General features: G+C 54.8%; 13 protein-coding genes and 1 long non-coding RNA gene across 48 annotated transcripts; 8 read left to right on the forward strand and 6 right to left on the reverse strand.

Moving 5' to 3' along the window:
- The first annotated feature begins 14964 nt into the window (after positions 1 to 14964).
- On the forward strand, positions 14965 to 18350 carry CHKB (choline kinase beta). Of its 2 annotated transcripts, none has more exons than XR_004286523.1 (11): positions 14965 to 15392; positions 15605 to 15713; positions 15972 to 16085; positions 16228 to 16361; positions 16656 to 16751; positions 16927 to 16985; positions 17066 to 17147; positions 17275 to 17383; positions 17554 to 17629; positions 17856 to 17937; positions 18089 to 18124. XR_004286523.1 is itself a non-coding variant. In XM_032345745.1 (11 exons), the coding sequence occupies exons 1-11, from the start codon at positions 15169 to 15171 to the stop codon at positions 18158 to 18160; spliced, it is 1185 nt and encodes a 394-aa protein (XP_032201636.1). In that variant the 5' UTR covers positions 14971 to 15168; the 3' UTR covers positions 18161 to 18350. The 2 variants fall into 2 exon arrangements, 1 of the variants encoding a protein (XP_032201636.1); XM_032345745.1 differs by having other exon boundaries at positions 14971 to 15392; positions 17526 to 17629; positions 18089 to 18350.
- Positions 18351 to 18445: 95 nt separating this feature from the next.
- CPT1B (carnitine palmitoyltransferase 1B) lies at positions 18446 to 27238 on the forward strand. Its single transcript, XM_032345744.1, has 19 exons — positions 18446 to 18981; positions 19469 to 19628; positions 20020 to 20159; positions 20457 to 20634; positions 20856 to 20957; positions 21143 to 21280; positions 21378 to 21455; positions 22244 to 22351; positions 22426 to 22510; positions 23061 to 23256; positions 23579 to 23764; positions 23860 to 23965; positions 24047 to 24163; positions 24502 to 24666; positions 24744 to 24878; positions 24959 to 25111; positions 25670 to 25783; positions 26200 to 26292; positions 26433 to 27238. The coding sequence occupies exons 2-19, from the start codon at positions 19488 to 19490 to the stop codon at positions 26514 to 26516; spliced, it is 2319 nt and encodes a 772-aa protein (XP_032201635.1). The 5' UTR covers positions 18446 to 18981; positions 19469 to 19487; the 3' UTR covers positions 26517 to 27238.
- Positions 27239 to 29792: 2554 nt separating this feature from the next.
- On the forward strand, positions 29793 to 58021 carry SYCE3 (synaptonemal complex central element protein 3). The gene is made up of 3 exons (XM_032345761.1): positions 29793 to 30288; positions 40118 to 40226; positions 57723 to 58021. The coding sequence occupies exons 2-3, from the start codon at positions 40118 to 40120 to the stop codon at positions 57878 to 57880; spliced, it is 267 nt and encodes an 88-aa protein (XP_032201652.1). The 5' UTR covers positions 29793 to 30288; the 3' UTR covers positions 57881 to 58021.
- A 230-nt stretch (positions 58022 to 58251) lies between these two features.
- Positions 58252 to 63250, reverse strand: KLHDC7B (kelch domain containing 7B). Its single transcript, XM_032345632.1, has one exon. The coding sequence runs from the start codon at positions 63138 to 63140 to the stop codon at positions 59250 to 59252; it is 3891 nt and encodes a 1296-aa protein (XP_032201523.1). The 5' UTR covers positions 63141 to 63250; the 3' UTR covers positions 58252 to 59249.
- A 9484-nt stretch (positions 63251 to 72734) lies between these two features.
- Positions 72735 to 75139, forward strand: ODF3B (outer dense fiber of sperm tails 3B). 7 transcript variants are annotated; one of them, XM_032345755.1, is made up of 7 exons: positions 72739 to 72888; positions 73234 to 73380; positions 73556 to 73759; positions 74028 to 74132; positions 74281 to 74402; positions 74539 to 74679; positions 74801 to 74933. In XM_032345755.1, exons 1-7 carry the CDS (start codon positions 72807 to 72809, stop codon positions 74879 to 74881), a joined length of 882 nt encoding a protein of 293 aa, XP_032201646.1. In that variant the 5' UTR covers positions 72739 to 72806; the 3' UTR covers positions 74882 to 74933. The 7 variants fall into 7 exon arrangements, with proteins under 7 accessions (XP_032201644.1, XP_032201647.1, XP_032201646.1 ...); XM_032345753.1 differs by having other exon boundaries at positions 72735 to 72888; positions 74539 to 74933; XM_032345756.1 differs by lacking the exon at positions 74539 to 74679 and having other exon boundaries at positions 72736 to 72888.
- A 224-nt stretch (positions 75140 to 75363) lies between these two features.
- Positions 75364 to 77226, forward strand: TYMP (thymidine phosphorylase). 3 transcript variants are annotated; one of them, XM_032345759.1, is made up of 3 exons: positions 75364 to 75583; positions 76240 to 76337; positions 76969 to 77226. In XM_032345759.1, the coding sequence occupies exons 1-3, from the start codon at positions 75376 to 75378 to the stop codon at positions 77008 to 77010; spliced, it is 348 nt and encodes a 115-aa protein (XP_032201650.1). In that variant the 5' UTR covers positions 75364 to 75375; the 3' UTR covers positions 77011 to 77226. The 3 variants fall into 3 exon arrangements, with proteins under 3 accessions (XP_032201650.1, XP_032201649.1, XP_032201651.1); XM_032345758.1 differs by having other exon boundaries at positions 76240 to 77226; XM_032345760.1 differs by lacking the exons at positions 76240 to 76337; positions 76969 to 77226 and adding an exon at positions 75832 to 75915.
- A 1427-nt stretch (positions 77227 to 78653) lies between these two features.
- On the forward strand, positions 78654 to 80525 carry LOC116592575 (protein SCO2 homolog, mitochondrial). Its single transcript, XM_032345757.1, has 2 exons — positions 78654 to 79003; positions 79684 to 80525. The coding sequence occupies exon 2, from the start codon at positions 79697 to 79699 to the stop codon at positions 80495 to 80497; it is 801 nt and encodes a 266-aa protein (XP_032201648.1). The 5' UTR covers positions 78654 to 79003; positions 79684 to 79696; the 3' UTR covers positions 80498 to 80525.
- Positions 80526 to 80653: 128 nt separating this feature from the next.
- On the reverse strand, positions 80654 to 93576 carry NCAPH2 (non-SMC condensin II complex subunit H2). Of its 5 annotated transcripts, none has more exons than XM_032345748.1 (20): positions 93332 to 93574; positions 88254 to 88355; positions 85618 to 85673; positions 85424 to 85508; positions 85278 to 85346; positions 85071 to 85150; positions 84846 to 84979; positions 84499 to 84579; positions 83880 to 84010; positions 82926 to 82988; positions 82573 to 82639; positions 82276 to 82383; positions 82123 to 82176; positions 81895 to 81965; positions 81725 to 81815; positions 81564 to 81635; positions 81414 to 81469; positions 81233 to 81334; positions 81024 to 81140; positions 80654 to 80925 (listed from the first exon to the last, which is right to left on the reverse strand). In XM_032345748.1, the coding sequence occupies exons 1-20, from the start codon at positions 93437 to 93439 to the stop codon at positions 80785 to 80787; spliced, it is 1788 nt and encodes a 595-aa protein (XP_032201639.1). In that variant the 5' UTR covers positions 93440 to 93574; the 3' UTR covers positions 80654 to 80784. The 5 variants fall into 5 exon arrangements, 4 of the variants coding, with proteins under 4 accessions (XP_032201639.1, XP_032201637.1, XP_032201638.1 ...); XM_032345746.1 differs by having other exon boundaries at positions 80991 to 81140; positions 93332 to 93573; XM_032345747.1 differs by having other exon boundaries at positions 80991 to 81140; positions 81564 to 81632; positions 93332 to 93572.
- LOC116592578 lies at positions 86208 to 88247 on the reverse strand. The gene is made up of 2 exons (XR_004286527.1): positions 87037 to 88247; positions 86208 to 86887 (listed from the first exon to the last, which is right to left on the reverse strand). It is a non-coding gene; the product is annotated as an uncharacterized LOC116592578 (long non-coding RNA).
- Positions 93577 to 93714: 138 nt separating the features above from the next.
- LMF2 (lipase maturation factor 2) lies at positions 93715 to 98235 on the forward strand. 2 transcript variants are annotated; one of them, XM_032345763.1, is made up of 14 exons: positions 93715 to 93846; positions 94332 to 94585; positions 94735 to 94763; positions 94900 to 95117; positions 95194 to 95372; positions 95747 to 95888; positions 96027 to 96161; positions 96234 to 96339; positions 96412 to 96508; positions 96577 to 96759; positions 96837 to 97005; positions 97138 to 97249; positions 97322 to 97418; positions 97502 to 98235. In XM_032345763.1, the coding sequence occupies exons 1-14, from the start codon at positions 93753 to 93755 to the stop codon at positions 97805 to 97807; spliced, it is 2121 nt and encodes a 706-aa protein (XP_032201654.1). In that variant the 5' UTR covers positions 93715 to 93752; the 3' UTR covers positions 97808 to 98235. The 2 variants fall into 2 exon arrangements, with proteins under 2 accessions (XP_032201654.1, XP_032201653.1); XM_032345762.1 differs by having other exon boundaries at positions 96027 to 96339.
- A 13443-nt stretch (positions 98236 to 111678) lies between these two features.
- MIOX (myo-inositol oxygenase) lies at positions 111679 to 114403 on the reverse strand. 6 transcript variants are annotated; one of them, XM_032345766.1, is made up of 11 exons: positions 114358 to 114403; positions 114100 to 114166; positions 113528 to 113608; positions 113212 to 113292; positions 112929 to 113091; positions 112725 to 112792; positions 112509 to 112618; positions 112368 to 112435; positions 112221 to 112270; positions 111997 to 112109; positions 111679 to 111901 (listed from the first exon to the last, which is right to left on the reverse strand). In XM_032345766.1, exons 2-11 carry the CDS (start codon positions 114112 to 114114, stop codon positions 111793 to 111795), a joined length of 858 nt encoding a protein of 285 aa, XP_032201657.1. In that variant the 5' UTR covers positions 114115 to 114166; positions 114358 to 114403; the 3' UTR covers positions 111679 to 111792. The 6 variants fall into 6 exon arrangements, with proteins under 6 accessions (XP_032201657.1, XP_032201659.1, XP_032201655.1 ...); XM_032345768.1 differs by having other exon boundaries at positions 112509 to 112540; positions 113528 to 113611; XM_032345764.1 differs by having other exon boundaries at positions 113528 to 113611; positions 114358 to 114376.
- Positions 114404 to 117757: 3354 nt separating this feature from the next.
- ADM2 (adrenomedullin 2) lies at positions 117758 to 119321 on the reverse strand. The gene is made up of 3 exons (XM_032345770.1): positions 119123 to 119321; positions 118875 to 118995; positions 117758 to 118163 (listed from the first exon to the last, which is right to left on the reverse strand). Exons 2-3 carry the CDS (start codon positions 118982 to 118984, stop codon positions 117845 to 117847), a joined length of 429 nt encoding a protein of 142 aa, XP_032201661.1. The 5' UTR covers positions 118985 to 118995; positions 119123 to 119321; the 3' UTR covers positions 117758 to 117844.
- Positions 119322 to 123531: 4210 nt separating this feature from the next.
- Positions 123532 to 150084, forward strand: SBF1 (SET binding factor 1). 2 transcript variants are annotated; one of them, XM_032345779.1, is made up of 41 exons: positions 123532 to 123747; positions 130013 to 130098; positions 130535 to 130672; positions 130895 to 131053; positions 131139 to 131249; positions 131861 to 131966; positions 132093 to 132225; positions 132303 to 132411; positions 132502 to 132615; positions 132726 to 132803; positions 133187 to 133300; positions 133380 to 133508; positions 133592 to 133690; positions 133809 to 134013; positions 134092 to 134204; positions 134952 to 135101; positions 135323 to 135391; positions 135488 to 135646; positions 135726 to 135991; positions 136071 to 136243; positions 136325 to 136398; positions 136479 to 136674; positions 136877 to 137004; positions 137490 to 137668; positions 137775 to 137911; positions 138003 to 138210; positions 138307 to 138503; positions 138589 to 138726; positions 141799 to 141876; positions 142194 to 142375; positions 142453 to 142632; positions 142940 to 143041; positions 143122 to 143307; positions 143375 to 143501; positions 143587 to 143717; positions 143788 to 144018; positions 148226 to 148333; positions 148432 to 148643; positions 149229 to 149316; positions 149408 to 149539; positions 149625 to 150084. In XM_032345779.1, the coding sequence occupies exons 1-41, from the start codon at positions 123693 to 123695 to the stop codon at positions 149721 to 149723; spliced, it is 5679 nt and encodes a 1892-aa protein (XP_032201670.1). In that variant the 5' UTR covers positions 123532 to 123692; the 3' UTR covers positions 149724 to 150084. The 2 variants fall into 2 exon arrangements, with proteins under 2 accessions (XP_032201670.1, XP_032201671.1); XM_032345780.1 differs by lacking the exon at positions 141799 to 141876.
- Positions 150085 to 151169: 1085 nt separating this feature from the next.
- On the reverse strand, positions 151170 to 235219 carry PPP6R2 (protein phosphatase 6 regulatory subunit 2). Of its 15 annotated transcripts, none has more exons than XM_032345788.1 (25): positions 234984 to 235219; positions 208845 to 208971; positions 201838 to 201916; positions 187259 to 187501; positions 179778 to 179964; positions 171136 to 171273; positions 169816 to 169881; positions 167768 to 167880; positions 167270 to 167383; positions 165867 to 165993; positions 164731 to 164883; positions 160492 to 160695; positions 159239 to 159303; positions 158729 to 158844; positions 157161 to 157246; positions 156766 to 156846; positions 156298 to 156395; positions 155764 to 155821; positions 155493 to 155617; positions 155202 to 155365; positions 154676 to 154841; positions 154502 to 154590; positions 153908 to 154067; positions 152078 to 152314; positions 151170 to 151995 (listed from the first exon to the last, which is right to left on the reverse strand). In XM_032345788.1, exons 4-25 carry the CDS (start codon positions 187483 to 187485, stop codon positions 151944 to 151946), a joined length of 2826 nt encoding a protein of 941 aa, XP_032201679.1. In that variant the 5' UTR covers positions 187486 to 187501; positions 201838 to 201916; positions 208845 to 208971; positions 234984 to 235219; the 3' UTR covers positions 151170 to 151943. The 15 variants fall into 15 exon arrangements, 13 of the variants coding, with proteins under 13 accessions (XP_032201679.1, XP_032201680.1, XP_032201678.1 ...); XM_032345789.1 differs by lacking the exon at positions 201838 to 201916 and adding an exon at positions 221587 to 221804; XM_032345787.1 differs by lacking the exon at positions 201838 to 201916.
- Positions 235220 to 236672: the final 1453 nt, after the last annotated feature.

Raw genomic sequence — 236672 nt, forward strand, 5'->3', positions numbered from 1 at the left:
GTACTGAACTTTCAGGGCACAGTACAGACTACGCAGGCTGGACAGAGGTACTGATGGGCATTGGGTGATAACCCTGAGGCTATGTTCAATCAATTGGAAAAACTGTTTCTTGAGCACCAACTATGTGATTGGCACTGTTCAGGAGACTGACATATTCTGACTTTCTGACTTGAAATGGAGCTGCGTGGGGAGAGCGATGGTTGAAATCCAGCTGGAGGAGTTAGATTAGATCAGGGTCAGCAGGCACTGAGGTGGGAGAGGGCAGATCAGTGTTGTGAGTACAGTTGATAAAGTCGGGTTGGAAGGGCAGATTAGGGGGGCATTGTGGAGAAGATTTGGGTAAAGAAGGAGGCTGGATTTTCAACAAGAGTGCAATGAAACTATCCTTAAACTACCCCCCGATGGAAATTATGTGCCCTGAAATTTCCTACTTCTGTGGAAAATTATATCTGTGCGAAAGATGAAGCACTTGATTAATGCCTGGAAACCACAAGGCAGAAGGAGCTCATGCATGTTGGGAAGGACAACATCATTCTTTTCTTTGAGATAGAAGGGCTATAGCCAAGGTCAGATTGTGCCCTATTTTGTGCCCTAACCACAGTTTACATTTGTCTCAATTATGGTATTTTTCTAAGAATGGTACTTAATAGTTTATGTTATCCTCGCTAATGAATGAGAGCTGCAAGACAGCAGATACACTATCTTAACTCTCTTTGTACCTCCAAGCCAGTTGGATCCTAGAACACAGCAGGTGCCCAGCAAATATGTGAATGAAGAAACAAATGAATGAGAGGACTTAAGGACTTTACCAGGTCTGGAGCATTAAATCCTTGTCATGCTGTCTTTTCAGTTTTAGGAGCACTAAGAACAGTCCCCATTTCTGAGTGTCAGGGACTCTGGACATACTAAAAACTCCCTGACGCCCCCCATACTAAAAACTCCCCCCACAAAAATCCAGATCACTCTCTAGAATTCACAAAGAGTTTCTACCCCCACTTCCCAGATTTCCTTTCAATCCTGTCTTGTCGTCACACTGGCTAACTTGGACATCCACATATGACCCATCCAACACCCTGGTAAGTTAATTCCTTGACTTCTGACCAGCCAACAGTCTTTGACTGTTTCAATTCTAGTGACCTCTCCCACAAAAAGTGTCAGGATTTACCTCTGCCTGGAATTGCACCAACTTTGAATGAAGCCTTATATTTCTAAATCCCCCCTCAAGTTATCATTCCCACAATCCTCTTCAAGACTCTTCCCTTCTTTTCCTCCCACTTACCAGATGATTTGCCTCCAGATTCCAGGAGTATAAATGTCATGAGGTCAGGGTTTCCATGCCCAGTTTTACCTCTGAAGTCTTCTGTCTGTCCCCAGAATACAAATGGAAGGTCATAAGCCTTAGGGTCTGAGAGATTGTGGTACCAATCTTTATCTTGTGATCAATTTTCTGAACACAGGCAATTTACTCAATCCTATGGACCCCAGTTTCTTCAACTGTACACTGATGCTATGAGGATCACATGAGATAATGCATGTAAAGCTCCAGGCATGAGCTTTAGCTCCTCATCATGGTCATTCAATGTTCCTCCTCCCCATGCTCCTCGCACTAGGACCCATTTGCTCCCAAGCTCTCAGGACTCTGCTCTTCTCAACTCAGGGATACATTGATGAAAAGGCACAATCTGTGGAAGGGGTTTATGATCCTTACATGTCCCACATTTCATCAAATTTACATGTGTTACCTCACGTGATTCTCATAGCATATTTGTATGGATGAAAGATCCCCAGGGACCTGACCAACCCTTCCTTGAAGCTCTCCCCTCCCTCAGCTTGTGGACCCTTTGCACTGTTATTGGTTTTCCTCTTGACTTCCTCATCACCTATTGTCACTGTCCTTCCAGACTTCTTTTCCTTCCCTTAAACAACTCCAGCACTTTAATAATTTGGTTTTCTCTAAAGTCCACTAATGGCATGGGCAGCTAGTACAAAACACAGAACTGACTGGACTTATATGGGAAAACTGAAATAGCAACAGAGCTTCCGTTTCAGCAATCCCAGTCACAGATCAATTCTAAACAGTCAGAGGACATTTTCTGACAATCTTCTCATATATCAGAATATAAGTAAATGCGGGGTGTTGGGGGAGCTCAGTCAGTTGAACATCTGAGTCTTGGTTTCAGCTCAGGTCATGGACCTCAGGGTTATGGAACTGGAGCCCCATGTCGGGCTCCATGCTCAGCACAGAGTCTGCTTGAGTTCTTCTCTCTCTCTCTCCCTCTGCCTCTCACTCATGTGTGCGTGCTCTCTCTCTCAAATAAATAAATAAATCTTTTTTTAAAAAAGAAAGTAAATAAATAAATATATACTAATCTTTTATTCTATTCAGCATAGAAGTCACACAAAACAGTAAAATGCCAGTGGCTAAAACTATATATAATGATGATGAAAAGCTTAAAAGCCATACTTACTAGGAATGGTGTCATAACCGATAACTTCACCACCTCCTCAATTTTGATTTTAAGCATCCAGTTCTCCAACACCACCTCCTGTTTTTCTTGCTTTATTACTGTGTCACCATGACACCCACAATTCTTTGACCTAATAGGAAACCTGTTCCAACTACTTTTGCTATGTAGAAGATTACCACAAAGTTTATTGGATTAAGACAATCATTTTACTCTGCTTACAGTTTCCTGATCATAAATTTTGGATTTGAAAGTCATTGACTGGGGCTTCTTGCATGGTGTGGTTACAGTCAGAAATCGGCTAGCCTGGATGTTCAAGAGGGCTCACTCACAAAGCCGGCAGCAGATGGTGACTGTTGACGGAGAGCTCAGCTAGAGCTGTCAACCAGCATCTACACATGGTAGTCTCAGGGTGCTGGGACTTGTTACAAGATGGCTGGCTTCCTCCAGAGTGAGCATCCTAGGAGGGCCAGGCAGAAACTGCATGGCTTTTCTGATATAGCTTTGAAAGTCATATGGCATCAATTTTGCTATACCTACTGATCAAAGCAGTCCCAAGCCTAAGTAGATCAGCTACTTGTACTTGAACCTTTGTCCCACCACTATTTTTAAAAGAATCTGAACTCGGGCACCCTCCTACTTATGACACCCCTGTTAAACTTAACAAAGCCTGAAGTGAATTGCTGTTTCTACCCTCTTCCTGAACAATATAAAGAACCTGGAACACTCTAATTGGATTAAGTCCTGTCCCAATTTAAATTCTATTATGCATTTTAATTTTCCTTTTAAGGACACATAAGGCATTGCTAATTTTTTGCTTTAAACACTGTTTACTTAGATTCATCCAAATGTTAACCTCTTCCTATGTCTTCATTCTTCCTATGTCAGACCTTCCTGTCATACCACTTTGCTTTTGTCTGAAATACATTCTTTTTTAATGTTAAAGGGAGTTCTTTATTTTTTTAATTTATTTTCTTTTTTGGAGGGAGAGCAAGCACAAGCAGGGATAGTAGCAGGGAGAGGGAGAAGTTGGCTCCCTGCTGAGCAAGGAGACAGATGTGGGACTTGATCCAGGGACCCTGGATCCATGACCTGAGCTGAAGGCAGCCACTTAACATCCTGAACCCCCCCACCCCCGCCGGTGGCCCTGAAGTATATACTTTAGCATTTTCTTTTTGAGAGCTCTAGGAGATAAACTCTCTATATGTCTAAGAATGTCTTTATTTTGCCCAACTCCTGAAAGATATTTTTACTGGATATAGAATTCTAGGTCAGATAATTAGTTGCCGTCATCAACACAAAGGTGTCACTCTTCTGTCTTCCCTGAATCGCCTTGTTGCCATGAGAAGTCACCTTCAGTCTGCCATTCCCTTGAAAGTCATTTATCTTTATTCTCCAGCTGCATTTAGGACTCTTTCCTTTGTCTTTGGTCTTCTGAAGTTTCAATACAGTGTATCTAGGATTATGGGTTTTTCTTTTTCTTTTCTTTTCTGCCTGAGGTTTACTGAGTTACTCAACTGTGCAGATTTCTCTGTATTGTTTCATCAGTTTGGAGATTTCACAGCCAGTATCCCCTGGAACACTGCCTCCCCTGCCCCTCTCTTCTCCCTCTGGGACGCCACTCGGACCCTCTGGACCTCCTCGTTTCAGCCTCCATAGCTCTTAGCATCTTTTTCACGCTACCATCTCTACATCTTTCCAGGCAATATTCAGGATAGTTTATTCACACTTTACTTCATAAATTCTCTCTTCAGCTGCTTATTATCTGCTGCTAAAGCTGAGAACAGAGTTTTAAATTTAGTTGAAATTAAAATTCAAGTGACACTCAATTAAATTAAAACTTTCATTTTAGAACTTCCGTCTGGAGCTTCTTTCCAAAATGTTTGATTATTCTTCATAGTTTCTACACATATTTTCAACCTTGCCTTTTATTACTTAAATTATATTGAACATAAGCCTTTTATAATGCATTTGATAATTCTATTACCTGAAATGTCCTGTCTATGACTACTGTTGGTTTGTTTCGTGATTCCTCATTATCTTGCTGCTTAATTCTTGCGTTTTGTTTTTTCTTTACCTTAGAATGCTCATTAGCTCTGGGATTGTATTTATGGGAAACTCTGTGGTGTAGGAAAAAGGTAGGTATCAGAGACAATTTGTGTTTGCTTCTACCAGGCTCCTATGAGAAATACCAAGACCATTCTACATTCAGTGTCCCACTGAAGGTTTCTTGGACCACCCTGACCATATGAATTGGAATTACCAACTTATATGAGGCCAGCTTCTTATTCTAAATTTTCAGCCTCTGTCTCTCTATCTCTATCTCTGACTCTCTTTCTCTCTCTCTCTCTCTCTCTCACACACACACACACACACACACACACACACACACACTCCATTTTGTCCCAAATTTAAAACAACTTTCTTTGCAGTCCCCAAAGGACAGAGTATATCTTTCATTCACGCTTATAATTTAACTCTTTGAAGTACAAGCTTTGTAGAGGATTGGTTTCTTATTAAATTCTCCTCCTTGAGCAGGCTCTTTGACTTGTCTCTATCTTCTACATCTCAAAGGGTACATATTTGTTTCCTAGGGCTACCATTAAAAAGTACCACAAAATTAGTGCCTTCTCTCACATTTCTGAAGGCTAAAAGCCCCAAATTAACATGTTAGCAGGACCAGGCTCTCTCCAAAGGCTCTAGGAGAAGACTCCCCCTTGCCTCTTACTAGCTTCTGGTGGTTGCCTCCTCCTTGGTTCATAGATGCATCACTCCAATCTCTGCTTATATGGTCACATGATCTTCTCCCCTAGGTTTTGGTGTCTTATTTCCCTCTTATTATTATAAAGGTACCAGTCATCAAATTAGGACCCAGTCTAATCCAGTGTGGTTTTATCCTAACTGGTTTTACCTGCGAAGACCCTATTTCTAAATAAGTTAACTTTTTTTTAAAGGTAGGCTACATGCCCAACATAGGGCTTGAACTCACAACCCCAAGATCAAGAGATGCATGCTCGGGTGCCTGGGTGGCTCAGTGGGCTGAAGCCTCTGCCTTCGGTTCAGGTCATGGTCCCAGGGTCCTGGGATCGAGCCCTGCATCAGGCTGTCTTCTCAGCAGGGAGCCTGCTTCCTCCTCTCTCTCTGCCTGCCTCTCTGCCTGCTTGTGATCTCTCTGTCTGTGTCAAATAAATAAATAAAATCTTAAAAAAAAAAAAAAGTTACATGCTCTGTGGACTGAGCCAGCCAGATGCCCCAATAAGGTCACATGCTGAGGTTCTGGGTGGATATGAATTAGGGAGAGGGGAGATGCTATTTAACTATTTATTTACAGCATAGGCTATAAACCCCAAATTCGAGTTCTGTCAGTTGACCAAATCCCTCTGATCAAAAACACAGTGCTTCCCTTATCCCTCTGACCTCCTCTTTTACCTAGTCCCTTATTTTCTTCATAGATTATCAATGATTTTAGAAAACACGTTTTAAGAAAATAGTTTGTCCAGGGATGCCTGGGTGGCTAGTGGGTTAAGCATCTGCCTTCAGCTCAGGTCATGGTCCCAGGGTCCTTGAGCCGGCTTCTTCCTCTTGCTTTCTCTCAACTCTCTTTTTCTCTCTCTGACAAATAAATAAAATCTTTAAAAAAAAAAGTTTGTCCTACATTTTTTTTTAATCGAAGTATCATTGACGCACACCGTGTTATGTTAGTTCCGGGTGTGCAACACAGGGATCCGACGAGTCTGTATGTGATGCCCATCACAAGTGTGGCTGCCGCCTGTCACCGTACAACACGATGGCAGCACCACCGACTGTACTCCCTGTGCGGTACCTCTCATCCCTGTGACTCACTTGTCCCACGACTGAAGGCTTCTCCCTCTTCTCCTCACTCGTGCTGCCCCTCCCCCTCCCCCGCCCCTCTGGCAACCCTCAGATTGTTCTGTGTATTTGTCATCTGTATTTGCCTTTTGTTTTGTTTTCAGATTCCACATGTCAGTGAAATCATATGGTATTTGTCTTTCTCTGACTTATTGCACTTAGCATAACACCCTCTAGGTCCATCCATGTTGTCTCAAATGGCAAGATCTCATTCTTTTTTATGGCTGAATCATAGTCCATTTTATATACATTTTATACATACAGTTTCTTCTTTATCTCTTCATCTGTCAATGGACCTTAGGTTGCTTCCATGTCTCAGCTATTCTAAAAGATATCCTTTTGAATTAGTGTTTTTGTTTCCTTTGGGTAAATACCCAGTAATAGAATTACTGAATCATATGATATTTCTATTTTCAATTTTTTGAGGAAACTCCATCCTGTTTTCACGGTGGCTGTACCATTTTACATTCTCACCAACACCACCTGAGGATTCCTTTTTCTCCACATCCTTGCCAACACTTTTTAATTCTTGGTTTACACTTGATTTTAAAACCCTTTCATCAGGAAATTCGCTTAGGAATCTAGTTTGCCATATTACATCTCCATTTATCTTATGAAACCCTCCAACATGTAAGACTAGCTCAAGAAAATTCATGAATTGTGTGTCTATTTCACTTATAAGCATATATACAAAAGACTCAATAAAATACTAGATAATGAAATTCAACAGTTTATATTTGTAAATGCATTCTTTTTTTTTAAAGATTTTATTTATTTATTTGACAGAGAGAGATCACAGTAGACAGAGAGGCAGGCAGAGAGAGAGGGGGAAGCAGGCTCCCTGCTGAGCAGAGAGCCCGATGCGGGGTCCGATCCCCGGACCCCAAGATCATGACCTAAGCCAAAGGCAGAGCCACCCAGGCGCCCCATTCATGATTTTTAAAATGGCTTCCAGCCATTACTGGAATAACAGCTAATGGACTTGCGTTCCTTCCAAAGGGAGTGGGGAGGAAACCCAAGAAAACTGAACAAAATACAAAATATAGGAAGCAACTATTTTCTTATTTTTTTAATAGTTGGCCAATTTACTTAGGGAGCAACTATTTTCAAACATTGGACAAAGGACAGCACAGGACTGTGGTCCCTAAAATAAAGGAAATCAATGACATAAAGTCTACAGTTTCCCTGGTTTTCCATACACAGGAAATTCTTGACTGCAGCGAAGAGGACCCAATCAAAATGTGACAGTCCTGATGAGCTTAGAAGACAGAGTCAGGGTTTGGAGAGCCAAGGCATTGAGAATTTTCAGATGGGGGGGCAGTACTAGAAAGAAAAGATCTACTCAGAGTTCCAGAAATCTACAGTAGGGTCTCCCAAGTTATTCTACACAAGCAGTCTGCAAGCAGTGCCCTCTGCATATGTGAACATGAAGCTTAACAAAGAACATCCCAGAGGACAGAGCCAGGGACTGTCAGAACAAGGAAATTCCTTTTCTTCCCAGGTAAGGGTCTTCATTACTCAAGCTTAAAGGGTCTGGGATTTACCTTGGACCATAGGCTGCTACGTGTTTCCCATGTTGCCATTTATAAGTAGAGGTTTTGTTTTGTTTTGTTTTGTTTTGTTTTGAAAGATTATATTTATTTATTTATTTGTCAGAGAAAGAGAGAAGGCACAAGAAGGCAGAGTGGCAGTCAGAGGCAGAGAGAAAAACAGGCTCCCTTATGAGAAAGGAGCCCGATGTGGGACTCAATCCCAGGACCCTGGGATCATGACCTGAGCTGAAGGCAGTAGCTTAACCAACTGAGCCACCCAGGCTTCCCTGTAAGTAGAGGTTTTATTGTTTTATCCTAGTCTTACCCTCTCATTGTGTTTTTGGGACACGTAAAACATTTTTCAGTTTATAAATCACTGAATTTATAAACTGTCGTACATTGATTGTGTTGGGAGGACAAATAACATATTTCATTTTTATTTTTTCATATCATTTCTTTTTTATTATTTATTTATTTGACAGACAGAGATCACAAGTAGGCAGAGAGGCAGGCAGAGAGTGAGGGGGGAGCAGGCTTCCCTGCTGAGCAGAGAGCCCGATGTGGGACTTGATCCCAGGACCCTGGGATCATGACCTGAGCCGAAGGCAGAGGCTTAACCACTGAGCCACCCAGGCGCCCCATATCATTTCATTTTTAAATCAAGGGACCACAAGAATCTACATCAGACCTTTTGAAACAAACTACACGTAACTCAGAGAACCTAAACTGTGAGCTGAACTCTGCAGCTGGCTGGAAGTCTCACAGAGGCTCTCCCTTCGGGGTCCAGCGTGTTTGTTCCCGACACAGCAGAGTGCAGAGATAGGTGAACAGCCATGAGAGTGGACTACAGCAGAAACGGCCACTGTCCTCCAGTATCCGCTCTCCCGGTCCTCTGTGACTGTAGAATCCCTGACTTTTAGTCAGACGTTTAGCCCTCCAACATCCTACGGTTTCCGGGCTTCCTTGCTGCTAGGGGCCTGTGGCAGCTTCCAGGTATTTCCCTGAAGAGACTTTTGGCCTGAGGCATCTGTGCCCATCCTTATCCCCGCCGGCCAAAAACTAGAAGCACTTGTTGGAGCAGCCACCTTGGATCATGAAAGAAGCTTGGGAACGGAGGCCATAAAGGCAGAATAAGATAAAAGAAACTTGGATCCTTACAGGGTCATGGAAAAGAGCCACCATTCAAGCCCAGGGCTGGCTACCTCTACGCCTTTGCATGAGATAAATGAAATTATCTTTTGTAAACTGCGCAAAACTGTCCAAGTCCTGTAACTGTAATTCCAGGGACCCCACTTAGTGTATTGTATGTGTTCAACCACATACGGCCGCACTAGAATTTCCCTGTTATTCTGGGTCTTTGTGATTCAGGGCCAAATAGTATCCTAATTGCTACAGAGCATAAGTTGGAATAACCAGTTTGGGGAGAAGTTTAGCAATACTTCGTAAAACTGACATATGCATATCCTATCATCCCTACAATATACTATTATAGTGGTTCTCAAAACATGTTCCCTGGACTCTGGAGTCTCTGAAGGTCAGCAAGGTCAGATTTATTTGTGTGACACTGAAACATGACTTGCCTTTCCACTGTGTTGACGTCTGCATTTCTGGTGTAACAGCGATGGCTAGGTAGCACACTCTAGGCAGTCTTACCAAACTGTAACAGTACTCAGCAAACTCTTCACTGCCACGTGCAGGGAGGTTGAGGGGAGGAAAAAGCAGTGTCACTTAAGAATTTCATTGCTTGGGGACACCTGGGTGGCTCAGTGGGTTAAAGCCTCTGCCTTGCTTGGGGACACCTGGGTGGCTCAGTGGGTTAAAGCCTCTGCCTTTGGCTCAGGTCATGGAGGTCTCCTCCGCTCTTTGCTTCCTCCGCTCTCTGCCTGCTTCTCTGCCGACTTGGGATCTCTGTCAAATAAATAAAATCTTTAAAAAAAAAAAAAAAAGAATTTCATTGCTTGGGCGCCTGAGTGGCTCAGCGGGTTAAGCCTCTGCCTTCGGATCGGGCTCTCTGCTCAGCAGGGAGCCTGCTTCCTCCTCTCTCTCTCTGCCTACCTCTCTGCCTGCTTGTGACCTCTCTCTCTGTCAAATAAATAAATAAATCTTTTAAAAAAAAGAAGAGTTTCATTGATTGAGCAATAAAAGAACTATTTGTTGTATTGTCTTGACACTTAACAGCTCCTAATATTCAGGGTCACAGCATGAAGGACACGGCTGAAGTACAACAGGGCCATCCGAGCTACTTACACAACCATTCATCTGGGCAGCTGCACTTGCCACTTTTTCATGAAACACTTTTTTTACTTAAAAGAAAACTGACAAACTATGTTTATTCTGACTTGCATATCCTTGAGACACTTTCTTGAAAATGAATAAAGTCAACATGTGACTTCAAAAAAAAAGAGCGATAGTATTTGCTGTCAATGATAAAATTTGAGCTTTTAAGCAAAACCTACAATTTTTGAAAACTTGTGTCTACCACCATGAGCTTAAAGCTTCCTGATGCTTAAGTATTTTTGATATTATATAACAAAATGTGTCAAAATTTGGAAGATTTACTTAACTCAGTAAATTTTCAAATGAAAATTTGAAATCATTTTTCAAATGACCAATGAAGGCATGATGTTTCAAAATTATACATAAGTAAAAGATCAATTCAGCGTGAACATACCGTAATACTTCTTCTAGTACGCAGACAAAGAAATGAAATCACGTCCAAAGGAGAAAAATTCGGCAAGGGCTCAACTTTCCAGCGGCAGCGCCCAGGACTGGGGCACCATGGAGGGAGGAGCCGGAAGCTCGAGGGAAAGAACCTGCCGAGTCTGGACTTCCCTTGTCCTCTGCTGGCATTTCACGGGCTACCCACCCTTTCATTCCTTGGGGATTCCAAGCCCTCGGTTGCCTTGCCCTTGACAAGCCGAGGCTGATGAACATGGCTTCCCACTGTTATCACGTGGCATGGAAGTGACCAGACCGGCCCAGGTAAACCCTCGCAAACTCACCACAAAATCATCAAACTCTGGAGGGCCCCTGAGAAGCAGCAAGCCTGAATCTCCTCACGGTCGTCCTCAACTGTCCCCTCCTGCTGTCTGCCGGTTCCCAGCACGAGGACTCAGTGACCTAATGGCACTTTCAGACTGTGTCCCATCATGGAAGCGTGCCCTTCCTGGGAACCAGGGGCCAGATCCAGCAGAGTTTAATGTTACAGAGCAGAATGTGCAAATCCTAGGGGTGGGTCGCTGAGAGTAATGGTGAGAGATATCCCAAGCCCTGGGTTCTTAGGGCGCTGTTGTTCCTGGAGCCACATACTGTATCTACTGGGGCACAGCACAATATACTGAGCTTTCACTTGGTGTTTATAGCCCAACTCCTCAGGCTACTGTCCCATAGCTGGGACATTTGCTAAGTCTCTAAGAGGTCACTCCATCTTTGTATTAGATGGGCTGCTTATGGATAATTCAGGATATTAGAGAAACAGTGGCTTCCATGGCAATTCATACATTGTGCATTGTGAGTTCCTTGATCCAAAGCAATGTCATACATGATACCATGTTGGTAAATCAGGGTTCTCTAAGGCTCTGGATAGTGATATTACTCTGATGCGTGGTGCATATGTGGATCTGAGAAAGCAAACCCGTATCCAGAGCAGGTGTCGATTCCAGTAAGGGTGAATCGATGCCCTCTCCCGGGTGGAAAGGATCTGCCGGAACTGACTTGTCACTGAGTCATCTAGGGATGGAGCCATATCAGACCTCAGCACTGATCTTGGCTCTAAGAGGTCAGAAATTCAGCCACAGTAACAATTAGACAAGTTTGATGAGAGAGAGCCCGTGCTAGTGGACATAACCAGCACTTCTGCCACCATGGCAATTCCCTTCATGGGCCTGCCTGACGAGCACAAGGGTAGCCAAGGACAGAAGCTGGCTGACATCTGGCCATCCACTTTGCCATTCAGTGACCCCTCTGCGGTGGGTATTGACATGAGGCACAAAGATGCACACGTTTGTGAGGTCTTCTACAGGCTCGTCTTCTTTTTCAGACTGCCCTGTCTCCAGTATTCCCTCCTAGCTCTTTCCAGGTCCTGGGCCAGCCCCAAGACATCTGTCACCACACAGAAATTCATGTGCACTCTTTCCCTAGACTGTTACTCTGTCCACTCCACTCTCTCCCTGCAAAGTGGAAACCCAAGGGTACTGCTCAGAGCTCTGCCCTCTGGAGGGTTTCCCCTCATTACTTTCCTTTAGAAGCACCCTGAGCAGGACTGTAGTTCAGCAGTGAACCATTTTAAGCTCACGGCAACACATCAAGTCGACCTACCTGTGAACCAGATCTGAATTTTTCTTCCTGTCTCCTGAGAGAGGGGCATCAGTGGAACAAGGGAGGAGACATGAGGGCCACAGCCACCTCTTCCTGTAAATGGCAGGAAGCTTGCACCCAATTCTTCTTCACTGTGCAGCGGGTTCCTACTGAGCCTGCTTATCCTACTGACGTCACGGGTCCGTCAGCATTGAGCTCGGGACAGGCCAATGTGGTTATGTGGTGGTGTGGTGCCCCACAAGCAGGCACTAAGCCTCTACCTGGATCCAGCACTGTGCCAGAAGCCACATGGTTTTGCTTCAAAACCCACAGAGTGTGCACTGCAAAACCACGGAAGCATGTCGAAGGTGTCCTATAGAATCCCTACTTACCACAAATAAGTCCAACCTTACCCCTCATTCTGCCGAGTGGCACGGGAACCCATCCTCCAATCTGGGTCTACAGAGGCCTCCTTTCTTCTGGGCTCCACTCAAAACTGGCGGTCTCCCAAGTCATTCAACAAATGGGCCAGAACAGTGTTCCCAAGGATGCGGACTACAACATCCAGAGGTGCATCAAGGGTTATGCCTCCCTTCTTCGTGATCCAGACGCAAGATGCAACAACTTACCATCATCTTGGAAACAATGCCCTGTCTTGCCCTACAGCACACTCGGAGAACTTCACTGATGACAGGCTCCACGACTACAGAGGGTCTCTCTCCCATCCTCAGATCTGCACTGTCTCATCAACACAGAGCCCTTGTCACTTCCTTTTTCACCACGTCCAATCAGCATGATGTTATCAGTGTTACGTGAAAGTCTGGGGTAGATTAAATTGAGGAAGAGAGCAGGAAAGTTAAAACCATCTCCCTTGAAGGGAGATAATATGTTTGGCTGTTCTTCCCATAAAATGTGAACTGTTGGGGTGCCTGGGTGGCTCAGTCAGTTAAGCGTCTGCCTTCTGCTCAGGTCATGATCCGTATGTCCTGCAATCAAGTCCCACATTGGGCTCCTTGCTTGGTGGGAAGCCTGCTTCCCCTCTCCCTCTGTCTGTCACTCTGGTACTTATGACCTATCTCTCTCTGTCAAATAAAGAAAATCTCAAAAAAAAAAAATTTTTTTTTTTTTTAATGTGAACTGCTTTTGGAAATTTACTCTCTGCCACTGGAAGTTGAAAACAATGTTCCCAAATCACTAACTGTGTTATCTGGTGCCAGAGGCGCAATGATAGGTTCCAGCAAAAACAGCTCAACTGACACACTACTGTGATTGGGGATACCACTTGGCTACATTGGTGGTGGTTCACCACCCTTTACTAAGCCCATCTGGATTCTGCAGGAGCCATTCAGGCGAACTGAAGATGCCACGGGGAGCAGCACCTGTCTTTGAGAGCAACGCACTCTCTGCAGTCCGGTCGGACTGCACCGTTGCTTCTGACTTACTCCCCTTGCTGGGAGGGAGAGGGGGTTTTCAGGGGTTCCCACTGTGCTCTTTCTGCCACGAGTCTTATTCCACAGATCGGGGGTCAGGATCTGCTCACTGCTAGGTACCATCATCCCAAGTATGCCCTGGGACCAAAAACAGAACCACAGGACTTGGGCCAGGACCCCATTTATCAGCTGGCTCGCAGACCCTCCGCTCACCAGGGCTCCTGATGTTTCGGGTGCGTCGGCACAAGTATCTCAGGTCCTGTTTCCGAAAGCCTGAGAGGTCTGCATCGTCCCTCCGCCAAAGTCAATTACCCGTTAAGCAGCTCTAGGTCCCTCGGGGGAAGGCCTGGAGGACCCTTGAAGGGCCGAGCCTCCCTTTCAAACCGTGGGCTCCGGGGCTCAGAACAGGCTCAGATTTTAAGAGTGAGGGATGGCGCCTTCCCACTGCAGCGACTGGCTTGTGCCTTCTGACCGCAGACTCTTCCCTTCTTCCCGCTTGTTCGCATCAAACCCCACCCCAGTCCGCTGCCCCGCGATCTCAGCCCACGATCGCCGCGGGGCAACCAGCAGGGCCACAGCTCCCTGCGGCTCCAGCCTCCCGGGCGGCCCCTCCGGCCTCCAGCGGAAGCAGAAACGCGGGCGTGCGCCGCGGCTGGGGCTCCGTCGGCCGGGGGTGGGTCTGATGGGCGCCGAGGAGGCGTCCCCAGCCCCGCGCGTCTGCTCCAAGCCGAGCCTTCTCCTGGGTTTCGCCGCCGGGCTAGATCCGGGGGCACGAGGGCGCGGAGCCGCCAGCCGCGAGCAGGGCGCGAGGGCTTCCTCCCCGAACGAGGGCGCCTCGGCGGGGACTACGGCGTCCCCCAACTGTCCCCCGGGTCCCACGTCCCCCTCACTCCTCAGCAAACGTGTACGGGGCGCCTGCGCCGCGCCCCGCAGTCTCCGCTCCCGGGCGGCGAGTCGCACAGCGCCGCCTCCTCCGGGGGGACCCCCGCGCTCCGCGGCTCTCTCCGCGCCCGACCGCCCCCGGGACTGGGCGGGGCTTGCGCGCGCCTGTCCAGCGAGGGGCCGCCGCCTGCGCTGCGCCGTGCGCTCCCCGAGCCCCGCGACGGCCCTTCGGCCCTCCCTGGCACCCGCCCGACGACACCCGCCCTCGAGCACCCCGGCTCGCGGACTGCGCGCGGGCTCACCACCCCGTCCACGTGACCGGCCCTCGAGACACGCCCTAGGGCCGTGCGCCCCACCCCGCTCTCGACGCTTCTGGTTGGCCCCCGTGGGCCCCTCCCAGCTGCCCGTCTTCGGAGCGGCCCCGCCCAGAGAGACACCTCATTGGTGTTCGCTCGGAGTAGGGGCGGGCACGGCGGAGACGCGCGGAACTTGGCCTTCGGAAAGGGCACCCGACCGCGATGACGGAGAGAGGCGAGCGGCGCCGCAAAAGGCCGAAAAGAGCCGGAGAGACCCGAGTATGACGAGAGCAGGGCTGGCTGGCCGGAAGCAGACCCGAGCGCAGCCGGAAGGAGCCGAGTTCGCCCGAAGGGGCCTGAGCGCGGCTGGACGTTGGGGCTTCGCCCAGCCGGCGCCATGGCTGCCGAGGGGACAGCTGTGGCCGGAGGCGGGGCTGTTGGCGACCGGCTGGCCAAGGACAGCTTGCCGCAGTCTCAGTGCCCGGACGCGGCCCCGAACCGGCGGCGCGGCTCGTCGCTGTCGCGTGACGCCGAGCGCCGAGCCTACCAGTGCTGCCGGGAGTACTTGGGCGGGGCCTGGCGCCGAGTGCGGCCCGAGGAGCTGAGGGTTGACCCTGTGAGGTGGGAGGTCAGGGGTCAGCTCTCCGGAGCCAGCGCCGGGGTCAGGGGTCGAGCTCGGCCCCGGGAACCCCGCGTTGCTGCGGCTCGGGCGCGCGCGGGGCGGGGGGCGCGCGCGGGGCGGGGGGCGGGGCGGGGGGCGGCCCGCCCCGGGACGGACGCGGGGGCAGGTGCCGCCGGCCGCGGGCTGAGCGCACGCCGCTGTGGGTCCGCAGCGGAGGCCTCAGTAACCTGCTCTTCCGCTGCTCGCTGCCGGACCAGCTGCCCAGCGTGGGCAGGGAGCCCCGGGAGGTGCTGCTGCGGCTGTACGGGGCCATCCTGCAGGTGAGCACGGAGCGAGGGCCGCCGTGGCGCCGGCTTCGGGGCCTGCCCTCCCGCCTGGCGGGTGGCCGTCGCCCCGTCGCGCCGCCAGGGGCGCGGAGGCCCCGGGGCTCAGGAGCTTGTCGGCTCCGCGGGAGCCTGGCGCGGGCGTCTCCAGGCGGTGGAGCAGGCGGGGCGGTGCTGGGAGGTCAGAGCAGACGCTGCTGGGTTGGCCTCCGGCCCCGCGTGACTCTGCCCCCGTGGCTGTCCATCTTCCTGCAGGGCGTGGACTCCTTGGTCCTCGAAAGTGTGATGTTCGCCATCCTCGCAGAGCGGTCGCTCGGGCCGCAGCTCTACGGAGTCTTCCCAGAGGGCCGGCTGGAACAGTACATCCCAGTAGGAGCCCAGCCCGGCCCGGCCCTGACCTCCCCGAGGCACCTCCTGCCCCCAGACCCTGACATCCCCCCCACCTCCGTTCCCCACCCCTTCCCCCTCCTGCCCCAGCCCCCTCACCACCCTGATAGGTTCCTGGGTGCAGAGCCGGCCACTGAAAACCTGTGAGCTCCGAGAGCCAGTGCTGTCAGCAGAAATCGCCACGAAGATGGCCCGGTTCCATGGCATGGAGATGCCGTTCACTAAGGAGCCCCACTGGCTGTTTGGGACCATGGAACGGTGAGTCCGGAGCCGCCTCAGGGCCCTTGCACACCTCTTCTGAGCCCCGATCCTGCCCGATGCTACCCTGGGCTGCAGCTGTCTGTGTCCGTGACTGTCCCGCTGAGTGGATCAGGTGTCACAGTGTCTAGCATGGGACTCTGACACAGAACAGGCGTCCGAGTAAGGCAGACAAGTCTGTGCGAACAGTGTTCCAGAGAAGCCCTCCAGTGATAGGAAAACGGGTAGGACAGCCCGGTCTGGGGAAATAGGAAGGGGTAACAGAGGGAGCATGTCTTCTTCTTCGGACTTCAGGTACCTCAAGCAGATCCAGGACCTGCCCCCGACTGGCCTCCCGCAGATGAACCTGCTGGAGACATACAGCCTGAAGGATGAGATGGGCAGCCTCAGGTGAGGGACGGCAGAGTAGGAGAGCAGCACAGCACAGCACAGGAACCAGTGCTAGGCACCGACTGGGGAACCTCCCCAGTGTTTACTGAGGGCGGGCTCAGGGCCTGGCCCACGGGGTGACTGATCCTCCTCTGGTCACTCCTGCTCAGGACCCATGCCCCCTGTTCTCCTACAGGAAATTGCTAGACTCCACCCCATCACCCGTGGTTTTCTGCCACAATGATGTCCAGGAAGGTAGGAGAGAGCACCGGCATCCTCTAAGGTGAGGGGCCAGAGGGCCCTGGAGTCACTGGAACTCCACCCCGTTTTCCCAGGGAACATCTTGTTGCTCTCAGAGCCAGGAACCACTGACAGACTCATGCTGGTCGACTTTGAGTACAGCAGTTACAACTACAGGTGAGGGTTAGAGGATGGCCTCCGTGGGTCTGCTCCCACAACAGCCTGGAAAGCAGACTAGGCCTTCCTCTCTGCATCCCAGCTGCCCAGGGTATTTGGGGACTGAGTGTCCACCTTCTTCCCCCAGGGGCTTTGACATTGGGAACCATTTTTGTGAGTGGGTTTATGATTACACTCACGAGGAGTGGCCTTTCTACAAAGCGCAGCCTGCAGACTACCCCACCCGGGGGCAGCAGGTATGTGGACCGGAGGCTGGGGAGCGGGACCTGGCCTGTGAGGGAGGAGGAAGGTGAGGTCTGGAAAGAATGGTGGGGAAGGGTGTTCCCTGGGAAATGTTCCGCAGTCTCCCCATGGTCTGACTCTGTCTGTCAACCTCAGCTCCATTTTATTCGCCATTACCTGGCAGAGGTCAAGAAAGGTGAGACCATCTCCCAAGAGGACCAGAGGAAACTGGAAGAAGACTTGCTGGTAGAGGCTAATCGGTGAGGAGAGACGGGGCAGCGCGGAGTGCAAGGGAAGAGGGGCCGAGGAGGAGGCTGGCAGGCCGGCTCTGGGACTGCCGGTGGGGGCAGAGCGGAAGAGTCAGGACAGTGTTGGCGTTAAGGCCGTAGGGGAGAAGTTTGAGCTTTGGGGCTTGACCAGCCTGAGGGACGAGATGCAGGTGATGCCAAGTGTGCTCGGCACCCCTGTTTGTCCTGCCCTCCTTAGATACGCTTTGGCGTCCCATTTCTTCTGGGGCCTCTGGTCTATCCTCCAGGCATCTATGTCCACCATAGAATTCGGTTACTTGGTAAGTGACCCAGATGGCTGAGTTAGGTGGGAGGTGGGGGAACAACAGGGGCCTCATGTTCCCCAGGAAATCTGTGGGCAGACTTGGAGGGGGGAGGCAGGTGCTAGTCTCAAGCCTTCTCACAGGTCTTCTGGGGGGTTTCCTTCCCTAGGAGTATGCCCAGTCTCGCTTCCAGTTCTACTTCCAGCAGAAAGGACAGCTGAGCGGCTTGCCCTCATCCTGACTCTCCAGCCCCCAACTCCGATTGCTCCGGGAGCCTCCAGGGCAGGACCTTGGAGGGAGGCTCTGGGGACTGGGCTGAGCCTGGAGCGAGCCTGGGCCTGAGGATGGCCCGCCTGTCTCCACAGCAGGCAGATGGTGGGAGAGAGCCCCTGGCTGTGTACCTTGAGACAATAAACAAGCTTCTTTCTTCACACCCGGTCCTAGCCCTGCTGCAGAAAGTACCAGCAGGGAGTGCCACACACTCACAGGCGTGATGGCTGCTGTGAGCCTTGTTTTCTCTGGGAAGGGGGGCTCTCGGGTGCTCTGGGCTGGAGAGGCGTTAAGGGTCCACTGTGCCAGCTGGAGCCCCCTGCCCTCCCCCTCCCGGCCCCAGCTTAGAAGTGACACACACTAGAACGATTTGGGTGGCGGGCTAGGAGGTAATGCGGGTACAAAGAGGGCACTGGGCTGGGGCTGCCCAACCCTGAGCACTGGAGATCAGGGGACGGGCAGCGCAGCTGACACTCGGATGACCTTTTCCCTACATTCAGCTATTTTTAGCTCCAATGCTGCCATCCTCACGTGAGACCCTTTGGGCCCCCCCAGGTTCCCAGACCTCTGAGCAATCTCAGCTTGCAGAAAGCCGGCCCGCCCCCACTCCGGATTCCCACCACAGAGAGGAGGGGACTCTGGTTGCCGCCCCACATCTGTTTTCTCAACCCAAATTTGGGAGTGGGTGTCAGGTTCCCGGTGAGGGCGGGGCAGGGATGGCCAGGCCTGAAGGACATGGGGACACGGGCCAGAGCGACTGGCCCCACACGCGGACAGGAGCGAACCCAAGCTGTGAGTGGAGTGGGGGGCAACACGGGGCCGCCCGTGGGGCTCAGAAGCCTAGACCAGAGCAGGGGGCGCGGATGGCGCGGGGTCTCTTGCAGTTGGGTTGTCTGCCTCGCCCCAGATCGACTCTGCTTTCAGGGGCGCGTCTCGCCCCAACCGGAGGCAGCCCTTCACTGTCCTCGGGGCTTCTGAAGATTCCTGGCTCGGCCCTCTTCCCGACCGCTGCCCCACCGTGGCGGACGGAGCACGCCCGGAACGCGGGCGCGAGGGTTCCGCGGCCGTTGGTCGCGCTACGGAGCCGCGGCCGGGGCCGAAGCCGGGGCCGGGGCCGGGGCCGAAGCGGGCGGCGGGCCTGGGGCGGCCGCTGCTGTATAGCGGCCGGGGGCGGGGGCGGGGACGCGGCGGGGGCTCGGGGGCCCTCGAGGCAGAGGGCGGCTGGGGGCGGGGCCAGCCGAAGTCCGCCCGCGCACCCTCCTGCCCTGCCCCCTCCCAGGTGAAGGCCAACCTCCGGGATGGCGGAAGCGCACCAGGCCGTGGCCTTCCAGTTCACTGTGACCCCAGATGGGGTCGACTTCCGGCTCAGTCGGGAGGCCCTAAAACACATCTACCTGTCCGGGATCAACTCCTGGAAGAAACGCCTGATTCGCATCAAGGTGGGCGCGGGTGGTTCTGGCTTCTTCCTCCCGGCAGCTGCAGGATGGAGATCCCCCGAAGGCAGAGGCCAGGTGTCAGCCGCTGCCCCATTGTCAAGACCTTCCACCCCCACCTTGGCTTGCAGTTTGGCTGGGTGGCAGGCTGTAGCAGTGCAGAAACCAGAGGGGGGCTCAAGGTGTGGAGGGGAGATGGGCGTGCAAGGAGTAGCAGAGGGCCCCAGTGAGTGAGTGAGCGCGGCAGGCACGGGGGTGCGGAGGAGGGGAAGACCAGACACGAAGGAGGGATGAGCACAGCGGGTGAGGGAGGGAGGCGGCCTCCCGGGCAAAGACCAGGGCCTCTCAGGGGCCCACCGTCATTTCTGCCGTAAGTGTGCCTGTTTCTGCCCCACAGAATGGCATCCTTAGGGGTGTGTACCCTGGCAGCCCCACCAGCTGGCTGGTTGTTGTCATGGCAACAGTGGGTTCTTCCTACTGCAAGGTGGACATCTCCAGGGGGCTGGTCTGCTATATCCAGAGGTGCCTCCCTGAGGGGTAAGAAGAAGGGTGACAAGAGAGGGCTGGGCAGCCTCCCAAGGCCAGGGTTCTTGAGCTGGGCACATTCAGGATACCAGCCACTGGAAGTCCTAGGGGCAGCCCTCCCTGGGGGCCACCATTATCTGAGTCCAACATTTTGGAAGTTGGTACTGGAATGCATTCAGACAGGAGTGTGCCGGAGAATGGTCATCCATGCCTTCTCCAAGCTGGTTCACAACCATCAAAACTGAAGTCAGAATTTTCCTAAGGCTGACCTCAAGTGGATTCCCTGCAGCCCTATCCCTTCTCTGACAGATGTGGCCCCTACCAGACCCCACAGACCCGGGCACTTCTCAGCATGGTCGTCTTCTCCACGGGCGTCTGGATGACGGGCATCTTCTTCTTCCGCCAAACCCTGAAACTGCTTCTTTCTTACCATGGCTGGATGTTCGAGATGCATGGCCAGACCAGCCACTTCACCAAAGTCTGGGCTGTGAGCAGAAGCCAGTGGATGGGTTCAGGCAACTGGTTGGAGACTCTAGGGGCCTCATTTGGGGTTCTAAGCTGGAGGGAAGAGGCAGGCAGGGCACTGGTGCCTGGTGCATAGGTTTGTCCTGGTTCTGAGGGTCGGGGCCAGCTCCTCTAGGGTTTCTGATTGGTTTCCTTTACTTCCCCTGGTTTTCACCAGAAACATTCTCTGCTCCGTATGCCCAGATCTGTGTCCGTCTTCTGTCCAGCCGGCGGCCCATGCTCTACAGCTTCCAGACATCCCTGCCCAAGCTTCCCGTGCCCAGCGTGCCGGCCACAATTCAGCGGGTAAGGGTCTGAATCAAACATCCCCGTTGGGCAGGCTAGGCTGGACTCAGAGGACTTCACCAAACTAAGGGACTGTCCCTTGCAAAGAGCGAGGTTGAGAGAAATGGGGCTGGGTTGGCAGAGAGTCAGGACAGAAGCAGTCATTGCCGTTTGGCCCCCACGCTGACAATGACTTGGCTGGACAGTACCTGGAATCTGTGCGGCCCTTGTTGGATGATGCGGAATACTACCGAATGGAGACGCTGGCCAAGGACTTTCAGGAGAAGACTGCCCCCAGGCTGCAGAAGTACCTGGTCCTCAAGTCATGGTGGGCAACTAACTATGTGAGTCCCCTCCTTGGCTTATCCTCACCCCCCTTGTGTCAGGGGCATCTGTCCCCTGCCCTCTGCCCCAGCACTAACTCTTCCTTTCCTCCTGCAGGTGAGTGACTGGTGGGAAGAGTACGTGTACCTGAGGAGCAGGGCGCCCCTGGTGGTGAACAGCAACTACTACGTCATGGTGCGGGTGGGCCTGGGGGCAGGGAAGATGGGGGAGATCCGGAATAGTCCGGAAGCAGTTTCAGGGCAGCAAGGGTCCTGAGGATCTGGGGAGTCCAATAGATCCACAGCCTGAACTATCCCTGTCAGAGTCCCTCAGGCTCACTGCCCTCACCAGCCCAGGCTCTCTCCCTTCCTGCCTTGGTTTTCCCACCGGCCTCCCAGCCACAGGTTCCCAGCTGTCCTGACACCATCACTGGGAACTTCCTGCGTTGCGCCTTCCTGTTATGTTACTGTGTGGATCCCGAGCTGCCTCTCTTAGAGCTCACGAGGTCACGATCTTCCCCTGACACACATGACCAGCCCTTCTGCTCCCAGCACAGGCCTCAGCACAGCCACCGGTCTGCACAGCGGGCCCTTCCTCTCCCACTGCCCAAAACACATTCCAAGTCACGCGCCTGCACAGAGCTGTCGTCCCAACCACTTAGTACAGCTTGCCTGTAACAGAGGTTTTAAACTGTTTTTCAGTGGTAGAAACTCTGTGCTCAATGCAAAATAAACAAAACACGACCAAAGAAAATAGGCTAGGAGAAAGCAGCTCCAAAGATTCAAGCTGGGCAGACAGATGGCGTGACCAGCTATGCATCTCACCTCTGGCAGTGCACCCTGACCACGTGTGCAGGACGGACCGGGGAAAGGGATCAGGACCCCTCAGGTCCCTAGGCAGGGAGACCCAGGTGACACCAGGACGGAGAGGTGCTGCTGTGCATCTCTGTCACACCCCGTGCGGGCTCTGCTCTCTCTCTGCAGGACTTCGTGTTCATCCAGAATACAAACATACAGGCAGCCCGCCTGGGAAACATCGTCCATGCTATGATCCTGTATCGCCGTAAACTGGACCGGGAAGAAATCAAGCCTGTGAGTTGTGTGGGGTTGAGGGCACAGCAGGGAGAGGAGGCCTGAGTCTGAGCCGTGCCGGGCCTTCCTCCCAGGTGATGGCGCAGGGCATTGTACCCATGTGCTCCTCCCAGATGGAGAGGATGTTCAACACTACTCGGATCCCGGGCAAGGAGTCAGGTACTGGCCACCGCCAGGGGCCCGAGGTGGGGCTGTCGGGACCGAGGCCCCTCCCTCCCAGGTCTGCGCCTCACGTGGCTGACCCTTCTATCTGTGCGCCCGTCACCAAGCGTCCCGGGCATTTCAAGGTCACGGAACTGGAAAAAATACTTAATTTGTGACCAGCAGGGCCCAGAACAGAGCCCCTGCTCCCCAGGACCTTCCAGGGCAGGGGTAGGTGGTCTGAAGAAGGGGTCGCGGGAGGAGCGGAGCTTCCCAGGAGCCCTTCACAGCCAGTGGAGTAGGAGAGGCTGCTTGCCGAGGGCCTGCTTCCTGACACGGGGACAGTGTGTGTGCTTCCCGGAGCGTCGGCTTCCTCTTCTGTGAAGTGCTTTATGGGACTGTTGGCATTAAGCAAGAGAGATGGGAACGCCCAGCACAGGGCCTGGCTTGGTGCCAGCACTTCCACTGCTGGGAAAGGAAAGCCCAGACGGAGGCCTGCGGGGGGCCTGGGGGGCAGTGGGAGCCGGGAGGTGTGCCCTGCCTCAGCCTTCCTGCCGCTCTGTCCCAGACCTGCTGCAGCACCTCTCGGACAGCAGGCACGTGGCTGTCTACCACAAGGGCCGCTTCTTCAAGGTGTGGCTCTACGAGGGCTCCCAGCTGCTCAAGCCTTGCGACCTAGAGATGCAGTTCCAGAGGATCCTGGACGACCCCTCCCCACCTCAGCCTGGGGAGGAAAAGCTGGCAGCCCTCACTGCAGGGGGAAGGTACCAGAGCCCCATGAGAAGAGGAGCTCGTTCCTGCATGCCACCCTGGAACTTGGGGCCACGAGCATGACTGAGGGAGGCACGTGCTGGCAGGGTGCCCTCTGCCCAAGCCAGGCCCCTCTGTAGTGAGGAGGATGGTGGGCACGGCAGACGGCGCACCTAGCCACATGCGACTGGGCGGGGGCTGGGTGGGAGTGTGTGGAGGACAGGGACATCTGCCAGGACAGCCTGGGAGCCCCAGTCCTGGGCCCTGCCGCGTCCTGAGAGGTGTCCTTCGCCGCCGCCCAGTGACCCCACACTCACCCTGCCCTTGTGCCCCCAGAGCGGAGTGGGCACAGGCACGCCAGGCCTTCTTCAGCTCTGGCAAGAACAAGGCCGCTCTGGATGCTATCGAGCGTGCTGCTTTCTTCGTGGCCCTGGACGAGGAGTCTCCCCACTATGACCCCGAAGATGAGGCCAGCCTCAGCCTCTACGGCAAGGCCCTGCTACACGGCAACTGCTACAACAGGTGTGGCACCCCAGCCCCGCAGAAGGCCCCTGCTCCTTCCCCCTGTCTTGGCGCTGCCCCCCACCGCCCCGCATCTCCGGCCTCCTTTCCTGCAGGTGGTTTGACAAGTCTTTCACTATCATCGCCTTCAAGAACGGCCAGCTGGGCCTCAACACGGAACACGCGTGGGCAGACGCACCTATCATAGGGCACCTCTGGGAGGTAATGGGCCCTCAGAGGGGTCCTGCAGGGCAGGCTGGGTGCGGGGTGTGAGGGTGGCTTCTCAGCCTGATCTCCCTGCAGTTTGTCCTGGGCACTGACACCTTCCACCTGGGCTACACAGAGACCGGGCACTGCCTGGGCAAGCCGAACCCCATGCTTATGGCTCCCCAGCGGCTGCAGTGGGACATTCCTGAGCAGGTGTGCAGGCCAAGAGGGGACAGGGAGGGGCATGTGAGAGTGGCAAGTACCTGGGACGCTCTCAGGGGCATGGGGCGGGAGCTTCTCAGAGTCCAGACTGGCCACGCAGAGAACAGCGATCCTGGGACCATCAGTTCGTGAAAGACGTGAGGCGTGAGACTCGTCCACGGAGCACCCGTTTGTGCCTCCCTCTTCCCACAAAGCCCAGCGTGGCCTCTGGGGATGGAGGCCCCTCAGGTTGCCCTCTGTGTCTGAAGATGTTGAAGGCTCACTGAAACCTGCCCAGCCTCGCTGCTTGGCGAGCTCTGCCCGCAGCTGACCCTTCCGTATCTTGGCAGTGCCGGGCCATCATCGAGAGCTCCTACCAGGTGGCCAAGGCACTGGCAGACGACGTGGAGCTGTACTGCTTCCAGTTCCTGCCGTTTGGCAAAGGCCTCATCAAGAAGTGTCGAACCAGCCCGGACGCCTTTGTGCAGATTGCCCTGCAGCTGGCCCACTTCCGGGTAGGAGCCCCGCCGGCTGCTAAGGGGCAGGGTGGCACCAGCCTCACCTGCCAGATTCACGCCTCTGTGCTCCTCAGGACAGGGGCAAGTTCTGCTTGACCTATGAAGCCTCCATGACCAGGATGTTCCGGGAGGGACGGACCGAGACCGTGCGTTCCTGTACCAGCGAGTCCACGGCCTTTGTTCAGGCCATGGTGGAGGGGTCCCACATGGTGAGCCCCCCCAAACCCTCCATCTCCTGCCCACCTTGAGGGGCAGGGCTACTCTTCATTGTTCCGCTTCTGCTCCCCAGAAAGCAGACCTCCAAGATCTCTTCCGGAAGGCTTCAAAGAAACACCAGAACATGTACCGCCTGGCCATGACAGGGTGTGGGATAGACAGGCACCTCTTCTGCCTTTACCTGGTCTCCAAGTACCTGGGGGTCAGCTCCCCTTTCCTGGCTGAGGTCAGCATTGTTGAAGGGTGTGTCCCCTCTCCCCATGGCCTCTCCTGCGGGGGCACGGCCTATCCTCTACCCAGATCCCCAGAAATTTCCCTTGAGGGCTGGAGCCAGCTTTCCTGCTCCACACCCCTTCCAGGCCTGTGGTCCTATTTCTCAGTAGGTGGTTCTCATGAGGGTGGACATACAACTATGGTGGCGCTCAGGTGGTGACAGCACTTTGGGAAAAGCAAAGAGGCTGCAGGATGAGGCTGGGCAGAGGGAGCCTCCAGGGCCCAGACACTGCGGCAGGGGCATGGGTGGACAAAGAGCAGCAGCAGGAGGGGAGGGAGCAGAGCTGAGGGAGGGACAGGCCAGTAGGAGAGGAGGCCATGGGGACAGTTAGGTCACATGGGCCTCAAGGGTTTTATGCAAATGCTGTCATGGTGAGAACAGACAGGGAGGGAGTGGGAGGGGGGACCTGTAGAGGCAGACGGTGCTCAGGCATCACCGGTCAGCAGGTTGAGTGCTGAGTGCGTGGCATTTCACGCATGGTGCCTCACTGCTGTGATCTCCCTGGTACAGGTGCTCTCAGAACCCTGGCGCCTCTCCACCAGCCAGACTGCTCAATTCCAGATCCGTATGTTTGACCCGAACAAGTACCCCAAACACCTGGGTGCCGGTGGTGGCTTTGGCCCTGTAAGTGCCCTTGAAAGGAGGTCGATGAGCAGGACTGGGCCCCAGGGGTCTCAGTGGAGAGAGTACGGCGCCCTGAAGTCAGACCAGGGGCAGGAGCATAGCCCTGGGCTTGCCCTGCGTAGAAAGAGAATGGGTAGCTATCGACCCCGGAACTGAAGACACTCCCAGGAGAGAGGCAGTGAGCTTGAACCTCCTGAGAGAAACACAATATCCTGGACCCTGGTAGTGTCTGGACCTGCAGTAGGCAGAGCTCCTCGGTTTTCACACTGTTGCCCGGAAATGTTCCTGACCTCAGGGGAAATGCAGCATGTGGGGTGGGGCCCCTTCCTGGGCATCTTGTGGGGACAGCAAGCATGACATCAGCTTTCGGATCTGCAAGGTTTGGTTTACTACTTTACTCCTCGTGCTGCTCTCAGGTGGCAGATGATGGCTATGGGGTTTCCTACATGATTGCGGGCGAGAACACCATCTTCTTCCACGTCTCCAGCAAGTTCTCAAGCTCAGAGACAGTGAGTCTCTCCCGCTCCTGCTCAGTCCTGAGGAGGGCTACCACCTGGGGCCCTTTCTGGCTGGGGAAGAGTCCTTGGTTGTGGGGACAGAGGGACAGGGCCTCACCTGAAGGGTTGGTCTGAGCTCTTGGCTCCCACAGAATGCCCAGCGCTTTGGGAACCACATCCGCCAAGCTCTGCTGGACATCGCTGATCTTTTCCAAGTTCGCAAGGCTGACAGCTGAGGGCTGGAGAAATGCAGCTGCCCTTTCATCCCTACACTGTGGAAGAAGGGGCCTGTGGTCGGCTCGCAGGCCTAAGGGGTGGCCACGCACAGGTGTCCAGCGTCCAAGGACAGCTCTGGCAGCAGGCACTCCCAAAACAGACGCTGCTCCCTGAGGGCCCAGGTGGTAGAAGTGGGGTTGGAGCAGGGAGGGAATTTTGACTTTTTTTTTCTTGCTAGACGCTAATAAAGATAAGCCTCTGTAATTCTCTCTTAGCTCTTAGGTACCTTTGTTTTATTTGGGGACTAGGAGGCCCTCCCCTGCCTAAGCTCAGACCAGAGAGGTAGCAGGGGGAGGAGATGGGGCTGGGAGACTGAGAGGCTTGTGACCTACTTTGCAATGCATGTTTCTCCCGAGGTCACCACCGTCCACACCCACTTGGACTAAACTCTTGTTTCACAACCTTCACCTGTTCCCTGGGGCCACTTCTGTTTGTCTGCCAGAGAGAGGGGCCCAGCTGCCAGTTCCCAGCTGCCATGAACGGTCATGCCCTCTGCACACCTCTGGGCTGGGGCACAGCCCTGTGGAGGCCCATGGCCGCCTCCTGGCCATAGGGAAGGGCTAGAATCCCAGGCCTGCAGTCCACACACCAAGTGGTCGTGTCTGTGAGAGGGCACACAGTATAATCTGGAGCAACACATGCTCCTTCCCTCAGGTTGACTTTTTACATTAAAATAACATTAAAAGTAAACATAAATTTTCTCCTGGAAAGTATAAGAAGGCACTTAATTCCTACTCCTGCATGTGAGAGGGAATCCGGGTCTCAGCACTCTGCTTGTTGCCAAGACCCCGGGAATGAATTCATACAGTTCCGGGCCTTCTCTTCTGAACTACCATTGATTGCGCACCCACCCCCTACTCGGCGCTGTGCTGGGGATTCGGTGCTGAGCAAGGCACCTGCCGTGTGGAGTTCACTATTAGGTCAAACAGGCATGGATTAGGGGATGGAGAGGCTGGCATGGGAACCAGCAGCCTTTTGGAATAATTCACTTAGTACTTATTTAGTGCTATGATCGGCTAGGCACTGGCATACAGCAGTGAATAAAACTGGCCAACACAGTCCCTCCCCCTGGGGCGTAGAGTCTAGTGGGAAGACAGGCATTAAGCAAGAAGAATGAGTAAATTATATGGTAAGGCAGATGGTAATAAGTGCTAAGGAGAAAAGTAATGGGCGGGAGCAATGGAGGGGTGGGTGGCAGTCTCAGACGGGGTTGGGAAGGCAGACTTCCTGAGCGGGGCTATCTGACTGACCGGGAGGGAGGGAGAGAGGGCTCAGAGTGGACAGCCAGGGCCAGAGCTTCCAGGGGGCAGCTGCCGGCTGCAGGAACAGAACCAGAGGGGCTGGGCCTGGTGTGGAGGGAGTGCAGGGAGCAGGAGGGGACAGGTGGATCGGGGCCTCAAGCGCCTCAGACGCCGGGCTCTGGCCTATATGAATGACGGGAGAAGCCACTGAGGTGAACAGAGGGTGATCTAGTCTGCCCTAAATCTTCATGGGATCATTCTGGCCAACCAGAATGACATTAGAACAACGTAGGGGGCGGTGAGGACAGAAGCAAGGAGACCTGTCTGTACCTCTCGGCAGGGTGGCCGGGGGGCGGTTGGGATAAATGACGGGACTTACACTCCCGAAAGGAGACCCAGGACACAGAAGGTCAGTGTAGGTCCGGAAACCTGACAGGCATGGAAGAGAATTCCCATTTTCTACTTTGGGTGCTTGAGTGATTAGATGAGATTTTTACATGTCGAGCTTGATGTGCCTGTAGGAGGTATTCCTGAAACGGGCTCAAAGTCCTCCAAACAGAAGTTGAAAACTAAGACGATGTAGGCTCCGAGAGCAGCTCGGAAGAGAGCCCAAGGGGGGACTCCCAGGGCAGAGGCTCCAGATCGCCTCTCAGTCTCGGCCCCCAGAGTGTTCCGTTCCGCACCAGAACTTTCTTGGAATCCCAAGAATCTCTTCGCAGCCAGGCCACCGAGGGTACACCTGGGTCACCTACCCTGGGGGGCTGCGTGGGTTTGGTAGGCTTCTGGGCACACCAGCCCCCCAGCCTTGGAGAGCGGTGAGCAGCGCCTTCCAAAAAGCTGGCTTTCCATTAATGCTGAAATTCAAGGTTTTCTTTCTTTTTTTAATCGGATTTTTTCTTGGTTAAAAAAGGTAAGAAGGGAACCCCTAATGCTGACCCAAGGCGAAAACCTGAGCGACAGCCCACTGAGCCGTAAGCTACTTGCAGCCCCGGGGTCGGCGGGTCGGCGGGTCGGCGCTCGGCCGGGTCGAGGCTGGCGCGGGAGGGGAGGGAGGAACAGGCGCGTCGCGACCCCCTCGCGACGCCCTCGCGGCTTAGCGCGGCAGAAGGGGGCCGCGGCACCCGGCTGAGAGGAAGGCTCTGCCCCGCACCAGACTCAGGCGCTGACCAAAGGCCCGCCTCGGGCTGGTCCCAGGTGGCCCCGCAGGTTCACGGGGAAGAGGGCAAGGGGTCGGGCCTGGCGGCGACACGGAGCGCCCGCACCACCCCCGCCGGCCAGGGCCCCCAGCGCGGGGAGGACACAGTCCGGCCGGGCGACGCCGGGGAGTAGCGGCTCACGGGAAGGCCGGGCCGAGCCCCCGCGCGTCCGGAGCCCGTCCTTCCCGGCCTGGGCTCTGCGGGCGCGTCGCACGGCCGGCTCACCCGCGAGGCCGAACCGCCGTCCGAAGAGTCCAGCCGGAAGGAAGCTTTGCCAGGCGCCGGCCGTCGGCGTCACGGAACCTGCTCGTCCCCGCGCGCGTCTGTCCCGACGCCGCCGGCGTCGCCCGCGAGAGCGCCTCCCCGGGCGCGGCAGGAAGCGGCTCCCGGCCGCCCACGCCGACGGACGCGCCCGCACGCTCGGGCTCAACCGTGTCCGCTGCGCTGCGAGCGGGCGGCGACGGCGCGGACCCCGGACAGGAAGCCGGAGCGCTCCTCCCGAACCCGCTTCGCCCCGCGGCCCGGCCCGGCTTCGCCCTCGGGCCCAACCCCGCCCCTTCCGCCCTCCCCTCCCCCAGACCAAGCCCAAGTCCACCTTCCGGACGGCTCTGAGCTGGGGGACGTCCCTGCCCCGCGACCCCCGCACCGCGGCCGTCATTCGCCCGAGCGGCCCGCGCCCTCTCGCTCCCGCAGCGGCAGCCCGGCAGAACCCTAACCCGGGGACCGCCGGGGCGCTCTCCTCGCGGCCGCGGGTCCCTGGGGGCGCACAGCTGCCACGACGTCCGCAGGCGCGGTCGTCGTCAAGACGGAGAGCGTCCGGGCCTGACGAACGCTTCCTGGCACCTGCTGGGCCTAGTGCTGTCCCGGACACTGGGGACGCGGTGGTCAGGAGGCCCGGGCCCCGCGGGCAACGCCTTGCGCCGGCGAACCGCGGAGAAGAGCACAACCAGCAGGTCCACGAGAGGACCCTCCCTTCAGTTCCGCTCTCCCTCCGCCTCAGCCACCCCTAGTTCGGGCAAGAGCCCCCGCGGCGACCCCGCCCCTTCCGCTCTGGAGACCAGCCAATGAGACCTCGAGGCCGAGACTCGGGACCAGCCAGAGGGCGGCACACTCACGTGTTTGCGGCCCAGCCCCTTCCGCCTCGGGACACTGGCCAATGAGGGCGAGAAATCATCTCCAGGGGGCGGGTCTGCTAACGGAAAGGGGCGGGGTTCCGTGGCCAGCTCGGGCCGCGTGCTCCCCACCACACAAGTGGGTCGCGGACCACCACGCGAGGAGCGCAGGCGGTGCTTGAGGTGAGCGAGGCCCGCCCAGCCACGGGTCCCTGGCCCTCCCTGCGCCTCCTGCCTCCCCGGGGCCACGACGTCCCCGAGCTGTGCCCGCCGCCTCACCCGGTATCCCGCTCTCGCCCGTCCCCTCGCCACGGGCCGCTCGCCGCCCCCCACACCCCTGTCACCCCAGCCCTGCCCCCCACACCCCGTTCTTACCCCAGTCTCCTCGCGCCCCCAAACTCCTCAGCCCAGTCTCCTCCTCCTCTACCCGTCACCCCAGTCTCTTCGCCCCCCCACATCCCCTCACCCATCTCTCTCCCCTCACACCCCTCCTCACCCCGGGCCCCAGCCACAACACCCCACCCTCACCCACCACACCCGACCCTTGCCCCAGTCTCTACACCCCTCCCCCAGCCCCTCCCCCACCCCCTCACCCCTGTCTCCTCGCCTCCCCCACCCCTCCTCACTCTAGTCTCCTTGCCCCCCGTACCCACCCCAACACACCCTCCCCCCCCAGGCCTCCTCAGCCCATCTCCTCACCTCCCAAACCCGCTTTCACCCCCGTTCCCTCACCCCACATCTCCAGACCTCTTACTCTGCAAGCTCCAGGCTGCACTCTCCCCTACGACCTGGCCCTCTCAGCTGTTGCCCCCACACCTGGAACACGGGCACCCCACACACCACACCCTGCTCCTCCTCCGACTCCAGGACTCCCGCCACCCATGCGCATGCCCTTCCTGTGCTGCTCGCGCGCATGGGCCCCTCACAAAGAACCTCTGACCCCAGAGCCCCACTTGTCCTTTCCCAGTTCTCATTTCCAGGGGGTCCCAGCCTCTGCCAAACGCTTCAGACCAGGTAAGACCCTGAGACGACAACCAGGCCTCCAGGCCCGTGAGCGCTGCACACCTCTGGAGTCTCCACTCCCCAGGAGCCCTGTGACCTACCTGCAGCCCTTCACACCCAAGGGGCTTCTTCAGCCTGTCCTCCCCTGCTCTCCTAACCCCGTTAGTCTGCTGTTGCTCTCATTCCCCTGGGCTTTGGCACTGGACTCACCCTCCTTCCCGTCCTGGTCTTGCTCCCCTGCGGCAACCTTATCAGGAAGGAAAGCCATGGACTCCTAGCCCGTGGTCTTCCTCCACCCCAGCTCGTCCCCTCTCCCTGGGTCTGCTCATCCCACCTCGGAAACCCAGCGTCACCCTGGTCGCAACCTCCATCCCCAGTCCACCTGCCCCCCAACTACATGGCCTCCGTGCTCCTGCTTTGTCCCCACCCATCATCTTCACGCCTCTTAATCCACTCTCTTCCCTGTGCCCTCACTTTGCCCATCCACCACACTCATTTCAAAATCCCAAGCCAGCTACACGCCATCCCTTTTCTCTGTGCTACCCTGGAGTCCTGAGGGTCCTGTGCAGCCATGTGTCCCCAGCCACACCCACTGCTTCTCTGCTGCATATCCAAGTGCCTCTAGTGAGGTGCTCAGCTTTGCCAAACCCGTCTCATTGTCCTGAAACCAAGAATGTCTGGTAGGAGAAGAACCTTTTCATTGCCATTTGTGGGTGAGCTAGAGACCTCGGGTCTGAACCTGGACCACCCGGACCCTTACCTACCCTTTCTAGGGTAAAGTGACCTTCCTGTCTGAACCCAGCCCATGCACCATCACCATGCACCCTTTCTTCTGTTTTCAGCCTTCTCTGTTCGACTAAGTTCTTTCACATAAACCTGAAGTCAGGCCAGTCTCTGCCTTTGTAGCTTAAAAAAGAGAAATCCTTCCCTCTATCATCCGCTCATTTTTCTCCCGTTTCTCCTACCTGTCTCAACTGAATCTGCATGCCCTATCTGTTTTGCCTAATGCTCTGTTAATTCTTTATTCTTGGAATTCTTGTTATCATTGTTACTGTTACTCAGTTACTCACTGAGTCCTGACACCCAAATAAAAGGTCTTAACTTAAATGCACTGGGCCTCTTGTAACTTCTCCCAACTTAAAAACAAAAGATACCTGTAACTCCACATTACATTCCAGCTGCTGGCTGGCCCTTTCTTTGCTTCTCTTTGAACCAGAACACACAAGTTTTACTTAACTTCTCTTCCCTTCTCTGTAAACATATTGCAATCAGGCTTTTGTCCCTGCTGCCCCATGAATACAGCTTCTGTCAAGTTTGCCAGTGACCTTCAGATTGTCGAATCCACGGTCACTTTTTTCCTTATGCTACTTTATGTGAGACACAATTGATCACTCTTTGTTTACTTTCTTCACTTGACTTCCAAGACCTGCTGCTGCTTTTTAGTCTCCTTTGCTGGTTCCTCTTCTTCCCAGATTCCCAATCTGGAGAGCTCCAGTCTCCTTTCCATCCACCCTCACTGCCCAGAAGACCTCAGCTAGTCCCATGGCCTTAAGTGTCATCTGTACCCCAGTGACTCAATACAGATATTCAGCCAGGCTTTTCACAACACTACAGATACATATTTCTACTTGGATGTCAGCACATACTACTGGCTCCATGTTTCCAGCATCTTCAGAATCCGGTCACTTCCCACTACTGCCACTTCTAACACTCTAGTCCAAGCCCTGTCATCCCTTACCTGGAGTTCTGCCACAGCCTCCTCTCTGCCTCACTGTCCCCGTCCCAATCTGCTCTCAGCATTGCAGCCAGAGTGATCGTTTGACATATTTGTTTGTTTTAGAGAGAGACGGTGAGCACTTGTGTGTAAGCGGGGCTGGTGGGCACAGGAAGAGAGAATCATAAGCAGGCCCACACCCAGCGTGGACCCAGGGCTTGACCCCACACACGACCCGGAGATCATGACCTGAGCTGAAACCAAGAGTCAGACGCTCCCAGAGAAATCCTTTTAAATCATAATTCAAATCGTGTCACTCCCTCCAGTTCCTCTAATATCTCCTCCGCTCACTCAGAATTAAAGTCAAAGTCTTGTAGAAACTGCAGGATCCTCCCCAGCTCCTCATCCTCCTCTCCTAACATCCTGCTCTCCTTCGCTCCTCTCCAGCACTTCTAGCCTTCTTGTCCTTCTCAAGCACAGTTAGCCTGAAGGCTTTTTCATCCCTGCTTCCTCGGCATAGAATTCTTCCCTGAGATACCCGCAGGGCTCACATGCTCACTTTCTTGAGTCTATTTGAAGACTCACTTTCTCAAAGGGGATTTCCATAGTTCACCATAGATGGAGTAGTTCTTGACACTCCATTATTTTGTAAACTACCTTGTTTTTTTTTCTATCACCAACTCAAATTTTCTATATTTATATATTTATATAAATTTATATATTTATATATAATATATATAAATAATATTATATATTATATATAAATATATATAATATATTTATTTATATATTTATGTATATTTCTATATTTTCTATATTTATATATTTATGTGTTTATTGCTTATCTCCCTTGACTAGAATGTAAACTCTACAAGGGCAAATATTATCTTTTGTTCGCTAGTATACTCCTAGCACCCAAAACAGTGCCTGATGTTCAATAAATATTTGTTGACTAAATGAATTAACTGGCCCCTCCCTCCTCTTTTCTGTTGGTCTCAACTACATACTCCCCAATTCTCTACTTTCTTTTTATCAGTGTCTTTTATGGGCTCATTTTCTTCTGCTTTTAATGGCTGATATTTAAGAGCTCCTTCCAAGTCCATTTTCTCTTCTTTTACACAATCACTGTGAATGATTTCATCTTTTCCCATAATTTAAACACCGTCAAGTCTCTATTTTCAGTTTACCCTCTCTCTAGGGCTCTAACCCTGTATTTCAGCTGTTGGATAGCTTTGCCTGGACGGGCACCACATTCTCAAGCTGCCCCAAGCTGAGCTCTCTGTTAGTTTACCCTCTCTCTAGGGCTCTAACCCTGTATTTCAGCTGTTGGATAGCTTTGCCTGGACGGGCACCACATACTCAAGCTGCCCCAAGCTGAGCTCTCTGTTAGCCTCTTCGCTCCACTCCTCCAGCCCCATTCTCTGTCCTTTGTTCCATCCCTCCCGACAGTCAGGCTCAAAGCCGACCAGTACTGTCTGAGGCAGCCGTGAGAAAATGGCGTGCTAACGAGCTCTGCCTCTAGAATCGGGACTGTGCTCCAGCCTGGCTCTGCGGCTGCTTGGCTGTGTGACTTCGCTTAGATCCTTCCACAATCCTCAGTTTCCCTATCTGCACAACAGGGAGAGTAATAGCACTTACTTTGTTCCATGGTTGTGAAATCAGCCAGTGCTCATTGAGAATTTACACGGTTCCTGACACATACTAAGCATGAAATACATGTTAGCTTTTATATTATTCACTTCACATGTCTTTCTCACCTCCTTAACATAAAATATTTTCTGAGCAACTACTCTGTCTGTACCTGGTGTTACACATGGAGTCCTGCCAACTATTTCGTTTGGTGAATGTGGGTGTCTGCTATCCCCACAGCTGTGTGTGTCTTCACAATCACCTGCAAAGGAGCTATTATTTCCATTTTACAGAAGAGGAAGCTGAGACTTAAGGAGATAGGGGACCTTGCCAGCCTTTCACAGCAGATACATGGCAGAGCCTGCCTTCTATCCTGGAATTTCAGGGTACACACAAGTTGTTCTTTAGTTGCTTACTACACCTTGTTAGTTCCGTTCACTCACATGTTTATCAAGAATTTATTGCATACCAGGAGTGTAATGTGTGAGCGCACAGACTGGAGCCAGATTCTCAGGGCCCAGTTCTTAGATCTGTGTCTTTGCTGTCTGACCTGGGGCAACTTTGGTCATTTCTCTGAGCCCTGTTTTCCTCATCTGTAAATTAGAACAATAATAGTACTTACTTTTTAGGGTTCCTCTAAAGGTGTAAATGCTTAGAACAGTGTCTGGCTGGAAGAGGTGCGGAAGCTGTTGAAATGTAAAAGAGGTACCACCTTCAGAGCTGGCAATGGGAAATGTGAGGAAAGCCTTCTAGACGTGACGCTTGAGCTGAGTCTTTAAAAACAAGAGAGCGTGAGGGAAGGGTATTTCAGACAGAATAATATGTATACACACATGGAGGTTAAGAGAGAACCTGTTTGCAGAGTTCTCAATGACTTGGCTAGAGGGGCCATTTTATATTTGAAGGCTTTGATTTGAAACCGAGCAAGGACATCTGGTTGAATGGCTATTGCTCTTCAAAGAACGCTGCTTTACAACAGGTTTCTTTTTGCCAGACTTATTTCTTTGTTTACAGCACTGAGTACCTGTTTATTTTTTAATCCCTTTTTTCTGTAGGCCTTAGTTGGCATATGGTAGATACCCCAATTTTCCAAATATTGGATATGACTGAAGCTTAGAGTAAATGTGAGGACATGGCTAGATATTGATAAATATGAGCTCCGGTAACCTTAAAGGCATTATTTAGACAGAGGAAAGAGCATTTGATTGTTTACTTTGGTTTTAAAAAGTAATGTTATTTTATTAACATAAGTAATATTAAAAATCCAGTTTTTCTTGAGCATTTAAGTTTATGCTCTAAATCACTAGATTTAGATTATTAGATTATTTTTAGTTTATTAGATTATTGGATTATTTATTCTAAATAATTATCTCATTCTAAACTCTTTTTTTTTTTTCAAGGTTTTTTTGATTTATTTGACAGGGAGATCACAAGTAGGCAGAGAGGGAGACAGAGAGAGTGGGGGAAGCAGGCTCCCCACCGAGCAGAGAGCCTGATGCAGGGCTCAATCCCAGGACCCTGAGATCATGACCTGAGCTGAAGGCAGAGGCTTAACCCACTGAGCCACCCAGGTGCCACAGAAATTCTTTTTTATGCTCTTCAACATGTCTTATCTTAATTCCTTACCTTCTCAGCATTATAAGCTATTCACCCACTAAGGAAACACCTATTTTATCCCATACAGTTTTGGGGGTTTCTTTCTTTTATACTCTCTAGAGTTGTCTTCTCAGCTTGTTGAGATGTTATGTCATCAGAGGACATTAGCTGGGGTCCAGTGACTCTCTGAGAGTCTGGACTTGACTTAGGAGTCCAGACTTGCTTCCCTTCTACCTCTCTGGCCCCTCTTCCTCAGTCTCCTTGGCTGGTTCCTTCACATCTCCCCAAACTTGATGGACCCCTTCTCCGTTTGTATTATCTCCCTTGATCTCACCCAGCCTCATGTCAGATACCATCTGTATGCTGATGACTCCTAAATTTCTGTCTTTAGCCTACTCTGTCCTGAATTCATTTATCCAGTTGCCTGCTCAGCATCCCCACTTGGATGCCTCATAGATATCTTTTTCTTTTTGTTATATTCGGTTAGCCACTGTATAATGCTTAACTAGTTTTTGATATAGTGTTCAGTATTCATTCATTAAGTATAACACCCAGTGCTCATCACAGCACATGCCCTCCTCAGTACCCATCACCCATCTTAGCATGTTCAAAACTGAGTTCTTTCTTTCCCGCACAACCCAGCGTCTTCTTGTTTTCCCTCATCTCAGTTAATGGTGTCTCCATTTCTGGTTGTCAGCCAAAAATCTTCGTGTCGTCTCTAACTCCACACTGACTAAGCAAATCTTCTTGGCCCTGCCCTCAAAACGTACCCTGAGTTATCCTCTTCATGTTACTTACATCATTTCTGTGCTAATCCAAGCTGTTATTATCTCTCACCTGCATTATTCTAGTGGGCTTCTAGTCTCCCTGCTTCCACCTGGGTCCAGAGAAGCTACTCTCAACCTAGTGATTTATTAAAATGTAAATCAGATTATCCCCCCCCCCCAGACTCCCATCTCACCCAAAGAAAAAGAGTCTCTTTGGTGGCCTCAGGGTCCACCATACTTCTACTCCCCCACATTTTTACTTCATTTTCTGCTACTCTCCCCTTCCCTCTCTCTGAACCAACTATAGCCTTCGTTGCTCTTCCTCCAGCTCACCCAGCTAACTCCAAGCTCGGGGGCTCTGTTCTTACTCTTTCCTCTGCCTGGGATACACTTTTCCCAGGTATCTGTATGGCCCCTTCTCTCACTTCCTGCAAGTCTCTGGTCAAAATCACTTCAGTGCACACTTACTTATTTATTTCTAAGTTTTTCTTTAAATTCCATTTAGTTAACGTACAGTATAATGTTAGTTTCAGATGTGCAATATAGTGATTCAACACTTTCAATCAAGACTCAGCGCTCATGACAAGTGCGCTCCTTGATATCACATGTTCAGCCGGTCCCCTCACCCACCTCCCGCTGGCAACTGTCAGTTTGTTCTCTAAGAGTCTGTTTCTTGGTTTGCCTCTCTCTCTCTTTTTTCTCCAACTCTTTGCTCCTTTCTTTTTTTTTTATAAGTTTTTATTTAAATTCTAGTAGTTGACATATAGCATAATGTTAGTTTCAGGTGTATAATATAGTGATTCAACACTTCCATTCGACACCCTGTGCTCATCGTAACAAGGCCGTACACTTATTGAAATTACAGCCCCCCCTCACACACACCGTTCCCCCCTCCATCTCTGGTTGACTTTTTTCCTTGGTACCTGTCCCCTCCGTATATTTATTTCACTTCTTAATCTTGTTCGTATTTTTCTCTCACCACTAGAATATAAATTCCATGAAATCAGGAATTTTAACCTGTTTTGTTCACCGCTGTATTCTCAGAGTCTAAAATAGTGCTCAATAAATACGTGTTGAATGTGTGGGTAAAAGAATATAACAGGTAGCATATAAATTAATAAATTGAGCAAGTGGCCACACAACTTAGATATGAAGTGTGTCATTATCTACTTTGCTTTTGCACAGATTTTGTAACCATCTACATGATAGAATGATTTTAATCCATTTTGAATTTCTTTAGCTCTTTTATAAGAAAACTGTAAATTTTTTTAACTTTACAGAGTTTTATGTTTTTTCATGGATCTTTTCTAATCATGTCTCATGGAAATACACAACTCTTACAGATTTTAATTTGAGATCTCTTAAGGCTTTCTTCAGTTACTTGGTCACAACCCAGAACTGGATGAGAATGGGAAGAGTCAGGAGCTAGGTTATTAAGGATCTTACATATGTAGTAAGAGATTATGTTTTATCCTGAAAGAAAATGCGAGCTATTGAAGGGTTGTTAACAGAGTGACATGGTTGGATTTGCATGTTATGTAAGGTCATTCAGGAGGTGAACTGGAAAACGGATTTGACAAGATGAAGCCAGAAGCAGGAAGTTAGGAGTTTATGAAAATTGTCCAAGTGAAAGGTGAAGAGAGTGTGCACCATTAGTTCCAAACTTTGTATTTTTAGCTCCAACCTTTCTCCTGAATTCCAGACCTATATATTCATCTGGCTATTTGAATCTCTACTCACAGGTCTAAAAGGCATCTCTCATTAACATACTCAAAATAGAGAATTTTGGGGGGCACCTGGCTGGCTCAGTCGGTGGAGCTTGTGACTCTTACTCTCAGGGTTGTGAGTTCAAGCCCCATGTTGTGTGGAGACTACTTATATAAATAAAACTTAAAAAAATAGAGCATTTCGTTTCCCTTCTAATCTGTTCTCTTAGTCTTCCCCACTTCAGCTAATAACACCACCATGTATTAAGTTGTTCTCATCAAAATTAGGAGTCATTTTGATTTTTCTCTTCCCACCACTTACCCTTGCAAACATAGACATATCAGATCCCTTTCCAAATTCTTTTGGCTCATCTTCTAAAATACAGCCTGAACCCTTCCACTTTTCACCATTGATATCATTACTTACCCCTAAACCAAAGCTACTTCCACCTCTAGACCATTCTAGTGCTCTCTTAACTATCTGGTTCTCCCACTCTTACCTCCTCTCAGCCTTCTATAGCACTCCATCTTCCAAATGGCAGCTGAAGTCATTCTCTTAAAGCATGATCTCCTGCTCTCAATTTCCAATAGCTTTTCCTCATACTCAAAACCAAAATTCTTGCCTACTGAACTGATCTCACCTTATACCACTTTGCTCCTGAACTCCATGCTGTACTTTCTTTCCATGCTTTGAAACACATGAAGACCACTCCCAGCTGTTCTCGACCCATTCTTTCTGTCTTCCCTTAGCTCTTTTATGATTCAAGTGTCAGGGGCACCTGCGTGGCTCAGTTAGTTGAGCATCTGCCTTGAGTTCAAATGATGATCTCAGGGTCCTGAATTGAGCCCCACATTAAGCCCCCTGCTCAGTGGGGAGTCTGCTTGTCCCTCTGCCTCTGCCCCTTTCTCTGCTCATGCTCTCTCTCAAATAAGTAAAATGAAATAAAATCCAAAATGCTTACCACTGAAGTGTCAGTTCAAATACTGCTTCATTAGAAAGGACTCGGCTGACTTGACAAGCTAAAGCACCCCTCCCCGTGAAAGGTCCTCTTTATTAAACCATGCTGTTTTGTTTTCTTTGTGCAGTGACCACAAACTGAAGGTATCTTTACCATTCTGTTGTTTATTATTTGTGTCTCCCCCTGGAATGGAAGTTCAGTGAGAGCATGGGTTTTATCTGTCTGGACCCACAAATATACCACAGTATCTACACAGCCGTAGTAGATGTCTGGCACATAGTAGATGCTCAGTCAATCTATTCAATGGTGGATAAAAGAATGGACCTCAAGTAAAGTTGCAGCCTTGGATAGAGGGAGGATAAAGTCTTTAAAGAGCTGGGCAAGACTACGAGTTCCACAAAGGTAGCGTTCACTGACTACTCCCAAGCACTGGGCCTTCTTGACCCACAGATGAGTAAATATTCCATGAACAAATAAAATGGGTGAGTTTCAGTGACCCCTTATGTCAGGATAGTAAGACAAGGAGAAATTAAAGATGACCTCAGATTTCTGGTTTGGCCTTTCCAGGCGTGAGAAATAGAGCTGGAATCGAAACCCTGATATCTCTCTCACTGCATCTTCTTTCTGTGCACCGCCTAGATGGCTGATTCTGACCCTGGAGAAAGAAACTATGACAACATGCTGAAAATGCTGTCAGACCTGAATAAAGACTTGGAAAAGCTACTGGAAGAGATGGAGAAAATCTCAGGTAGGTTGTTTCCCCCCTTATTTCCAGTAGGTCAAATTCTTCCTACACTTCTGAGCTCAAATCAGCTTCCTTAACAAGGTCTTCCCTGACCACCGCTCAGCTTCTACGCCATGTAACTACTCTACCACGGAGTTTGGACCCTACCACCAAAAGATCGCCTCGCAGTGTTTTCTGATTACTTTATGTGTGTCTGTATCCTATCTCTGCGACTGGACTCTTCTGAGGGCAGAAATGGTGATTTCTTTTTTGTAACTGGGCACAGTACCAGACCCAAGCTCAAATACTTAGCAAATGACAAACAATATAACACCTGTGAACAGAATTAGAACTTACTTTCTATGAGTTGTTTAAACACAGAACTCAGAGTAATAGTGCTAAGACAGATGAGGTGCTGAAATGGGAGGTTCACTTAGTTCCGTGGAATAAAGCAGCAGTGGAGTTGAACAAATTTCTCCGTTTTGGGAAAAGAATGTTAGTCTGTTATTCAACATGTTTCCCTTAAGTGATAAACAGCCATGGTAGTGATACCATTATAATTACTTTTTCAAAGATTTTATTTTTAAGTAATCTTACAACCAATGTGAGGCTTCAACTCGTAACCCCAAGATCAAGTCATATGTTCCACAAACTGATCCGGCCACCCCCCATTATAATCTCTTTATTTCGTTCTAATCCAGAATATGTATAATTCTCTAATTTGTAAGCCTAAGTTATATTAAAGAAAATACTAATATAAAACAAATTTTAGAAAGTATGCATACTCTACTCAAATGAGAAACAACCTGTTTTTAAGGACGTTATTAGTTTGCAAATAATCTCCATTTGTTACAATGGGCTTTAGAAAGTTCCTACTTAAAAATGTTTGCATTTTTTGGTCTATGTACTTGAAAGCTTTTTATATTTTTAAAACACCTTTTTAGAAAGTTCTATAATCCAGAGCACCTGGGGGGCTCGGTTGGTTAAGTGGCTGCCTTTGGTTTGGGTCGTGATCCGGGGGTCCTGGGATCAAGCCCTGCATCAGACTCTCTGCGATGGGGAGTCTGCTTCTCCGGCTTCCTCTGCCCCTGCCCTGTTTATGCTCTCTCTCTCAAATAAATAAATAAAATCATAAATAAATAAGTAAATAAAGTTGAATAGAGATGCCAAATAGAGATGCTCCTTCATTAGAATAAGTAGGTAGGGGGCTGGAAACAGACATCAAGATGGTTAATTATAATTTAAATATGTAAATTAAAACACATTTCAATTTTTTTTTTAAAGATTTTATTTATTTATTTATTTGACAGAGAGAGATCACAAGCAGGCAGAAGCAGGCAGAGAGAGAAGGAAGCAGGCTCCCTGTTGAGCAGAGAGCCCGATGCGGGACTCGATCCCAGGACCCTGAGATCATGACCTGAGCCGAAGGCAGCGGCTTAACCCACTGAGCCACCCAGGCGCCCAAAACACATTTCAATTTTATATTAAAACTATAATCTGGAGCATGCTGATAATGGTATATACCAAGCGCTACAGAGGGAACAAAAAAAGAGGCTGACTGGGGAGGCAAGTGAGGCTTTGAACAGAGCATTCGGGAAGGAATTGAGATTGGACAGATGAGCCAGGGGTGTTGGAGGCAGACAGGAGAAGGAAGCCTATAGACGAGAGAGCCTAGGCTGGGTGCCAGTGAAGGAAAGCCAGGTGTAGTCAAGGAATGAGATTAGCGCATGGGACTCACAAGATCACAGACCAAAGAAAGAAGAGGCTGTAAAGGTAAGAAGGGTCTCCGTGCCAAGCTAAAGAGTTTGACCTTTCTTATTTAGGTAATAGGAAGCCATTTGGGATCTCAAGGAAGAAACTTTGTTTTGGAAAGACATCCCTGGGGGTGCCTGGGTGGTGCAGCTAAAGCTTCTGCCTCTCGGTGTCAGCTCGGGTCTGATCTCGGAGTTGTGAGACGGAGCCCCGTGTTGGTGTCCTCGCTCCGTGAGGAGTCTGCTTGGGTTTCTCGCTCTCCTTCTGCCCCTCCCTTGCTCACTCTCTCTCTCCTCTCTCTCAGATAAATAAATAAATCTTAAAAAAAAAAAAGAAAAGAAAAGAAAGATACCTCTGGTAACTGAAGAAGAATGGTTTGGAGAAGGAAGACTAGAGGAAAGATCATTCAGGAAGTTTGCAAAACTAAAAGCTAAAATGGGGGCCACCTGGGTGGTTCAGTCAGTCAAGCAACCGACTCTTGATTTTGGCTCAGGTCATGATCCCAGGGTCATGTGAGATAAATCCCCACATCACATGGAACCTGCTTGAGATTCTCTCTCTCTCTCAAAAATAAATAAAAGCTGAAACAATAGAAAAAATAAAATCAACAAAACTCAGTCACCCAGAATTAACTATTAATGTTGGTGAACCTTATGGCAAGTCTCTGTCTGTGCAAAAATAGAATGATGGATCAATGGATTGATGCATGGAGGAATCTTTTTTTTTTAAAGATATGCTTTCATTAAAATAGAGTCATACTATATAAGCTACTTTTAAAATAGGGAATTCACCTTAATTTTACTTAAGAATTTAAACTGAAGTGAAACTGAAGAAATTCTTCACTTTTTTTAAAAGTATTTATTTATTGGAGAGAGAGTACAGGCAGGTAGGAGGGGCAGAGGGAGCAGCAGGGACCCCTGCACGGGGCTCGATCTCAGGACCCTGGGACTGTGACCTGAGCCGAAGGCCGAGGGGCTTTAACCCACTGAGCCATCCAGGCGCCCCGAAATTCTTCATTCTAAAGAAATAATTTTTTTTCAATGTAAGCAAATATCTTTATGTCAGAGAAAGATTTCTTAAAAAGTACACAAAACACACTAATAATATAAGGAAAAGATTAGTAACTTAATGACATTAAAAATAAGAACTTTTGGGGTGCCCGGGTGGCTCAGAGGGTTGAGCCTCTGCCTTCAGCTCAGGTCATGGTCCCAGGGTGCTGGGATCAAGCCCCGCATCGGGCTCTCTGCTCTGTAGGGAGCCTGTTTCTCCTTCTCTCTGCCTGCTACTCTGCCTATTTGTGATGTTTCTCTCTGTCAAATAAATAAATAAATAATCTTAAAAAAAAAAAAAAAAAAGAACTTTTAAAAACATGTCCCAATGTGTAAGTACATCAAGTCATCACATTGAACACCTTAAATATATACATTTTTTTTAGCTTTTTAGTATTTTTATTTTCTTTTTTAATTAACATATAATGTACTATTTGCCCCAGGGGTACAGGCCTGTGAATCATCAGGCTTATACATTTCACAGCGCTCACCATAGCCCACACCCTCCCCAATGACCACACCCCCACCACCCTCTCCACACACTCCCTCCCCCCAGCAACCCCAGTTTGTTTCTCTTAGGCTTTGTCACCCTCCTGATCCCATCTTTAAACACCATAAAAAATACATTCGCTTCTGTAAGATTGTTCCAAAATTAAGAAGGTTTGTGGGAAAACATTAAGGAAACTCAGGTTATTTCTTCAGGTATTTCATTTATCCTTGTTCAGGATCTAATAATACTAATAAGCAACATTTATTCAGTATTTATTAAATGCTAGATGCTGTTCTAAGCACTTTATGTGAAATAGTTCATTTAATCTTCACAACAGTTTTATGAGCTATAGGTACTCTTACTATCCCTATTTTATGGATGAAGAAACTAAGGCAAAACTGTCATTCATTATACTGTATTTGTTCATTATCAACTACAAATAACATATTAGTAATGATATTTACAACATTTACATTCTGTTCACATAAATCCTACAGTTGTTGAGATTTACACATCCCGTATTCCATAGTTCACATATTTAACCTAGAAACTATAGCTATGGATATGTTCCTTGAATTTATAAAGGTGGGGGCACCTGACTGACTCAGTTGATAGAGTATGTGATTCTTGATCTTGGGGTTGTAGGTTCAAGCCCCATGTTGGGTGTGGGATTACTTAAAAATAAAATTCAAGGGGAACCTGGGTAGCTCAAATGGTTGGGCATCTGCTGTTGGCTCAGGTCATGATTTACAGGTCCTAGGATTGAGCCCCATGTCGGGCTCCCAGCTCACCGGGGAGTCTGCTTCTCCCTCTCCCTCTGCCTCTCCCCCTTCATGTGCCCTCTCTGTTTCTCTCTCTCTCTCTCCCTCTCTCTCTCAAATGAATGAATAAAATCTTTTAAAAAATTAAAAAATATGTCTACATTTATAACTGGATGGTAATTTGGCTAGGTGATTATTTTCTTTACAACTTAAAAGATGTTTTCAGCATTTAGTGGCTCTGTGTGAGCCCTGCCCATGTGTCTCCTCTTGAAAGTGACTTACTTTTTCTGCCTCTAAGATTCTTTATTCTGGAAGTTCTATACTTCACTAACATGAGATTGGTGTTAATATTCTCTAACACTTTTTGTGGGATACATTAGACCTCTAGAGCAGTAGACTTCTGCTATTATTTTTTTTAAGAGAGAGAGAGAACATGCACACACAAGTGGGGATAGGGGGCAGAGGGAGAGGGAGAGAGAGAATCATAAGCTTGCTCCATGCCCAGTGCAGAGCCGGATGCCGGGCTAGATTTCACCACCCTGAGAACATGACCTGAGCTGAAATCAAGAGTTGGACACTTAACTGACTGAGCCACCCAGGTGCCCCTTTAGTATTTTTTTTAAAGAAACATGACAAAGTATACTTTGTATACTATTTCTTTGGTTTACTTCTTCAGAAATTCCAATTATCCATTGTACATCTCGTTTTGTGTTAATCTTCGTTATCATCTCTATAATCTCTCGTATTACTTTGTTATTTTCCATTTTGTTTTCTCTTGGTTCCTTGAGACTGTTCCTCTAGTCCCTGATTGTGCTGTTGTAGAAAAAATTGTTCATTTTCAATCTCAGATGTAGAAAATCAATTTTATCATACCCTCAGTTCATGATACGTTGTGATAATTGGCCCATGAAGGACCCCTCTAGTTTATTTTTCTTGCCTTATTCCCATAGCCATTCTCTTTCCTCTCTCCCACAGACATATATTTTGTGTGTGTGTGTTCTTATGAAATATATGTTGCTATTTTATAAATTTATTTTAAATTTCTGTAAATAGTATTGTGTTATATGTCTCGTGCTATTTGTTTTGTTTTTTTTTTTCATTCAGAACTATGTATGTCAGCTCTTTCCAAGATGCTATGTATACATCCAATCTATCGCTATTAAATGCTGCAAAGTTTGCATATGCAGTAGTGTACATCGTTCATAGCCAGGCCTGCCTAAGCCACATGGGTGGATAGCATGGAAGGTAAAGCTCACCCCTGTGGATGAAGACAAATTCTCAGAGAAGGGCATTCGGGCCAGGAAAGCATCTCAATATGTATTTATTTCTCCATATGTGAGCCTAATAGGGTTTCTGGGCTCTTTCCTTCTGTCTTCCCTAATATTCTTATTATTGTTTTATTAAACCTTTACATGGAATGCTTTGTCCATTCACTTTTATTCCTTTTTAAGTCATGAAAACATTTGGGGCTGTGGATTTATCTTTAGATATTTTTATACAACCCATAAGGATTGATAAATTGTGTTCTTGTTATTTTTAAGTCACCTTTATTTAGGTATAACTTACAAACAATAAAATAAGCATATTTTAAGTCTGCAGTTTGCTGAGTTTTGCCAAATGTATACACCAGTGTAACCAACACAACTATCAAAATACAAAATATTTCTATCACTCTAGAAGTTTTTCTTCTGCCCTTCCCCAGTCAATTCCCACTCCTCCTTCCCCAGCACCAGGCAATCACTGATATAATTGCCTAGAGTTTCATATAAATGGACTCACGCAGTATGTATTCTTGTGTTAGGCCTCTTTTGCTCAGTGGGTCGAGTCAGCTTAATAGCATCAGTGTAATGGACCAGCCTGATGTCCTGGGGAAAGAACAGCATTGAAAGTCCCTGCCCACTCCACTATGGCATCAAGCTGGAGAGTTGGTACACCTGAGTTAGGGTAGTGAAGATGTGTTGTTGACCTTGTCCGCAGAAAACAAACTGCTTCTGGCGGTCTTTACTGATAAGTACAGAGAAGAAGCATTCATGAGATCAAGAGCTGTGTATCAGATATCAGGGGATGCATTAGTTTGCTCAGGCAACAAAACCTCATCTAGAAAGCAGCTGAAGTAGACCCACCATCTGACTGAGTGTACAGTAATCCACTGTTGTTCTCTAAGGTTTGTCTTCTATACAGGCCAAATCAGCAAATCGAATGGGAATGTGGAGAGATTGACCCCCTGCGATTTTCAAATCTTTACTGGTGACACCAATCTGTACCATCCGGCCAGGAATGCAGTGTTGTTTTTGCTTTCCGGCTTTCATAGGTAGAGGCAGTTCTAGTGGTTTCCACTTGGTCTTCCTACCATAATAGCCCTCACTCCATGGATCAGGGAATAAATGTAGGGATTCTCCCAGCTGCCGAGTGATCTGTTTCCATTAGGCATATTGGAAATGGGAAAATTTTCACAAAGTGTGTTCAGAGACCCATTGAGCCCACTGTAAGACAGACCCAAGCTAGAACTCCGTTGACAACATGACCTCCTTAAGCCCCTATTCTGAGTGGTAGATCACTGTACTGACTGGTAGTGAGATATTCTGGGTCTCCGGGAATTAGTATCAATTCAGAGCCAGCATCTAGTAATCCCCAAAAGGTCTGATTATTTCCCTTTTCCCAGTGTACAGCCCTGCAGCAGTATTGTTATGAGGTCCCTATTCCTAAAGTTGATGGTCATGGAAGGAAGAAAAATAACTAAAAAGTAATTACTTTGGAGGCACCTGGGTGGCTCAGTGGGTTAAGCCTCTGCCTTCGGCTCAGGTCATGATCTCAGAGTCCTGGGATGGAGCCCTGCGTCGGGCTCTCTGCTCAGCAGGGAGCCCACTTTCCCCCTCTCTCTGCCTGCCTCTCTGCCTGCTTGTGATCTCTGTCTGTCAAATAAATAAATAAAATCTTTAAAAAAAAAAAAAGAACAGACCGATTGAAAAAACAAATGGAGCCTCTCAAAAGGAAAAGTAAAATTGTAAGATAAAAAAGAAATCAGGGCGCCTGGGTGGCTCAGTGGGTTAAGCCGCTGCCTTCGGCTCGGGTCATGATCTCAGGGTCCTGGGATCGAGCCCCGCATCGGGCTCTCTGCTCGGCAGGGAGCCTGCTTCCTCCTCTCTCTGCCTGCTTCTCTGCCTGCTTGTCATCTCTCTCTGTCAAATAAATAAATTAAAAAATTTAAAAAAAAAAAAAAGAAAAAAGAAATCAACAAGAGTTGAAGAGAAAATCAATTGGAGACTAATGCATCAAAAAGGGATAAAGAAAGTAAAAGTATGAAGAGATGAAGACACTTATGATATAGCTGAAGAAGGTCTAATACATATCTACTTGAAATCTTGGGGAAAAAAGACATTAGAGACAATGGAACAATAACAATAGTTAATAATATAAGGTCTTTGAATTTTCCAGAAAGGATGAATAATGAAATCACAGATCCAAAAAAACAAAACACATCAGAAACAAAATAAATGACATCTATATCTAGACATGTAATTGCAAAACTTCAAAACACCAAAAACAAAGAGAAAAACTACAAGAAAGCAGAGAGAAAGAAAACGAAAAGGAATGACAACTGGAGTGGAATTTTCATCAATAATTATGAAAACTACAAGTTAGTGGAATAATATCTAAATGTCATAAAAACACTATTGACCCAGAATTATGCATCTAGCAATATTATCTTTCAATAATGAGGGGGAAATAGGGCTACTACTGTAGTCAAGTTGGAGGCTGACAACCACATTTACGGAGAGCATCTAAAGCATACATTATTGGAAATAATAAAGCTTAGCAAGGTAGCTGCAGATAAATCAGTATACAAAAGTTAATTGCATTTTCACATACCAAAAACAAAGAGTTAGAGCACATTTTTTAAAAAGATTTTATTTATTTATTTGACAGAGAGAGAGATCACAAGTAGGCAGAGAGAGAGGGGGAAGAAGGCTCCCCCTGAGCAGGGAGCCCAACTTGGAGCTCAATCCCAGGACCCTGAGATCATGACCGGAGCCAAAGGCAGATGCTCAACCCACTGAGCCATCCAGGCGCCCCACATTTTTTTAAAGGAATTTATAACAGTAACACACACACACACACAGGCATGTGCACACACACATCTATGAATTCCCCTGGAAAAAATTTAAGAAGGAATGTACAAGGCCTTTATGCAGAAAATGATCAAACTTGACTAACAGATACCAAAGATCAAATAAATGGAGCTTTAGCAACATTTGTGAGCAGAAAGATTTAAAGCAATCAATGTGACTGTTCTCCCCAGATTTCATCCTAGACTTTAAAGTAGTTTTAGTGAAAATCCTTCTAGGGTTTTTCATGGAACTTGACAAGTTTATTCTAAAACATTTATGAGAGACTTACAAGCCAAAAATAGCTAAGATATTTCTGAGGAAGAGAAGGATGGAGTTTATCCTACCATTAGCAAGATTTATTATAAAAGTATATAGTTAAGGGACCCCTGGGCGGCTCAGTCGGTTAGCCATCTGCCTTTGGCTCAGATCATCATGATCTCAGAGTCATGGGATCAAACCCCGAGTGGGCTCCCCATCAGCAGGAAGTCTGCTTCTTCCTCTCCCCTTCTTTGTGGTCGCTCTCTCTCTCTGTCAGTCTCAAATAAAAAAATAAAATCTTTAAAAATTTATATTATATTATATCATATATATTTTATACACACACACACACACACACGTATGTATTAAAACTGTATAGTTAAGACAGTGTCATTTTGACTTAGGAATAGACAAGTTGAGTAACAGAATACAACAGAGAGCCCAGAAACAGACACACACACACACACAGTCACACATACACAGACGTACACACACATAACACACATACATACACAAATTCACACACACACAAGAATTTTATTTATTTTATTTTATTTATTTGACAGAGTGCAAGCAGCAGAGGGAGAGGGAGAAGCAGACTCCCTGCTGAGCAAAGAGCCCGATGCCGGACTCGATCTCATGACCTGAGCCGAAGGCAGATGCTTAACCAACTGAGCCACCCAGGTGCCCAAGAATTTTTATATATAACAGAGGTGAAATGGCAGATCAGTGGAGGAAAAGAAGGAACTATTTAATAATTAAGCTGGGGAAATTGGTTATCCATAAAGAATAAAAATTTTAAAAGGATCCCTACCCACATATACACATAATAGCTTCAGCATGATGAGAACTTAAGTGTCAAAAATAAGTATAAAACTTGGGAAGAAAATAGGGGAGAGTATCTTGTGACTTGGGAGTGGGGTAGGATTTCCTAAACAAGAGGCAAAATGCTAAACACAGAATAAAAGATTGATAAATTGAGCTATATTAACATCAAGAACTTCATCCAAAGGTAATTTAAATGTCGCTTTCTCAATGAAGTGTTTCCTAGGTGCCTTTCTTGACATCACAAATCATTTTTTCCACTCTCAACCTCCTTCACTGATTCATGATTCTTCTTAGTATTTATTTCCTTTTAACATACTCTATAAGTTTACTTAGTGTTGTTTATTAGGTAATGATCATGAGGACAAGACCTTTGACAGGTCTTCTCATTGGTCTGTCCCCAAAAGTTAAACAGGTGCTGACCCATGCCAGGGGCTTAATAGATATTTTTCTAAATGAATGAATTTTTCTTAGCTCCTTAACTTTTTAATGCATTTTTTAAAAGATTTTATTTATTTATTTCTCAGAGAGGGAGCCAGAGCACAGGCAGGTAACGACAGGCAGAGGGAAAAGCAGGCTCCCCATTGAGCAAGGAGCCCAGTGGGGACTCAGTCCCAGGATCCTGGGATCATGACCTGAGCCAAAAGCAGATGCTTAACTGACTAAGCCACCCAGGCACCCCGACTTTTTATGCATTTTAAGAAACCTTGTGTCTTAAGCTTCTTGACATCTTCCTTGCTAACAGTGAAGTAGGTATTGGAATGTGATTGCTTCCCTTGGTACCTCCTTGCATGGCACAGGGAGGAAAAAAATGTTTTCAGTTCGTGATTGATAGTCATCCCCTCTCTGTCATAGTGGGTCCTTCATTTGCTGTTTCTAATGATTCTGGCTTTGTTGATTTGTTTTTCTTAATGGTTCTCTGGCAGGGAGTTTAGCTCACTTCGAAGTTCACAATATGTCATCATCACTGGTCCATACAACAATCTTCACTTATTTCTTTTTACATTCTTTTATTTCCATTTCTTTTTTTTTTTTTTTTGCTTATTCCCTTTCTGTGTATTTTTGTAAATTTTGTAATTTTGTTTTTATGCATGTATTTTAAGTTGTGTAAACTATATTGCCTTATATTTCCAACCTGTACCTTCTTTTTTAAACTCAACTGTATTATGAAGATCTATTTGAGTAGAGTTCCAGACTTTCTTCATATGGTCGTTAGTCTTTTGGATTTCTTCTTATGGACCATAAGAAGCAGTATACTGTAGGTAGTTAAACATATGGACACTGGAGGGGTGCCTGGCTGGCTCAGTTAGTAGAGCAAATGACTCTTGATTGGAGGGTCATGAGTTCAAGCCCTATATTGTGCATAGAGCTTACTTAAAAATAAGGGCTTACTTAAAAATCGGGGGCGGCTGAGGGGCTCAGTCAGTTAAGCATCTGCCTTCAACTCAGGTCATGATCTCAGGGTCCTGGGATTAAGCCCCAAGTCGGGCTCTCTGCTCAGCGGGGAGCCTGCTTCCCCCTCTCTCTCTGCCTGCCTCTCTGCCTACTTGTGATCTCTATCTGTCAAATAAATAAATAAAATGTTTAAATAAGTAAATAAATAAATAACCAACTAGGGCTCCCAGGTCAGTTAAGTGTCCAACTCTTGGCTCAGGTCATGGTCTCACAGTCATGGGACTGAGCCCCACGCCGCACTCAGCAGGGAGTCTGCTCCAAATTCTTTCTCCCTCTTCCTCCCACTCTCTCTCTCAAATAAATAAATAACCAAAGAACTAACTAACCTGAATGTGAAGGGCAGAACTATAACGTTATTGGAATAAAATGTAAAAGAATAATTTTAAAAAAAGAAAAATCACGGACACTGGCGCTTGGTTACTTGGGTAAAATCCTGCCTGTGCCACTTTTTATCTGTGTGACTTTAACAGCTACTTAACCTCTCTGCCTCTCTGTTTCTACTTCTGAAAAATAAAGATAATCACAGTACCTACATCTTAAATTTAAAAATTTAGGTGAAATTCATACACCATGTAATTTACCATTTTTAAGTATATATTTAGGAGCATTTAACACATTCACAATGTCCCATAGCCACCAACTCTTATCTAGTTCCAAATATGTGCATCATTCCAAAAAGACACTTTGTACCCCTAGGCAGTCATCCCCGTGGTCTCTATCCCCAACCCCTTGCAACCAGCAATCTGTTTCCGGTCCCTCTGGATTTATCCATTCTGGATATTTTATATAAATAAATCATATAATATGTAAATACAGTTTGTTTCTGGCTTCTTTAACTTAGCATAATATTTTCAAGGTTCATCCATACTATAGAATATATTAGTATTTTATTCCTTCCTATGGCTGAATAATAATCTCACTGTACAGATATATCATATTTTATCTATTCATTCATCATTTGATTGATATTTGTTGTGTCCACCTTTTAGCTCTTGTGAATAGTGCTACTATTAACATGTGTACAAGTTATTTGTTTGAGAACCTGCTCTCCATTGTTTGGAATATTACCTAGAAGTGGAATTGCTAGGTCATATGGTAATTCTTTGCCTGGCTTCCTAAGGGGGATGTCAGACTGTTTTACACATGACGCACCACCTTACATCCCCACCAGCAGCTCACAAGGGCTCCAATTTCTCCACATCCTCACCAACACTTGTGGTTTTCCAGAGTTTTTTTTTTTTTTAGTATTGGATTTTCTGTCTTATTAATTAGAAATGTTTCTTATGTATTATAGATATTAACCCATTATCATCCTTAAGGATTATAAATTTCTTCTATCATTTTTTGAAAACTTTTCCATGTTGTCCTTAGTTGAAAAAAATTCTTGACAGAAAGACTCACCAATATTTTGCCTTATGGTTTGGAGGTTTTTTTTTTTTTTTAAAGATTTTATTTATTTATTTGAGAGAGAGGAGGTGAGAGAGAGCATGAGCGAGGAGAAGGTCAGAGGGAGAAGCAGACTCCCCGTGAAGCTGGGAGCCCGATGCGGGACTCGATCCCGGGACTCCAGGATCATGACCTGAGCTGAAAGCAGTCGTCCAACCAACTGAGCCACCCAGGCATCCCTGGTTTGGAGGTTTTAAGAAGTCCCAAGATCACAGATGTTCTGCTAAATTTTGATTCACGGATGTTATTTTAATTTTTATATTTATATCTTTTTTTAAAGATTTTATTTACTCATTCGACAGAGAGAGAGATCACAAGTAGGCAGAGAGGCAGGCAGAGAGCAGGCTCCCTGCTGAATAGAGAGCCCGATGTGGGGCTCGATTTCAGGACCCTGAGATCACGACCTGAGCCGAAGGCAGAGGCTTAATCCACTGAGCCACCCAGGTGCCCCTGTATGTGTATCTTTAATTCACCTGTAGTAACTGTCTTTTTTTCATTGATTTTGGTTTTACTTTTATCATTCTACTAAATTTGCGTATATACTTAGATCTATCTCTGAACTTACTATTTTTCTTCCTTTGGTCTCTTTTCTTCCTTTGGTCTCTTTGCACTATTTTTTTTTAAAGATTTTATTTATTCTTTTGACAGAGAGCACAAACAGGCAGTGGGCAGCAGGCAGTGGGAGAGGGAGAAGCAGGCCCCCCACTGAGCAGAAAGCCTGATGTGAGCCTCAATCCCAGGATCATGACCTGAGCCAAAGGTAGATACTTAATGATGAGCTACTCAGGCGCCCCTATACCCCACTATTTTTAAAATGACCTTAAAGTCACGGGTGGCTCTTGGGTGGCTCAGTGAGTTAAGCATCTGCCTTCAGCTCAGGCCACGATCTCAGGGTCCTGGGATCGAGTTCTGCTTTGGGAATCCCTGCTCAGTGGGGAGTCTGCTTCTCCCTCTCTCTCTGCCCCCTCCCTGCTTGTGTAGGCTCTTTCTCTCTCAAATAAATAAATAAAATTGTGTGTGTGATACACACACACACACACACACACATATGACTTTATAGGATATCTTGATATCTGATAAGGCATTGACTTAGCTATTGGATCTTTATTTGCTCACATACATTTTTATAATTCACAAATACTGATAGTTTGGTTTTTGTTTGTTTTGAGAGTGCACAAGTGGGGGGCAGAGGGAGAGAGAATCTCAAACTGACTCCCCACTGAGAGTTGATCCCTTTGTCTTCATCATGGGGCCCCATCTCAGAACCCTGAGATCATGAGCTGAAATCAAGAGTCAGTTGCTTAACTGACTAAGCCTCCCAGGCGCCCCCAGATACTGATACTTTTATCTCTTACCATCCAATCCTTACACCTCTTGATTCTCTCCGCATTCTTTATTCCATTTGCCAGCATCTCCTATACCAGTAACATTGTCAGAAGTATCCTTGTTTGATCCCAGTTTTAAAGGGAGTATATACAGAGTTTCTGCATTAAGTATATCGTTCATTGTAGGTTTGGGTATATCACTTTTAGTAAATTAAGGGTATCTCATTCTATTTCCAATTTGTTAGGATTTGGGGTATTTTTAAATCATAAATAGGTATTAAACTTTATTAGCTGCTTTTTTTGGCTTTAATTGAGATATTCCCTTGATTCCCCCTTTTTATTAAAGTGCTTAATTACACTGATGGGTTTTCTGATACTCAGTCATCCTTGAATTTCTTTTACAAACTCTACTTGATCATAAATACTATTTTAACTCACTGTTAGATTTGATTAGCCTATATCATATTTAGAGTTTTATATCTATATTGATGTGAAATAGACCTATAATTTTTTCATATGATCTTTGATTTTAGAACAAACCACCTGAGGGAAAATCGTGTTTTTATTTTTGCTGATCTCTTCTCAAATTTCCTATAAGTAGGAAGCTTCTATACCCATACAACGAGATTATCAGTCTTCTTTTCCTAATTTCTGGACTCACTTGTATTATTAACTCTTCTGGGATTCCTGGGTGGCTCAGTCAGTTAAGCCTCTGCCAAGGTCCGGGATTGAGTCCCGCATTGGGCTCCCTGCTCAGTGGGGAGCCTGCTTCCTCCTCTGCCTGTTGCTTGTGCACACTTTCTCATACACAAGTAAATAAATACAATCTTTTTTTTTTTTAAAGATTTTATTTATTTATTTGACAGAGAACACAAGTAGGCAGAGAGGCAGGCAGAGAGAGAGGAGGAAGCAGGCTCCCTGCTGAGCAGAGAGCCCGATGCGGGACTCGATCCCAGGACCCTGAGATCATGACCTGAGCCGAAGGCAGCGGCTTAACCCACTGAGCCACCCAGGCGCCCAATAAATACAATCTTAAAAAAAAAAAAAAAAGAATTAACTCTTCTTTCAAAGTTTGGTAGAATTCATCCGTAAGACCATCTGGGGCCTGAGACTGGGAAGCAGAATGTCACCATTTACATTTTAAAATGTTGATTGGTCTGTTTTGCCGAAGGTGGGAATTTGTGTGTGGCTGTAAAATCCAGGCCCATCTCCGTCCCGTCATCACAGGGCTTAGCTGGCCCTCTTGTCGTCATTCCTTTACTCCCTGTCCTCCATTTCTACCTTCCAGGCCCACACAGCAGATTCACCTCCGAGAGCCCTAAGTGATGTCCGCCCCTCCCCTACAGCAGGTGTTTGGAGCGCTCTGTCTACATCCTTTACTGAACCCTGCATCTACGTGTACATCTTCACCATTTCTCCTTAATATCCATGCGAGGGCTTTAGCCCTACCCAGAGGGTTATCAGTGTTTGGGGTGAGCCCCATTTGGCTTCTTAGAGTACCTGCTGTTCAGGCTTTGCCAGAGATGATGACCTTAGTTTTACTGCTGCGCAGACCTTACCAAAATCTCAGAGAGAGCTCCTGCCCTTATCACCTGCTTTAAAGTCAGATTCCTCCTGCCCCGTTTCTCTGCCACAACACATGCAGCTTGCTGCCTTCACAGCCTGTAGTTTGTCTTGTGTGTTTCCTCGGTCCCTCCCACAGCGGCTGGGGTAGACACTTAATGACGGCAGGTGTGTCTGCCTTGTTCGCCGCTATATCGCGGGGCTGCCGGAGCAAAACGCCCACACAGAAGTGCTCAGTAAATACGGAATGAATTAAAAACTCAGGAAACACATATTTCTGCAGGATTTTCTTACAATCATGGGTCCTTCCTATTCTCTGCATTCTGAATTTTCTTCCCTGGATCAAATCAAACAGGGTTTCGCTCTCTATGCGGTGTTTTGGTGTCTCACCGACTTGCCTTCTCTGAACTGTGCTTTGGCACTGTGCCAACAGCTCTCTTTGGCCAGTGATTACCTACAACTGTAGCCACAGACGAAACTTGTTGTATTTAAAGTAGGGATGCCATCAGGGCGCCTGGATGACTCAGGCGGTCAGGCAGCCGAGTCTTGATTTTGGATCTCAGGGTCCTGGGAGCCTGAGCCCCCAAATCGGGCTCTGAACTCAGTATAGAGTCTGCTTGAGATTCTCTCTCTCTCTCTTCCTCTGCCCCTCCCACCCCTTCTCTCTCTAAAAATAAATAATCTTTTTTTTTTTAAAGATTTTATTTATTTATTTGACAGAGAGAAATCACAAGTAGACGGAGAGGCAGGCACAGAGAGAGAGAGGGAAGCAGGCTCCCTGCTGAGCAGAGAGCCCGATGCGGGGCTCGATCCCAGGACCCTGAGATCATGACCTGAGCCGAAGGCAGCGGCCTAACCCACTGAGCCACCCAGGTGCCCTAAAAATAAATAATCTTTTAAAAAATAAAATATATTACAATAAAATAAATAAAATCTTTTAAAAAATAAAATATATTACATACTTCTCAAAAAATATACCTATCAGAAAATTTTTCATAGGATAAAAGTGTCTTAATGGGTTTGCTTTTATTTTTGGCCAGAGTCTTAAACCTGAATATGTTTCCTCTACTTTGGCCTTAGGACACTGAGAGCTACAATTCCAGCTGCCATGTGGACTACATGAGACTCGCTTCTGCAAGCTCTTTTTTTCTCCTGAATTTTTATTTCTTACCAATTATTTATTTTATAGTAAGAGTTTCTCCTGTCTTGAACACCCTAATATGTTCTAGACAAATTGCCTATGTCATCCATTTAATCTTCGTAGCAAGCAGCAAGATTAGGACATCATCTGTCCTTTACAGATGAGGTTCGTACATTTAAGTCACTTGTTCCTGGTCACACAGGTAGCAAGAGGCGAGCCCAGAAGCCGATGGCTCTGATGCCCAGGAACATGCTCCACCTGCTACTCAGGTGGTCTGCAAGGGTGGTCCGCTTATTAAGATACAGGTTCTGGGCACCATTCCCAACCTGCTAAATAAGAACCTCTTTGAGGGGCGCCTGGGTGACTCAGTGGTTAGGTGTCTGCCTTCCACTCAGGTCATGATCTCGGCATCCTGGGATCGAGCTCCGAATCAGGCTCCTTGCTCTGTGGGGAGTCTGTTTCTCCCTCTCCCTCTGCCCCTGCTTGTGTTCCTTCTCTGTCTCAGTCTCTCTCACAGTCAAATAAATAAAATCTTAAAAAAAGAAAAAAAAAGAGCCTTTGAGTTATGGGAGGGGCCAGTGACCTACATTTCAACAGGTGTCCCAAGTGACTCTCATGTACCCAAAAGTTCAAGAATTCCTGAGCGAACTGTATAGCTATATCCCCTCTATCTGTTGAGAAACTGAACATAGCTTTTCTGACAGTTTTTCCCTAACCAAACAGATATTACTTTCTGTAAAACATCAAGCCTGTTGTGTTGCTGACCTTGGTCACGTGTAGATACTCAAGCGCGATTATTATTATTCATTCTGCCTGTCTCTTCTGTGGACTGGCCCTAACGAAAGCACAGAGGTACCGAGGTAGAGGTGGGCCAGCATCCCAGGCCACTATACATAAGGTAACATGAGGCTCAGGACCTTGCTGGAGGGAGTGCTGTCTCCCCTCCTGAGCTTCGATAGGCCTGCAGACTCCTCAGGGCTCACCCTGCAACCATGAGTTATGAGCCACAGATGGGGAAGGACTTCTGTTTGCTCTAATTTTTCCTAATATTTTACATCAGACTGGCCTCTAGCCTTAATGCCATGGGCTGGTGCATCCAGAAGTTAAGACCCGTGTGAGGTCAGGGAGGTTGTAGCACTGTCCTGTGTAGGGAGAAGTTGTAATAGGGGTTTTTATGAACCCTATAACACATAGCCTACCGGTTTCCTCTCCTTCAAGACATTGGGGAACAGCAGGATCTAGGCCCCGGGATGCGTAGAGCGGTCGGAGGCACAGGGCCCTCCCCGGGGCCCTCCAGAGCCCAGCCCCACTCTGTGGCCTGATCAGGGCCCGTCTCGTTGTTGCAGTGCAAGCCACATGGATGGCCTACGACATGGTGGTGATGCGCACCAACCCCTCGCTGGCAGAGTCCATGCGCCGGCTGGAGGATGCCTTCCTCAACTGCAAGGAGGAGATGGAGAAGAACTGGCAGGAGCTGCTCACGGAGACCAAGCATAAACAGTAGGCCCCTCGCCCGCCGCAGCCCCATGCTGCCCCCGCCGCGGAGAAGCCCCTGAGGCGCCGAGCCTTCTCTGCTGGCAGAGGAACAGCGACCAGAATAGACAGCTGTGTGAACCGTACTTGTTTCTCAATAAACTTATTTTTAAGAACACCCTGAGGACCCCTTTCTGTCCTACCCAGCAGCATATCAAACCTTGTGAACAAAAAATGAGAATTCTGAGATGCAGATGCTTTCAATGAATTAAACATACTTAGTGCCAGAAGCACCAAGCATAGAATAAAAAGCCAAAATGGGGCCAGACAGGGACAAACCAGGTCAGAGGCTGGGACAGGCAGCAGTATTCAGGCAGATTTATTTACCTTCCTCTGGTGGATTCCAAAATAGGCAAAGGGACACATAATAATATGTTCATTATCCCTATTTCATACATGAGAAGAATGAAGTTAGATGTCTCTTCGAAGTCCATGCTAACAAGAGAAGGAGCTCAGGGGAAACTTGGGTCTCACGCAAGAATGGGGGTTGGTGGGAAGCGAGGCTGACTTCTGGTGGGGCAGAGCATGTGGGAAAGGCCCCACAGAGGGGCACGAGCCCAAGTGGTCCTGGCCAGGCCTGGGCTAGGCTTCCAGGAGGGGGCTGCAGTCAGCAGGACCATTTCCTAGACAAGGGTTCTAGGCCTCTGCGGACCAGTCAGACGAAGGAAGGCTATAGAGCTGTTCCCAGGAAGAGCCAAGCCAGGCTCCCAGGGCTTGGCGCAAGGACATTTTCCTGAGGACTTTTCTGTTTCTTGTTTCCCCTTCCCACTCCCTTATAGACTCCTTGTCCAGCTTGGGGCCCTAGGGACAAAATACAGGAAGTGTGACTGCGCTTCTAGCCACCTCCTTGCTCTGCTCAGTGGTCGCTCAGCTCCTCCACAAGCCACATCTTGGTCCTTAAGTACGACGCCTCATCAGTCCCTGACTCTCAGAGTCCCAGGAGACCCACAGATGCTTTTCCAGACAGTGCAGCGCTGCAAGAGGGAGCCTGGTGCCGGAGCCCAGAGGAGGAGAACCGTCCTGGAGGAGGGGCCGTGTGAGCCCACTGAGCTGTGAGGGCAAGAGCCGAGCCATAAAGGCAGGAGACAACATGCTGTGGGGGGAGGTGGGAAAAGGCTTGGGACGGCCCCAACGAGCTCAGGGGTACAAGGAGCCTCAGCTCCCAGGGTGAGAAATCTCTTTTATGGGGTGAGGGATATGGAAGGGGGAAATCATGAGTCTTATAATAGAAAAGGAAAGTCCCGGAAACAATGGCAGAAAGTTCTGGATCCCAGCTGTGCAGTCTATGCCCCAGGTGCTGGTGGACTCCCAGTCCCAGGGTCTCCGTGGAGAGCAGCAGCTCAGAGGGCAGTCTGCAGTGGGTCCGTGGCAGGCAGAGTCAGGATGAATGGACAGAGCACCCCCTTACTCCCCAGAGGAAAGGGCTGCAGCTCTCTGGCCTGGAACTGGGCAGTCCCCTCAGAGACCGTAAAGGTGGCCGTGACCTGGTGGTTGAGGCAGTAAATGGTGTTGCCCAGCGTGGTGCAGTGGAGTGGGGCGGGGTCGGGCAGCGGCAAGGAGGCCGCCCGGCTCCAGGAGCCCGTCACGGTGTTGTAGCGCATCACGGCCGCGCCCACGCCGCGCAGCAGGTCGAAGCGGTAGAGGAAGCCTCCCAGCGCCACCATGTCGCTGGAGCGCCGGTGGCTGGCACTGTAGGGGCACTCATCCCACGCGTCCCTCCCAGGGCTGTACCTCAGCAAGCGGTAGAAGAGGTGGCCCCCGGTGACGTAGATGTCCCCACGACAGGCCACAGCCTCATGGGCCACAGGGAAGGTGCCTGCGGGCAGGGGCGCCCGCAGGGTCCAGGTGTCCGTGCGCGGGTCATAGCGCTCCATGCTGTACAAGCACTCGCCACCGATGGCGTAAAGCAGCCCGTCCAGGGCCACCAGCTTGAGCTGGGCGCGGGCCTGCTGCATGGGCCGCACCTGGCTCCAGATGTTGGTCAGAGGGTTGTAGCAGAAGACCTCGTTGGAGCAGACGGCCTTGGCGCCGGAGCCGCGAATGCCGCCCGCCAGGAACAGGTAGTTGTGCATGGTGCAGAGGCCGCAGCCCCGCAGCGGGGCCTCCTCCGGCACCTGAGTCAGGGGCCGCCAGGTGTTTTCTCGAGCGTCGAACACGTGCAGGTGCGGGCGGGGAGGCGGGGCCGCGGACTCCGCAGCGGGAGCCTCCTCGCCGCAAGGGCCCCTGGCGAGCCCCGAGCGGCTCACCTGGTACAGGCTGGGCAGCACGAGGACCCCCAGCACCGCCCGGCCCCGGCCGGTCCGGAGGCTCAGGATGCGCTCGCGGTCCGCCCCGCTCAGCTGCCGGTAGAGGCTCGGGTCCCCCAGCACGCGCAGCAGGTTGTCGCTCATCAGCTCGTAGGTCTCGCGCGCCAGGCCGGGCTCCCCGTGCTGCTGGGCGAAGGCCAGGACGTCCAGGCAGTTGCCCAGGTCCAGCCGCGGTGGCCGAGCGGCCGCCGGAGCCGGCTCCCGGGCCAGGCCCCGGCTCCCCGGCCTCTGCAGCAGCCCCGGGAGCTTCCCGGCTTCTTCCCGCGCCTCCGGGAACGGCCCCCCGCTGCCCGCCGCGCGGGGCTGCTCCCCGCGAGCCTCTCCGGGGCGTCTCCGCGGCGCGGCCGGGCCGACCCCGCGCTCGGCGCTCTCGGCTCTTCCGCACGCGCTGCGCCGCCGCGGCTGCGGGACCGGCTGCCAGGCGCCCCTCCCAGGGGCGGAGGGCTCGGGGCCAGGCTGCTCGGGCTCGGGGCGCGGGGCGGCGGCCGGGGGCCTGGCAGCGCCGGGCGGCACAGGGTCTTCTCGCTTCTCCTCGACGGCATCGCCTCTCCGACCTGAGGGAGGGTCTGGAGCGGGAGCCTCCTCGGTCTCCACGCGGCTCTGCGGCTGCTCACGTCCCGCCTCAGCCAGGCCCCCCGCGTCTGCCCCTGTGGCCGGTCCGTCTGAGGAGCCTTCCCTGAGCTCCAGGCTGGGGGCGGCCCCTTCAGGCGGGGAACCAGACTGTCTGTTCTCAGAGGGCGCACCAGTGCTGGGATCTCTAGGGCGCTCGAGAGCTGCCTTTGGGGCTCTCCCCTGGGGTCTGTCTTGCCTGGGGAAAGGGTGACTCCTAAGAACCATGGAAATAAGGTTTTCCCAGCTGGTTGGGATTTGTCCCTCCTGCTTGTCCTTGAGGGCCACGCTGTGCTCCTGTGTCATAAGCCTTGACCCACTACTGGGGGCTGGGGCTGGGGCTGGGGCTGGGGTGGGGGCGGGGGCTGGGGCGGGGGCTGGGCCTGGGGCTGGGGCTGGGGCTGGGGCTGGGGCGGGGGCTGGGCCTGGGGTGGGGGCGGGGGCTGGGGCTCGCACTGCACTGAGAGCTTCATCCTCTGCAGGACAATGGCTAACTCTGAGGGACAAAGAGTCTGAAGGAGAGGAGGTCAGAAGAGTAGGGCCTACAGGTAAGAGACCTCCGTGCTGACGGGCTGTCAGAGGGGAAGCCAAGGGTGGAAGGGGCTTAGGGATGTGTGGGGAGGGCGTGGCTGAGGGACTCAGGGAGGGGGCGCCTCCAGTGGCCTTGGTGGAGGACTTTCCTCTGTCCCCACCGCCTCCTCTCTGCTCACTGCTCTGCTCCCCCTGGCCTCGCTGGGATTCTCCCCCTTCTCTGACATGGTGGCCTGCTTGCTCCAGTGTCCCACCCAGTCCCGAGCTGAAGAAAGAGCCATCTCCAGAGCCATTAGCCCCCGCCTTTACCGCGTCATTGGGGTCTGTGGCCCCCTGCCCTTGAGACAAGAGTGAGTGTCCACACGGAGACCCCTCTGGCCATGGGCCCGTGGAGCCTGGGGCCTGGCTGGTGCTCCTGGTGACAAGAACACCCTTCCTCTCCCAGGGCCAGCCTTCCACGGGGGCTGGGGGTCCCCGAGCCTCCCTGCTCTCCAGAGCCAGGACAGGAGCTGCTTGGAGGATGCTCTCCCTGTAGCCCTTCTCTATGCCCTCAGCCCGGGGCCCAGGCTGTGTGGGGTGTGATGGAGGCAGCTCCCGGGGAGCAGAGGGCTTCTGAGAGCCTGTGGCGAGGCTGCTGGCAGCATCCACAGCGTCCCACACACTCACCACAGCGCCCAGGCGCAGGGAGGCCAGCTGTGGGACGCGGCGGTTCCTATCTCCTGAGCTGGGGTCCACCTGCCACCGCCGGCAGCCGGGGCCTCTCTCTAGTGAGCCAGGTCGCCCTGCACCTTGTTGCCAGGGACTGGTGTCCTGTTCTGTGATGGGGAGCAGGCTCTGGTGAGTTGGCACCTTGACTTGGACGCCTCCTGCCTTCACTCGTCCTGCCAGCTCTCTGCCAGGACTCCGAGGGGTGAAGCGTATCAGGATGGGGCCAGGTACCCCCCCTACTTTGCTCTGACCCAGGGGGGCAGTACCTGGCCTGAGAGGCTCCCTTCCTTGACTTTGGGGGGCTCCTGCACTGGCATGACCTTGCTGCTGCCTCAAGGTCCCTCCAAGGGTCACCTCGCCAGGTGTCTTGAGTGGAGGTAGAGCTGTGGCAGCCAAACCTCCAGCTACCCGGAGCTTCTGATCCTGGGTCCCTGGTGCAGCCATACTCCTCTGGCCACGTCCCGGAGGGTCTAACTTCCCCTGCCCTGAGCTGTGTCCCTCGACACCACCACTGACCTTGGACTTCAGGGGCAGGGCTGGCCTGGCTCCTCCCGCCTGAGAAGGCTGGGCCCCGGGGGTTGTGGGTGCGGGTCCTGCTGCCTCCTGGTCCTGCCCAGAGCCAAACCAGTGCAAGGCCAGTGCTGTGGCGCCCACCACAGCCAGCGCCAGCAGGGTCAGGACAGCGCCGTCCCGGTCATCCTCCCCGTCCCAGCCCCAGCCGAGGCCATCGGGCTCCAGGGTGCCCTGGACCATGGTGCTGGGCGGCAGACTCAGCCTGGGAGCCAGGTCAGCAAGCTGGAGGCCGTGTGTGCTGCCTGCAGGGCGGTCTGCTGTCCGGCCTGGGCTGCTGTCTGCACAGATGGCATCAGCGACGCGCTCCGCCCACAGAGCTGCCCAGTTAAGGTAGACCTGGGCTGGGGGACTAGTCACTCCGCCTGGCCTAGGAGGGGGTGGGTCTCTGTGCCTGCCCCTGGATCGGGGTTTGTCGGTGGAGCTATCAGGAGACAGCATCATATCCAAGAGCTCCAGGAGCTCGGGGACCTTTCCAGGCCCACCTGGCCCCTTCTCCTTTCCCATGGGGTCCAGTGGCAAATGGCATTGTTCCTTAACACTGTTCCGGATCCCAGCCAACCTGCTTCTGCCTACAGACCCTCCAACCCCCCGGACTTCCAGCTCCGACCCTGGGTCTAGCCTCAGGGGCTCTGGCAGGGAAAAGTTACCCCCGGGGAGATGTTATCTGTAGCTTGAGCAACATGATGCAGCCCTGATGAAATTACCAGAAACCCAAGAAGTCGGCTCCACTGTGGGCCAGCGGAGGAGGGGTGCAGAGGCATACAGCCCGTGGTGCCAACCCTGCAGGAGGGTCTCAGACTGGGGAACACCATGGAGGGCATTCGTCCTGACACTAAGCACTGTCTTAGAAAGTGCAACCTCCTGTCACCTCGACCATGAACTGGAGACTCACATTCTTCTCACCCCGGACGCGGAAGGGCGCTTGACAGGGGCCCCCACCTCCCCTCTCCCAGCGTCCGCTGGACTTCCCTTACCCTGAGCCCAGCAGAGATGGGCTAGAGTTTGCTAAAGGAATTTGCTAGGCTGTCAAGAGGGGAAAAAATGAACAAAATAAGGAAAATCCAGAAGTTGTATTTCTCTCTTTATTGGCCTGGCTTATCACAACACCTGCCCTTTCTAGAGCCTCCTGGGCCTTCCCTGCACCCTACGGACCATCTTGACTACTCAAGTGCCTCTCATGGTGCCCCCAGGAAGCCCTGACCCCAGCCTGCTCTCACCCCTGTTACCTCATCAGCCAGCCCCAGGATCCCTCAGGGAGGCTCCTCTGACCCCAGCTTATCTATCAGCCTGACTTCAGGGTATCCCATCGCATTCCTTGGCCTTCCCTCATCTTAGCCAAATCAGGCCCAGCGTCCTCGCTGGAACTCAGGCCCTTGCAGGTCAGCACTGCTGCTGGGTGTGCATCTGGCCTCCCTCAGCGTGGCTTCTCGGGGGAGGAGCTACGGCTCTTCCATCTGGTTCTCTCTTAACCTGATCTCAGGAATAAGTCTTGGGACAAGTGGGGCCCAGATATGAAAAGGAGCCAGGAGTCTCTGGGACAAAGGCAGACCCCCCACAACATGTATTCATTACTTTTTCTAGGACACAGGGCCTCTCCCTGACTCGGGCAGTGAAGAGATGGCCAAGGAGCATCCCTGGCACCCAGCCTGGGCTCTGCTGGACCTCAGGTTCCTCACCCATCTGGTGGCCTCGCAGCTCCCCTGAGCATATTAGATGACAGTAGGAGGCAGAAGGCGGGCCCGTCCCTTAAGGTGGATCTCAAGTTGGTGGCAGGCTTTATGGACCTTGCACTTAGTCCTGTCCCAGTCCCAGGGCCTGCCTCTTGGTTATTTGGGGTCCAAAGACCTTGAAAAGTTGGAGATGACCTGTATCCCCTCATAGGCCACACGCTAGCAGGCATTTCTACCCAGCTTCTTCAAACACCTGTTGTTAGCAGAGCCCCGGGCTGCTGTCAGAGAACGGGAGAAGTGTCCAGCAAGTGATACCTTAGGGTGCCATGGTGGGGAAGAACCAAGCACAGGAGATCACCCCAAACAATTTCACAAGGGGTCAAGGACTGTGATGGGTCTTGGTGGCACAGGAAGGGTCTAGACCCATCCTCTATGGAAAGAAGACATCTCCCTCTGTCAAAATCCAGGGGAGGGCAAAACTCTGCCACATGGAAAAACCCCCTATTGGGAAGGTGACTGGGGACATGCTACCTCCCTAAATTGTGGGAGATTTGCCCTCCTAACTTTCCAGAGGAAGTAAAAATGTAGTTCTGCTGGAAAGGTGACAGAACATGACATCATCTAGACAAACTGTGAAACAGAAATTGTTCCAGTTGTGCCAAGAGACAGTGTAAATATCCAAGTTCCCATCAAGGTGAGAAACAAACCACCCAGAAAGTAGATGTGACCACGCATGGCACCCTGCCCCCGCTGAGGCAGGCATGGAGAGGGACTCCTGCCTAGCACCTGAGGCTTCTGTTTCCTCAGACAGCCCAGAACAGGAATGGGCGCGTCTCCTGCCTATCGGCAGCCCGTCGTCCACACACCCTGGGCGCCTGGGTCGAGAAGACACGTCCGCACATGAGCCGGTCCCCTGCAGCCACTCACAGAAGACCCCAGGCGCTGCCTGGTCGCGGAGCCTGAACAAAGCTGGACGGTGCCCTTGCCACCGCTGTGCTCTCTCCGAAACACTCAGTGGAAGGGAAGCACAGCGGTGTAAGGACATAATTCCCAGTGGAGAGCTGCAAACCCCACCGAAGGCAGGGCTTTCTCTGTGACTGTCATTTGTAAAATCAGGAAATATTATATAATCAGAAATGATTAAAAAATATATTTTAAAAGAATTAATAAATATATATACATATATTTGATATTAATAATATATAAAAATATAATTTAAAAGAATATAATAAATAATCCTCTACTGAAAAGTATACATGTATTTTTATTTTTTATTTTATTTTTTTTTTTTAAAGATTTTATTTATTTATTTGACAGAGAGAGATCACAAGTAGGCAGAGAGGCAGGCAGGCAGAGAGAGAGGAGGAAGCAGGCTCCCCGCCGAGCAGAGAGCCCGACGTGGGACTCGATCCCAGGACCCTGAGATCATGACCTGAGCCGAAGGCAGCGGCTTAACCCACTGAGCCACCCAGGCGCCCACATGTATTTTTATATATGTATAAATAAATAAATAGAATAATGTTTAAGGCTTAGAAAATATAAATCCCAGATTTAATAATCACACCCCACAGGAACGACCTCTTAAGGAATTCATCTGACATGGGAAAAACTCATGCAAAAAAGGAAAATGTTATTTAAAAAAAAACAAACAATACAATATGATTTAAAATGGAAAAAGCTAAAATGTAAGCATTCAACAATATGGGAAGGATGAAAACATGCACATGACTTTAAGATGTGGCATTGGAGGGGCACCTGGGTGGCTCAGTGGGTTGAAGCCTCTGCCTTCGGCTCAGGTCGTGATCTCAGGGGATCGAGTCCCGCATCGGGCTCTCTGCTCGGCGGGGAGCCTGCTTCCCCCTCTCTCTCTGCCTGCCTCTGCCTGCTTCTGATCTCTGTCTGTCAAATAAATAAATAAAAATCTTTTTAAAAAAATGTCTTTGGAAACTTCCTTTATCTCTAAGCCCCAAGATAGGTGTTTGCAATCATCTCCCAAGCATATGACCCACCGATAGACAGATGAAGGGTCTCATGACTCAGGTTTTACCAGAGGGTAATAAATGACCTTTTCCCAACACCAGCTAGCCCCCTCAAGAGCCCAGAAACTTTGATTCCAAAATTCCTTAGAGACTTAGGCTTTCCCTCCCTACTTGAAAGCATATAATGGGCCACAAGTCATGACCCCATTCCCCTGGCCTCGGGTCCTGTCCCCAGGCTTTAAGAAAACCACCTTCTTGCGCCAAAGATGTTTCAAGAATTCTTTCTTGGTCATTGGCTTTGAACCCTAACGTCTTTCCTACATCCAGTAGAGTCGCTGAAACCTCCCCACAGGTGGTCTGTGGGAGCCACAGACAGGGCTGCCAAAATGGGGCATCAGGGGGCGGGAGGGGGCGAAAATCGAGGTCGCAGGTTCCTGGTCCCTCAGACTCAAGGGGCCACCTCGCAGTTCCTACACCACCAGCCCGCCTGATGGCCTTGCAATGCTCCCTGTACTAAATCCACATCTGCCTTCAATGCTTCACAATGGCTTCTGTTTTCCGTACTGAACCCTGACGGGGACGTCACCCTGCCCTGCTCACCGCCGCCTTCAGCTCAGTAGACGACAGCTGCATGCACACCTGTGAATCCGGGTCCCGTCACACCAGAAATGTGAACCTGGAACACACACACACACGGATATTTACGGATTGTCGGGACAACTGGGGGCTCAGTCATTAAGCATCTGCCTTCGGCTCCGGTCATGATTCCAGGGTCCTGGGATCAAGTCCCGAATGGGCCTTCCTGCTCAGCGGGGAGCCTGCTTCTCCCTCTGCCTCTGCCCCTCCCCCTACTTGTGTTCCTTCTCTCTCTCTCTGATAAATAAATATTTTTAAAAATTTTTTTAATTTAAAAAATTTTTTTAAAAACTGTTAACTAGGACAAGGAGGCAGAAGAGCGCTCCAGGGGCCGTGAGGGGAGCGAGCGTGGGGGCACTGCCACGGCCGACCCCTGAGCACGGAGGGCTTGGGGAGCCGGGCCCTCCTCACGCCGTCAAAAACCCACACGTAACTGTTGACTCCCCCACACTTAACTAGTAATAGCCTCCTGCTGACCAGGAGGGAGGCTTACTGACGACACAGGCAGGTGATGACACGTATCTTGTGTGTCACCTGTGTTAGGTACCGTGTTCGCACAAGCCAGCTAGAGACGTCATGAAGAAAATCGTAAGGGCGGCACCTGGGCGGCTCAGTCCGCTGAGTGTCTGCCCCGGGGCCCGGGATGGAGCCCCACTTTCAGCTCTGCACTCAGTGGGAAGTCTGCTTCTCTCCCTCTCCCTCTGCCTCTCTCTCTCTATATATAAAATGAATAAATATTTTTTAAAAAGAAAATACATTTACAACACTGAGCTGTATTTATCAAGAAAAAACATCAGCGTGCAAGTGGACAAACACCCGAGCTGTTCCAGGCTCCGCGCCGCATCTGCGGGGCTGAAGGACGGAAGAGCCTGGCGCCCGGCCACCGGCGTGTGCTCCCACAAGTGGCCAGGCCTGAGGCGAGTCTGAACTGGGGCACAGAGCAGCAGCTGCCTGGGAGGGCCGCTCAGGGGACAGCCCTCACCTCCTGCCCTCGGAGCCCGGCCACTGCACCGACCCGCCGCACCCCAGCACGAGGAATGAAGGCCCTTCTCTGGGCCAGTCCTGGTTGTGTCCGTCCAGCACCCTCTATGGACAAAACCCAGCACCACACCTGCTAGCCAAAGGGAGGCCATGCGTGGGGCCCCTCCAGGGTCAGGGTAGAGCAGACCAGTGGAGTTCAGGGCGGGAAGGAGACAGAGTGACGGCTGGCACGTGGCTCCGTCCATCGAGCCAAAAAGCAACGCGCAACCCTCACTTTCCCTTCATCTCTTACTTACGACCAGCAAATTCCCGGTACGGGTCAGCTTCACCTCCACCCACCCTCTCTCCCTCCTCCGCAACAGACCCAACCTGGACCTACAGAAATATAACCTGTTCCTAAACTGGAAGCTCAAAACCATAGCCCAGCCGAAAGTTCATGATCAATGCAATTCCCATCAATTTCAACGGATTGAGAAATTCACCCAAAAAAAAAAAAAGTGCCTAAAATTATCCATGTAACTTTGGAAAGGCAGCTAAAGGGAAGGGACTTGCCCTGTCAGAAATCAAAAGGCGCCAGAAAGCCGTAAGAAAACATGACAGCATTGGTGCGGGGCTTGGCAAGAAGACAGAGCCCAGAAACAATCTGCGAATTGTTTTTCTTTTCGTTTTTGTTTTTTTGATAAATGGTACTGGAGGAGGGGAGAATCAGGCATATTCCTCCTTCATTCTACACACAGAATAAATTCCGAATGATAAATTTAAAACCATAGGGCTGTGCGTGTGTGTGTGAGTGTGCACACTCAAGGTTAACACGACGACAGTGCTCTCTTTGTGCCATAAAGCTAGAAGCCTGGAGAGAAACGTCTGACATATGGAACTGCAGAAATACGTCATTCTCCTGTGCAACAAAAATTACCAACAACAGGGGCGCGCCTGGGTGGCTCAGCTCAGGTGGTATCTCAGGGTCCTGGGATCGAGCCCTGCATCGGGCTCTCTGCTCAGCAGGGAGCCTGCTTCCTCCTCTCTCTCTGCCTGCCTCTCTGCCTACTTGTGGTCTCTGTCAAATAAAGAAATAAAATCTTTAAAAAAAAATTTTTTTTAATTACCAACAAAAACCTGAAAGAAAAATAACAAATCTGGAAAACATATGGCCCCCCCAAAACTTAACCTATGTAACAAAGTCATCCTGGACACCTGGCTGGCTCAGTCAGTAGAACATGTGACTCTTGCTCTCAGGACCACGAGTTTGAGCCCCACCCTAGGTGTACAGATTACTTAAATTTTTTTTAATGATTTATTTATTTTAGAGGCGGGAGGAGGAGGGGATCTCCAGCAGACTCCCTTCTGACCACAGAGCCCCACGCAGGGCTCCGTCTCATGAGCCTGAGATATGAACTCAGATAAAATCGGAAGTTGGACGTTTAACTGAGCCCCGCCCCCATGTGCCCCCCCAAATAAAATCTTTTTTTTTAAACTGTCTTACAAGTCAATAAGAAATATATGAAGACACAAACAGGAAAATTGACAAAAACACATTAACAGGCAGTTTGCCAATAAATATATGAATTATGTTCATTCTTCCTAAGAACCAATGTAATGCAAATCTCAACAAAATAAGGCCTTATTTTCATGTGCGACTGGCCAAGATTTAGAGGCACTGTGATTCATGAAGGGTCTAGAGTGAGAGCCAGATCGTCTGGATTTGAATCTCCCCTTCTACGCATGTAGCCCTCAGGTCTGTTTCCTTATGCGTGAACCTGGAATAAATAATAATCCAAGCTTCACAGTGAGGATTAAATGAATACCAGCAAACTCGTTTTCAGAATAGTGCCTGACGTATAACACACGCTCGATAAACATATTTGGATATTATCTCTTAAAAGTCTGTTCTTAGCGTTCACTGGTTAGGGTATACAGAAATAGGAACACTCATGATACACTGAAGAAAGTGTAAACTCATTTATTTATTCACCAAATATTTATGACCCACTAGGGACAAAACAGTGACCAAAAGAGACTCAGGCTCTCTCCTCACTGACCAGCATCCTCGGCGTCTGAACCTGAGGAAGGCAATGAGGCAACACAGACTGAATCACAATCGTCTACCCCTTGACCCTGCAATTCCACACAGGAAGTTCACCCTAAAGCAGCATTTGGGGAAATGTGGGAAGATTGATTTAGTGGCGTTCACAGTCCCTGGTCACAGTAGGTCTGAAAGCTGCAGGACCGGCCCAAGTGCGAGTGAGCACCGCGTGACTTCACGCGGTCCGTGTACAGGCAGCCCTGTCCCCGCTGGCCTGGCAGGCACGGTACCGTGAACCAAAGACGAGTCCATTCTGGAACAGGACGAGCACCAGGGGCGTCTGTCTGCTCCTGGTCGTGTGCCTTTCTGCATAGGCTGGCTTTTTCCTCAGGGCAGGACGCACCGTGCTTGTATCTTGGGTAGAAATCAAGCTACTTCCATGGGAGGAGTGAAATAAAACATTCACCGGCTGGAAAACCGTGTCCTCTCACGGCCCGCTCGCCCTAGCACGCAGTCGGGCCCGCAGTCCTGCCTTCCTGCCCACGTTCGTCCGTCTCTGGCAGAGCCTCTGCTCCACCTGGCGACTGAGTCCGGGCAGAGTCCTGGGGCACAGGGGCGGGCACTGGCTCTGGGACCGCCCACCCAGGGGCCAACTCCCATGAAAATGCCGACCCTCGACGGCCAAGCTGCCAGGAGCCCCTAGGAGCCCACAGCACGGCGCACCCCATGGACCCCCCATCCAGGCGGACAGACCCCGTGCGTCTGCTCCCAGCGTGGGGCTTTGCTCAACACCCCTGCGACTCTGCAACATGCTTTTCAGTAAGGGTCCCCTAACAATCAGCAATAATTACTGACTCGTTCTCTACTTTGATAAGCAATTAAGATTAGCAATCTCTAGTAAGATATTTTACATATGAAATAAAGTTCGCAGCAACCAAAATTATTACAGCTTTTAAATCTTAAACACAAATAAACACTCCAGAATTACGGAAGTGGGAAACCTGGAGCTGTCACCCCCCTTGTCACAGTCACGGCGCCGCTGTTCGTCTCACGCCTAAGGCTTCAAGAGAGCGAGGCCTTACCCCTGGGAGAGGAGACGCTAATCCCCTCAAGCTCTAAAAACCATTCGCAATGCCCAACCATGAGGCACTTAGGCTCCTAAGAAAACCTTACAGTGAGTCTGAATTAATATCCACAGAGAATACAATGCTTCCTGAAGGGTGGTAATAAAAAATGCTAATTTGAAACATAAACCCTGCTAAAACTCAACACTAACCACAGTGTTACTTAAAATTGGACAAACTAAAGATTTGTGGAGGAGTGTTTTCTCTCTGACCCTTTAGAACTGCTGGTCTCCCCGGGATGACAGAAAGCTGACCAACCTTGCCTCACTGTATTATTTTTAAATTCTCTACACACGATGCGCCCTCTACCGCCCTCAGGTCCCCTTGGAGGGCCCGGACGTGTGCTCCCAGCAATGCCCGTTCTCGGTTCTCATTCCCTGCTGCACTGGACTCAGAGCTCCCTTGGCCAAGACCAGAATTTCCACAAACCCCTGGGCACTCCGCATCCATTCCCCTTCGAGGAGCAGGCTGGCGAGCGGCACAACTGGAGAGGATGCACGTTCTTTTTTACTCGATTGTTCTTTTTCCTGTTTCTAAGATAAATAGTAAGTTTCTTTATACTTAAAATTTTTCATCAATAATGTATTAGAGGGTATGTCTTCTTCTGAACACGGCTTTAGCTGTGTCCTGTAGAGGTGGATAGGAGGGCTCTGTCCTTGAGAGTTTGACATATAATGTGCAACTTCACAGTTGAGTTTCTCTTTGACCCAGTTTTTCCTTTTCTTTTTTTAAAGATTTTATTTATTTATTTGACAGAGACCACAAGGAGGCAGAGAGGCAGAGAGAGAGTGAAGCAGGCTCCCCGCTGAGCAGAGAGCCCGATGCGGGGCTCTATCCCTGGAACCCGAGATCATGACCGGAGCTGAAGGCAGAGAGGCTTAACCTACTGAGCCACCCAGGCGCCCCGATCCAGTTGTTTTTTAAGAAAACTTGTTAATATCTTGGTATTTATGTTTTTATCTTTTTAAAAATTTTTTTTACTGTTTCTTAGATTTATTTTGGACTTTAAGGGCACCTGGGAGGCTCAGTGGTTCAGCATGGGACTCTTGGTTTGGATCAGGCCATGATCCTGGGGTTAGGGTTGGGGGGGGATGGAGCCCCACCTCAGCCCCAGGCTCAGGGCAAAGCCCGCCTAAGATTCTGTCCCTCCCTCTCCCTCTGCCCCTCCCCCTGCCCATAGATCTGCGAGCTCGCAAGTCCCCCCACCTCAAATAAATAAACATATAAATAAAATCTTTTTTTAAAAGAATTACTTTGGAGTTTGATCAAATATGTGTCCTACGTCTCTTTATACAATTTGTATGTTTATCTTCAGTTTTGTTTTATGGCCCAGATTATTTTTGCAAATATTCCGTGGGCTTAAATGCAAAGTTCTCTCTCTACACGGAACAGTTCACTTGAACTTGCTGTTTGTACTACTTTTTTTCTTAATTCTCATATATATTTTTTTCTCACATATATGAAAAATATTCATTCATTTCATTTCACAATTCATATACATGAAAAAAATATATGCGTATACACACATTTTCCCCTTACAGATCCGTCCGTTTCTGGAATGGGTGTACTGAAGCCTGGGGAAGGGTGGCACCAGCACTCCGGTCCAAGGCCCCGCCTGCAGGGCTCCAGGGAGTGCGAAGGACTCTGAGCAGCCCGGTCCACAGCGGGTACGGTTGGGGGGGGGGGGCGGGGGGGCGGAGCCAGGTTGGGGTGAGGGCAAGACAGTCCCCGTTGCCAGGAGGCGAGATCTGGACACAATGGGGTCTGGCAGTCGGGCTGGGCAGGGGCGGGAATCCAGGCACCCCACCTTGCCTTCCCGGCCGGGAGCCACAAAAACAGGTTAGTGCATCAACTTTGGGGCCCCCTCCGGGCACCGGGGCTCCGACCCCACCCCTCACCTTGGTGTCCTCGACCCCATGTCCTTAAAACATCCCGGCGCCCCAAAACCCCAGGGAATTCCTTTCCCACAGGATTGAGACCAAACTTTGCGCGTTCACACACCCCTACTGGACTCGTTCTGGGGGCCGGGGCGAGAGCTAGGCCTCCCCCGCCCGCCCCCAGCAGGGCCGGGAAAGCTCGGGTGTGTTTCCCCGGCTCCTGGGATACAGGATGGGCCCCGCCCCCGGATCGCGAGAAGCGGCAGCGGTGGGTGGAGGGGCCGGGGCCGCCACCTTCTGTCCACAGGTACCGCAGGCCCTGAGCGCACCCCACCCCCGCGCGCTATGGGCTCGGACGTCTGGGTCGGCCCTTGGCGGCCCCACCGGCCCCGCGGCCCCATCGCAGCGCTCTACAGAGGCCCGGGGCCCAAATACATGCTGCCACCGAACACGGGTACCGGCGTCGGGCGGGTGTAGACAGACGGGGCCAGCGAGGTCTGTGCCGGGAGGCGGGCGCCGTGCCTGGGCTGCAGGGCGGCGAGGAGCGGGGTGTGTTCTCGGGGGACGGCGGGCTGTGCCCGGGCGGGGAGCGGCGGGGGACCCACAGTGATGCTGGGTCGCTCCCGCAGGCTACGTCCTGCACGACCCGTCGCGGCCCCGCGCCCCGGCCTTCTCCTTCGGCGCGCGCCTGCCCACGCAGCAGACTTCCTGCGGCCCGGGGCCCGGCCACCTGGTTCCTGCACACATAACCGTGCGCGGCCGCGACGGCACCCCCGCCTACTCCATCTACGGCCGCCCCCGCCACGCAGCGCCGCTCCTCACTCCCGGACCGGGTCAGGACCCCTGGGACCCCGGTCTCCCCAACGCCGCGCCGCCTCCAGAAAGGCCCGCCCGGGAATCCCCCGCCTGAGCCCCGAGCCGCCCTCGCGTACCCTACTACTCCAAACTCGCTACCCCCGTACCCGCATCTCGGAAGAACTCCAAGCCCCACCAGGCTTTGACAAATCGTGGCTCGGAGTCACCCTAACCTCAGGCCCCCAACCCGGGACCCCACCACGCCCCCAACCCGGTTCCGGCCCACACCCCCGGTCCGCCCCGCAGGCAGGTACTTCCCCGAGCGAGCCGGGAACGCGACGTACCCCAGTGCGCCTCGGCACACCATCGCTCCCCGAAACTGGGGCGCCCACGCGAAGCAGCAGACACCAGGTGAGACGAAAGGCCCATCCCAGCCCCGCGGACCTTCCCATCCCCGACCGGCAACCGCTCTGCCGGCTGCGGGGGCGAGGGGGGCAGAGAGCCCGGCCTGTCCGCGAAGACTGACCCCTAGACCCACGCCTCGCTGGCTCCTCCCCAGGCCCTGCGACCTACACTGTGCCCTCGCTCTTGGGTCCGCGCGTCATCGGTAAAGTCTCGGCCCCAACTTACTCCCTCTACGGCCGCAGCGCAGTGGGCAGTTTCTTCGAGGACCTCAGCAAGGTGGGGCGGGGCTGCCAGGCGGGCTTGTAGCGAGGGGTCGGCGGGGCAGGCCACAGGGGGCACGAAGCAGGAGGTGAGGGCCAGTGGCCAGCGGGGAGTGGAGGCCGGACCCAGCGCCCCTGCCGCCCTCCCACAGACCCCGGGCCCCTGCGCCTACCACGCGGTGAACACTGGGATCTACAAGTCTCGGGCCCCCCAGTTCTCCATGCTGGCGCGGACTTCGCTCCCCCAAGATAACACCCTGAATCCCGGGCCCGCAGCCTACAACGTGGACCAGGTGGCCTGGAAGCCCGGGCCCAGGGTCAGAGGCGGGGGAGGAGGGTCCGGGTCCTGGGGGCCCCCGCGCGGCGGCCGGACGGCTGGCCCCCGCGGGGTCACCCTGAATCCTGGTCCCGCAGCCCCGGAAACCCCGCGGCTGGAGCTTCGGGATCCGGCACTCGGACTACGTGGCTCGGGTCCCGACCAAGGCGGACGACTGACCGGCCGGGAGGGCGCGGCCCGACGGACGTTTGCTTAAAGCTTCCCGAACCAGCAGCGTGTCCGCCCCTCTGTGTTCGCGGCGGGCGCGCGGGGCGGGGAGCGTGCGCGCCGGGACGCTCGTGCCCACGGGCCCCCAGACCCTCGCGCGCCCACGGGTCCCCAGACGCTCGCGCCCGCAGGCCTGGGAAGTCCCGGAAGTCTCGCGGCCGCGGGCCTTCGTGATTGGCCGGGGCAGACGACAGCCATTGGCCCAGAGTCCCGCCTGTCTAGGCGGCACCGCCCACCCGCCGTCTTCCTGAGGCCCCGGGCGGGGCGGGGCGAATCGAAAGCAGGGCGGGCGACGGCCACTGTCCGGGACAGGTCCAGGCCGGGGTCAAGTTGGGAGGCCGAGAAGCGGGAGCCAGACACGGAGACAGGCACTTGGGCAACACAGACACGGGACAGGGAGAAACCGGATCCCGTCGGGAAAAGTGCACCTGCCGCAGAGACACGGATGCAGGACGGTGGCACGTGCCGGCTGTCTCGCACCCCGCAGGCCGGGAGCGATGGGGCCACAGGGAGTCGGGGCCCTCCAGGCCCCCCGCCAGACCCCGGGCAACTCCCGGAGCTGCTCCGCCTGAACGAGACAGGCCGCCTCAACCAGGGGGCCATCTGCGGCTTGGTGCGCGCTGTGGACTGGAGCACGAAGGGCGCGCAAATTGGTGCGTGGGAAATTCTGGACGCCTCTGACCCCAAGATCAGCCCCAGAGACCGCCTGCCCCTGGGGCCCCACCACTGTCAGTGACCCCAGGATAACCCACCGCTTTGGGTTGATTACACCACAGTATCCTATGCCTCGGGGCGATGCTAATGGCGGTGCCACTGCAAGGCATGGGTCTGGAGAAGACAGTGGCACTGACCCAGGCCCTGGCCAGATCTGGGCAGCAGCTCACATAGAACTATTCCACAGGGCGAGTGGGCGACAAGGTCGGCCCGGTCTTCTTACCCGCCCTAGCAGCCTGTGGACTGCAAGGTTAGAAGATGCCTCCTCTCCAGATCAGAACGTCTGACCTCAAAGAGGTCAGCAACCCACAGGCAGTTTCTAACTTCAAGCCTGGCCTAGACAGAGTCCCCAAAGGCAGACCCACCCCACCCCCAGGCTTCTCAACCCCAGAACAGAACTTAGGTTCCCCCTTCCCATCAGCCCCCATAACAGGACCAAGTTATCCAGCTCCTTGGGTACCCCAGTTAGGATTCCCAAGGCAAGAGCTGGGTACTCCTCTACCTTGGTTCCCCAGACTTGAGCCCTCGGGATTGTCCTCCTCATCACTCCCCACACCAAATCAGGACAATTTCTTTTCCATTCCCTCTCCACCAGCTGCACATCCACCACAGCTGCTAACTCCAGCTGAAGTCCTAACCAGGGAAAGTAAGGGGAGTAGCTGTGCAGGTGTCTTCAACACCCCTACCCAGCAGGTACCAATGACCAACAGATGTGGTCTGGAGTTAAGAGGGGGGCACAACCTGGATAAACTGGAGTCATTTCTGGATTCACTGCCCTGCAGAGCACAGAGCAGGCACAGATAGGCTGACTGCTCACTGATCTAGGTTATTGATAGTAATACGGGCCAAAACTCTGAAGGATCACTGATAGGTCTTTCATCAGCGTTGGATATTGATCAAAGTTATTTATGGGTCATTGATGGTCACTGAACTTTGGTTTTCAGAGAAACTCCAATTGGAGTCATTAATAGGGACTTCATCAAAATCACTGTTGGGTCTCTGATCAATCATTAATGGGCCATAGGATATGGGTCAATATCCCTGAAGGGTCAAACCAGTCATTAATGAGGACTTATCAGAGTTGTTCATAAGTCTCTGGTCATGGTCTTGGACACTTTTCATGGTTGCTGATGACAGCATCAGTACAGAGATCACTGAAGGTCACTGGGATTTTTGATGCAGGGGAATTTGGCCCGATATAAGGGCTACTGGAGGGAGTGGGCTGCTGTCCTGTGGGTCCCAACAGGAGGCTGGTTCCTGTGGATGGACTCCTGTATGAAGCCAGCGGTGTCAGCCACCGTTAACAGGCCGCTATTCATTACAGGTAGCCTGTCCCCAGGCTCTGGGTCTACCTCCTGTGTATTAAAGACGCCTGACCTCTGACCACACAAAGTCCAGATCCCCAACAGGGGACCATGGGACCTCCCCCGAAACAGGTGATTTGCACCAACCCCAGGGTCAGTGTCCGGTCATCACAAGAAGCTGGACCACCGGGGCCCCTGGCTGGTTCAGCTGACAGAGTATGCAACTCTTGCTATCCGGGTGGTGATTTCAAGCCCCACATTGAGTGTAGAGATTATTTTAAAAAACAAAACAAGATGCCTGACCACCAAATCAAGAAAGTGACCTGACTGATGCTCCCCCTCCATAGGGAACTTGGTCCTCAATGTTTAGGGTCCTTAACCCTTCATAACTGACCCAAGTCAGCATTCCCCACATCTCCCAGGAAGCTCCAGGCTCCCTCTGCCTTCCCCGACGGCCTACATCCTCCCATCAGAAGGTGGAGAAGGGAGACTGGGTGGCTCAGGTCACTGGGTCCTGAGATCAAGCCCCAAGTCCAGCTGGCTCCCTGCTGGGGGGTGGGGACGCGCCTGCATCTCCCTCTCCCACTCGCCCTGCTTCTCTTTCCTCTCTCTCTCCCTGTCAAATGGAGACAACTTAAAAAAATAAAAACAAAAATGGTGGAGACCCCATCCGCTCTGGTGGTGGACCTGAAGTTTGGAGAGGCAAGTATTCCCTAGCCACGCCCAAGAGCGGGCGAGAGCACTGGTGAGCATCTGCGCCTCCTGGACACTGTGCGGCCTGTCCGGGTGGGCGTCCCGATGCGAGCTCAAGCTCTCCTTCCGGCAGTTAGGGCCCATTGCCCTTCGGGGCCTCACGACCGCTCGCCCCAGGACCGCTTCAAGTGGAAGCTCGGGCGCAGAGCCCGGACCGGAGCCTGGCCCGAGACCTATACTCCGGGACCCTCGCGCCCGGGAGCAAGAGGAGCTCCACGCGCCCGCGGACGGAGGGCCCCGGGAGACCTCCGTCCCTCCCCACCAAACCCGGCCCCTTCCCTTCTCTGAGTTCCCGTGCCCTTTCCTTCCCGACCCCTGGCCCTGGCCACTCTCCTTGCTGAGTCCCGGATTCTCCCCGCCACCCCCCGCCGGCCCGAGGCCCTGCCGCCCTCCCCGGTCCCCCGCCGCGGTGCCTGAAGCGGCCCCACGGAGCTTGTCCGGGGGCAGCCGCGCTGGGGATCCGCTCCGGCGGCGGTAGGCGCCGATCCCCGCCCCTCCTGGCGCCCGGTGGCCTGCAGGGGACGTCGTGCCCTCGGACCGCGCGCCCTGCGCCGACCGTCACACAGCAGTAAGGCGGGAGAGCGCGAAACCCGGTCGTGCCCGGCGCGCGGACGGCAGGAGAGGGGCGGGGAGGGCGCGAGCCCCGAGGCTTCCGAGAGCAGCGCGGCCTGAGCCGCAGGGAGCCGGGAGGGGCGGGGCCGAGGAGGAAGCCCCGCCTCGTCCTGCACTTGGCCTCGGGCGGCACCCGCCACCTTTTGCGCACGCGCGCAGGGCGGCGGGGTTGGTGGGGGAGGAGAGGGGCACCTCGCGCCCGCCTGCGCCTGCGCCTGCACCTGCGCCTGCGCGAGGCCCTTGACGCATGCGCGCCGGTGGTGAGCGTGCGGGTGGCGCAGGAGCCTGGGGACCCCGACGGTGCTTCGTGGTAGAGCCCGCGGCGGCGACTACCTCGCAGAGGGCGGGACTGTCCCCTGACTCGCGATCCAGACGCCTGGTCCCAGAGAGCCTGGGTGGTGCCCGGTGCGTGGCCCCTGCCGGTGCCCGCTTTCTGACCTGACCGCTCGACAGACAGCTGCGCGTCCCGGAGGGCGCCGTGGAAGAGGGATCCAGGGAGTATCCAGAGGCTGCCTTCGCTTGCCGGACACATCCCGGGCACAGCTTAGAGTGCGTACGCAGAGGAGGAAGCTGGCGGGCAGAGCCCGTGGGACGTGCGGAAGGTCGTCCAGCCCCGAGCGCAGGCCTCGGGCCGTGGCCGAGACCCGACGCACAGGAATCCCCCGGAGGGTCTTTTCAGCAGCTGAACAGGTGAGGGGGGAGTCCTAGGACGTCACCTAGCAGACTTTCCGGGGTTCCTGCGAGAAAGGCACGGAGCACACCGACTTCGGTGTCGGATCCCAGAGGCGAAGAGAATAGGCTTGTGCCAAGTCGAGACCTCGCTTCGCCCCCCGCCCCCGCCCCCAGTGAGAGCACCAGGAAAGCTGCACATGGAAGGGGCGCCCTATGGGCGGACTGGTGTGGGCGCGCAGGGTCGCTGCTGAGCGCGGGCTGGGCAGGCCGCAGGAGGGCTAGAGGAGTCCGTCCTTGAGGCTGAAACCAGACTCGCCCGCCTCCTTTCGAGAAACGGGGATTTATTGCAAACAGGCGCACATGCTCAGGAACTCAGGCAAGGCATGCACTTGGAACGCTTTCAGTCCCCTGAGACGGCAAGGTGCAGGAGGGCCTCCCAGGCCACACGGAGCTGCGGGCTCAGAACCGGGGGTCAGAGAGGGACGACAGGCGTCACAGGCGTGGGCACTGGGGGACACCTAAGCAGGGGCTGTACTTTACCTGAAGCACTTCTGTGCTCTGTGGAGCACTAAGGAGCAGGGGCAGTGCACTTGACTGTGGGCTTGGTCCATCAGAGGGTGGCAAGTCTCCCCAGAGCCGTGGGGGTTGACTCAGGGCTGAGGCCACTACAGGCTCCTGACCCCTGTGCTCTCTTCCAGGATCATCAGGCCCATGCTGCTGCTGGTTTGGGCACCCAGGGCTTGGCACAGGCTCTTTTTGCTCAAGCCCCAAGCCCTTCTCTGGTCCCGGGGAGATAAGGTCCTACACATGGGATACCGGCGCCTGTCACAGCAGGGCCCTGGAGAGCAGAGAAGGCAGAGCCAGCCCCAGGGCCCTAGGTTTCGGACCAGGCTGCTGATCACTGCTTTGTTTGGGGCTGGGCTGGGCGGGGCCTGGCTGGCGGCGAGGGCTGAGAAGGAGAGGCGACAGCAGCAGCAGCGGACAGAAGCCCTGCGCCAGGCAGCTGTGGGCCAGGGCGACTTCAGCCTGCTGGACCACCGGGGACAGGCTCGCTGCAAGGCCGACTTCCGGGGTCAGTGGGTACTGCTGTACTTTGGGTTCACTCACTGCCCCGACATCTGCCCTGACGAGCTCGAGAAGCTGGTGCATGTGGTTGAGCAGCTGGAGGCCGAGCCTGGCCTGCCCCCCGTGCAGCCTGTCTTCATCACCGTGGACCCTGAACGTGACACTGCCGCAGCCATGGCCCGCTACGTGCAGGACTTCCACCCGCGGCTGCTGGGCCTGACTGGTTCCGCGGAGCAGGTAGCCCAGGTGACCCGCAGCTACCGCGTGTACTACAGCGCTGGCCCTAAGGACGAGGACCAGGATTACATCGTGGATCACTCCATTGCCATCTACCTGCTCAGCCCCGATGGCCTCTTCACAGACTACTATGGCCGGGCCAAATCCGCACAGCAGATCGCGGACAGTGTCCGACGCCACATGGCTGCCTTCCGCAGCGTCCTGCACTAAGCCAGATCATTAAAGAGGGTGTGATGTAGCTGTGTGCCTGTCATCTGTCCCAGGAGACCAAGGCAGAAAGGGCTCAGGACCTGGTCACTTGCCAAGGAGTTAGGGCACAGGCAGCCCTTTCCCTGCACAGAGCAGGAGTTTAAGTTCCTTTAAGGGTTAGGTGGGTTGGCAACACCATTTTATTCGGCTGGGCCGGCCAGGAAACAAGGGTAGTGAGCAGATTGCGTGCCCAGCACCCAGGAGGGATGGACCTCCAGAGCCCACCCCTCAGGCTCAATGCTCCGCACTCAGGGCTGGGCCATGGAGGGGGCAGCGTAGGTCTGGAAGCGCTTGTGGGCCCGTTGGTGTGTGAGGAGTCTCAGGGACATGGTGTCCACGGCCGCCTCCAGCCCCGGCTGCTGGGTGATCTCCACCGTGTGGTCGTTGGCCTGTAGGGATGAGGCGTCAGCGGCGTCGGGGCCCACTTCCCTCCCAGGCCCCCCAGGCCACTCACCAGCTGCAGGGACGCCAGCATGGAACGACACACCTCGAAGGCAGGCTGGCCAGCTACGAGCTCCGCAAAGGGACACCACTGGTTGAGCTGGCTGAACCTGGACACCACCTGGTCCCCGTAAGTATGGATGTCAAACGGCACGTGCTGTTCCTGAAAGGAGAAGGGGCACGGTCCTGGGGCAAAATCAAGGCAGGCCGCAGGGGAGTCCCCACTTCTCAGCCAGAACTGGCCCAGCCCCTCACCTGCTCTTGGAGCAGGGGCTGGAGAGTATCCTCCCAGTCCCTGATGCGCTGGCTCAGCTCCGTCTCCTGGACGAACTTCTGAGAGGTGGCGATGAAGAGCTCCTGGGGGGGACCAGGGAGCTGCCTCCTTCTGTGCAGGGGCCCCTCACCCAGCAACCCGCCAGCTCTCACTCAGACTTACCACATTCCTTCGGACCAGCTCCTCATAGCTCAGGGATGCTGGCATGGCCTCTGCCTCTGGAAAAGAGGCAACTGTGAGCTGATGGGGCCGTGGGCCACACCCTTCCTCCCTCTCGTGGCCCCCTGGCCAGCAGGCCCCTCTCAGACCTACCCAGGTCAGCAGCTTCCCCAGGCTTTGCCTCCTGAGGCTCTGCATACTCCTCAGGCTCGAGAAAGTCATCTGCTGGCAGACAGAGAAGCCCCAGCAGGAGGCAGGTTCGCTGGCAGTGGACGCTGAACCCCCCACCCAGGCCCATCCCAGCAGGCCCCCACCTGCCGTCCCGAGATCCTCCAGGGAATCCTCCAGCTGGTCCTCCACAGGCCACAGCCCTTCCTCCGGCCTCGGCAGCCACCGCTCAGTCATCTGTGCAGAGAGCACCTATGAGGGGCACTGCTGTGCCCACTAGGGGCCTCGTGGGGTCCAGACAAAGGCCAGCACTGACCTCCCTCCTCTGCAGCTTCCGGAGAGTCTCCAACTGCTCCTTTACATGCTTCCAGTACAGGACCTCCATGTCTGCACACAGAGACCTCGTGAGGGGGCTCCCATGTCCTGCCCAGGCACTCCCAGTCCACCTAGAGCCTTGGGCAGCCCCCAGGCCAAGGGCAGGCAGGCAAAATACGGCACAGAACCACTGCTCCTCAGAAGGGCGCACTCACAACTCTGACCTCACCTGCAAAGGACGGGCCCTTTCGCCGGGGCCTCCTGCTGTCGGCGTGGTCAGCATCTTCAAGAGAATTTGGTCAGCGGGAACCAAGCCAAGTCCCTGCAGGCTATACCTGGACCCTCCCGCCCTGGCCCAGCCCCACGCCCCACCACCACTCACAGGCAGCCAGGTACCACTGGTGGAAGTCCTGCAGCTTGGCGGCACCCTTCCTCTTGCGCTTCTGTCCTGGAACCTCCTCCACGCAGGGGGGCACGGAGAAAGGCCTACCTGGGGGCATGAGCACAGCTTGGGGCCCTGGGGCAGGCTACAGCACCCACACGCTCCAGGAGCAACTGCACCAGGGAGCACAGTCCCCACCAGGCTCCTAACGGGTATAGAGCCCACCCTCACCAACCACGGGTGCTCCAGAGAGCCCGTCCACAGACGCCCAAGGGAGGTGTCCCTCTACCCAGTTACCTTTCTTGAAAGGCTTAGAGTCCAGGGAGTCAAAGGGGTCCAGGCTCTGCCAGGGGTCTGGAGTCTCCTGAGCACAGAGCACAAGCAGACACTGCAGGGAGTGGGGGGCCCTGGGGATGCCCACCCTCCCTCAAAAGCCCACTGAGTGCAGTGATAGCCAGAGAAGGGCTAGCCACATTCAATCCAGAACCCAAGGGTGACACACCAGGGAGGGAGGTGCCCCAGAGCGGCAGAAGAGGTGACTGATTTCTGGAGGAAGGAAGATTCCTCACAAGAGAGCCAGCAGGGGTGAAGGCAGGGGAGCCTCAGCACCACCTCCCTGGCGTGGGGGTCTGAGCCCCACGACCCCTCACCTTCACCAGGGACGCTGGCTGCCGTCGCTCCCGTAGCACACACTGACCAGGCTGGGCAGCGCTCTGCAGAGAAACAGCCCACAGATCCGTCTCTCCCTCCTCCACCCAAGGCTCAGGCAACCCAGCAGCTGTGCTCCGGGGCCAGACGTCAAGAGCCCTGCAGGGACCCTCTGAGGGCAAACAAAACTCTAGGAAAAATTGTAGGAGAACATATAAACTAGTAAACTAGTGGTCATGGGGTACTTCTATTTTTCTTTAAGAAAAAAATAAGATAGGGCGCCTGGGTAGCTCAGTGGGATGGGCCTCTGCCTTCGGCTCAGGTCATGATCTCAGGGTCCTGGGATCGAGCCCCGCATCGGGCTCTCTGCTCAGCGGGGAGCCTGCTTCCCCCTCTCTCTCTGCCCGATGCTCTGCCTACTTGTGATCTCTGTCAAATAAATAAATAAAATCTAAAAAAAGAAAGAAAAAAAGATAAACATGATACATCTACCAATCAAAATGAACAAATATTAACTTTTTCTCCTCTGTGCATCAGTTTCTCAGCTGTAAGCTGAAACACAAAGCTGACCCCGGATGATGGAAGGAAGCTGCCAAAACCTTGGAGCCCATTCCCTCCTGCAAGCCTGACCTCGAGGAGTCAGCTTTGGAAACCAGCTGCCGTCCTTGGTGGGAGCTACAGACACCACGGGGCTTGGACCCTGAAGCCCAGCTCCTTCCCGAGGAGCCGCAGCTGTTCTGCTCAGGAAGAGGGACAATGTGATCAGCGCTGCCCTAAAGGGCTGGGTGCAAAGGCAGGTCGAAGGCTGTCTGGAGGGTGCACCCACAGCCCCAGTGTGCAAGGACCAGACGGAAGGAACAGAGTGCAAAGCCCACAGTGCTGCCTGTCCCTTCTGAGTGTGGGCAAGCTTGCCCAGCTGATGGCTCAAGCTTTGCAGGCCTCAGTCAGGGTCCTACCTCCTGCGGGCTCCTGGGTTCCTGGGGCTCCTGAGGGGCCTCGGGGGCGGTGGCCTCAGGAAGCTCTGCTGCCTCCTCTGGGCCCTCATCCTCACCACCACCTCCAGGCATTGGGCCTTCTGGAGAGGCACCTGAGCAGGGGAGGAAGACACCAGACAGGAGGTGGGAGGCCACCCCTGGCCAACACCCAGGAGAACCTGCGAGGCCCGTCCCTCACCCAGCCTCATTCATCAGACCCGGAGAACGCAGCCGGACAGTCCCCACTCTTCTCGTCATGCCCCTCTGTTCTGTTTGGCTCCTTTTACTTTTAGCAATTTTCCTCCTGAAATGCTGCCATCCGTGCTTGCCCAGAGAGGAGGGATAGATCCAAACCTCACAGGCTCAAGAATGGTCAGAGGGCAGGGGCGCCTGGGTGGCTCAGTGGGTTAAGAATGGTCAGAGGGCAGTCATGAGACCAAGTGGGCCACGGTGGGGAGGGAGGCCAAAGCCTGGGCACAAAGAAGCCAGGCTTTCTTGCTCCCCACACCTCACCCCTGGGGCAGCTGAGCAGAGCCCCGCGCAGAGCCCCGCGCCCCCCACCTCCACCCCCACTGCAAGTCCACACGTCCTCTCTCCTCACTGGACTCCGGGGAGACGTCGAGCACAGGGCCAGGGCCGCACGCAGTAACTTCCATTGGCTGCTCTTCAGCCCTCTCAGCCTCTGGGAAAGATGGGGGATGGGACAGGGTCAGCCCTCGCCCTCCCCCAGGAGGTCCCTCCCAAGGGCTGGGTAGGGAGAGCAGAGACCTGGCACAGGACTCAGGCACCCCGGGGCTGAGCCAGCTATGGCCAAAGCCAGGACAGAGGGGAACTGCACCAACAGAACCACCTTCAGTGCAGGTGCCTGGGGAGAGAGGTGGGACCAGGGCTGGCAGGCACAGGCACAGGGGACCCTTCCTTCCCAAGCCCCCACATCCAAGCCCTCACCCTTCCGGTTCCTCGGCAGCAGGGTCTCCACTGGGGAGATGCCGACTGGCTCCAACATGAAGGCTCCCCTGGGGTGGGGGGTGCATGTATTCATCCTAAAATCCTTCCGGCTGGCTAGGACCTCCCCCTGACAGCTGTGCAGGCAGAAACACAGCCGATGCAGAGACCCTCTCCACTGGGCCCTCTCCCCTTACCGGACTCCCTCCACCAGGCTCAGGCCCGTACCTGTACAGGGGGCTGACACTCTTCTCCATCTCATGAGGGGCCACGAGGGCCATGGGCAGGAGAGGGACAATGAGGACCTCCTGCATGGAGGCCAAGAGTGGGTGAGCCACAGGCCCCGGGGTTTCCAGGTGGGGAACCCACGTGGGAGGACACCTTCCCACAGCCCCTGCAGCTCAGTGTAGCCCCTACAGGAGGAGGGGCACTCACACGGAGGGGCAGGTCAGTCCTCAGATCCACATTAGCACGCGAGTCCGGGAGGTCATCCAGCGACACGAACTGCGGGGAGACAGAGCTCAGGAGCAGCGCTGGGCAAGTGTGCGGGGGGCAGTGGTCAGGCGGCCAAGAACTCTCACCTGGTCCTCCCCCTCCTGGGGAGCCATGGAGCTGGTGTCCCCCCTGGCCCCATTTTCCCGCTCCGAGGAGAGCTGCTTGGCCCGCCTGAGAGAGAACCAATGCACGGGCGTCTGGCAGGCTGCATGGGCCTCCCCTGAGCTACATGCGGGGCAGACACACAGGCCTCCACCTCCGGGCTCAGACCAGTACTCACTTCTTGCCAGAGATGAAGTCGAGAGCCTGGTAGACCAGCGAGTAGAGGTACTCCACCTGGAGACCAGAAGCAGCCAGTGAGGAGTGGAAAGAAAAGCCCAGCCCAGATGGTCCAGGGCCCTCCCCAGAGCCCTTGCTGTGTACACACACAGACAAGCCTGTACACAGAAAAGCCAAAACTTGCAGCCCAAGTCCTGCCAATGTGGCTGCAGAAAGACTTCTCCAGTCCAACCAGCGCGTCTCATCAGTTGTGGCCCTCTCCTCTTCCTCTGTCCCCACACTCCAAGCAGCCCTGCTGGCCTTCGCGCCCCACACACTGGCCTGCGTGCGGCCCACAAGCCCATCTCCGTGCTGACCCCGCCCAGCACCCAGAGCTGGCTCCTTTCCCTCCCGCAGGCATGGGCCACTGGTGCCCCACCTCCGTGAGCCCCAGCCACAACCTGTGGGACCCCACCACGATGGGGAGGCTCAGCATTTCTGAGATGCTGGCCAGCAGGGTGTGCACGTGGGCCACCTCTGGGCCATTCCTTCTGCAGTAACAGCGCCCAAGAGCACACACCACTCTCTTCTTGGTCCTGCCTTTTTTTTTTCCCCCCGTTTTCCCACCAACAGATGTTCACTGCACATCTTTTATGTATGGGGCCTGGCACCAGGCACTGGACCCAGTGCTGAGCACAACGGACGGCAGCCCCCCAACACATGGGCCCCGTTTATTGGGGTTAATAAACGTGAAATTTTTTAAGTGTTTGCCACATCTATCTGTGTTCGCGCTTCATCCCATCTGGCCTGTCGGAAGCAGGTATCAGAGCTGTTCCCATTTCCAAGGAGAACGAACCAGGAGACAGAAAGCCGCCGGGGTCAGGGGTAGGTCCCAGATGTGCGGCCAGGGGCGCGAGTCTCAGGCTGTGTGACCTAATCTGCACCCACTAGCTACATGTGGCTTTACCAATTTAAACTTAAGTTAATGAAGTTAATGAAACTCAACATTCCTCCATCACACTGACCACATTTCAAGGGCCTGGCGCCACAGGTCACTAGTACTCACCACCTCTGACGGCCCAGATCACAGAACGGCTCCATCATTCCGAAAAGTCCTACTGGACGCTACTGACCCCCCACACCTTCCCGGCTTCACTGCTGACACGTCCCTGCACTTGCTCTACCGCACACCCGCGCATCTGTCTGTCACCTCACATCTTGTGCAAAGCTGGCTGCGGACACTCCTTCTTAGGACAAATGCAGGACGTAGGATTCTGATTTAATGGGATTATCTAGGACCAAAACCAGCGACATATTAAACTGTTTTAATAACTTCTGCTGCCCAGAGGTTAATCTACTGGGTCCTGTGCAAGTTAAGCCCGAATGCAGATGGATCGCTCGCCCTTCTAGTTGGGACCCCGTCACGCGTCCCAACACTTACCTCCTGTGCGCCTTCTCTCCCCCCACCCACTGCACTGCCAGTTCTGGATCCAGGCTGTCACCCACTTCTTGCTCCTCCGCCAGGGTTGGCTAAGCGCCGCTGGAGGAAACGCACGTGACCAGCAGGAGGCACCGAGCCCCACGGACGGCGGCGCTCTCAGTCTTGTCTGCGTTCCCCTCAGAGGCTTTCACCGAATTTCACTCTCCAAATTTCCTACCCAGGAACTGATTCTCAGTAACTGACTTTTATTCTGTTATGAAAACTGGGGCCTTAGGCAGGAACTCTCCAAATGCCTGTGTCCAACTTCTCTACATCAATACTGACTTCTCCCTCTGGACTCCTGAGATGGAGCCTAACAACCCACGGCCCTGACCCACGCCCGAACGGCTTCTACCAGGACCGGATGTCATCTGCCACCCTCTCACCCTTCAGCTCTGTGGGGTTCAATCCTGGCTGTCACTAAGAACACTTAAGAAATCCTGATAGCTACCCGCTGCGCGGTGCTGTACCACCAGGCCAGGCAGGGTCCGCGGGGAACGAGGTGCATTACGGCGGGGTGGAGGACCACAGCTCTGCTGACTGCCCATCCGTGTCCCCTCCCTGTAACCTCTCCCACAAGGGGTCATGTGGCGCCTTCTCACCTCTCCCCACCCCACAGTCTCGCCTCCTCTTCACTAAAACCCCTGGTGACCTTCCAATTACAGACCCACTACACACATGAAAACCTTTCCTGTGAGGGTCAATTCACTACATTCAACAATTTTGGTCTTTTTTTTCTTCCCCTTTAAAATTCTCTACATCTCTGACTCCCAGACGTTTTTTAAATTTGCCTCGCTCTGACTTCCTTCTGGTGGACACGTCCTAAATACTGGTTTTTCTCAAGGTGTTCCCTTCATTCAGCTTTTCCTCTTATTCTACAACACAGTTTCTGGGCTTCGGGACGGACATTCTAGATGGGCTAACTCTTTGCTGCGTGGGGCTCTTGTGTACACTGCCAGCGGGCCAGTGTTAGCAGCAGCCCTGCAAGTATCAATCCAAGCTTGTTCCTCAATTACAACCATTCTGATTAGGAGCCTAAGCCGAGCTATAAGGCAGTGCGGAACTGGGGAGACAGCAGGCGCTGGCGAAGCAGGGAACAGACAGGGACGAGCCTGCCACCTGCCCCAGCAGCACAGTGAACCTCAGTCCCATGAGACCTGCAGCCAGGCGGTGCCCACCTTCTTACTGTAGACACAGGCTGACCCCTGGATCAACAGCGCTGCCTCAATGAAGTTCATTGTGGTTTTCCCTTCGTCAAAAGAGATGCAGATTTGGTCCAGCTGCAAGACACAATACCAGGCATTGGGAAGCTAACATCTGTGTATACTGCTCCCCCCAGAGCCCACCCAGCACCCAGCCTGCAGGGCCTGGTCACCACAAGGCGCCCCTCAGAGCACCAGCTCTGCTTGGGGCTCTCTGGTTGTCTTTTTTTTTTTAAATTTTGGGAGGGGAGGGGCAGCGTTTTGGAAAAGGAGGGCCCTGGAGTCTGTCAGCCACCAACAGCGAGAGCGGCACAGCAGCTCCCTTCTGGAGGCCTGGCAGCGCACCGCACTGAACCCACCCAAGTCCAGGCTGACTCGGATAGAATCAGGCAGGAAGACCCCTCACCCAGAGGGGAGACAGACACAAATCACTGGGGTCTAAATCCTCTGAGCAGAAATTAAGGAAACACTTCCAAGTGAATCCTCTTGCTTCTTCTGCAACCCGACCCCCCACCCCCACCGGACTCCCCCGAGAGCTCCTACGACCTCTAAATGTGCGTGGTCCACAGACCACAGGCCGACAATTCCCAAACCCATCTACAGCAGCGTGTTTTCCTTTGCCACAGGGCGGTGCTTAGGGCCACCCCAAGACAGCTAAATGTCCGCAAGCTTTTTCTCTCCATACGCAACCCAGGGGCTCTCCACAACAGAGCCCTCTCCTGCACGCCGCTCAGCAAACAGCCCCAACACGTTTTTCCAAGCTCTTCGCCCTTGCTCTCCGTCCGCCTGGAACACCGCTCCCGGCTGCGCCCGTGTGAGTAGTCCCGCAGCGCAGCTCTCACGCCCGGGACTTCCCCAACCCTGGGAGGGCCAATTCCAGCCTCCACCTCAGGGCCAGAAGCTCGTGTCCAATAAATGTCTGATGAACTGAGAAGTGCTGCCATTGGAGCTGAGCCTGGAAGACACTCCCTAGGCAGATGAAGGCTGTGGCCTTCTAGGAAGAGCAACTGCTCCCACAAAGGCAGTCAGCAGACCTGCGATCCAACTAGCAAGGAAAATGAGCATTAGTCAAAAACGCAGGGTGTGCTGGAGAGCAAGGTCAGACATTAGGCACTATGGGGGCCCAAAGAAGGAGGAGTCTGGGGGGACACTACCACGAGGCCACTTCTACTAATTCTTGAAAGACAGAGCAAGTTTTTCAGGTCACTGGAGAAACACGCCAGTCTGAAAGAGTGCAGAGCATTCTGGAAAAGTGAACGGGTTTTCCAGAAAGGACAGATCTGAAAGAGAGGGCAGCTGAGTCACCCAGGCCCTGAACTGCAGAAGTGGCCCTTTTCTTCTCAGGCCAGGCTCACCCACTTGTAGGACCTCACACTCCGGCATTTGAACAACTCCGAAATGCACGCTCCAGTCTGGGCCTCCCGTCTAAGCCTAAACCTGTATGTCCAACTACCTTCTTCAAACACCGTTTGCATGTCTTAACCAAAATTCACACTGGACAGGTGCACACTGACCCCGATACCCCCGCAAGCGCCGTCCACGGATCTGCAAATCTTAGCTCCTCCCTGTCTTCTCTCGCTTCCCCCGATATTTCCGTGCTCCGGCCTAACCCGTCTGCTCCTCTTCACTGACCACCGGTCAGCTCCCCCTCTCACCCGGACGCCGGCCCGGACCGGATTCTTTCCGCCCCTCAGTCCCCTCCACCCTCCTCTTCACAAGCAGGTGCGTGTGGGGAGACACGAGGCAGATTGCATCCCTCCGCTCGGAACCTTAATGGCTTTCTGCCCCTCTTAGGGAAAAAACCCAAACTCTACAGAGAACCTCGTACGCTAACCAGCTTCCTCTCCACTTGCCCCCCCTTCCCCACTCACTACAGAGCGGTCACACGGTCCCTCTCCATGGTCGCCCTGGGAGCCAAGCACTCTCCCAGCTCAGAACCTTGGGACATGCTTCAGCTCTCCATGACTGGCCAAGTCCTTTCACCCAGACTCCTCTTGGAGCCCTCAACGTTCCTTCTGAATCTCTCGTCAGTCTGTTTTTACACAAAGACACAGTGAGGAGGGGGCCTCCACTCTGCCACCCACTAGCTAGGACTTCGAGCCCCTCTCTTAACCTCTCTGTAGAACTAACACCTGTTCCAACCTGCGTGCTTACTTCCTTAGGATCCATCCTCCCAGAAGGGGGCAGCAGGGACGACTGTTTCCTTGCCACTATTTTCTCAGTTTAACACGATTCTTGGCTACAACAGACACTCAACAACAATGAACAAATAAACAGATGGAAAAGAGCAACATAATACGATTTGTTAAAATTTTTTTAGAAAAGAACTTTCTGGTAGCTGCATGGAAAATGAAAAGAAGGGTAAGGACAAAAGTAGAAGCAGGGACATCAGGACTTCAGAGGGCAGAGGTCTGCAAGAGCAAACACAGAAGCACCAAGCGGGGCGCGGCCGGCTGACTGTTAGTAGAGCGTGCGACTCTCCATCTCAGGGGTCTAACTTCAAGCCCCACTCTGGGTATAGAGATTACTTAAAAATGATCAAAAAACAAAGTATTTCAGTGGCCAGGATGGCTCAGTGTCAGATTGAGTGTTGAGAGTCCAATTCTTGGCTTCAGCTCAAGTCATGAACTCAGGGGTGTAAGATTGAACCACTCATCGGGCTCCGCACTGAGTATGGAGTCTGCTTGAGATTCTCTCTCTCCCTCTGCCCCTCCTCCCTACGTGTTCTCTCTCTGAAAAAAAATTTTAAAACTTAAATATTAAAAAATAAAAAATTTTAAAAATCTTTAGAAGGAAGGAAGGAGCTGACCAAGCCAGGAAGCAGATTTACCAGGCATCACCAAGCAGCCTGCTCACTGTGGATACCTGAACCCATAACAGCCCCACCCAGCACAATTCTCTGAATTTTTTTAGCAGCCTATGTGTCCAAGCAGAGGAGGCAGATCAATAGATCAAGGATTCATTCAACAAACACACACTCTGTGTCTACCATGTGCCAGGCATTCTATTATGCAAAGGGAACAGAATGCACACACGGTTCCTGCCCTAGCAGAACTGACATTCTCGAGTGGAAAGACCACAAACAAGTGAAAAGTTAAGGAATCACTGAGACACAGGACGATGTCCTGACGTACTGACGGAAGAATACGGAGACATAAAGGATGAAGGGACTCGTTGCAAAAAGAACTAAAGAAAGAATATTCCAGGGGCACCTGGCGTCTGCCTTCGGCTCAGGTCATGATGCCAGGGTTCTGGGATCGAGCCCCGCATCAGGCTCCCTGCTCAATGGGAAGCCTGCTTCTCCCTCTCCTGCTCCCCCTGCTTGTGTTCCCTCTCTTGCTGTGTCTCTCTCTGCCAAATAAATAAATAAAATCTTAAAAAAAAAAAAAAAGTACATCTAAAAAAGAAGAAGAAGAAGAAGAAAGAGTATTCCCCAGTGGAGGCAGAAATTATAAAGACCCTGGGTCAAGAACGAGCTCCGGGGCGCCTTAGAGCATGCAACTCTTGATCTCAGGGTTGTGAATTCAAGCCCCAGGCTGGGTATAGAGATTCCTTAAAAATAACAACAATAATAATACTAAGTAAATTTCCTTATTTAAACAACAACAACAAAAAAGAATGAGTTCCAGAGTTGTAGGTTGATTGGCTTCAAAGAACAGGTGGAGAGAAGCCCAGGATGAGGCTAAAACAGTCAGCAAGGCCAGACTCAAAAAAGGTGGTTTGTACTCTCTGTTGAGTGCAGCAGAAAGGCCCTGAGGGGTGACAGGACACCACAGCAGCTGAGAGTCACACTTTCTGCTGGATAGAGCATGAACTGGATGGGGCCAAAACAGCTGTAAGGAGCCTGGGAAGGAAGATTTTACATGCATCCGAGGTAAAGAACAGATGAATTCAAGTAAAATTCTGGGGGTGAACAGACAGAATCCATGGGTGAACGGGGTGTGAAACACAGGGTTTCAGCAGAGCAGCTCTTAGCTCTCACCTTCCGTTCGTCAGCAGTGCTATTTACCGGGACTAGAAGACAGATCTAGGCAGGATATCCACTTTATTTTTTTTCCTAACATTTTATTTATTTGAGAAAGGGCATGAGTTGGGGGTGAGGGGGATGCAGAGGGAGAGGGAGCAGACTCCCCACTGAGCAGGGAGCCTGATGCGGGGCTCCCAGGACCCTGAAATCCTGATTAATGGATTGAGCCACGCAGGCGCCCCAAGAGCTCTAAGTTAACGTATTGAATCTGAGACGCCTGCATGGAACATCGAAGTAGAATGTCAAGAGTAACTGGGCAGAAAATAAATTCACAGAAAAGATCTGGGGTGGAGATGTGAACTGAGAGTTATCCTCATACACCTAAAACTTAAAATCATGGAAGTAAGTTTAGGGGAGATATGTAAGAAGCTGCTGGCCCAGGGCTTGCCCAGAGGAGCTCAACATACAGAGCGGACAGCGGGAAAAAAGTAAGCAAATAATTTGGGGGAAAAATCAGAGCAGGTAAACCTGTTCCAAAAAGAGAGGGTGGAGCCCGACAAAAGCTGCTGGGCCGAGCAAGGCCACATTTGTAGCGCCCCTTGGATCTGGCAGGACGGACGCCACCGCTGATACGGACGCGCGCGGGCCCGACGGGCTGCGGAGGGACAGCGATGTGCTCAAACGGAGCCCGCTGCTCGTCCCGAGGCCTGCACTCGGCTGCGCCGTCCGAAGACAGACCACGTGCTGACGGCAGCTCGAAGCCGGCTGGAAACCCACGGAGAACCCGGCTCTCAAACGCGAGCGCGCGCCAAGGTCTGCTCCACCCAGAGGGCTGGTCGCCACCCACTAACCCCGTTTCTCGGCTCGCGCACAGGCAGCGACCTGGGACGACACCTCCGGGCTGATTCCCAGACGCCGAGGCGCAGCTGCGAAACCGGAAAGCCGCCAGCCCGAGCGCGAGCGCGGCCGGAGCGCGGGCGCCGCAGCCGAGGAGGCGGGGCGCGGCCGGCCCGCAGCCCCCGGCCCGCCGCCCCGCCTCGCGGCCCCGCCCGCCCGCCCCGCGCCACTCCCCCGGGGCCGCGCTCACCTCCTCCAGATACTCGCCCAGCTGGGCCGCCACGTCCACCTCCCAGTTCTTAGTGAGGTCGCGGATGGGCTGCAGCAGGTGGGCGAAGCGCGCCTCCACGTCCTCCATGTCCGGGAGGGGCCGGGGCGGCCCGGGGGCCGCAGGAGCGTCTTCCAGGGCAGCCAGCGTCCTCAGCCCGCCACTAGCTCTGGCGCCATTTTGCTGTTCCCGCCCAGGGAAAAAACGTCGCCCGCGCCGCCGCGCGCACATCTATGACGCACGCGGCCCCGGCCGGGGAGGACGCCCCGGGCGCCGCGCGCCGCGCTGGAGGCGGGGCCGGGCGGGGGCGGGGCTTGTCGGCGCGGCGGGCGGGGCGGGGCGGGGCGGGGCGGGGCGGGGCGGGGCGGGGCCCGGCGCCGAGTGCGGCGGCCGCGTAGCGGACATGGCGGGCTCGCGGCTCCCGAGGCAGCTCTTCCTCCAGGGCGTGGCCGTCGTCTTCGCGTTCGCCTTCGCGTCCCTCTACTTGCAGATCCCGGGTGAGGGCGCGCCGCGGGGACGGCCCCTCGCCCGCGCCCTCTGTGCGCTCCCGCGCCCGCCGACGCTTCGCCGAGAGCGCGGGTGCGGGCGGAGTGAGGACCAGGCCTCGGAGCCCCCGGGGCGGCCTCCGTTCGCGGCCTGCGGGCGGCGGGAGCTTGGCGGGGAACCGGGGCGTGCTGCGGCGCGCTTCCCGTCGGCTCCGGGCTCAGACCCGGGGGCCGGGGCGGGCCCAGACCAGGCAGGGCGCGCGGGGGAAAGACAGGGAGCGGGACGAGGGGCGACCTCGGGCCCGCCGGGCGGGAGGACCTGGCCTGCGGAGTCTGGTTCGGAAGGGGCCGGGGATCCGCGGGTTCGCGCCGGGGTGGCCAGAGTCTGCAGGTCCCGCAGTCGAGACCTCAGGAGGGGGGTCTGCAGGCCCTGCCTGGAGGGCGCGGGAGTCTGGCCTCGGAGGGCAGTGTCCCGGCCCTGACGTGCCCTCCCACAGGCCTGTATGGTGCCGAGGGCATCTTGCCTGCGCGGAGGACGCTGAGACCACAGGGCAAGGGGCGCTGGCAGCAGCTGTGGGAGACGCCGACGCTGCTGTGGGAGGCTCCGCAGCTGGGGCTGGACACGTCGCAGGGTCTGGAGCTGCTGACCCTGCTGGGCACCCTGCTGGCCCTGGGCGCCCTGCTGCTGCGCTGGCTGCGAAACGTCTTCGTCTACCTGCTGCTCTGGGCGGCCTACCTGTCTGCCTGCCAGGCAAGTGGGGGCTGCCTGCCGCCCCCATCCACCGCTGGGATCCTGGTCACCAATTCAGTCCGGTCCTGTCCACCCTGCGCCTCCCCACTGCCTCTGCCTTGTCTGCCTCCGCAGACACCCCCCCCCCCTCACAACGCTTCTCCCTGCAGGTGGGCCAGGTGTTTCTTTACTTCCAGTGGTGAGTGACTTCCGGGTGAGGGGCTGCAGGAGGTGGGGGCAGCGGGGCGGAATATGTTTGCCTCTCCAGGGAGGACCCTCCAAGGGGAACGGCCTTGATGGGGAGGGGCCCTTTGTGCTCTTCCTTCTCCCCACAGGGATTCCCTGCTGCTGGAGACTGGCTTCCTGGCGGTGCTGGTGGCCCCCCTGAGGCAGCCCCCCCACCATAAGCAGGCCCCCAAGGGGGGGCTGGCAGGGACCTCACCCCACGAAGGCCTCCCCTTCTGGCTCGTGCGCTGGCTGCTGTTTCGCCTCATGTTTGCCTCGGGTGTGGTCAAGCTGACCAGCCGTTGCCCCGCATGGTGGGGGCTAACTGGTGAGGGTCCCATCCTGAGTGTGGGGTAGCGTGGGGGGGGGGCTGCCTCACCCTGACCACCCACTTACACCCGCAGCCCTCACCTACCACTACGAAACACAGTGCCTGCCCACCCCTGCCTCCTGGTTCGCCCACCACCTGCCCGTCTGGCTGCACAGACTCTCCGTGGTGGCCACGTTCCTCATCGAGATCGCAGTGCCCCCTCTCTTCTTCGCCCCTGTGCGCCGCCTGCGCTTGGCCGCTTTCTACTCCCAGGTTGGTGGGGCCTCCACCATCAGGAAGCTAGGACATGGCATTTCTCAGCACTGCCCGTGGGTCGTCGTCCCACTGGAACTGGGTGATCCAGAAGGCCTCATGAGCAGAAGCACGAGTTAGCAGAGGCAGGTGGGGAGGGGCTGCAGGAGGCGTGCTGAGCTTGGGTTTTTCTCCAGGTGATGGGGAGCCGTGGAAGGTATGAGCAGGGGGCAGAGGCCAGTTGGAGTGGGAGCGTAACAGGCTGGGGGTGATGAGCAGGGGAGGGGGCGCCTGCTGGAGAAACCCAGGCATGGGTTGCGGAGGGCCTTGAAAGAGGGCTCGGAAGGGCCGGGGAGGGGCGGGCCCTGGAGCCCTCAGTGCAGACCTTCTCCCAGGTTTTGTTGCAAGTCCTGATTATCATCACTGGCAACTACAACTTCTTCAATCTGCTCACCCTGGTGCTCACCACCGCTCTTCTGGATGACAGGCATCTGACTGCCGAGTCTGGCGACAGCCACAGCCGAAGGAGACCCACATGTGAGTGTGATCTTGTCCCCGATCGCCAGGCGTTGTCAGCCCGACGGCCCAGCAGCAAGTCCGCTTCCCTCCAACACCCCCCAAGTGAGCCCTGCTCTGGTCCCTCCCCAGCCGACCCATGACTCTCTCGCTCGGCAGCCTGGCCCAGGGCGCTGCTGGCTGTGCTATCTCTGCTGTTGGAATTGACCGTCTACGGGCTGCTGGCCTACGGCACCGTACACTACTTTGGCCTGGAAGTTGACTGGGAGCAGCATGTTGTCCGCTCCAGAACCAGTGAGTGCCAGCCGGGGGGCCAGAGGACAAAGGCTGGACTGTTCCTCCTCACGTCCTTTTCTTTTTTTGCAGCCTTTACCTTCCACCAATTTTCCCAGTGGCTGAAGATGGTGACCCTGCCCACCATGTGGCTGGGGGCGGCCTCCCTCACCTGGGAACTGCTGACGGCCCTCTGGAGGTACGTGGTCCTGAGGGGTGGGGTAGACTGTGCAGGGCAGGCCTGACGGCACTTGGGTCCCCTGCCCCCCAGGTGGACCCAGGTGCGAGGGTGGCTGAGGAAGTTCTGCACGGCGGCCCAGCTGCTCGTCTTTGGCACTGCCACGGTGGCCTTGTTTGTGATCAGCCTGGTGGGTAGCCCTTGGGGAGGAGGGTGGGGGCTGGAGGGGCAGCACTGAGCTTCTGCCCCCTGCTGCAGGTACCATACTCCTACATCGAGCCCTCGAGCCATGGGCATCTCTGGAGCGGGGCGCACCGGCTGTTTGGGGCCGTGGAGCACCTGCAGCTGGCAAACTCCTACGGCCTCTTCCGCCGGATGACCGGTCTCGGCGGGCGGCCCGAAGTGGTACTGGAGGGCAGCTATGACGGGCACCACTGGATGGTAAGCGTCCCCACGGGCAGGGGTGGGGGAGGGGGTCTCCGGTCCAGCAGCTAGTGCTCACATGCTCTGCCGGGCAGGAGATCGAGTTCATGTACAAGCCCGGGAATGTGAGTCGGCCGCCCCCCGTCGTGGTGCCCCACCAGCCCCGCCTCGATTGGCAGATGTGGTTCGCAGCCCTGGGCCCACACACTCACAGCCCCTGGTTCACGAGCCTGGTCCTGCGCCTGCTGCAGGGCAAGGACCCTGGTGAGGCCTGGTGGGGAGTTGTGGGGTGGGGGGCTCCTGGGAAAGTGGGAGGGTCTAGGAGGCGCAGGGTGTATGGGAAAGGGAGGCTGGGGCTGTGGTCCTCTGGCCGTGCTGAGCCCTGTTCCCTTGCAGTGGTCCGTCTCATCCAGAATGATGTGGCTAAGTACCCCTTCCACAAGCAGCCGCCCACCTACGTGCGGGCCCAGCGCTACAAGTACTGGTTCTCACAACCTGGGGAGCAGAGGTAAGGCCAGAGTGCTGCGTGGGGTGCTGGGCTCTGGGCTCAGCACCCCCTGAGCACACTGCCCTGTTGCAGCCAGTGGTGGCGACGCCAGTGGGTGGAAGAATTCTTCCCGCCAGTGTCGTTGGGGGACCCGACGCTGGACATGCTGCTCCGACAGTTTGGCCTCCAGGTGGGAAGGCACGAGGGAGGGGGTGGTGTGTGACCCTCCACAGGCATGCTGCCCGCAGACGTTCCTCAATCCTGCGCCCACAGGACAAGAGCCCACCCCGAGCCCGCAGCTCCGGTAACACGCTGGCCCAGGCCCTCCGCTGGATACGGAAACAGCTCTCTCCGCTGGAGGCTTCCACCCTGCTCTGGGGGCTCCTCACCGCGGTGGGGGCCATTAGGGTCATGCAGGCCCTGCTGGGGCCCCATTCCCCCCACTCCTCCCCTCTGGCCAAGGAGGAGAAGCACAGGCCAGCTGCCAGGAAGGCGTCCGGAGCTGCCGGCAGACAGGCCGTCCCAGCCCCTGAGAACTGCAGCAGCGGCAGCTCCCAGATTCCCAGGAGGAAAAAGTAGCTGCATTCTGCAGCCCCGTGTCCAGAGAGGGTCAGGGTGCCCACACATCTCTGGCCTTCTGTGGCAGGACACAGTCCAGCCAGTGTGCCTTAGCCGACCGCCGTGACAGGCGCGGGATGGGTTGCTGTCTTCTCAGGCAGGTTTTGGCCGCCCTGCAGCTTGGAGGGCCCACTCACCCCAAGACACACGCCAACCCCAGCCTACCCCAGGCCTTGACCTGCAAGGCAGGCATATGACCCAGCTCAGGGTCTTCCCCGGGACATTGTAACCAGGGCTATGGGAAAACCTTTCCCCTCTTCAAGGAGCCAAGTCTGATGCCCTGACTCACCCCTGCACAAGAGTGGGTGAGGCAGACCTGCTGAGGAAGCGAGGCAGGAGGAGGGTAGATCCTGAGATCCAGGATCCAATAAACGTGCCTCTGTGCCCGACCTCGTGTGTGACGTCTCCTTGCCACTTCACAGACCTGAGAACCATGGCCCTTCCCTGCCTCTGGCAGGCAAGAGGCACAGGTACGGTCCTGCTGACAGCTGACCTGACCTCTAGGATGCCTTTGTTCTCTCCTTTCTTTTTTTTTTTTTTAAGATTTTATTTATTTATTTGACAGAGAGAGATCACAAGTAGGCAGAGAGGCAGGCAGAGAGAGAGAGAGGAGGAAGCAGGCTCCCCGCGGAGCAGAGAACCCGATGCGGGACTCGATCCCAGGACCCCGAGATCATGACCCGAGCCGAAGGCAGCGGCCTAACCCACTGAGCCACCGGTCCCCTATAAAATAGACGCAGGGGCATGGTCAGGCACAGCCTGTCCGACCTGTCAGCACCACACACCAAGTCAGTGAGGCGGCCCGTGGTGGCATGTGGGGCCTAGAACCCTCCCAGCACCTGAGAACCCACCAGAAACTGGCTTCTTCCTCCTTTCCTCGCCCTGCTTCCTTGTCTCGAAATGGCTAAAGGGTCAGGCCCTAGACTTCTTGGGCAGGGCGGGCACCCTGTTCCGGCCACTGGCCGAGTGTGCTCTAGGGTGTGGGTGGGGAGGCGGGAAGGGAGAACCTGTCTGACCATCCAGGAAGAGGACCTGCGGCAGCAGGCATTGAGGGCACTGCCTCGGTTTCTGTTGGGGTTCAGTGGTCACTCGGGAGGTCCCTGCCCTCTGGGAACTTGTGCGCCCACCTCCCCTGCCCCGACTGTCCTCAGCACTCACCTCTCATGCTCTGACCCCATGGACCCCCAGTCGACCCCCCATGCACTCGGCTCCGCCCCCCACCTTGACCAACTGAAACAGCTCTGAGCTCAGTCTCTGCACACAGCCACATGCGGCTCACACAGACCGGCGACTCCTGGGGGCTCCTACATGCGCACTCGGCCAGCTGTGAGTTGACTTCTGGTTTAAGAACGTTGTGGGTTGGGGCGCCTGGGTGACTCAGTTGGTTAAGCAGCTGCCTTCAGCTCGGGTCACGATTCCAGGGTCATGGGGTCGAGCCCCGCATCAGGCTCCCTGCTTAGCAGAGAGCCTGCTTCTCTCTCTCCCTCTGCCTGCCGCTCTGCTTACTTGCACTCTCTCTCTCTCTCCCCATCAAATAAATAAAATCTTAAACAAAAAAAAGTTGTGTGTTTAAAATTCAAAATTGTGTTCTTTTCCTTTAGGTTTTTGTTTCACATATCAAAACATATTCTTTTATGAATGTCGAAGATTAGTTCACTGCAGAGAATATTTTTTGAAAAACAGCAAAATAAGAACAAGGCAAAACAAGTTCTCGTTCTCCACTTTAAACACACTCTCTCAAGCATACCAATGTTGGTCTTGTTCTGTGGAACTGAATTTATACTGTATTGGAAGCTTCTGAATCTTGTAATTTTATTATTTTTATGCTATATGCGAGTGAATGGCTATTTCATCTATAATTTTCTCTAGATTCTTAAGGTTTTCTTTTTTACATTTTCCTTTTTAATCTAGGTGAGATGGATTGGTCATAATGTGGAACCCAAGAACAGTTTTTTTCCCATGCAGCCAAAATTGTCAGTACTGTTTGTTGAATAATGAACCTGTTTCTCATTGATTTTTGAATTTTCCATTGTAGAATGACATCCTGTGTATTATTTCAAGGCTAGCTCTTTGGTTCTTTCTTTAGGCTTTTAAATTCAGGTTGTGAATTTCTTTGGGTTTTTTCTTGTTTCCTGCAACTTATTTTTTAAGATTTTATTTATTTGAGAGAGAGAACACACGTGTAAGTGCAGGGGGAGGGGCAGAGGGACAAGCAGACTCCCTGCTGAGCACAAAGCCCGACATGGGGCTCAATCCCAGGACCCTGAGATCATGATCTGAACTGAAATCAAGAGTCAAAAAGTATTAACCAACTGAGCCACCTAGGCACCCTGAGCATCCGAGTTAATTTTGGCTCAGGTCATGGTCTCAGGGTCCTGGGATCAAGCCCACCATTAGACTCTGGGCTTAGTGGAGCCTGTCCCTTCCTCTCCCCCCACTCTGTGCCCCCCGCACTGTCATGCCCTCTCTTTCTCAAGTAAATGTTTTTTTAAATGTGTAATTCAGGGGCGCCTGGGTGGCTCAGTCTGTTAAGCCTCTGCCTTCAGCTCAGGTCATGGTCTCAGGGTCCTGGGATCGAGCCCCGCATCGGGCTCTCTGCTCGGCAGGAGGCCTGCTTCTCCCTCTCCCACTCCTGCCTCCTGCTTCTCTCTGCTTGTGCGCTCACTCTCTCTCTCTATCTGTGTCAAATAAATAAATAGCATCTTTAAAAAAAACATTTCAAATGCGTAATTCAGAGGCTGTCAGTGGATTCAGAGTTGTGCATGCGTCACTCTAGTCCGTCTTAACCCTCCGTCCTCCGCTCCGGGATCCTTGCCCCCATAGCTGGCATGCTGCGGCCCTCCCTCCACTTTCCGTCTTGGGACACTTGGATGGCAGCCCTCTGGGTCCGGCTCCTCTCACTCAGCATCCCGTTTTCAAGACCCACTCAGAGCCTCGGTTCATTTCTGCGGCTGAACGTCATTCCATAGCATGTTTCTACCACATTTTGATGATTCTTTTATCCATCGATGCATATTTGGGTTGTTTCCACCTTTTTTTGGCTATTGTGGACCACGTAAATGGACACTGATGTACAGGTATCTGCCTGAGTTACCGCTTTCAGTTAGCTGGGGCCCGCACGTGGGAGTGGCCGGGCAGGGTCTGCGGCGGAGCTGACTTCTCCGAGGAGGTGCAAGCCGTCTGCCAGAGCAGCAGGGCCTTTCACACCCCTCCTGGTGTGCGCCGGCGTCCAGATTTTATCCACACCCTTGCTAGCGCCGGTTCCTCCCTGTCCGCTAATTTATCGATGTGTTTATTTCTTGGGTAGTCACCATCCCAGGGGCCACGCAATGGCGTCTTGCAGTGGCTTTGATTTCGCGTGTGCCTGACGATGAATGAATGGTGTAGAGCCTCTCCCTGTGCTTTTTGGCCATTGTATCTCCTTGAAGAAATGTCTCCTCAGGTCCTTTGCTATTTTTTAATCATTTACTATTTTATTGTTGAGTTGTAGTTTTTTTAACTATCCTGAGTACTAATCTCTCATCAAATACATGGTTTGCAAATATTTCCCCATCTCCAGATTGCCTGTCCACTCTCTCTATAGTGTCTTTTCATCCCCAAAGTCTTTAATTTTTGTGAAATCCAGTTTACCTATTTTTTCTTTAATTCTCTTACTTTTGGCATCATATCCAAGAAATCGTTGCCAAATCCAAGGTCATGAAGACTCCCCCTGCATTTCTTCTAAGAATTTTATCGTTTCAGCTCTTACATTTCGGTCTTTGGCCCACTTTAAGTTAGTTTTGCACATGGTGTGAGGTGGGGTCCAACTTCATTCTTCTGCATGGAAACATCGAGTTTTCTCAGCATCGTTGGTTGAAAAGACAGTGCTTCCCCCAGTGAGTGGTCTTAGCAAACTTTTTTATAAACGATGTTGGGTTTGTTTTTGTTTTTTTTTTTTAAGATTTTATTTATTTGACACAGAGAGAGGAAACACAAGCAGGGGGAGTGGGAGAGGGAGAAGCAGGCTGACACTGATCAGGGAGTCCGATGTGGGACTCGATCCCAGGACCCTGGGATCATGACCTGAGCCAAAGGCAGACGCTTAACAACTGAGCCACCCAGGCACCCCTGGTCTTAGCAACCTTGTCAAAAATCAGCTGACCATATAGACGAGGGCTTATTTCTGGGATCTCTGATCTATTCTGTTGGTCTATGTATGTCTTTTTTTTTTTTTTAAGATTTTATTTATTTATTTGACAGAGAGGAAGATCACAAGTAGGCAGAGAGGCAGGCAGAGAGAGAGGAGGAAGCAGGCTCCATGCTGAGCAGAGAGCCCGATGCGGGGCTCGATCCCAGGACCCTGAGATCATGACCTGAGCCGAAGGCAGAGGCTTAACCCACTGAGCCACCCAGGCGCCCCTGTATGTCTTTTTTATTTTTATTTTTTAAGATTTTATTTATTTATTTGACAGAGATCACAAGCAGGCAGAGAGGCAGGCAGAGAGAGGGGGGAAGCAGGCTCCCTGCAGAGCAGAGAAGCCAATTCGGGGCTCGATCCCAGGACCCTGGGATCATGACCTGAGCCGAAGGCAGAGGCTTTAACCCACTGAGCCACCCAGGTGCCCCTATATATCTGTCTTTATGATGGGACTACAATGGTAGCTTTGTAGTAACTTTTGAAATTGGGAAATGCAAGTCCTCCAGCTTGATTCTTCTGTCTCAAGACTGTTTTTTGGCTATTCAGGGTCCTTTGAGATTCCACATTAATTTTAGAATGAACTTTTCTATTTATGAAAAATATACCATTGGGATTGGAATGGGATTGCGTTGGTTCTGTCGATTGCGTTGGTAGTGTTCTCATCTGAACAAAATTCAGGCTCCCAGTCTATAACTCTCTGCCTTCTCTGAGCCAGCCAGTGTGCTGGTGTTTAGGGTTAGCGGTTTGTGGCAACAACTCTGGAAGGCTCCATTTATAAATTTTAAGTGACTAAAATATTTTAACTGCTTTACAAATTTAAGTTATTTATTAGCCATTCGGTTGTCTGACTTAACACAGCCTTTCAAAAAAACCACAGTGCGGGGCTCTCTGCTCGGCAGGGAGCCTGCTTCCCCCTCTCTCTCTGTCTGCCTCTCTGCCTGCTTGTGATCTGTCAAATAAATAAATAAAATCTTAAAAACAAACAAACAAACACAGTGCGCGAACATACAAACACAGTGAGCCAACAATTCTCTTCAATGTCCCTATACCACGAATAAACTAAAACTGACCATGGCCGAAACCTTGGCAGGGCCCGGCCTGGTGAGGGCACACGGTGCCTGGACACAGTTCTGTCTGAGGGCTACTCCCAGCTTCACGTTTGGAGTCCAGGGCGTTCAGGTCAGAACACAGGCCCAACAGCTCCCAGCATCTCAGCGCGTTCCTCCCCGCTGGCCTCTGCAGGGAGAGGTAAAGGAGGGGCCGCCCGCCTCCCGCGGGGACTCAGGAGAGGGCAGATCCCCCACCCGTGGGAAAACTGGCAGGACACCTAACCCCCTGCGGTCCTCAGGACCCCGATGAATCCGTCCTGATTTAGACTCCACACAAACTCCACACAAAAACCCTAGTTCACGCCAAGGTGCAGAGGACCCCAAATCTCGTCTGGTCCTGGCCCCACATCACCTCCGGTTCCAGCTTGACACCTAACCTTCCCTGGAACTGAGTACAATTCCGTCTCGAAATTCTGCAGTTCACGTGCTAAACTATGAAGTCAGCCCCCAGGAAAGAACGTTGGAGGGAGAGAGAGGAGAAAAACCCAAGTTGGGTTCATCTGAGCCACTCTGCATCTGCCGAGAGAGGGCGCTGCTGTCTTCCACCGGCACTGGCCACTGGCCTGCCGTTCAGGCCGCCCGGTCACCTGGAGCATTCCGTGGGCCTCTCAGTCCTGCACCGGCAGCCCCCCGGCCCCCGCCCCCGGCTGGTGGAGGCCGGCTCCACTCCCACCTCGCTGGCCTCTTCAGCCAGCAGCGCAGCCTCGTGCTTAGCTGCGTCCAGTCCCAGGAAGAGTCGCTGTGTCTCTGGGGAAAAGTGTTGTTTCCTTAAGAGCCACATTCCACGAAGCAGCCTTCCCCGGAGTCACCAGAACAGGCCCCAGCAGTTTCACCGAGGGGCCCTGGCTTAACCATGTGCCTTGGGCTCTGGTCCTGATCCCAGGGTCGGGGGCGTGGCATCGAGCTCTGCATTGAGGTCCCTGCTTGGCAGGAAGGCTGTTTCTCCATCTCCCACTCTCCCTGCTTGTGTTCTCTCTCTCTCGCTGTGTCTCTCTGTGTCAAATAAATAGATAAAATCTTTTTTAAAAAATTAAGAAGGAAGGAAAGAAAGAAAAAAGAAAGGAAAGAGGAGGGATTGGAAGGTGCTGGAAGGCTGAGCCCCACACCTCGGGAACAGGCACACCCAGGCTACAAGGACAGGAGGGCCTCCTGCAGGAGGCAGAGGGTTCTGGGGCAGGAATGCCAGCAGGCTGGAGAGCCAAGCACTACCCTGTCTGTAGGCTCCAGAGCTGCCCCAATGCCCTGGAGCCCAGTGAGGCCTGACAGTCCTCTGCGTAGACAGAAATATGGGGCCTAGGCCCCCACTGCCCTACCCCCCCACCCTGGGGCTTCCAGAGGTGGCCTGGTTAGGGTCTGCAAGGAGCAGAAAGAGGATCTGGAGACCCTGGGATAGGAGCAAAGATGGCCTCTCCTGCTCTGCTCAGTGGGGAGGCTCCCCAGAGATGGGATCAGGATAGTAGCTCCAGACCCGGGGAAGTACCCCTCTGAGCACCGCCCTTCCCCAGCCCAGCCTCCCTGGAGAAGGCCGAAAGGCCTCAGCACACGCTCAATGGCCCATCACCCAGGACTCTTCCTCCTGGCCCCTCTCATGCCCCCCAGCCCTCTGAGGCATCTCCAGGGGGGACCCCGCAGCACTCTGCACCCACCCTCCCTGAGCTCACAGGCTGGGAGGGAGTGCGGAGGAGGCCGCCCACCAGGGGGGGTGCTGCCCCGGGCAGGCTGTGTCTTCCAGAGGAAAGTACGGTGAGCCAGTAGCCTGGGGCAGGCTGCTGACGCAGTTGCGCCCCTCCTGTCCTCATGCCCACCCTCGGCAGGAGCAGAGCAGAGAGGGCAGCCGGCAATGCCACCTCCAGCGGACACGCCAGGGGCTGGAGTGGAGGTGAGCCTTCCGGACTGCGTCTTTAGCCCCCAACACACGGATAGGAAATACCATTTCCTACTGAGAGGCCAAGACTCCTTGGAGAAACAGCGGATTGCAGGTCTGGGGAAGCCTCCAGGGTTAGCCGGAAAATAGCCCTCGTCAGGGAAGGCCACAGAGAACCCGCCTCCACTAGCGGGCCGCGAGCTCACCCCTCCCCCTTCTCCGCACACTTGCCTTCCCAGCAGCCGGACTCTGCTCCAAGAACACGGCCTCGGGATAGTGATGAGCCCCCTGCGTGGTGCGAGACTGAACCCCATTAAGGCCTCTGTCCACAATTTTAAAACTCTATCCTTGTTTGTTTTCTTGGGGTTTTTAGATTTCGTTATTTATTTATTTATTTGCCAGAGAGCGAGCGAGCGAGAGACAGCGAGAGGGAACACGAGCGGCGGGAGTGGAAGACGGAGAAAACGGTTAACCCCTGAGCCGCCCAGGAGCCCCAAGACTCTGTCCTTGTTTGAATAGGCTCTACACCCCATGTGGGGCCCAAACTCACAGCCCTAAGATCAAGGGTCACGTGTTCTACTGACTGAGCCGCCCAGGAGCCCCAAGACTCTGTCCTTGTTTGAATAGGCTCTACACCCCATGTGGGGCCCAAACTCACAGCCCTAAGATCAAGGGTCACGTGTTCTACTGACTGAGCCACCCAGGAGCCCCAAGACTCTGTCCTTGTTTGAATAGGCTCTACACCCCATGTGGGGCCCAAACTCACAGCCCTAAGATCAAGGGTCACGTGTTCTACTGACTGAGCCGCCCAGGAGCCCCAAGACTCCGTCCTTGTTTGAATAGGCTCTACACCCCATGTGGGGCCCAAACGCACAGCCCTAAGATCAAGGGTCACGTGTTCTACTGACTGAGCCACCCAGGAGCCCCAAGACTCCGTCCTTGTTTAAATAGGCTCTACACCCCATGTGGGGCCCAAACTCACAGCCCTAAGATCAAGGGTCACGTGTTCTACTGACTGAGCCGCCCAGGAGCCCCAAGATTCTGTCCTTGTTTCAATAGGCTCTACACCCCATGTGGGGCCCAAACTCACAGCCCTAAGATCAAGGGTCACGTGTTCTACTGACTGAGCCGCCCAGAAGCCCCAAGACTCCGTCCATGTTTGAATAGGCTCTACACCCCATGTGGGGCCCAAACTCACAGCCCTAAGATCAAGGGTCACGTGTTCTACTGACTGAGCCACCCAGGAGCCCCAATACTCCGTCCTTGTTTGAATAGGCTCTACACCCCATGTGGGGCCCAAACTCACAGCCCAAAGATCAAGGGTCACGTGTTCTACTGACTGAGCCACCCAGGAGCCCCAAGACTCTATCCTTGTTTGAATAGGCTCTACACCCCATGTGGGGCCCAAACTCACAGCCCTAAGATCAAGGGTCACGTGTTCTACTGACTGATCCACGCAGGAGCCCCAAGACTCTATCCTTGTTTGAATAGGCTCTACACCCCATGTGGGGCCCAAACTCACAGCCCTAAGATCAAGGGTCACGTGTTCTACTGACTGAGCCACCCAGGAGCCCCAAGAATCCGTCCTTGTTTGAATAGGCTCTACACCCCTTGTGGGGCCCAAACTCACCGACCTAAGATCAAGGGTCACGTGTTCTACTGATTGAGCCACCCAGGAGCCCCAACACTCTGTCCTTGTTTGAATAGGCTCTACACCCCATGTGGGGCCCAAACTCACAGCCCTAAGATCAAGGGTCACGTGTTCTACTGACTGACCCACCCAGGAGCCCCAATACTCCGTCCTTGTTTGAATAGGCTCTACACCCCATGTGGGGCCCAAACGCACAGCCCTAAGATCAAGGGTCACGTGTTCTACTGACTGAGCCACCCAGGAGCCCCAAGACTCCGTCCTTGTTTAAATAGGCTCTACACCCCATGTGGGGCCCAAACTCACAGCCCTAAGATCAAGGGTCACGTGTTCTACTGACTGAGCCGCCCAGGAGCCCCAAGATTCTGTCCTTGTTTCAATAGGCTCTACACCCCATGTGGGGCCCAAACTCACAGCCCTAAGATCAAGGGTCACGTGTTCTACTGACTGAGCCGCCCAGAAGCCCCAAGACTCCGTCCATGTTTGAATAGGCTCTACACCCCATGTGGGGCCCAAACTCACAGCCCTAAGATCAAGGGTCACGTGTTCTACTGACTGAGCCACCCAGGAGCCCCAATACTCCGTCCTTGTTTGAATAGGCTCTACACCCCATGTGGGGCCCAAACTCACAGCCCAAAGATCAAGGGTCACGTGTTCTACTGACTGAGCCACCCAGGAGCCCCAAGACTCTATCCTTGTTTGAATAGGCTCTACACCCCATGTGGGGCCCAAACTCACAGCCCTAAGATCAAGGGTCACGTGTTCTACTGACTGATCCACGCAGGAGCCCCAAGACTCTATCCTTGTTTGAATAGGCTCTACACCCCATGTGGGGCCCAAACTCACAGCCCTAAGATCAAGGGTCACGTGTTCTACTGACTGAGCCACCCAGGAGCCCCAAGAATCCGTCCTTGTTTGAATAGGCTCTACACCCCTTGTGGGGCCCAAACTCACCGACCTAAGATCAAGGGTCACGTGTTCTACTGATTGAGCCGCCCAGGAGCCCCAACACTCTGTCCTTGTTTGAATAGGCTCTACACCCCATGTGGGGCCCAAACTCACAGCCCTAAGATCAAGGGTCACGTGTTCTACTGACTGAGCCACCCAGGAGCCCCAAGACTCTGTCCTTGTTTGAATAGGCTCTACAACCCATGTGGGGCCCAAACTCATAGCCTAAGATCAAGGGCCACGTGTTCTACTGACTGAGCCGCCCAGGAGCCCCAAGACTCCGTCCTTGTTTGAATAGGCTCTATACCCCATGTGGGGCCCAAACTCACAGCCCTAAGATCAAGGGTCACGTGTTCTACTGACTGAGCCGCCCAGGAGCCCCAAGACTCCGTCCTTGTTTGAATAGGCTCTACACCCCATGTGGGGCCCAAACTCACAGCCCTAAGATCAAGGGTCACGTGTTCTACTGACTGAGCCGCCCAGGAGCCCCAAGACTCCGTCCTTGTTTGAATAGGCTCTACACCCCATGTGGGGCCCAAACTCACAGCCCTAAGATCAAGGGTCACGTGTTCTACTGACTGAGCCGCCCAGGAGCCCCAAGACTCTGTCCTTGTTTGAATAGGCTCTACACTCCATGTGGGGCCCAAACTCACAGCCCTAAGATCAAGGGTCACGTGTTCTACTGACTGATCCACGCAGGAGCCCCAAGACTCTATCCTTGTTTGAATAGGCTCTACACACCAATGTGGGGCCCAAACTCACAGCCCTAAGATCAAGGGTCACGTGTTCTACTGACTGAGCCACCCAGGAGCCCGAAGACTCTGGCCTTGTTTGAATAGGCTCTACACCCCATGTGGGGGCCAAACTCACAGCCCTAAGATCAAGGGTCACGTGTTCTACTGACTGAGCCACCCAGGAGCCCCAAGACTCTATCCTTGTTTGAATAGGCTCTACACCCCATGTGGGGCCCAAACTCACAGCCCTAAGATCAAGGGTCACGTGTTCTACTGTCCGAGCCACCCAGGAGCCCCAAGACTCCGTCCTTGTTTGAATAGGCTCTACACCCCATGTGGGGCCCAAACTCACAGCCCTAAGATCAAGGGTCACGTGTTCTACTGACTGAGCCACCCAGGAGCCCCAAGACTCCGTCCTTGTTTGAATAGGCTCTACACCTCATGTGGGGCCCAAACTCACAGCCCTAAGATCAAGGGTCACGTGTTCTACTGACTGATCCACGCAGGAGCCCCAAGACTCTATCCTTGTTTGAATAGGCTCTACACCCCATGTGGGGCCCAAACTCACAGCCCTAAGATCAAGGGTCACGTGTTCTGCTGACTGACCCACCCAGGAGCCCCAATACTCCGTCCTTGTTTGAATAGGCTCTACACCCCATGTGGGGCCCAAACGCACAGCCCTAAGATCAAGGGTCACGTGTTCTACTGACTGAGCCACCCAGGAGCCCCAAGACTCCGTCCTTGTTTGAATAGGCTCTACACCCCATGTGGGGCCAAAACTCACAGCCCTAAGATCAAGGGTCACGTGTTCTACTGACTGAGCCACCCAGGAGCCCCAAGACTCTGTCCTTGTTTGAATAGGCTCTACACCCCATGTGGGGCCCAAACTCACAGCCCTAAGATCAAGGGTCACGTGTTCTACTGACTGAGCCGCCCAGGAGCCCCAAGACTCCGTCCTTGTTTGAATAGGCTCTACACCCCATGTGGGGCCAAAACTCACAGCCCTAAGATCAAGGGTCACGTGTTCTACTGACTGATCCACGCAGGAGCCCCAAGACTCTATCCTTGTTTGAATAGGCTCTACACCCCATGTGGGGCCCAAACTCACAGCCCTAAGATCAAGGGTCACGTGTTCTACTGACTGAGCCACCCAGGAGCCCCAAGACTCTGTCCTTGTTTGAATAGGCTCTACACCCCCACAGCCCTAAGATCAAGGGTCACGTGTTCTACTGACTGAGCCACCCAGGAGCCCCACGACTCCGTCCTTGTTTGAATAGGCTCTACACCCCATGTGGGGCCAAACTCACAGCCCTAAGATCAAGGGTCACGTGTTCTACTGACTGAGCCGCCCAGGAGCCCCAAGACTCCGTCCTTGTTTGAATAGGCTCTACACCCCATGTGGGGCCCAAACTCACAGCCCTAAGATCAAGGGTCACGTGTTCTACTGACTGAGCCATCCAGGTGCCCCTAAACTTTTAAGATTCTAGCAGGCAAATGCGAAGATCTACTTGTCCTGTGGCCACCCAGACAGGCCTCGTATATAAGTTCTCTTGCTTGTGAAACCGCCACTTACCCCTCTGGGTGGCCTCTCTTCCATGGCTCCCTGCCCTCTGAGTGTGGAGACTAGTTTCAGGTCTCCCTGAAGATGGCAGAAAGGCCTCAGCACACCCTCAATGGTGGGGGAGGATCCCAAGGGGCTTGGGAACACACCCCTGCATTTGTGGATATGCCCTTATTTAGAAAAAGCATCTTTCAGATGTGGTTCTAAAGATCCAGAGATGGGCAGAGCATCCTGGCTCACCTGGATGGGCCCATCACGAGGGTCCTTATGGGAGAGAGGTAGGGGGGATGGGCAGGCGGAGAAGCCGTGTGAAGACAGAGTGGGGACATGCAGTCACAAGGGGACACAGGCAGCCTCCTGAAGCTGAAATGCCTGTGGAAGGGTCACAGCCCCGCCCAGCACCACACCCTGATCTGACTTCTGCTTCCAGAACTCAGGAGAGCCCATTTTTTAAGCCACCAAAGGTGTGGAAATTTGTTACAAAAACACAAAGAATTAACAGTCTGGGTGTCTTGTCACACCAGACAGCAGGATGTCCACCAGAGACCGTTGTCACGTCACGAGGACCTTGGAGCCATCTGCAAGTCCCACTCCAACCCTGGCCAAGGAAAGTCTCAGCACCAGGGAGGGCAGTCCTCCAAGGCACCGAGACACAGATATGCTGACATCTACACATCCTTCCCTTTTTTTAAAGATTTTACTTATTTATTTGACAGAGAAAGAGGGCGAGGAGAGCGCAAGCAGGGACAGCGGCAGCCAGAGGGGAGAGCAGGCTTCCCGCCGAGCAAGGAGCAGGATTCGGGACTCAAACCCAGGACCCCGGATCATGACCTGAGCCAAAGGCAGACGCTTAACCCACTGAGCCCCCCAGATGTCCCTGAAATCTACGCATTCTTAACCCAAAAGAGGCAAACAGATCACCTTCCTCGGGTGCTAGGAGCCAACGCTTGCAAACCGGTAAGTTAAGAGTAAGAGCGAGGACTTCACTTGCCTTTCCTGGAGGAACTAACCAAACAGCACTTCTCTCTCCTGCCAGGGTCTCTCAGATGAGTGAGGAGGGTGGCCGGGGTTGGGGGGAACGTCACTGCTCTGCTTTCTCGGGTTCTAGTGTGAACGATGTGGGTTCCAACAACACAGCCTCTACCGCCCGGTACAGACTACGTGACGGCCTCTGGAGCACTCGCCCTGACAAGCCAGCTCTGTATCTGATGAGGCCTCCCTGTGCGCTCACGTTGGCGGGGGAATACCCAGGAAACAGGAGCGCCACGGGGGTGTGACCAGCACAGCACCAACAGAGGGAAACTCCCCGAGACCAATGCGCCACTTTCTTCCGAGAAATAAGCTGCAGAAAGGTACAAAGCCAGCACCCACCTATAGCACTGGGGGACCTGCCCTGAGCAGGGGGGTGGGGGTGTGTGTGTGACACTCATAGGAAGGTCGTTGACCAACTCCAGGTGCAGGTGGCACCTCGGGGCTCACGGGGATGGCCCTTCGGCTCTGCACCGAACCCGCACACTTGTTATACGAGGTTTTCTGTAATCTGTTTTGCTGGCTATCAAATGTTTTGCTTTTTTAGGGACACAGAGCCCAGAGCATTTGGTGACTATTTTGAGAATGTAAGCATGGAGAGGGCGGCCCCAGCTTCTGAGGCCGAAGCTGGAATGGCAAGCAACAGGCCTGTGGTGGCAGGCGAGACAGGATACCCATGTCCAAGGGCCCATGACTTGCATCCCCACACACAGCGCACTGTTGCCACGACAGGTGCCCACGTCAGTGAAGCTCGGACCCCAGGCAGCTTCAGGGTCTTTATTGGCCCTGGGCAGAGTGTCAGGGCAGGGGCGTTGACCTGGGTGAGCAGCAGAGCCCCCGACGGTGGCCGCCCTCCCAGGCCCCCGGCCAGGCTGGTCACCAGCTCAGCACCCCAGGGCAGTACTTGTCAATGAGGCCCTGGTAGTAGGGCCGCAGCGTGTTCACATCCGGCAGTTCTGGGCTCTTGGTGTAGAGGTCAAATTTGCTGCAAGCAGGGAAAGGACAGTGCCTCATGAGGAAGCCCCCAGCCCCTCCAGTCCCCTCATGCCCCCCTTCGGCCCCCCACAGGGATGGCCGTACTTAAACTCCTGCACCCAGGGAAGCATGGCCAGGTCCCGCTCACTGCACAGCTGCCGGTAGTCGCCCCCGGTGTGCCAGGGGTAGAAGGAGTGGAACCGGATGATGTAAAAGGCCTAGGGCAGAAAGAAGCCACGCCCAGCGAGCTCCAGGAGGAGGGGCGGGGGGGGGGGGTAGAGGGGCGTGGGGAGGGCAGGCCGGCCAGACGGACCCTCCCCTCCAACTACCTCTTGGGGAAGAGAGAATTTGTTGAACTTCATCATCTGGTACATGTACTCTGCCGGAGACACGGTGTCACGCCGGGGCTCCCAGAGCTGTGCTTCCCCGCCCTCCCGGGCCCCACCGTCCTCACTGCCCACCCCCTGGGGCCTCACCGTCATGGCCCCAGGACATGAGGACGTTCTCCAGGCCGCAGTGGGGCTGGTACATGCCGAGCTCCGTGCTGCAGGGACAGACAGAGGGTGAGGCGTGTGGGAGCAAGGTGGGGAGAAGAACCGGCGGCCGGGGAGCAGCACCTGTATCGGGGATCCTGGAGGTCCGGGTTGTCCTGGAAGGTGGAATCGCAGAAAACCACAGAGGCCTGGGGACGGCAGCCGACTGGGAAGGTGTCTCCAACCACCGCCCACTGTGGACAGGGGGCCACCTGCATGTGTCTGGCCGGCCCACCTGGCAGGTTTCCAGAGCCCTGAGTCCCGGCTGTCCCAGCGGCACCCCTCCACCCCTGCCCTTACCTGGGGCTCCCCTGCCAGAACCAGGACCTTCCCCAAGTCATGCAGCAGCCCCACGAGGTGGAACCAGTCTGGGAGGGAGAGGGGCAAAGCAGGCTAGTGGGGATGGTGAGACTAGGTCAGAGAAGGAGGAGGCGGCTTGGGCGCAGGGGTGAGGCCAGGAAACGCCGAAACCCATCTGCAGCCCACCACGGGAGGGAGGCACACCTTTGTCGGGGTGGGCTCTCCGGATGCCCTCAGCGGTCTGGAAGGCATGGAAGGAGTTGGGGAAGTCCACGTCTGGGTCCGACTCGTCCACCAGCCTGTCCAGCATGTCCACAGCTTCCAAGACAGTCATTTTCTTGTAGGAGAAGGCCCCAAACTGGGCGTGCTGGGCCAGGAAGGGGAGATCAGCACAGCCACGAGATTGGTTGGGTCAGGGCCCGGCCCTCTCCATCCGTCCACTCGGCCTGGGGAGGAGGGACTGGCAGGCGAGGAAGCTGCCAAGTACCTTCTTCCTGACGAAGTCCACGGTCTGCTGAGCGTGCATGAGCTTATACGTGGCAAAGACACGGTCCAGGAGCGGGCCAGACTGCAAGCCAGAGGTCAGCCCGCAGACTCGCCAGTCAGTCCCTGCCCTTCACACCTCTGGGGGCCACTGCTCCTGTCTCCCAAACTTGGCCCCAAAGATGTGAATGAGAGCATCCAAGAGAGGACCCTGAGCGGTGCAAAGTGGCAGGTGCTGCCCACCCCCCAGAAAGACGGGCCTGGGGTGGGGTGGGGTGGGGTGGGGCCGGGGCCGGGGGCGGGGGGGGGGGGCCCTTTACCCTGTAGTTCCGGAAGCTGCCCTTGTCTTTGGCCACCTCTGGGTCCACATCAGGCCGGTAGACCAGGGAAGGGTCTGGGCCCTGCTTGGGTGGGGGATTACGCCCATTTCACCGTCATGCCAGCTCTATGAGGAAGTGAGACCATCCCCACGGGGACACCAGAGCCTAAGAGCTGGACCAGCAGGGACACCAGTGGCCAGCAGGGCACAGCCCCTCCTGAGCACACCCGCCATCGGAGGCGACCCTGCCATGGGTGTCCTTCTCTGCAAAATGGGCATCAGCCAGAGGCCTGCTTCTAGGGTGAGGAGGAGCGCCCGGGATGCCGTGCGCGAGCGCACAGCACAGCGGCCGGCATCTCCTTCTCGGGACCTGGGTCTGCAGGGAGCCCAGGGGTGGGGCTGCTGACCCTTGCCCCAGCTAAGCCTAAACAGCAGGAGGAAGACAGGAAAGAGGGAGCCCTTTGACCTGGACCAGCTGAGAGAGGGTACGAGGCTGCGCTCCTTCCCAGGAGGGACGACCAGCCGGGGTGAGCAGGCCGTGGGGCCACACCGTGCTGGGTCTGGAGTACTTACCACAGCCGCCTTCATCTCGAGGGAGCAGAGCTGGCAGGTGGGTGAGAGTCCCCCGGGCCGTGTGCCCCTATATATGCCCACAGCTTACATAAGTGACCGGACACGACCCAGCCCCTTGGCCTTGGCCCTCGGTAATGAGTGACCATCCACCGTCCTCCTGGCCTCAGAAGTTAATGTGTCAGCACGGGAGCAGCTCCCGGCGCCCCAACCCCAGCCCCAGCCCCCTCTCCCCGACTTCGGCCTCCCTGAACCACTAACCTGCTCTGGACGGGTAGCCCTGCGTGGCAGCCAGCCTCCGGCACTCCCTGCAGAGGTTTTAAACCCCACCCTGGCCACCGTCAGCCCCTCCCAACTGGTCCTGCAGACCCCGGACCCCACCCATCAGCCTCAGGCCCTGGGGATTCTGGGAAGTGCAGGAAGAGTCTTTCTGACACTTGCTGAACAAGAGCGAAAGAGTTTATTCACCACCATTGCAATAAGGGAGAGAGAATCCAGCAAAGACGGTGGGGGGCTTGGCTGCTGGTAATGGAAAGTGGCTAAGGGCGGATCTCGAGGCTGGGGGGGATTCTCGCTAAGCTGTCTCACGGGAATCCTGCTAAAAGACCAGCCAGGTGATGGATCTCGAGGGTGGGTGGGGGGATCCTTGCCTAATACTGGGTGAGGCCTGGTGGAGCCCCGGGGCGGGTTTGTCGAGGGTGGGCTCTTTGGCATTTGAGGTGGGCAGCTTGGTCTGGAGTCGGGGCAGAGGTGAATCCAGCTGGCGTTTACCGTGCGTGAACCGGGGCTGGGTACTGCAGACACAGTGGGAACCTAACTGAGGACACACGCCTGCCTGGGAGCTGACTGTGTCCAGGGAGGAGGCAGACACGCAGCAAAACAAGTCCTTGTCGCCAATTGGCAAGGCCGTGCTCTCAAAAAAGATGGGGGGTGTCCAAGGATGGTCAGTGGGGGACACTTAAAGTGTCAGCCTCCACCCGCGGGGGTGTGGGCCAGAGCCCCTACTCAGCATCACTGAGGCAAGAAGGCTGTGGGAGTGGAGGCTGCTCCCGGGGGAGAGAATAAATTGGGGGCAGTGCTGGGGCCCCGAGAAGATGGCGCCATGCAGCCTGTCCAGCACCCCCGGCGCGCGACGCGGTCTGGGTCGTTGGCTTCATTTTCCTTTGAGGTTCTTCTCCCTCTGCCTCCTCCCGCTGTGACGTCCGGTGGGAGGGGGGTAGTTTGTCCTTTCTTCGTGCTCGGCAAACAATGCTGACGGCATGGGGGGGCTCCAGGGAGGTGAACGGAGCCCTCACCCACAGAGAAAGGAGCGAACGAACAGCGTTTGTCTGAGGAAGACGTGGCTGGTGGGGGCTCTGGGGGAGCTTGGGTGCTGCCACTGAAAGCCCGAGTGAGGCATCAGGTAGCAGGCCCCAGCGTGGCCTGGAGCTCAGGGGCCACTGGGAGGCCACATGTCACGGCAGGGATGCCTGGAGGTCCGCCGTCCACCCTGCTTTGAGGAAAATCCACTCCACACTGTGGAGTGCCAGGGCACATGGCATGGGACCTTGGTCTGGTCACTCTGACCAGTGTGGGGGTGACCCTGGCAGAAAGAGCAGCGTACGTGGAGGACAAGGACTGGCCACCTTGGCGGGTGGGGGAGGGGGTCTTGGCCACGTGGCACCCTGACCTGTTCGACCCTCCCAGACCCCTCCTCTTCGTTTCTCCCCAATCCCCCTTGCCAGGCTCTCCCTGCTGACACCCTTCCGTGGCTCTGAGGCCCGGCCCGCTGGCCTCTCCTGCCCTCACTCACTCACGCTGGTTCCAGCCTCTCTCAGCGGCTTTTTGGGGGTGGGTCCCCGGCCACACCCGCAGCTCCTGTGGACTCAGGGCCTGGGCTCTCTCAGCTCCTTCCCGCGGGACCCCTGATGCTTCCTCCAGGCAGCCTTTCCTGCCGGCTGTGCTCTGCTTCCCACCCTCCCTGCAGGGCCGCAGCCGGCCTGAACTGTCCCCTTGCTGCCTAATGGAAGGACACTGATGCCTTTTCTAGCCAGGCGACTCCCAAGCCAGGAGAGCGAGCGCCAGGTGGGAGCCCAGATGGGCGTTTCCAGGAGCCGCCCACCCTCGGGGGGCCCAGGGTCTCTGAGGAGCAGGCCTGCCGGCAGCCCTGCGCACCCATGACCTCTGTGGCTGTGGCTTCTGCTTCGAGAGGCAGGAGGGTGCTGGTGCTGTTTCTCAGGGTGACTGACAGATGTTGATAGATGAGGTGCGGTGAGAGTGTTTGCTGGTGCGGAGTACTAGTACCCACCTTTCTCCAGGACGCCCCCGGGGTTAGCCCTGGTGGTTAAGCATCTGCCTTCTGCTCAGGTCATGATCTCCGCATCCTGGGACTGAACCCCGTGTCGAGTCTCATGTCGGGCTCCGTACTTGACTGGGCATCTGCTTCTCCCTCTCACTTTCCCTCTGTGCGGTCTCTCTCTCTCTCTCTCAAATAAATTAAAAATACTGTAAATGAACCCTGGGTGATGCCTGCCTGACGGGAGCGGGGCGGGGGGGTGGGGAGATGGATATCAGTGATACGGAAACAGAACTAACAAAGAAAGGCTCAGGAATCACAAACCAAACCTAAAGGCCCAACCTGGGGTGAATATACGCCAAATGCGCCAGCGATCTTGCTCTAACCTTTAAAGATTTTATTTATTTTTTTGGCAGACAGATCACAAGTAGGCAGAGAGGCAGCAGAGAGAGAGAGAGGAGGAAGCAGGCTCCCTACCGAGCAGAGAGCCCGATGCAGGACTCGATCCCAAGACCCCGAGATCATGATCTGAGCTGAAGGCAGAGGCTTAACCCCCTGAGCCACCCAGGCTCCAACCTTTAAAGGGCTGCCTCCCGAAATTCTTGAGAAGCCTGCTCCAGCCTCCCCTTGTCCCCGTGCCTGCCCACAGTGGGTCCCCAGGCTGGGCAGGGTGGGGTCAGGGAGACTCTGCTGCCTGTGTGCCCCGCACCCGTGTTTGGCCATCCTACCCCCAGCTGAGGTGGTGATGGTTCCGACTTCGTGGACCTTTTTGGGTGGGGAGAGCATCCCCCCAGCCCCGCCCTGCCCTGAGGGATGGGTGCTGCCCTGCCCTGGAACGGCCCAGTGGACCTCCAAAAACTCAATGCCTTCTCCCAGGGTCCCCAGCTACTGGGCTAGAGATCCAGGAAAGGGTCTCCATTTTCACCTCGAGCCCAGGCCCCAGAGTCGGCAACTGGAGCAGCACAGTTCCCAGCAGGGCCTGACCTCCCTTTACCCTGGCCCTGGGGACGGGGACCACAGTGGGGTCCTCCTTCCTGCTGCCTGCCCTCCCTGTCTCGAGGGCACAGGGAGTGGAAGGGCTGGGGACCTGGGACAGCCAAAGTGTGCGTGCCCAAAGGGTTGAGTCTGATGATGTCAGGTTGCGGCGGGGGGTGGGGGACACCCTGGCTTCTGCTCCACATCCTTGGGCAGACCCTGCCCCTCTGAAACCCTCTTTAGAGGTACAGACTCTGCCCGCAGATCCACTTGGGTCCACACATGTGCGTGGGTTTCCACATCCAAAGCTGTTTAAGGGTGCTCGCTGCAGAACCTGATGGGGTAGGGTGGGAGTTGCTTTGGGGCCTGCGCACCCTTCCGGTGACTGGGGTGTGCAGGAGGTCCAGGGGCTGGGTGGGGGCTGGGGGCCCAGGCACAGCTCTGGGACGGAGGTACAGCATCCTGGCGGGGCCAGGCGTGGGGATGGCCCTCTCCACCTCAGCCATAGCTGTGGGGGCTGCTGGGGTCCATAGGGGCTGAGTCCCGTGGGCCGGCTGACCCAACCAGCTGCCATAGGCGGTGGCTGAGGTTCTGCACTTGACAGGTGCCCAGCACACAGCCCACCCGCAGGAGCTGGGCTCGGGACCTGCGGGGGCCCAGGTGCCGGGGGGGGCCGCCCCGGAGAGGCCGCCCCAGAGCGGGGGCTTGGCTGGCGCTCCTCTCCGGATGCAAGGCCTGCTGTAGCCTCCAGACCACACGCCGAGGTGTGGGGTGACGAAGCTTCACGCCACTGGAAGGGGTCCTGGCTGGGGGCGCCCTGCAGAGGGGGATGGAGGAAGTAAACCTGGCGGCCCAACTTTTCTGAGACCCCCACACCCACCCGCTCTCCCCTCCACGCAGGCCTGGGGTCATGGGCAGGGGAAGCCCAGTTTCCCCAGCAGCCTGGAGCGCGGCCAGGGGAAGCCCGCAGCACCCCTCCACGCACACACACAGCCTGGAGCCCGGCCAGGGGAAGACCACGGTCCCTCGGGAGCTCTGGGCTTGGGTCCTGTCTCCCAGCCACCTCAGCAGCCCGGGTCACAAGGTCATTCACCTGTGCAGGGCACATGCCTCCCTGGGCAAAGGGCATGCTGGCCTCTATGGGCCACTGTGTTCATGACCCGCATGACCGCCCACCTTCCCAGTCCTCCTCTCGGGGGTTGGGGAAAGGTGGGCGGTCCTGGGGGTCCCTCCAGCCTCCCCTCTCTTAGCCGACCTCTCCTTGAGAGGGTTGCTCTACCAACAGGGTCAGGGAGCGCCCTTACCCTAGAAGGGAGGGACACAGAGGGGCCTACTGCCCTGCTCAGGATTTGCTGAAGGCTTATTTTCTGGCCCTTGATTTGGGAGGTAAGCCCTAGCAGCAGGTGAGGGGTTTCCCCAGTGGAGTGGGAGGAGGGGGTTCTGGGGAGGGTGATGGAGGGTCCATGCCGGGGCATTCTTGTTTCCTTCCCTGTGGGCTGTGGTTTGGGCTGGTGCGAACCCCACTCACCTGGGCGGGGCAGGCCGCTGGGTCCTGCCTGGGCTGCGGGGCAGGGTGCCTGGGAACAGCAGGTAGAGGAGGCTGATGCAACCGAAGGCAACAGTCAGGAGCCGGGCCATGGCGGGCGGGGCTGGAGGGAGTGTGAGCCAGGCAGGTGTGGGGGACCGATGGCCCTCACCTCCGCCACCCCTTTCCCCAGCCCCGCTGGGAAGTCCTGGTGATCAGGCGCACAGGCGTGGGGACTGGCAAGCTCCTACCTGAGTCCGGTCAGTGGCCAATAGGTATCAGGAGAGAAGCAGCCGGTGGGTTTGGTGTTGGCTGGTCAGGGAGCACGGGGCAGGTGGGGAACCTCCCCAGTCAGTGTGTGGTCTGCGGTTGGTGGGCTGGTCTGGGGCCTGCCTGGGACCCGGCCTCAGCACCTCCCGAACTAAATAGTTTTTCCAGGAGGAGGCGGAGCCGGATGCCCCAGCTGGGCAGGAAGCCCGGCCCTCCAGCTCCCTACTCCTGCCCAGCCCGTTGGGCAGCATGGAGGGTGCAGACGAGGGGGTAGACTGACAGAAGCCCCATTCCGCTGGGAAGTGCTTCGACTGGCCAGGGCCCCCCCAGCTACCAGCCTCTGGCGCTGTCTGGTGGAGAGGACTGTCTGGGACCCTGGGGATCTTGCCCATGGAAGGAGTGGGTGTGTGTGTGGGGGGGGGTTGCTGTCCCCCAGGCTGGGTTCCACCCCCAGACGTCTGCCCTGCCTGGAGGCCTGGGGATCTGGCTAGAATCACGGGAGTGGACAACAGCACTCCAGCTGGTCAGTTCCGCACCGAGGTGATTTGGAGACCCTCCCTCCAGACCCCCCACAGCTGTGTTCTGAGAAATCCCCACCCTATTTCCCTATTACTGAAGTAGTAAATGGGTTTTGTATGAAATTTAAATAAGTAAAAAGTGAGACCCCTGCATTGCCACCCTTTCTCTTCTGCACACTAGTGTATTATGTGGGGGCCGGTGCTGGTGTGTGTGTTATACACAGTGTTTGTGAGTAAAAACATACGTATGTAAAGAGAGAGACCTCCAGGCCCTCCTCCTATATGCAGGTGTTCTGTAACTTTTTTTTTTTTTTAAGATTTTATTTATTTATTTGACAGAGATCACAAGTAGGCAGAGAGACAGGCAGAGAGAGAGGGGGAAGCAGGCTCCCTGCTGAGCAGAGAGCCTGATACGGGGCTTGATTCCAGGACCCTGAGATCATGACCAGAGCCAAAGGCAGAGTCTTCACCCACTGAGCTACTCAGGTGCCCCTGTTCTGTAACTTCTTAATTGATCTTTTATTGATGAAGAATTAGGCGATGTCTGGTCTTTTCAAGAGCAAGAACCCTTTGTTGTGAGCTCAGAGAAGTGTCTAGGATCCTTTCCTAGGAGGGGAAATTCTGCTCAAAGGTGAAGCTGTGTTTGTGTTGACAGATAGTGCCAAGCTGTTCCCCACAAAACTTGTGCTGTCCACTCAACTGATGATGGGCAGGGTGTTGGCCGTTCTTTGGGCCTTTGTCAATCTGAGAAGGGACAGTTACCCCATCCCCCCCCCAAGATGTTTCTTTGATCATCAGAGCGTCTCTGCGTCCGTTCCCACTTCCTCCTCTGTCTTAGCTGCTCCAGTCGTACTGCCTCTGTCAAGTCGCCACGGATGACCTGGTCACTCTCTGTGCCTCCTGCTGCGTACACTGCGGGAGCTCAGTAAACACTTGCTGGGTGAATAAATCGACAAGTGTTGAACGCATGGCGTGTTGGAGAGTTTGGTTTACATCCTGAAGAAGGTAGGGAAGCATCAGCAGCCATTCTGCTTATTTATTTATTTATTTATTTATGCCACCTGGGGGAGGAGAGAGTGAAACCATCACCGTTACAGTAAAAAAGTGCCATAGGGCAGGAGGGGTGCCTGGGGGCGAGCAGATGGGTCTGAGAGAAACTGAGTGACACTGGGGGGGCAGGCAAAGAGGGTAGGCCCTTCCATTTGCCGAAGCAGGAAGCCCCTAGTGAGATAGGGTGGGTTTGGCCACCTGGGGTCATCCTGGCAGAGGGGTCTGGCTGCCCTCTAGCCTCGTGGGCCTGGGGCTGAAGAGAGAGCAGAGCTGGATGGAACACAGGTCTGGGGGTTTCATAAATGGCAAGACTCTGGGAGGCGAGAGGTGTGGTGAACTCTGCCCCCAGACAGTGCAGAAAGAGGACAGAAGCCACATGCTAGCTCTGGAGGGACAACCCGGGAAGGGGGGAGCAGAGGACCCCGGGACAGCCAGCCCCTTCCCCACCATCTGTCCGCTGCAGTCTGCCATCTTTCCAAAACTCAGAGGTGATCGTACTACTCACTCCTCCAAGAAAGAAAAAATTAGATCAAAATTCCTTGCCTCTGGGAGATTTTTTAATCCAGGAAAGTGAAGGTGAACTCAGCTCACAGGCCTGTGGCTCCGTGCATTCTTTCTTTCAGAGTACTTGCTGCCACCGTGGGCGTGTGCTCCCATCTCCCCCCAAATCCCAGATGCATGGGGTGTCCCCCTCCCCCAAGTCCCTGCAACTGGATGAGAGTCCCCCTCTGTGGCCCCACAGCCCTCTGGACAGCACATCTCGCAGTCCGTGCTGTGTGTAACGGTGCATGTCCTCCAAGGCCAGACCCAGGGCTACCTTCAGTACGCTCAGTTGCAGGAGCTGCTTGCCTGTGGAAATTCGCAAGATGCCCAGAGGTGTCCCCAGTGAGCGGGGGACTGACGGGGCCACAGGAGGCAGGTGGTGCTGGTGACCCTGGCAGGACGCTTTAGAGAAGAAAGTTGTGTGGGACAAGGAGAACGAGCGAGGAGGCTGGCTGGGGGAAGCGCTTGAGAAGAGCTTGTGCTTGAATGTTTTAAGGTGGGGAGGTTGAGTGTAATCCTCACGGCCAGGATCCGTAGAGAGGGCACGAGTGAGGAGGGGGCCACTGAGAGGGAACGGCAGGCAGTGGGGAGGTGGGGGGGTAACCACGGAAGGAGGAGTTGGGGTGTGAGGGGGCAGAACTGGGGTTCGGTGCTGCAGCAGAAGGCCTCCCGTCTGACGGCTTTGTTCTCTCTGTGAAGGAGGGGCAGTGGGGTCGTCTCTGAGACATAGCAGGTGGGGTCAGAGGCTGACCAGACGTCAGCAGGCTGGGCAGTGGGAGGAGTGTCCGTGATGTCATCATGGCCACTCTGCACTATAGGGGGTGCGGGGCTGTGCATGGCTGGGTTTGCCAGATGGGGACAGTGAAAACAAAGTCAGAGAGGCGGGGGCTGTCGAGGACATGGGCAGGATGACAGGATCGGAGCCGCAGGGGGTGGAAAAGGAGTGAACGAGGAAGCCAGGGAGAGCCATTCCCTGCAGGAGGGCTCAACCTGCTGGAGAGAAGGGGCAGGGAGGCACGGCGCCCCAGAAGAGGGGAAGCAGGCAGAAGCACGTGCCTCTGAGGGTGACATGGACAATACAGTGGTCAGGAGACTTGGATGGGGAGAAACTCAGTGGGGGGTAGCATGGTCTAGAAGAGACCCCAAACCTACCCTCCACCCTATAGAACCTCTGAGACGGCTGCAAGGAATGGGCTCCTTAGGGCCTGCAGGGGGGGGGTACTGGGGCGCAGGGTCTCCACAGTCTCTGAGGGACAGCTGGCCCTGGGCTCAGGCGCCAGGACAGGGGACTTTCCAGAGACCCTGCCTGCCCACGCACAGCTCACTGGTGTGGTAATGTGGAGGTGAGGACCTATTTGGGTATAAGTGACAGAAACCAGCTCAAGCCACCTGGGGCCAAAGGGAGGGTTTTTCAGCCTGTGGACCCAATACCCAATACCCAACAGAAGCAGAGGCGTGGCAGGGCCCCTGGCCCAGGCGGGGGAGCAGGGGGAGCTCCCCGGTCCGTCTCACGCCCTCTCCAGCCGGCTCCTGCCGGGGAGCCGGGAGCGGGCAGCGGGGAGGGGCACGTGGATGGGGGCGGGGGCTCCCTGCCCGGGTTCCTGCGCCCCAGGCACCAGAGAGCAAGCAGCCCCACATCTCCAGCTCCTCTCCCAGCACGCCCTGCCCGAGACCCCGCGGCCCCCTCGGCCACCCCTGCCACTGCCCTCGGGGTGGGGGGTGCGGCCTCCTCCCAGGCACCGCACCGGCCTGCAGGTGCTCTCGGCTCAGACGCGGGTCCTCACAGCGGGACGGGCAGCGCACCTCTTCAAGGGACACCCCACCCGGATGGGGCTTCCAAGTGCGGCCCGAGCCCTCCTCGGGCCGCGCACCCCAAGGGCGAGAGCTGAGTCCTCCCCCGCATTCGCCAGGTTGTCAGCTCCTCAGGGGACCGCCCCGGGCTCGTACTGTGCCCTGGGCTTGGGAGATCCGGGGGCAGGCCGGGGCCCTTCTGCCTCCCTCCAAACTGACCGCGCCGGGATCCCCGGCCCCCCCAGGAGCGAGGCCCGGCCCGTCTCCACCGCGGCGTAGGAACCCGGAGCTCGAGACCCGCTCGGAACCCAGCCGCGCCTGCCGCTGACCCGCGCGAGCTGCCGTCGCTGTCAGCGCCCGGGGGGCGGGGCCGGTAGGGTTCCCGCCCCCCGGGCACCGTGCCCGCGCCGACTGGCCCAATGGGAGCCGGCAGCGCCGGGCCCCGCCCACGATGGGGGCGGGGCGAGGCCGCGCAGGCGTACGGCGCGGCCGGGCGGGCCGGCTGGCTGGGAAGATGGCGGCGGGAGCCCTGGCCGCCGCCGCGGAGCGGGCCCGGGGTGTCCGGGGAGCGCGGGCCAGGGCCGGGGCCGGGCCATGAGCGCGCCGCCCTCGCGTCCCCGAGCCGCGGAGCCCGCCCGCGCACCTCGCCATGGCGCGGCTCGCGGACTACTTCGTGCTGGTGGCGTTCGGGCCGCACCCGCGCGGTGAGTGCCGGGCCCGCGGCCGAGGGCTGCGGGCGGAGCGCCCGAGCCGGGAGACCGGGAAGGGTCAGCCGGGGCGGCGGAAGACGCGCGCTGGGGCAGTCGCGGCGACATGTGAGGCGGGCGGGCCGCGGCCGCCGGGCCAGCGCAGGGGTCGTCCGGGGCACCTGCCGGGCTGGGGTCCCGGGTCGGGGGTCGGGGCGGGGCGGCCTCTCTGAGGCCCGCGGGGCAGCGCGGCACGGCGAGCCGAACCTGCGCGCCACGCGCGGGGCAGAGCCGGGTCAGGCAGAGCTTTGGCGTGGGCCTGGGAGGTGGGAGGGCCCCGAGACGGCTCGGCCTCCCGGCTCCCGGTTGGGTGGGATGGGCCGTCTGTGCCTTGGCCGACTGCCGGTAGCTGTGCCTCCAGGGGCACGGATCCGTCGGCTGCGAGCCCCTCCTTGGACCCCCGGTGCCTCGGGTCTGGAGCCCGTCGGTGTGGGGTGTCTCAGGTCCGGAGGCTCGGTGCGATGCAGCAGAGGGGTGGGATGCAAGGGCTGCTCTGTGAAGACGCGGGGTGGGGGCTGTACGTGGGGCTCCGGGGGGAAATGGGCCTCCTGAAGATGCATGGGGGGTCCTCTGTCTATCTGGAGCTAGAGAAGAGCATTCCTGGCAGAGGCCTGCGGTCCTCATGCCTGCAAGCCAAGCCTGGGTGGGGGATCCTTGTGGTGACTGGGGCCGGTGTCCAGGAGGTCCCTGTCTAGGGCGGGCGCCTGTGTCTGAGAGCCCTTCAGCCCAGGGGGTAGGAGAGAACAGAGCCTGACAATGACATCAGCAACAGTCATGGAGCCCGGGCTGGGGAGCGCGCTCTGTGTGCCAGGCCCTGCACAGCCCTTTGTATGTGTGATCTCATTTCTTCCTCCCAGCAGCCCACCAGGGTTTCCTTGCCCTCTCCCTCACCCGGAGAGTGGAGTCGGGCAGAGAGGTTGATTGTCTGGTGTGAGCCCCCACAGAGGCTGACGCACTACCAGGCCGTGGGCTCAAATCCCAACTGCAGAGAGGCAGTACATGTCCTCGGGGGTTCCTGTGTGGTCAGGCTGGGGCTTAACCTTGAGATTGAAAGTGGGGTTGAGCCCCCAACCTGCTGCTCATTGTCAGCGTGGTGCCGCTGTCATCACCCAGGAGCCGGACTTCCTCTCCTCTTGCCTTTCTTGCTGTGATTCCACCTGCTGGACCCTGCTCTCCAGACCCTCTTCAGTGCCCTCGTAGGACTCGCTCCTGTCTGTCCAAGGGTCCATCCCCTGACACCCTCAGGGATGAGCACATCTTCCTCTAGAGAGGGAGGTTTTGCAGCGAGAACCAGTCATCTCAGTCTCCCAGTCTGCATGAGGCGGGCTCACTCGCAGTGTTGCATGGGCCCATAGAGGGAGGACCGTCTGTTCCAGGGTGCACGTGGGGGACAGTGAGGACGCCATGCCACCTGGAGCAGAGGGCTGCATGGGATCCATGGGAACAAGGTTGGCCGAGGGGCTGCTCCAGCATGAGGGGCCCTGGGCTGGAGCTGCATGAACAGAGTGGGCTTGGAGGATGACAGTGCTGAGTGGTTTGGGAAGGGTCTGGGGAGGCAGAGACTACAGATAGAGGCCAGGTGGTAGCAGCAGGGGTGGAGAGCTGAGGGTGAATTAGGGAGGTGGGAGGCGGCATGGGTGGGCTCCACGGCAGTCTGGCCGTGACACTCAGGGGATGGGCACCCCTGGCATTTGTAGCCTCTGATAAAGACAGAGGAGAAGGCTGGAGTCCGTAATGTCTGCTCACCCCGAGTGTCCATTGCAGTAGGGGGGCGGGTCATGGAGCCCCTCACCACTGTCTCCAGGGCAGGAGCTGGTCGATGCAGGCCGGTCACCCAGTTTCAGGGTCTCGGTTGGCAGGACTCCTCCATCCCCGTGAGAAATAAGCCCACAGGCTAGGTCCCTGGCCATAGGGCTGAGGGCAGAGCCAGGTGGTTGGGGGGAAGCCTGAGGCAGAGGAGCACTGCAGGGGGAGTCAGTGGTACCTGCTTTGCCACTTGTTATTTCTTGACCTTGGGCCAGTCTTCCAGCTCCCTGCACTTCAGCTTTTTCATCTGGAGTTGGAGTGAGTCACACAGACCCCCCAGGCTGCCATGGGCATGAGGTGGACCCAGACGTGAAGTTGTTCCCACGGGAGGCTCCAGGAAATAATGGGTGTCTCATTAGTGATGAGCAGCAGGTGTGCAGACACCCATGGGCATTGATACAGTGGGCAGCGCTGCTGGAGGGGGGACGCTGTGGGCTGGCAGGCGTGGGACATCGGGACTGGGGTGCAGGGTCTTCAGGGTTCAGTGGAGCAGGTGGGAGAGGGGGATGTCTTGTCCTTGGCCTGGATAGTGACACCCTGACGGGAGCTGGTGGACGCGGGGCCGGGGTGCCGGAGCGCCGCCTGGGAGCATCTGGTTTTATGGTTACCATCTGGTGGACTTTTCCAGGCAGGAGCATGGGGAGGGGGCTGAATGGGACCCCAGTGCAGATCCTTCCCCTGGTGAGTGGGGGAGCTCCTTCACTCAGGACATGGGTTCGGCACCTTCTGGACCCTGGGACCAGCTCTGGAGACACTGTTGGGGCCCGTCGGATCGTACCTGTCCAGCTTCTGGGCTGGAGGGCCCTGACAGTGGTCAGCTGATTGAACACAGCATGGCCAGTGCCAGGGCGTGCCTTTGGGAACAGGAGACACACTTGACCTGACCAGGGGGCTGAGTGCATGGGAGGAGGGGCTGGACCCCTCCTGGTGCACCCGCTCCCCATGCCCAGCCCCTCCCTTAGCATTTGAGAACACCTTCTGTCCTGTGGTCTGGCCTCTCAGACCTGACTCTGCTGAGCGGGCCACATTCCTGGGCCCCATCGACTCTCCCCACCCATGTTCCTGCCCTCTGGAGCAGGTTGGGGCTGTTTGGAATGGCCTCAGCTGGCTTCCAGCCCCCACCCTGGGAGCCGGTCTGGTCTGCCTGGGGGAGAGTTGGGGAGGACCCCTGCGGAGGCTGCAGCCCCTCCGCACACATCCTGTTGCTGTGGCTGGCTGGGACGGCCGAGGGTTGGGGCTGGGTGGGTGGAGCCGCGGGGAGGTCCTTCCTTCACCCTCTTCCTGTAGCTGAGCGGGTCCCAGGGCGTCTGCGCTGGAGTGTGTGGAGGAGCAGGCGGGGCGGGCAGAGGAGCCTGCCGTCCTCCCTTGCCTCCGCTCACAGTGTGTGCTGGCCTGGGCTGGCCCTCCAGGCGTCGGAGCCTGGCACTGGTGACGGCCACTGCCAGCAGATGACAGCACGCGCGCTCTGTGTTCTCTCACCCCGCGTTCAGGCCTGCAGCCCACACAGGGCTGGATGTGGGGACACGGTTGCAAGAGGAAGTGCTTGTCCCCATCTGTGTCTCAGGGGACTTGGGTGCCTTTCCTGCAAAGGCCTCCCCAAGAGTCCTGCCCTGGGATGTGGGATGGTGCTGGCTAGACTAGTTCTACCCCGGTGGGCTGATAGGGTGACCCTCCTCCTTCGAGCTGGGGGAAGCTCTGATGGGGCAGGTCACCTTCATCGCCGCAAGGGCCCAAGTGGGTGGGGAACACGGGAGGCGTGGCAGAGCCCCCATCTCTCCCAGGGTGCCTGCCAGCCAGCAGCCAGATTGCAGCCTAGGCCCTGTTAGCACGGAGCTGGGGTGTGGGCCGGGTTTCAGAGAGAGCTGGGAAGAGACCAGGAGTCAGGGCCTCTCTATGGTGTGCCCTTCCCGGGAGGGCTTGCCTGTCCTGGAGCACCCTGGGGCCCCAAAAGCTGTCCTTTACTTCTGATTAAGGAGCCTGTTTCCTTGTGGGGTGTGTGTGGGGCTGGGCGTGGGAGGATGGTAGTGTGGCTGGCGGTCTGCATTCAGCAAGCCTTGATGAGGCCGTGGTCTGTGCCAGGCACAGGTGCAGTGATGGACACAGAGTATGGAGTTCCCGTGTGGCCCAGCCAGCCCGCAGGTGCACCAGGGGTCACAGAGGGGTACAGGGGAGGGAACGAGGTCCTGGGGGGTCCTGCTGTAGGCCCCAGGCTCAGGCAGGGTGCGGAGGGCTGCCTGGAGCAGGGGACACTTTTGGGGCTGAGACCCGAAGGCCAAGTTTGGGACGTCATGGCCCAAAGAAGGGGCTGGGCATGATGAGGGAGACGCTTACTGCCCTAGGCTGTGGGGGCAGTTGAAGGAAAGCCTCCAGTTGGTTCTTCAGAGGCGGAGCCATACAAGTGGGAGTTGATGTTTCACAGGATGAATGGGGTGGGGAGGGCGCGTGGTGGACAGTGGCCAGTTACCTTGTCTGCTTCCCCGTGGGGAGAGGCTGCTGAGAACAGCCTTCTGAGGGCTGTCTGGCCTTGGGAGGGAGGCTGTGGGGCAGAGGCTGCTGTCCTCGTCTGCACACACCCCCTCTTCTTCCTCCGCCCGCTGCCTCGTGGCAAGAACTGGGTGAGCCCTGGGTGCCAGCCAGGCACCAGATGGTGGTTTGGGGCTACGCACAAATCAGCCCGGGGGTGGGGTGGGTGGGGAGGGAAGCCATGGCTCAGGGTGAGCTGGCCTGGGCCTGTTGAGGGTGGCCGCTGGGAGTGGGCCTAGAGGGACCCCAAGGGGCTTTGTCTTAGTGGGCCTGTGCGTATGTGTGCTCGTGTGTAAGTAGATAGGGTACCAGCAGACACCTGTTCCTCTTCGCCGCCTCCTCTTGTCTTTTCAGGGTGTCAGTGTGGGAGGGGGAGGGGAACAGGAAACTGAGGTTTTGTGAGTCAGAGTCATGGCCCCTCCTCGCCTCACCGGCAGCAACCTGCCTGCTGCCGGCCTCCTTGACCTGCCCTCCATGATCGCAGAGCGGGGGTGGTCTCCCGAGGTTGTTGCTGGGCTCCTCCGTTGTCGAGTTGCCGGGCTCGGCTCACCAGTGCCCAGGCCCCTGGCTCTGGCCGAGGCTCCTGTGCACATCGGGGTGGACCAGGCTGGCTGGACAGGGGCGGGGGCGGCTGTGTCGGGCAGGTCCTCAGACGCGGCACATCTTGGCTTGCTGGGCTTTGGGGTGGGCCTGTAGAGAGGCTTCGTGCTCAGTGCCCGCTCCTTCCCTATCTGCTCCCACTCTTCTGCCGGTGCGGGCAATGATACTGAAGCTGGTTCGAGCAAAGGGTGGGGACGTCTGCACTCAGGGACCTGCTGTCGTGTGTGGGAGGTGAAGGTAGGGAGGTTTCTGTCTCACTTGCTTGGCCCTGCTGCCATGCTGGGTGGGAGCTGGAGGTGGAACAGAGACCTGTGTCCATCATCTGCTGGTCTTGTGAGGTGAGTGGTCCCCTGACAGGGCCCTCATCATTGCCTCCTAGTTTGGCTCTAGGGGGTGAGCAAGAGGCAAGGGCCTCTGACTCCACCCATGTGGCCCAGAGCTGGGAATGGTGCCCTAGCCACAGAGCAGGGGAAGCAGCCCTGGGCCTCCGTCCCAGCCCAGCGTCCCCAGTCCGTGTGGCTGTGCACAGTGCTGGGTGCAGACAGAGAGAGGACAGGCATGTATGCACCACCTTCAGTGGCCCTGACCGTGGCCGGATCCCCAGCACTCAGGAGGGTTCTCCTTCTGTGGGTGTCCCGAGACCTGGTCCCTGTCCTTCCCACCAGTTACCACTCCTCTCTGGGTCTTGTGCTGGCCTGTCCATCTCCGAGGCGATGGGGCTGGCAGCGGTCTGGGCCTGGGTGTTTGCTCCCCGGGCACAGACAACAGGTGTGAGACCTCTGCCTCTTGAGGGTGCTCAGAGCTGGCTGGTGAGGTGAGCCAGGGACTGGGGCTGGTCCTCGTGGTGCTCCCTGCCGGGCGGGGGCAAGCACTGCAGCTGGCCTTCGGCTGATGCCACGGTCCAGAGCTGCGCTCCGCTGGCTGGAGGGCTGGCCTCCGGTGTGTGGCGGGCTGGAGGTGCCTTCTGGCTGGGGGTGTTGGCGTGTTGGGGAGGGGCACGGGAGTGACCCCAGCCTGAGGCTTCCATGCTTTTGGTGCCTGGCCTAGCCAGAGGCTTTCAGGACTCCCTATCCATACTGGGGGCTTCTCTCTGTGCCCTCTGGTGGCCCTGGGGTCCGTGGCTATCTAGTAGCCACCCCTCACAAGAAATGATAGGTCTGGGAGCTGAGGCTGGTCTGATGCCACACGAAGTTCAGGCTGGGTGAGCGCTTCCCATCTAAGACCCTTGAGGCTCCTGGCTGGGTGGGGGCTCTGCGGGGTGGGAGGCTCCCTGACTACCTGTTCCTGTCCTCAGGGAGTGGGGAAGGCCAGGGCCAGATCCTGCAGCGCTTCCCAGAGAAGGACTGGGAGGACAACCCGTTCCCCCAGGGCATCGAGCTGGTGAGTGTGGGGGGTGCTCATGCCGGGGGCGGGGGGGCGCAGGTGGGCCCCGGTTTCCCCAGGACTGAGGAGCCTCTGCGGTGCCCAGTCCCCGGGGTGGGGGAAGGAGCTGTCTGCGCCACTACAGGGGACGGAGGAGGGAGGTGGCAGGCCTGGCTGGCGGGGTCCGCGCCCACATCGCAGCATGTCGCCTGTCCCCTGTGATGGTGGAGACCGTGTCCTGCATTACAGGGTTCCCCGGCCACACAAAGAGACCAGAGGCTGTGACTTCCTTTTGCGGGGGAAGGGCCGAGGCCCGGGAGGCGGGATGCACCTAGGCTTGCAGACTCGGATGCTGCCTACTCCACCGGGCCGTGGTGTCCGTGCCCTGGGTGAGGGCAGGGAGCCAGAGGGAGCAGACTGCTGACCCCTCCCCCTGCCCCGCCCGGCCCTGCAGTTTTGTCAGCCCAGCGGGTGGCAGCTGTGTCCTGAGAGGAACCCACCCACCTTCTTTGTCGCTGTCCTCACCGACATCAACTCTGAGCGGCACTACTGCGCCTGCTTGACCTTCTGGGAGCCGGCAGAGCCCACACAGGTCACTGGGGACTCTGGGGTCCAGCCTGCATGGGCTTCTGGCTGTGGCCCACTCCCTCTGCCTCTGTCCTTGGGTGTGTCTCTGTCTGTGGCTAGTCCCAGTGCCTCAACCCCACCGAGGCTTGAGTTCCCAAAGGGCTGCTCCCGTCTGAGTCACCTGCGTCCTCCCCCTGGGCCCGTGGGGCTTGTCTGAAAGCGAGGCGGATGGGGCTTCTGTCCACAGGAAGCGGAGTGCACTGAGGACGCCACCGAGCGGGAGGAGGAGGTGGACGAGGGGGGCCCTGCACAACTGTCACCTGCGACACCTGGCCCGCCTGGCCAGCTGTTCGCGCCAAAGACACTGGTGCTGGTGTCTCGACTGGACCACGCGGAGGTGTTCAGGGTGAGGCGGGCAGCCAGGGTTCGAGGCAGGACGTGGGGTGCCCCTGCCAGTGGGGCCACCATTCCCCAGTCTGTGGTCCTTGCAGAACAGCCTGGGCCTCATTTACACCATCCACGTGGAGGGCCTGAACGTGGGCCTAGAGAATGTGATCGGGAACCTGCTCACATGCGTCATCCCCCTGGCTGGGGGCTCCCAGGTGGGTCCTGCGGGCGGCTGCCATGCGCCCACAGCCATGGCCCTCCTGCTGTCCCAGGCCGTGAGGGTGGGGCCTGTGGGCCCTCAAGAGTCCGGCGGGGCTCAGCACGGCCCGGACCGTGGACACTCTACTGTGTCTTCGTGCTGCTGTCACCTGTCTTCCCTTCTCGGCCCGGCCTGCTCACCTGCGCGTCCCATGTCTTGCCTGGCTCCCTACCTGGCACCCTTCTGTTTCTCTGTTCTCTTGCTCCTTGGGTGTGCCTGTCTCTGGATGTTGGTGTCCGCGTGTCTGTCTGCTCTGCTCCCTGGTCAGTACCCCCACGTGTGGGTGCGTCTAACTGTGTTTCTCTGCCTGTCTGTCCTGTGCAGCTGGACTCCGTGGAGGACGGAGTGGTATGGATTCTTTGTTTCTTCTGCCCACCCAGGCCCCACCTTGCCCCAGGTCAGAGGCCCTGAGTCTCCTCTGCAGCGCTGCGTGGGCCGGCAGGCCAGGAATGGCCTTTCCCTCCCGTTAGCAGGCCTGCCTTGGCCAGCCTCACCTCAGCTCACGGAGCTCTGGGCTGACGCGGGGCTGGCTGGAGCCGCTGAACGCTGGTCCCTCTCTTTCCACAGAGAACCATCTCTTTGGGGGCTGGTGACCGGCAGGTCATCCAGACCCCACTCGCCGACTCGTTGCCCGTCAGCCGCTGCAGTGTCGCCCTGCTCTTCCGCCAGCTGGGTGAGCCCGGCCGTCCACACCCCCGTCCCCACCCCGCGCTCGCCGCCCTCTCCTCCCCCCGGGGGCTGCTGGTCAGAGTGGGGTTCTTACTCAGCCGGCCCTGCGAGCCCGTGGTCTCCCCCGCAGGCATCACCAACGTGCTGTCGCTGTTCTGCGCTGCGCTCACGGAGCACAAGGTGCTCTTCCTGTCCCGAAGCTACCAGCGGCTCTCAGACGCCTGCCGGGGCCTCCTGGCGCTGCTGTTCCCTCTCCGATACAGGTGCCCCTGCTGCCGCCTCGCCCCTCCTCCCAGCCCTTCCGCTCTGGCTGCCCGCACTGAGCCCTTGCCCGTTGCAGCTTCACCTACGTGCCCATCCTGCCGGCACAGCTCCTGGAGGTCCTCAGCACCCCCACGCCCTTCATCATCGGTGTCAACGCGGCCTTCCAGGCGGAGACCCAAGAGCTGGTGAGGGCTGTGGCCTGTGCCTGCCTCCCTGCTCCGGGCCGCGCTGACTGGCTGGCAGCTCCCTGACCGCTTGCTCCCTTCGGTCCACAGCTGGACGTGATCATTGCCGATCTCGATGGAGGCACGGTGACGGTCCCCGAGTGTGTGCACGTCCCGCCCCTGCCGGAGCCGCTGCAGAGTCAGACTCACAGTGTGTTGAGCATGGTGAGGCGGGGCCGGGGGCTGCAGGGAAGCTGAGAGCGGGGTCACTTGGCAGCCAGGGGAGCCCCCGGCCCTGGGTGTGTGGCCATCCCCACTCCTCTCTGCTTACGCAGGTCCTGGATCCAGAGCTGGAGTTGGCGGATCTTGCCTTCCCACCGCCTTCGACGAACGCTTCCTCCCTGAAGATGCAGGTGGGGCTCCCTGTGGTCCCAGCGCAGGGCGTGCGCCAACCCTGTGCCCTCTAATCAGGCCTGCTGCCCCTGACGGCCTGTGGGCAGTGCCAGTCACACTGTATAGCCAGCCCTCCTGGGCCAGTCGTTGGGGGCCGGGGGGGTGCATTGTGAGTCTCTGGGGTCCTGTGCAGGAGCGGTTGTCTGGATGGCTGTGGCTTTGTGTGGAAGAAGGTTGGAGGGGCAGGACGGGCGAGGCGCCCAGGAGGCCTGGGCAGGGCGCGGATAGGTGTGTTTGTGTGTGGGGGGTGGAGCTGGCGAGGGGCGGGGGTTTGGAGGGCTGTGGCGTGCAGGGGCCGGGGCAGGCCTGTGGCCTGGTCCTCACCGGCGCCCCCCGGGCCCAGGACAAGGAGCTGCGTGCCGTCTTCTTGCGACTCTTCGCTCAGCTGCTGCAGGGCTACCGCTGGTGTCTGCACATGGTCCGCATCCACCCGGAGCCCGTCATCCGCTTTCATAAGGTGCCCCGCAGGGAGGGCTGGGGGTGGAGGCGGGCAGGGAGTCAGTGCTGAGGGGCTGACCCCCTCGTGTTGCCCCCAGGCAGCCTTCCTGGGCCAGCGTGGGCTGGTGGAGGACGACTTCCTGATGAAGGTGCTGGAGGGCATGGCCTTCGCAGGCTTCGTGTCGGAGCGTGGGGTCCCCTACCGTGCCACGGACCTGTTCGACGAGGTGCACCCCCGCCCCAGTTGGGAGGAGCCCCTGCCACCACTCCCAGCTTCGCCCCACCTGCCTGACCCTGCCTCCTCCCACAGCTGGTGGCCCATGAGGTGGCGCGGATGCGGGCAGATGAGAACCACCCCCAGCGTGTCCTGCGTCACGTCAGAGAACTGGCAGAGCAGCTTTACAAGAACGTACGGCGGGTGACACGAGGGGGTGGGCCCGCCAGGCCGGGGCACGGTGCCGCCAGGCCAGGGCACGGTGCCGCCTGGCCCCGCGCGGCTCGCCCACACTCGCCTGTGTCCTCTGCAGGAGAACCCATACCCCGCCGTGGCTATGCACAAGGTGCAGAGGCCCGGGGAGGCCAGCCACCTGCGGCGGGCGCCCCGCCCCTTCCCCCGGCTGGACGACGGCATGGTGCAGTGGATCGTGGACCAGGCGGCAGCCAAGATGCAGGGCGCGCCCCCGGCCGTGAAGGCTGAGAGGAGGACCACTGTGCCCTCGGGGCCCCCCATGAGTGGGTGACGGGAAGGGGGCCAGGGCACGGGGCCCAGGGTGAGTGCGAGTCAGAGATGAGCGCGTCGTCTTCCCGCAGCCGCCATCCTGGAGCGGAGCAGCGGGCTCCACGGCAACAGCGCGCGCCGGCTGGAGGTGGTTCGAAACTGTATCTCCTACGTGTTTGAGGGGAAGATGCTTGAGGCCAAGAAGGTGAGGGCAGCCGGGCACAGGGAGCCCCTGTGAAGGGTGCTGAGCCTGGGGTCCGCGTGCCTGCTGGCAGCCAGAGGGGCGGGTGACACCGGGTCTCGGGCCCCTTCCTCAGCGCAGCTGGACAGAGCCTGTGGGGAAGCTCGCAGGAGGGATTTACTTCATTTTTGGGACATCAGAACCCAAAGGTTTCCACTGCTAAATTTCTTCTCCATTCTTCCTGACCGAAGTGCCAGCCCGCACAGCGCCGTGCGTTTGTGGTCCTGCCCTGCATGGTGTTGGCCCACGCCTGTGGCCCCCACAGCGGCCAGCTTGAGTCCCGGCCGCACGATCTCCCGGGAGGGGCCTGCAGGGCTCCTGCTGGAAACTAATAAGAGAACAAGCACACGGCCCTTTGTGCACCCTGCTCGGTGCCCAGCCGGCCAGCAGCGGGGCTGCAGCCTTGGGAGGGGGTGCCTGCTGGGGCTCAGGGCCGGGGAGTACCCCCTGGCTGTGGGTGGGCAGTGTTTCCATCTCCGCGGGCTTTTGCGCGTACAGAGGGCAGGGTCGGCCAGAGGTCAGTCTGTGGGGGGTGAGCTCCCAGAGTCTGGCCCAGACTGTTTCCAGATCCCCTCTGTGCTTAGAGCCTGGGCTCTGGCCTCTTGGGGGTCCGTGGCCCTTCCCCTCCCGGGCTCTGTGCCCTGGCCTCCCTCCTGCCCTCCCTCCAGGGCATGGTTGGATGCCCCCAGCCCCATGTTCCCCTGTCTCCAGCTGCTCCCAGCTGTGCTGAGGGCCCTGAAGGGGCGCGCGGCCCGCCGTTGCCTCACCCAGGAGCTGCACCTGCACGTACAGCAGAACCGGGCGGTGCTGGACCACCAACAGTTCGATTTCGTCGTCCGCATGATGAACTGCTGCCTGCAGGTGAGGCCGGGCCTCCCTCCTGCTGCTGCTGCAGCCCTGGGCGTGGCGGTGGGCGTCCCCCCGCGGGGATGCGTCTTCTGGCCGTGCCTACGGCTGGGGAGGTCCTGGGCTGGGGGACTCTCCCTGGAGGGCGCCTCCTGCCCCGAAGCTCTGGGAGGCTCTTGTGGCCCCCGGCCGGCTGGGCGTGTGGGGGCGGCTCCAAGGGCTCCCCGCTCCCGCAGGACTGCACCTCCCTGGACGAGCACGGCATCGCGGCTGCTCTGCTGCCCCTGGTCACGGCCTTCTGCCGGGTGAGTGCTGGGGCCGCCCCACTGCCTTTCCCTCGTCCCCTCCTGCTGCACCTGGTGACCCCTCCGCTCCCGCGCCCCCCCATCTGGCCTCTGTAGAAGCTGAGCCCAGGAGTGACCCAGTTTGCGTACAGCTGCGTGCAAGAGCACGTGGTGTGGAGCACGCCGCAGTTCTGGGAGGCCATGTTCTACGGGGACGTGCAGACCCACATCCGCGCCCTCTACCTGGAGCCTGCTGAGGACAGAGACCACGTGCAGGTGCCTGGGGGCTCCCGGGCCTGGGGGGCGTGGCGGCGAGGGCCGGCCCGGTTGGGGCTCACCGGTGGCGCTGGGGCAGGTGGGGGATGTGTCGGTGCCAGAGGACGAGCGTTCTGCCCTGGACGTGGCATCTGAGCAGCGGCGCCTGTGGCCCACCCTGAGCCGCGAGAAGCAGCAGGAGCTGGTGCAGAAGGAGGAGAGCACAGTGTTCAGCCAGGCCATCCACTACGCCAACCGCATGAGCTACCTGCTCCTGCCCCTGGACAGCAGCCGCAGCCGCCTCCTGCGGGAGCGCGCAGGGCTGGGCGACCTCGAGAGCGCCAGCAACAGCCTGGTCACCAACAGGTGCGGGGGCGCCTCGTGGGCCCACACGGGGGGCTCGGGCGGGCGCACCTTGACCTGCCGTGTCCCCTCCCCGACCTAGCATGGCGGGCAGCGTGGCAGAGAGCTACGACACGGAGAGCGGCTTCGAGGACGCAGAGACCTGCGATGTGGCCGGGGCCGTGGTCCGTTTCATTAACCGCTTTGTGGACAAGGTCTGCACAGAGAGTGGGGTCACCAGCGACCACCTCAAGGGGCTGCATGTCATGGTGCCAGGTATGGGGGGGTCTGGGGATGCAGACGCCCTTCTCAGCCAGTCAGGCAGGGGGCCAGGGTGTGAAAACGACTGTCTCCCAGACATTGTCCAGATGCACATCGAGACTCTGGAGGCCGTGCACCGGGAGAGCAAGAGGCTGCCCCCCATCCAGAAGGTGAGGGGGGGCCGGCCAGGGGCGGGGGCCTGGGTGGGTGCCGGGTGGGGGCCTGAGGGGCTGTTCTTGTCCCTGAGCAGCCCAAACTGCTGCGGCCACGCCTGCTGCCCGGCGAGGAATGCGTGCTGGACGGCCTGCGCGTCTACCTGCTGCCAGATGGCCGTGAGGAGGGGGCGGGGGGCAGCGGCGGCGGCCCCGCACTGCTCCCAGCTGAGGGCGCCGTCTTCCTTACCACGTACCGGGTGATCTTCACGGGGATGCCCACCGACCCCCTGGGTGAGCCTCTGGACCCTTCGTCCGTCCCCACCCGCCCTCCCCCATCCAGGTCCTGGGAAGGAATAGGACTTGCCCTCCTCAGGGGTGCAGGGTCTTGTGCAAGATAGGTCACATCCCCCCTCACCTGCCCGGGACCTGCATAGCTCTGGCACCCCCAGACTCTGTGACCACCCCCCCCCGACTCTGCCTGGCCTGTGCTAAGTCGGGGAACAGGTGGTGGTGCGTTCCTTCCCGGTGGCCGCGCTGACCAAGGAGAAGCGCATCAGCGTGCAGACACCCGTGGACCAGCTCCTGCAGGACGGGCTGCAGCTGCGCTCCTGCACGTTCCAGGTTTGCCCGGGGCACGGCGGGGCACGGGTGTGCGGGGGGTGGGGGGGTGCCTGGCTCTCCCAGGTCCACAGGCATCCAAGCCCCCGGTCTCATGCTCGCGAGCTGGCGTGGGGCCAGACCTCACCCACCGCGCCTGTCTCTGTTCACGCACAGTAGCTCAGTGTCATCGGCGTGTGTGATGTGCTGGCCTTTAGGGCTCCTGTGTTTGTTTGGGGGGTACCCTGACCCTGGCACCCGTGTCTGGAATGTGCCCTGTGCCCCGCGCCTGAACATCACACCAGCGCATGTGACACTTGGTGAGGGACCAGGTGCCTCAGCCTGGAGGTCACACGTGGCGTGAGGAGGGCCCTGTGCGTGCCCGCTGCTGCTTGGGAGGATGCCCCCTGCCAGGCCCCAGGGGGTTCCCCGCTTTTGCCCGCAGGCCTCTGTGGCGGGGGCCAGACCCAAGGGTGCCCAGACCTCTGAGGGCCTCTTGTCTGGCGCAGTTGCTGAAGATGGCCTTTGACGAGGAGGTGGGGTCCGACAGCGCCGAGCTCTTCCGCAAGCAGCTGCACAAGCTGCGGTACCCGCCGGACATCAGGGGCACCTTCGCCTTCTCCCTGGGCTCCACGCATACGCCCGGCCGGCCACCCCGCGCCACCAAGGACAAGGGCCCTTCCCTCAAGTATGGAGCCGGGCCCCAGGGCTGGGACCCCCACCCCTCCCTGTGTGCCTGTCCCCCTTGTCCGTCCTGCTCGCCTCTGCTGACCCTGTGTGCACACCCCCTCCAGGACCCTGTCCCGGAATCTCGTGAAGAACGCCAAGAAAACCATCGGGCGGCAGTACGTCACCCGGAAGAAGTACAGCCCTCCCAGCTGGGAGCACCGGGGCCAGCCTCCTCCTGAGGACCAGGAGGACGAGATCTCAGGTGGGAGCATGGACAGCCCCAGGTGGCCTTGTGCAGGGCAGGGGGTCCCGCAGTCTGTGGGTGACGCCCCCGTGTGCCCGGCCCGCCCCAGTGTCGGAGGAGCTGGAGCCCAGCACGCTGACCCCTTCCTCGGCCCTGAAGCCCTCCGATCGCATGACCATGAGCAGCCTGGTGGAGCGGGCGTGCTGCCGGGACTACCAGCGCCTGGGGCTGGGCACGCTGAGCAGCAGCCTGAGCCGAGCCAAGTCCGAGCCCTTCCGCATCTCCCCAGTCAACCGCATGTACGCCATCTGTCGCAGGTGAGCGGGCCGTGCCTGGGGGACGTGCGCCCGGTGGGCTGGGTGGTTGTGCCCTGTGCCCCGCGGCTGCGCCCTGACGCCTCCGGCTCCTCGCAGCTACCCGGGGCTGCTGATCGTCCCGCAGAGCGTCCAGGACAACGCCCTGCAGCGCGTCTCCCGCTGCTACCGCCAGAACCGCTTCCCCGTGGTGTGCTGGCGCAGCGGGCGCTCCAAGGCCGTGCTGCTGCGCTCCGGCGGCCTGCACGGCAAGGGCGTCGTCGGCCTCTTCAAGGCCCAGAACGCGCCTTCCCCAGGTACCCTCCGGGCCACGCGCGTACTCCCTCCCCTGTGCCCCGTGCCCCCCATCCGGCCTGGCTCCAGCTCCGCCTCCTCCCCCAGGCCAGTCCCAGGCAGACTCGAGCAGCCTAGAGCAGGAGAAGTACCTGCAGGCCGTGGTGAGCTCCATGCCCCGCTTCGCGGACGCATCCGGGCGGAACACGCTCAGCGGCTTCTCCTCCGCCCACGTGGGCAGCCACGGTGAGGGGCGCTTGAAGGCTGGAGGATTCCGGCGCGGGGGGGGGGGGGGGGGGGGCGGGGCTGTGGTGGCTTTTGGGGAAGGCAGGCCAGTGAGGGGGCGGCAGGTGGGGTGTGGGATCTCGTGAGCACCCTGAAGCCCCGCTCTGGTTGGCCTTCTGCCTGGGCCCAGCGGCTGCTGCTTTTAAACGTTTTATTTATTTAATTGACAGAGACAGCGAGGGAGGGAACACAGCGGGGGGGGGGGCGGTGGGAGAGAGGGAAGCAGGCTCCCCGGCTGAGCAGGGAGCCCCATGCGGGGCTCGATCCCCAACCCTGAGATCATGACCTGAGCCAAAGGCAGAGGCTTAAGGCACTGAGCCCCCTGGGCGCCCCTGGGCGGAGCTTCTCGACCTCCTCCTCTTCCTGCCTGTGGCCTGCCTTCAGGCCACAGCTGACCCTTGAAACCCCCACCTGGGCCGCATCCCTGCTCTGTCCCCTGCTCTGTCCTGTCCTTCCCACCACTGCTTTGTCGAGGCCATCTGACTGCTTGGGCTACATCCGCCATCTGTCCTGGTTCCTTCAGTCTTGTCTGCGCGGGCCTCCCCGTCCCGGTCCCCAGCCCCAGCATGGGCGCTCTCAGCACCCCCGGCCCTGCTGGTCCCACATGGATCCAGGCCCTTAGGGCCCAGCCCTGCCTTCTGTCTGGCGTGGCAGGGTCTCACGGTCAGAGATGGCGGAGAAGACACGAGGCCTGGGAGGTGGGGGCCGTGAGTGGGCCCTGCCCCACCCTGCTGGGGCCCTGGCGTAGCGCGGCCACAGTGGGGCTTAGTGAAGCGTGTGTGTGTGTGTGTTGCTGCCCAAGGGGTACACGGCTGCTGTGGAGGGCTGGTCTGAGCTGGTTACAGGCGGGGACCTTGCTGGGGAGGTCAGCTCTCTTTGTGCTGGGTTCCTGGACAGGCTTCCAGGTGAGAGAGGACACCCGTGGGGGCCATGTGAGGGTGGGGCCGGCCTCCTCCAGGGCCCTTGCCCCGAGGCAGTCACTCCTGCGTCACACGTACCTCCCGCTGACCACACTTGCTTCTCCCTGACCCCGTCCTCCCCCCTTTCACCCAGGTTTCCCCATCTCCCCTACCCCTCCACACTGTCACCCCTGACTCTGAGCCCCCCCCACCACCCCATCTCCTCCGGGGGCCCCGTCCTCGGCTACCCGTCTCTCCTCGCCCTGCCTCACCCCAGCTGATGCCGTCTCCCCCCACGCTCCCCCATTGCCCCTAGCTCCCCCTCCCTCCTGCCTGGATCCCCACAGATGCTCTGTCCCTGTGTGCCTCATCCTCTGGGTCTGGGTGATAGACTCTCAACGGTTAATCCTCCGACCCAGGACTCCAACTGCTGTGCAGCCCATGGGGCCGCCTATGCTTGGGGCCTGGTGTCCAGTGGCCTCTTAGTCTGGGCTTGATCTGTGAGCCTCCCCTTGCTGGCCTGGGTCTGACCCCCACCCCAGCCTGGTGTCCGCCTGGGAGGTAGGCTGCTGCGATTGATGTGTGCCTGGTTTACAGTCGGTACGTGATGCACGAGGGCTCCCTTTTTGCTGTGAGACGCACCTCATGGCACGTGCTGGTTGGTGCAGATGTCACGCCAGGGTCCCCGCTGGTCAGGCCTTCTGGGTCCCTGCGTCCCTCCTCTCACGCTCGTCTGCACTTTCTTGTGCTGTTGCTCCAGCTCCCAGATGCACTCGGGTGCACGGGTGGGTTTTGGGGGCTGGTGGCCCACCAGTGGTGGACCTCCTGGGAGCGTGCTCCTGCTGCCTCCTTCTTCCGGCTCTGCCCACTGCCCAGGGCCTCGCGGCGGGGCGGAGCAGGGGCGGCGGGGAGGGCATGGGGGTGTCTCCAGATCACCCGAGGGCCTCCAGCTTTCTCTGCCGAGGTCTGAGGAGGCCCCACACTCTGCTTCCGCCCCGCTTGGTGCCTCTGCAGCATGTCCCTTGCTGTCTGCACACCAGCCCCCGGCCCGGGCGGTCTGGGCTCAACTACGGGGCACTCTGTCTTCAGCTTTTGTCTTTTGTGACCACTTGATGGGCCTGGAACAGGGCAGCCGGTGTGCCCTGTGGTCGCTCACGGGGGGCTGCTTGGCGTCCCATTCCCTTTTTGTTCCTTGTTCAAGTGGCTTTGGGTCTCCCAGACTCCCGGCCGTCTTTGGATGGGGTTTATGGCTCCACCACTGGAGGGAGAGTCCGCGCTGCAGGTGGCCCCTCCCCACAGGATTCTTTGTCCCCAGTGTGGCCTGGACATCCTTGACTGTTCCCAAAGCACCCTGGTGCTGCCTTCCTGTGTTCCCCCAGTCCAGATCAAGTCCTTTCTGCCCCCATTGCCGAGGGGCAGGTTCTCGTTGAGACAGACCACGTCCTGGCTGTGAGTGATGGTGTGTCCTGCCTGCAGTGTGGCGGGCTGGTGCCCTGCTTGTCTGTCGCTGCTGCTGTGGTAGGGAGGGATGGTGCCTGGCTGCCTTCTGCAGAGGCAGCTGAGCCCGGGCACTGGGGAGCTTCGTCCCCCAGGCGCCCTGTGCCTCCAGGCTCCCTGTGCCTCCAGGCGCCCTGTGCCTCCAGGCCTGGCCGTCTCAGCCTCTAAGACAGGGGTCTGGCCCTCTCAGGCAGGTGGCCTTCTCCGCCAGTGCTGCCCCTGGGGCTCAGGCCAGCGCGTGTCCACGGTTCCAGGCTGGGAGCTCTAGGCTCCAGGCTTCGTCTTCTTCAGGCTGTACCTTACGGCCCCTCTTGTCGGTGGGCGCTGCAGGCGGCTGCAGGCAGTGCCGTGGGCGCTGACGAGGCAGGGACGGGCCTGTGGGGGAGGCGCTAGATGGAGAGCCCAGGGTTCTTGTCTCTCTTCGGATCCTATTTGCTGCTGGCCCTCTGTTCCCTGGCCTGCCCCTGAGGGCCAAGAGGGCTCAGAGGGCCTTGGTATTGCCCCCCACTATCTGTGGGGCCCCTGGGGGCTTGGCGGGAACCCAGCCCTATAGTCGTTTTGGACCACAGGCCCTCCATGCTGGGCAGACCCTCGAGCCTGGGGTCAGGCCTGAGGCTTTTCTCTGCTGTGCCCCCAGTGCCCAGCCCCAGAGCCAGGGTCACCACGCTGTCCAACCCCATGGCGGCCTCGGCCTCCAGACGGACCGCTCCCCGAGGTACCGTACTGGCCACACAGGCTGGCTCCCCCCACCTGGCACTGACGACCCCTGTGCGACTGAGTCGTCATGGGCACTAACGTCCCCTCCACGTCTGGCACTAACAGTCCTGGTGATGACCAGCATAACCCAGCCCTTCCCACAGCCCTGGGCACTAACAGCCTGAGGCCCCGAGTCCCACCCCAGACCCCCGACACTAACGCAAATGCAGGCCCAGCTGGGGTCCCTTTGGCCTCCCCGCCTTGCCTGGGAAGCTCAACCCCAGGTTAAGGGGTGCCCCAGGCCTGCTCAGGCGCTCACGTGGTTTCTTTGTGCAGGGAAATGGAGCAGTGTCCGGGCCAGTGGGCGCAGCGGTGGGCTTGGCGTTGATGTGGGCTCCCGGCTGGCAGGCAGAGACATGCTAAGCCCGCCCCAGGCTAACGGGGCCCCCCCTGACCCAGGCTTCTTGCAGCCCCAGCGCGCAGCCCTCTACATCATTGGGGACAAAGCTCAGCTCAAGGTGACTGGGGTGGGGGCCCAGGGCCTGGTGGGGGGCCCAGGGCCCGGGCGCATCTCACCGTGGCTGGCCTTCTTCAGGGTGTGCGGCCAGACCCCCTGCAGCAGTGGGAGCTGGTGCCCATCGAGGTGTTCGAGGCACGGCAGGTGAAGGCCAGCTTCAAAAAGCTGCTGAAGGCGTGTGTCCCGGGCTGCCCTGCCGCTGAGCCCAGCCCTGCCTCCTTCCTGCGCTCGCTGGAGGACTCAGAGTGGCTGATCCAGGTGTGTGAACCCCTGCCCCTGCTGCGGTCTGGTGTGCCATGGGGGCCCGCTTACCTACAGCCACGGACAGATGGGGTCACGGTTTGCTTGTTGATGGCGCTGGGCCCCTGGAGAGGGCGATGGACCTTTCCCACCTGGACGGCAGTACCGTGTGATGGAGGGAGACTGGGACCACCCGCTCTTGTTGGGGTGGGGCAGGCCATCTCCAGGACAGGGCAGGGTAGGGGGAGCCCTCGGGGGCCTGCATGGCTGCGGGAATGCGCGGGCACTGGCTCCGGAGGTGCTGAGGGGCCGCCCGGCCTTGCAGATCCACAAGCTGCTGCAGGTGTCGGTGCTGGTGGTGGAGCTGCTGGACTCAGGCTCGTCCGTCCTGGTGAGCCTGGAGGACGGCTGGGACATCACCACCCAGGTGCGTGCGGGCTGTGGGGACAGCCGGGCCCCTGGGGCGCCCCCGCGGCCACCGTACTGACAGGCAGGCGGGGCCGGCAGGTGGTGTCTCTGGTGCAGCTGCTGTCCGACCCTTTCTACCGCACGCTGGAGGGCTTCCGGCTGCTGGTGGAGAAGGAGTGGCTGTCCTTTGGCCATCGCTTCAGCCACCGCGGGGCCCACACGCTGGCTGGGCAGAGCAGCGGCTTCACGCCCGTCTTCCTGCAGTTCCTGGACTGTGTGCACCAGGTAGGCAGGGGCCCACGGCGGGGGCGGTGCCTGCCGCCTCCCGGCCCTGACCGGTCACCCCGCACAGGTCCACCTGCAGTTCCCCATGGAGTTCGAGTTCAGCCCCTTCTACCTCAAGTTCCTTGGCTACCACCACACGTCCCGCCGCTTCCGGACCTTTCTGCTCGACTCGGACTATGAGCGCATTGAGCTGGGTATGGTGCAGGGCTGGGCTTGGGGCAGGGCTGGGCGGCCGGGGCCGGGCCTGGAGGGTGGTGGGGCTCAGCACTCCCCCCGCAGGGCTCCTGTACGAGGAGAAGGGGGAGCGCCGGGGCCAGCAGGCGTGCCGGTCCGTGTGGGAGTACGTGGACCGACTGAGCAAGAGGACGCCCGTGTTCTACAACTACATGTATGCGCCCGAGGACACAGAGGTGAGCCAGGGCCTGGCCGGGGCGGCCGGGCGCCCTCCTGCACAGCTCCTCATGCCAGGCCCGCCCCCAGGTCCTGCGGCCCTACAGCAACGTGTCCAACCTGAAGGTGTGGGACTTTTACACCGAGGAGACGCTGGCCGAGGGTCCTCCCTATGACTGGGAGCTGGCCCAGGGGCCCCCCGAGCCCCCAGAGGAAGAGCGGCCTGATGGGGGCGCACCCCAGAGCAGGCGCCGGGTGGTATGGCCGTGCTATGACAGCCGCCCCCGAGCCCAGCCAGACGCCATCTCACGCCTGCTGGAGGTGAGCACCGCGGTGCTGTCGGACGTTCCCCGTGTGTTCCTCAGGCCGGGGGCCCTGCCCCCTCCCCCCTCGCCCTAGCTCGTGTTTGTGGGCGGCGATGGCCAGAGGCTGCTGTCCTGGCCCCCTGGGACCTAGGAGGTGGCTTCTTTACTCTAGGCACATGTACCGTTGGCCCCTAGGGAAGACAGGGTTTTCCCAGGGACTGCCCTGGGCCTCTCCCAGACCACCGCACCTGTTGCCTGGGTGCCCCTGGCTGTCGGCCACCATGCTCCCGTCCAAGGCCTTTGGGCTTTGGGGGGCTGCTTAGGCCCTTTGGAGCCTGTTCCGCAGCGGAGCAAGAGGTGCCAGCATCCTGGCGTAAACACAGGATGTCTATGGCGCAGCGCCGGGCCTGGCTGAGAGGCACCCGTTACCCAGGGCTTCGGGGGGGAACGGGTGACCCACAAGCTTAGAGGGCCAAGGAGACCCTTCGTCTCTGGTGGTTCTGCCTCGGAGTCCGACGGGAGTTGCGCCGCTCAGTTTCCTCGCGGGGCCGCGGGGCCGTGTCCGTCTCACTGGCCCGTGTCTTCAGGGTCGCCCTGAGTTTCTTGCACTCCGCACGCGCTGGTGCTTCCTCAGTCTGACGCTTTCTTTCACTGGGTATGTAGTGCCCTTAGGCTTAGCTGTTGACCTGGGCAGGTGGGAGTCCAGCTTTTTCTTTTAAGTCCTCCGCGTGCCCACCGCGGCGCTGCAGCTCACGACCCGGGACGTGGAGTTGTGCCCCCCGCTCCAAGCTAGCCGCGGCCCCGGAATCCGGCCCCTCGCTGTTGGCTGACTGCGTTAGTGTCTGCTCTTTCCTTCTGTTTGTTCCCCGCTGACAAGCGAGCGTCCCGCCACATTGACCTTCTGAGCGGCTTGTCCCCGTGCTAGTTTCGGGGTGGCGTGGATGGCGGTCACGCGCCCGCCTGCTCCCCTCACGTCTCCCGCGTGTGACGGAGGCTGTTTGGGAAGAGCCCTGACGGCGGGAGGCTTCTCTCCTCGCGGTGTCCCGTGACCACGCTTCGTTGCTTGCGGGCCTCAAGAACTTGGCAGTGTTTCTGGGAGCACAGGTCGCCAGCGACGGACTCTCTCTGTGTCTGTTCGCCCGACTGTGGCTTTGCTGGGCCTGGGCTTATTTTGAAGGTTGCCGGCGTTCTCTGTTTTTTCCGTCCTGCCCTGTTTTCGTGAGTGCGCCGCGCTTTTCCTTGGCATCACTGCGGAGCTGGTTTTGAAACAGCTCGGGATCCCGCCGGCCAGGACCGTTCCCAGTCCCTCCGTTCCCCTGGGGTGACCCTGCCAACTTGGGGGGCCGGTCCCGTGCTGTCTGCCTCGCACGGCCCCACGACGGTCGGGCTGCGCCGCTGCCTGACCAGACTAGCCAGGCACTCGGGTACCCAGTTCGGGGGACCCTGCCTTGCCGCTGTTTTCTTGGTGCTTTGACCTTGGAGACAACTTCGTGCGCTTCAGGCCAAGGGAGACGTCATGAAGCTGCAGACGTGTGGTGGCCACACGGCTGGTTTGCTGCGACTTGGCATCCGCTCATCCATCCACGGATTGCCCCGGAAACACAGTGGCTTCTGGCTGGGCCAGTTGTGCCCTTTTATTTTTAGTTTTATTTGTTTAAGGAATCTCTACACCAACATGGGGACTGACCCACAACCCTGAAATCAAGAGCCGCATGCTCTGCTGACTGCTCCTACCAGGTGTCCTGTGCCTTCATTTTAAATTATTTATTTACTTTTTAAAAATTTTACTTATTTGACAGAGAGGGAGTGGGAGAGAGAGAAGCAGGCTTCCCGCTGGGCAGGGAGCCCGATGTGGGGCTCGGTCCCAGGACCCTGGGACCATGACCTGAGCCGAAGGCAGGTATTTAAGGACTGAGCCACCCAGGTGCCCCCTTTTTAAAAGATTGATTGATTTGAGAGAGAATGACAGCATAAGCAGGGGGAGCAGCGAAGGGAGTGGGAGAGAGAATCTGAAGCAGAACTCACTGAGCACAGAACCCAACCTGGGGCTCAATCCCATGATCCTGAGATCCTGACCTGAGCCAAAACCAAGAGTCAGACCCCGCAACAGGATGTACCACCCAGGCACCCTAGTGCCTTTATTTTTTAAAGGCTGTTTTCCGGACAGCTAGGTGGGTAGGTTGGTGAGGCGTCTGCCTTTGGCTCAAGTCACGATCCTGGGGTCCTGGGATTGAGTCCCACATCAGGATGTCTGCCAGTGGGGAGCCTGCTTCTTCCTCTGCCCCTCCCCCTGCTTGTGCGCCACCCCCGCTCCTGTCAAATAAATGGCCTTAAAAAAAAAAAATGAAGGGTTTTCTCTTAGGATATAGAATTTTAGGTTGACAGCTTCATATATATATATATATATATATATATATATATTTTTTTTTTTTTTTGACCCAGAGAGAGATCACAAGCAGGCAGAGAGGCAGGCAGAGAGAGAAGAGGAAGCAGGCTCCCCACTGAGCAGAGAGCCTGATGGGGGGCTCGATCCCAGGATCTGAAGCCTCTGAGGCTTCACCCACTGAGCCACCCAGGGGTGCCCTAGGTTGACAGCTTTTTACATTCAGCAGATTTTTTTTGTTTTTTAAGGATTTTATTATTTATTAGAAAGATGGAGAGAGACCACAAGTAGAGAGGCAGGCAGAGGGAGAGAAGGAAGCAGACTCCCCGCCGAGCTGGGAGCCTGATGTGGGGCTCAGTCCCAGGACCCTGGGATCATGACCTGAGCCGAAGGCAGACGCTCAACCGACTGAGCCACCCAGGCGCCCCACGTTCAGCAGTTTAAAGATGTCATTGCGTTGTTTTCTGGCATGCAGTCTTTTTTTTTAAAAGATCTTACTTATTCATGAGAGAGTGGGTGCATGAGGGGAGAGGGACAGAGGGAGAAGCAGACTCCCCGCCGAGCCGGGAGCCCGATGGGGGACTCGATCCCGGGACGCTGCGAGCCGACGATGAGCCACCCAGGCACCCGCGTTTTTTCTGATTGAAAGTTGGGGCTTTTCCTTGTCCTTGTAAACTGCGTGACATGTCACCCTTTCTCTACCTTTAAGATTTTCTCTTCACGTCTGGTTTCAGCAATCTGACCATCATGTGAAGTTTTAAAGTTTTTTTTAAGTAACCTCTACACCCAGCATAGAGCTGGAGCTGACCCCCAAGATGAAGAGTCACGTGCTCTTCCAACTGAGCCAGCCAGGTGCCCCTCTCGGGGTTTCTGGTCCGTCCTGCTTGGAGCTTTCTCAGCTTCTTAGATCTATGGGATGAGGGTTTTCATCAAATTTAATGCAATTTTGGCCATAATTTCTTTTAAAGGTTTTTTTTTTCTACGCAGTCTCTCCCTCCTTTCCTGTGGGACTGGACTGACCCATAGGTCCCGGAGGCGAGGTTCCTTCTCTGCAGCTCATTTCCAGGACCCCACGTTGCAGCTCCCTGCTCTGCTCTTCCGTAGTCTGATGAAGCTTGCATTTTAGATTCTGTATTTTTCAGCCCTAGAATTTCCGTTAGTCTTTTTAAAACGGTTTCCATTCTTTGTGGAGAGCCTCCATCCGCTTGAACATTCTGTCCGTCTCTGTCTTTACATCTTAAACGTATTTAGAACCAGTGGTTTGAATTTCTCGCCTGCTGATTCCAATACCTCTTTCTTTTCTGGATCTATTTCTTTTAACATTTCTCCTAAGCATGACTCTCATTTTCCTGCTTTCTTGTTTGTCTAGTAATTTTTTAAAATAATTGACATCGTGGGTTCTGCATTGTCGAGGGTCAGGATTGTGTGTGGGTTTTTCCGCGCAGTTACAGGTGTGTCCGCTCCGGCCGGCTGGAAGCCCTGCACCTCCCTGCATCGCGCCGATCCCTGCCAGGCTTGTGACATCTTGCCTGGCCCGTGGCGGTTTATGCCGGGAGGCCTCTGGCTCTCTAGAGCTCCTGCTCGGGACCACCGCCCCTTCCCTGGGTCCCTGCGTGTCCGCAACCCCGAGCTCCACGTCTGCCGGGTGCTTCTTGTTTGCTTTGCACAACTGATTTCTGTTCTCTCCAGATGACTGGGTTTTGGCCACCCCGACCCTCACCCACCCGTGTTCCAGCGGTGCCGATCACTGCACCTTCCTGCTTTCCATAGTTTGGTCTTCCCGCGTTTTGGTCTGGATATTTTCCTTCCGAATGATCTTCGTTTTCCACTTCTTCCCCAGGAGCTACAGCGGTTGGAGACGGAGCTGGGGCGACCCCCGGAGCGTTGGAAGGACACCTGGGATCGGGTGAAGGCAGCACAGCGCCTGGAGGCCCGGGCGGATGGACGTGTGAGCAGACCTGGGTGTGGGAGGCCAGGCTGAGCTTGCCGGCAGGGGGGGCTGGAGGCCACCGGCCCTGACACAGGCCCCCCCCCTCCTGTCCCCAGGGTACCCCCAGCTCCCTGCTGGTGTCCAGCGTGCCCCACCACCGCCGCTCGCTAGGCGTGTACCTGCAGGAGGGGCCTGTGGGCTCCACTCTGAGCCTCAGCCTGGACAGCGACCAGAGCAGTGGCTCAACCGCGTCCAGTTCCCGGCAGGCAGCGCGCCGCAGCACCAGCACCTTGTACAGCCAGTTCCAGACGGCCGAGAGTGAGAACAGGTGTGAGGGCATGTCTCGCTGCGCGGCATGGACTCCTGAGCTGGGGGACTGTGGGTGTGGGATGGGTCAGAGGTTGGGGGCCAGTGCCGTTGGGGAACGTCTGGCCCTCTCTTGGGTGGAAGGATTTGTGGGGGCGGCCATAATGCCACAACGGTGGCCTGAGCGTAAGCCGACAGTGGCTGGGGAGAAGCAGGAGGGCTCTTCTAGAAAGGTTTGGGACGTAGAAGCAGTGACCACAGCCAAGCCACCAGCTGAGGTTGGGGCCTGGCAGGCTGGAGAGGGGCCATCTTGCCACGATGGCCTCCCCAGAGCGGCCTGCTGCGTGTTCCTCGTCCCAAGACACCTGCCCTACAAGTGGGGCTGCTTCTAGGAGACCCTGAGACCCTGGTGTTGGGCCCTCTCCAGTGTCCTGGCACGTGATGGGTGAGGGGTGGGAACCCTTCTCCATGCCTTTGAGGAGAGTCCCAGGGCTGCTTCGTGGCCCCCTGGCTGGTCTAGCCTTCGAGTCCAGCCTTGGGTCTGGTTGAGGGCAGGGGCTGGGGTGGGGTGACAGCCAGCCTGGCCCGGGGTCTGTTGTCTGTGCAGGTCGTACGAGGGCACCCTGTACAAGAAGGGAGCCTTCATGAAGCCCTGGAAGGCCCGCTGGTTCGTGCTGGACAAGACCAAGCACCAGGTGAGTGGTCGGCGGCCAAGGCGAGGAGGTTAGAAGCTGGGGTGGGGGGTGCTGCCCTGACTTCCTCCCCTCCCCCGGCCCCCCCACTCAGCTGCGCTACTACGACCACCGTGTGGATACGGAATGCAAGGGTGTCATCGACCTGGCCGAAGTGGAGGCCGTGGCCCCCGGCACTCCCACCATGGGTGCCCCCAAGACTGTGGATGAAAAGGCCTTCTTTGACGTGAGCTGTGGCCAGGGCCCAGGGATGGCAGGGTGGGGGGGCTCCACGGGCTGGGACCGTGGAGTCAGCGACCCGCCATTCCCAGGTGAAGACGACGCGTCGCGTTTACAACTTCTGTGCCCAGGACGTGCCCTCAGCCCAGCAGTGGGTGGACCAGATCCAGAGCTGCCTGTCGGACGCCTGAGCCCAGCTCTGCTCCGGCTGCTCTGCGTCCAGTCGTTAGAGACCACTAGGGGTGGGCAGGGCCCCCCGGCCATGTTTACAGCCCCCACCCTCGACAGTATTGAGGTCCCACCCCCCCCTTATGTGTACAGCCCCTGCCAGCTCCCACGCCCTGCCCACCCCCGCCCGCCCGGCCAGCTGTAACTTATTTTGGAGTTCTGGGGGAGCCCCGGCTGGCAGGTGGCCATGGTACAGCCCTCTCGGTGGGCCTGTAAATAGACCCCTCCTGCCCCGCCCTCTGCCCCGTCAGCCCACCGGTCCCGTGGCCGGCCACCGGCCGCCTGTTCCTAGAAGCAGAGTCTATAAAGAGAGAACTAACAACACGCCCGTGCTTGTGTCTCCTCGGCCCACGCCCCCACCCCCGACCACTCTGCCCAGGACCCACATCCACCACGTGGGGCCCAAGCTCTGGTGCCAGGGGCATGGGGAGGCAGCTTCAGCGGGCCCTTGCTGGCACCCAGCCACCCTGAAGGGTGGTCTTGAGGCTGGCACTCACTCCTTCCTGCCACAGCCCCCAAGCACCACCTGGACACGTGGTGGCCATCTGCAGGGGTGCTGTGAAGCGCGCAGACAGGGCCAGACTGTCCGGAGGATGGTTCCGGACAGAGGGCATCTGGGGGTGCTGAGGAGGGCGGGCTCCCCAGGGAGCAGGGGTCACAGCTGGGGGTTCCCGAAGTTTGCTCCAAATGCCTCCCCCCGCCCCCCCGGAATCCCGCATCAAGCCGACCGTCCTCCACACCCTGGCCTCTGCCTGCGCCATGACAGGTGCCACTACGCTTACTACTCTCCCACGCGAATGTCCCACCTGCGTGAGGAGCCGGCCAGGTGGGGTGTGGGCGGTGCCTAGCCGGTGGTGGCACCTGTCAGGGCAGAGGGGAGCAGTAGGTGTGGACACAGGAAAGACCCACAGGTGACATCAGGTGAGTGATGAGAGCCCCCAAGTTCTCTCTGGGCCACACGGACCACTACTGGGCCGAGGTTCTCAAGGCCCAGGAAACGCACACCTGGAGTCCCCTACCTGCCCGAATGCGTGCAGGGGCCGGGAGGGTGTCCATGAGGCTGTCCCTGGGGGAGGAGGTCAGAAGTCACCAAAGCAGGGGCCGCAGAGTGAGTCAGTGCAGGCCGGCACTGCTAGGGAGGGACAGGAGGGACAGGGACTGTTGAGTGCCCAGGGAGGCCCTGCTGGCCGCCCTCCCCCGACCCCCGCCCAGCCAGTGAGCAGGGGGCAGCCCTGGGGACAGCACTGGCTCGCAGGCCCCGGGCGGAGCTCATTGAAGGACAAAAGCTCAATGCCTGCCCCCGTCTGGAGACTCCCTGCTGCAGCCGCGGGCATGAGTGCAGCAAAGACCCCCGCCCCCCACTGCCCGCCAGGCTGGGTCCGGGACCCGCAGCTTCACGATACACAGGCTTGTCAGTAAGAATAACACAACTTTTATTGGGAGTTGGGGTCTTGGGTGCCCTGTCAGATTCTCAGAACATTAAAAATGGACTCAACGCAAAATAACCCTACAGACCCCTCCAGGATGATGGGGCCTGGCCCTGCCCTCCCCGACAGGTGCCCTGGCACCGCCAAAGCCAGTCTCTGCACCCCTGTGCCCCATCCTGCACACACAAGGCCAGCCCCTAACCAGGTGCCCCAACTGCCCACCAGGCCATGAGGGTCTCATTTTAAGGCAGTCAAATGTTGCAGCCTGGCTCAGGGCCAGCTCCCAGGGGCGCCGGGCAGCTAAGACCCTGTCTGGCCAGTCCGGCTCCAGACCCGCATTTGTCCCCAGAGCCAGGGAGACCCTTTGCTGTGGCTGGACACAAAAGTGCAAACACGTGGCTCTTTCCTGCGTTTGTTGGAAGAGAAAAAAAAAAAAGTAAAAACTGAGGCTCGGAGCCTGTGGCGTCCACAGCCATGGCGGCCCTTAGTCCACACGGTGTCTCGGGGTCGCAGCCCCCGGCCCCCACCGGCAGAGCGCACGCCCGAGGCCTTATTGCTGTGCGCCGAGCTGGACTCGAGGCCCCCTCGGGGTCAGGCAGGAGAGGCGCAGGCTGGGCTGTCCAACTGGGTCCAACTGCCAGCTTTACCAATGCAGCATTTATTTAAAAATAAAATTAAATTAAATTAAAAAAGACAAATTGCATCACCAGGTAGTTTTCTCGACGAAGGGCGCACCGTGGCCGGGCAGCAGCAGCGTCACACGGGGCCGTTCAAGGCGGCTCCGGCAGGCGGTGGGGAGTCCGTCTTCCTGTAGGAGGAAGGGTAGGGGGTTGGAACCCTCGTGGCCCGAGAGCCCCAGCCACCCCCACCCCCCAGCCTGACCGGCTCACTTGTCTTTTGTCACTGTCCCCAGCATGGCTGCTGTGCACGTGGCTGGGGCCGCAGTGGTGACGGCCACAGCAGGTCCTGGGGGGCCTGCCATGGTGGCTGGGGTGGGGCCGGCCTTGCTCGGCGCTGGGGTGGCCGCCACAGCAGCCTCGGCAGGGACGGCCACAGCCAGGGTGAAGGTCGCTTCTGCAGGTGCGGGGGAGGTGGGGTCCGACAGCGGGCTGCCGGCGCACTCGGCCCTGTGTGGCAGACAGGCTCCAGTGTCCTGGGCCACCCCCGAGGTAGCCCAGGGACCCACTTGGCCAAGGCAGCTCTGCTACCCCAAGTGCTAGAATCACCAAAGACCCCCTGCCTGCCCACTTGAGGCCTCAGACCTTCCAGGAGGCGTGTCCCAAGCTGGCCCCGGACATCTGGTCTCTCTCCAGATGGCCCCCGCCCCCACCCTGTTAGGGGAGGGCCTGCAGGCCCTGTGCCCAGAAACGCTCCCTCCCACGCCTGGAGAGGGAGAGAACAGGTGACCTCAGGACACCAGCCCTGGCACTGGGCGCTGGTCTTCATGGCCCTCCTGTCCACAGCCCGGGAGGACAGAGTCCACAGCTCGCCCTTTCAGCCCACACCTGCCCAGTGCTTGCTTCGGGTCCACATGAGACCCCTGGGAGCCAGCGACGAGCAACCACGGGCAGCGGAAGAAACGGACCCTACACTGAAGCCTGGTGACCGTGTGTCGGCCCAGATGGGCACAGACCAGGGGTTCACCACGGGTGGCCGGAAACACTCATGCGGCCAGCCCTGGAAATACACGGCTGGCTTTAAGGACGACGACACCTGCTTTCCAGAGCGGAGCTGGTTTTCAGGCAGGGGACAGAGGAAGAGGTTTTAAGACTTGCAGTGATTCTGAGCTTTGAGAAAAAGTTAAAGCCTTTCAAGAACCCAGCGTGTACCTGTAACCCGAAAGCCACCACTCATGGCCCCCATGCCTGATCCACGCTCATCAACGAGGCCCCGCTGGCTCTGGGCTAGGTCCCCCAAGGGCGGGGGCCAATGACACGTCGTGTTGTCTGGGGTCCCAGGAACGAGTGTGCTGTGGGCCAGAGCTGAACCCCCACCAATGGGATGGACCAAGCCGCAAAACCATTTGGGACCACCAGGGCTTGGGGCAGGGGGCTATGGGGGAAGGAAATCCCAGAGGCCACCATGGACTGGTCCTTGTCCCCTCCTGCTGGATTCTGCTGCCCCCCCGCCGCCCCTGTACTCTTTGGCTCCACCAGCACCTCTCAAGTGCCCACCAGCCCCCCGTTCCCTCTTTCAACTCACAGCTCCTTACGCGGCCCCCCACACCCCCAGGCCCAGCCAGGGATCTGTCCAATGAGAGACCCCAAAGGCCTAGACCCTCGTCCTGCGTGTGAGGCAGGGACACCTGCAGCCAGGGTTCGTGACCCAGAGAGGTCTTAGGACACCCCCACCCCGCTGTCTGAGCGTGAGGGACAGCAGACACGGAACTACATAAAGGCCGTCGTGCTCTCTCCCTGCCATCGGGGCAACCCCAGATCCTGGGGCGGCAGCTCAGCCGGCCAGAGACCCAAAAACCGGGCCACTGTCCTCAGTAAGACCCAGGGTGAGGCAGCCCCATCTCCTAGCCCCCAGGCCGGGACACTCAGGCCCTATGCTCTCATCTCTATGAAAATGCCTGAGCCCTGGCTCCCACTTGGCCGCCTTGGGTCATGGGGCCATCAGGGCAGCAGGGTCAGCCCACCCTCAGGTGAGCAGAGTGCTGGGGACAGCCAGAAATCCGTGTGCCCTAGGGACCCTGTGCCCGCCGCCATCCTGCACACCTGGGGACTGACGCGGACGGCGGGGGGGCCTCCCGGCTGGGACCCAGACTGACAGCTTCCAAGGCACCAGCCGTCTTCTGCTGGTCCTCACTGTTGTCAGAGACCACCAAGGGGGCCTTCCTGGTGACACAGGCGCTCCAGGCACACGGGGAAGCCGGGCCTACGAGACAAAGTTGCTGATGTCCAGGGAGAACAGAGGAACCTCAGAGTCTACAGCCACGTCTGCACGTGTGTATTTGTAGGAACGGGACGAAGAGACAGTCCTCCCCGAGGCAAGACGGGCCGCCACCCAGCCCTGTGGGGCTTCCAAGCCTGTCTGATGAGGGGTTCAGGGTCAAGGACACTAAACAGGCCCTAGGATGGCCAGTGAGGGGGCACACTGCACCAGGGTGACCTGCCCAGACAAAGCAAGGCCTCAGAGACTGGCCTGGGCTGGGAAAGCCCTCACTGCCTGCCAGAGCTCCCAGCAGCATGGACAGGGCAGCCGGCCATACCCACAGCCCAAGGACTGCCGGTTTTCCCCTGGGAGTGATGGACCGTGGGGCCTTGGCCACGTCCCCCCCACTCCCTGTGCTCAGAACCCCTCCTACTCACGGGCTCTCTCTGGGCCCTGGTTCGGCCCCTCCTGGGTATCGCCGTGGCCCGTGTCCACCGGGGAGCTACACCTGGGCCCTGATTCAGAGCTGCAGAAGGCAAGGTTGAGCCCCCTCTGGGGAGATGCCACCCCCAAGGGCAGATGGGGTGACCTCCTGGCCCACCCCACCTTACCAGCAGAAAGGCTGGAAATCGGTGAACTTGGCCCAGCCTTTCTCCTCCGAAGTCGAGGGACTGTGGGCGCTGGCCGCCCACACGCTGGAACCGACATCCACCGCCACTCCTGGGGCCGGCACTGGCGAGTTCACCGGTTCATCAAACACTGCCCACGAGGTACCTTCTGGGAGGGACACAGCAGTCCAGGCACCCTTGACCCACAGGTCGGCCCCACCTGCCTTCTGGGCCCTAAGACCAGGCGCTGCGGGGTTCCCACGGGAAGTGGACCAGTGGACAGACACAGTCTGCTGGCTGTGACGGCGTGGCTGGGTAACCTCGACTGGTGGCAGGGGGCAGCCGGGGGACAGGCCGGAGCATCGGCCACCAATCCTGCGTCATCGTGGCTGGCGGCACAGGAAAGCCACCACTTTGGGGAACATGGCTTGAAAGCTCGTGTATCCCACCATGCACAGGCCAGGTGGGGCCCGTGTCCCGTCCAAGTCCCCTCCCTGCCCAGCCTGAACCCCGTGTCCCCAGCATCTACCTTCTGAGCCACCCTCCAAGCGAGGACCTTCCTTCTGGGTAGAAGCCAGAGAAGCACCTGCCCGAGCGGCATCCTTGTCTTCTTCCAAACCCTCCTTCCTGTCCTGGCCCCCACGCTGCAGGCCATTCTTGGAGCAGCTCTCTGAGGTGTGAGGACCCCCAAACCTGGGGAAAGACACAAGGTCAGAGCAGCCACCAGAGGGCAGCACATGGGGCCCCTGGAAGCGTCCCTTCCGTGCACCCGGCATATCTCGGTCTCAGGGGCCCTGGGGAGGACCCGCGGGCCTCACACCTGGCCCTGGCCGTCACCCGGGCAGCGCGGTGCGTCCCCTCGTCCTCCCAGATGTCGTCTTCCTCCTCGTCGTCGAAGGGCTGGATGCGGTCACCGCAGCAGGCCTCAAACAGAGCCGCGCTGGGCTGCGAGCAAGAGCACCCGCAGAGGCTCAGCCGGGCGAGCGGCTGGCAGGACGGGCCCGGGCGCCACGGAGCAGCCCTGCCCCCCGCTACTGCCCAGCCGGCACGGCGTCCCCCGCACCCCCGCAGGCGAGGAGCAGGGCACTCACACTGTCCTCGTCCGCGTCGATGCTGAAGTTGATCTCCGCGATCCTATCGAAAGGAGCACTGCGGCGACAAGGGCGGGCCTCAGCACCGGGCTGCCCGGGCCCCGGGGACTCCCGCTCGCACCCTTGGGGGACGCCAGCCGCAGCTGCCCCTCCCAGGGCAGCACAGCCGAGTCCACGGGTGTAGGCGGCTCTGCAGGCAGCGACCGGCCACGTGGGTGTAGGCAGATGGGGGGCCTCGGACGAAGGGGGCAGCGCTCCATCCGCCCCCCCCCCCCCACGTGCCGGGCCCACTCCGTCCCCGGTCTGCACAGTGACAACCTGCCACCCCTGAGGGTGTCTGAGCCCGGACCCTCCCACAGAGACGGGGCTTTCAGCTTTTCGAGAAAGGGGCAGGTCAGCCTCCAGGGCCAGGCAGGACAGGGGACAAGGTCGGAGGAGATGCCGAAGGCTCAGTGGGGGCCGCGGGGTACGTGGGAGGCTTCTCGGTGCGAGGACCCCGGGGCGGACAGCGCCGCGCACGTCCCGGGAGCTCACTTGACACTGTCGTCCTGGTCAGCAAATTCCTCGTCGTTGAAGCCAAACTGATCCACGAAGGTGGCCGTCATCTGCTGGACCTGGTACTCGGAGAAAGCCTGGCGGGGAGGGTGACGCAGGGCAGGCCTCAGCCCAAGGCTGCGCCCAGAAAACCCACTGGTGCTTCGCGGTTTCTCCCAACCTAACCTCTCGGGATAACACGCACGCGGGGTCGTGTCCAAAGAGCCTCGTTTCCTTTAGGTTTCAACACTGTCCACCAGGCCCCCCAGGGTTTACTGATGGAAGGTGGCTGAGGGGTCCCCCCCGTTACAGGGGCTGCACGTCTGGCCCCACCCCTGCTCGAGCCGGGTGCGTGGGGACGAGCGCGCTCCCCTGGGCGTGTCCCGCAGCGGCTCGGCGGGGCTGGAGGCCCAGGTGCTGCCGAGAGCGGGTCAGGGCTGCCCGAGGTGGCAGAGCGGCCACACGCACCTGCTGCAGGGACAGCTCATTAGGGAAAACGCCCTCCATGTCCTCATCCTCACTCGAGGGGTGAAGGTGGTGGGTGCTTACCTGAAACAGCCAGAGTGGGTGGACGTGAGCCCCACACCCCCGGGGCTCCTGCCCCCTTGCCCCGCCCCTCAGCACAGGGCACACTGGGCCTTGACATCAGGAGCCCCCGAGAGCACACTAGGGCTCCTGATGGGACAGGGAAGGGGCTCTGCTGAGGCTTTAGGGGGCCACCGGGGCCTGAAGCAGGACAGCACTGTGTTTGGGACATGGGGCCACATGGGCGCACACCCACCCACTCCCGCACGCATCCCCGCATGACGAGCAGACGGGAAGGCATGGCCACAGCACCACGGGACACCCCCCGAGCCCCTCACCAGGTCCACGGCGTTCCTGCGGTTGGTCTCCGCGAGGGTCTCCTCCACAAAGTTTTCCCAGCGCCCTCGGCAGTCAGCAGGGAGCCCTGGAAGGGGGCAGCGCTGTGAACCAGGGGCCGGCGCCACTGCGCCCGGAGCGGGCCTCGAGGGCTGCCCGCTGGAGGGTAGGGAGGCCAAGGCAGCCGAGTGTCCCGCGGGGACTCGAGGGTGCTCACGGGGACAGAGCCGGGCCCCCGCAGAGCAGGACTGCCGAGGAGACGCAGCCCAGCTTCCTTCTCGGCCCACCGCCTCACTCCCCCTCGGCCCAACCCACGTGCCTGTGTCCCCGCTTCCTGGACAGGTCAAACAGAGAGCCACGGTCTGCAGCGGGTGACAGAAGACCACGGCAGAGCTCCTGCTCAGGTCTCGCACCCCAAACTGTACGCTTTGTGGGGAGTCTCCCCGGGCCACATACCCCTTGTCACGGGTGTCAGTGGACCCGGGAGCCAAACACACCCCGCCGCTGCGTCCATCCTGGAGGGCCACCCAGAGCTTCCTCAGCTCACCTCTGGCCCTGGGCCACAGGGACCACAGCTGAGACCCTCCGAGGGGGTGGCCAGGCAGCCAGTGCGGCACGGCCACAGGTCCACACGGTGCGGCCCGCGGTGGGGCATGAGCCCCGGCCCCCTGGGCCTGCCCCCGGCTCACACACCCGAGTCCCTGCCTCAGCACACCCAGGCAGGTGTGCGAAGTCCCAGCTTCGCACACGCCCTGTGGGGCCTCCGGACAGAGCTCACTGCTCTCTGCAACCACCAGTCCCTCAGCACAAGCCTCCAGCACGGGGCTGAGGAAGACAGTCCTAGTCCCGAAGCTGGTCACCAGCCCCCGCACCTTGCACGTCCTGGCTTCTGTCCGCCCTCAGCCTCCTGGACTCATGCGTCCACTCCACCCATCCGTCCCCATGAGCTCCAGTGGCCCGGGCATCATCCCCCTTGGCAGGGATGCACAAGCCCCTCTGAGCAGCCCACTTCCTGTCTGAACCAAGAGCCCCAGGGCCTTCCCTGCTCAGCTGGGGAAGCCCGGTGCCCGGGAACTGAAGATCACGGCGGGACAGCAGAGGGCCAGAGAGGGGCGTGAGGGTTAGGGCCCCAGGTCAGGGGCGTGGCAGGTGTCTCAAGCCCCACAGTCTCTCTTTGAGCACAGAGGCCAGCTCCCCCAGCTTCCCTAGGTCCCCAGACTTGTGCTGGAAAGGTCTGCAAAGCTGCCTGAGTCAGAGAAGGAGGGTGGTGTTCAGGCAGCCCACGGGTGGTCCCTTCTGAACGCAGGCGCCTGCCAGGGCCTGGGGCACAAGACGACCCCCCAAAGATGTCTGTTCAACAGCACGGACACCTGGGTCCCAGGCCCCCCTGAGAGAAGGCGGGGAAACAATCTGACTGTCCCAGGTCCGGCTGCACTTGCTGAGGGGCCAGAGCGCAGGAAATGGGGTTGCAGGAGGCGGGTGAGGGTCGGGGGTCAGAGGCAGCTTCAGGCAGTAACACCCAGAACAGGGCTTCGGCTGCCAGGAGGCAGGGAGGACGGGAAGGACTCACCTCGGAGGACGTCGCTGATGTGCGCCCGCACGGGACCCTTCTCCAGGTTCTGCGCCACCGCGTTGGCGATCCGCGTGAGGTGGCCCATGTTGCCGCGCCGCGTGCCGCCCGCTGCCCTGAAAGCGGAGCAGCGGCGTCAGGGGACCCCTGGGCTTTCCCCACGGGGTGTCCACCAGGGCCCTGACCTTGCCACGTCAGGGGACCCCTAGGCTTTCCCCACGGGGTGTCCACCAGGGCCCTGACTTGCCACGCACGGCCTTCCCTGCGCCCACTCCGCGCCCCCCGCCCCCGAGAGCCATTCCCTGCAGCCTGACCTGCCGGACACTCGCTTTTGCAGAGCGCCTGCCGCGTGCCCATCACCCCGGTCTCACCACCAACAGGCGCTGACTAGGCGGACGCTGCCCCCACCTCCACCATCCAACTGGCCACGCCATGGCTGCACCGGAGCCCCATGCTGGGCCCTCGGGGGCCCCCTGCCCCCAACCCCACCGCTCCCCCATGGCTTCTTACTGTGCGTGATCATTTGCTTCCCAGGCCTCCAGGATCCTCTGGACCAGGCAACACTTCTGGAACAGCTAGAGGCAGAGGGGACACCAGTCAGGGCCTACAGGGCTGCACCCACCCTTCCACCGGCCCCTAACCGGTGAAGCAGGCACATCAGCGCCAAGCTGTGTCCTGTGGGTGGGGACACCGTTACGGGCTCCCTGCAGTCCCCAGCAAACAGCAGGGCAGCCGCTGCCCCAGGCCCCACAGGGCTGCCCGGGGTCCGCTCCTTCTACCTGGCTTCCTCCCACCTTCTCTGTGTCCAGAGGCAAGGACTGCGCCCGAGTGCGGTTTCCTGTGCCTGCACGTTTGTTCTGGGACTCAACTCGCCCCCCACCCCTCACGGGGCCCCCCACACCCTCCCAACCCTGTGTGGACCTCACCACTGCAGCTGCCTATCCGCAGCTGTCTACCCCAGGGCTGCTATCCAGCTCAGGCCGGCTCTCTGCAGGACTCGCTCAAGCCACACACCCTCTACGGGGACTGTCACCAGAGACCTAGGCCTTCCCAAGCCTCTGCTCCTCCTGGGTGGGCCTCACAGCCTGAGGGTAGGAGCTGCCCCTGCAGAGCCCCAGGCCTTGGCAGGGAAGCGTCTCCGAGGCGGCTCCCTGGCCAGGGCCGGGCACTTGCTCCCTCTCCTCCTCAGCAAACACCCGCTGAGGCCAACCCCCCGCCAGACGCAGACTGTCCAGGGCAAGGGAGACCGGGCAGCGGGGGTGCACTCGCTCAAGGACCCAGAGCCGTGGGCAGTCCTGGAGGTAAGCGTCCGTCACGCACTCGCGGCGGAGCAAGGAAGAGCCAAGGAAAAGAAGAGAGATGTAGTTTCTGAAGGTCCATTATCCCGGAACGTTTTCTCGTGGACTCAACATTCTCTCTCTTTCCCTTGCATGTTCCTTGGACAGCAGCAGACGCGACAGGACACAGCACACTGGCCTGGAAGGAGCAGACCCGGGCCAGCCTCCCCTGTCTGCTGACTGCAGCCTACCACGGAGCCTTGCCCTCGGCTCCCCGAGCTCAGGGGCCCTGGCAAACGTGGACACGTTCTTTGTGACTGTCCGTCTCATGGGTGGAGGGCGGGCAGGGCCTCCACATCCCGGGAGGGTTACGGGGCAGCCGTGGGCGGCCCGTGTTAGTGCTGATATCCACACAACTCAGGATGGGGTTCAGCGAACAGACACACGGGGGCACAGAGCAACACACACGACACTGGCTGGACTTACATGGGTCACCATTGTGTTCTCGGGACAGCTGGCGGCAGGCTGGGGGGTCTCAGGGTCCCCATTCCCAGGCAGAAGCTCCACCCCACTGTCCGGTCCACCGGCTCCTGCCCTGTCCTCCCGGGCGGCGTGGGACAGGATAGCGGCTATGCACAGTTCCACTTGGAAGTGCAAGAAGTTATTCCAGGTGTATTTAAAAAACAGGTCCTGGGGTAAAGAGAGAACAGAGGAAAGTGCGCGGACGGATTTTCTCCTAGCGGCAGGCCCACAGAGGCGAGGGGCCGCTGCGCCCGGCCATCTCGGCGGCCAGGGGATGCTGAGGGCTCTTCCCCGGTGTGTCCTCTCCGCGCCGCTGCCCTCCACCTGCAGCTGCTGCTCTCACTCTGTTCAACTCTGCTCTCCTCTGACCACGTCCTGCGGTGGGTTCATCCTTCTGTCCTTAAGTGAGAAGCTTAACTCATTCATTTTTAGCCTTTTTTCCTCTCCCAGGTACCCTTACACATTTTGCTCTACGGTATTTTTACTGTTCTTCCTTTAGGGTTCTGTCTTTGACCCACGAGTTACTGGAAGTACATTAAATTCTCGAACATCCGGGGACTTCCTTCAGGAGGGGACACGACACTGAGACGCGCACCCACGGACGCTCCCTGAGGGGACCCAGCGGGGCCCACGCCTCAGCTGCACAGGCTGAAGCCCAGAGGAGTCTGGGTGAGGGGGCTGTCTCCCTCCCCTAGAACAGGGCTGGGCGCGGCCGCCTGCCTCGGACCCTCCGGTCCCGCATGCCGGCAGCAAGCAGGGGAGACACAGAATGGCCATCCACATCCCTCTGGCCACCTCACACCCCGCAGCGGCTGTGGCAGCCCTCTGCTGTCCGTGAGGGATGGGGAAGGGTGTGCGGCGCGGGAGACAGGCCGGAGGACGGGGTGCGGACCTCACCCTCCTTCACACCAAGGATCTGGGGGGTGGCTGAAGGCAGGAAGCCGCCTGCCTGACACCGTTCTCAAATCTCAGCTTCACATTCTCTGCCTGTGTGGCCTGGAGTGACCCTGGAAGTGACTTCACGATGTTACTTCCTCTTCAACAGAGCCAGACCCACCCCCCAAGAAAGAAAAGCGTAGGCCAGACGGCGTCACTGGTGAATTCCACCAAACATCTGAAGAAGAACCAACCACCACAATCCTTCTCAAGCTCTTCCCAAAAGAGAAGGAACACTTTCTAATTCATTTTCGGAGGACAGTGCTACCTTGCTCTCAGAGCCAGAGGAAGACATCCCAAGAAGACCACACACCAATGACCCTTATGGACATCCGCGCAAACACCCTCAACAAAATTCGAGCAAACCAGACCGGCGGCACGTCAAGGGACGGCGCTCCAAGGCCACATGGGACTTACTCCTGGGACGCAGGGACGGGCTGACTCCGAAAAGCCGTGGAATGCACCTTGCTGGCACAACAGAGGGGAAAAAGCCACATGATCATTTCAGCTGCTACTGAAAGCACATGTGACAACACAGAACACGTCTTCTTGATAAAAACACTATTTAATCAACGAACAATCAACGGAAACCTCCTTGGCGTAACAGAGGCCGCGCGTGGCCGGCCCACAGCACACGCCACCCCAGGGGCGAAGGACTGAAAGCTTCTCCTCCGGGAAGAACACGGCCGGGTTGCGCGTGCGGTCGCGCACTGAAGCCCCAACAGAGCCATTAGGAACAGAAATGAAAGGAACAGAAACAAAAGGCTTGCCGACGGGAGAGGAAGAAGCAAAACTACCCTTTCACAGATGCACTCTTACACGCAGAAAATGTCACAGGTTCCCCATAAGCTGTCAGAGCCCACAGGGCTGGAGAACTCACACTTGCCAGCTTTAAAGCTTGCTACACAATGACAGTAATCAGAATAGAGTGGTCCAGGCATGAAGACAGCCAGACCCAGCAAAAGAACAGAATGAGTCTGGAAGAACACCGTCACGTCTCTGGCCAGCTGATTCTTTTCCTTTCCTTCCTTCCCTCTTCCCCAGACCCCTTTCCCCCCTCCTTCCCTCTCTTTCTTTCGTTTAAGGGCTCTCTAACCCCAGCCTGGTGCTCAAACTCACAAGCCTGACATCAAAGGCCACGTGCTGCTCCCAGTGCACCAGCCAGCCTCGTGTGCTCAACTGATTTTCAGCAGGAGTGTCCCCACCATCCACGTGGGAAAAGCCAGCCTCCCAGCAAACGGTGCTGGGAGGAATGGCGACCTGCCTGCGGAAGAAAGAACTGGGACCCTCACCTTACACCGCATATAAAAATTAACCTGAATACATCAAAGCCTAGTAAAGTAGGACCATAAAACTCTTCAGAGAAAACATACAGGGAAAACTTCACGACAGTAGATCTGGCAATGATTTCTTGCATGTAACACCCAAAACACAATCAATAAAGGAAGAAAATAGGTTAAGTTAGCCTTTATCAAAATTTACAACTTTCATGTCAGAGATACTATCAAGAGAATGAAAATAATCGACAGAATGGGAGAAAATATTTTCCCATCATGTATCTGATAAATTTTAATACACAGAATATATAAAGAGCTCCTACAACTCAACCATAAATAATGAACCCAATTAAAAAATAGACAAAGGACTTGAACAACCACTTCTCCAAAGATAATCGTTAGGGAAATGCAAAGCAGAACCCCCCAAATCCCACAAAATCCCACTTACAGCACTAGGACAGCTATTATTATTAAAAAACAAACAAACAAACAAAAAACCCAATAAACAGAAAACAGGTATGGGGGGGGGATGTGGAGGAACCGGCGCCCCTGGTCGCGGCGGATGGGCACGTAAGTTGTACAACCACCGCTGAAACCAGTGTGGAGGTTCCTCAAAACCTTAATCCCCAAAATTCGTTCTGACCAGCAATTCCACTTCAGGGATACACCCAAAGGAAGCGGGAGCCGGCTTCAGAGAGACACTGTCCACCGGTACTCAGAGCAGCGTTACTCACGACAGCGGAAACGTCCCCTGCCGGAGGAAGGGACAGACAAAATGCGGCCCGTGGGCGTCGTGGGATAGTCCTCGGCCTTGAAAAGGAAGGAGCAGCGGACACCTGCCAGGATCTGGGGGACCCCCGAGGACACGGTGCTGAGTGAGACCAGCCAGACACAGAAGGACAAGTTCTGGCCTCACTTCTAGGAGGCACCGCGGTGGTCAGACCCGGGGACAGAGTCAACGGTGGGGCTGGGGAGGGGGGTGTGGGGGGACACTGCTTACTGGTCAGAGTTTCTGTCTGAAAAGATGAGAAAGTTCCAGAAACAGCCATTGGTGATGTTTATATAACACCATAAATATACTTAATGCCACTGAATTGTACACTTAAAAATGATAAAAATGGTCAATTTTAGGTTATATATATTTTCTCACAATAAAATAAAAGCAAAAAGATGGGTGAGGGAGAGGAAAACGGAAAGGCCTTTCATAACCGCATCCCTGATCCGTGGCTCGGCTCACAGTCCAAACACGGGAAGAAACTGATGGTCTCCGTGCCTGCTTCCAAGGCCAGCCCCTCCCGGGGTAAGGATTCGAATGTTAGAAGATTTCCGCTCTCTGGGAGTAGCGGCCCTACTGCAAGGCAGGAGACCAGACTGGAGACTGTCTCTGCTCACGGCTGACACCCAGGGTGACGCCCCGTCCGGTCAGCACCCCCCGGCCACAGGAGCTGCCCACAGCCGGCCCTGCCTGTTGGCCCCTCTTCCTCAGGCACCAAGGTGGTCCTGGGGCTGAGAGACATCTGCAGAGGGCAGGACCACTTCCCACCGGCTTGGCCAAGAACTACTAGAGGACCTTTGACAGTGGGTGACCAGGAGCTGATCTTTTAGGACGTTTTATAAATTGAACAGCCACGTGAGTTCTCTCTTCAGCAGAAATCAGAAAGGAGGGGGACCGTTATTTCTCCATTCCCTCAGACTGCATTAGAAATCTGCCCTCTGCTTCCAGAGCAATTCTCCACGAGCCTACAGCAAGGCCTGTCCCGCTGTCACTCAGCGTGCTTCCCAGCAACCGGTGCCAGCAGCCCTGGGTCAGGCCCGGGAAACAGTCTCTCTGCACAGACCACACCCATTCTGGGTCAGCCCCGAAGCCTCTCCTCGCCCTCCCCCGTGACCGTCCGCCGAGGTCCCGCCGGCTGCCTCTGATGTGCCCCGCCCCCTCTGCCCGCCCGCACAGACCAGGTAGCGGCGCAGGGCCGGCGGCAGGCCCGCTCACCAGCAGCAGGCCCATGGTGTCGAGCCGGCAGAGCTCCCGGTTGATGCCAGGGGTGTTGGTGTGCAGCAGCGCAGCCATGAGGCGGGCCCCCTGCAGGCGGGCGTTGCCCAGGGGCTCCTCCAGCACGCCGATGGTGGTCAGGATCGCTTCTTTCTACAGACAAAGAAGCGCCACCCGGTTAGAGCCTTGCCACCAGCATGACCACTGCCGGCTTCTCTCGACTCTGGTGCTACCTGCTCAAAGGGACAGGGCCACCACCCCACAGTGTGGCCCAGCCCGGCGACGCGTGGGATATGTGCGTGGAGACTGGTCAAGGCAGCGCTGCCTACAAGAGGACATGAGGGTCAGCGGCGTTAGGGACCCACCACTCCCCCAGGGCCTCACAGAGCAGCGAGCAATGGTGGTCCATGGCCCCCAGAATCCCAGGGCTCTCTGGTCTCAACAAAGCAAGCAAAGAGATGTGCACCTCAGCTCACGAGACATGTCTAAGATGGAGCCGGCTCTCAGGACACAGAGCTCGCCCCACGAACACTCTCGGAGGCGGCGGCTAACAGCGGCCTCACCACACTGGACGCAGGTGTCTCCCGAGCCCACACGTGGCACCATGACGTATCCACCCTCTCCCTTAACCCAGGGTTCCAGAATCCCACCTTCAGGAAGCTCACTTTCTAGTGGGAGAGGCGGGCAGCGAGGTGGCAGCTAAGAGAAGCCATGCAGCAGAAGCCAGGCTGAGAAGCGCCTGGGAAAGGGGAAGGGGCCGTGACAGAGGGGCTCTGCGGTGAGCTGGAGGGCGGCTAAGTGACGGAGCCCTTCCCTGTGTGACCCAAGTGGTGCCCAGAGCTGCTGAGCTGAGCAAAGGGCTCCCCTGGCCTGGTGTCCCAGACTTGGAGGCCAGACCTACACTGGGCAAACTCGGACTCTGGGACAGCCCGATTTCAGAGCACAAGAGTCATGTGCGCGGGGGCTACGAACTGTTCAACCCCCAGGCCAGGCGTCAGAGCAGAGCTGGTCACTGGGCAGCTGAGCGAGCGGAGACGCGCTCCTGGCGTCTGCCTGCTGGTTCTCCCGCCGGGGTGCGGCCCCCCTCCGGTGGGCAACGGCGGCGCAGCAGCCTCATCCCACTCGGGGTCACCCACCTTGGGCGGGCTGAGCAGAAGCTGGTGGAAGTCCTTCAGTCGTGGCTCAATGCCGTGCAGGACGCTGCTGCTGACGGTGCACAGCCCCTCCGGTCCCTGAGAAAAGGAGTCCACCAAGCCCTCTGTCCTGTGGACGAGGACAGGAGATGGAGACACGGGGACGCGCCCCGCCCTCCGTCTCACCTCACTCCGCCCACCTCTCCACTCGCTGGCTCTGGAGGGGTTTGGTGACCGGCACAGAGACGAGACAACACCGCCGCTGGCCTCCAGAATATGCTCCCCGGTGCTGACCGAGGGCAGCCCCTCGCCCCTGCTGGGCTGGCGGCACCTCACGCTCACTGGACCACCTCCCAGTTATAAAAGTAATGTGTCACCGCGACAGGAAAACATTTTAAATACAAAAAAAAAAGAAGAAGAAAGAAAGAATAAAAAAGAGAATCAGCAAGCTCATCTCTGTTTTGTTTTGTTGTTGTTGTTTTAAGATTGTATTTATCCATTCAGAGAATGCAAGTGGGCAGAGGAGCGGGGGGCGGAGGAAGAATCCCACGCAGACTCCCTGCAGTGTGGGCCGCCCCCAGCCGACACGGCCCGACCCCAGGATCCTGAGATCACAACCTGACCCGACACCAACAGCGGGGGTGACACTGACAGCCTCCCAGGGGCCCCTCATCTCTGTGCTTATGTGTCATTTCCACGCTGTCCCTTCACTGCAGCCAGAGCGGGGAAAGGCCCTCAGAAGAGCCCCCGCTTCCTACAGAAAAGGACCAGGCTTCCTGGGCTCACGAACACAAAACAATCAATACTCTGGCGGCCTAACCGGAGTAGGCGATGACAGCGTCATTCCGGCTTTAGGTACTAAACTGAGAGATATGTACGGGGTCCCACAGAGACAGAGAAAAACCCCCAAAAATCTCACTACCAACATTAAGGCAATCTCCTGTCATTTTCTCGTTCTTCTGTTGTTGCTAAGTCCAGCCCCTCAGTGCCGAGGCTTCGACAAAGCTCCCCCAGAACGCGGAAGTAAGAGAACTAGTGGCCCCAGGAGCCAGGGCAGGACAGGACAGAGCACAGCAGACAGGCGCACAGACGCGCACACCTCACACCCCACACAGGGCCACGCACACCAGACCCACAGCCCACACGCTGGGACGGTCCGCAGGGCACGCTCACTGGCCACACCTCTCCCACAGACCCATGTAGGAACATTCTAGAAGCCGGGGACGCTCGGTGCCTTCGCACGGGGGCGGGAACGTGATGGATGCCAAGGGCCAAAGGAGCCGCACGTGCCCCTCCAGCAGCGGAGTCCAACCCTCCGATCGCTCACACGATCAACGTGCGTGAAAAACACGCCGCGCCCGGCACCCCCAGCGCTCACTCGGCACTCAGCCACGCAAGACACTCACCCAGCCCGCCGCGTTTCCAGCAAGGTGAGTAACACCTGAGTCCCGCTGACGAGGCAGCTCTCCGTGCGGTCTCCGTCAAACATGTTCTTGAGGAGGCGCTCCACGCAGTCCTGCCTGTCGGCACACACGCGGCTCAATGCTGCTGCGGCAGACGCGGCGCCGCCCGAAGCCCAGGGGACCACCTCTGCTCTCTGTGAAGCGGGAGCACCCTAAAACTCACAGGGGCTTTACTGGGCCCCCAGGCCAGGCACCCAGAGCTCTCACGACGCTCCGGCCCCTGCCGGCCTGGAGCCCGTGCACCTGCCCGGAGAGCCCTGCAGCCACGCCTGGGAGAGGCAGGCCTCTCAGCTAATGGGCGGGCATGTCAGAGCCCGCTCCTCGGAGTCTGAATCCGAGCAGCGGTACCTGCCGGGGCTCAGGGCAGGGCGCGCAGACTCCCTAGTGATGGACAGACCCCTGCCCGCCCTGCCGGGCAGCCGCAAGGCCGCCAGCACTCACGACTCCAGCACTGCGAGGAGTGGGTCGGGCTCCGGCGCCTCCTGCAGCTGACTGCCCTGCTCGCGGCCCAGCCGGATGATGTCACAGAGGGTCTGCGAGGCGTTGGACTGTCTCTGGAATGAAAAGGAGGTGCGGCGCTGCCCTCAGGGCTGAGGAGAAAGGCCAGCCGCCGCCCGGACCGCGGGAGCTGCCCCCTGCTCAGTGCTCGGAAGGACCGCGGGCTCTCTCAACCAGGCCGTTTCAGCACTGGCTGGCCTTTCTGACGTCAGGATGCTAGTCTGTCCAGACCTTCTCGATGAACTGAACGATCCCCAAGAGTCCAAACGGGGCTCTCTCAAGGGTCAAATACACCAGACGCTGCTCCACCCCATGGGCCCCTTTGAGACAGACAGTGACCGTGACAGTGACACTGTATTTTGAATTCCTACTTAAAATAGGAAGCGTTAAATCGTAGCTGCTAACGTTTCGAGTGAGTCCTGGACGCTAACGGAACCAGCAAGTGCTACAGAGGACACAGGAGACCTCGACTCTTCCGGAGCAAGACCACCCTTTAACCGGGGAAACTCCGGGCAGCGCACTTGCGGCGGCGTGGGGTGCTCAGTGGTGCGGCGCACCCCGGGCTGCTTGCCGGGAGCGTCAGAACACGCAGCCCTCACGGGCACGCCAGGGGCACTCCGGGCTGAAGGGAGTGGGCCGGTGACTACTCAAGGGAGAGATGAAAGCAGCCGGGAGGTCCCTGCGGCCTCGCCCCAGCCTCTGGGCCGCGGAACAGGCCCGTCAGCCCAGTGTCCCCGTGCCTCAGCCTGGAGCACAGGCCCTCCTGCCCAGCTGTCTGACGGCCGCAGGGACAGACGGGCGCGGACTACTGCGTGGCCCGGCCGTAGCAACGGCGCGGACATGAGCCTGCACTGCTGTTCTCCAACCGCTGAGGGCAAGCAAGCGTCTTTACTTTTGTCATGCACAGAAAAAGGCCTGTCAGGATCTACTCCAAACTCAACGGCGGTTCTCGCAGGGAGCGGGCAGAGGCCAAGAGAGGAAGCCCCGCTGCCATCCCACACGCCTCGATGCTGCTAGCGGGAGCCTTCCTCCCAGAGCTCCCGACCCTGCAAACCCCACCTCCTCAAGCGTGGGCTGGACCCAGCCACTGCCTTCGAGAAAGCAGAATACAGCCACAGGGCAGACTGTCCATTAAAAAAAAAAAAAGGATTTGATTTATTTGCGAGCGCGCGCACATGAGAGGGTGAACGCGAGCGAGGCGGGTCAGACGGAGCAGCAGGCTCTCCACGGAGCAAGGGGCCCGCTGCAGGACTCGACCCCTGAGCTGAAGGCAGATGCTGAGCCACGCAAGCACCCCAGACTGTCCCTTCTAAGATGAATGTGCAGAAGAATGGCTTCCGTCTTGCTCACTCCAAAGGAAACCAGCAGCACACTGCGAGCTGCCCTGCGGACAGGCCCACCGCCTTGGAGGAAGAGAGTCCTGCTGAGCCGCTGGTGACCCTGGAAGCGGGCCCTTCCCGCGCTGAGCCCTGACATGCCCACAGTCTTGTGACAGACCCTGTGCAGAGCACCCACTAAGCCATGTCCAGGTCCCTGACTCACAGAAACAGAAATAAAAAATGCTTTCCGTTACAAGCAACTGTTTTAGAGTAATCTGTTACTCAGCCAGAGATAACTAATTTAGCCCCTTTGTTTTTTATAAAATTGTGGTTACTATTATTATTTTTAAAAGATTTTATTTATTTATTTGACAGGGAGACCGAGAGGGAACACAGCAGAGGGAGTGGGAGAGGGAGAAGCAGGCTTCCCGCCGACCAGGGAGCCCAATGCAGGGCTCGATCCCAGGATCCTGGGACCATGACCTGAGCCAAAGGCAGACGCTTAACCGTTTGAGCCACACAGGCGTTCCTGGTTATTATTTTTTTTTACTGAAAAGAAAGAGTCTAGAAAGTGCTTGATTAAAGGAAGAAAGGCATCTGACGGGTCCTCATCTGAGGACCCACAGGGCACGTTCCCCAGCAGCCCGAGCGAGGGGCGGGCGCCGTACTCACGTCTTCATCCTGACTCGGATGGATCAGCTGCACGAGCCTCTGGATGACCTTCTCTCCGCTGAGCCACTGAAAGGGAAAAAGAGGCCCGTCAATGACGTTCTTCACGTCTGACCCAACAGAAGGGAGGTCGCTCAGGACAGCAGAAATCCCTGTGCCAGCTTCCAGGGACAGAGGTTCTTGGCCCAACATGTGTGTCCAGAAAAAATCGTGATCAGGTTCTGGAGTGACCTAAACTCCGTGAAGAAGGGAACCACAGTCCTTATGCCCCAATGGTGGCCTCTTAAACACACGGTCTCAGGCTACCTCAGAGGACAGAAGGGGCTGGAGCCGGGGCGCGCTCCGCAGTGGGCAGCCTGGCTGCATGTGGGGCCCAGCTCCCCTCGCTGTGCCGCCAGGGCCCTTCCGGGAGTGGGAGAAGCACAGAGGCCTGGTGCGGCAGCAGGAGCGCAGTGAGGACTGAGCGCCCAGCACGGCTCCGAGCTCAAAGGCGGTGGGCGCCCAGGGAAGACCAGTGCATTTCCTTATCCCAAACTGGAAGGTCTGCCTCCGTGGCCACTCAGCTGTGAGTCTGTGCAGGCTTGCTGGGAACAGCAGACGTGTCCGCTGCGCTCACCGCCTACCGCTAGCCACTGTGATCAATTCTTTGTGGAGGGCAGCGTAAGCCCAAGTGTGAGAACCGCCACCTTGATGACAGCCGTCACCAGATGTCTGGGGCTGGAAAATGGGCAAGAAAGACCAACACTTCATCTTCAGCTGCACTGCAAACAAAGCCTGCCCGACGACAGTGAACAGCTCAGCCAGCACTGACTTGCTGGTTTCTCGGAGATGAGAACCCTCTTTTCTGGGAAAGCCCTCCGGGAGCTCCGAGCAGCTCCTCGTCCCGCAAGCCTGTCTGGACAGACACGTGCACAGACTCTACATAGAACAAACAGGCCCGCTTTGGCTCGACCACTGCCTCCGCATGAACACTGTCGGCTAACGGTTCCCTCTGGGCAGCGTGCCGGACATAAAGCCAGGCCCTGACAGGACCGCCGCTCTGAAGCCGCGGGGGCACTGGGATCTCGGGGCGGGAGGCCAGAGAGCGTCAGAGGCAAAGGAACACTCGGCTCTTTACCTCCGAGCAGCCCGAGGCCGGACAGCAGACGGGCTCAGACCGCGGACCCAGCGTCCAGCACGAGTCCGGAGGTGCAGCCCCAATGAGCCCGCGGCGGGGAGTCAGGCCGGACAGGCGCCAGGGGCCCTGACCCTCCCGCCCCGAGCCGCCACAGGACGCGGGGACGCGGACCGGGAAGCCGCGGAGAGCAGCGGCCGCACACTCACGTGCAGGACGTCGCGCCTGAGCCCGGCCGGCTCCACGCAGCTGACGAGCCGCAGCAGCAGGTCCATGAGGGCTGAGGTGCCGAGGTGCTTCAACACCAGGCCCACGAAGCCGTCCTTCTTCTTCAAGAACTGGATCACCTGCGGCCAAACATGCCCTGAGAAGCCGGACCCCCGCGGGCGCAGAACCCTCCCGGTGGGTTTCCAGGGGCGCAGACACCAGCTCCGGGAAGACCAGAGAGCGCGGTCAGAGGGGCCTCTCCAAGGGCAGCAGGGAGCCGACCACAGGGAAGGCCCGTGAGGCAGCCGCGGAGGCCCGCCGAGCCCGGGGCGGACGGCGGCAGGCCCCGGGCCACCAGCACCGCAGGGAGGGGCCGCGCCCCAGGCCGCCCGGGTGCTCCTTCCAGGGTCCGCCGCAGGAGACACGCCACCAACAGCCCCCGAGCGGGGCAAGAGCCCGACAGCGCAGAGCAGCTGAGACAGCCAGCGGCCGACGGGCCAGACGCCGGCGGAGGGGAAAGAGGGCTGCGGTGTGGCGAGGGAAGAGGCGCGCCGCACCCCTGGCCGGCCCCGATGCCAACGAGACGCGGGCAGCTGGCCACGAAGGCAGGCGGCGGCCGGGAGCGGCGGCGGTTCCGGGCCCGGGCAGGCCCTTCTCGGCGGCAGGCCCGCCGGCTCAGCTCAGTTCTGCCACGGACGACCGCCTGCGGCGTGCGGGCCGCAGCACAGGCGAGGGATGGGGGGGACATGGCGGGGGACATGGGGGGGGACATGGGGACGGACATGGAGGCCCACGTGCTGGGAGACCCAGTCACACTCGTGCTGGGGAAGGGGCAAGGAGGCTCTGTGAAGGGAATGACCATTCGCCTAGGAAGACGCCGCCGAGAACGACATCGGGAACAAAACACGGCGCATCACAACAGAGCCCACGGGTATCACCAGGATGAGGTTACGACAAATAATATGATGACAATTTAAATAAATTTTAAAAAATGAAAAATTTCCTTGAAAAACACACTCATCTAAACTGACAAGAACAAAGAGAAAATCTGAATATTTCTAGAGCATCGAAAGAAACAAAATCTATCATTAAAAGCCCCACATGTAAAAAATCCAGGCTCGGGGCTCCTGGGTGGCTCTGTTGGTTAAGTGTCTGACTCTTGATCTCAGGGCTGTGAGCTCAAGCCCTGTGCCGGGAGTGCACGGAGCCCATTCGGAAAAGACAGACAGAAAGGGGGAGGGAGGGAGAGGGAAGGAGGAATAAAGGAGAACTCCGGCTTTACTGGCCTTTCCTCTGAATTCTACCAAACATTTAAAGAAAACTAATTCCAGCCTTAACACCCGCTCACCAGGGAGCCCAAGAGGAAAGAATGTGTCCCACACTGAGAGCAGGAAGCTCTGACTCTAAACACCTGAGGAGGACATTGTAAGAAAAGCAAGCTATAAGCAAATCTCGCTGATGACCGCAGATGTAAAAATTCAGCACATGAAATCATAAAGTACCACAACGACAGGGCGGCAGACCACGAAACCAAGGCCAGTTTAACATTAGAAAAACAAGCAACAGAACATGCCTATGAGAATAGGGAAGAAAAATCAAATGACCAACTCAACAGAAAGTAAAAACATTTTTTTAAGATTTTATTTATTTAGGGGTGCCTGGGTGGCTCAGTGGGTTAAGCTGCTGCCTTCGGCTCAGGTCATGATCTCAGGGTCCTGGGATGGTGCCTCACATCGGGCTCTCTGCTCAGCGGGGACCCTGTTTCTCCCTCTTTCTCTCTGCCTGCCTCTCTGCCTACTTGTGATCTCTCTCTGTGTCAAATAAATAAATAAATAAATAATCTTAAAAAAAAAAAAAAAAGGTTTTATTTATTTATTTGAGAGAGAGGGAGAGGGGCAAAGGGAGGAGAAGCAGGCTCCCCACTGAGCAGGGAGTCCTACATGGGACTTGATCCAGGACCCTGGGATCCTGACCTGAGTTCAAGGTAGCCGCTTAACCCACTGAGCCACCCGGGCGCTCCCAAGAGAGTAAAAACATTTGATAAATTTCAACAACCATTCATGTTATAAACTAAAAAGACTAGGAATAAAGACAATTCCCTTAATTCTGATTTTTAAAAAGTGTCTGTAATCACCCCACAACAAACATCATATTTAATTATAAAATGTTGAAAGCTGGGGTGCCTGGGGGGCTGTCATTACGCATCTGCCTTCGGCTCAGGTCAAGATCCCAGGGACCTGATCATGATCAGTCCCGCAACGTGCTCCCTGCTCAGTGGGGAGCCTGCTTCCCCCCCTCCCACTCCCCCTGCTTGTGCGCCCTCTCTTGCTGTGTCTCTGTCAAATCAACAAAAAAAATCTTAAAAGAAAGTGAGTTGAAAGCTTTTCTTCTCAGGGAATAAATAAAACAAGGAGGCCCACCATCACACTGCAACTCAACATGTACTAAAGGTTCCAACTACTGCAATTAGGCAAGAAAAAGAGATAAAAGGTATAAGACTTAAAAGGAACAAAACAAAATTGTCATTAATCACAATGATAAGATCCTGTACACAGATAAAACAAAAGAGCAGAAAGGTACACTGTTAGAGTATCAGCTTTGCCGACAGTCACCAGAAGGAGAATCACCCAGGACAGACCGGAGCGCACGGCAGGTGATGCACCGGGCCCAGCCCGGGACGGCCCAATGCCAAACAAGGGAGACGCGCAGACGTGCCCGGCGGCTTGAAGGCTCTGCAAGGGATTATGCTGGAAACAAGCTGCCTGAAGGCTTTAATTTGTATGCTTTAGGTTATAACTTGTTTTAACGATTTTATTTATTTGACAGAGAGAGACACGGCCAGAGAGGGAACACAAGCCGGGGGAGCAGGAGAAGCAGACTTCCCGCTGAGCAGGGAGCCTCATGTGGGGCTCAGTCCCAGCGCCCCAGGATCATGACCTGAGCCGAAGGCGGACGCTCAACGACTGAGCCACCCCGATGCCCCATATGTTTTAAATAACACTTTGAAATAATCAAGTTTTAGAAATGGAAGTGGATTAGCGTCAGGGACGGGTGAGGGGACGGGAGGAGTGTGGGAGCAGCTACACAGGGCGACACAGGGACCCGCGCTGTTCCGGAGCCGTCCCGCTCCCTGATGGTGATGGTGGATACATGAACCTGTACAGCTGATCAACAGTACAGAACTTCACACACACACACACACACACAACTACAAGCAAAACCGAACCAACAAGTAAGATCAGCGGACCGTATGAATGTCGATAACCTGGCAGTGATGTGCTACTAGTATTTTACAAAATGTCACCATTGACAAAACTGAGCAAAGTATACAAAGGAATTTTCCAAATTATTTTATACAACAGCATGTGAATCTACAATTATCTCAGTCAAAAACTTCAATAAAAGATGCCACTTAGAATACTACAAAAATATCAACCCTAATGAAACCTGGGTAAGGCCCTCCCCCACAGAATTATGACATGTTATCAGGAGAAATTAAAGAAGCCCTCGTTATCCGCTTTGTGACCGTCACACAAAAACAGTCACAGACAGTACGTCAGTAAAGGGGAGGGCTGTGTTTCAGTAAGATTTCATTTACAAAAATAGGTCACAGGTTGGTTTTGGCCTGTGGGCCACAATCTGCCAACTCCAACCCAGAGCCAACGTAAGCCTAACCACAACTCTGACAGGTTTTCTTGGGGGAGAAGGTTGGGGAGAAGGTGGAAACTGACAAATTCATTCTAAAACAATGCAAAAGGTAAAAAACAGTAGTAAGAAATTCTGAAGAAAAACCAAGCGAGAGGACTTATCAAATACCAAGACTTGTAAAGCTCCATGTATTAGGACAGCACAGCACTGGTGCGCTCACAAACAGAACAGGAGAACAAAGTCTAGGAACAGATGTACTTACACGGGAGCCTCTGACGTGTGACGGGGCCGTGAGCGTAGAACAACCGAGAGAAGGGCCTCCCCGGGACGTGGTGCTGGGCTCACTGCACACCCATACTAAAACAAACCCCAAAACCTCCAACCTTACATCCCTTACAAGAATCCGTCTCAAGTAAATTATAGATAGAAATAGGAAAGGGAGGGCGCCTGGGTGGCTCAGTGGGTTAAAGCCTCTGCCTTCGACTCAGGTCACGATCCCAGGGTCCTGGGATTGATCCCGCATCGGACTCCTTGATCAGCAGGGAACCTGCGTCTCCCTCTCCTGTCCCCACAGCTTGTGCTCTGTCAAATAAATAAATAAAATCTTTTTTTAAAAGAGAGAGAGAATTCCTGCAAATCACAAAGAGACTTCACAAAAGAAAACATCCAAATGGTCAGTTAATACATGAAAAGGTACTCATCCTCATCGGTCAGCAGGGAGACTGCAGATCCAGACCTCAACGCTGTATTATGTACCAGAACACATGCCCGGAGAGCGGGAATGTGATTACAGGAAGGGTCGGTGAGCGACAGGAACCGGGGTCCTCTGCCGGTGGGATTGAGAACTGACTCAACCACTGCCACTGGGTCTGCTCGAGATGACCACAGGTGTGTCCTAGTTACGACGAACACCTAGCATAATGCGACACCCACAGCAGCCACTAAAAACCTAAACAGACACGTAAGAAAACACTCTAGATAAGTCAAAATGGAATTTTTTTTTTAAAGATTTTATTTATTTATTTGGCAGACAGAGATCACAAGTAGGCAGAGGCAGGCAGACAGAGAGAGGAGGAAGCAGGCTCCCCACTGAGCAGAGAGCCCGATGCAGGACTCTGAGATCATGACCTGAGCCGAAGGCAGAGGCTTAACCCACTGAGCCACCCAGGTGCCCAAAATGGAATTTTTTAAATTATCAAATAACACACAGGAGTCAGGAAAAAGAACAGAAAATGAAAAATGTGATCAGAAAACTACAATAAAATGGAAGCCCTGGGGCGCCTGGGTGGCTCAGTGGGTTAAAGCCTCTGCCTTCAGCTCAGGTCATGGTCCCAGGGTCCTGGGATCAAGCCCCACATTGGGCTCTCTGTTCAGCAGGGAGCCTGCTTCCTCCTCACTCTGCCTGCCTCTCTGCCTACTTGTGATCTCTGTCAAATAAATAAATAAAAATCTTTAAAAAAAGGGGGGGGAGCCCTGATATATAAACAATTACATTAAATGTAAATGGCCCGAAATACGCCAATTAAAGAAGAGCAGAGCAGGTAAGAACACATGACTCGGGGCACCTGGGTGGCTCAGTGGGTTAAAGCCGCTGCCTTCGGCTCAGGTCATGATCTCAGGGTCCTGGGATCGAGCCCCGCATCGGGCTCTCTGCTCAGCGAGGAGCCTGCTTCCTCCTCTCTCTCTGCCTGTCTCTCTGCCTGCTTGTGATCTCTGTCTGCCAAATAAATAAATAAAATCTTTAAAAAAAAAAAAAAAGAACACATGACTCAACTATGCATCGTTCACAAGAAATTCACTTCAAATAGAACAATTCACACACACAATGCTGCAAAATTATCCCTCCTTATCCACGGGGGATACATTCCAAGACCCCCAATGGATGCCTAAAACCACGAACAGTACTGAACCCTACGCACACTATGCTTCCTCCTACGCGTACACACCTGTGATAGAGTTTAACTGATACATCAGGCATAGTAAGAGATGAACAACACTAAGCAACTAGAACAACTGTGACAACAGACTGAATCTGTGTGTGAATGACGCTCCTCCCTCCCTCGCTCCAACACCTCACTGTGCGGACTCAGCCTTCCTCCTACAATGTGAGATGGTGACGTGCTTATGGAATGAGCTGAGGGTAGGCTTCGTCTGACCTTCGGACGCGGCGTCAGGAGAAGGGTCACCCGCTTGTGCACCATGACTGACAGTGGTCACTGGAACCGTGGCTAAGGCAGGACTACGATACACAAATGCCCACAGCAGCTCGATTTGCAACAGACAAAAGTGCAAACACCTCGTGTCCTTCAACAGACGAACAAACTGTGCTCCAGCCCAACTCCTCAGTAATGAAGGGACCCGAGATCATGCTGGTCAAGTCCTCCTGCTGTAGAAACATACAGGAGGGCACCCGGGTGGCTTCGTGCACTAAGCCTCTGCCTTTGGCTCAGGTCCTGATCCCAGGGTCCGGGGGTCGAGCCCCATATGGGGGTGCTCCCTGCTCAGCAGGGAGCCTGCTTCTCCTTCTCCCTCTGCCCCTCTCCCTGCTCATGCATTCTCTCCTCCATTCTCTCCAAGTAAATAAATAAAATCTTAAAAAAAAAAAAGAAAAAAGAAACACATATGGGAATATCTACATATAAAATGATACAATGTCTGGGATTTGCTTCCAAATAATCTGGGATGGGGTTTGGAAATAGGGGCTGTAGAACAATAAAACCGGTCAGAAAGACATGATCGTTGAAGTTGTGTGACAGAAACACAGGGGTTTATAAACTGTTTTCTCTACAAATGTACGAAATGGTCTGAACTGAAGAGTTAAGAAAATGCAGTACGCCTGCTCACTGCAGCCCATGTCTCTGTGGAAACGTTGCATCAAACACTGTGGCCCTGTCCCAGCAGCCCCTAGAAACAAGGCAGCTGCGTGCTTACTGTTCCAAAACTCTGGTCCGGCAGTAACACGGCCACTGCGTCTGCTGGAAAGAACGTGGGAGCTATACAGGAGAAGACATACCAAATCCATTTCTTTTTTTTTTTTTTTTTTTTTTTTTTTATTTTATTTATTTTTCAGAGACAGAGGGAGAGAGCGCGAGCGAGCACAGGCAGACAGAGAGGCAGGCAGAGGCAGAGGGAGAAGCAGGCTCCCTGCCGAGCAAGGAGCCCGATGTGGGACTCGATCCCAGGACCCTGAGATCATGACCTGAGCTGAAGGCAGCTGCTTAACCAACTGAGCCACCCAGGCGTCCCACCAAATCCATTTCTAAGTGGAAAAAAAAATAACAGTTCGCGGTATTCAGAGTATGATACCGTCACGTGAAAATAAATAGTGAGTATACGTCAGCGTCTCTTACAGGAGAAGAACTGGGAGAGACCGGAACTGATCAGCCCGCAGCCGCCGCCTCGGGAGTGCACAGAGACTGTCCGTGTATTTCTACCTTGTCTGAAATGCACATAAATATGTCACATCTTTGCCAACAGAAGAAATATTTTTAAAGAGTGCGTTTCATATTTTTGATGCACTTGGCAAGGGAAGACAGAGCGAACATCTGAAAGGAGCAGAGAAATATGGTCGGGCTACAGGCGGTTATGCACCAGGCGCGGGCCAGAAACAACGCTTTTTAGAAATTCTAGCACTGCCCACAGCCACACTGACGCCCCCACTGCCCAGTCATACGGACCACAACACTTGCCCTCATCACTGGTGTGCGAGGGCGCACTGTCGTGTCCGGGAGCCGGCGCCGCCACGAGCACGCTCTTTCATCACCCGCGTCCCCTCTAGTCTTCATTTACCCCCTGACTGGGTCAGAGAAGTATCTGAGGTGAGACAGTCCTCTGAGGCCCCGGACAAAGCTAAGATTCAGGATTCTGGGAAACGTATGTTCCACTGAACATTTCCAACATGCCAAGAACTTCTTCAAGGGAACAACGATCCGCCTGGAGGCTGCCCCTCTCCGCAACTCTCTGCACATAAAATAGTGGTCTGTTCCCTCAACGGATATTTCACAATACTGAACACGTAAACGATGAGTATTCTGGGGTATGATCATGCAATCTGCCCAACAGTTTTGTCCCCTCCTAGAGTTAGAACTGAAAGAATTTTTAGGGGCGCCTGGGTGGGTCAGATGGGTAAGCCGCTGCCTTCGGCTCAGGTCATGATCCCAGGGTCCTGGGATCGAGTCCCTCGTCAGGCTCTTCGCCCAGTGGAAGGGAGCCTGCTTCTCTCTCTGCCTCTGCCTGCCACTCTGCCTACTTGTGCTATCTCTAAATAACATCTTTAAAAAAAAAGAATTTTTAAAAGTCCTTGTATCTTAGAGGTATATACAGTAGCGTGAACAATAAAATCTTGCAACATCTGGTGTTTGTTCTGAAATAATGCACTGGGGATGGTGGCAAGGGTTAAAGGTGAAAGACTCACCAGGCCCAGCTGCTGGGGCTGGTGGCAGGCCTGAGGCCACGCTCCGACATGCCCTGTCTCTGCGTGTCCACAGCGTGGGTGGTGCAGAAGCACGAACGGACTCCAAGGCTGTGCTCCAGCTAACGAAACGAATTCACTCTTTTCACAGAAGCCTGACGCTATAAGCTTTCCTTTATCTGCTTTGAAACATACGTGTCTAGACACAAATACTGCCGCCCCACAGAGCAGATCTCAGAAGGCGGACATCCTCAGAACCTGTCATGATGCAGGCCTGCCCCCTATTCCTCACGCCTCCGCCCAGTCGGGACAGAGCCAGCCAGCCTGGTTTTGTGTCCTGGGCAGCTCTCAGGTGGCAGGAAGAGCTGCTTCTTCCTAAGCCAGCCAGCAGAAGCCACTTTCCTTATCAAATTCCAACTCACACAGCGGCTGCGCACCCCGCCCCACCTGTGCCCTGGGGAAGAGTCACAAACCGTGCTCTCCGAGCCCTGAAGCCCGGGTCACGCAGTGACAGCCGACCGCCAGCTGCGCCAGCACCGGCCACGCCGGCCACCCCGAGCCACGTGGGCCTGGCAGCTTATTTACCTGTTCAGTTTTTCGTGCAATGAGGTTGCCGATGGTCTTGCTGAAAAAACTGGCGAGCAGAGGATTGAGCGGCGGCTCGTGGTCCAAGAAATCATACAGAAGGTTCAGCAGAGTCTCATCCCCTCCTAGTCTGTCGTTGATCTGCGGCACGTCACACGTCAGCAGCTCGCAGGCTGTGTTTGGGTACCTAAGAGGGCACAACACAAGCGACTGGAGGTGAAATTAGACTTCTTCAGCTCTCAGGAAGCTGCTTAAGTGACCAGCCTCTCAGGAAGCAGGTCCACAGGTCAGACCTTGGAAAGAGTAAAAATACGAGGATCCCGTGACCCACGGGCATTTCTGACGACAACGAGCTCCACGTGTCACACACATTTTCCTCCCTCCTCACCCCTACGCCGTGAAAGCCCCTCTCTCCCGACAACCGCAATCTCTGAATAACGCGCGTTCATCTTTGGGATCTCCTCTCTCACGACCTCAGGCCAGGTCTCTTCCTTCCTGTGACAACACAGCTGGTGACCGCAGTCCGTGACACATACCCTCTCCTCGCCCTGCCCGCCCCTACGCACCGACAGCACAGACCCCAGCTTGTCCCTGGGCTAAAGGAATGCCGGGTCAGCCGCTCAAGATGCAGGGCCAGTCACGAGGCATCGTGTGGGCAAATCATCAATACCCGGACACATAAAATGACCAGATACAAAATAGTCTTTTTTTTTTTTTTTAAAAGATGTATTTATTTATTTATTTATTTATTTATTTATTTGACAGACAGAGATCACAAATAGGCAGACAGAATGGCAGGCAGAGAGAGAGGAGGAAGCAGGCTCCCTGCTGAGGGAGAAGCCCAATGCAGGACTCCATCCCAGGACCCTGGGATCATGACCTGAGCTGAAGGCAGAGGCTTAACCCACTGAGCCACTCAGGTGCCCCTCAGATACGAAATAATCTTGATCCCATCACATGGAACCCCCTGACATCCCTCTGCTCCCTGCCTTGACCTCTGACACAGCGTCACTGCCATTGCCCTGGGACAGGCACAGCTACCCAGCAAGCAGACGCATCCAGGACAGAGCCCACAACAGCAGGGCCATTAGCAACGCCTGGTGCCAGGGCGCCTGGGGGGCTCCGTCGGTTGGGCGTCCGACTCTTGGTTTTGGCTCAGGTCACGCTCTCAGGGTCCCGGGATCGAGCCCTGCCGCGGACCCTGTGCGCAGCAGGTGGTCTGGTAGAGATTCTCTCCCTCTGCCCCTCCCCCTGCCCTCTCTCTCTCTTGCTCTCTAAAATAAATAAATAAATAAATCTTTAAAACAAACAAATAATCTCTGGTGCCATCCCCAGCTCTACCTGGGAATGCAGGGAAGGGCAACTGGGGCCAGAGCAGGAGGCGTACGGATGGCCCCAGCGGGGCGGACTGCCCGGGAGAACGCCTGCTAGTCCACGGGACACGCTCTGCAGCTTCAGGCACGTGACCTAACCTCTCTGCATCTGGGCTTTCCCATCTGAACAAGGAGATGCAAGTGCCCAGCCACCCCACAAGGCTGTGCATGAAACAGCAAGCCCAGGGTCAAGGTCAGCCCGCACGACCCTCCAGCTCCTGGCAGCCACCAACCTAGGCCCTCACATAGGCCTAAACCATGCTGGGCACTGTGGACTGGCTACAGAGGCCGGGTTGGAGAGACTCCAGAGGAGGCAGCAGAGCACGGCAGCCAACTCACGCGGAAGGGGAGAAGCCAACAAATCTAGGTCTGACTGCGGGACAGGTGTTTCTCATCAGCCCAGAGAACACAAAGCACCTTCTAGAGCTCGGAGCCACCGTGCCAGGCGCGCAGGCTGGGCATGAGGCCGGCTGCGCGCACACAGAGCTGGCCCAGGCCGCGAGCAGCGGGCGAGAGGCGTAACCCGGGCCCACCCACCTCACGGGATGGCCACCAGGATCACACGGCCACCTCAGCACCGCAATATACACTACGAAACCCGCATGGAGGAAGACACACAGCTGCCAGGGACCGGAGGTCAGAGCGCAGGGCAGGAGGGCCAGGCCACAGCGACCCTGAAAGCCAGAGCTAGACCTTACATCACACAGGCACCCAGGTGTCCACCAGAGAAGATGTACCAACGCTACAAAAGAGCCAAGGCCCAGAGGAAAGCACAGACTATTCCTTCAAAAATGTTTCCAGAGCACGTGGAAAGGCCCCAACCTGGTTTCCACACACAAGCAAATGTGCACACATGTGGCAAGACAAGCTATAAGGAACTGACCCTCAAAGGTTACATCTAGGTACAGGGACTGAGGTTTTCTTTATTGGCCTTTTACAATTATTCTTCAAAAAAACAGGTAGGGGCGCCTGGGTGGCTCAGTGGGTTAAGCCTCTGCCTTCTGCTCAGGTCATGATCCCAGGGTCCTGGGACTGAGCCCCACATCAGGCTTCCTACACAGCAAGGAGCCTGCTTCTTCCTCTCCCTCTGCCTGCAACTCTGCCCACTTGTGTTCTCTGTCAAATAAATAAATAAAATCTTTGAAAAGGAAAGGAAAGGGGAAGTGATGGCTGGCAAGGCCCAGAGGATGGCGGGGCGCGCCAGGGAAGTTCGCATCAGGCCGCCAGAGGGAGCGCCCACGAGAAACCACTGCAGAGAGGCCTGGCCACAGAGGCAGCGGCTAACCGGGCAGGTGGGAAGGCGCGGCTCAGGAGAGCAGCAGGCTTCCTGCCCGTCCCTTGCCGGTACTCAGGACTCACAAGTTACCCCTGGAAGAGACAGGCCAGAGCAGCTCCTGACTCGGAGACATCAGGCACAGCTGAGGGACTGACGACACGCTGGCCAGAAACGGGGCCTGGTAAAAAGCAAAAACAAAACAAAAAACGAACACAAAAACAAAAGCTTCCTGACTGAGGCTGCTGTCAGGTCCTCACCCCGCAGCTAGGGGCGGGGAGGATTACTTTCTGGAGAAACCGTGGGACAGAGCGAAGTCAACCAGGCACAGCCTACCCAAGCGGTGGGCCACCTGTCGCCCACCTGCACGCACGGCGAGCAGGCCCCATCAGACCCCACACCGGCGCCGGCGCCTCTCCGCCAGAAGGAGCCAAGGGCTGACCAACCACACAGCTGCCAGGGGACGAGACGCGCAGGGAACAGACGGAAACTCCCGGAAACGCTCTGCCCCAACCCAGAGTGGCCACGAGCAGGAAATGGAGGCTTGGAGGTAAAATGCCTGACGATAAGAAAGACCCCCTCAATCAGAAATGTGATGGAAAGCTTACAAATCAGCAGGACAGGAAGACAGCACGTGAAGAAGCCTCTCAGACGTAGACAAAAAGGCAAAGACAAGACATCCAGAGCGAAAAGAAGAGGAAAGCACGAATTCAGGTGGTCTAACACCCGACGACAAGTCCCAGGAAGAGAAAACAGAGGGCAAACCGGTGGGGAGAAGATTATCAAAGAAACAACACGGGAAGCTTCCCTGTGGGAAGGCCACGACCAACAGGCCGAAAGGGCCCAGGGGCACCTGCACCGTCAGTGACCAGAAGCCCGGACGCAGGGGCACCTGCACCGTCAGTGACCAGAGGCCCGGACGCAGGGGCACCTGCACCGTCAGTGACCAGAGGCCCGGACGCAGCGTTTCCGTGCTTACGGCTGACACTGCACTCTGAAACCTGTCTGGTTGAAACTGTCCTGTCCGGACCCCGGGGGTGATCTCCCAGGACGACGGAACCACACAAGGGCCCAAGTGCCCCCTGGAGGAGACAAAACCTGGGAGCCCTGTTGCATCTGGCATGTCCGCGACAAGGCCAGGAAGAGGAGCCGACCGCGGCGGTGTCTGAAGCACACCCAGGCGTGTCCGTGCAGGGTCTACACCAGAGGGAGTGGGTGCGCAGTCAGACCCTCCCACGGCCCTCCTCCTCCAGCACCGACTAGAGACAACTCCCCGCAGGAAGGAGGCCAGAGATGACACGACGAGCTCCTGGGACACGGAAGGTGGGCCCTGGCTTATCAGAGGGAGGATGGAGGGAACCTCTTGCCCCTTCAGACACCTCCCTCTGTGCCAAGAAGTGCTGCCCCCCCGGGGGGTCATCGGGCGACTGGGCTCAGCCCTCCTCCCCGTAGGATGGGTCTTCTGGAGGGTGTCCTTTCTGCGGGGCTATCCTGCTGCAGCCCCATTTCCCAACAGGTGAGCACTTCTAACCCTGCAATCTGGATTCCAGAAGCCCACGGCCCAGGGCCACAGAACACACTCCCCCACAGCACCTTGCAAGTAACGGCAGCACCGTCTTGGGGTCGGTCTGCTGACTTCCTGTTCCTCAAAAGGCTGAGAACTCAACAGGCAAACTGGACAGGAACTTTCAGAAAAAGACCAGCACCTGCTAGTGGCTCTCAGGCTGGACCAGGGAGCCCGCTTCTCAGCCCAGGGCTGCCGCGCAGAGCCCTCACCGAGCCCTCACCGCCTGCAGCAGCCTCGGGCTTTCCGCAGGAACAACGGCTGCTCCCTGACCTCACGCCACCCACGGGCAGCTTCTCTGGAACCGGCATGGCTCCGGCGCATCCCCCACAATCGGGAAAGGGGTCTCCGCATGAGCCAGCCTGTAGTCAGGCGGGGGGAGCGACCAGTTACACTGCTCAGAGCCGCCACCCAGAGGCACGACGGCCAGGCCGGCGGAGGTGGGCGGTCACCCGGGGTGGAGAAGCAGGCCAGCGGCTCCCGGGAGGCAAGGGTATGGCCAGACCCACTCACTCTACTTCATTCCTGCCTCCTCACCATCTATCCGTCCATCCTACTCCTCTACTCAAAAAGGAATCTTCAAATTGATTTTAAAATGAAAAATCTTGGGACGCCTGGGTGGCTCAGTTGGTTAAGCAGCTGCCTTCGGCTCGGGTCCTGATCCCAGCGTCCTGGGATCGAGTCCCATGTGGGGCTCCTTGCTCAGCAGGGAGCCTGCTTTGCTTCTCCCTCTGCCTCTGCCTGCCACTCCGTCTGCCTGTGCTTACTCTCTCCCCACCTCTCTCTCTGATAAATAAATAAAATCTTAAAAAAAAAAAAAAAAAAATGAAAAATCTTAAGTTTTGATTTGGGCTACAGACACGCCCTTTCAAACTCAGTTCCCCGGGCTGGGGAAGGGCAGCCTCCCGCCCCGCGTCCCTGCGCACCCCACGCCTGTCCTCAGCTCTGTGGTCGGCCTCCAGGTGTCTAAGTAAAATAGAGACGTATGTCTTCACTTGTCACCTTCCAGTGTGAAAGCCGACCTCCTACAATGAAAGTGAAGACGGAGCGCCCCTGCCGCCCGCCCCTCACCCTCCCTCTGACAATCACAGCACAATTCTTGGCTAAACACAGGGCTATGCTGACCTTGTATGGACACGGAGGCTCCGTTCACAGCGGAGCGGACGTGTTCACTCTACTTACATCTGGACTTACGTAAGTCCCCCCGGGTACGGTTCCCTCACTGTCTTGTTCGCGTGGCTCCATACCCACCCACTACTCAGTTTCCCCAAACTCTGTGACGATGACCATGAATGTCTCCTGGCTCGCTGATGCCACTCTGGGACCCTTCTGCCCTGATCCAGAACACAGTGCCCGCACCCCAGCTCCCCGTCCTGCTAACCAATGCCCTCTCTGCAGGGAGACCACATAACTTAGCACCGAACAGGACACGTTTGGGGTGAGAGGGTAAAAGGGATGACGGCCATCCTCAGTGATGCTGAGGGGCACTGACCAGGCATGTCCCGTGCCCAGCGGCTTCTATCTGACTTTTCAGACGGCCAGCGTGCCCCCGCACCCACAGGCTCCTCTACAAACAAGCTCCCGCCTCCATCTAGGGCTCTCCTCTGCCAGCAATGACATGGCTCCCTCGTCAGAGGCCATGACTGACTGCCCTAAATGGGTATCCCTAAATCAAGTGTCCCCTGCAACGGGCACTTCTCGTTGCTCTCTCTGGTAAGAGAGAAAGGGCAACAGAGACTTCTGCAAAGGTCCAGAGAGCAGATATTTTAGATAGTCTATGTTGTGACTGTCAACTCTGCTCGTGTCGTCACCAAAGGCTGAGTGTGGCTGCCTTCCAACAAGACTTTCTTTTTTTTCTTTTCTAAGATTTTATTTATTCATTTATCTGACAGAGAGAGAGAGAGAGAGAAAGCGCGCGCGCACACAAGCAGGGGGAGCAGCAGAGGGAGAGGGAAAAGCAGGCTCCCACCAAGCAGGGAGCCTGATGTAGGGCTTGATCCCAGGACCCTGAGATCATGACCTGAGCCGAAGGCAGACGCTTAATGACTGAGCCACCCAGATGTCCTTCAACAAGACTCTCTTCATGGACAATTGAAATGTGGATTTGATATCAATTTCATGTGTAACAAAGTATTACTCCTTTGATTTTTTTTTTCAACCATTTAAAAATTTAAAACTAGGGGCACCCAGGTGGCTCAGTCGTTGGGTGTCTGCCTTCAGCTCAGGCATGTGTTGCAGGGGACACATGATCACAGGGTCCTGGGATCGAGCCCTGCATCGGGCTCCCTGATCAGCAGGGAGCCTGCTAGTCGCTCTCCCACTCCCCCTGCTTGTGCTCCCTCTCTCGCTGTGTCTCTGTCAAATAAAGAAATAAAATCTTTTTAAAAAGTGTAAAACTGGGGCGCCTGGGTGGCTCAGTGGGTTAAGCCGCTGCCTTCGGCTCAGGTCATGGTCTCAGGGTCCTGGGATCGAGTCCCGCATCGGGCTCTCTGCTCAGCAGGGAGCCTGCTTCCTCTTCTCTCTCTCTCTGCCTGCTTGTGATCTCTGTCTGTCAAATAAATAAATAAAATCTTTAAAAAAAGAAATAAAAAAATAAAAAGTGTAAAACTATTCTTAGCTTGCAGGCCACACGAAGACAGGATGTTACCTGTGGGCCAGTCAGCCAACCCTGTTCTAAGACTTCACCAGCGCACAGTGTGTGACGCTCCGCGGGCTCCCGTCTGCCCCCAGCCCTGTGTCACTAGTCCCAGGTACTGCTGCTCTGCCCTGTCCCCTCATTCCTACTCCTCTGTTCTCACCCCCAGTCCTTCACCACACCACCACCTCCTTCCTGCCATGTCCTCACACCCTAGCCAACTGCTGAATGGAACATTTTAGGGAAAACTTTGAGAATGGTCAGTACCACCAATGACATGGCCTCTTTCCTCTGACCCCAACACCCCACGGTGGGCACTTCCCATGGTCAAGAGGTCACGTGCTGCCCATCCCCCGCATCCGCCTCCGACCTGGGGTCAGTCTGCTCTCAGCACGTTTTCACCCAGAACACGCCGACACAGTCACTCCCCAGAGCTCAGGATGAGAAATACACACACAGCGATGCCAAATCTTGACCCTCAGGAAAACAAGCCCCCGGAGAGCGGCCTCCTTCCTTCTCGGAGTCAGCGTTTACGGGGCTCTTCGTCAGAAGCCCTGCTCCGGCCGTGCTCCGGCGCCGCCCGCCACCTCCCCGCAGCCCTGCCCAGCTCCGGCCGGCCACAGCCTCAGTACTTACTTGAAGCGGACCTTCTCCTCCAGGTCCAGCGGCGGGTCCCGTGTGATGAGGCTCACCAGCTCCTCCATGCACTGCTGCCGGCACAGGAAGCCCAGCAGCTTCTGGTTCTGAGCCTTGCACTCCTGCAGGACGTCGTCCTCGTCCATCAGCTCCCGCAGTGTCACATCCTCCTTGTCCAACAGCTTGTCGACGTGGGACGTGGTGTTCAAGTCAAACTTCCAGAACATGGTGCCGGCCACGAAGCTGCAAGCAAAGACGAAGGGGTCACGTCTCTCACGCAGTGTGAATTCACCCTCAGCGAGTCTACGGCCAAGTCCTGCAAGGCCGTCCCGACACCAGCCTGCGCTCGACAGCGCTCTCCCCAGGAACTGCCTCAGCAGGTCTCTCCAGGTCTGGTTCCAGAGCTCGCAAGGACTTCCCAGATCCTCTACGGCGCAGGCCCTGCAGCTTCTCTCGGTGCCCTCCGGCTGACCCACCTTCAGTGCTCTCACCTCCTCCGCGGGTCCCCGAGGCCAACACATCCCCAGTCTCCCCGGTGTCAGCCCTGGGGATGCATCTCCAACCCAAGAAATGTAACAGCTCTACGACCCACCCGGCCTCTCAGGGTCCAACCCCCGCCCAAGGACCACTAGGCACCTCTCCCCAGACGTCTCTGTATTGCACACATTGTCTGTAGATCATGTCTGACATCTTAAGAAGCCTCTTTGTCCAGGGACAAACCGTCCCTCCCAGAACGAGCCAATCATCAAAGACGGCAAAGGGCCGAGCCAGAGCGCTACTATGATCTGCAAACTAATCTGTCCAGAGCAACGACTCTTCTCTGGGCCCACACATCCCAGGAAACCGTCCTCCTCTCCCTTTATCATCCCAGGGCCAGGGGCCAGGCAACTAGGGACCACCCATATGGCTTAGAGTCCACCAAAACTATTCAAATTAGGTGCCCTAAGCTGCCCATCCTGCCCTGCCTTGTCTTTCCCATGGAAACCCCAATAAAGCTCGTGGGTTAAGTGTTCCCCCACCCCCTCTTCTGCCTCCTGACTCCCCTGGGACTTCCCCATGTGGCCCTGCGTGAGGCCCACACCTCCTGTCTCTAGGACTGTACCTATAACAAACTGTTTTCCTGAGCCTCCCCTTTGTCTACGCTCCTGACCGCACCTGACTGAGCATCTCATAAAAGAACGTGAAACCCAAGCAAGTCAATCTCCTGATAGCTCACTTTGCTGCCTGGCCTTCCGCAACTCTGCCAACCCCTAGCCGGGCCTCCTCTCACCATCCCCATCGTGCCAAATGATCCAGGCTTATCCTGGTGCCACAAGCACCCTACACGCACACCCCCTAGAAGCCGCCTTTTTTTTTTTTTTTTTTTAAAGATTTATTTATTTGACAGACAGAGATCACAAGTAGGCAGAGAGAGAGGAGGGGAAGCAGGCTCCCTGTGGAGCAGAGAGCCCGATGCGGGGCTTGATCCCAGGACCCTGGGATCATGACCAGAGCTGAAGGAAGAGGCTTTAACCCACTGAGCCACCCCGGCGCCCTGGAAGCCACTCTTGACTGCCCCCCGCCCCGCTTCTCCCACACACCACCCTCTCCAGGCTCTTGCTGTCTTTGCCTGGACTACACACAGTTTGTCCTGCTCAGTGAGTATCATAGGACAGGCTCCCAGGGCCTAGGCTGTTTGCCGCAAAGTTTTCACTGTTTGATACAAAATGAAGACTATAAGGCCTATATCCTTAGCAAAGTGAAACCTGTACCTTGAAATTATTGAATCTCTTCAATGTCATGCCATTAACATGAGGCGAGATTTCTCTTCTCCAGTACTTTTATTCAGAAGAGTAAAAGATCCCACACAATGCAGGAGCCCCGACTTGTCTATGTGGGAAGCCCGGCTGCCGGGGAGCCCCTCGGCCAGCCAGCCAGCCCCTGTCCCTGTCGCTTCAGAGCCTCTGGCCTTTGCTGCATCGAAGTCATTTTTTCAAAGCACAGACATCTTCAAGCTCCTCCCATCTGGGCTTCAGAGCTCTGCCGCACTCACCGGGCCCTCCGGCACTTCCTGCTGTCTCCCCAGTCCTACCCTTGCCACAAGGACATTGTTTTCCTCCAACACAGAGTGAGGGCACTTTCCCACCGTCCCCCAGCCGCACAGGGTCGTGTGCTCAGAAGGTCTCGCTTATTCAACCCCACTCGCTTCGCCAAACTGAGCTAACAAACGGCGTGCTGGGGCCGTGCTAGTGCCAGCGCCCGCAACGCAGGGTCGGCGGGGCCCAGACTGGCAGCGCGGGTGACTCCACAGTCTGACCCGACACTCGGTTTCTTTTTGGGTCCTAAGATCTTCCTATTTCTCTTGTGAGGAGTGTGGATGGATATCTGTGGGTGCTAGCAACATACTCTGGGAAAGCAAAAAGAATGACCAGAAGTCATCTCAGGATGACGGCTGTCTTTCCCAAATGCCCAGCAGAACGACTCCCGTGCTCGGGTAACGGACAGCGCAGGCAAACGACAACTAGAGGGAGACGCCCACCTTGCCAAGGCTCTCTTCCGAACTAGAACCTGCAGGACACGGCGACCAGAGGCAGCGTCTGGGTCCTGCTCGCGGCCACAGTGAGCAAGCGGCTGGGCGGACCACAGGATCCTAACTAAACGGACGCGTTTTTCTAGCGGGACCCTAAAAAAGGACTGGATAATCCAAAGGCAGATCAACAAGAAAAAGAAAGAGGAGGAGAAAAGAAACAACAAATGGGAAAAGACGGCAAGAGAGCTGACTACGTCAACCACGCCAACAGGCCAGTGCAGACAGAACGGCCCAGACTGTAAAAAGCAAGAACTAACTACACACTGAGTATAAACTTACATTAAGTATAAAGGTACAGGGGTACTTGGGGGGCTCAGTAAGCTAAGCCTCTGCCTTCGGTTCACGTCATGATCCCAGGGTCCTGGGATCGAGCCCCGCCCCGCGTTCCCTGCTCGGCGGCGAGTCGGCTTCTCTCTCTCCCTCTGCACCTCCTCCTGCTCTTGCATGCTCCCCTCCCAAATAAATTCTTTTTTTTAAAAAAGAAGTCTCTCTCTCCCTCTGCCCCTGCCCTCCTCCCTTTCTCCCCCTCCAATAAATAACTATTGTTTAAGAAAATAATAAATAAATAAAGATAAAGATACAGGTTAAAATTTCTTAAAGGGTCGAACAAGCGGAACAGCAAGCAGCAAGCAAACATCACTCGGCAGACGGGAGGAGCAGCGGCACCAACCCCGGCCTGCTGTCTGCACCGCCTGTGGCATCACGGTTCACTCTGCATTCATGAGACATGCTGGGAGTCCACTCTTCGCCTCCGCTTACAGAGTTTACCTAAAGCTGGTATTACCAGGGTACCTGGGGGGCTCAGCGGGTTAGGCCTCTGCCTTCAGCTCAGGTCATGATCTCAGGGTCCTGGGATCGAGTCCCGCATCGGGCTCTCTGCTCAGCGGGGAGCCTGCTTCCTCCTCTCTCTCCGCCTGCCTCTCTGCCTGCTTGTGATCTCTGTCAAATAAAAATCTTAAAAAAAAAAAAAAAACAAAAAAAAAACACACTGGTATTACCTCTTCCTAAAACATTCAGCAGAGTTCAGCAGGAAAGCCAAGGGTCTAAGATTTTCTTTGATGACATTTCAACTTATGAATTCCATTTCCTTAATAGGTATTTTCTATTTCTACTTGTTTTCACACTGATAATTTGCACTGCTGAATGAATCTGACCATTTTACCAAAACCGACTAAATTATCGGCATAAAGTTATTCATATCATCATGTCATTCTTCTAATGTCAAGCAGGATCTGTAGTGACACTGCTCTTTCACTCTTACATACTAGTAATATCTGCCCTGTCTTTTTTCTTCATCAGTGCAAATAAAGGTTTATCAATTTTTTTTAAGATTTTATTTATTTGACACAGATCACAAGTAGGCAGAGAGGCAGGCAGAGAGAGGGGGAAGCAGGCTCCCCGCTGAGCAGAGAGCCCGATGAGGGGCTGGATCCCAGGACTCTGGAATCATGACCCAAGCTAAAGGCAGACGCTTAACCCACTGAGCTACCCAGGCGCCTCAAAGTTTTATCAATTTTACTGATCTTTTTGAGGAACAAACTTTTAGCTTTATTTTTTTTCTCTGTTATTTGTGCATATTCTGTTTCAGTGAGTTCCTCTTCTGTCTTTGTAATTTCCTTCCTACTGCACTTTGGGTTTTATTTGCTCTTCTTTCTCTAGCTTAAGTTATTAGATCACTGGTTTTTAGACCTTTCCACTTTTCTAGTGTGAACATCAAAGCTACAAATTTGCCTCCAAGCACTGCTCTGCTTGTACCCCATAGCTTTCATGTTTCCATTTTCACCGAATCCAAGTATAACATTTTCCACTTATTTTGAGATTTTTAAAAAAGATTTTATTTGGAGGGGAAGAGAATGAGCGTCGGGGAGGGGCAGAGAGAGAGGGAGAGCGGCAGACGCCCCAGTGAGCAGGGAGCCCGATGCGGGGCTCAATTCCAGGACCTGGAGACCGTGACATGAGCCAAAGGCAGACACTTAACTGACTGAGCCACCCAGATGTCCCTATTTGGGGATTTTCTAAACATCTTTTTTTTTTTTTTTTTAAAGATACAGCTTTTTTTTTTTGGACAGAGATCACAAGTAGGCAGAGAGGCAGGCAGAGAAAGAGGGGGAAGCAGGCTCGCTGCCGAGCAGATCCCAGGACCCTGGGTCATGACCTGAGCCGAAGGCAGAGGCTTTAACCCACTGAGCCACCCAGGCGCCCCCCAATTGGTTTTATTAAATGATTCATGAATCAGGCAGCTTCCCATCTACCAGACAGAGGGGAACTCCCACCTCGTTTTTGTTCATATATAATTTCTGTTGTGATCAGATAACAGGCTTATATTATTTCACTCCTTTCAAATGTACTGATATTTGTTTTATGGCCTAGCATAGGGGTCAACGAACTTTTTCTGTAAAAAGCTATAAAGACAGAAATAGACCAGATTTTTTAGCAGCATTCTATTTTCAGCTTTGTAGGCCACATAGGGTTTCTGTTGCACATTCTTTTTTTCTTTTTCTTAACAACCCTTTAAAAACAAGAAAACCCTTCTTCTGTAAGCTGTACAGCAATAAGGAGTGAGCTAGATACCCGCCCAGTCTGCTGGCGATGACCTTGCCGATGACAAGGTCCGTCCTGGTGAATATGGCTGTGCGCCGGAGAAGTTTTCCTTCTGTTGCTGTTAGGTGGGTCAGTTAACTCAAGCTGGTGGACAAGTTTCCAAGTCTCCTGCGCACTCGCGATCCGTCTACTCGCTGTGACACCCTGAGAGGAGGCTGTGACCCTCACCTCTTAACTGCTGAGTTATGTATCTCTCCTTTGGGTTCTGCAAGTGTTTGCTTCACGTATTCTGAATTTCCTTTATTATGTGGTTGTATATTCAGAATTGTATGTCTTCGCAGTGTAGTGCCTCTTTGTCTTGAAACATCCCTCATCGTATCTGGCAATATACCCCGTCTCACATCTGCTCTGTCGGACATGAACACGGCACACTCTTCCGGTTCGGGTCACTATATCCTTTAACATCCTTCTACTGTCAACCTATTAGTGTCTTTATTTATTTTTTTTTTTTAAGATTTTATTTGTCAGAGAGCAAGCCCGAGCAGGGGAGCTGCAGGCAGAGCAGGCAGAGGGAGGAGCAGGCTCCCCGCCAGACTCAATGCCGGAACCCCAGGATCATGACCTGAGCCAAATGCAGACACTTAACCCACTGAGCAACCCAGTGCTCCAAATCCTAGCAGATTTCTAAAATGTACATGGAAATTTAAGAAAATTTAAAAACAAAAAACAAACCTCGAATAGGCAAAACGATTCTAAAAAGGAAGAACAAAGCCAAGTACCGGCGCCGCCCGGTGTCGAGACTCACAGCGACGCGACATTAATCAGGGCAGAAAGCTCAGAAACAGACCGACATGGGTGTGGCCAACGGACTTTCAGTAAATGTGCCAGAGCAACTCCGTGAGGAAGGTACTGGAAACTGCACATCTACAGATAAAATGAAACTCAACCCCTACCTCACACCACACACAAACACGGCCTTAGCCATAAAAACTAAAACTAAAATTTCTGGATGAAAACCTGAGGAAAGAAAATCTTTACAGACTTGGGACAGAGAACACATAAGAAAACATAAACTGGGGGCTGGGGCTCCATCAGTGAAGGATTCAACTCTCGATCTCAGCGCAGGTCCTGATCTCAGGGTCATGAGTTCAAGCCTTGTGCTGGGCTCCTTACTGGCTGTGGAACCTACTTAAAAGAAAAATTGTTAAAAAAAAAACCTGGGGCGCCTGGGGGGCTCAGTGGGTTTAAGCCGCTGCCTTCGGCTCAGGTCATGATCTCAGGGTCCTGGGATCGAGTCCCGCATCAGGCTCCTTGCTTAGTGGGGAGCCTGCTTCTCCTTCTGCGAGCCACTCCCCCTGTTTATACCCATATGTGCTCTCTCTGACAAATAAATACATAAATCCTTAAAAAAAAAAGAAGAAGAAGAACTTTTACAATATAGTAAGATAAAGTACCCAATTTAAGAAATGGGCAAAAAAAAGGGGGGGGAAATATTTGTATAGACACTTTATCCAAGATGCACGAATACCCAATAAGCACATGAAAAGATGATAAACACTCTTATCAAGGAAATGCAACTCAGAACCACCACGAAGTACTACTACACACCACTAGGACGGCCAAAATTAAAAAGCTATCACTGCTGTGCGCTGATGAGGTACTGAACTAAATCCCCCCAGACTGCCCACAGGACCATAAAACAGCTACTTTGGGAAACAGTCTGCCGGTGTCTTATGAAGCTAAGCTCACACCTGCCATGTGATCCAGCAGTCCCAAACCCAGGCACTCCCCAGCAAAACAGAAACCCTATGTCCAAAGACCTCTTATAAATGAATGTTCAGAGCCACCTCCCTCACAACAGCTAACGCTGGAAAGGGCCCAACGTCCATCAAAAGGCGAACGCAGGGACGCCCGGCGGGCTCAGTCAGCAGAGCGCGACTCCTGACACCGCGGTTTCGAGTTGGAGCCCACACTGCGTGCAGAGATGACGTTAAAAGTGAAATACAGAAGGGCACCTGGGTGGCTCAGTCGATCAAACGTCCAGCCCCTGATTTCAGCTCAGGTCATGATCCCGGGGTCATGAGACAGACCTGCATGTCAGACACCAAGCCGGGTGTGGAACCTACTTGGGACCCTCCTCTCTCCCTCTCTGTCCACCCCCCCAACCTCATGCAACCTCTCTCCCCCCAAAATAAATAAATACATGAAAAGGGAACAAGCAGAAACACGAGCTACGGCGCACCGCCGCCACAGAGCGCGCCCCCACGAAGAGGAACGAGCGGAACACGGCGGCGTCGCATCAGCGCGGCGGCGAAGACAGGGACGCCGGACGCGCCGCTGAATGACCGTCGTCTGAGCTTCTACACGAGGCAAATGAGCCTGTGGTGACAAAGAGACCAGGGAGGCTACGGCCAAGGGCTGCAGGAGGGAGTGACCCCAAATGAAATGAGGAAGTTCTGGTGCAACGCAGAGGCCGATGGTGGTAAATCTGTCAGACGTCACAGAGTCACAGACGTAAGATGGACTTACTCACTTACACCTCACTCACTTCTTTAAAAAGACTTATTTGTTCATTTGAGAGAGAGGGCGTGAGCAGGAGAGGCAGAGGGACAGGGAGAGAGAGAAACCCAAGCAGGCTGCACACTCCGCACAGGGCCCGATGTGGGCTCCGTCCCAGGACCCCGAGATCGTGGTCTGACCCCAAACCAAGACGTGGACACTTCACAGACTAAAGCCACCCAGTCGCCCCCTCAGTAACACCTTTAAATATGATAAACAACAGAGAGAGGTAAAGAAATCAGCAAAACAAATAATTAAGGCTAAAAGGTTGCTGATAAGATGGCTCCGAAGTCGACAGCAGGACTCAGAAAGAATTCGTAAGCCAGAGAGGCCTGCCGCAAAATAATCTGTAATCTTAAGTCTGTGCGATTTCAACGACAGAAACAGCCTGACCCTCTTTTCTTCCTTCAGCCGCCGTTTGCAGCCCGGGGTCTTCTCCCACACCTCACCAGCCTCCGGGGCGGCCCCGCACCCCCACCTCCCGACTCCCATTCCATATCCCTCTTCTGCCTTCAACATTACTGCTATTGAGAACCTTTAAGTTCTCCGTTAACACAATAGGGCACTCTAATAGATCTTAAAATCACTAATCAAAAAAAAAATGTTTTAAGTGGGCTGCACACTCAGCACACAGCCCAATGCAGGGCTTGAATTCAAGACCCTGACATCAAGACCTGAGCTGAGATTACGAACTGGGTGCGTAAGCGACGGAGCCACCTAGGCGGCTCTCAGAACCCCGTGGAGCGCCACCAGCACTTTACCCCCCTTCACCATCAACCGGACACAGGAGCAGCGCTCCCTTCAGCACAGCTACGGAACTTTCTAGGGTCACACCCGGTAGACACCTCTTCGCCTGCTGATACGACAAAAGGAGAAGGGAGGGCATGAAAACATAGTTCTCTTATTTGAAGGAAAGCAGAGATATCATTAAGCTTAAAAAGTCAAAAGGAGGGGCGCCTGGGTGGCTCAGTGGGTTAAGGCCTCTGCCTTCGGCTCAAGTCATGATCCCAGGGTCCTGGGATCGAGCCCCACATCGGGCTCTCTGCTCTGCAGGGAGTCTGCTTCCTTCTCTCTCTCTCTCCTCTGCCTGCTTCTCTGCCTACTTGTGATCTCTCTCTGTCAAATAAATAAAATCTTAAAAAAAAAAAAAAAAGTCAGAAGGAGAAATACCCATGACAAAGGGTCTTAACTTCAGGGACGTCACCATAAAAACATAAGCAGAATATGTAACTTTCTTAAGATTTTATTCATTCATTTATTTATTTATTTGACAGAGAGAGAGTGAGTGTGCGCACAAGTAGGCAGAACGGCAGGGAAAGGGAGAAGCAGGCTCCCCACTGAGCAGAGAGACAGATGCGGGGCTGGATCCCAGACCCCAGGATCATGACCTGAGCTGAAAGCAGCTGCTTAACCAACTGAGCCACCCAGTCGCCCCAGAATATGTAACGTTTAACCAGCAGTAAAACTAGAACAAAAACAACTATCCTGGGGCGCCTGGATGGCTCACTGTGTTAAAGCCTCTGCCTTCAGCTCAGGTTGTGATCTCAGGGTCCTGGGATCAAGCCCTGCATCGGGCTCTCTGCTCAGGGGGAAGCCTGCTTCCTCCTCTCTCTCTGCCTGCCTCTCTGCCTGCTTGTGATCTCTGTCTGTCAAATATATAAATAAAATCTTTAAAAAACCAAAACAGCTATCCATTGGAAAAGAGAAATGCACAAAAATAAAGAAAACCATTAGTAAATGGAAAATGCGTCATAAAACAGGAGAAATTGGAACATAATATTAATTTCAATAGCTGTATATAAGATAAACTAGTTAATGAAAAGAGTTTCTTGTATTGGATTTAAAAAAAAAAAATCCAAAAAAATTTTCCCTACAAAGGAAACATTTTACTTTTTAAAGATTTATTTGTTTATTTCAGAGAAGGACAGAGAGAGTGGACGCAGGGTGGGGAGGGTGCAGGGGAGGAGGAGAGAGAAACTAAGCAGAACTCCACACCGGGTGGGGGGCCGAACACGGGGCTTGGTCTCAGGACCTTGAGATCATGACCTGAGCTAAAACCAAGAGTCAGAGGCTTAACCAACTGAGCCACCCAGGCGTGCCCACCTTTCTTTATTTTTTAAAGTGTGTCCTTTGGGGGCATTTGGGTGGCACAGTCAAGCCTCCAACTCTTGGTTTCAGTTCAGGTCACGATCCGGGGTCCCAGGACTGAGATATGTGTCAGGCTCCCTGCTCAGTGGGGAGTCTACTTCTCCCTCTCCCTCTGCCCTTCACTCTCTAATAAATAAATCAAATTTTTTTTTTAAAGATAAATAAATAGGGGCGCCTGGGTGGCTCAGTGGGTGAAGCCTCTGCCTTCGGCTCGGGTCATGGTCCCAGGGTCCTGGGATCGAGCCCCACATCGGGCTCTCTGCTCGGTGAGGAACCTGCTTCCCCCTCTCTCTGCCTGCCTCTGCCTGCTTGTGATCTCTGTCTCTCTCTGTCAAATAAATAAATAAAATCTTGAAAAAAAAAGACAAATCGATCTTTTTTTAAAAAAAAGGAATAAATAAAAAAACTGGAAAATATGCACAAGGTGAACATTAACCAAAAGAAAACTGAGCTAATTCCTTCCATCGGACAAACCGAAACTTCGGACAGAGGCGCAAGGAGTGACAAACAGGTAAAAGGGACACGGAACCACGCGTCTGTCACCACCACAAACGCGCACACACATGCTCTTCTTCAACCTCCGTAACTTCAGGGCAGCACCTGACAGAAGTCCCTAAATGAAAGACGGTTTGGCCTTGGGCAGTTACTCGAAAGAAGTAACACCCTGAGTTCAAACAAAACTCTGCACGTTACTGCTCCCAGCAGCTGTGTCTGGAAGGGTCCGGTCCAGAGAGCCCCGCACGAACACGTAGCCACACCGCGGCCCCCCCACGTCAGGGACTGACATTCAGCAACAGAAAGAGCAAGAGCCTGCCGATCCACGCAACAACTTGGAGGCGTCTCTAGGGGAAAAAACTGGTCCCAAAAGGCTACTTGCTGTGCGATTCCATCTACATCTAACACTTGGAACTGACAAAAATGTAGAAAGGGAGGGCATAGTAGCGGCTGCGGTGGTTAAGGGTGGGGATGCGGCCCGGGGCAAGCAGTGCGCTAGAGGGAAGTGACTGTGGTTTTTGTAAAAGGGAACATGAGACCCCGTGCAGCTGTGGAATCAGCCATGACAGAATTTACACGGGCGACAAACTGCACAGAATTACACACACAAACACAACTGAGGACGCGTGAACAGGATCAGTGGGCTACTTCAGTGTCAGAGCTTGGTTGGGATATTCTGCTGTAATTCTGACTAGAGGAAGTGAAGAGGCACCTGGGTGTCGCAGTGGGTCAGGCCTCTGCCTTCCGACCTGGGACCTGGGATCGAGCCCCGCGTCGGGCTCTCTGCTCGGCAGGAAGCCTGCTTCCCCTCCGCTCTCTGCCTGCCTTTCTGCCGCTTGTGATCTCTCTCTGTCAAATAAAGAAATAAAATCCTTAAAAACAAACAAACAAACAAACTAGAGGAAGTGTAGAAGATACTGCTATTTTTTTTTTTAAAGATTTTATTTATTTATTTGACAGAGATCACAAGTAGGCAGAGAGGCAGGCAGAGAGAGAGGAGGAAGCAGGCTCCCTGCTGAGCAGAGAGTCCGATGCGGGACTCGATCCCAGGACCCTGAGATCATGACCTGAGCTGAAGGCAGCGGCTTAACCCACTGAGCCACCCAGGCGCCCCTACTGCTATTATTTCTTAAAGTTGAAATGTTTAAAATGTGAATACTATTAATAAGGCCAAGCTATTAAACAGATAAAAAAATTCCACACCCAAAGAACAGACAATACAAATTCATTCTTAGCACATGAGACATTTACAAACATGAGCCACACGTTAAATCAACAGAGGAAAGCTTAATATACTCCAAAGACTACTATCTCACAGACTGTGTTCTCCCAACACAATGAAGTATAGAAATTAATAGCTAAGAGACAGGTTTTTTTTAAATCCTGTATGTCAAATAAGCTGATTCTAAATTTCACACAGAAATGCAAGAGATCCAGGATAGACATAAGATCTTGAAAAGAAACAAAGTTGGAAGACACGCACTCCCCCGATTTCAGAACCAACCACAAATCTACAGTAATCAGAGCAGTGTGGTGCTGGCACGGGGACAGACCCACAGACCCACAGAGCAGAAGAGAGTTCAGAAATTGGCCCTCACATGTACAATCAACTAATGTTTGACAAGGGCACCAACGCCCTTCAATGGGGGTAAGACTGGTCTTTTCATTATACAAACTAGATACTTGCGTGCAAAGTAATAAATGTGGACCCTTACCCATACATTATATACCAAGATCTACTCAAGACGAATCAAAGACCTAAATTTAAGAGTTTAAATAATGAACTCTTAGAAGAAAACGGAGGAAAATCACGACCTTGGATGTGGCAGGACATAAGAGACAACAAAAGAAAACACAGATACGGGGCTTCTGGGTGGCTCAGTCAGTTAAGCATCTGCCTTTGATTCAGGTCATGATCCCAGGGTGCTCCATGGGGCGTCTGCTTCAACCTCTGTCAGCCCCTCCCCCTGCGTGGGCTTGCTCACGTGCTCTCTCTCAAATACACAAATCTTAAAAAAAACACACACAGATAAATTAAACTCCATGCAAAATAAAGCTTCTGTGCTTCAAACACCACCACCAAGGAAGTGTAAAAACGATTCACCCAAGGGGAGAAAGTTATTACAAAAGAAACTATTGCAGGGCGCCTGGGTGGCTCAGTGGGTTAAGCCGCTGCCTTCGGCTCAGGTCATGATCTCAGGGTCCTGGGATCGAGGCCCGCATCGGGCTCTCTGCTCAGCAGGGAGCCTGCTTCCCTCTCTCTCTCTGTGCCTGCCTCTCCGTCTACTTGTGATTTCTCTCTGTCAAATGAATAAATAAAATCTTTAAAAAAAAAAAAAAAAGAAACTATTGCAAATCATACCTGTGATAAAGGACTTACATCTGGAATATACAAAGAATTCTTACAACTCAGTAATAAAAAGACAAATTTTAAAATGAGCTAAGGATCTGACGTGAGCACAGAAAGAGACATTTCTCCAAAGAAACTACCCAAACAGCCAACAGTACATGAAAGATCCACAGCGTCATTGACCACCATCACCCAAAGCTAACATGAGATACAGCCTCACACCCACAGGGATGGCTAACATCCAAAAGACGGATTACAACAAGTGTTGATGAGCGTGTGACGAAACTGGAGCCCTCATATGTTGCTGGTGGAAATGCAAAATGAAAAAGAGTCTGTTAAGTCCCCAAATGCTGAAGCACAGAGTCCCCACAGGACGCAGCAATTCCACTCCAAGGCATGTACCCAGGAGAGATGAAAACACGCACCCACATAGAAGCCTGCACACCAATGTTAACCACGCATTATTCACAATAACCGGAAAGTGGAAGCAGCCCAAACGTCCAATGAAGGGAAGAATGGATTCTTAAAAACACGGTACATCCACATAATGGAATATTACTCGGTACCTAAAAGGAATTAAGTACTGAAAGATGGATGAATCTGGAAAACACGCTAGGTGAAGAAGTCAGTCACAGAAGACCACACAGTCTATAAGGCCATCTCTATCAAAAGTTAAGAACAGGCCAATCTGGGGCACCTGGGTGGCTCAGTTGGTTAAGCACCTGCTTTCGGCTCAGGCCGTGGTCCTGGAGTCCCGGTATCGAGTCCCGCATCAGGCTCCCTGCTTGGCAGGGAGTCTGTTTCTCCCTCTGACCTCTCCCCTCTCATGCGCGCTCTCTCTCTCATTCTCTCTCTAATCAATAAAAAAAATCTTAAAAAAAAAAAAAAAGGAACAATCTATAGAGACAAAATGCGTATCTGTGGTTGCCTAGGCAGGGGGATTGGTCAAATTTCTACCTCATCACTGTTCCTAGGTGGCTGGGGTTTATGCTCATTTTTGCTTTTCATGTTTTCTTGTTTTTTTAACTTATTTTGGGAAATCTCACACATGCCGACCGCAGTGAGAAGTGTGTACGAACCCTCCCACGTCCTTCCCTCAGCCTCAACACTGACCGGTTCAAGCCCATTCTCTTCCCTGCACTGTCCTACCCAGACCCCTTGAAGTACCCCAGACATCACCCATTTCACTGCCCAGCCTAGTGCAATATCAATCCAGTATTGTTAACTTTGCCATTAAGTTTGTCCTGGTGTCCCGGAGGTCCCCTTCATGAGAAGTTGGTTTTTGTTTTGTTTTGTTTAGTTTTAAAGATTTTTCCTGTTTATTTATTTGACAGACAGAGGTCACAAGTAGGCAGAGAGGCAGCAGAGAGAGAGGAGGAAGCAGGTTCCCCGCTGAGCAGAGAGCCCGATGCGGGGCTCGATCCCAGGACCCTGAGATCATGACCTGAGCCGAAGGCAGAGGCCCATCCCACTGAGCCCCCCAGGCGCCCCGGTTTGTTTTTTCCATACAAGAGACACAGGCAGTGTCTCACTGGCAGCACCACGCACAGATGCACTGAGGTGCCCAGGGCACACTCAAGCGCCGATCAGAGGCGCTACTGGTGTTGCCCTGCGCGAGGCTGGGGTTGCGTGTGCCAGCCCACCATCACACACCCCATACAGAAGAAATCATGTTCAACAAATAGAACCAAAACTAAACCCAAATCCTATTACCCACTTACTCGTAACTTATAATTTGAAACAATACAGTTTAATGCTCACTTATTTACCCTGAAATTATAAATCAGAACGTTCAGAAGAGTAAGACATTCAAGGGCTTCTGAGAGCCCACCCCATTTACAGAATCAAGTGTACCATCTACTCATAAATCAAGCCCAAGAGACCTGTCTGTAAAAGCTGGCCCACTTCAACACTTACACGACACAGGGCTTTTCTAGGCCAGCAGATTTTCTTCTTTTAATAGAGAAAACCAACAGAGGGCTGCCAACTTTTTAATCTGGCCAAACAACGAGGAGGGAGGGGAGAGAGAGAGAAGACATTAGGAGGAAAGGATGAACTGTATCATCCACAATTACCTGAATTTCAAGAAACAATGACTTCTTAAATATTAAGAAAAGGAAAACCATAGTCCCTGGATTAAGGGTAACATTTCACTCTGAAAAAACAATAGTTTTAAGAAAAACTCACCTCACCACACTTATTTTGCTCATGCCGCCAATATAAAGGACTAATGCCAGAGAACATCTACCTACATTTCCACTAACACTTGAAATAAGACCATTAATTTAATTTAGACTCTATGCCCCACTGACTCCTATCAGTACACTTTGCTATGACCTTAAATTTAAAAATCTCTGCCACGATATTTATATCCCTGTCACTATCCACACATTAAAAATTTTCTGAAGGTTTGATTTATTTATTTGACACAGAGAGAGAGCACAATCAAGGGGAGTGGCAGGCACAGCGAGAGAGAAAATCAGGCTCCCCACAGAGCAGGGGGAGCCGATATGGGACTCGATCCCAAGACCCTGGGATCATGACCTGACCCAAAGGCAGTCACTCAACCAACTGAGCCACCCAGGTGCCCGCTATCCACACATTTTTAAGAAATACTTAAATGGAGACAACTTGGGGACTCAGACGGTTGGGTGGCTGCCCTCGGCTCAGGTCATGATCCCAGGATCTTGGGATCGACACGGCATCGGGCTCCCTGCTCAGTGGGGAGTCTGCTTCTCCCTCTGCCGCTGCTCCCCTTACTTGTGCTCTTTCTCTGACAAATAAGTAAAAACATTAAAAAAAAAAGAAGAAGATGGGGCGCCTGGGTGGCTCAGTGGTTTAAGCCGCTGCCTTCGGCTCGGGTCATGATCTCAGGGTCCTGGGATCGGGTCCCGCATCGGGCTCTCTGCTCGGCAGAGAGCCTGCTTCCCTCTCTCTCTCTCTGCCTGCCTCTCCATCTACTTGTGATTTCTCTCTGTCAAATAAATAAATAAGATCTTTAAAAAAAAAAAAAGAAGAAGAAGAAGAAGAAGAAGAAATACTTAAATGATCACAACAGTGGCATCCTTTGAAGGGTTTGTCAAGCACCTGGTGTAGCCGGACTCTGAAACTCGCCTCCAGGTGACCGCACGTATCTGGCTTCTTGTATCCCAGCAACGTGCACTGCCCAGCACAGAGACGCTAGCGTCGCATCAGCAGGGCCTCGCCTACAGAGAAGGCTAGCATTTGACCCAAAGGCCCACTGACAGCACCCTTAGGAAAAGTAAGGGGCTCATGAACTGGCTTGAGACGCCTCTGGTACACCAGAGTACCCGCACAGCACAGGGGGTCCCCACACCCAGCAACACCCTGTCTGTCTGCAACACCCAGCAAACTAGGACCAACATCGTCTAGACGTTCATCCAACAGTCAGATGAGAGGAACCTGTTTACTGAGCATGACTATCACAGGGAAGACAGACTCTAAAGAGAAATGCTGCCCACAACAGCACACAGTTCCATGAATGGAGCCCTTCAAAAAAGAACATTCTGTGGCAGAGACTGTTGCTAAGAGAAAACTAGAATCGGGAACGCACCCTGATACCTGCCCAGCTACAAACCGGCTGGGGTTTTGCTGGTGTAGTTTACGATCAAAGCCCTGGCTCTGCCATGTGACCTGGGGCCAGTTACAACACCTCTCCGGCCTTGGTTTCCACCGCAGCAAACCAGGGACAATGAGCATCCCACAGAGCTGCTGACAGTTAAACCCAGAACCGTGGCTAGCACATTGTGTCCTCATGGATCCTGACAGAAAAGGGAAGGAAACAGAGGCGATCACCCGCCCTGCCACAGAGCACGGGCTCAGTGGTGGCCGGAGGGGCACACCTCCCCCAACCCCATCTTCAGCGGCGTCATATGGTCACTTAAGCCGGACATGATGACAGTATGTGCACCATGGAGATCAACAAATCCTTCAAACCACCACGCTTTTTACTCTCCCAGAGAGTCAGTTATTAAACATTTACCAATGGGCCACCGGAATTCGATCTGACATGAAAAAAATGGCAATGTGAATCCACAGAGAGCAGATTTTTGCCTAATCAACCAACAAGTGCGCCCGTGTCTGTAACGGACACAGCGTACTGGAGCAAACACCCCAAAAGGGCGTCACTGTAAAACAGGACTGGGGTGGGATGGAAAGATCAATAAATATTGAAAATTAGAAGTGAAAGAAAAATAACCACAAAAGTAAATTAAAATAACTGTAAAAGGGGTGCCTACATGGCTTAGTTGAGGGTCTGCCTTTGGCTCAGGTCACAATCTAGGGGTTCTGGGACAGAGCCGCTCAGCAGGGAGCCTGCTTCTCCCCCCACCCCCGAGCACTCCCGCTGCCTGTGTGCTCGCACTCTCTCTGACAAATAAATAGAATCTTTGAAGATTTTTTTATTTATTTGACACAGAGAGAGAGAGATCACAAGTAGGTAGAGAGGCAGATGGGGGGGGGGGAGCAGGCTCCCTGCTGAGCAGACAGCCCGATGCGGGGCTCGATCCCAGGACCCTGAGACCATGACCTGAGCCGAAGGCAGAGGCTTAATACTCTGAGCCATCCACACAACCCAATAAATAGAATCTTTAAAAAAACAAACAAACAAACAAACAAACAAACAGGGCGCCTGGGTGGCTCAGTGGGTTAAGCTGCTGCCTTCAGCTCAGGTCATGATCTCAGGGTCCTGGGATCGAGCCCCGCATCTAGCTCTCTGCTCAGTGGGGAGCCTGCTTCCTCCTCTCTCTCTGCCTGCCTCTCTGCCTACTTGTGATCTCTCTCTGTCAAATAAATAAATAAAATCTTTAAAAAAAACAACTGTAGGGGCGCCTGGGTGGCTCAGTGGGTTAAAGCCTCTGCTTTCGGCTCAGGTCATGATCCCAGGGTCCTGAGATCGAGCCCCACATCGGGCTCTCTGCTCAGCAGGGAGCCTGCTTCCTCCTCTCTCCGAATGCCTCTCTGCCTACTTGTAATCTCTGTCAAATAAATAAATAAAATCTTTAAAAAATAAATAAATAAATAAATAAATACAAACAACTGTAAAAGAATCATTTACGTAGGTCTATCAATGTGATGATGTTCTTGAGCCGCGGTGAGGTTCCGAGGAGTTCGGAGCCGACGGTTAGGAAAGAATTCTTAGGACGTCTTTGGTGCAAAAGGTGGTTTATTAGAGCACGGGGACACGACCTGTGGACAGACGGAGATGCTGCTGCACCGGGCATGTGAGGACGGGCTGGTTATATACACAGGAGTTGGGTAGGTGAGGACAAAGGGGAGTTCAGAAGGGCTATCTATGGGGTAAAGAAGACTGTCAGGATACTGAAGGCCTGGTTACCATCCAGCCAAGGCCACTTTCCCTCTAATGAGGCACTAACATAAAGACAATTGGGAGTCTCCTGGTGGAATGTCACATTCCTGCTATCAAGCATCCTTGTCAGTGAGATTTAGGTTTAGAAGAAATTTAACTTTATTTACTTTTCCTTCTACCTCCGCCTCCTTCCGTTTTTATGGAGGGGAGGGTGACGTTAGGGCTTGAGGAATTGAGTTATCTGCCTTTGGAAACTGGGCTATTGATAAGGTAACTTCTTTGTTGTAAATCTCAAGGACATTTGTAAACTAAGGGAGACTCCTGCTTTTCAGGATTGTGATCTCGGCAAGTTAACTATTTGTTTTTCTTTTAGAGCAGTCAGGGTGCCTGAAGAATGTGACACATATTACTGAGGGGACTGGGTGGAGAGGGGGTGCAAGGTGCCAGCTTCTGCTTTGTCCTCAGCCAGCCTCCTGCTCCCTCATCATATGCACTCAAAGAAGTCATGGCCACCTAAGGCTGTCAAACACACTGTCCAGGGACGCCTGGGTGGCTCAGCGGGTTAAAGCCTCTGCCTTTGGCTCAGGTCATGATCTCAGGGTCCTGGGATCCAGCCCCACATCGGACACTCTGCTCCGCAGGGAGCCTGCTCCCGCCACCCCCAACACCAGACTCTCTGCCTACTTACGATTTCTGTCAAATAAATAAATCTTTTTAAAAATTTTAAAAAATAAACAGCATGATTGTGTTATAATTTATTTCTAATAATTCCAAAATCTGAAGTCTTTGTTTCTACTGGTTTTCACTCTGGTGTCTAATTTCCTTGTGTGTCTGGTCAGTTTTGTCTGTGTACAAATCAACATCCATAAAAGTATCTGTAGGGGCTTTTTTGGTGTTTTAGGATGAAGGTAACTTCCTCCAGAGAGGTTTTAAGTTTGCCCCTGCAGGATGCCTAAAGGCATTTACCAAACCAGAAAACTTTAAATTTGTGTTTGATTTCCCTGAAGCACCAGGCAACGTGAACCGAGGTTAGAAATCCTCACAAAAGCCAACCCACAGCCACAGGTACCGCTCCCACCTTCTTTCCCGTGGTATTTAAGAGTAAAAAGACAACCAGGGGGCAAGGATGGAGTGACGCGGAGGAGCTGCTCCTTCACTCCTGCCCTAAGGATGGAGCCTTTCCGGCCCCTTTTCACATGCAGAGAATTTCCCTTGGGCTCTGCACCTTGAGAGGACAGTGGATCTTAACTGACCCCTCTTCCTATCCTACAAGACCTCTAAAATCAAAGTCCCACTTTGTCCCAATCAGCAAATGCTCTCAGGGCAAATGCAGATCCCGAGGTATTTACTCCTACTTCCTGGTTTGTTCTTCTGGTTTCAGTCTAGAATTTCCTTGTTATATTGTCAGTTCTTTGTTTTTTTTGTTTTTGAATCCAACTTTTAGTGTTTTCCGTAAGGCAGAGGGTAGGAGGTTAGAAGACAGTCCAAATAACCTAGTTCAACCTTTATTGAAAACATTTACTAATCACACTGCTGCAGTTTTCTGCCAAATAACCCTGACAATTCTATACTGAAATTTATATTTTCTTATCACTTTGAGGAATGATCCCACTCTCTATTCGCGCTAATGTGACATCTGTGACTTATAAGCTCTTCTCTCTGTTGCTAGACGATTTCGAAGTACGGACATAGGCTTCTTTTTTTATACCACCTGGGACATAGCGTGCTTCCTAAATTTGTGGATTTATGCTTCTTACTAGTTTCCAAAAAGGCAAAGCTATCAATATTTCGAATAATGCCTCTCCGCCAGGTTTCCTATTCTTCCATCCCGGAAACCACGCATTTATGACCCAATTTTATTTTATCCTCCATCTCTCTCACCTCGTCTGCCACCCCCCATCTCCTGGTGCCGCAGGCTGGTCACTTCTCCAGACTCCTACTTCAGTTCACAAATTCTATCTTCAGCCACATTTTAATCTGTTTAACCCATCTATACTGAGTTTTTAATTTCAACATTGTTTCCACCTCTGAAAGTTCTACTTGGATCATTTTGCTACTTTGCTTTTCATAACTAATTTGTATCCTGCTTTGTATTACTTTAAACGCTCATACATTAGTGTACACACTACATCCAATTATGCAGTATCTGCAGGCCGTGGGCATCTAATCATGCTAACTCTTCCTCTCAGGGGTGTGTATATTCTTTTTTTTTTTTTTTGAAGATTTTATTTATTTATTTGACACAGAGAGACAGCAAGAGAGGGAACACAAGTAGGGGGAGTGGGAGAAAGTCCCCGCTGAGTGGGGAGCCAATGTGGGGCTTGAACCCGGACCCTGGGATCATGACCTGAGCCAAAGGCAGATGCTTAACGACTGAGCCACCCAGGTGCCCCATGTGTTATGACTATTAGTTCAAGTCTGCTTAAATTTACTCTACAGAAATTCCAAGGCCAACGCTCAGTATGCCTTCCTCCGAAGATGATTTATTTTCTTTAGTAAGGAACAAGGGAGTGCTATCACAATTCCTCCCTGTTTCTTTTCTTTTAAATTTTTTCTTTTTTGGCCTTTGGAGAGTTACCTTAGTTGGGTTTCCTTTGAGGGGGGTTGGTGTTTTATTTTTTAAAGATGTATTATTTATTTATTTGAGAGAGAGAGCATACACACTCGTGCATGGGGGAAGGGAGAGAGAGAAAGAATCCGGAAGCAGACTCCCTGCTGAGTGTAGAGCCCGACTCGGGGCTCAATCCAAGGACCCCGATATCATGACCTAAGCTGAAATCAAGAGTTTGGCTGGCTTAACTGACCTGAGCCACGCAGGTGCCCCAGGTTTTTGTTTTTGTTTTTGTTTTTGTTTTGTTAAGCAGGCTCCGTGACCAGCATGGAGCCCAACATGGGCTCAAACCCATAACCATGCGATTAAGACCTGTGCTGAGGTCAAGAGTCCGAATGAGGGGCACCTGGGTGGCTCCATCAGTGCAGTCCTAGGATTGGACCCTCCATCAGGTGCCCTCCTCAGTGGGGAGCCTGCTTCTCCCTCTCCCTTTGCCCCTACCCCTCTGCTCCTGCTCTCTCAATTTCTAATAATAAAATCTTAAAAAAAAAGACTCCAACGAGCCATACAGGTGCCCTGAGCATGTTAGTTCTTAATGCACTGAAACGCTCACGAGAAATCACATTTACTGTCATCTGTGCAGCATGTGACTGAAGCGCACCGGGTGAGCCTTCTGAGAGCATCTAAGACTGCAGGAAGCCGCGCCCTTCCTGGACTTTCATCCTCCATGGGGAGTGGATGCTCTGGATGACGACCATGACAGCATCTGTGCCCTGTTTCACGTGCTCCCCACAGGTGAGAAAGAGAATGTGCCTCATTACATATGCAGGGCTGGCCCTGTACTTCTGGGTTAGGGAGACCAAGTAACTTTTCCACAACAAAGTGTCTTAAAACCAGATACAGAAGGATCAAAAAACAGCCAAAAGACAATAAACCATTCATACACCTTCTGAACGAAGCATTTTGCAGTCAACCATTCTGAACTTCTTCAGTATATTTGCATAAATTACAACAAAGAAGAATTACAAAGGAAAATTATCTTACCTTCTATGGAAAGTTCTTGCTTAATTTTATATTCAAACAAAATATAAAAACATTTGGGATTTTTTTCTCGGATTGTATGTGACTTTAAGAGAGATTTTTTCATTCAGGACATTTATAATCTCTTCACCTGAAAAAGAAGAAAAAATTTATTTTAAGTTCTGCCTGTGAAAGCTAATCAAAATAGTAGAGAAAAGGCAAAAAAAAATCAGTATCTTAACTTGGTACTCAACGTCTCAGACTATTTTATGATTAAGGAATAAACATTCCCTTGCCTTTGCTCATGCCAGAGACAACAGCACTGATGATGTACACCCATGCCGTATCTGGGTAACCAGCTCAATGGCTGGAATGTCACATGAGAAAGGTCCCCATGAAGCTGTCCAGTTCTGTAACTATATGCCATCACCACTGGGACATGCATGTCTCTGGGCACACCAAGACAACGACTGGAGAACTCACTGCTAAGTCATCGCAACTTCTAGAAAAGCGTTAGAACCTGCGACTTCTCATTTTCTATGTGCACAAAAGCCATGATTTTACCTTTTGAAAATTACACTTTAGCAAAAGAGACAGGGGACTGCTCTGGAGTACAAGAGACTTAAGAAACATAATCACCAAATGTAACATATAGACCTTGAGTCCAGTCAAAACAATCAAATGTAATCACTTCCCATCAAGTGTATTTTCTGTTCTGATCAGTTTAACATCTAACACAAGTCCACTTTCGAGGACAACAGGTTACATGTCACACAGATTTTCGGAACTGGAGGATGGGACAGCGGCTGGCTCCATCCATCCTGTGTGACAACCTAGCGCTGCAGCACCAGGAACCGCGCTCCTACCTTGGGGGAATTAAAAAAAAAAAAAAGGACAAATCAAATGTAAAAAGGTTATATTTGAAGCTATTGGAGAAATCTGGATATGGACTACCATTAGATCATACTGGGAATTACTATGAATTCTTAGTTGTGATATGATATGGTGGTTATGTTTTTAAAAATAAAAACCATTCTTATCTGTTAGAAAAAGTGAGTATTCATGGGTAAAATGGTATTATTTCTGGGATTCACTTCTAAAATACTTCACCAAAAAACAAGAACCAGATTTTTAAAGTGTTAAGAGGGCAAGGGACAAGACAGGGAAGAAGCCGGGTGGTGAGTATGAGTGTTCCACTATAATGTTTTCTGTATATTTGTATATTTTTAAATTTCATATAAAAACCAAACAAGGGGCACCTGGGTGGCTCAGTGGATTAAAGGTTCTGCCTTCGGCTCAGGTCATGATCCCAGGGTCCTGGGAACGAGCCCCGAATTGGGCTCTTTGCTCAGCGGGGAGCCTGTTTCCCTTCCTCTGCCTCTCTGCCTACTTGTGATCTCTGTCAAATAAATAAAGAAAATCTTTTAAAAAAATAAATAAATAAATAAATAAAAATAAAAACCAAACAAAAAAAGACAATCAAAGTTGTGCTAGTGAGCCAGAAATAAGTCAGTGTTACTGTTGGGTCCCCAATGTTGGGTCCCCCAATAGTGGGTCCATGGTCAAAGGAGCAAAGGTCAAGCAAAACTTTATTTTGCACCAAGCATCAAGAATCAAACCGACCGTCAAACAGACCAGTCGGGAGCACCCCTTACAGAGAAGGTGACGACCTCCCGGCCTCACAGACTAACTTTTATAGAGCAAAGACCATGTGGTTGGGCCTGGCCACACACAGGTGGCCAATGAGATTGTAACACACAGAGAAAGCTGCACAGTCATGCTAGGTCACACACGGGTGGCCAATTGAATTACAATTCACCCCATAGTAGCTATCTGCACTAGCCTATCACCTTAGTCAGAACTGGAGCCCAAAATGCCGGGCCCACACTCCTTGGTGGCTAGGGAGACAGTATGCGCGACTGGACGTCTCCACCTGGCCCGACTCTTCCCTGCGTCCGGGCCGTTATCTCCACCTGACCTGACCCACCCTTGTATTTGGGCTTTGTTACCTGGGACTGGTTTCCCCGACTTGCTTTTAAGTAAGTTGGGGGGGGGGGGTGTCAGTTTAAGTTTTACTGCACGAACAACAAAATGGCTGTTGAACCAAGGTGGGGCCTCTCTGGCTAAATAGGCCCTTACATTACCATCTTCTGAAATAGGTCAACTCTTCTTAAAACTAACACTTCATAATTAAAATTATTAAGTTGAAAAGTTCAATACTGGGGGCGCCTGGGTGGCTCAGTGGGTTAAGCCGCTGCCTTCGGCTCAGGTCATGATCTCAGGGTCCTGGGATCGAGTCCCACATCCGGCTCTCTGCTCGGCGGGGAGTCTGCTTCCTTCTCTCTCTCTCTCTCTGACTGCCTCTCAGTGTACTTGTAATTTCTCTCTGTCAAATAAATAAATAAAATCTTTAAAAAAAAAAAAAAAAAAAGAAAAGTTCAATACTGGCTTTTCAGCACTTCATACCGTTTTCTTTTTTTTTTTTAAAGACTTTATTTACTTGACAGAGACACAGCAAGGGAAGAAACACAAGCAGGGGAGCAGGAGAGGGAGAAGCCGGCTTCCAGTAGAGCAGGAAGCTCCATGCGGGGCTCGATCCCAGGACCCCGGGGTCATGACCTGAGCCGAGGCAGACGGTTAAGGACTGAGCCACCCACGAGCCCCCATACACAGTTTCCAAAATAATGAAGTATTTCTATAAGAGTGACTTTAGGCCTGTTTATTCTGATTTTAAACTAATGTTCATTTGTTTGTATTTATGTTCAACTGGGGGAAAGGGGATTTCTAATTTGCTATTGTTTATTTTTTTTTTTTTTTACTTATGTAAAATATGTACAGGTATCCAAAGTCAAAAGTACTTAAGAGGTGTCCAGACCAACAGAACCATTCAATGGAGAGCAGTGCGGCTGAGAGCGGAACCAAGACACCACGTGTCCCGCAGGCTGGGAGGTGTCGGGCGCTCCAACCTCTGCAACTCGGCACAGCAGCGGAACCAAGGCCCTCCCAGAGCACCTGAGGCACACAGCAAAGACCCAGGTATTAACAACCAGAGCAAGGCTTCACCAGACAGATCTCCTCAAAGAGCAAAACCAAGACTGACAGGACCAAAATGATCTTCCAATCATCCGCCAGGACAAAACTCGAGATCATAATCCAGATACCAATATATAAAAAAAAGTTGTGAGACATACAATGCAGCAGAAAATTTAACTATGATTTTTTTTTTAATTTTATTTATTTATTTGACAGAGAGAGATCACAAGCAGGCAGAGAGGCAGGCTGAGCAGAGAGCGAGCCTGATGTGGGGCTCGATCCCGGGACCCTGAGATCAGGACCTGAGCCAAAGGCAGCGGCCCAACCACTGAGCCACCCAGGCGCCCCTGATTTTTTTTTCTTAATTAAAAAGCCGCTGTGGGTTTGTGGGGCCGCCTGGGTAGGTCCGTTAGTTAATCACCTGACCGGCTCAGGTCACGATCTCAGGAGCCCCGCACTGCTCCCGGCTCAGAGGGCGTCTGCTCCTGCCTCTCCCTCCGGTTGCCGCCCTCCCCTCTTCTGCTAGCGCGCTCTCCTTCTCCCTCATTCTCTATCAAATAAATACATAAAATCTCAAAAAAAAAAAAAAAAGAAAAGAAAAAGAAAAAGGCAGCCGGTGGGGAGGGGGCACCTGTGTCTGTTGAGCATCTAACCCCTGATCTTGACTCCGGTCGTGATCTCCGAGGGATCGAGCCCTGCACGGGGCTGCATGCTCCGCAAGGGGTCTGCTCTGTGTCTCTGCCCCGCCCCCGTTCAGGCTCTCGTTCTTTCTCTCTTAAAAAAAAAAGCCGCCGGGGCGCCTGGCTGGCTGGTGGAGTGTGCTACTCTGATCTCAGGCTGTGGGTTTGAGCCCATGCCAGGTGTAGAGATTACTGAAAAAATCTCAGGGGTGGCGCAGTCAGTTAAGAGGCTGACTTGTGGCTTTGGGTGAGGTCATGATCTCGTGGCAGTGACATCGAGCCCTGGGCCCGGCTCTGCACTCAGTGCACAGTCTGCTGTGGACTCTCTCCCTCCGGCTCGCACGCTCTCTGTCTCTTTCAAATAAGTGAATAAAATCTTTGAAAAATAAAATCTTTAGAAAATATTTATTTTTTAAAGCAGCTATTAGAAACAAACACGATGTCTCAAATGGTAGAATTAGCAGAAATAGACCTTAAGCGGCTACAATAAATATGTTCAAAGACTCAGAGGAAAAGACAGTGATAATGAGTGAAAAAAATGGAGTCGCAGACACAGAGATGGGAAAAATGGACACTACGTAGAACGACCAATGACTCTTCCAGAATGGAGAGTGAAACACCGGACGTAAAAACGTACACAGGAGAGACAGCAGGAAACTGGGAGACTGAAGACAATGTCAGTGACCCTAAGACAGAAACTACCCGATCCGACTGAAGGGGGAAAAACGTTTGCTTTGTTTTGTTTTTTTAGAGGGACAGGGGAGAAGAGAGGAAAAGAGAGGGAGAGGCAGAGGGAGAGGGAGAGGCTTAAGCAGGCTCTCCACCCAAAGAAAAGGTCTTTTAAAACAGAACAGAGCTGGGGCGCCTGGGTGGCTCAGGGGGTTAAGCATCAAGTCTGGACTCTACTTAGGCCACAATCTGGAGTCCGCAGACTCAGAGGGCGGCCGCTGGGGATATTCTCTCCACCCTCCCTCCCCCACTCAAGCTTCTGCTCTCTCTCTCCCATTTAAAAAAAAAAAATGAACAGAGCCAAGAGAGGAAGGAAGGAAGAAGGGAAGACCAGAGCATCGGGGACCCGTGGGACCTTGTCACTGGTGGCGCCCACCACATGTGTAACTGAGATCACCAAGCAGTGTGAGAGAACGGAGCGTAAGAACACAGGAAGAAACCAAAACCAAATTTTGTAAAAAAAAACTCTCATAAGAAAAACTTACAAAAGTCTCATCCGATTCCTTCATCCTACTTCCCTCCTTCCAATCCAGCTATTTTTATTATTTTTCTGATTTATTGCTTCACTGCAAATATATACTTTTTTCATATTCTTTCCAATATTTCTTGCACAAAACTACTATTCTGTATCTTGGTTTGTTTTCGAGGTTTTTTTGTTTTTTGTTTTGTTTTTTTTTTTCATAAAACAATTCCTGGGGTACCTGGGTGGTTCAGCAGACTCTTGATTTCAGCTTAAGTCATGAGCTCAGGGTCCTGGGATTAAGCCCCAGGTTGGGCTCTGCCCTCAGGAAGAAGTTTGCTTGAGATTCTCTCTCCCTCTCCCCCTTTGCTCGCAAGCCACCCCCCCATAAATAAATCTAAAAAGAAAGAAAGAAAGGCCTCTTCCTTGCTCCTTTTCTATTTTTTAAAGATTTTATTTATTTGAGGGAGAGAAAGGGGGACGGCAGAGGGAGGCAGAATCTCAAGCAGACTCCATGCTGAGCCAGAGCCTGATGCAGGGCTGGATCCCACAACCCCGCGATCATGACCTGAACCGAAATCAAGAGCCGACGCTCAACTGACTGAGCCAACCAGGTGCCCCACCTTTCTCCTTCCTTTAAGTGAACGTTTTTACTCATTTTAAATATAGTATAAAGGAAAGCACACAAGTCAAAAATGAAGAGCTCCCTAAATTTTTACAAAATAAACCCATCTGGGGACCCAGGTGGCTCAGTCAGTTAGGTGTCTGCCTTTGGCTCAGGTCATGATCCCAGGATCCTGGGACCAAGTCCCACATCAAGTTCCCCACACAGCAGGGAGTCTCCCTCTCCCCTCCCCCCGGGCTTGTGATCTCCCAATCTCTTTCTCGCAAATAAACAAATAAAATCTTTTAAAAAAAATAATAATAGGGGCGCCTGGGTGGCTCAATAGGTTAAAGCCTCTGCCTTTGGCTCGGGTCAGATATCAGTGTCCTGGGATGGAGCCCCACATCAGGCTCTCCGCTTGGTGGGGAGTCTGCTTCCTCCTCTCTCTCTGCCTGCTCTGCCTACTTATCTGTCAAATAAGTAAGTAAGTAAATAAATAAATAAATAAATATAATAATAATAATAAAAATAAACCCATTCATGCAGCCACACCATCCAGTTTAAGAAACTGGATTACCAGCACCCAGAAGTACCCCTCATGTCCCCAAAGGTGCCAACCACTGTCCTGACCTGAATCATATCACCCTAGATTCATGCCCCTTGTGATAAATGCACACCACTCCTTCATGCTGACTTATCCCTAGCGAGAGACATGTTATTTGCAGTGTTTTGTTTTTTTTTAAGATTTTATTTATTTGGGGTGCCTGGGTGGCTCAGTGGGTTAAAGCCTCTGCCTTCGGCTCAGGTCATGATCCCAGGGTCCTGGGATCGAGCCCCGCATCGGGCTCTCTGCTCAGCGGGGAGCCTGCTTCCCCCTCTCTCTCTGCTGCCTCTCTGCCTGCTTGTGATCTCTGTCTGTCAAATAAATAAATAAAATCTTTAAAAAAAAAAAAAAGATTTTATTTATTTGACAGACAGAGATCACAAGCAGGCAGAGAGAGACAGGCAGAGAGAGGAGGAGGAAGCAGATTCCCTGCCGAGCAGAGAGCCCGATGCGGGGCTCGATCCCAGGACCCTGGGATCATGACCTGAGCCGAAGGCAGAGGCTTAACCCACTGAGCCATCCACACGCCCCTGCAGTGTTTTGCTATAACAAATAATTCTGCAATGAGCAGTCTTTTGCAAAATCATTTCCTATTTCTGCCAACATATCTTTAAGACAGATCCCTAGATGTGGGATTGCTGTGCCAAAGGGCAAATCCACATACAACCCTGCAAGATACAAACCCCCTCCAGAGGCACCGTACCATTCTGCATTTCTACTGGCAAGAGGGCAGTTTCAACACAGCTTTGCCTAAGAACATACAGTTAAAATTCTGGATTTCTGCCAATATGTAAAATGATCAACTGTCCCAGTCTGCTAAGAACTGAGAGATTCCCCACAACAGAGGACTCTCAGTGCCGGACCCAGCGACGTCCGGGGCAAACCAGGACAGCTGGCCACTCTACCAGTATGGTGGGAAGTGGTGTCTCCGTAGAGCTTCGATTAGTGTTTTTATTACAAGGAACAGTCAGCATCTGTTCCGTTACATAAAGTCCATTTTCATTCATTTTCCATAATCTATTCCCACCCTTTCCCCATTTTTCTCTACCAGGTTCTTTCCTTTCCTTTTTTTTTTTTTAAAGATTTTTTATTTATTTATTTGACAGACACAGCAAGAGAGGGAACACAAGCAGGGGGAGAGGGAGAGAGAAGCAGGGTTCCAACAGAGCAGGGAGCCTGATGTGGGACTCGATTCCAGGACTCTGGGATCATGACCTGAGCCGAATGCAGACTCTTAATGACTGAGCCACCCAAGCGCCCCTATCAGGTTATTTTCTTGTTCTTCTCAGTTTCTATGACTTCTTTTATTAGGATTAGTATTAGTAACTGCTACACCCAATGTGGGGCTCAAATTCACAATCCCGAGATCAAGAGTAGCAGTGTCCTCTGGCTGAGATAGCCAGGAGCCCCTCTATGAATTCTTTTTTTTTTTTTTAAGTTTTTATTTAAATTCTAGTTAGTTAGCGTATGTGTGCTAGCGTCAGGTGCACAGTTCTTTCAACTATTAGAGATAAAAGCTCTTGGGGCACCTGGGTGGCTCAGTGGGTTGGGCCTCTGCCTTCGGCTCAGGTCATGGTCTCGGGGTCCTGGGATCGAGCCCCACATCGGGCTCTCTGCTCAGCGGGGCGCCTGCTTCTCCCTCTCTATCTGTCTGCCTCTCTGCCTACTTGTGATCTCTCTCTCTGTGTCAAATAAATAAATAAATAAAAATCTTTCCAAAAAAAAAAAAAAACTCTTTGTTATGACAGAAACTCAACATCTTTTTTTAATGTCATTTGTCTTTTGACTTTGCTTATGGTGATTTTTGCACTGCAGTTATGAATGAATCAATCTGATCAGTCTTCTTTCACTGTTCTAGGTTCTAAGTCATAGAAAAGCTTCCTCACTCCGAAGTTAGAAAGAAACGCGCCTGGTCTGCTTTCAGCACTCATACAGTTTAATTTCTCACCCTGTAATCCCTGGTCTATTTGAAGTAATTATTTCATTATTTGTTCCGACTACATAGGAGTTAAAGAGAATACGATAAAATGCCCTAAGGTCCACGATAAACAGGACGACAATCTATGTAAGAAACCTGTCTCCAGGAAAAGCATAAGTGAGCACATGCCACCACTCTGTACTGCCAGATTTTGGTTTTGTTTTCGTTAAACATTTTCTATTCAGTTTAATATACTGTCTGCTGGGAAATAATAAGCCAAAGAGAAGCAGTTCTCCCCTTTTCCAGCAGCTACCGGAGGAAGTCCTGTGAAGAAATGGAGGCAGAATGAAAACAATGTCTTAACACCTAAGCAGACATCACACACTAAGAATCAGTCTATCGTATGGGAGAACTGAACCAAAATCTGAAGGAGGAAACTGCTATCTGGGACAGACATCCCTAGAGTTTAATGACAAAAGCATAGTCAACACCGCCCAGGTCAAGGTGTCTTTTCACATCTTGAAAAAGAAAGTTCCGAAATGAAATGTATATAAAATGGAAAGAGAAGGTTCTCAAATTCAGGTCTCCTGTGGGTAGTACACGAAAATCCATCAGATCACACCTGTTCCGTTTTCCTAAACCTAAACCTAATCACCTTGTCAATCTCTTCACTGGAAATGTGAGAGAAAGGAACAAGTTAAATAATATAAAAAGAGCAACTAGCGAAATCCAGAATGTGGGAGCTTACGGGACAAATAACCAAATTTCTCCAACCAACCAACAACACAGGAAGGGCAGTCAGCCCTAGGAACAAAGGATTTAAGAGACATTCAATAAAGTGAGACACTTTAACTTCGATTCAAACCAAGCAACTACAGAAGGTACGTTTTTAGGCTGAGCATAGATCAGAGATCAGCAGGCATGTAAAAGGGCATGATTTCACAATTTCTACAATTTGCTTTTAAATATACCAGGGGGAAAAAAAGAAAAAAAGATTAGGAGGAGTACAGAGAGGCAAACCAAGACTGGCAAAATGTCACAACTAGTGAAACTATAGGAGTCAAGGGCAGGGCTGCCCCAGGATGGGCCACTTTATCATAAAGATTATTCTGAGTTAAAAAGCTATCAAAACCCAGCAAATCCAGGAAAAGCTCTTTACCTCCCCCTCAACTGCCTACAAAGAATTTAGGGAGTGCCTCCAAGAAGAACCCTCTCACCACAGCTAACCACATCATACTACGAAGGAGGTAAGGCAGATGGGGAGAAGCCTAGCAAGGCCTGTCTGACCCAGGTCCTCTCCGCAGCCCTGAGCGGCAGCAAACATTTGTTCACCAAACCTTTGCTCTTCTCACCTTCCTGTGAACTGCATTCCTTCCGAGTCCCAGACCCCCACCCCTCACCTTAGTTCAGAATGAGAATATATACTCTTTTGCCTGTCTTTGGAATTTCCATATCTGTTTGGATTCCCCATACAAACAAAATTAAATTACATTTTCTCCTGTTAATCTGTCTCAGTCCGGCTGGAGCTTGATTGGGACAGGACATTCTTGCTTCCAGACGAAGCTGAGGAATGGGCACCTAGAGATCTGTTGCACGATCATCTTTACCTGTGCCTATGGGGAGGTGTGTAATTACCCATCAGAAAACTCACACCTGGGGCGGCTGGGTGGCTCAGTGGGTTGGGCCGCTGCCTTCGGCTCGGGTCATGATCTCGGGGTCCTGGGATCGAGTCCCGCGTCTGGCTCTCTGCTCGGCAGGGAGCCTGCTTCGTCCTCTCTCTCTCTCTCTGCCTGCCTCTCTGCCTGCTTGTGATCTCTCTCTGTCAAATGAATAAATAAAATCTTTAAAAAAAAAAAATTAAAAAATAAATAAAAATAAATAAAAAAATAAAAAAGAAAACTCACACCTAGGGGCACCTGGGTGGCTCAGTGGTTAAGCCGCTGCCTTCGGCTCAGGTCATGATCCCTGAGTCCTGGGATCGAGCCCCGCATCGATCGCTAAGCCCTGCCTAATTAGCCCTGCTAAGCAGAGAGCCTGCTTCTCCCTCTCTCTCTGCCTGCCTCTCTGCCTGCTTGTGATCTCTGTCTGTCAAATAAATAAATAAAATCTTTAAAAAAATGAAAAGAAAACTCACACCTAGAGTCTTGGTCTCATTCGAAGCGTCTCAGGGGACCTTAAAAGGAGAACACCAAATCGAAGAGAAGACAACTACTGCCCTGGCTACACAGACCAGTCTCTGTCACATGTCCAAAGGCAGGACTTCCCCCGGATGTGGGAGGCCAGGTTCCTCCCGCTTAAGATGGAGAATGTCCAACCAGTCCCTGGAAACAGGGGTGTTTTGAAGGCTGTCTGGGACAAGTCACCCAGACTGCATGGGGTTCCTTGGTGAATCAATCCTAGGGAGGATTTTCATAGACCATCCCCAGGAAATAATGAGACAGTAGAAGTGTCAGACAGCAGAGGAACGGGACAGATGCGACTTCATGACAACAGGTAGTCAGGCTGTCTAATATTAAACTGACAGGAACACACAGTACAGCTGACCTTAGCCAAAAGGCCAAGAAGCAATCAGGTTGTCGAGCAGCAGATGACTCAGCGAGACTGGCCTGGCCGCCTAATGGAACCCCCACAACAGTGCAAAGGCTAACAGCTGAGCTTCAGAGTCTGACCTTCTAAGAATGACATCCTCTTCTCCCTGAGCCAGGTAGAGGGCCGCGGGCATCTATCCTCAGTCACATCCCCAGCCTTGAAAAGGAAGGAGCAGCGGACACCTGCCAGGACCTGGGGGAGCCCCAAGGACACGGTGCTGAGTGAGACCAGCCAGACACAGGACAAATCCTGTCTGGCCCCACTTCTAGGAGGCACCCGCAGTGGTCAGACCCAGGGACAGAGTGGATAGTGGGGCTGGGGAGGGGGCTGCGGGGGGAGAGTGTGTGATGGGGACAGGTTCAGTTTGGGGAGACAGAAAAGTTCTGGATACAGGCAGGGGTGACGAGAGCACAGCCAGGTGAATGTGCTTAGTGCCTCTGACGTGCACACCTAAAAATTATCAAAATAGTAAGTTTTGGGGCCCCTGGGAGGCTCAGTGGGTTACGCCGCTGCCTTCAGCTCGAGTCATGATCTCGGGGTCCTGGGATCGAGCCCCGCATCGGGCTCTCTGCTCAGCGGGGAGCCTGCTTCCCCCTCTCTCTGCCTGCCTTTTCATCTGCTTGTGATTTCTCTCTGTCAAATAAATAAATAAAATCTTTAATTAAAAAAATAAATAAAAATAAAATAAATAAAATCTTCAAAAAAAAAAAAGAAAAGGAAGGAAGGCAGGCAGCTCTACTCAGGTATCTACTCAGATAATATCCTGAACCTTATACTTCTGGACCAAGAGCCGTCTTACGGCGGCAACAGGGAAGGGCCCAGTCTCCAGATTTCCAGTTCTTCAGCCATGTCCCAGCGCAAGGGCTGTGGTGCAAGGGCCGCAGGGTGGGAAGGTACTAAGGGGAAGGAAGCAGCTGGCCAGAGACCACAGCAGGTGGAGCAAAGCCTGCAGCAGGAGCACAAGGCCAGCCCTGGGGGCAGGAGTAGATCCATGGCAGCCACCTACACCCCTGCAGGAACACAGGGCCAGGGGACACGTCTGCCGGTATCTAAAAGAAAGGCAAGAAACCCAAATTTTCTTAAATCTCCAAATCTTCAAATGTTAACTAATTTAAATTTTTTATTTTTATTTTTTAAAATATTTTATTTATTTATTTGATAGAGATCACAAGTAGGCAGAGAGGCAGGCAGAGAGAGGAGGAAGCAGGCTCCCCACTGAGCAGAGAGCCCAATGTGGGGCTCGATCCCAGGACCCCGAGATCATGACCCAAGCTGAAGGCAGAGGCTTTAACCCCCTGAGCCACCCAGGCACCCCCTAATTTGAATTTTTAATCCCATGTAGGCCAAGACTATGAAGAGTAAGGCATCTTCAGCTGACGGTGTCTCTGCGGGAGAGGTGGCCTGCCTCTGTGCCCCCGCTGGCCCCAGCCTGGGAGCCGCGAGGATGAGATGGGACCCACACGGACAGAGAGTACCCAGCTCCTATCTGGCCTTTCGTGAGAACTCCACGACTGACAGCGAGCCTGACTGGCCCTGCTTAGGCGGCCGCACAACCCTGGGGCTTCAAGCTTCCAGCTTCTCCCTGCCACTGATGGAGCTCAGCAGGTGTCCCACCAAAGTCTCAGAAAGGGCATCCATACAGAGCCTCACCAGACACCTTGAACAAGAGCTCTGTCTGGCCCAAGCAGGTTCTCCCCTTCTCCCGGGTTTCTCAAGAGCTCCCTCCGAGCTGTTGAGTGTGAGGAAGAGAAGACTCAGAGCAAAAGCTGAACACCTCTCTGCTCACTGCTAATAATCGCGGCTGCTCTGCCTGGTTAAGGGTAGAGCCCGCTGGCGCTGTCAGCACGTACCCTCCTCTTCCCTCCCGGAGACATATACAGAGCCCCAGTCCAAGAGCCCATCAGCACGGCAGACCTGAGCATGGGGGGTAGGGGAGGCTCTCTGGCATGAAATCCAGCTTCCATCACTGACTAGTCCTACAACCCTGGGCATGCGCCCCGTGTGTGTGATGCAAGTAAAAACGTGACTCAGCGACAAGGAGCTGTCAGGACTGCCCCCACCTGGTCTAGAACAGTGGCCAACACCAGATGCCCACGGAGAAAAGGAAACAACGACAGATCTTCCTCCAGTCCCAGTAAGTGTCCAATACCTCGTGTAATGGACCGCGCACCGTACTCGAGGGGAAAGACGGCGGGGCTGTCAGGGTCTCGGCTGTCCATCTCGTGATCGCGGGCTGACTGGGAACTGTGGCCGCGGCCCAGCATCACGAGGGATTGTACCACAGATCACTAGCACGGAAAAGATCCAGATTCAAAATGCCAAGTACAGTTTCTGCAGAACGCGGACCGCTTTTGTACCCCTGTAAAGCTGAAAAATCAAACGTTGTTAACCTTTGTTAAACTGGGGCCGCCTCTACAGGGAGCCAGAGACATACCACGGCAAGGCCCGGCCACACCTCTGCCCCACGCCAAATGACACCAGACAGTGCCTGCACCGCATCTGTTCTCGTCCCCATACCCTGGGCCGGGACTCCCGCAAGGACAGAGAAGTGGAGACACGTGTGTAACAAGTGCGTCGAACAGGTGGGATAAAGCCCAACAAGCGCCGAGCAGAAACCAGGGCGGCGGCCCGAGCGGAGCCCAAACCAGAGCACAAGACAGGGAAGCCAAGGAAGCCGGACGGCAGGGGCCCCTGCCAGGAGAGAAGAAAGCAGCAGGGGCTGCCGACAGCAGACAGTGGCCCGCCGGGCCCAGCCCGCACAGCGAGCAGCGGAGGCCTCGAGCGATTCAGGACCAGCCACGGCCACGGCCACAGGTTAATGAGTGTCAGCTCCAAGCTGGACTCCCGGCCGGCTGACAGCGGAGTCCATATTCCCAATCTCCGTGTGACACAGAGTCAAGTCAAGACAGACAGAAAAGGAGGCACCAAAAGAGCTACAGAGGGGCGCCTGGGTGGCTCAGTGGGTTAATCCTCTGCCTTCGGCTCGGATCATGATCTCAGGGTCCTGGGATCGAGCCCCACATCCGGCTATCTGCTCGGCGGGGGGCCTGCTTCCTCCTCTCTGCCTCCTCTCTGCCTCCTCTCTGCCTGTGTCTCTGCCTACTTCTGATCTCTGTCTGTCAAATAAATAAATAAAATCTTTAAAAAAAAAAAAAAAAGCGAAAGAGCTACAGAAAGGGTTATGAAGATGCAGGGAGAGGACATGAAGGTCCTCACCAGGACTGAGCCGAGGGTTTCCCAGGCTGGAGGGGAACGACACCCCGAGGAGGGAAGCTCATGTCTTCGACAGGGAGCAGTCGGCGGGTTTCTCCTCGGGAGCCGAGCCCTCTGGGACCAGCAGTGCCACCGCCGCTAACCGCGCATGGGAAAGGCCGGCTCTATCAGACCTGAGTTACGTCTCAGGGACAGAAGGGGGCCTTCGGGGGCTGCCAGGTGGCAGTGACATGTGCAGCCGGCGTCGGGCTAGTGTCAACAGCAGCCCACAGAGAGGACACCGGGCATCTTCTGCTCGGCCACAAATGGAGAGAGCGCGACATGCAGCCCCGCGGCGGGGAGCCCGGCCTCCGGCAGACCTTGCAGCACTCTGCCCAGACGACGTCCTGCCTTCGGGCCTGAGGACAGAGCCGCCGGTTCCCTGTGCCCTGGGGCGTCCTTACTGACGGGGACAAAAATGCCAGCCTCCCAGGGTGAACAGCAGTGCTGCCCGGGGCAGAGTTCAGTGCGTGGGAGCAGGGACACGGACGGGGCCATGTGCGGTGGCGCACGACGGTTACGAGTGGAGGAAGCGACTGCATCCTCGGCCCCGCGTCCAGCGGCCTGGCCCGCAGTCAGCTTCTCCACTGACCGCGCCAAAGCACGGTGGTTAAGCCCCGGGTGTCGGCGTCCCCAGCCACACAGCAGACGACAACGGGGCGGATCTGGCGGGGCAGCGCGAACAGCGAGCAAGACGGCGGGCGCAGCGCCGGGTTGCGGCAGGCGGCTGGGTCGCACCTGCCACGACCGCCGTCGGGAGTGTGGCTGCTGCTGACGCCGCTCCCATGAGGAAACCGGGCTGGAGCGCCACTCACTTCCCAGTTTTAAAGACTTTATCTCTTTACTTGGGAGAGACAGAGGGCAGGGGCAGTGGGGGAGCGGACTCCCGCTGAGCAGGCAGCCCGGGATACCCGCGCACCCACACTGCGGTGGCCAACGTGGCGGCCCAGCAGACAGGGAGCGCGCTCACATCACACACACCAGAGCACCACAACGTCCCTTACACAGCATCGTTTTGTCTGTCAGTAAAGCTGAAGAAATGACAAGCAGAAAGCCAAGACGCCCGCCACTGTCCGGTCCTGGCAGGAGAGAACCCATAGGTTCAGTTCAGCCAAATGAGAAAGGTTTATCCATTAAAACCCTAGACAGGCCACACCTTAGAAGAATGAAAACCACGTTCCAGAACCCAAAGGCTAGGTCTTAAAACTTAGGGCCAAAACAAAAGACCCAGCCTACAGGCTACATGCTTCTGTAGGATCCAGATGATCTCCCAAAACTGTACCAGTCAGCCCGCACAGAACTCAACCCTCTCTACAGGAAGATAACCCGAACTGGAGTCTCTAGAATGTCCCAGCCATAATGTTCATCATGTAATTAAAAATTACTAGACATGCGAGGCAGAAAACTGTCAAATGACCATATGTTCAAACTGGCAGATGAGAACTACAAAAACAGCAATTATAAATACATTAAAAGATTTGGGGAAAACATCAGGAGTCAAGAAGAAATGAGTATTACCAGAGAAATGCAAACCTGATCAAAAAAAAGTTCTAAAAATAATAATAATAATTAAAAAAAAAAGAAGTTCTAGGACTGAAAAATACAGTATCTGAAATTAAAATCTTACTGAATGGGGTGCTGGGGTGGCTCAGTGGGTTAAAGCCTCTGCCTTTAGCTCAGGTCATGATCTCAGGGTCCTGGGATCGAGCCCCGCATAGGGCTCTCTGCTCAGTGGAGAGCCTGCTTCCTCCTCTCTCTCTCTGCCTGCCTCTCTGCCTGCTTGTGATCTCTGTCTGTCAAATAAATAAGTAAAATCTTTTTAAATAATTAATTAATTAAAATAAAATAAAATGTTACTGGATGGAATAAACGACACAATGAACACCAAAAAAAAAAAAAAAACAATGACTGTGAAGACAGAATAGAAGACATACAAATGTAAACACAGAAAAAGGAATAGTAAAAGGACAAACATATTCAAACCTACGGGAGGACATCAGTCTAAAATAATTATCACTGGGGTCCCAAGAGGAGAGGAGAAAGAATATGAGGCAGAAGAAATATTTGAGAGACAACGGCCAGAAAGTTTCTAATTTGACTAAATATACCAACACATAGATCCAAGAAACTGAGTAAATACCTAAAAGGAAAAATACAAAAGCACACCTAGAACACTATAGTCAAAATAAAAGAGGAAAAATCCTAATAAAAAGAACGTGTTTATAATACGAAGTAGGGGCACCTGAGCGGCTCAGTCAGTTAGGTGGCCGGCTCTTGATTTTGGCTCAGGTCATGATTTCAGGGTCATGGGGCAGAGCCCAACATGGGCTCCACACTCAATGGGAGGGAGGGAGTCTGCTTGAGATTCTCTCTCTCCCTCTCACTCTGCCCCCCCACACCCCACGCACGCACATGCACACTCTTTCTCTAAAAATAAATAAATAACCTTTAAAAATATTTATTAAAATACCTCAAACACAATAGGAAAAAAGGTTAAGGAGGACAGCAGACTTCCCACAAGAAACAGATGCTAAGACACAACAGCACAAAGTCTTCAAAGTGCCGAAAAATAGAAAGCTATCCACCCAGAATTCTATATTCAGCAAAAATATCCTTCAAAACCAAAGAATAAAGAGCTTCTCAACTTCACTACAGAGAACAGACAGGGTCACCAGAAGGGAGGTGGGTGGGCGGACGGGGAAACCAGAGGATGAGGACGGAAGAGTACACTCACCATGGCGAAATCAAGTAACACAAAATGATACAAAAACAAAGAGCTTTCCAGACAAAAGCTGAGGGGCTCCGTCCCCAGCACACTCACAGCATAAGAGACGCTGAAGGAAGTGCTTCAGGCTGAAGGAAAATCAGCCCATATAGAAAACTGATCTTCAAAAAGGACAGAACAACATCCCGACTCTTCTAAAGGGCTGGTATTACCCAAACCAATGACATCATGTGAAAAGAAAGTCATAGCTCTCTTATGAATACGCATAAAGAAAACCTCAACAAAATACCAGCAAACCAAATCCAGCCACATATAAAAGCATTACACACCACACCAAGGGAACTTATCCTAAGAATGAAAAGTTACTTTACCACCTGAAAATCAATTAAGACAACATACCATACTGACAGGATAAAGGACAGAAATCAAAGCATCTCAACAGACGCAGAAACGACATTTCACAAAATCCAACACCCTTTCATAATTAAAAAAGGAAAAACATTCCACAAAATAGGACTAGAAAGCAACATCCTCAACCACTGAAGGCCCACTACCACCACTTCCATTCAACACGGTATTAGAGGTTCCAGCCAGTACAATAAAGCAAGAAAAAGAAATAAAAAGCATTAGAACTGGAAGAAAGTAAAACTGTCTTCCTCCAAAGGAATGAAGGAATTATCCTTCATATCCTAAATAATCCTGTATATGATTATACAGGAAGAAAAATCTGAAGGAATATATAAACCCAGTATGAAAACTGAGAAATGAATTGAGCGATGTTGCAGGATACGTAAGCCAAGAAATAACTTTATTAACAGCAAATAACTTTAAAAAGTAGAAAATGGGGGGGTGACTGGGTGACTAACCCAGTCGGTTGAATGTCTGCCTTTGGCTCAGGTCGTGATCACAGGTCCTGGGATCGAGCCCGGTGTCGGGCTCCCTGCTCAGCATGAAGTCTGCTTCTCCCTCTCCCTTTGCCCCTTCCTCTCCCATACTCTGTTTCTCTCTCAAATAAGTAAAAAAAAAAAAAAAAAAAAAAAAAAAAAAAAAAACTTTTTAAGTAAAAAATAGAAAATGGGGCACCTGGCTGGCTCAGTCACTGGAGCTTGTGACTCTTGATCTCAGGACTGTGGATCTGAGCCCCACGCTGGGTGCAGAGATTACTTACAAATAAACAAAATATTCTAAATAAATGTTTTAAATAACCAAAAATATCAAATACCTACAAATATACTGAATGAAAAAAGTGCATCTGTAAGATACTGCTGAGAAAAATGCAAGGAGATGTCAATCAACGGAAACAGACGACTGTGTTCACACTCAGTTCTAACACGGATGTACAGAATCCATGTAATCCCAACCAAACTTCTAACAAAACTTCTGTACATACTGAAGAGCTTATTCTAAAGCCGGCAGTCCAACTTTGTAGAAGAATAAAGGTGGAGGACTTACACTACCTCATCTCAAGACTTACTATTAAACTACAGTAATTAAGACAGTGTGATGTTGGCATAGGATAGAAAAATACACCAACAAAACGTAACAAAAAGCCCAGAAATAAGCCCGCACACGTATGTTTAATTTATAACAAAGGCTCCCCAAAAAAGCTCGGATGATTTTATAAACCACATGGGGGGTGAGGGAATTACCCTGATTTCAGCTCACATTAAAAAATAATGAGGGGGAAAAAAAAATTAAAAAAAAAAAATAATGAGGGGCACCTGGGTGGCTCAGCGGGTTAAGCCTCTGCCTTCGGTTCAGGTCATGATCTCAGGGTCCTGGGATGGAGCCCCACATTGGGCTCTCTGCTCGGCGGGGAGCCTGCTTCCCCCACTCTCTGCCTGCCTCTCTGCCTCCTTGTGATCTCTGTCAAATGAATAAATAAAATTTTTTAAAAAACATAATAGTAATAATGAAAGAGGGATCACTCAGAAAGATCAGTGTTTGCTTGGAGATGGAAAGCCAGGAAAGAGTGGGACTGAGGGCTCCCAAAATGGTATGAGGAATGTGGGGCATGGCAGACGTTCACTACACTGTGGTATTTCACAGGTGTATACAGATGTCAAAACTTACCAAATTACATGTTAAACATGTGTGGTTTATTGTATAGCAACTGAATCTCAATAAAGATGTTAAAAAGAAAAAGGTGAATCAAATCAAAATACAAAACCACCCACTATACAACTTTTACAGCGGTGTCTGGTTCAGTCAGTGGAATGTGTGACTCTTGATCTGGGGGTTCACACTCAAATTCAAGCCCCCTGTTGGGTGTAGAAATTACTTAAAAATAAAATCTCAAAAAATAATTTTTTTTAACCAAAAAAATTAAAAAGAGGGAGGTGCCTGGGCAGCACAGTTGGTTAAGTATGGTTAAGTGTCCGACTCTTAGTGTCAGCTCAGGTCCTGATCTCAGGGTTGTGAGATGGAGCCCCATACCGGGCTCTGTGCTCAGCGCGGAGTCCGCTTGGGACTCTTTCTCCCTCTCCCTGCTCCTCCCATTTGTGCGCTTGCGTGCTCTCTCTCTCCCAAATACATAAGTTTTTTTAAAAAGAAAAAGAGGGGCGCCTGGGTGGCTCAGTTGTTTAAGTGTCTGCCATCAGCTCAGGTCAATCGAGCCTCATGTCAGGTTCTCTGCTTCTCTCTCTGCCTGCAGCTCCCCCTGCGTGAGTGCTCGCACTCTCAAATAAATAAAACCTTAACAAGAAAAAGAGTGTTTTCACAGCACTGGTACATGTAAAACTGTTAGGACACACAATAAACATTAAAAAAAAAAAAAAATACACTGACAGGACATCTGGCTAGCTCAGCTAGAGAAACACGCAATTCTCAGTCTCGGGGTTGTATATGAGCCCCCCACTGGGTGTAGAGATTATTAAAAAAATAATCAGGGGGCACCTGGGTGGCTAGGTGGGTTGGGCCTCTGCCTTCAGCTCAGGTCATGATCTCAGGGTCCTGGGATTGAGCCCCACATTGGGCTCTCTGCTCGGCAGGGAGCCTGCTTCCCCCTCTCTCTCTGCCTGCCTCTCTGCCTACTTGTGATCTCTGCCTGTCAAATAAATAAATTTGAAAAAAAAATAATAATCAGAGGTGCCTGGGTGGCTCAATCATTAAGCATCTGCCTTTGGCTCAGATCACAATCCCAGGGTGCTGGGATCGAGCCCCGCATCGGGCTCCCTGCTCAGTGGGAAGCCTGCTTCTCCTTCTCCCACTCCCCTCTGCCTGGATTCCCTCTCTCACTGTCTGTCAAATAAATAAAATCTTTAATAATAAATTTTAAAAATATATATATTAACCAGTTTTTTTACTTCACCCAACTTAAAATTTTTTGTTATCAAAAGACACCATTAAGAGGACGCCTGGGTGGGGTGCTTGGGTGGCTCAGTAGGTTAAACCCTCTGCCTTCGGCTCAGGTCACAATCCCAGGGTTCTGGGATGGAGCCCCGCATCGGGCTCCCTGCTCAGCGGGGAGCCTGCTCCCCCCCACCCCCCCCACTGCTTCCCTCTCTGCCTACTTGTGATCTCTGTCAAATAAACAAATAAAATCTCTAAAGAAAAAAAAAAAAAAAAAAAAACCCAGAGTAGAGATACCTGGCTGGTTCAGTCAGTCAGCACATGACCCTTGATCTCGGGATCACAAATTCAAGCCCCATGTTGGATGCAGAGATTACTTTTTTTTTTAAAGATTTTATTTATTTATTTGACAGAGAAAGATCGCAAGCAGGCAGAACAGCAGGCAGAGAGAGAAAGGGGGAAGCAGAGAGCCTGCTGAGCAGAAAGCCCAATGTGGGGCTCAACTCCAGGACCCTGGGATCCTGACCTAAGCTGAAGGCAGAGACTCAACCCACTGAGCCCCCCACGCACCCTGTAGGCAGAGATTACTTTTATTTTTTTTTAAGGTTTTATTTATTTATTTGACAGAGAGAGAGAGAGAGAGAAATCACAAGTAGGCAGAGAGGTAGGTAGAGAGAGAGGAGGAAGCAGGCTCCCCATTGCACAGAGAGCCCGATGTGGGGCTCGATCCCAGGACCCTGAGACCATGACCTGAGCTGAAGGCAGAGGCTTAAACCACTAAGCCACCCAGGCGCCCCCAGAGATTACTTTTTAAGAAGTAAATAAAATCAGGACAGCTGGGCAGCTCATTTGGTTAAGTGTCTGCCTTTGGCTTGGGTCTGACTCCACAGTCCTGGGATCGAGCCCCACATCAGGCTCTCTGCTCAGCAGGGAGACTGCTTCGCCCTCTGCCCCCAACCCCCAACTCATACTTGCGTTCTCTCCGAAACAAATAGAATCTTGGGGAAAAAAAAAAAAGTAAATAAAATTAAAAAGAAAAAGAGGCAAACCATAAAATATTAAAAAATTTACTCCTTACACAGAAAAACACACACACACAAAATCATAAAGGACTCATTATCAGCACATATATATTTTAACTCCTAAATGAACAATAAACAATCTGGGGCATCTGGGTGGCTGTCTGTTGGCCCTTGGCACTCCTGGGTTTCAGCTTGGGTCTCAGGGTCACAGGATCAGCCCGCAAAGGACTCTGCAGTCAGAACAAGTCTGCTTAAGGCTCTCTCACTCCCTCTCCCTCTGCTCCTCCCCCCCACTAGAGCATGCTCTGTAAATAAATAAAAATCTTTAAAAAGCAATCCAATCAAGGGTGGATTAAAAACCTGACACTTCACAAGAAAAATATAAGGGGCCAATTAGCATATAAAACGTTGTCCACCAAGGGGCACCTGGGTAGCTCAGCAGTTAAGCATCTGCCTCTTGATTTCTGCTCAGGTCAGCTCAGGTCATGATCTTGAGGTCATGAGATCGAGCCCCATGTCAGGCTCAGGCCCAGCTCGGAGTCCGCTTGGCTCTCTCCCTCCTTCTCTGCCCGTCCCTCCGATGAACTTGGGAGCGTGCACACGTGCTCTTACGCTCTAAAATAAAATAAAATCTTAAAAAAGCGTTCACCAAAAATAAAACAAACAGTTGTTCACCGTCATTCATCAGAAAAATGCAAATTAAACCACAATGAGATATCACTATCACCTGAATAAAATTAAAAAGACTGACGAGGGGCACCTGGGTGGCTCAGTGGGTTAAGCCGCTGCCTTCGGCTCAGGTCATGATCTCAGGGTCCTCGGATCGAGCCCCGCATCGGGCTCTCTGCTCAGCGGGGAGCCTGCTTCCTCCTCTCGCTCTGCCTGCCTCTCTGCCTACTTGTGATCTCTCTCTCAAATAAATTAATAAATTAAAAAATCTTTAGGAAAAAAAAAAAAAGACTGACGATACCAAGGGCTGGTGTGGATATGGAAAAACTGGAACTCCCATACATTACTGGTGGGAATGTAAAGTGGTACCAGTTTGGAAAATGGTTTGGCAGTTTCTAAAAAAGTTAAACATATATCTATACTATGAACCAGCAATTCCACTCCTAAATATTTACCCCAAAGAAATACCAAATATCCACAACACTTGCATAAGAATCTTGACTTGAGTCGTAATATCCAAAAAAGTGACAGCAACCCAAATATCAATACGAAAAGAAAAATATATTTTCATGCAAATTAATACTACTCAAAAAGCAAAAAATACAGATACAAGCATTTTTGTTTAAAGATTTTGTTTCTTGGGGCGCCTGGGTGGCTCAGTGGGTTAAAGCCTCTGCCTTCGGCTCAGGTCATGACCCCAGGGTCCTGGGATCGAGCCCCGCATCGGGCTCTCTGCTCAGTCGAGAGCCTGCTTCCCCCTCTCTCTCTGCCTGCCTCTCTGCCTACTTGTAATCTCTGTCAAATTAAATAAATAAAATCTTAAAAAAAAAAAAGATTTTATTTATTTGAGAGCATACCAGCAAGGTTCGAAGGGCAAAGGGAGAAGGATAAGCAGATTTCCCACTAAGGGGGGAACCTGATGTGGGGCTCGATCCCAGGATCCCGAGACCTTGACCTGAGCTGAAGGGAGATGCCTAACCAACTGAGCCCCCAGATACAAGCATTTAAATCAATGAACCTCAAGGGGCACCTGACTAGCTCAGTCAGTGGAGTGTGCAGCCCCTCATCACAGACTCGATGTCTGCTGGACACAGAGATTACTTAAAAAGTAAGCAAGCAAGTAAATAATATATGCATAAATAAATCCCAAAAGCATTACACTGGGCAAAAGACAAGACACAAAAGAGCATCCACTTTATGATTTCATTTATAGGAAGTTGAAGGACCTGCAAAATTAATCTGTAATAACAGAAATCAGAACAATGGCTGCCTGATTTGGAAGTTGGTTGCAGTAACTCAAGGGACACAGGAAACTTTTAGGAATGACAGAAATGTTCTATATCTTGACATGAGTGATGGAGACACGGGTGTACATACATCTCTCAAAATTCAGCAAACGTATTTAAGATCTGCACATTTCACTGGGTGTAAAATATTCTTCAGTAATTTTTAGTGGAGTATTTTTTTAAAGACTTTATTTATTTGAGAGAGAGCAGAAAGAGAGAGCACAGGCCGTGGGGGCAGGCAGAGGGAGAAGGAGAAGCAGACCCCCGCTGAGCAGGAAGCCCAACTCGGGGCTCAATCCCCAAACCTGGGATCATGACCTGAGCGGAAGGCAGATGCTTAACTGACTGAGCCATCCAGGAACCTTGTATTAATTTTTAAAGAAATGAAAAGCTAAAAAAATAAAAAAATAAAAGACATCCTGTGTTAAGATATTGCTGTACCCAAATTTGACAGGATTTCTAAAAAGTCAATGGCTGAGGATGCTTAGGAATGCGGTGCAAATGAGACTGACTTCACGACACCTGCTTTGGAATCGCCCAACTTTCACTCCAGAGCTCTGACTTCCCGCGCAGGAGGCACCCACAGGGGGCGAGAGTGAAAAGCACAGGCTCTGCTAGAGTCTGACCAGCCGAGCTGAGCCCCGGGTCTCCCTTGGATTTACTGTGATCTTGGACACTTGCCTTAACTTGTGCCTCAGCGTCTTCACATAAATAGGAATAGGAACATCAGCAGTAACTGTGTCGTTAAGTGGTTTTAACCCACTGAGCCAACCAGGCGTCCCCCCACTTTTAAAAGATTTATTTATTTATTTGACAGGCAGATCACAAGTAAGCAGCGTCATTAAGTTGTTTTAAGAAGTAAATGTTTAGGAGACGGACAGAAGGGGCAGGGAAAAGTGTAAATGCTTACTGGTTTAGATGTCAAAATACAAAATTTAGGGGCGCCTGGGTGGGTCAGGGGGTTAAAGCCTCTGCCTTCGGCTCAGGTCATGATCTCAGGGTCCTGGGATCGAGCCCCGCATCGGGCTCTCTGCTCGGCGGGGAGCCTGCTTCTCCTCTCTCTCTGCTGCTTGTGATCTCTCTCTGTCAAATAAGTAAATAAAATCTTAAAAAAAATACAAAATTTAGATCTGCTTTTCACTCTCTGGTTCATGGAAAATTCTGCACAAGTCATGTACCCCCTTTCGTCAAAATGTCTGTTGCATCTCACAAGGATATAAGCATAGAAAAAGGTAAAGCACTTTGTTTAAAAAAAGAATTCAATAAGATGATGTATGTGATGCGCTTTAAAAAGGGCCTGCGCTGCTTCTTCTAAATAAAGCTTTATTGGAACAACACACGTGTGTACACAGAAATGCTTGGTACATAATCAGCTACCATTCTTTTTTTTTTTTTTTAAAGATTTTATTTATTCATTTGACACAGAGAGATCACAAGTAGGCAGAGAGGCAGGCAGAGAGAGAGAGAGAGAGAAGCAGGCTCCCCGCTGAGCAAAGAGGCCGATGCGGGGCTCGATCCCAGGACCCTGAGATCATGACCTGAGCCGAAGGCAGCGGCTTAACCCACTGAGCCACCCAGGCACCCATCAGCTACCATTCTAATGCAAAAATTTAGAAGTGTTTTGAAAGTTAGCCTTTGTCCTTAACCTAAAGGAAAAGGAAGGGGAGGAGCCTCAGTCAGCCGTCTGAGATGTAAATCCGGAGTCAATCACCTCCTGGCTGTACACCCGTCTTCTCATCTGTAAAATGGGTGGCAACAGTTCCCACACCCCCGAGGTCCTGCGAGGATTAAGGGATTCATACAAAGCAATCGGAGCCGCAGCACACAGTGAGTGGCCAGATGCTGCGCTGCGTCCTCACCAAGACTTTACACACTACCCCGTGCTGAGGTCCTGTTTACCCGCACCCTGAGCTCTCCCAGGGGCTTCAGATTCTTCTGCCCAGACGGCTTCTTGCTTGACCCTTGGAAGTGTCAGACGTCTCCCGCCACTCCGAGCCAAAGGAAAACCTCACTTTCCAACCCAGAATGACACCCTGCTTCCCCAGCTCAGCAAACGGTGCCACAGTGCACCCATCTGTGCCACCAAGCAGCCGAGACAGCACCCTGAGCCCTCCCCGGCCATCCGCACGGGCCACCACTCTGCCTGCACACATCTGAGCGGACCGGCAAGGTCTGAGCACCCCCGCACCACACCCAACACCCCACCTCTCCTCCCTCCGCTGCAAGGCCAAGAGCACACCCTGGCCACACGCTCCGATCATCTGGGCTCCTGGAGAAGCTCCACCACCAGGCCATGGCACGTGCGGTCCTCCCGGCCTGGAAGGCCCTGCCCGCCCCCCCAGTTCTCAGGGCTCCGGAGCCTGGCTGACAGGGGTCAGAAAGGCCCAAATGCAGGAGGAACTAGAAAGCAGGGAACGTGGGGAAGAGGTAAGAGCTGAGTGTCGGGGAGGCCACAGGAGCAGGTGACAGCAGGCTGAGAAGGCCACAGGGACAAGGCCGGTGGGCAGAGTGACAGGGGGCAGGGCTGCAGGGAGAGCAGGGACCGCTGGGGAGCGGGGAGCTGGGGTGACAGCGGCAGGCTCAGAGCAGGCAGTAACAACGGGGGGACGGCGCCAAGCGGGCACCAAGCGGCAGGCTGGGGGTGCGGGAGGCGACCCTGACACGTCAGGGCCAGCGACGGGCACGAGGGAAGGCAGCGCTGATGGGGCCGGAGGGAGACACGGGGCAGGCCGGGGAAGGGAAGCTGCGCGCCCCACAGACCGAGGGGCAGCAGCGAGAGCGGCCAGGGCAGGGACGAGCGTGGACACCGGGGAGGGACAGTCCCGCCGCAACAGGTAGAGAGGGTAGCGCCGGCGGGTGCGGAGCGCGGCCCAGTGGTCAGGGTCCCTCCCGGGCGGGAGAAGGGCGGGAGGCCGTGGCCGGTGAGGAGGGCACTTGGGGGTCAGGGCCGGGAGGGCACCCCCGCCCGGGGTGGAGGCGGACACTGCCTCGGGGACGGGGAGGAGCCGGCCGGGGGGAGGGGACGGGGGGGGGACACCGTGCGGGGGCGGACACCGGGGGAGGACACCGGGGGGGGGGACACCGTGCGGGGACGGACACGGGGGGGGGACACCGTGCGGGGACACTGACGAGGGGCACCGCCGAGGGGAGCAGTGCGGTGGAGGACACCGACGGGGGGGACACGGACGGGGCGGACAGCCACGGGCGCACCCACAGCGGGGCGGTCACGACGGGGCAGCGGCGGGCGCGGCCGGAGCGGCGGGCCCGGCTGGGAAGAGCCGCGGCGGGCGGCCGCACTCACCTGCCCCGCGGGCCGGGCGTCGCGGCGGCTCCTCGGAGGCCCGGGTGGAGGCCAGGGCGCGGGCGGAGGCGAAGCCCGGGCGACCTGGGGCTAGCCGCACGCACATGGGCCCGGCCGGGCGCGGCGCCCACGGACACGGCGCCCACGGACACGGCGCGGGCCGGCCGGCGGCTCGGGACCGGCTCGGGCCGCGGGCGGCGCTGGGGTCGCTCCAAAATGGCGGCGGCAGCGGGAGCGCGCGCGCACGCCGGGGGCGGTGTCTGGCGCGAGGGCGCGCGCCGGGGCGGGGCCAAACAGGGGCGGGGCGGGGCGGGGCGGGGCCGAGGCGGGAGGCGGGGCGGCGCGGGGCGGCGCGCCTGCGTGGACGCGGCCCGGCGGGGGTGCAGTTGCGCGGCGGCGGCGGGTGCGCGGCGGCGGCGGGAGCGCGGGGCGGTGGCGTGCGGCCCGGCCCTGTGGTCCGGCCCTGTGGCCCGGCCCTGTGGCCGGCTGCTCTGAGGCACGACCGCGTTTCTAAGCGAACTTCATAAACTTGCTCTGGGGTTGGGCCACGGCAGGGGCAGAGCCACCCCTCCCGAGGCCGGACGCGGCCAGAGGGCGCCACCCCGGGGCGCGCGTCCTCCTGCGCGAGGGCGTCCCCCACCCCGGGCCGTGTCCGGAGCTCCTCGGCGCTGGGGAGGGCCCGGCCCAGGCCAGCCTGAGCGGCGGGCCGCCACGGTGCCCGCGGGGCGCCCGCTGCTCCTGCTCCCTCGCCGGCCTGCGAGCGCCCGCGCAGCCGCCGCGGACGCGCTCCTTTGCCCCGGCGCCCCGGGGGTTCGCGGCGGGTCGCGCGGTGAGCTCGGCGCCGCGAGTTCCGTCACACCCACCTGCACGGCGCGATGGGTGGGGCGCCCCGGGGGCTCGGTCGGGGATGCGTCTGCCTTCCGCTCGGGTCATGGTCCCGGGGTCTCGGGGTCCCGGGGTCCCGGGGTCCCGGGATCGAGTCCCGAGGGGGCTCCTTGCTCGGCCGGGGTCTGCTGCTCCCTCTGCCCTTCCCCCTGCTGGTGCCCTCTCGCGCTCTCTGTCAAGTAAATAAATAAAACCTGTTTTAAAACAATAACGAAATAAAGTAAAATGAGAGCTATCATTTCGGGAGTCAGCGTGGAGCGTGGGGAAATGCTGGAAATGGAAACCTAAGGGAAGTCGAAGCCAAGGTCCTGCCTCCCCTCCCAACCCTCCGGGTCGCGGGGAAAGCCGTCTGGGCCGTTGCTGTGCCGAGCGCTGTCCGCAGGGGGGCCCGCAGAGCCGCTGGAGCACGGCCTCCTTCGGGGCTCACCCTGCAGGTCCAGCACCCCCTTGGGTCGCTTCCGAGCAGGATGTCTCCAGTCCCTTCAACACTTCTCCCTGCATCCTGCAGGGCAGACGTCTGGCAAGTTCTGTAGAGTCAACTTCCAGGAATTAGGTTTTTAAAAAAAAGCATCCACTGGGAGCCTGGGAGGCTCAGCGGGTTGAGCCTCGAACTCTTGGTTTGGGCTCAGGCAGCGATCTGGTGATTGTGGGTTGAGCCTTGTGTCTGCACTCAGTGCGGAGTCTGCTTCAGATTCTCTCCCCCTCTCCCTCCTACTCACTCTCTCTTAAAAGAATAAATAAAATCTTTTTAAAAAGGGGGAAAAATAAATGGCCCTACAAGCAAGAAGAGCAGCGCCCTGCACA

This window comes from Mustela erminea, chromosome 6 (genome assembly GCF_009829155.1).
Source record: "Mustela erminea isolate mMusErm1 chromosome 6, mMusErm1.Pri, whole genome shotgun sequence".
NCBI classification, from domain to species: domain Eukaryota; kingdom Metazoa; phylum Chordata; class Mammalia; order Carnivora; family Mustelidae; genus Mustela; species Mustela erminea.

Excerpts from the sequence above, each read along its gene's own strand:
- CHKB (XM_032345745.1), top strand. The coding sequence starts at position 15,169 with ATGGCTGCCGAGGGGACAGCTGTGGCCGGAGGCGGGGCTGTTGGCGAC. Across the intron at positions 16,362-16,655 it reads CTGTTTGGGACCATGGAACG|GTACCTCAAGCAGATCCAGG; the intron begins GTGAGTCCGGAG and ends TTCGGACTTCAG. Across the intron at positions 17,148-17,274 it reads TACAGCAGTTACAACTACAG|GGGCTTTGACATTGGGAACC; the intron begins GTGAGGGTTAGA and ends TTCTTCCCCCAG.
- CPT1B (XM_032345744.1), top strand. The coding sequence starts at position 19,488 with ATGGCGGAAGCGCACCAGGCCGTGGCCTTCCAGTTCACTGTGACCCCA. Across the intron at positions 21,281-21,377 it reads CATGGTGGGCAACTAACTAT|GTGAGTGACTGGTGGGAAGA; the intron begins GTGAGTCCCCTC and ends TTCCTCCTGCAG. Across the intron at positions 22,511-23,060 it reads GATCCCGGGCAAGGAGTCAG|ACCTGCTGCAGCACCTCTCG; the intron begins GTACTGGCCACC and ends GCTCTGTCCCAG.
- SYCE3 (XM_032345761.1), top strand. The coding sequence starts at position 40,118 with ATGGCTGATTCTGACCCTGGAGAAAGAAACTATGACAACATGCTGAAA. Across the intron at positions 40,227-57,722 it reads AGAGATGGAGAAAATCTCAG|TGCAAGCCACATGGATGGCC; the intron begins GTAGGTTGTTTC and ends TCGTTGTTGCAG.
- KLHDC7B (XM_032345632.1), bottom strand. The coding sequence starts at position 63,140 with ATGGGAAAGGAGAAGGGGCCAGGTGGGCCTGGAAAGGTCCCCGAGCTC.
- ODF3B (XM_032345750.1), top strand. The coding sequence starts at position 73,159 with ATGGGCCCCGCCCCCGGATCGCGAGAAGCGGCAGCGGTGGGTGGAGGG. Across the intron at positions 73,422-73,555 it reads AGACAGACGGGGCCAGCGAG|GCTACGTCCTGCACGACCCG; the intron begins GTCTGTGCCGGG and ends TCGCTCCCGCAG. Across the intron at positions 74,133-74,280 it reads CGCGAAGCAGCAGACACCAG|GCCCTGCGACCTACACTGTG; the intron begins GTGAGACGAAAG and ends GCTCCTCCCCAG.
- TYMP (XM_032345758.1), top strand. The coding sequence starts at position 75,376 with ATGCAGGACGGTGGCACGTGCCGGCTGTCTCGCACCCCGCAGGCCGGG. Across the intron at positions 75,584-76,239 it reads CACGAAGGGCGCGCAAATTG|CTGCACATCCACCACAGCTG; the intron begins GTGCGTGGGAAA and ends CCTCTCCACCAG.
- LOC116592575 (XM_032345757.1), top strand. The coding sequence starts at position 79,697 with ATGCTGCTGCTGGTTTGGGCACCCAGGGCTTGGCACAGGCTCTTTTTG.
- NCAPH2 (XM_032345746.1), bottom strand. The coding sequence starts at position 93,439 with ATGGAGGACGTGGAGGCGCGCTTCGCCCACCTGCTGCAGCCCATCCGC. Across the intron at positions 84,580-84,845 it reads GCTGCCGAGGAACCGGAAGG|AGGCTGAGAGGGCTGAAGAG; the intron begins GTGAGGGCTTGG and ends CATCTTTCCCAG. Across the intron at positions 81,141-81,232 it reads AGCCCCTGCTCCAAGAGCAG|GAACAGCACGTGCCGTTTGA; the intron begins GTGAGGGGCTGG and ends TTCTCCTTTCAG.
- LMF2 (XM_032345762.1), top strand. The coding sequence starts at position 93,753 with ATGGCGGGCTCGCGGCTCCCGAGGCAGCTCTTCCTCCAGGGCGTGGCC. Across the intron at positions 94,764-94,899 it reads GTGTTTCTTTACTTCCAGTG|GGATTCCCTGCTGCTGGAGA; the intron begins GTGAGTGACTTC and ends TTCTCCCCACAG. Across the intron at positions 97,419-97,501 it reads TCCGACAGTTTGGCCTCCAG|GACAAGAGCCCACCCCGAGC; the intron begins GTGGGAAGGCAC and ends CTGCGCCCACAG.
- MIOX (XM_032345764.1), bottom strand. Across the intron at positions 113,293-113,527 it reads GCAGCTTCCGGAACTACAGG|TCTGGCCCGCTCCTGGACCG; the intron begins GTAAAGGGCCCC and ends TCTGGCTTGCAG. Across the intron at positions 112,110-112,220 it reads AATTCTCTCTTCCCCAAGAG|GCCTTTTACATCATCCGGTT; the intron begins GTAGTTGGAGGG and ends TTTCTGCCCTAG.
- ADM2 (XM_032345770.1), bottom strand. The coding sequence starts at position 118,984 with ATGGCCCGGCTCCTGACTGTTGCCTTCGGTTGCATCAGCCTCCTCTAC. Across the intron at positions 118,164-118,874 it reads CAGCGGCCTGCCCCGCCCAG|GGCGCCCCCAGCCAGGACCC; the intron begins GTGAGTGGGGTT and ends CCCCCTCTGCAG.
- SBF1 (XM_032345779.1), top strand. The coding sequence starts at position 123,693 with ATGGCGCGGCTCGCGGACTACTTCGTGCTGGTGGCGTTCGGGCCGCAC. Across the intron at positions 138,211-138,306 it reads ATGTACGCCATCTGTCGCAG|CTACCCGGGGCTGCTGATCG; the intron begins GTGAGCGGGCCG and ends GGCTCCTCGCAG. Across the intron at positions 142,633-142,939 it reads ACTCAGAGTGGCTGATCCAG|ATCCACAAGCTGCTGCAGGT; the intron begins GTGTGTGAACCC and ends CCGGCCTTGCAG.
- PPP6R2 (XM_032345782.1), bottom strand. The coding sequence starts at position 192,787 with ATGTCCGACAGAGCAGATGTGAGACGGGGTATATTGCCAGATACGATG. Across the intron at positions 157,247-158,728 it reads CATCAGCGACGTCCTCCGAG|GGCTCCCTGCTGACTGCCGA; the intron begins GTGAGTCCTTCC and ends GCCCCCTTCCAG. Across the intron at positions 154,591-154,675 it reads GATTTCCAGCCTTTCTGCTG|CTCTGAATCAGGGCCCAGGT; the intron begins GTAAGGTGGGGT and ends TGCCTTCTGCAG.